The sequence below is a fragment of the Saccopteryx leptura genome, chromosome 9 (genome assembly GCF_036850995.1).
Source record: "Saccopteryx leptura isolate mSacLep1 chromosome 9, mSacLep1_pri_phased_curated, whole genome shotgun sequence".
Classification (NCBI taxonomy): domain Eukaryota; kingdom Metazoa; phylum Chordata; class Mammalia; order Chiroptera; family Emballonuridae; genus Saccopteryx; species Saccopteryx leptura.
Genome location: NC_089511.1, coordinates 69268275 through 69522751, shown reverse-complemented (window position 1 = coordinate 69522751; position 254477 = coordinate 69268275). Strand labels below are relative to the sequence as shown.

Genomic DNA, 254477 nt, shown 5'->3' with positions numbered 1-254477 from the left:
GATCCTAAAATTTCAACTTTTTCCACTGATTGATTCATTCAAATATATATATATTGATTGATTGATTGATTGATTGATCCTAGAGAGAGAGAGGAAGGGAAAAAGAGACAGAGAGGGAAAGAAACATTAACCTGGTGTTCCACCCATTCATGTATTCATTAGTTAATTCCTGCTTATACCCTGACCCGATGGTACCTGCAAACTTGGCATAAATGAGACCATGCTCTAACCAACTGAGCTAGCTGGCCAGAGCCTCAGATACATTCTTCAGCTAGGAACTAGACATACAGCTGTAAATAAAATGTGCCTCCTACCCAGGAGAAAAACACATTCCAGTTTGTGACAGCACTACTATGTTTTCAATGCTACAGCCAGATAAATGTCTTGGTTGGAAAAGTCAGAAACATGGCACTTGAAACAAATCTTTTTTTTTTTTTTTGACAGAGACAGAGAGAGTCAAAGAGAGAGACAGGGATAGACAGACAGGAAGGGAGAGAGATGAAAAGCATCAATTTTTCATTGCAGCTTCTTAGTTTTTCATTGATTGATTTTATACACACACACACACACACACACACATACCTACCTTAGGGGAGGGCGCTACAGCAGAGTGAGGAACCCCTTGCTCCGCACTCAGGCTGTTGAGCCCACGCTCAAGCAGGCGACCTTAGGGTTTTGAATCTGGGTCCTCCATCTCCCAGTCAGACACTCTGTCCACTGAACCACTGACTGGTCAGGCTGAAATAAATCTTGACTGCAAAAATAGTTTCAGTCAATGTTTTCAAAAGCCTAATCATGAATACATTGTCAGAAACAATGTATTGGGAAATACCTAGATGAAAAGAATGTTGGGAGAGTTTTAGTCAAAACTTGATTTTCATAAAGAACAAAAGGCAAAAGATGATCATGAAATAGCAATATCCTGGCTTTTGTCAATTAATTAAAATAATTCACTTTTAAAAGTATTGAAATGGGAAAATCACAAAGACTTAGAAAACTGTCCATGGTGACACTTGTTCTCTTCATTCCACAAATGTTAGTTGAATCTGTGCTGCTGTGTACCAAGCACTGTTCTAAACTCTGAGGAAACAGCAGTAAGCAAAATGAAACCTCGGTGCTTGTGCAGCTTCATTTGTTCATGGAGCAGGAGTGAGGGGGCAGAAAATAAAGAAGACAAATATGCAGGATATATGTAATGTATCAGATGGCAAAGGTCAGAGAGAGGAGGGAAAAGCAGGAAAGAGAACTGGGATTGCTGGGGAAGGTTGTAATTTTATTTTTTTTTTTTTTTTTTATAATTTTTATTTATTTATTTATTCACTTTAGAGGGGGGTGAGAGAGAGAAAGAGAGAGAGAGAGAGAAGGAGGAGGAGCAGGAAGCATCAACTCCCATATGTGCCTTGACCAGGCAAGCCAGGGTTTTGAACCGGCAACCTCAGTGTTTCCAGGTTGACGCCTTATCCACTGCGCCACCACAGGTCAGGCAGGTTGTAATTTTAAATATAGCAATCAGCTCATTAAGTCGATCTGAAAGAGATAAGGGAGGAAGCTGGGAGGGCATTTTTTTTTTCTTAATGCATAGTAAAGAACAAGGGCAAAGGTCCCGAAGGTGGAATTGTGCCATGGCAACACAACTATTTCAACACTAAAAAATTAGAAACTGTCTAAATGACCATCAAAAAAAAAAAAAAAAAGGATAAATTGCGCTTATTGGGTAATTTGGGAACATTTTTGAGTTTGGAAAAGAAATTTAGTTTGGAAAAACAAGTTTAGGAGTCATCAGCATGTAGGTATTTCAAGCCACCTTGGTATCTGTGTCTTAAACATAGTGCCCAGCAACATCAGGTTCATCTGAACCTGACATTTAGGAGTCTGATATTTATAATAGAAATGAAAAGGTTGGACAAGTCATGGGCAACTAAACAATAAAAGGAGGTGTCTACTCAAGAAGAAGAAAAATTGTAATTCTTTCCAGACTTCAATATAAAAGACTAAATGTTTAAGCAACTTCCCACTATCTTCCCACTACTTGCCCCATTTTTTCTTAATAATAAAACAAAAATTCCTAAAAAAAACCCCACAAAAAACAAGAATTCCTGTTTTATTCCCAATCGCCTCTCTAGAAAAAGATGTGAAACCCTTATATAATGGGTTGAAATTATGCTTCTCTAACTTCCTAAGGACGTACCTCTAATGTCATCTTAGCTCCATTGCTTATTAATTACATTCGGCAGTGCCCTAGGGAAAAAATATATTCACTCAAACACACACAGTATTTCTTTCCTGAGGAATATTTCCCACCCTGGCTAGGTAGCTCAGTTGCTTAGAGCATCATTCTGATATGCCACGGTTGCAGGTTCCATCTTCTATGGGGATTATGCAAGTTTCTCATATCAATGAGAAACTTTGTAAAGTATGTGAATCAACCAAGGAATGGATAAATAAGTGGGACAACAGTTCAATGTTTCTCTCTCTCTTTCTCAAAATCAATCAATAAATTTTTAAAAAGAATATAATCTCCATTGGGAAACATTAAAAATTTGGCAATACCTCCTGACCTGTGGTGATGCAGTGGATAGAGCATGGACCTGGAACACTGAGGTCTTGCCCGGTCAAGGCACAAATGAGAAGCAATTCACTATAAGTTGATGTATGCTTCTTGCTCACCCGCTGTCTCTCTCCTCTCTCTCCAAAATCAGTAATTAAATCTTTCAAAAAGCCTGACCTGGGTTGCGCAGTGGGTAAAAGCATCGACCTGGAACACTGAGGTCGCCGGTTCGAAACCCCGGGCTTCCCTGGTCAAGGCACATATGGGAGTTGGTGCTTTCTGCTCCTCCCTCCCTTCTCTCTCTGTCTCCTCTCTCTAAAATGAATAAATAAAATCTAAAAAAAATAAATTAAAAAAAATCTTTCAAAGAAAGCAATATATCATAAAAAAATTAACAATACTAAGTGTTTGTGAGAACCTCATAAATTCTGGCAATATAAGTGGTACAACAACTAAAGATAGATTTATTCTGCATAAGAAAATAAAGATATAATACTATAATAACTATGTACAGTGACCAGTAAGTACTGGAAATATCAATGAGAAACTTTGTAAAGTATGTGATTCTCTAACCACTATGTTGCACACCTAAAACTAATACAAAATAATATTGAATGTAAACTATAATTTAAAAAAATATTTTTTTGGCCTGACCTGTGGTGGCACAGTAGATAAAGCGTCGACCTGGAAATGCTGAGGTCGCCGGTTCGAAACCCTGGGCTTGCCTGGTCAAGGCACATATGGGAGTTGATGCTTCCAGCTCCTTCCCCCTTCTCTCTCTCTGTCTCTCCCTCTCCTCTCTAAAATGAATAAATAAAAAAATTAAAATATATATATATATTTTTTAAGTAAGTAGGAAAGAATTCATTCCCCTTTGGTGATTTAGTACAGCATAATCTGCAGGGTCCTGGGAGCTTACAGGGTAGGCTGAGCAAGATAAATCTGCAATAGTTTAGCATTGGAAAAGACCTAATGCTGTCAATTCTACTAGGGGTCCAGGAGAGCAAGAACAACTTAGATTTAAAAAAGATCAGCTATGCCTGACCACCTGTAGTGGTGCAGTAGATAAAGTGTCAACCTTGAATGCTGAGGTCACTGGTTCAAAACTCTGGGCTTGCCTGGTCAAGGCACATAAGGAAGTTGATGCTTCCTGCTCCTCCAGCCACTAAAATTAATTAATTAGTTAATTAATTAATTAATTTAAAAAACGACACCACTTAAAGACCAGGCGGACCTGTGGTGGTGCAATGAGTAAAGAATTGACCTGGAATGCTGAAGTTGCCTGTTTGAAACCCTGGGCTTGTCTGGTCAAGGCACATATGGGAGTTGATGCTTAATGCTCCTCCCCCTTTTCTCTTTCTCTCCCCCCTCTCTAAAGTGAAAAAAAAATCTTATATAAAAAGAAAGACCTGCCCTGGCCAGATAGCTTGGTTTGTTGGAACATAATCCTAATAGGCAAGGACTGTGGGTTTGACCACCAGTTGACATATACAGGAACAGAGCAATGTTTCTGTCTGTCTGTCTGTCTGTCCATCTTTCTCTCTCCCTTCCTCTAAAATATATTATATAATTTTCACAAAAGGATATACCAAGGTTGCAGTTAAAATCCTTGGTCAAGGCCCTGGCCAGTTAGATCAGCGGTAGAGCGTCGGCCTGGCGTGCAGAAGTCCCGGGTTCAATTCCTGGCCAGGGCACACAGGAGAAGCACCCATCTGCTTCTCCACCCCTCCCCCTCTCCTTCCTCTCTGTCTCTCTCTTCCCCTCCCGCAGCCAAGGCTCCACTGGAGCAAAGTTGGCCCGGGCGCTGAGGATGGCTCTGTGGCCTCTGCCTCAAGTGCTAGAATGGCTCTGGATGCAACAGAGTGACGTCCCAGAGGGGCAGAGCATTGCCCCCTGGTGGGCATGCCGGGTGGATCCCGGTGGGGCGCATGCGGGAGTCAGTCTGACTGCCTCCCCGTTTCCAGCTTCGGAAAAATGAAAAAATAAATAAATAAATAAAATCCTTGGTCAAGACACATGCAAGAATCAAACAATGAATGCATGGATATGTTTAACAGCAAATTGATGTTTCCCTCTTGTGTTCTCTCTTTTTCTTTCCAAAATCAATAATAATAACAATAAAACTCAAGGGACTTACCAGAGAATTGCACTGAGCAGGCGTGCAGGATTTGCCTTTTACTGATCTATTTACCAACCTACACAGACCTAAAATCTTTTTCTCACTCAAGTTTCTAAATTGAATCCAAAGATTGTCAAGGCCTGACCTGTGGTGGTGCAGTAGATAAAACATCGACCTGGAACGTTGAGGATGCCGATTAGAAACCCTAGGCTTGCCTGGTCAAGGCACATATAGGAGATGATGCTTCGTGCTCCTCCCCCCTTCTCTCTCTCTCTCCTCTCACTCTAAAAATAAATAAATAAAATATAAAAAACAGAAAAACAAAGATTGACAAGAACACACAGGATTTGTACAACACATGGTAGGTACAAACCAAAAAACACCTACATTGAGGTAGAAGAAAGAGGAAGTCAAATTGATATTCTGAGGGAGAAAGAAATTGAGATTGATTTTTTGTTTGTTTGTTTGTATTTTTCTGAAGTTGGAAACGGGGAGGCAGTCAGACAAACTCCTGCATGCACCCGACCGGGATCCACCTGGCATACCCACCAGGGGGCGATGCTCTGCCCCTCTGGGGCATTGCTCTGTTGCGACCAGAGCCACTCTAGCACCTGAGGCAGAGGCCACAGAGCCATCCTCAGCCCCTGGGCCAACTTTGCTCCAATGGAGCCTTGGCTGTGGGAGGGGAAGAGAGAGACAGAGAGGAAGGAGAGGGGGAGGGGTGGAGAAGCAGATGGGCGCTTCTCCTGTGTGCCCTGGCTGGGAATCGAACCCGGGACTCCTACATGCCAGGCCGACACTCTAACACTGAGCCAGCCGGCCAGGGTGAAATTGATTTTTGAAAGAAATGGGGAAAATTAGCCTATCATCATAATGCCTGTAGAGCATGAAGATATACTTTTAGTTATGATGATAAAACAAAATTTTTCATATTATAGTCAATTCCCAAAAGGACCAGATCCTAAATCAAGAACTATCTGAGGCCTGACTAGGCGGTTGCACAGTAGATAGAGCTTGGACTGGGATGCGGAGGACCCAGGTTTCAAACCCATAGGTCGCTGGCTTGAGTGTGGGATCATAGACATGACCCCAAGGTTGCTGGCTTGAGCAAGGGGTCACTTGCTCTGCTGTAGCCCCCTGGTCAATTCACATATGAGAAAGCAATCAGTGAACAACTAAGGTGTCACAATGAAAAACTGATGATTGATGCTTCTCATCTCTCCCCGTTCCTGTCTGTCTGTCCCTATCTCTGACTCTTTCTCTGTAAAAAAAAAAAAAGAGAGAGAGAGAGAACTGTGTGTGTAGTCAAAGTGAGTTTGTTTAGGTGCAAACTCCCTCTCTATTTTTAATAACAAGATTAGGCATTTTTCTCCATTTATGCCTTGTCTAGCAACTTCATTGGTAACCTTTCCAACCTAATAATTCAAATTGTCATCTTCCAAACTCAACCTGGAAGCACCCCCTCCACTTGGCCTCTATATCTGCATTATCCATCTTTTCAACTCCTTGCAAGCAGTGGAATTCTGTTGGAGCCTCAGCCAGTTTCAAAATCTTGACAAAAGTTTGCCTGAGGTCTTCTCCCCCCCCCCCCCCCAGGTCTTTACTGCTTCTCAGCAATCCTTGCTTTGGAGATTTTTACCCTCTTCCTTCCTTGGGAGGGACTTGTTCTAAGTATTTACTCTGCTCATCCCCAAAGTTGCTCAAAGCCTAGCTGAGCCCACAGTCTCCATGCTACTTTATTTAAGCAGTTTTTACTTCATTAATGAGATTTTCTTGCCTAACCTGTGGTGGCGCAGTAGATAAAGTATCAACCTAGATTGCTGAGCTTGCCGGTTCGAATCCCTGGGTTTGCCTGTTCAAGGCACATAAGGAAGCAAGTACTACGAGTAGACGTCATTTACTTGTAGTACTTACTTCCTGTCCTGTCCGCCTCCCACATCTCTCTCCCTTCTCCAAAGATCAATAAATAAAACCTAAAAATATATATATATATTTTTAAATGAGATATTTTTGTAGCGTCTTCAGTGTCTTCTTCATTACTCCTCTTTTCTGCTGTCTATAAGTCTTTTATGTTTATCTTGCCCAGACTACCCCTTTTGCGTGACTTTTCTCTACCTAACCTTAGCCCTATTTCTCTCCAAAACAAATTTTATGTCTTGCTATTTCTTGTTCCTTGTTCCCGGTAACATTAATCCCTGAGTCCACTGACTCATTCACTTGAGGTTACATTCCAAACATAGCTTCATTCTTCTTCCCCACTCTTCATCTTGAAATGCCCCCTCCCAGGAATTCTGTGACCCTTATAGACCACCCTAGTTCCCCTCCTATATGCCCTCCTATATACCTTCACCATCTTCTCCCTCAGGTTGCTCCCTTCATCAGAGCTCTTTGGCATTGCAAGCACTTCAGGCCTCCTGCTCCAGCACAAGACTTTCAAGGCTGAATCTCCAGCCCTGAGGGTTTTGCTCTATAACTCCAGCCCATTATCTCTAACCTCTCAAGCCACATGCTTTTTTGCTGATGTGTTTCCTTTCATTTTCACCTGAGACTTACTGGAACCTGCACCACTCTGAAGCTTCTTTTTCTGTCATACAGGGTAACCTCCACTAGTAGTCACCATGAAAACAACTGAGTTATTTCTGGACATTTTCTTCCTCCTCACTGAGAATTCACTTAAACCTATTTACATCATCTGGTGAGTCTCTCCTAACAAACATTTTCCACAGCTTTATGAATAGAGGGATTAGAAAGGTTGGGATAGTATATAAAGGACTGCCCAGAAAGTCCTCCCCCTTGTTCTGTATTACCGTCATTCTTTTTTTTTTTCTTTCTTTATTTATTTATTTATTTATTTTTAGAGAGAAGAGAGACAGAGGAGAGAGAGACAGAGAGAAGGGGAGAGGAGCTGGAAGCATCAACTCCCATATGTGCCTTGACCAGGCAAGCCCAGGGTTTCGAACCGGCGACCTCAGCATTTCCAGGTCGACGCTTTATCCACTGCACCACCACAGGTCAGGCCTTACCGTCATTCTTGTTAACCTATCAACCTTATCCTCATCCCTCAAAATCTAACTCACAGAGCTCCTTTTCCATGAAGCTTCACACAGTTACCCAGTGTAAGGCCAGTGGCCGCCACCATGGCCATGCAGGTTCCCATTAGATTTGGGCAGATGGTAAAGAAACTGGAGCCAGAAAATGGCGGGCCTTTCCTTTTATTAAAGTCTCATAATGGCAGACGAACAAACACAGGCAGGGGAGACCGCTTTCCTTTCTCACTCAGGGCTCCCAAAGCCCTGACCCACTCTGGACTCACCAGACATACAGGACCCCCCCCCCACACACACACACACACATACACGCCTCAGCAGGGTTCCCAAACCCCTCAGCTCGCTATCGCTCTCTCTCTCTCTCTCTCTCTCTTTTTCTCTCTCTCTCTTTCTGGATCTCTGCCAAACAGGCTTGGGGGGGGGGGACCCTTCTCCAGCAAACAATAGCAAATAGCAAACAATCTCCCCTCCCAGGCAGGAAGGCAATCTGCAATTTGCAAACTGAGGCCCTGAGGGTAAGCAAAGGCAAACTTCTATAGACTCTACATACACACACAAGGCATTGTCCCACGCCAATGCAACAATTAGGCAAAATATAAGTGAGCAAACCCTACACACGTTTTACACTTGGAACGTACTGGTTTGGCCAACATCCAGGCAGAACCAGGAGCTGCGTCGCTCCATCTACACTGCTTCTGCAGTATTGCCATATCTGTCTTAGTGCTTCTCACACACTCAGCTCCAGTCAACAAACTGTATTTCCCTTTTTTTAAATAGATTTTTATTTATTCATTTTCAGAGAGATAGGAGAGAGAGAGAGTGAGAAAGAGAGAGAAAAAGAGAGAAGGGGGAGGAGCAAGAAGCATCAACTTCCATATTTGTCTTGACCAGGCAAGCCCGGGGTTTTGAACTGGCAACCTCAGTGTTCCAGGTCAACGCTTTATTTCACTGCGCCACCACAGGCCAGGCCCTTTTTTTATATATATATTTATTCAGTTTTAGAGAAAGAGAGAGACAGAAGGGGGGAGGAACATCAACTCCCAAATGTGCTTTGATCATGCAAGTCTAGGGTTTTGAACCTGTGACCTCAGCATTCTAGGTTGATGCTTTATACTGCACCACCACAGGTCAGGCAAAGGGCTTATTTTTCATTTTTATATTCCCATTCTTAGCTCAGAACTTGACACACAGACACCCAATAACTCAAGAAATTGTTAATAAATGTCTCTCTGAGGTCCTAGCTATAACTAGGTCATTCTATATGAGGTCCTCTATAACTGCGATTATGCGATTCAATGTTTGCACAAGAGTTTAATTTCTTGGTAAATTTACAGTATTATAATACTTTAAGCATAACAAACATAAAGCACCTAATATAGGTCTACCCAGGGTCTCTGTGTATCCCTTTCCAAGCCCCTTCCATAATATTTAAGATAAATGTCAAAAATATTTGTCATTGCCTTAAGGATTTCTAAGGCCTTTGCCATCTTTAATTTTATTATTTCAAATCCACTGATAACTCAGTTCCTCTAGAAATTTGTTTCTGAACAACCTCACCAAATTTAGATAAGCTCTGAATTATCACCCCTCCTCAGCATGAAAAATAATATTGAATTTTATTAATTCATACTAACCAATATGTAATTTTGACAGTTTATTAGTATTAAACTGTCAATATTTTATTTCCCTTACTACCAAAAAAAGGTATTTTTTTATTTTTATTTTTTAATTCATTTTAGAGAGGAGAGAGAAAGGTGGAGAGAGAGAGAGAGGAGTGAGAGACAGAGAGAGAAGGTGGGGAAGAGCTGGAAGCATCAACTCCCATATGTGCCTTGACCAGGCAAGCCCAGGGTTTTGAACCAGTGACCTCAGCATTTCCAGGTCGACCCTTTATCCACTGCGCCACCACAGGTCAGGCACTACCAAAAAGTTTTAAGGTAAGACATATTCTTTTCTTTTTTGTCTTATATTTCTTTTTTTAAAATTAATTTTGATGGGGTGACATTAATAAATCAGAGTACATGTGTTCAGAAAAAACATCTCCAGGTTATTTTGACATTTAATTATGTTGCATACCCATCACCCAAAAGAAATTGTCTTCTGTTACCTTCTATCTCGGTGTTTCCCAACGTGGGGCCCACGCCCCACAGGGGGGCAATTCGATAGTTAAGGGGGGCAATTTGAAAATGGACTCGACACGACTTTAACTCTTTCGCCCTGGGCCATTTAAATGCAATGCTAGATATCGGTGCCAAATTTAACAAAAAATGCAATTCTTAAATAATTGCAGTAAATAATTATTAAGTATAATTTCGTTTGATGAGACCAAAATATCAACTGGGTGATTGGCGTTGTCAAGTAAACTTCGTCCTGGGTTCACCGCGGAGCGTGCCGTCTGCCGTGGGGAACCCCAGACGTTTTAAAAACTCACTAAACAACGCAGTTATTCTCACCTAATTGGCCCATCGCAACTTCTGTAGTGTTTCACATCATTCAGTTGGTGTTAATTTGAAATAAGTGTCAGTCAAAACTGTTGTAAAAGCTCGTTGATTTAATAAGTATACATATATATATATTGTATAGATATAATTGGTAAGTATTTGATTGTATTTTTATCAATATTAAACTCTTTATTAAGTATTTCTTGCATCGGGGCTAGAAAGCACTAATATTTTATAAATATTATTGGGGCTATAATAGTGCATGCACGACAATTTTAATTTTAGAAGCATAACTTTCCAGAAAATTTTGTCAAGTGGAAAAAATATAGATACCTTTTGATTTGCGGTGGCAGTGTAGTAAATGTGTTATATACATTTAAATAAATATGAATTTTTAGTATACGTTTACTCTATGTCACATTGAATATATTTTAACACATATTTTAATATTAGTTTTTAATTGATCTTATTTTTATTTCTTATAGCCCATAGTAAAATGAGTGGTGCAAGCAAGAAAAAAAACTCGTCAATATTCGGAGGAATATTTAAAATTTGGGTTCATACCCGCTGTTCACGATGAGCGGATTCCTTTTTGTCTTTTATGCCAGCAATGCTTGACCAACGAATCAATGAAACGAGGTTGTCTTGAGGCGCATTTGAAGGCAAAACAATAGTGCTCATATTAACTCGGATTTGAGTTACTTTAAAACTTTAAAGAAAAATTTTGAAAAAAGAATAACATTAAAGTCTCTATTTACTGCTCATACTTCAACTAATAATCGTGTTCTTGAGGCTAGTTATCAAATTTCTTTATTCATCGCTAAACTGGAGAAAATCACACTATAGGAGAGAATTTAATAAAACTGTCAATATCAGCATTTCTTAAAACGGTTCTTGAAAAAGATGACAAAGATGTAAAAGCTATGCCACTCAGTGACAATACTGTTAGCAGAAGAATAGACGAAATGAGTGAGGATATTGAAAAACAACTTACTGAAAAGCTGAAAACAAGAAAATTCTCCTTGCAAATGGATGAATCAACCTTGAGAGACAGTGAGGCAGTATTGATAACTTATGTAAGATATATTGATAAAGGACATTTTGCTGAAGAAATGTTGTTCTGTAAAAGATTAGAAAGCACCACTACCTCCAAAGATATATATAATAAGCTAAAAAACTACTTAGATGTCAATGATATACCAATGAAAAATATAACATCTTGTGCTGCAGATGGTGCTCCCAATATGATGGGCAAGAAAAATGGCTGCTTAAAATTGATGAAAGATGAGAATCCAGAAATGATTCTTATGCATTGTGTTATTCATAGGGAAAGCTTGGTAGCTAAAAACATCTCGCCTATTCTGAATGAAGTATTACATACAGTAATAAAGTGTGTTAATGCTATTAAAGCTAGTGCCAAATGTGAGCGTCTTTTCAAGCTGTTTTGTGAAGAACAAAATGAAGACCATGTGAGACTTTTACTTCATACTGAAGTAAGATGGCTATCTAAAGGAAACTGTTTGAAAAGATTTATGGAACTGTTTGATACTCTTAGTGATTTTTTTTTTTTTTTGTATTTTTCTGAAGCTGGAAACGGGGAGAGACAGTCAGACAGACTCCCGCATGCGCCCTACCGGGATCCACCCGGCACGCCCACCAGGGGCAACGCTCTGCCCACCAGGGGGCGATGCTCTGCCCCTCCGGGGCGTCGCCCTGCCATGACCAGAGCCATTCTAGCGCCTGGGGCAGAGGCGAAGGAGCCATCCCCAGCGCCTGGGCCATCTTTGCTCCAATGGAACCTTGGCAGCAGGAGGGGAAGAGAGAGACAGAGAGGAAGGAGGGAGGGTGGAGAAGCAAAAAGGTGCCTCTCCTGTGTGCCCTGGCCGGGAATCGAACCTGGGTCCCCCGCACGCTAGGCCAACGCTCTACCGCTGAGCAAACCGGCCAGGGCCTCTTAGTGATTTTTTAAGCGACAAACCTGAAATGAAGTATCTGTTAACAATAGATGATAAAGCATTTGTGAGTTATTTAGCCGATATCTTTGAAAAACTAAATATATTAAATAAGCAACTTCAAGGAACAAATAAAACTCTTGTCGATGCAAAAGCAAAGATATTTGGTTTCATTACCAATATTGAGTTATGTCAGAAACATATTAACAACAAAAACTTTAAACAGTTTCATTGGCTCCAAAAATGTGAAGTAACTGATACCGCTTTACTTGTTATTGTCAATCATTTGAATATTCTATCGGCTGATTTAAAAGAAAGATTTTCTGATTTAAAACAAAATGATTTCCCAACATGGATGATGCAGTCAATGTTAGTGGATTTGTCTGATATATCAAATATGCAGTATCAAGAAGAACTCGCAGAATTGCAAAATGATGAGTCAGTTAAAGCTTTATTTAATATCAAAGGAGCGATGGCATGGCTTTGTGAGGAAACAGAAATCAAATTCCCGAATTCAACCAAATGTGCAAGAAAACTATTGCTACCGTTTCCATCTTCATTTTTAGCTGAATGTGGATTTAGTGCTGTAAATGATTTACTGGTAAAAAAAAGAAATCGGCTGGATATAACACAACGTGGAGACTTGAGACTAAAGCTAACCAAATTGGAACCTAATATAAAATCTCTGTGCAGCAAGCATCAAGCGCAAGGATCACACTAAATTAAAATAATAAATTAATATAGAAAAATCTGTATTAAAATTATTTGGAATTTAAATTTCTGTTTTTCATTATATGTTTTGAAATTTTACTTGCTGTGTTTTGTTAACAATTTCATAGTGATTTCTTCCTAGAACCTATCATTTATGTTTATTAAGTGAACAAATCAATTTTTTAATGTTAAAAATTATGTATGTTACATAGGGGGGGACATAAAAATTTTAGAAAGGTTAAGGTGGGGCATGGCACAAAAAAGGTTGGGAAAAACTGTGTTTTCTTTGTGCTCCTGCCCTCCCCTCACTCCCCCCGTCCTATAACCACCACACTCTTGTCCATGTCTCTGAGTCTCATTTTTTATGTCCCACCTATGTATGGAATCATATAGTTCTTAGTATTTTCTGATTTACTTATTTCACTCAATATAATGTTATCAAGGTCCATCCATGTTGTTGTAAATGATCCAATGTCATCATTTCTTATGGCTGAGTAGCATTCCATAGTATATATGTACCACAATTCTTTATCCAGTCATCTATTGAAGGGCTTTTTGGTTGTTTCCATGTCTTGGCCACTGTGAACAATGCTGCAATAAATATGGGGCTACATGTGTCTTTACATACCAATGGTTTTGGGTTTTGGGGGTATATACCAGTAGAGGGATTGCTGGGTCATATGGTAGTTCTATTTTTAGTTTTTTTGAGGTACCACCATACTTTCTTCCATAATGGTTGTACTACTTTACATTCCCACCAACAGTGGATGAGGGTTCCTTTTTTCCACAGCCTCTCCAACACTTATTACCTGTCTTGTTGATAATAGCTAATCTAACAGGTGTGAGGAGATATCTCATTGTAGTTTTGATTTGCATTTCTCTAATAGTTAATGAAGATGAGCATCTTTTCATATATCTGTTGGCCATTTGTCTTTCTTCCTGGGAGAAGTGTCTGTTCATGTCCTCTTCACATTTTTTTATTGGATTGTTTGTTTGTTGTCGAGTTTTATGAGTTCTTTGTATATTTTGGATATTAGGCCCTTATCTAAGCTGTTGTTTGAAAATATCATCTCCCATTTAGTTGGCTGTCTGTTAGTTTGTTTGTTTTTGTCTGTTTGTTTTGTTGTCGGTTTCTCTTGCTGTGCAAAAATTTTATTTATTTTTATTTTTTTTATTTTTAGAGAGGAGAGAGAGAGAGAGAGAGAGAGAGAGAGAGAGAGAGAAGGGGGGAGGAGCTGGAAGCATCAACTCCCATATGTGCCTTGACCAGGCAAGCCCAGGGTTTCGAACCAGCGACCTCAGTATTTCCAGGTCGACACTTTATCCACTGTGCCACCACAGGTCAGGCAAGTGCAAAAATTTCTTAGTCTGATGTGGTCCTATTCATTTATCTTTGCCTTCACTTCCCTTGCCTTTGGAGTCAAATAATAAAGTGCTCTTTATAACCAAGGTCCATAAGTTTAGTACCTATGTTTTCTTCTATGTACTTTATTGTTTCAAGTCTTTTTTTATTATTTATTCATTTTAGAGAAGAGAGGGAGAGACAGAGAGAGAGAGAGAGAGAGAGAGAGAGAGAGAGAGAGGAGAGACAGAGAGAGGGAAGAGGGGGAGGAGCTGGAAGCATCAACTCCCATATGTGTCTTGACCAGGCAAGCCCAGGGTTTTGAACTGGCAACCTCAGCATTTCCAGGTCGATGCTTTATCCACTGCACCACCACAGGTCAGGCCTCAAGTCTTTTTTTTTTTAATTTTTTTTTTCAAAGGCAGAGAGAGAGAGTCAGAGAGAGGGATAGACAGGGACAGACAGGAAAGGAGAGATGAGAAGCATCAATCATTAGTTTTTCGTTGCTCGTTGCAACACCTTAGTTGTTCATTGATTGCTTTCTCATATGTGCCTTTACTGCAGGTTGAAGCTGGTGAACTTTTGCTCAAACCAGATGAGCCCGTGCTCAAGCTGGCTACCTTGGGGTCTCGAACCTGGGTCCTTCACATCCTAGTCCGATGCTCTATCCACTGCGCCACCGCCTGGTCAGGCTAAAAATATTTTTAAAAATATTTTTTAAAGACATTATTTATTCATTTTAGAGATGAGAGAGAAGAACAGAGAAAGATTGAGAGAGGAAGGAAGAGCAGGAAGCATCAACTCCCATATGTGCCTTGACCCGGCAAGCCCAGGGTTTCAAACCAGTGACCTCAGCATTCCAGGTCGATGTTTATCCACTGCGCCACCACAGGTCAGGCCGTTTCAGGTCTTATATTTAGGTCTTTGATCCATTTTGAATTAATTTTAGTACAAGGCGACAAACTGTAGTTGAGTTTTATCCTTTTGCATGTGGCTTTCCAGTTTTCCCAGCATGATTTGTTGAAGAGGCTTTCTTTTCTCCGTTTTGTGTTGTTGGCCCTTTTATCAAAAATTATTTGACCAAATATATGTGGTTTTATTTCTGGGCTTTCTATTCTGTTCCATTGGTCTGAGTGTCTATTTTTCTGCCAATACCATGCTGTTTTGATTGTTGTGGCTCTATAATATAATTTGAAGTCGGTATTGTAATGCCCCCAACTTCATTCTTTTTCCTTAGGATTGCTCTGGCTATTCGGGGTTTTTTATAGTTCCATATAAATCTGATGACTTTTTGTTCCATTTCTTTAAAAAATGCCATTGGAATTTTGATGGGAATTGCATTGAATTTGTATATTGCTTTGGGTAATGAGGTCATTTTGACTATATTTATTCTTCCTATCCAAGAACAAGGAATATTTTTCCATTTCATTGTATCTTTTTTGATTTCCCTTAACAATGCTTTGTATTTTTCATTACACAGGTCCTTTACATTCTTTGTTATGTTTATTCCTAGGTATTTTATTTTTTTGTTGTTGCAACCATGAAGGGTATTATTTTTTTGAGTTCGTTTTCTGATGTTTCATTGTTGGCATATAGGAAGGCAATGGACTTTTGTATATTAATTTTGTATCCTGTGACCTTACTGTATTGGCTTATTGTTTCTAGTAGTCTTTCTGTGGAGTCTTTGGGGTTTTCGATGTATAGGATCTTATCATCTGCAAAAAGTGAAACCTTTAATTCTTTTCCAATATGAATGCCTTTTATTTCTTTTTCTTGTCTGATTGCTCTGGCTAGAACTTCCAGCACCATATTAAATAAGAGTGGAGAGAGTGGACATATCTGTCTTGTTCTTGATTTAAGGAGAAAAGTCCTCAGTTTTATGGCATTTAATATGATGTTAGCTGATGGTTTCTCATATATAGCCTTTATTATGTTGAGATATTTTCCTTCTATACCCATTTTGTTGAGTGTTTTAAACATAAAATTGTATTGTATTTTATTGAATGCCTTTACTGCATCTATTGATAAGATCATGTGGTTTTTGTTCCTTTTTTTGTTGATATGGTGTATTACATTAACTGTTAACTGTTTTACGTATGTTGAACCATCCTTGTAATTCTGGGATGAATCCCATTTGATCATGATGTATCATTTTTTTTCTCTCAATTTTTTTTTAATTTATTCATTTTTAGAGAGGAGGGAGAGAGAGAGAGGAGGAGGAGGAGGAGCAGGAAGCATCAACTCCCATATATGCCTTGACCAGACAAGTGCAGGGTTTTGAACCAGCAACCTCAGTGTTCCTAGGTTGATGCTTTATCCACTGCTCCACCAGAAGTCATGCATGTATCATTTCTTTAATGTGTTGTTGTATTCGATTTGCTAGTATTAATATTTTGTTTAGTATTTTAGCATCTGTATTTATTAGCGTTGTCTTATATTTCTAAAGGACCTTATACTGTAATACTCTCAATAAATATTGCTGACAGGCCCAATATTGATTGACAGAAGCAATTGGATGATATCTCTAAAATGTTACCTTCTGGGAGAAAAACACTAAGAAAATCTACCAGTGTTATTATTGCTCCTGTGTGAATAATAATTGTTACTGTTGATTGAGAACCATCTTTATAATTTATACTCTGCTCTCTAAATAAACACGGTCTAAGTAGCGACCTAAATGCTCCAAACTTCCAAGTTTTCTCTTTAGCCTAAAGGTCATTTTTGAGCTCCAGACTATCTCAAATTAGATCCTTCAGAGACAGATAGGAAGGGAGAAAGATGAGAAGCATCAATTATTTTTTTTTTATAATTTATTTATTTATTTATTCATTTTAGAGAGGAGAGGGAGAGACAGAGACAGAGAGAGAGGAGAGACAGAGAGAGAGAAGGGGGGAGGAGCTGGAAGCATCAACTCCCATATGTGCCTTGACCGGGCAAGCCCAGGGTTTCGAACCGGCGACCTCAGCATTCCCAGGTCGACGCTTTAGCCACTGCGCCACCACAGGTCAGGCAAGAAGCATCAATTCTTTGTTGTGACACCTTAGTTGTTCATTGATTGCTTTCTCATATGTGTCTTGATGGAGGAGGGGGCTACAGCAGAGTGAGTGATCCCTTGCTTAAAGCTGGTGAGCATGGGCTCAAGTCAGTGACCTTGGACTTTAAGCCAGAGACTTTTGGGCTCAAGCTAGGGACCCTGCATTCAAGCTGGTGAGCCTGCGCTCAAGCTGGCGACCTGGGGGTTTGGGTCCTCTGCATCCCAGTCCTATTCCCTATCCATTGACTGGTCACCTGAACAGGATAGATAGTTCTTCAGTCTAGTAGCTCCCTTTATTGTCTTACACATTTGGCAGTGTAAGTGACCCACTTGATCCCTGGAAGGTTTTGTATTCTTCAACTTTGAATGACAGAGTATGGTAACACTTTCTAGGTTGTGATCAAATCCTTAAAGACACTGACCTCTTTTACCATAAGCTACAATTTTTACAATTAAAAATATGAACTCTTATTATAACACTTTAGTTGTTCATTGCTCCCAGGGATGATTTTGTTACCTTATAAAACTTTTCCTAGTGCCTGACCAGGCGGTGGCGCAGTGGATAGAGTGTCAAACTTGGATGCAGAGGACCCATGTTCGAGACTCTGAGGTCGCCATCTGTTTTGAGAGAGAGAGAAAGAGAGAGAAAGAGAGGGAGAGTGAGAAAGAAGGTGGAGAAGTGGGAAGCATCTACTTGTAGTATATAGTTGTTTTCTGTCTCTGCCTTGAACCCCGCAGGCTCATTTGGTTTGAGCAAAGCTCACCAGCTTGGACCCAAGGTCGCTGGCTTGAGCAAGGGGTTACTCAGTCTGCTGTAGCCCCACGTGCGGTCAAGGCACATATGAGAAAGCAATCAATGAACAACTAAGGTGTTGCAACAAAAAACTAACGATTGATGCTTCTTATCTCTCTCCGTTCCTGTTTGTCTATCTCTCTCTCTGACTCTCTGTCTCTGTAAGAAAAGAAAAACATACAAAAAACCCAGCTTCCTAGTAAAAAACCAATTAGCTCAAACAAAAATATTTCTACTGCTACAATTTTTACAATTAAAAATATGAGCTCTGTGCTGTTAGCTCAGTTTATTAGACAGTAGTCCTGATAGACCACAGTGGCAGGCTCCATTGTTGGTCAGAGCACATATAAGAACCAACAAATGAATGCATAAATAAATAGAATAACAAACTTATATTTCTCTCTCTCCATTCCTCTGTCTCTCAAATCAGTGAAAAATAAACAAAAAAGAGCAAAAATCCATCTGAAACCACAAGTCCTGATATTCTGAGACTCTGGTATGAAAATCAAAAGAAGTTGTCCAGTAATAACAACAAAAATCAAGATAGTCTTAGACAGCTTGACCTGTGGTGGTGCAGTGGAACGCTAAGGTCACTGGTTCGTATCCCTGGGCTTGCGCGGTCAAGGCAGAGACAGAAAACAACTACATACTACAAGTAGATGCTTCCCACTTCTCCACCTTCTTTCTCACTCTCCCTCTCTTTCTCTCTCTCTCTCTCTCTCTCCCCCCTCTCTTCAAAAATCAATAAATAGCCAGTGGCACAGTGGATAGAGCATCGGACTGGGATGCAGAGGACCCAGGTTGGAGACCTTGAGGTCGCCAGCTTGAGCACGGGCTCATCTGGTTTGAGCACAGGTCACCAGCTTGAGCCCAGGGTCGCTGGCTTGAGCAAGGGGTCACTCAGTCTGCTGTACTCCCCCACCCCTGTCAAGGCACATATGAGAGAGCAATCAGTGAACAACTAAGGTGCTGCAACATAGAATTGATACTTCTCATTTCTCTCCCTTCCTGTCTGTCTGTGCTTATCTGTTCCTCTCTTTATATCACACACACACACACACACAAAATCAATAAATAAAATCTAAAAAAAAATCATATAAAAAAAGAAGATGTGTGCTTGCTTTGGCAGCACATATACTAAAATTGGAACGATACAGAGAAGATTAGCATGGCCCCTGCGCAAGGATGACACGCAAATTCGTGAAGCGTTCCATATTTTTGACATGTTATCTTTGAATATTTGTATCCTAATTTATTGATGTCGCCGCATTAAAAAAATAAAATTATAAAAAAAAAAAAAGATGTTCACTTGAGCAGTCGGTGGTACAGTGGATAGAGCATTGGACTGGGATGCAGATGACCAAGGTTCGAAACCCAAGGTCGACACCTTGAGCGTAGTCTCATCCAGCTTGAACACGGGATCATAGACATGATCCCTTGGTCGCTAGCTTGAAGCCCAAGGTCACTGCCTTGAGCAAGGGGTCACTTGCTGTGTTGTAGCCCCTCCCCCCAGTCAAGGCACATATGAGAATGCAATGAATGAACAACTAAAGTGCTGCAACAAAGAGTTGATGCTTCTCATCTCTCTCCCCTCCTGTCTGTCCCCCTCTCTGTCTCTTTCTCTGCAATAATAATAATTTAAAAAAATGTTCTTGAACAGTGGAGAAAAACAAAAGTAAAGAAAGAGAGGAGGTGATTTATCATGAAGTAAGGCCATCAGCCAATTTCTCCACTAAAAGCTGTGAAGCAGCAGAGATCCTTAGTATATCTGCTTGGCGCTTTCCTCTTGTTTCCTTATTTGGACTGATATCATTGTCCTCCTCCAGAACTAACTGGGACTTCAAAAGATGAGTAGGCTGTTAATTTAGAGATCCTGGCTTCAAGCAAGTATTCTTAAATGTCAAAACTTCTAAGTGAGCCTGACTAGGCTGGATACTACTCAGAAAATTAATTAATCCAAGATTTATGAACTGAGGATGAAGCTGCTATTTAAAAGAATGAAGGAAGGCTGCAAGACTAGCATATTTGCAAAGGAAAGTGAGAAATTTAGTTTCGGATACAATAAATGGATACCAATTAGATATATATGTGGAGATATTTAAAATATAAGTCAGATCTGACTGCTTAGCTCTGTTGGTTAGAGCATCATCCTGAAGTGCAGAGGTTGCTGGGTTCAGTCCCTGGTCAGGGGATATACAAAAACAAATTGAGGTTCCTGTCTCTCTTCCTTTTGCTGCCCCCTCCTTCTTTCGCTAAAATCAATACATTAAAAAAAAAAAAAGCCTGACCAAGCAGTGGTACAGTGGATAGAGCATCAGACTGGGACGCGGGGGACCCAGGTTTGAACCCCATGGTCGCTGGCTTGAGCCAAAGGTTGCTGGCTTGAGCAAGGCGTCACTGGCTCTGCTACAGCCCCACCCCTGTTCAAGGCACATATGGGAAAGCAATCAGTGAACACTAAGATGCTGCAACAAAGAATTGATGCTTCTCATTTCTCCCCCTTCCTGTCTGTCTGTCCTGATCTGTCCCTCTCTCTGACTCTCTCCCTATCTCTGTCAAAAAAAAAAAAAAAAAAGAAAAGAAAAAAATTAAGAAAAGAAAATATGAATCAATATAGTTGGAGATAAGTGGGAACAGCTGAAGACTGGGAGTCATCAACATATAGAAGGTATTTAAAAGTAGGAGGTTGGCTAAGATGTTTTAAAAGTCTTTAAAAAAAAGAAAAAGAAATAGCAATTGCTCTTGGAATACAGTAGGCCATGGAGAAGAAACTGAGAGTGTCTTTTTTGTGTGTGTGTGACAGACTAAAGAGAGACAGAGAGAGGGACAGATAGGGACAGACAGGAAGGGAGAGAGATGAGAAACATCAAGTCTTTGTTGTGACTCCTTAGTTGTTAATCGACTGCTTTCTCATATGTACCTTGATGGGGGGTGGGGGGGTTACAGCAAAGCAAGTGACCCTGTTCTCAAATCAGCGACCTTAGACTCAAGCCAGTGACCTTGGGCTTCAAGCCAGCGACCTTTGTTTTTTGTTTTTTTTTTAAGATTTTATTTATTCATTTGAGAGAGGAGAGAGAGAGAGAAGGGAGACACGAGGGGGAAAGAGCAGGAAGCATCAACTCCCATATGTGCCTTGACCAGGTAAGCTCAGGGCCTTGAACAGGCAACCTCAGCATTTTCAGGTCAACGCCCTATCCACTGCACAACCACAGGCCAGGCACCAGCGACCTTTGCACTCAAGCCAGTGACCATGGGGTCATGTCCACAATTTCGTGCTCAAGCCAGTGACCTCATTCTCAAGCCGGATGAACCCGTGCTTAAGGTGGTGACCTTGGGGTTTTGAACTTGGGTCCTCCGTGTGTGTCCTAGTCCAATGCTCTATCCATTGTGCCACCACCTGGTCAGGCTCTTTTCTTTTAAAATATTTTATTTATTAATCTTAGAAGATAGAGGAAGGTGAGGTGAGGAGCAGGAAGCATCAATCCATAGTTGCTCTGGTATGTGCCTTGACGGGGCAAGGCCGGGGTTTGGAACAGATGTCTGCATTTCACATCATTTTGTCCACTGCACCATCACAGGCTGTGCAGGAGCTTCTAAGAGTGTAGGGCAGAGAGTTGGGATTAGTGGGGAGTAGAGCTCAGTGGAATTTGAGAGTTAAGCAGAAGGCACAGATTCAGAAAGGCCTGACAAAGCAGAAGTGTTGGTGTAATTTGTAGAGCTCCAAAAAAAAGAATATTCTGCTTTAGCAACATTTCTTTGTAAGAGATGGAAGTGATAGGGGAGCTAAAGAGTTAGAAATTTGGCTCTAGTAATACTAGCTTTTAGTTATAATCAATGGGATTAATGATTAATTTAAGTAAAAAGCCTTGTTCCAGGAGTTGGATACATGAATGGGCTTATGTTATTTGATGAGGCTGCAAGCAATCCACCTTTGTGTTCTGGCCCAGGAGATCCACAAGCAAGATGGTATCTAACCCTGGGGCTCCAAGGATGTGACAGGGCTGACAAGGACACAGATAAAGAAGTATTGGTCAGCAGATGAAGAAATGCTGGAAGAATCCCTGGACTGCAACTTTTATCTAAATTTCGAACTCTTTACCTTTCCCTTTCTTCCTCTTACAAAAGAGGTTGGCTGAGATAATGTGTTAAGATAGTATCTGGGGCCTGACCACGAGGTGGTGCAGTGGATAGAGCCTCGGACTGGAATGTGGATGACCCAGGTTTGAGACCCCTAGGTCGCCAGCTTGGGTGTGGGCTCATCTAGTTTGAGCAAAGCTTACCAGCTTAGACCCAAGGTCACTGGCTTGAGCAAGGGGTTACTTGGTCTGCTGAAGGCCCAGGGTCAAGGCACATATGAGAAAGCAATCAATGAACAACTAAGGTGTCGCAGTGTGTAAAGCCAGGAGCCGCCATCGGGGCCATTCACATGCAGGTTCGCATTGGATTCGGACAGTCGGTAAAGAAACAGCGGAGCCAAAAGCTGGTGGGCCATAGCCTTTAATCCTACCTTGCACCCGGCGGGCAAGTAAAAATACACACTGGGCTCCAAAACCCAGTCACACTCAGTGCTCACAAAGCCACTGACTTATCCGAGTTTCCTAGAATCAAAGGTTTCTAGCTCACCAGCCTTCTTCTCCTCAGTTCCCCATCTCACTCAGCACTCCGCCATCTTGGCTGCTTCTCCTGGCCTCCTCCACGTGGCCTCCTTTAGCTGCTGGCTCTACTCTCTCTACTCTCTCATGCTAACCTCAGGAACCAAGAGCCGAGTCCCGTTCTGCCTCCCTTTTATAGTGTAGAAATCCAAACCCTTAATCCAATATACATAATAGGGAAGTCTCTTAATACAAAGTCACTTCTCTGAGGCATGATAGGATTGTACCACCCTACACCAAAAAGGGTAGGAAAGGCTTAATCCCAAAACCAAGCCCCAGGCTACAAGGATTCTGCCTGCCTTTAGCCCACCCCAACACACATTAATATCACCTGGGCAACGGCCTCTTTAACAAAGTGAGCATAACACATTTTATCTGCCCAACACAGTGAAAATGTGATGATTGATGCTTCTCATCTCTCTCCGTTCCTGTCTGTCTGTCCCTATCTAGCCCTTTCTCTGACTCGCTGTCCTGTAAAAAAAAAAAAAAAGTTTCTGGTTACAGACCACCCCCCCCCCCCCCCCCTTCTCAGCAGCATAAACATGGATACTTTTCCGGTTTCAGTACCGTTAGAAGGAAAGCTTAATTGGGGATTGACAGGTCAGAAATTGAGGTTCATTGACAAACAGAAGGCAAAGCTGAATTGGTGGAAGACGGTATAATTTCAGAGGTTCCCGGAAAGAGTCAAGAACCCAATGAAAGGTTAGTTCCGGAAAGGGTTCATTTTAGGGAAGTCAGAATATAATCCGTTGGGCGGATATAGATCGATGGTCAATGTAGGTCAATGGACAGAGGAGAGTTTTCTGAGTTGGTAGGTTTTGCAGGGACCTTCCCGCTGGTCACAATTCTTTTCTTGCGTCTAAACACGGGAGGCCTGAAAAAAGAAGTCGGCTGCGGTGACGTGTGTAAGGCAGGCTGAGCGGAGGCCGAGAGGCCGGGAGACTCCCGCTTCCGGCCTGGCCCAGACCCCGCCCCTGGGACGTCATCAGCCTGCGCCGGCCGCAGGTGCTGCCCGCCACTCTCTCGCGGCGGAGAGTGCCCTGTTAGCGCCAGCAATGGCCACGGCCCTTTCCCTTGGGCTGTAAATTAGCGACTGAAGCTCCCTACGCGGTCCTGGTCGTGATGGCGGCGGCTGCGGCGGCGGCGCTGGCTGCCACCGACTCTCCTCCCGCGATGCCGCAGGCAGCCGGAGCCGGAGGGCCTGCCGCCCGCCGAGACTTCTACTGGCTGCGCTCCTTCCTGGCCGGAGGTGGGTGTCCGCCGAGAGGATCGTGCTCGGGGTGGCAGGGGCAGGTCGGTGCATTCAGCTGCTAGGACATTCTCGGACAGTGGCTGCTTCAATGCCTGGCCGGATGTTTGCCCTGATCTGCTGGAACCTTTTTCTGATAATCACTTGGCTAGTGACAGCAGGATCCTGGGGAGGAAGGGCTTGTCTTGGAGCAGCTGAGGAAGTAGAAGTGTTGAACCGGACACCCATTCTTTAGGGTTGGATGGCGGGGAAAGGAGGAAGTCTCTTACAAAGACCTCGGCATTTCATTCAGTGAAACATGCTGGGCCCTCCTTTCTTTTAGTAAAGGCCATAGGTGACGGAGTGTAGAATTGGATTTTGCTGTTTGCATGAAAGAAAACAAATAGCTTTTAAAACATGATTGGGAAATTGTGCAAAGCTGTCTACAACCAAAACTGGTTTCAGTGGTTCTAGTAAACTGTGCCACAGATACTTGACAGGTAGCTGGTGCAGCCCAACTGCTGGAGTGAAATAGGAAGGCTGTGGTCTGGGCAACTTTCATAAGATGTTTGTTGGGGGAGATAAGGAATTTAGTTTTGGACATGTTACATTTTGTGATGTTGATTAGATATTGAAATAGAGATATGCTGCATGTAAGTGAGTATAACAACCAGAACTCTTATACGCCACTGGTAGTAATGTAAATTGGTACAACCACTTTGGAGAACTAGTTGAGCAGTTATACATGACGCTGAACATTTGTATATAATATGGTCCAGCAGTTCCACTCCCAGGTATATCCCAATATATATATTTCTGTTCATGTTTACAATATTCAATGTAGCCCCAAACCAGAAGCAGTCAATGTCCATCAATGTTATTACATGTTACCAAAATATGGTACAGTATAAGCACACAATGAAATTCTAGGCAACACTCAAAATGAGTAAATTCCTGCCACATGCAACAATGAATCTCACAAGCATAATAATGAACAGAATAAGCCAGGTACAAAGGAAGCCATGCTGTTGTGATTGTATTTGTATAAAGTTCAAAAACAATCAGCATAAGTCTGTGTTGTTAGAAATCAGAAGGTTGATTGATTATTTATGAAAAGGAGGGGTAGCCCTGGCCAGTTGGCTCAGCGGTAGAGCGTCGGCCTGGCATGCGGGGGACCCGGGTTTGATTCCCGGCCAGGGCACATAGGAGAAGTGCCCATTTGCTTTTCCACTCCCCACCCCTCCTTCCTCTCTGTCTCTCTCTTACCCTCCCGCAGCCAAGGCTCCATCGGAGCAAAGATGGCCCGGGCACTGAGGATGGCTCCTTGGCCTCTGCCCCAGGCGCTAGAGTGGCTCTGGTCACGGCAGAGCATCGCCCCCTGGTGGGCAGGGCGTTGCCCCTGGTGGGCGTGCCTGGTGGATCCCAGTCGGGCGCATGGGGGAGTCTGACTGTCACTCCCCGTTTCCAGCTTCAGAAAAATACAAAAGAAAAAGAAAGAAAAAAAGAAAAAAAAAAAGAAAAGGAGGGCAAGTAGTGATTGTGGGAGTACAGAAAGTACTTCTGGGAGGCTGGTAAAGTTTCTTTTTTTTCTTTTTTTCACAGAGACAGAGTCAGAGAGAGACAGAGAGGGGCAGACAGACAGGAACAGAGAGAGATGAGAAGCATCAATCGTTAGTTTTTTGTTGCGGCACCTTAGTTGTTCATTGATTGCTTTCTCATATGTGCCTTGATGAGGGGGGGTACAGCAGACCGAGTGACCCCCTGCTCAGCCAGTGACCTTGGGCTCAAGCCATTGAGCCTTGCTCAAACCAGATGAGCCACAGCTCAAGCTGGTGATCTCAGAGTTTTCAGCCTGGGCCCTCTACGTCCCAGTTCCATGCTCTGTGCACTGCTCCACTGCCTGGTCAGGCTAAGCTGGGCATTTTGTAGAAGCTTGCATAGTTTTTCTGTTTTTTATTGTTTTTACAAGTTTTTTTTGTTTCAAAATCAGGCTTATTAAGGTATAATTTATATATAGTAAAATTCACCCTTAATTAAAATGCATTTTCTATTTATGATCATTTCAATTTATAATATGTTTATCAAGCCTGACCTGTGGTGGCGCAGTGGATAAAGTGTCAACCTGGAAACGCTGAGGTTGCTGGTTCAAAACCCTGGGCTTGCCTGGTCAAGGCACATATGGGAGTTGATGCTTTCTGCTCCTCCCCCCTTCTCTCTCTCTCTCTCTCTCTCTCTCTCTCTCTCTCTCTCCTCTCTCTATAATGAATAAATAAAATCTTTAAAAAAAAAAAATGTTTATCAAGATGTAACCCCATTGTAAGTCAAGGAGCATTTGTACATGTAAGTTACTTTATAAAAGTGTTTTAGTTCATTTGGGCTGCTAAAACAAAAATACCATAATCTGGGTGGCTTATAAACAACAAACATTTATTTTTCAAAGATCTAGAAGCTGGGAAGTCCAAGGTCATGGTGCCAGCAGATTAAATGAGGACCTTCTTTCTCATAAACAGCATCTTCTTGGTGTCTTTTCATTAGGTGGAAGGAGCCGGTAGTGTCTTGGATCTCATTTATGAGGGCACTAATCCCATGATCATTGCCCTTATAGTGGTTGAATCAAATCACATTTTATATAAATAAACATGTAGAGCCCTCAGGACTTAATCACATCCTAAAAGCTCCACCTCTAAATGTCATCACATTGGGAATTAGTTTTCAACATATGAATTTTGGGGGTGGAGTGCACAAACAACATAGCAAAAAAGTCTATAGTATCACCTTAGAAGCTTGCCAGGCTGGTAGGGCTGGTCAGTATGTATACTCTTTTGCACTTTACTGTCATCCACTTGTCTGCACAGTGACATATGGTAGGAAACAAATAATTGCTGAATTATAATAATAATTATAATAATTGCTGAATGTATAAAAGAATGGTTGAATTTTATAGGTAAAAGTAGGTTATTTCTTTTTTTTTTTTTAAACTTTATTTTATTTATTCATTTTTAGAGAGGAGAGAGAGAGGGAGAGAGAGAGACAGGAGAGATAGACAGAGAGAGAAGGGGGGAGGAGCTGGAAGCATCAACTCCCATATGTGCCCTGACCAGGCAAGCCCAGGGTTTCGAACCGGCGACCTTAGCATTCCAGGTCAACACTCTATCCACTGCGCCACCACAGGTCAGGCAGAGTAGGTTATTTCAATGTAAAAGTTATACAGAAAAAGAGGAGGTTACTTCAAACAGAGCCTACAGTTGGGTAAATACCGTCAAGTGTCCCCATAACCACATTTAGCAAGATTCCCAGAGTTCATCAGGTGTTGGGAACAGATTTACACTGTTCAAACTTATTATTTTCTTTTTCCTGTTCAAGTTTATTTTTAAGTATGACACACTCAATTAGTAAGTTATAGAGAATGAGGGCCCATCATCTATCTGCACATCACCATAGAGACCAAATTAAAGCTCCGAGGGTATGTGTTGGCTGAATGAATAATTATTTGCATCTGGAAAAAAATGGTATGCGATTTTTCCCTGATCTCTTACTGTTTCTTTAGGTATTGCAGGATGCTGTGCTAAAACAACAGTTGCTCCTTTGGATCGAGTAAAGGTTTTATTGCAAGCTCACAATCACCATTACAAACATTTAGGTGAGTTAATAGATACTAAAGATAAAAATGAATGAAAACATCCAACTGCAGGCTTGGTTTCTATTTGTAAATTATAGTGGAAATAGGATACAAAAGGGAGTTCAAGTTTGGGGCAGATTTTACAAGGGATGTATCTCTTACCTATTTTAATCTTTTCATTTGCAATAGAGGTTATAATTATTTTAGGGTACTGATATCCTTTAAACCAAAATCTTTGAATCAATGAAGTACTATTTGTGTATTGGGATTAACGTGTCATACCCTTGACAGGTACACATGCATTAACACAGGGGTCAGGAACCTTTTTGGCTGAGAGAGCTATGAACGCCACATATTTTAAAATATATTTCTGTGAGAGCCATACAATGACCCGTGTACATTATGCATTATCCAATAAAAATTTGGTGTTGTCCCAGAGGACAGCTGTGATTGGCTGCAGCCACCCGCAACCATGAACATGAGCAGTAGGAAATGAATGGATTGTAATACATGAGAATGTTTTACATTTTTAATGTTATTATTTTTTTTATTAAAGATTTGTCTGCAAGCCAGATGCAGCCATCAAAAGAGCCACATCTGGCTCGCAAGTCATAGGTTCCTGACCACTGCATTAACAGCTCAGCCTGATTAAAAAAAAAAAATCAAGTCAGTCATGGAGATAAGATTTATTGTTTTAAACATGCCTGCTAGAAATCTTTTTTTTTCAAGATTTTATTTATTGATTTTATTTTTTAGCTGGAGGAGAGAGAGCGCGCGAGAAAAGGGGGTGGGCGGGAGGAGTGGGAAATATCAACTCGAAGTTGCATCTCATATGTTCCTTGTCCGAGCAAGCCCAGGGTTTTGAATGGGCCACCTTAGCATTTCAGGTTGATGCTTTATCCACTGTGCCACCGTAGGTCAGGCACCTTCTAGAAATCTTAGTGCAAGCAGAATCCAATGCAATTTATGGGTAAACTTACATTATTAAAAAATATCAAGCCCTGATCTGACCTGTGGTGATGCAGTGGATAAAGCATTGACTTGGAATGCTGACGTCACCGATTTTAAACTACGGGCTTGCCTGGTCAAGGCACATGTGGGAGTTGATGCTTTCTGATCCTCCCCCCTTCTCTCTTTCTCACAAAAAAAAATTAAAAAAGTTAAAAAAATATCAAGCCCTTGATTGTTCTGTAAAAACATAAAAACCAGTCATTTAATTAATGTGGACACTAATAATATATCATTGGTTGTAGTAAGAATTTTTAGGCCCTGGTCGGTTGGCTCATGGGTAGAGCATCAGCCCAGTGTGTTGATGTCTCAGGTTCAATTGCCAGTCAGGGCACACAGAAAAAGTGACCATCTGCTTCTCCACCTCTCCCCCTTCTCTCTCTCATACTCTATCTTCCTCTTGTATAGTCACGGCCCTAATGGTTTACGCAAGTTAGCCCAGGGTGCTGAGGATGTCTCTATGGCCTTGCTTCAGGCACTAAAATAGCTTAGTTGCCGAGCAATGGAACAGCAGTCTCAGAAGGGCAGAGCATCACTGGGTAGGGAACTTGCCAGGTAGATCCTGGCCAGAGCACACATCTGGAGTCTGTCTTTCTTTCTTTTTTTTTTTTGTATTTTTCTGAAGCTGGAAACAGGGAGAGACAGTCAGACAGACTCCCGCATGCGCCCGACCGGGATCCACCCGGCACACCCACCAGGGGCGATGCTCTGCCCCTCCGGGGCGATGCTCTGCCGCGACCAGAGCTACTCTAGCGCCTGGGGCAGGGGCCAAGGAGCCATCCCCAGCTCCCGGGCCATCTTTGCTCCACTGGAGCCTTGGCTGCGGGAGGGGAAGAGAGAGACAGAGAGGAAGGAGGGGGGGTGGAGAAGCAAATGGGCGCTTCTCCTATGTGCCCTGGCCGGGAATCAAACCCGGGTCCCCGCACGCCAGGCCGACGCTGTACTGCTGAGCCAACCGGCCAGGGCGGGAGTCTGTCTTTCTGTCTCCCACCTCTCACTTAATAAAAAAGAATATTAATTGACTAGAAGCAATGTTTATTATGTATTGTTTAAATGTAAAAATTAAAAAATGGTGGAATCAGACCCTGGCTGGTTGGCTCAGTGATAGAGCATCAGCTTGGTGTGTGGAAGTCCTAGGTTCAATTCCAGTTAGGTCACACAGGAAAAGCTACCATCTGCTTCTCCCTTCTCCCTCCCCTTCTCTCTCTCGCACTCTCTCTCGCACTCTCTCTTTTTCTCTCTCTTTCTCTCTCTTTCTTTCTTTCTTCTTCTCCCACAGCCATGGCTTAATCAATTCAAGGGCATTGGCTCTGGGATCTGAGGATGGCTTGTTGGAGCTGCCCCCTCAGGTGCTAAAAATAGCTCTGTTGCCAGCACAGGCCCCAGATGGGGGTTGCTGGGTGGATCCTGGTGGGGGTGCATGTGGGAATCTGTCTATCTCCCATCTTTTCACTTAAATAAAGAACTGAAAAAATTTATTTATTTATTTGTTTGTTTTTTAAGAGAGGGGAGAGAGAGAAAGGGAAAGAAAAGGGGGAGAGGAGCTGGAAGCATCAACTTCCATATGTACCTTGACCAGGCAAGCCCAGGGTTTTGAAACTGCAACCTCAGCGTTCCAGGTCTAGCTCTAATCCGCTGTGCTACCACATGTCAGGCAAAGAATAAAAAAATTAAAAAATGGTGGGATCATTGTTTTTTATATAAATAAACATGTGCTTACACAAAAGGCTAAAGGTTAATGTTTAGTGGTGAGATTAAATTTTTTTCTTCTGCTTGACCAGGCGGTTGCACAGTGGATAGGGCATTGGCCTGGGACGCTAGGATCCATATTTGAAATCCAAGGTTGCCAGCTTGAGTGCAGGTTGATCGTGGGATCATAGATGTGACCCAGTCATCACTGGCTTGAGCCCACCAGAGTTCGCTGGCTTGAAGCCCAAGGTTGCTGGCTTGAGCAAGGCATCACTGGCTTGGTGGGAGCCCCCAAGTCAAGGCACATATGAGGAAGCAGTGAACAACTAAGGTATCATAACAAAGAAATGATGCTTCTCATTTCTCTCCCTTCCTGTCTGTTGGTCCCTTTCTGTCTCTCTCTCTCTAAAAAAAAGTGACAACTTTTTTTTTTTTTTTTTTTTTTTTTTTTTTTTTTCTTTTTCATTTTTCTGAAGCTGGAAACAGGGAGTGACAGTCAGACAGACTCCCGCATGCGCCCGACCGGGATCCACCCGGCACGCCCACCAGGGGCGGTGCTCTGCCCCCCAGGGGGCGATGCTCTGCCCATCCTGGGCGTCGCCATATTGCGACCAGAGCCACTCTAGCGCCTGAGGCAGAGGCCACAGAGCCATGCCCAGCGCCCGGGCCATCTTTTGCTCCAATGGAGCCTTGGCTGCGGGAGGGGAAGAGAGAGACAGAGAGGAAAGCGCGGCGGAGGGGTGGAGAAGCAAATGGGCGCTTCTCCTATGTGCCCTGGCCGGGAATCGAACCCGGGTCCTCCGCACGCTAGGCCGACGCTCTACCGCTGAGCCAACCGGCCAGGGCAAAAGTGACAACTTTTGCCTGACCAGGCAGTGATGCAGTAGGTAGAGTGTCGTCCTGGGATGCAGATGACCCAGGTTTGAATCCCTGAGGTCGTTGGCTTGAGCGAGGGCTCATCTAGCCTGAACCTGGGCTCACTAGCTTGAGTGTGGGGTCACTGATTTGAGCATGGGATCATAGACGTAATCTCATGGTCATTGACTTGAGCCCGAAGGTTGCTGGCTTGAAGCCCAAAGTTGCTGGCTTGAGGAAGGGGTCCTCGCTCTGCTATTGCCCCCTGTCAAGGCACATATGAGAAAGTAATTAATGAACAACTAAGTTGCCACAATGAAGAATTGATGCTTTTTGGCCTGACCTGTGGTGGCGCAGTGGATAAAGAGTCGACCTGGAACGCTGAGGTCGCCGGTTCAAAACCCTGGGCTTGCCTGGTCAAGGCACATATGGGAGTTGGTGCTTCCTGCTCCTCCCTCCCCCTTCTCTCTCTCTCTTTCTCACTCACTCTATCTCCTCTCTAAAAATTAATAAAAAGAAAAATTAAAAAAAAAAAAAGAATTTATGCTTTTCATCTCTCTCTCTCTTTTTTACACAGACAGAGAGAGAGGGATAGACAGGGACAGACAGACAGGAACGGAGAGAGGTGAGAAGCATCAGTCATCAGTTTTTTGTTGCAAGACCTTATTTGTTCATTGATTTCTTTTTCATATGTGCCTTGACCATGGGTCTTCAGCAGACCAAGTAACCCCTTGCTCGAGCGAGCGACCTTGGGTCCAAGCTGATGAGCTTTTACTCAAACCAGATGAGCCTGTGCTCAAGCTGGCAACCTCAGGGTCTCGAACCTGGGTCCTTCCACATCCCAGTCCAATGCTCTATCCACTGCGCCACCACCTGATCAGGCCATCTCTCTCTCTTCTTGTCTGTCTGTTCCTCTCTCTGTCTCTGTCACAAAAAATAAATAAATGAAAAATAACAACTTTTTTTCCCTCTAAGCCAATGATTTTTCATCTCATGGAACACATAACCTAATTACTAAAATTCTGTGGCACACTAAAAACATTTTTTGCCAATGTGACAAAAAATAGGTAATATGCCCTGGCTGGTTGTCTCAGTGGTAGAGCGTCCGCCTGGCATGCAGCAGTCCCGGGTTCGATTCCCGGCCAGGGCACACAGGAGAAGCGCCCATCTGCTTCTCCATCCCTCCCCCTCTCCTTCCTCTCTGTCTCTCTCTTCCCCTCCCGCAGCCAAGGCTCCACTGGAGCAAAGTTGGCCCTGGCGCTGAGGATTGCTTTGTGGCCTCTGCCTCAGGTGCTAGAATGGCTCTGGTTGTGGCAGAGCATCGCCTCCTGGTGGGCGTGCTGGATGGATCCCGGTCGGGCGCATGCGGGAGTTTGACTGACTACCTCCCTGTTTCCAACTTCAGAAAAATACAAAAAAGAAAAAAAAATAGGTAATTTTTTGATTCATTCCCTTCACACCAGATGGTTATTGTTGTGTTGGTTGTTGTCAATTTTTTTTTTTTTTTGACAGAGACAGCAGGAGGGACAGATAGGGACAGACAGGAAGGGAGAGAGATGAGGAGCATCAATTCTTCGTTGAGACACCTTGGTTGTTCAATAATTGCTTTCTCATATGTGCCTCGACCCAGGGGCTCCAGCAGAGCAAGTGACCTCTTCTTCAAGCCAGCGACCTTTGGCTCAAGCCAGCCAACATGGGGTCATGTCTGTGATCCCACCTCAAGGCTGCGACCCCATGATCAAGCTGGTGAGCCCGCACTCAAGCAGGATGAGCCCGTGCTGAAGACCACGGTGACCTCTGGGTTTCCAACCTGAGTCCTCTGCGTCCCAGTCTGATGCCTTATCCACAGCGCCACTGCCTGGTCTGGCTGTAGCTCATTTTCTTGTTGATTTTTTTAATACTAAGTCTGTATTTGAAATTGAAAAAAAAAATTACTACCATCTTTGTGCCTAGCAATGAATTCTTCACTGTATACGAATCCTTTATAAAAACAAATCAGACCTTTGAACTTATTGAGAGCTTATGTTAAACTGGAAAGGAAGGCAATTATTTTTTTTTGTTATCTCAATTGAGAGTGCAAAGGAGATGAATTTTATTACCCAATATCTTGGAGTGTTTTACTATGTCTGAGCAGGGTGGTTTTATTCACTTTTACTTCCTCCCAATGCTAGTCTATGTTGTTTTGTTTACTGATTTGTAATCATTAGATTACATGTTTATATTAGATTTCATGTTCCATAGGGCTGTGTGCCATGGGTTACAGTGTACCCATGTCAACATTAAAAAAAATCTTTTTAAATTATTTTTTTAAATTAAGTGTGAGAACAGGGGAGGCAGAGAGACAGAACATGGCATGGCCTAGAGCAGGCTCCACCAAGGAAACCTCCTATGGTAGGATGCTCTGCCCATCTGGGGCATTGTTTGGTTGCTCAGCAACAGCTATTTTTAGTGCTTGAGATAGAGGCCAGGGAGCTGTCCTCAGCACCTGGGGGGGAGGGAGGGGGGGAGGGTGCGAGGGAGAGAGAGAGAGAGAGAGAGAGAGAGAGAGAGAGAGGGAGAAGGGTGAGAAGGGTGAGGGGTGGAGAAGCAGATGATCACTTCTCCTGTGCATCCTGACCGGGAATCGAACCAGGGACTTCCATATGCTGGCCCACAATCTACCACTGAGCCAACCGGCCAGGGACAAGGGATGCAAAATTTGAAATGAAATTCCTGGAGTGGTATAGTTCATGAAACTTTATATATTTATATCTGTATATTTCTCTGTATGTATCTGTATGTGTGTGTGTGTGTGTGTATATGTCTTTATTTTTTAAACACTTTTTTTTTAGATTTTATTCTTTGTAGAGAGGAGAGAGAAGGAGAGAAGTGAGGGACAAGCAGGAATTATCAACACCCATATGTGCCTTGACCAGACAAGCAGCGTTTCAAACTGGTGACCTCAGTATTCTAGGTTGATACCCCATTCACTGTGCCACCACAGGCCAGACCTTTTTATTTCTTTTAATATTTTGTGACAGACAGAGATTTACAAGGAGAAGGACAGATAGGGACAGACAGACAGGAAGGGAGAGAGGTGAGGAGCATTAATTATTTGTTGCAGCACCTTAGTTGTTCATTGATTGCTTTCCCATATGTGCCTTGATCGGGCGGCTCCAGCAGAGCGAGTGACCCCTTGCTGAAGCCAGCAACCTTGGGCTTAGTCAGAAACCTTGGGCTTCAAGCCAGTGACCTTTGGGCTGAAGCCAGCGACCTTTGGGCTAAAGCTTGTGAGCCTGTGCTCAAGTTGGATTAGCCCACGCTCAAGCTGGATGAGACCACGCTCAAGCCGGAGGCCTTGGGGTTTCAAACCTGGGTTCTCTGCTTCCTAGTCTTATGCTTTATCCACTGTGCCAGTGCCTGGTCAGGCTATAAGTATATCTTTAAAATATCAATATACTGTACTAACCATATCCTGACCTGTGGTGGCACAGTGGTAGAGCATTGACCTAGAATATTGAGGTCACTGATTCAAAATCCTGGGATCATCCTGTCAAGGCTTGTATGAGAAGCAATCAGTGAACAACCAAAGTGAAGCAACTATGAGTTAATACACCACACTCTCTTTCTTTCTCTTTCCTTCTCTCTAAAAAATTCAATAAAAAATATTTTAAAATATACTAGCCATTAAGAAAGTTATTCTTGGCTTTTTATTATCTTGAAAATGTTTTTGGCATTTTATTCTAAGAAACTTACTTTTATGTATGCATAAACTTTTTTTTTTTGTTTTTTTTTTTGTATTTTTCTGAAGTGAGAAGTGGTGAGATGGAGAGACAGACTCCCACATGTGCCTGATCGGAATCCACCTGGCAAGTCCACCAGTTGTTGACACTCTGCCCATCTGGGGCGTTGCTCTGCTGGAACCCGAGCCATTCTAGTGCCTGAGGCAGAGGTCACAGAGCCAATCTCAGCGCCCGGGCCAACTTTGCTGAATGGAGCCCTGGGTGCGGGAGGAGACGAGAGAGATAGAGAGTAAGGAGAGGAGGAAGGGTGGAGAAGCAGATGGGCACTTCTCTTTGTGCAGTGGCCGGGAATCAAACCCAGGACATCTGCAGCCCAGGCCGACACTCTACTACTGAGCCAACCAGCCAGGGCCAAACATTTTGAAAATATTGGGGGTTTTTGTGGTGTTTATTTTTAAATTTTTATTTATTTATTCATTTTAGAGGGGAGAGAGAGAGAGAGAGAGAGAGAAAGAGAACGGGGGAGGAGCAGGAAGCTTCAACTCCCATATGTGCCTTGACGGGGCAAGCCCAGGGTTTTGAACTGGCAACCTCAGCATTCCAGGTCGACGCTTTATCCACTGCGCCACCACAGGTCAGGCTATATTGGGGTTTTTAAACATGAATAGTCACAGTCAAATAATGAAGATGTGCTATTGAATATAAGTTATACCTTAGCTTCTTTTAAAAAATGTGTAAACCATGTTTTTCTTGGGGTTGTGCCATTGTCTAATCAGTGTGTAGTGGGGGCACTACTACTAATGCCAAAACAACCCATATCAACTTGAGCTCTGCTTTACTTTCGTGCAATTTTTGGAAAATTGGGGGAAAAAAATTAAAAAACCAAAATTAAAAATGTGTGACATCATTTTCAGGTACCAAAATCTCCTTTTCATTTTTACTCAAAGTGGATAAACACTCTAATATATTAGAAATCTTTGACCTTCATTTAACTTTTTATATTCAAATGTAATACAAAAATAGGTAGATGAATTGTAATAGGATTCTTCAAAAATTTTTACTTAAAAAAAATGTGTTTTTTTTTCTTGACCAGGCTGTGGTACAGTGGTTAGAGCATTGGCCTGGGATGCTAGATACCGAGATTAGAAAGCTCGAGATTGTCCCAGGTGTTGCCAGCTTGAGTGCTGGCTTATCTGGCTGGAGCACAGGCTCACCGGCTTGAGCGTGGGATCATAGATATGACCCCATGGTCACTGGCTCAAACCCCAATGTGGCTGGCTTGAGCCCAAAGATTGCTGGCTTGAGTGAGTGGTTAGTGGTGTAGCTGGAGGCCCCCTGCCCCAGAGGCACATATGAAAAGCAATCAATGAGCAAATAAAGTGCAGCAACTATGAGTTGATGTTCTCATCTCTCTCCCTTCCTGTCTGGCTGTCTCTCTGGCTGTCTCTCCTGTTTAAAAAATATATATATATTTAAATTTCTTGATTTTGGAGAGAGAGAAGAAGGGAGAGAGGGAGACAAACATTGATTTGTTGTACCACCTATTGATGTACTTCCTGGTTGATCCTTACGTATGCTAATGGGACAAACCCGCAGCCCCGGTTTATCAGGTCAACATTTTAACCAATTGAGCTACCCGATCAGGGCTAAAAATCTTTATTTTTAATTTTGTTGCTTTTACATTTTTTTGTTTATATTTTTTGAATGTAAATTTTCACAAGCTCATAAAAGTGCAAAAGCAAATGTCTTTCTCCTTCCCTTATTCCTTCCTTTGAATTGAGCAGTTTTACGAGTTTCTTCCATTTCCTTTCAGAGCTGATGTATACATATACAAGCATATGCTTGTATTTTATCAAATGTCAGTTCCTTCTAATCCTAGCTTGATAAAGTAAGTAAAGATACAGAGAAGGATTTAATAATACACAAGATTGATATAAAAGATAATAGTGGGGACTTGGCACCCTTCAGGGAACACATAATTTCAAACATTTTTGAAATTTTTAAAATTAAATTAATTTATTTGCGAGAAAGAAAGTGAGAGAGACAGGAAGGGAGAGATGAGAAACATCAACTTGTATTTGTGGCATTTTATTTATTTATTTTATTATATTTTTGACAGAGAGTCAGAGAGAGGGAGATAGGAAGGGAGAGAGATGAGAAGCATCAATTCTTTGTTGCGCTCCTTAGTTGTTCACTGATTGCCTTCTCATATGTGCCTTGACCTGGGGGCTACAGCAGAGTGGGTGACCCCTTGCTTAAGCCAGCGACCTTGGGCTTCAAGCCAGTGACCATGGGGTCGCGTCTGTGATCCCACACTCAAGTCAGCAAACCTGTGCTCAATCCAGATGAGCCCCTGTGCAAGCTGGAGACCTAGGGGTTTCGAACCTTGGTCCTCCGCGTCCCAGTCTGATGCTCCACCTCCTGGTCAGGCTGTTGTGGCAGTTTAGTTGTTCATTGATTGGTTCTCATACTGTGCCTTAATGGGGTAGGTAGAGGGGTGGCTCCAGCCTAGCCAGGGACACTTTGTTCAAGCCAGTGTTGGGCTTCAAGGCATTGACCATGGGGTCATGTCAGTGATCCCATCTCAAGGTGGTGAGCCGGCGCTCAAGCTGTTAACCTTGAGGTTATGAACCTGGGACCTCAGTATCCCAGGTGTATGCTCTATCCAAAGTGCCATCATGGGTCAGTAAAATTGATTTTAGAAAGAGAAACACCTTTTTTATTTTTCCAGTTAATTTTGCATTCATTGGTTGATTCTTGTATGTGCCCTGACTGGGGATTTAACCCGCAACCTTGGCATATTGGGATATCACTCTAACCAAACGAGCTACCTGTCCAGGGCCCATTTTTGTAACGTTAGCAAAAATTGACCCAATGTTATATAATAAAAGAAATCTCTGTAATAACTGTGTACGGTGTCGGATTCTAGTAGACTTATCAGAGTAATCACTTTGTAAGTTAAATAAATGTCGAATCACGATGTTGTACACCTCAAACTAATTTAACCCTTTGAATAGTGAGTTTTTTTCATGCTCGCTGACCCCTGGGAGTAAGTTTTTTCCGCCCCAAAAGTAAAATTAGTTCCAGTTCCAGTTTTATTAACTTAAAATCATGTTTGTTTGATAACCAATTTATGGAAATAAGAATTTTTTAATAAAATATGCCATTTTAACCATTTATTTATTTATTTTTAAACTCATTCATTTTAGAGAGGGGGTAGAGAGAAAGAGAGAGAGAAAAGGGGGAGGAGCAGGAAGCATCAACTCCCATATGTGCCTTGACCAGGCAAGCCCAGGGTTTTGAACCGGCAACCTCAGCGTTCCAGGTCGATGCTTGATCCACTGTGCCACCACAGGTCAGGCTACATTTGCCTTTTTTTAATGTTGCCTTACACATGTACGATCATACTCTGGATGGTCAGGTGGTATGAGGACATATGTGAACGTTTGTACTGTTCAAAGGAATTATATTGTATGTGAACTGTAATTTAAAAATACTTAAAGAAAAAAAATTTCAATTTATTTCCTAAAGTGAAAATAGTACAGAATATAGGTTGAAGGGGAAAAAACGGTACAATCATCTTAGTGGATATTTAAAATTCATTTGAAAACATTTAACATTCATTTTTCATGTTTGTCTTTCTGTTATTTTAGTTGAGATTTATGTAAAAGGGAAATGGTTAAATATGGATTTTTAACAGAATTTGAGAATCTGGCTTTTAAAAAAGATTTTATTTATTGATTTTTAGAGAGAGGAGAGTAGGTAGAGCAGCAAATATCAGTTGTGGTTTCTTCTTGTATGTGCCTCAACCAGGCAAGCCCAGAGCTTACAACTGGCAACCTCCAGCATCCAGGTCCCCACAGGCCAGGCGTCTTTGGCTTTTTTTTTTTGGTGACAGAGTCAGACAGAGGGGCAGACAGACAGATAGGAAGGGAGAGAAATGAAAAGCATCAATTCTTTGTTGTGGCACCTTAGTTGTTCATTGATTATTTTATCATATGTGCCTTGACCAGGGGGGCTACAGCAGACCAAGTGACTTCTTGCTTGAGCTAGCGACCTTGGGCTCAAGCTGGTGAGCCTTGCTCAAACCAGATGAGCCCTTGCTCAATGTGGCGACCACAGGGTCTCAAACCTATGTCTTCTGCATCCCAGTCCTACGCTCTATCCACTGTGCCATCGCCTGGTCAGGCTCTTTGGCTTTTAATAGAGGAATTTGTCATTCAGATTCTTTTTTTTGGTATCATTGAGTGATTCACCCACATTCTTATTTTATATCTTTTGTTTATTGTGGTTTTCTTGTCTTCTCCAGTTCTCTTCCCCTGCTCTTTATTAAATTTCCTTTTTTTTAAAGTACTGTATCTATTTTGCTTCTACTAATGGTTTTTCTTAAAATGTCTTTGATAAAGAGTTTTGAATAATAGTATAATAACCATATAGACCCATACAGAGCATCAAAATAAGCATTATCAGTACAGTTGAAAAATTCTCTAGGTATACTGTCCTTTCATCATCTTACTTCCCCTTCATCATTGTCAGCCTTCCTGCCCCTACTAGGTAGTTTTCACTCTAAATTTACTTACCGTTAAATGGTTACAAACACATTTCAATAAAATTAAATGGCTTTACCTTTGCCCCCTCTTCTAGCAAGGGGGACAATGTCTTTAATGGAATTCTTTTTTTAGGTGTGTGCATGAATATATTTAATTTTCTTATTCATGTATTTTGGGAGAATTTTACATATTATATGTATAGCCATATGCTCATATAACAGAATTATTTTTAATAGACATTTAGTCCATTTAGATATCTGCTTTCTTAAAATAAAATAAAAAATTTGAGTTTAGCCTGACCAGGCGGTGGCGCAGTGGGTAGAGTGTTGGACTGGGATGCTGAGGACCCAGGTTTGAGACTCCGAGGTCGCCAGCTTGAGCGTGGACTCATCTGGTATGAACAAAGCTCACCAGCTTAGACCCAAGGTTGCTGGCTTGAGCACGGGGTTACTCGGTCTGCTGTAGCCCCACAGTCAAGGCACATATGAGAAAGCAATCAATGAACAACTAAGATGTTGCAACGTAGCCCTGGCCGGTTGGCTCAGCGGTAGAGCGTCGGCCTAGCGTGCGGAGGACCTGGGTTCGATTCCCGGCCAGGGCACACAGGAGAAGCGCCCATTTGCTTCTCCACCCCTCCGCCGCGCCTTCCTCTCTGTCTCTCTCTTCCCCTCCCGCAGCCAAGGCTCCATTGGGGCAAAGATGGCCCGGGCGCTGGGGATGGCTCTGTGGCCTCTGCCTCAGGAGCTAGAGTGGCTCTGGTCGCAACATGGCGACGCCCAGGATGGGCAGAGCATTGCCCCCTGGTGGGGTGTGCCGGATGGATCCCGGTTGGGCGCATGCGGGAGTCTGTCTGTCTCTCCCTGTTTCCAGCTTCAGAAAAATGCAAAAAAAAAAAAAAGATGTTGCAACGAGCAACGAAAAACTAATGATTGATACTTCTCATCTCTCTCCGTTCCTGTCTGTCTGTCCCTATCTATCCCTCTCTCTGACTCTCTCTCTGTCTCTGTAAAAAAAAAAAAAAATTGTTGAGTTTACAGAGAGGAAGGGAGAGAGAATATCAATTTGTTGTTCCACTTATTCGTGCATTCATTGGTTGATTTTTACTTATTTATTTTGTGAGAGTAAGGGAGGTATAGAGGTACACCTACATGCACCCCGACTGGGGTGCACCTGGCAACCCCTGTCTGGGGCTGATGCTGGAATCAGCCCAGCTATCCTAATCACCTGGGGCCGATTCTTGAACCTTTCAAGCCACTGGCTTCGAGAGGAGAAATGAGAGCAAGGGGGAGAGGAAGTGCAAGATAAGCAAATTGTCACTTCTTATGTGTGTCCTGATGGGATCAAACGCAGGATGTCTGCACACTGGGAAAACGCTCTGTCCACTGAGCCCATGGGCCAAGACCATTGGTTGATTCTTTAAAAATTTTCTTAAACTTAAAAAAAATTATTTATTGCCTGACCAGTTGGTGGTACAATGGATAGAGCGTCAGACTGGGATGCGGAGGACCCAGATTCAAAATCCTGAGGTCACTAGCTTGAGTGTGGGCTCATCTGGTTTGAGCAAGGCTCACCAGCTTGAGCCCAAGGTCGCTGGCCTGAGGAAGGGGTCACTTGGTCTGCTGTTCTCCCCCCCCTCTGTCAAGGCAACAAAGAACTGATGCTTCTCATCTCTCTCCCTTTCTGTCTTTCCCTATTTGTCTCTCTGTCTCTGTCACCAAAATAAATAAATAAATGAATAAATAAAATAGTTATTAAAAAATTTTTTGTGTGAGAGATAGACAAACAGGAAGGGAGAGAGATGAGAAGCATCAACTCTTAAGGCACTTTAGTTGTTAATTGATTGCTTCTCGTACATGGCTTGACATTGGGGCTCCAGCTGAGCTAGTGACCCCTTGTTCAACCGAGCTACCTTGGACTCAAGCCAGCAACCATGAGATCATTTCAATGATCCCATGCTCAAGCTGGTGACCCCATGCTCAAGCCCGCGCCCAAGCTGGCGACCTTGGGGTCTCGAATCTGGGTCTTCCACATCCCAGTCCAATGCTATATCCACTGCGCCACCGCCTGGTCAGACGTAACGTACACGGGTCGTTGTATGGCCTCACGGAATTACATTTTAAAATATGTGGCATTAATGGCTGTCTCAGCGAAAGGTTCCCAACCCCTGCTGTGTCCACTGTGCCACTTCTGGTCAGGCACATTGGTTGATTCTTGTATGTGCCCAAACTGAGGATTGAACCCGCCACCTTGGTGTATCAGGACAACGCTCTAACCAACAGCTACTCAGCTAGGGTTATATTTCTGCTTTTTATAAATTGTTTTTTTTTTATTCTTTTTTTTTTTTTCATTTTTCTGAAGCTGGAAACAGGGAGAGACAGTCAGACAGACTCCCGCATGCGCCTGACCGGGATCCACCTGGCACGCCCACCATGGGGCGATGCTCTGCCCCTCCGGGGGGCGATGCTCTGCCCATCCTGGGCGTCACCATGTTGCGACCAGAGCCACTCTAGCGCCTGAGGCAGAGGCCACAGAGCCATCCCCAGCACCCGGGCCATCTTTGCTCCAATGGAGCCTTGGCTGCGGGAGGGGAAGAGAGAGACAGAGAGGAAAGCGCGGCGAAGGGGTGGAGAAGCAAATGGGCGCTTCTCCTGTGTGCCCTGGCTGGGAATCAAACCCGGATCTTCCGCACGCTAGGCCGACGCTCTACCGCTGAGCCAACTGGCCAGGGCTTATAAATTCTTATTAGAGCATCGCCCAGCTTGTGGAAACCCGGGTTTGATTCCCGGTCATGGCACACAGGAGAGGCAACCATCTGCTTCTCTACCATTCCCCCTCCCTCTTTTCTTTCTCTCTCTTCTCCTCCTGTAGTCATGGCTCTAATGGTTCCAGGAAATTGGCGTCGGGCATTGATGATGGCTCCATGACCTCCACTCAGGAGCTAAAAATACCTTCTTTGCCAAGCCATGGGACAGTGACCCCAGACGGGCAGAGCATCAACCATAGGGGGTTTACTGGGTAGATCCTGGTAGGGGCGCATTCAGGAGTCTGTCTGCCTGCCTCCCTGCCTCTCAATAATAATAATAATAATTCTTATAGGAGATATCTTTTCTTTGATGTTAATAAGTACCTATAATTTTAATTTCTGGGAAGGGATTAAAGGGTTGCTTGAATTCTAAAATTCAAAATGAGCCTAATGATTTACATTCATATTTGATCAAGTTTTTGTTTGAAATATTTGGAAAGGAACCTGAAATTAAATAGCTTAATAATGGGAATACTTAGTGATATATTTATTGAAAGTATGTACTACAAATGGGATTAGTATTGGTCTATTTTCTTTTATTTAGTAGTACTCTTTTTTTTTTTGTATTTTTCTGAAGCTGGAAACAGGGAGAGACAGCCAGACTCCCGCACGAGCCCAACCGGGATCCACCCGGCACGCCCACCAGGGGGCGATGCTCTGCCCCTCCGGGGCGTCGCTCTGTTGCAACCAGAGCCCCTCTAGCGCCTGGGGCAGAGGCCAAGGAGCCATCCCCAGCGCCCGGGCCATCTTTGCTCCAATGGAGCCTTGGCTGCGGGAGGGGAAGAGAGAGACAGAGAGGAAGGAGAGGGGGAGGGGTGGAGAAGCAGATGGGTGCTTCTCCTGTGTGCCCTGGCCGGGAATCGAACCCGGGACTTCTGCACGCCAGGCTGACGCTCTACCACTGAGCCAACCGGCCAGGGCCTATTTAGTAGTACTCTTTTTTTTTTTTTTTTTTTTTAATTTCTTTATTTCCAAAGCTGGAAATGGGGAGGCAGTCATACAGACTCCCGCATGTGCCTACCGGGATCCACCCGGCATGCCCACCAGGGGGCAATGCTCTGCCCCTCTGGGGCATCACTCTGTTGCATCCAGAGTCATTCCAGCACCTGAGGCAGAGGCCACAGAGCCATCCTCAGCGCCCGGCGGCAGGAGGGGAAGAGAGAGACAGAGAGGAAGGAGAGGGGGAGGGATGGAGAAGCAGATGGGTGCTTCTGTGTGCCCTGGCCGGGAATTGAACCTGGGACTCCTGAACGCCAGGCCGAGGCTCTACTGCTGAGCCAACCGGCCAGGGCCTAGAGTACTCTTATGTAAACAAACCACATGTATGTCTGGATCATTCTGTGAAATATTCCTTCATCCTTCCAGATGGCATGGATCATCTACACTGCCATATATGGACCTTGAATATACACTGTGTCTGTAAAGTCATGGTGCACTTTTGACCGGTCACAGGAAAGCAACAAAGACGATAGAAATGTGAAATCTGCACCAAATAAAAGGAAAACCCTCCCAGTTTCTGTAGGATGATGTGGCAGCATGTGCGCATGCGCAGATGATTACATAACACCGTGTATACAGCGGAGCAGCCCACGGCCATGCCTGTCGAGATGTGGACGGTACAGAGGAAAGTTCAGTGTGTTCTGTGGCTCACTAAATTTGAATTTGTGATCAAAGTGCAACGTGAATATCGGCGCGTCTATAACAAAGCGCCACCACATAGGAATAACATTACTCGGTGGGATAAGCAGTTTAAGGAAACCAGCAGTTTGGTGGAGAAACCCCGTTCTGGTAGGCCATCAATCAGTCAGTGACAAGTCTGTAGAGGCTATACGGGATAGCTACCTAAGGAGCCCTAAAAAATCTGTGCGTGAACCCACATCGAACTGCACTGAATAGGTATGAAACTGGGAGAGTTTTCCTTTTGTTTGGTGCAGATTTCACATTTCTGTCGTCTTTTGTTCCTTTCATGGGACCGGTCAAAAGGGCACCATGACTTTATAGATACACTGTATTTCTGTTAATGTCTTTTAGATTGGTATAGTTTAATTTTGTGATAGGTATAAGAGTAATTTACTATAATTTGTAGTTGTTCTTGCTATAATATGTTTTATATTTTTACATGCAGTGTGCTTATATAACTTAAACAAGTGATATATTTTAAGTAGTATTAACTTCTATAGAAATTACTATTCATGTAATTCCTGAAACAAAATTATATTATGAATGATGGCATTAGTAATCTTTATCTGTGATTGTCATGAAAATTTGAATTTATATAGTTATCTCTGTTTTAATAATATTTTTCATCTAAAAATCTTTCTAAAAATAGGAGTATTTTCTACATTGCGTGCTGTTCCCCAAAAGGAGGGATACCTTGGATTGTATAAAGGGAATGGTGCAATGATGATTCGAATCTTTCCCTATGGTGCAATCCAGTTTATGGCGTTTGAGCATTATAAAACGGTGAACTTTTATTTTGTTTTCTTCTTTTGTGTCCTTAAATATCATACTTGGTTGACAAGGCCTTTGCTTTGGTCTTTAAAGTTATTTTTGATGAATGGGCAAAGTAATGTCTTTTTGAAGAACTAAGATTTCTGATAGTTTAAAATTTTAAATATAGCGTCGTTTTGGAGTTACCTATTCTAGAATCGTTAGTCATTTTTGAGTAAATTGTTTATATTCATGCTTATGAAGAAGAGCCAAAGTATCCTTCAAGTAGATATTAATATATCCATAAAATAATAATAGCTCTTTTATGTGCTTTTTGTTTCTCAATTGTGGAGAGGAATATTGTGGCTTTGGATTTTTCTTACTAAATAAAATAGGAAATCATGTTCTAAAATCTGTTTATAAGTAATGATCTAAGCTAACAACTTTTCCCATCTTATTGATCAAGTTTCTCTTTTCTAGTTGACTAAAAGTTTATCCTCTCAAACATCTTAATACAGAAAGGGGTTAAATATGTTAAATTTTACAGGGTATCTTAAAATAAAAAGTAAACAGCTGAGATGAGAACAACATTCTAAGCTAGTCTGTCAGATAGAATGGATGCCCTATATATATCAAGACTTCATCGTGTATAGAAGTTTTGATGTACAGAGGGCATTAATACTTTGTATGTGTGGTCGTCAATGTGTAGTATGTATATTCAGTAATTCTAAGCTAGATTGCTTCTGTAAAAGTACAAAAATTAGAGCACAAGCTATAGAGGAAATATCTGACCTCTTTATGATATAATATAACAATATCTAGCTTCATATAATTGTGCTCATTTCACTCACATTTCATACTGATTTCATTCTTGCTAGTTCTGTAACTCTTTTGAAATAAATATTATTAAACAGTGGATAGCATTTAAAAATATCTCATTTAATTTGATGTTTTTGGTTTCTAGTTCATTACTACAAAGCTGGGAATTTCTGGTCATGTGCACAGATTAATGGCTGGATCCATGGCAGGTAAGAGGAGTGGGTATATTTTATTTCTGATAAATTTATTTTCTATTAAAATACTTATTCTGATTTAGGTGATATGTATGACATTGATTAAGTAGCCTACATTTGTTTTCTTTTTTTTTTTTTTTTTTTTTAGCAAGAGAGACAGAGACAGAGAGACAAATAGAGACAGGCAGGCAGGAAGGGAGAAAGATGAGAAGCAGCAGTTATTTGTTGTGGCTCCTTAGTTGTTCATTGACCGCTTTCTCATATGTGCCTTGACTGGGGGGGCTACAGCAGAGTGAGTGACCCCCTTGTTCAAGCTAGTGACTTTGGGCTCAAGCCAGCAACCATGGGGTCATGTGTATGATCCCACACTCAAGGCAGCAACCGCACTCTTAAACTAGTGAGCCTGTGCTCAAACTAGATGAGCCCACACTCAAACCGGATGAACCCGCGCTCAAGCCAGTGACCTTATGATTTCGAACTTGGGTTCTCTGTGTCCCGGTCTGATGCTCTATCCACTGCACCACCGCCTGGTCAAGCTAGATTTTATTTATTTATTTATTTATTTTTAAAGTCAATTTTTTTAAATTTTTATTTCTTTTATTCATTTTAGAGAGGAGAGGGGGGGGGGGGAGAGAGAGTGACGGGGGGGAGGAGCTGGGAGCATCAACTTCCATATGTGTCTTGACCAGGCAAGCCCAGGGTTTTGAACCGGCGACCTCAGCATTTCTAGGTCGACGCTTTATCCACTGCGCCACCACAGGTCAGGCTGATTTTATTTTTTTAAAGAATTGTCTTATAGTCTTTCTTTTCTGAGATCAAATTTTTTTTTCTCTTATGTTTATTTTATTGATTTTAGAGAGAGAGGAAGGGAGAGAGACAGACAGGTACATTGATATGTTCCTGTATGTACCCTGACCAGGGATCAAACCAGCAACCTTTGAGCTTCTGGTCAATGTTCTAAACAACTGAGCTATCTGGGCAGGGCTTTTTTGTTGTTTTAGAACTGTGCTATATTCCAAAGTATGAATATACTATGATTTATTTTATCAGTCTACTATTGATTGACATTTGTCATATTTTCAGTTTTAATTTCACAAATAATGCATTGTACTTGTGTGACAATATCTGTAAATTTTTAGAAGGGAAATTACTTTAGCAACGGATATGTGCATATAGGGGGTCCTTGGGTTAAGACACAGTTCTGTTCCTACAACAGTGACATAACCTAAATTTTGGTGTGAGTTGAAACACACTCTAGCTTAAGTCACTTACCTATCCTAGCACAGTTGCAAAATCATAATCTAGAACATAAAAACACAACTAAGCCACAGAAAAAGGAAAAGGACTTAGATATACTGTACTATACACTGTACTGTAGTAACAGAAAAAATGAGTGTAAAACAAAGTATAACACTAATGGCGTAAGTTGAAACTCTGACTCATGTATCAATTTTTAAAGTTTTTATGGGAGTGAGTGTCATAAACTCAAACGTCATACGTCGAGTCTATTGTAACCTGAGGAACCCCTGTATTTAACTTTTGATAGATATTGCTAAACTGATCCCCACAATGCTTTTAATGTTTTTTTTCTTATATACCATACCAACACTGACTCTTTATTCATTTATTCACTATTCTTTATTCATTTTTATGAATTTTGAGTTATGACAATAGTTTTCTGTCCAATATTGCTAATATTTTATTTCCAAGTTATACATTTGTCTTTTGGTTTTACTTGTGATTTTTTAGAAAAATCATTTAAAAGTTGTTTTTACCCTATCCCCCGATATAGAAGTTTTACATAGCCAAATGCATTAGTCTTTTTCTCTGTGACTTCAAAATTTTATTTCGTTTTTCCTTTTTAAAATTTTTTTATTCATTTTTAATTTTTATTTATTTATTATTATTTTTGTGGGACAGAGAGAGAGAGATTCAGAGAGAGGGACAGATAGGGACAGACAGACAGGAGCAGAGAGAGATGAGAAACATCAGTTCTTCTTTGCGGTTCCTTAGTTGTTCATTGATCGCTTTCTCATATGTGCCTTGACCGTGGGCCTTCAGCAGACCGAGTAACCCCTTTCTTGAGCCAGCGACCTTGGGCTCAAGCTGGTGAGCCTTTCTCAAACCAGATGAGCTCGCACTCAAACTGGTGACCTCGGGGTCTCGAACCTGGGTCCTCCACATCCCAGTGCGACGCTCTATCCACTGCGCCACCGCCTGTACAGGCTTTACTTTTTTTTTTTTTTTCTAAGTGAGAGGATGGGAGATAGACAGATTCCGGGCCTGACCTGTGGTGGCGCAGTGGATAAAGCGTCGACCTGGAAATGCTGAGGTCGCCGGTTCGAAACCCTGGGCTTGCCTGGTCAAGGCACATATGGGAGTTGATGCTTCCAGCTCCTCCCCCCTGTCTCTCTCTCTCTCTCCCTCTCTGACTCCCTCTCTCTCCTCTCTAAAATGAATAAATAATAAAAAAAATTAAAACCTTTAAAAAAAAAATTAAAAAAAAAAAAAGACAGATTCCCCCATGTGTCCAGACCGGGATTTACCTGACAAACCCTGTCTGGGGCTGATGCTTGAATGAACTGAGCTATCCTTAGCACCTAGGGAAGATGCTCAAACCAGTTGACCTATATGCTGCGAGAGGAGAAGAAAAAGAGAAGGGGAAAAAGGAAGGGAAGAGAAACAGATGGTTGCTTCTCATGTGTGCCCTGACCAGGGATCACACCTGAAGTGTCTGCACACTGGGCCGATGCTCTATCCACTGAGCAAACCAGCCAGGGTATCAGAATATTAATTGTGTTTATCATAAAGTTTGTAGGATTTTGAATGGCTTTTTTGGCACCAAGATTCTGTGCCATCTCTTCATGGGTATAGCAGTGGCAGAGAGAAAGGTATGTGTGGCAAGAGCATCTAGATTATTTGGCCTTTCTGAGCAAATAGACCCCTGCTATTCAGTATGTGCAATTAAGCACTCTAGTCGTTATAAAGCCCTAGAGTTCTACATGTATTGTATGGTGGGGAGAGGAATGCAGTTAGATGGGAGCAGGTCAGTTCCAGCTGAGGGTTTTAAACTGGCAACCTCAGCGTTCCCAGGTCAACACTTTATCCACTGTGCCACCACAGGTCAGGCTAGAATCTCACGTTTTAATAACCCAGGATTATGTTTCTGGAATTGTGGTTAGCAATATAATTTGCAACTAGAGGTTTTTTGTTTTTTATTTAAGCATATAGTGATTATATAAGATGATGTTAGATTCCTCTAAGCTTTCTAAATCAGTTAAATCTAATTGTTGATAAAGTATGTTCTTGGATAACTGTAATTTCTGGGATTCTAGAATATAGAGATAATAAAAGAATGAGACTTTAGGGAAGGTCTCATCCCCTTAAGTCTCAGTTGGTCTGAATTCATCATTAAGTCCTCAGCTCGCTGACTGAAAGAGGAGGAATAGAAAAGTTTGCACATACACAAGAATTGTAAGCACAACTTGATTGGTGAGAAGATAAGTTGTTTTGCCAACCATGGGTTACTGACCAAGGAATATACCATTAACCTTCACAAGTGCATCCATAGAGTGAGCTTCAAGAAATGTGCCCTTGCCCTGGCTGGTTGGCTCAGCGGTAGAGCGTCGGCCTAGCGTGCGGAGGACCCGGGTTCGATTCCCGGCCAGGGCACACAGGAGAAGCGCCCATTTGCTTCTCCACCCCTCCGCCGCGCTTTCCTCTCTGTCTCTCTCTTCCCCTTCCGCAGCCAAGGCTCCATTGGAGCAAAGATGGCCCGGGCGCTGGGGATGGCTCTGTGGCCTCTGCCTCAGGCGCTAGAGTGGCTCTGGTCGCAACATGGCGACGCCCAGGATGGGCAGAGTATCGCCCCCTGGTGGGCAGAGCTTCGCCCCATGGTGGGCGTGCCGGGTGGATCCCGGTCGGGCGCATGCGGGAGTCTGTCTGACTGTCTCTCCCTGTTTCCAGCTTCAGAAAAATGAAAAAAAAAAAAAAAAGAAATGTGCCCTTGGCGGCAGAGCGACCCCCGGGAGGGGCAGAGCAGTGCCCCTGGTGGGCGTGCCCCTGGTGGATCCCGGTAGGGCGCATGCGGGAGTCTGTCTGACTGTCTCTCCCCGTTTCCAGCTTCAGAAAAATACAAAAAAAAGAAAAAAAGAAAAAAAAAGAAATGTGCCCTTGGGTACTCAAAGAGGACTGGAGATTTGCCCAGAAGGAGATGGGAACTCTAGATGTGCACATTGACACCAGGCCCAACAAAATTGTCTAGGCCCAAAGAATAAGGAATATCCCATATTCTTGTGAACAATATTTGTGTGCAGTTGTCCAGAAAATGTAATGAGGATGGAGATTCACCAGATAAGCTCTATATACTGGTTACCTTTGTACCAAATGGGTAACTACTTTCTTTTTAAAAAATTCATTTATTTAAGAGAGGGAAACAGTGATTTGTTGTTCTGCTTAGTTGTGTATTCATCGGTTGCTTCTTGTATGTGCCCTGACTGGGGATGGAACGTGCAACCTTGTTATATCTGGACAAAACTTTAATCAATTGAGCTACCCAGCCAGGACCAATAGATAATCACTTTCAAAAATATGTCACCACTTTCAAAAGTCTACACAATCAATGTGGATGAGAACTGACCACTGATTGTCAAATAAAGTTATAAAACCACCAAAGAAAAAAGTCATATGTGGCCAGAGCATCGGGTCTGGAGTGCGGAAGTCTCAGGGGTTTTTGTTTGTTTTTTTTCCTGCATTTTTCTGAAGCTGGAAACAGGGAGAGACAGTCAGACAGACTCCCGCATGCGCCCAACCAGGGTCCACCCAGCATGCCCACCAGGGGGCGATGCTCTGCCCTCCTGGGCAGTTGCTCTGTTGCAACCAGAGCCATTCCAGCGCCTGGGGCAGAGGCCAAGGAGCCATCCCCAGCGCCTGGGCCATCTTTGCTCCAATGGAGCCTCAGCCGTGGGAGGGGAAGAGAGAGACAGAGAGGAAGGAGAGGGGGACGGGTGGAGAAGCAGATGGGCGCTTCTCCTGTGTGCCCTGGCCGGGAATCGAACCCGGGACTTCTGCACGCCAGGCCAATGCTCCACCACTGAGCCAACCGGCCAGGGCCGGAAGTCTCAGGTTTGATCCCTGATCAGGGCACACATGAGAAGTGATCATTTGTTCTCTTTCCTTTCCTCTCCCTCTTCTCTCTCTCTCTCTCTCTTTTTAGAAGTCATATTCTTTTCTTTTTTATTTTAAAATTTTATTTATAGACATTAGAGCAGGGGTCTCAAACTCGCGGCCCGCTGAACAATTTTGTGCGGCCCGCAGACTAATCCACGAAGTTCAAAATATTTTGGATAAAATTAAGTAAGCCTAGGGGCCTACTTGTATTTTTCATTTCTCTAGCATCCTAGCTAGATATTAGCTTAGTTAACAGCAGTTGTGATGCGAACTACAGTTTCTGGTCGTTTTGTGACACTGAGTAAACTGCATGTACGATTGTGCTTGTACTGATTTTTTTTTGTTTTCAACTGCAGTGAGAAAAATGTTGTGTGACAGTTGCCTTTTGTAGACCTAGTGCGGCCCGCCGAACGGCTGTGATCTTGCTCTGCGGCCCATATGCTGAGTTGAGTTTGAGACCCCTGCATTAGAGAGAAGAGAGAGAAGCGGAGCAGGAGCAGGAAACATTAACTCATAGTAGTTGGCTTCTCGTATGCACCTTGACGGGCAAGCCCAGGGTTTAGCCGGTGATCTCAGCATTCTAGGTCTATGCTTTATCCACTGTGCCTCCACAGGTCAGGCTCTCTCTCTCTCTCTCTCTCTTTCTCTCTCTCTCTCACTAAACAACAAAGAGCTTGACCTGTGATGGCGCAGTGGATAAAGCATTGACCTGGAACGCTTAGGTCACTGGTTCGAAATCCTGGGCTTGCCTGGTCAAGGCACATATGGGAGATGATGCTTCCTGCTCATCACCTCCTTCTCTCTCTCTCTCCCTCTTTCTTCTCTTTAAAATGAATAAATAAAAATCTTATAACAAAACAAAAAAACTAAGAAACAAAAAATCCCAGAAAAATATAATGGCATATCCAGGTAATGTTTTTCTCCCATGGAAGGATGTTCACAATGTAATGTAAAGTGAAAAAAAATTGACTACAAAATAGAATTACGTTACTATAAATTTTAAGTGTTTGCTGACCTGTGGTGGCGCAGTGGATAAAGCGTCGACCTGGAAATGCTGAGGTCGCCGGTTCGAAACCCTGGGCTTGCCTGGTCAAGGCACATATGGGAGTTGATGGTTCCAGCTCCTCCCCCCTTCTCTCTCTCTCTGTCTCTCCCTCTCTCACTCTCCTCGCTAAAATGAATAAATAAAAAAAAAATTAAGTTTTAAGTGTTTGTGTGTTTACATGTGTGTAGATGTATATATATAAAAGATTTGGAATATATATTTAGGTGGTTATTCCTGGCAGGTAAATATATGTTATTTGACTGTATTTTCTACTCTTTCTACATTGAACATACATTTCTTTGATACTTTACTAAAATAGATATTTTTAATTAAAAAAAAGAAATAGCCCAGCTGGGTAGTTTATTGAATTTAAAATCATATATTGCTGAACCTTAGTACTAGATATCTAGATAGACCTTAATATTCAATTTACTTATCAGGAGATCTTATTCCTAAAACAAACTGTTTCTATTACCTTGAATATTTACATTTTTATTATGTTTAGTCAATAACAAATTTACCTAAATTCTAAAGTGAAAATAATGATTTTTTTTTTTTTTGAGAAAGAGAGAGAGAGAGAGAGAAGCATCAACTAATTATTCCACTTAGTTGTGCCATTAGTTGCTTCTCACATGTGCCCTGACTGGGGCTCAAACTGGTGCCCTTGGGATGGAGCCAGTACCCACAGAATCTAGCTAGTGAACCTGGCATCAAACCAGAGACCTTGGCACTCTGGGATGGTGCTCTACCCACTATGCAACCAGCAAGGGCCTGATAATGTTTTTTTGTTTTTGTTTTTTAAGAGAGAGAGAGGTTGGGGAGGAGTGGTAAGCATCAACTTGTAGTAGTTGCTTCTTCTATGCCTTCACCTTGTAAGCCTGCGGTTTTGAACGGATGAACTCAGCATTCCAGGTCAACACTTCATCCACTGCACCACCAGAGGCCAGGCGAGGTCCTGATAATATTTTAAAGTATTGTGTGTGACAGAGACAGAGACAGATAGAGGGACAGTAGGGACAGACAGACAGGGAAGGAGAGAGATGAGAAGTGTCAGTTCTTCGTTGCGGCATCTTAGTTGTTCATTGATTGCTTTCTCATATGTGCCTTGACTGGAGGACTACAACAGATGGATTGACCCCTTGCTCAAGCCAGTGAGTTACCTTGGGCTCAAGCTGGTGAGCTTTGCTCAAACCAGGTGAGCCCGCATTGAAGCTGGAGACTTTGGGGATTTGAACCTGGATCCTCCACGACCCAGTCTGATGCTCTATCCACTGTGCCACTGCCTGATCAGGCTGTTTGTTTGTTTGTTTTTTCTTCTTTTCTGAGTGAGAGGAGGGCAGATAGAGAAACAGAATCCGCATGTGCCCTAAATGGGATCCACCTGGCAATCCCCGTCTGTGGCTGATGCTCTGCCCATCTGGAGCCATGCTTGCAACTGAGCTATTTTTAGCACCTGAGGTGGAGTTTCCAGGGAGCCATCCTCAGGACCTGGGGCTGATGGCCTTGAACCAGTCAAACAATGGCTGTAGGAGGGGAAGTGTGAGAGTGAGAGTGAGAGAAGGGGTGAGGGGAGGAGAAGCAGATGGTCACTTCTTCTGTGTGCCCGAACAGGAATCAAACCTGGGACATCCACACATTCCTATACTCTACCACTGAACTAACTGGCCAGAGGGTCGTACTCTTTTAAAGTTTAAAAAAGTCCTGAGAGCCTGGCTAGGCAGTTGTGCAGTGGATAGAGTGTTGATTGGGACCCAGAGGACCCAGGTTTGAAACCCAAAGGTTGCAGCTTGAGTGCGGGGTAATCGGTTTGAGCACGGACTCACCAGCTTGAGTGCAGGGTCATTGGCTTCAGCGTGGGATTGTAGCCTTGACCCATGGTCACTAGCTTGAGCCCAAATGTTGCTGACTTGATGTCCAAGGTGACTGGCTTGAGCAAGGGGTCAATGGCTTGGCTGACCGCCCCCCCCCATCAAGGCACATGTGAAAAAGCAATCAATGAACAACTAAGGTGCTGCAACGAAGAATTGATGGTTCTCATCTCTCCCTTCTTGCTGTCTGTGCCTATCTGTCCCTCTCTCTGTCCCTCTCTCTGTCTGTCCCTCTTTCTGTCCCTCTTGCTAAAAAAAAAAGTGCTGAGAAGTTCCTGGAGAATGGGGTCCCAAGGTAGTGGGGATACTTAGGTGCAGAAAGATTCAAGGGTTTCTAGTCTATTGAAGACACTCTGGAGCCCTCTTTAGTTCTGCAGTGGGTAGGACTAGGGAGGGGATACAGTGCTATGTGCACTTGGAAATTGGAGTCTTCAGGGTTGCCAGAACCCTTGAAACTGCTCCTGCCTTGGACCTGGCAGCCTGGAGCTTTCATTCACTTGTTTCACACAAATCTTTCCAACTTCTGCCAAAACAGGGATACTAATGAACTTGAAGGGGTTGAAGGAATGAAGAATCTTTTTAGAAGCCTTTGGGATTTCTCGATAACCTCTCTGCATATGGCTTGCACACCTCAGTGATGGGAAGTTCACTCTGTAATAGGGCAACCTATCGTGTCCTCAGGCAGCTCTTAGTGCCAGAAAGCCTTTCCTTTCACTGCCCACAGATTGGCCTTGCTTTTGTCTGTTGCCCATGGCCTCACTTTGCTTTGGTTACATTGACTTTATGCTTCTAGAACATACTTAGGGACTTGTACTAGCTGCTCCTCCTGCAGGAATACTCTTCCACCCCATCTCCTGAGACCCTTTCCCTCATCCATTCAACACCTCTCACCAGCAACTAAAAAAATGAATTTAAAAAATTTATTATTTATTGATCGACACCAATTTTAGAGAGGAAGGAAGAGAAAAGGAGAGAGAGAGAAGTATTTCTTTGTTGTTCCACTTAATGTGCATTCATTGGTTGCTTCTCGTATGTGCTCTGACAGAATCAACGTGAGTGTTTTGAGACTCTAACCATCTGAGTTAACTGGCCAGGACCTAAACATTTTTTTAAATGACTTCATTTTATTTTTTATAAGACTTTATTAGGTTGGTAAAGCATCTTAGGATTAGAGGAAATAAGTAAAAAGTCAGATATCTTGCCTGATATTTTACCTTGGAATAGACAAGTAATACAATTTTAAAAATACATGTGATCAGGTTGACCTGTAGTGGCTCAGTAGATAAAGCATGGACCTGGAATGCTGAGGTCACTGGTTCAAAACCCTGGGCTTGTCTGGTCAAGGCACATATGGGAGTTGATGCTTCCTGCTCTCTCTCTTTCATCTTCTCTAGAGTGAAAAAATAAATAAAAATTAAAAAAAAACTTGTGATCCACCTGACCTGTGGTGGTTCAGAGGATAAAGTGTTGACCTGGAATCTTGGGGTTGCTGATTCAACATTCCAGGTCGACGCTTTATGCACTGTGCCACCATAGTCAGGCAATAAATAAAATCTTTAAAAATACTTAGATCCACTTACATTGTGCTATTTTTTTTAAATTTTTTTTTCCAAGTGAGAGGAGGGGAGATAGAGAGACAAACTCCCACATGTGCCCCGACTGGGATCCACCCAGCAACCCCTGTCTAGGGCTGATGCTCCTTCTTAGGCTATGCTCTCAACCAAGCTATTTTTAGTGCTTAACATGGAGGCTACACGGAAACATCCTCAGCTCCCAGGGCCAATGCACTTGAACCATTCGAGCTATGGCTGTGGGAGAGGAAGAGAGGGAGAAGTGGGAGGGGTGGAAAAGCAGATGGTTGCTTCTCCTGACCAGGAATTAAACCCAGGACATTCACATGTTGGGCCGACATTCTACCACTGAGCCAACCAGCCTGGGCTACACTGTACTATTTTTGTGCTAACAATATAATTTCATATAGGAAGAACTTGAAAACATTTTACAAAATGATCATTTACATACAGGTTGTTTTTCAGGTGATGATATTATGATATACTTGTATCAATATTACCTTTGATTTCATTATGTTTTCATCATTGCTATTATTGGAGAACACAACAAATGATACGAAAGATATCTGTATCTTTTGTATATGACATATGATATAGTGATAGGAAAGAGTTACGTATCAAAAAGTTTCTTGTACATTTATGTTTCTGTTTTTTTTTCAGGTATGACAGCAGTTATCTGTACTTACCCTCTTGACATGGTTAGAGTACGCCTAGCATTCCAAGTGAAAGGGGAACACACTTACACAGGAATTATTCATGCATTCAAAACAATTTATGCAAAGGTATATATTTACTTTTCTCATCTATAACATGTCCTTTTACATTTAGGAGAATATTTTGAATGTTATCTGAATAATTACTTTTTTAGTGGTAATTGATAATAATAATTGTGAAGACACATCTGTGATTCAAGATAGGTCCCAGAGTAATTTATTTTATTGTAATGTATGTTTTTGTTCTTTGATGTTTACCATAATGAGAGCAATATGATCTTACTTCTATTGTTCCTTCACTCAAAGGAAGGGGGCTTCCTTGGATTTTACAGAGGTCTGATGCCTACTATATTAGGAATGGCTCCATATGCAGGTATGTTTCAAATTTGGCAGAATCTTGGTTTTTTTTTTCTTCTAAAAATGATATTTAAAGTTTAGCATTTTATATTTAAGCCACTGATCTGTCAGAAATTGACTCAGCACCATTTATTAAGTGGTTCTTCCTTTCTCTAGTGATCTTTAGTTCTACTTAAAACAGTAACAGAGCACAGTTTCATAAGTTTATATTTTGTAGGACAAGTCTCTTGACTTTATGCTTTTTTTAATAGATATTTTGCTATTCCACACAGTTTAGAATCAGTTTTTGACATTGCACATCAGTTTAATTCAGTCTGTAAAATATTTTGTCAGTTAGTCCACTTAATGATTATTATGATTATTGATATATTTGGACTTGTTTCTATATCTTGCTATTTGATATCTATGTATTGCTGTTCTTTTTCTTTTAAAAATTCATTTCTTAACTTGTTTGTTTATTGTTCTGAATCCTTATACCCTTACTTTTCCTAAATATAACACTTTCATTTCCCTCCTCCTCTGTTTAGTGGTCTTTAATTATGAGTTTATTACTTGATTTTAATCTCTTGAGTTTCAGACTCAGTGATTCTGTCTTCTGTATGAACAATGGCAGGATCCATCTCAGTGGCTATACTGCTATTGGCATCAATAAGTAGTCGTTCCAACTCTGTTATGGGCTTACAACTCCCAAGTAGGCCCACCTTGTATTTTTGGGAGGTAATGGTTCTGGGGATTCTTGGAGACCTCATACTTTTTGCAAGCCCAGAAGTGGATATAATTGTTTTGCATTTACAAACTCCCTAATAATACCTATACTGCCATTGTGCTAGAAGCAGAACTCTTTAATTTTTTTAGAACTCTTTAATTTTTTGCTTTATTTTCTTTTTTTAATTTTTGTTTTAGTGATCAGTTTTTTTTTTTGTTTTGTTTTGACAGAGAAAGAGAGAAGGACAGATAGGGACAGACAGGAATGGAGAGAGATGAGAAGTATCAATTCTTCGTTGCAGCACCTTAGTTTTTCATTGATTACGTTCTCATATGTGCCTTGACCAGGGGCGGAGGGCTACAGCAGAGTGAATGACCCTTTACTCAAGCCAGCAACCTTTGGCTTCAAGTCAGTGACCTTTGGGCTAAGCTAGAGACCACGGGGTCATATCTATGATCCCATGCTCAAGCCAGAGATCCTGCACTCAAGCTGGTGAGCCCCTGCTCTAGCTGTTTGAACCTGCGCTCAAGCCAGTGACTTCGGGGTTTTGACCTGGGTCTTCCACGTTACAGTCTGGCGCTCTATCCACTGTGCCACTGCCTGGTCAGGCTAGTGTTCAGTTTCTTTTTTTCTTTTTTTTTACAGAGACAGAGAGAGAGCCAGAGAGAGAGATAGACAGGGACAGACAGACAGGAATGGAGAGAGATGAGAAGCATCTATCATCAGTTTTTTGTTGCGAGACCTTAGATGTTCATTGATTGCTTTCTCATATGTGCCTTGACCATGGGCCTTCAGCAGATCGAGTAACCCCTTGCTCAAGCCAGCGACCTTGGGTCCAAGCTGGTGAGCTTTTGCTCAAACCAGTTGAGCCCACGCTTAAGGTGGTGACCTCGGAGTCTCGAACCTGGGTCCTCTGCATCCCAGTCTGATGCTCTATCTACTGCGCCACCGCCTGGTCAGGCTAGTGTTCAGTTTTTAAAATATATTTTTACACATTTATAATATATGTATACAGGGGTTCTTCGAGTTATGTCTCAGTTCTGTTCCTATGACAGTGATATAACCTGGATTTTGGTCTAAATCGAAACACACCCTAGTCTAAGTCACTTACCTATCTTAACACAGTTGCAAAATCATAATCTATTCTAGAGCATCAAAACACAACCAAGCCACAGAAAACGGTAAAGGACATAAATATACTGTACTGTACACTCATGTAGTAATAGAAAAAATGACAAAAAATTAGTGTAAAAGAAAGTACGACACACCCCTGGCTGGTTGACCTCATGGTAGAGTGTTGACCTGGCATGTGGATGTCCTGGGTTTGTATCCTAGTCAGAGTACACAGGAGAAGCACCTATCTGCTTCTTTACCCCTTCCCCTCTTGCTTTTCGCTTTCTCTCTCTCTCTTCCCCTCCCCTCCTGCAGCCAAGGCTTGATTAAAACGAGTTGGCACAGGTGCTGAGAATGGCTTGAAAGCCTCTGCCTCAGGTACTAAAATGACTCTGGTTACAACGGAGTAAGGGCCCAGATGGGCATAGTACTGCCCCCTAGTGGGCTTTCCGAGTAGATCCCGGTTGGGGCGCGTGCAGGACTCTATTTCTGCCTCCTCTCCTCTCACTGAAAAATAAAAATAAAAAAAGTACGCCAATGGTGTAAACCAGGGGTCCCCAAACTTTTTACACAGGGGGCCAGTTCACTGTCCTTCAGACCATTGGAGGGCCGGACTATAAAAAAAACTATGAACAAATCCCTATGCACACTGCACATATCTTATTTTAAAGTAAAAAAACAAAACAAAACGGGAACAAATACAATATTTAAAATAAAGAACAAAAAAATAAATAAATAAATAAAATAAAAAACAAGTAAATTTAAATCAACAAACTGACCAGTATTTCAATGGGAACTATGGGCCTGCTTTTGGCTAATGAGATGGTCAATGTGCTCCTCTCACTGACCACCAATGAAAGAGGTGCCCCTTCCAGAAGTGTGGCAGGGGCCGGATAAATGGCCTCAGGGGGCCGCATGCGGCCCGCGGGCCGTAGTTTGGGGACCCCTGGTGTAAACTGAAACACTCTCACATATCAGTTTTTTTAAGGTTTTATGGGAGTGAGCATCATAAACTTGGAAATGTCATATGTTGAGACTGTCATAACCTGGGGACTCCCTGTATCAGTATAATTTCCTTTTTTAGTTTTCCCTCATTTTTCAAGTATTTTTAAAATTTTTGAGTTTTCACATTTTTATTTTTAATTTTATTTATTTCTTTTTTTAGCAAGAGATACAGACAGACAGGAAGGGAGAGAGATGCGAAATATCAACTCAGAGTTGCTGCAGTTTTTAGTTATCCTTTAACTGCTTCTCATATGTGCCTTGACTGGGGGCCTCCGGTTGAGCCTGTGATCCCTTGCTCAAGCCAGCAACCTTGGGCTTCAAGCCAGTGATCTCTGGGCTCAAGCCAATGACCATGGGATCATGTATATGAACCCACTCTCAAGTGAGCAACTCGTGCTCAAGCTGGTGAGCCTATGTTCAAGCCAGATGAGCCCACGTTCAAGCTCGAGATCTCAGGTTTCAAATCTGGGACGTCAGCGTCTCAGGTCGATGCTCTATCCACTGTGCCACCACTGGTACGGCTTCACAAACATTTTTTACCAGTTCTGTCACATTTCACCAAATATGATTCCATATTATTTAGGTAGTTCTATTTTTTTTTTAACTTATGTTTAATTTGCTATGAATTTCCTTGTCATCAGCTGTCAGCTGTTTTTATTTGTAGTTAGATTAAGTCTTTAGAATAGATTTCTAAATATAAAAGTGTGTGAATATTTCAGAATTGTATAGCATCATTTCAAAATACTATAAGATTTTAATAATTTTGTATAGAGAATAAATGAAAATATTGAGGTATTATCCTGGAATGAATTTTTTATTTTTATTTTTTTTACAGGGACAAAGAGAGTCAGAGAGAGGGATAGACAGGGACAGACAAATAGGAATGGAGAGAGATGAGAAGCATCAATCATCAATTTTTTGTTGCGAGACCTTAGTTGTTCATTGATTGCTTTCTCATATGTGCCTTGACCGCAGGCCTTCAGCAGACTGAGTAACCCAGTGGTTCTCAACCTGTTGGTCGCGACCCCGGCAGGGTCGAATGACCAGAACATAGGGGTCGCTTAAAGCCATCGGAAAATACATATTTATTATACAATACATTTCCGATGGCTTTAGGCGACCCCTGTGTTTTGGTCGTTTGACCCCTGCTGGGGTCGCGACCCACAGGGTGATGACCCACAGGTTGATAACCGCTGGAGTAACTAACCCCTTGCTTGAGCCAGTGACCTTGAGTCCAAGCTGGTGAGCTTTTGCTCAAACCAGATGAGCCCGCGCTCAAGCTGGCGACCTCGGGGTCTTGAACCTGTGTCCTTTGCATCCTAGTCTGACGCCTAGCCACTGTGCCACCGCCTGGTCAGGCCTGGAATGAATTTTTATTAGTGTTTATTTGTTCTTAAACACCAAGTATCTTTTAAAATATATTTTTTAAATATAGTAGATATTAGAATATCTTGATTAGTGCTTAGTTTATAGGAATGCTTGAATTCTAATTTTGATTTTATTAATGTACAACTTTAATGGGTCTATTATAAAATTATGTAAATTTTTAGCAATTTTTATGAATTTTCATATTACCAATAACAATTCAATATATATTAGATTTCACATGTCCTGTGAGCCAAAACGAACATTTCTCTCCTAATCACAACTCTTCCTTGGAGATAAAATTAGATACTGAATTAAAATAACAATGCTTTGTCACTTCTGAATTTTTTGGCTCTGTCTTACAGTATCACCGTTATTGTTGTAATAAATAGAAGTTGTCATATTTACTTGTAATTATTAATCATGAGTTTAATATTTATTCATGCAAAACCTTGGAAAATAGTTTAATTCTATTCCTTGATAAGGTGGCATTATACTCAGTACTGCTTTTATTCAGTGAATTGAACTATATATTAACGTGTGAAAGCCAATGCTATAATTTTTTTAGGTGGTAATTTTGTTTTTAAGTTTATAGACATTAATTTTTTAAAAATTTTACAGTAAGCCAAATATCAGGAAACAGGAAATGCATAGTTTGTTCCTTGAGTTAATTGGTTATTTCGTAAGAGTGGTGTCTTTTCTCAGCTCATGTTCTGTTAAGCATCGTGGTGAATTTATATTTTGTTTTTCAGGTGTTTCATTTTTTACTTTTGGTACCTTAAAGAGTGTTGGGCTTTCCCATGCTCCCACCCTTCTTGGCAGACCTTCATCAGACAATCCTAATGTCTTAGTTTTGAAAACTCACATAAACTTACTTTGTGGTGGTGTTGCTGGAGCAATAGCACAGACAATATCGTAAGTTTCTTCATCAACTTAATTCAGTCAAATTACAGTTACCCAATCCTGATTTTCAGCATTGGTTAATCATTTCTTTTCTAATAGATTAAAACACAGGATTCCTTGCAAAATATAAGTATTAATTTATAATATACTTTTTTTCAGATGTGCCTGGACTTTTAGCATATTATAAATAATTTAGTGCCAAATTGACCAAATTAGTTTGAACACATCCAATTTCTTGTGGATTCATTTAAAGAAAGAAACATGAAGTATACTCTTCCTTCATATTTTCTTGTGAATTTATCTATATGAGGTTTCTGAAATTGAGCCATTTATTGTGTTTGAGCAAGGAAGACAGCTTGTCTTGCACTAAAATATTCAAGGCCTTCTTTTTTCGACAGTGTATGAGGCACTGGGAGGCTCACTGAAGGAAAAACATAGTTGTTAGCTTAAGAAACCTATACTCATATTGAGACAATAGCAGCACAATGGAGTTATTATATTTTAAGTTCTAGTAGAAACATAAAGGTATTTCTACATTGTAATTGGAAAGGTGGCTTTAAAGAATTTCTCTAGACCAAGAGAGATTGAGAAGTTGAGATAAAAAAAGGCTGGAATACTAAGAAGCAGGAACTTTTCAGGAATAGTAAGAAGAAAAACTTTCTATGACTGAGGAGTAAAACAGGAAGACAACAGGAAGTAGTAGTGTCACAGGCTCAAAAAAGGGTATCCAATGTAAAAAGAAAAGTCTAAGGAAGATAAGAATTGAAAAGTAAGGTGTTTATTGGATTTTATAAGTAAATAGTTCCTTTGTGAAAGCAAATTTGATGTATTTGTGTGTGGGAGTAGATCATGCTGATTGAGTGTAAAGAAAGTAATGTGTGTGTGTTTTACTTTCAGAAATCTGTTCATTAGCAGAGACATGCTCACCTCTGGCTCTTCTGATTCTCTTTTTGGTTTTACTGCCCTTCTTTCTTGACTCATTTCTAACTTAGATCCTTAAAATCTGTCTTTTCTTTCCCACTTCTCTTCTTTTGCTCTTTTAAACATTTTATTTATTGATATATTTTTTTTAGAGAGAGAAAGAAACATTAATTTGTTGTTTTACTTATTTGTGCATACACTGGTTGAATGAATGTGCACCGACCTGGGATGGAGCCTCGCAACTTTGGCATATTGAGACGATGCTCTAACAAACTAAGCTACCCCACCTCGGTCCCCATTTCTCTTCTTAAACTGTATTCTGTGCCGCTTATTTTTAACAGATCCAGTGGTTCCTTCTCAGGTCTTTTATCTTCCTTCCAATTCTTCTAGTTCATTGGTTTTTGTAATAATGCCTTCTCTTGGTGATCATGCTCTCTAACCTTCCCTTTTCTGGTACTTTGCTGATTCATGTCTTCCTCTTTCTACCTATTTGTGCCAGTTCTCTAAGGCCCAATAAGACTTTAGTCCTTTGCTCTTCCCTTAAATATCTAGAATAGCTTATCTATCTAATATGGTTTCAATGGTCATCTCTTCACAGATAACCAGTTCTATTTAAATCTCCGTTGTTGACTCACTATTTTCTAGCAAACTCTTGGACTTCTGGACTTCTGCAGTTGGTGCCAACTCTGTAGCCCAGATATTACTTTCTTCCCTTTTCGTGACAATCCTCAGCTCCCAGGTTTCCTGTCTGTTATTGATAAACATTAATCCTGTAGTCCTGGGAATACCTGAAATAATTTTTCATATTTTATATAACTATATAGTCATTAAGTTTTATTATCTTTTTTTACTTTTGAACATTGCCTACAGTGTTATTTTCTTTCTTCCTCATTGTTATTTTCCTAGTTCTGACTCTTGTACCTTGTCTTCTTACATTCTTTCCTTTATACTCATAAATTACTTCTCCCACTAACATTTTTTTCCTGGCTTTTTTTGAGGAGAGGAGAGACAGGAGGGGAAAGAGATGAGAAGCATCAACTCATAGTTACTGCACTTTAGTTGTTCATTGATTGCTTGACTGGGGGCCTTAATCCCAGCCAGTGACCCCTGCTCAACCTAGCACCTTGGGCTTCAAGCCAGTGACCATGGGATTGTGTCAGTGATCCTACGCTCAATTCTGTGACCCTGCGCTCAAGCCTGTTGAACCTGTGCTGAAGCTGGATGAGCCTGCGCTCAAGCCGGCCACCTAGGAGGTTTTGATGCTGGGACCTCAGTGTCCACTGCACCACCACTGGTCAGGCTGTGTTATCCTGCTTGGAAACAGAATCCTTCAGGTTGAGGTTTTAGTCCTTTTATCCTCATAAAGTTTTTTTCTTTACCCACACCTCATTAAAAATTAATTCCTGGAGCTGCTATCAAAGTGCATAGGTTATTTCAACTATTGGTAATGTTGTTTACTGAGCTGTTTGATTGGACATAGGTTTTGTGTTTTTTTTAACATAACTATTTCATAATAAATTTAAACATATATAAAAGTATGTAATTGTTTTTGTCATATATCACTTATGTATATATTAGGTACCATGTAGAGCTTTGAGTAGGAAAGTAGATAGCAGCCTTATGACATTGGAGAATGTCTCTAAGATTAAAAAATTTTTTTTTATTAAGTGAGAGGCTGGGAGGCAGAGACAGACTCTCATATGTGCTCCTACTGGGATCTACCTGGCAAGCCCTCTACCAGGCAATGTTCTGCCCATTGCTGCTCCATTGCTCGGCAACTGAGCTATTTTAAGCACCTGAGGCAAGGCCATGGAGCCATACTCAGTGCCTTGGGGCCACTTGTTTGAACCATTCGAGCAATGGCTGCAGGATGGTAGAGGGAAGGGGTGGAGAAGCAGATGCTTGCTTCTCCTTTGTGCCCTGACTGGGAATCAAACCCAGGACTTCCACATACCAGGCTGACATTCTACTGCTGAGCCAGGGCACACATTTGTTAATGTTGGGATAATAGTACCTACTTTGTGCAGTTGTTTTGAAGATGGAATGAAATAATGTACATAATTTGTTTAGCACAGGACCTAACAAAAGTAGTCACTATTAGCAAAATAAAAGTAATTTTAAAAAATCACCTGGGATCTGATTCCTAAAAGAGATTACTTTTGTATATTTCATTTCAGGCAATCTTTATGTGGGATTTTCTTTGTCCTCTTAAATATAATTATCTGTGTTGTTTATTTTGTCTCTTAAAGAAAAATTTTTGGTTGGTCTACTGTACACGGGGGGACTGGTGAATTTTCTTAAGAGTAGTAGTTCTTAACTGGACTGATTTTGCCTCCAATGAACATTTCTTAATATGTGGAGACATTTTTTGGTTGTCACAACTGGGGATGTTGTTTAGGTGATGCTTACCTACCTACTTAATGGGTAGATACCATGGATGCACCTAAAACATCCTACAATGCACAGGACAGCCCTCCATGACTAAGAGGTATTCAACCCAAAATATTAATAGTGCAAAAGAGGAGAAAATCCTACTTAAGGTTACAACCATGAAAAACAGTTTGTTTCTTCGGAATGTGGCATTTAATTTGGCCTTGAGGAATGAATAGAAACTTGATATTGTGATGGCAGAGAAGAACCACCTAATCTGGGGGGACCACATAAGCAAAGGCCGGGAGATCTCTGTATTGTTATTTACTTTTATTCATGGGCCTGTAGCCTGTATCCTGACTCCCAAGTTAGAGAAAACAATAAAAGAATAGGAACACTTTTCTTAGCATATATAGGGCTTTGCATTCAATAATTGTTAAGCAGAAAACAAAATATCATTTTTAAATCCTGCCTTTTTCTTCTTTCAGCTACCCATTTGATGTAACTCGTAGGAGAATGCAGTTAGGAACTGTTCTTCCAGAATTTGAAAAGTGCCTGTAAGTTCTCCATTTGTCATTGTTCATTTTCTGTAGGAAATGTAATGTTTAACTTAAGTAAGGAGATAGGACTGTGTCTCACCAGTAATGTAGAACACCCATTTTATCTCCCATAGTTTAATTTGATTACCTTGTAAGGTTTTACTTCAAGTCCCAATCGTATTAAAAATTTCATTTTAGAGTGCCTCTGTTAAATGGGAATAGAATGTGAGCCACATGTAATTTAAAAATTTCTGGTGGCAACATTAGAAAATGTATAAAAAGAAACATGAAATCAAAAGAATTGTAACTTCAACATTTCAATATTTTACATCCTTGTTTGCACTAACCATTTGAAAGCCAGGGTGCGTTTACATTCACAGTGCATCTCAATTTGGAACTGCCACATTTCAAGTGCTCAGGAACCATCTTTGGCTAGTGGTTACCTTACAGCACAGCACAGCTCAAGCATTTTCTATTATCCATAGATACTTAGAATCATTCTGTTTGAAAGGTGATGTGTTGTCCCTCAGGAGAAGAGCAGAATGTTTATTCAGGAGCTAGAATTCCCTTTGATGACCCAAAAGATTTTTTGAAGATTTCAATCCATATTTTTCTATTGAAAGGTAAAGTCAAAGCCCAAAATGTTGGTTTGAAAGGAAAGAAAACACTGTTTGAAACAAAGTTTTTGTGCTGAAGTCTGAAAGATATCCCTTCAACCTTTAGTTCTGTAACTACCTGCTAGTTGCTGAAATGGTAACTTAAAGGACAACTCTTCTCACATCCTTTAAAAAGACTCTATCAGTATTTCAGATATTCTTATGAAATAGTATTGCCAGTAAATGCCATAACAAAATGTTATTAATGAGTCTGACAATTCTTTGTTTAGTGCTGTACTAACGTGGAATTAATTGCTGTTTTGTTGTGATTGTTTTTTCACAGAGTGGGGGGTGGAATGAGAAATATCAACTTATAGTTGGTTCCGTTTGGTTTATTGCTTGCTTGTTGCTTGTTGCATGTGCCTTGACCGGGCCAGCCCAGGGTTTCCAACGGGGAACCTCAGCATTCCAGGTCGATGCTTGATCCACTGCGCCACTACAGGCCAGGCTTATTGTAAATTTTGTTTGTTTTATCACTTGCCTTCCAAAAATTATTCAAGATGACATTTTAGTTTCTTTTACAAATGCTATTATGAATCTTAAAATTGTCTCTTCATGAGTGGGCTTAAAGGTGTCATCATTTAACCATTGTCTTCCAGTACCATGCGAGAGACTCTGAAGTATGTCTATGGACACCATGGAATTCGAAGAGGATTGTATCGTGGCTTATCTCTGAACTACATTCGCTGCATTCCCTCTCAAGCAGTGGCTTTTACAACGTATGAACTTATGAAGCAGTTTTTTCACCTCAACTGAAAAAAAATTGTTATTTCCTTTACTTATTTCTTTTATTTTATTTCTCCCTCTGGGGTGAAATAAAATGTTGCTTTAATTTGGGGGAGGTTATTACTTGAAGGGGGCTCTTCACCCTGTCACAGAAACCACTGGTATTTTAGTACTTGATTTTATTCATGAATAAAAACTGCTTACCGTAACCTTAGATGCCAAAACTAAACTGATGCAAGCTAATCAGTTAGGTTATTTGAAACCATTTAAAAGTGTTATTTGGAAGTAGAACTAACTTAAAATGGGACTCAAGCAGTTGCCATTAGCTTTATCATGCTGCTCCAAGCTTTTAATTGTAATCATGATCTTCAAAAACTCTTAACTTTGATTATTATTATTAAAACAAACAGACTGCAGCAGAATGATGAGAACTGAACTTGTAAGTTATATAACCCATAGCTTAGACACCAGAATTGGTATATTATTATTATTATTTCTCTTCTTAAAATTCTGCTCCACTGGATAAAGGACAAACAGTTTTTCTCTGCGTTAAAAAAATAAAATAAACGTATTTAAAAAGTAGTCATGTAGAGACTCAATGATAAATGACAAATATTCAGGTATTGATCAAATGTTATTACCAGGTACTATGGCTGATGTAATATTTTAAAAAGTCAATGTATTTTCCAAAGGCAGTAATAGTAAATACTATCTGCTTTCAAAACAGATTAGTACTATAGATTTGTTTCGTCAGATGATTTGGTGTATATTAGAAAATTTATTTATGTGGACTGTGAAATATCCATTAATATTGATGTGAGTATCAAAGACTATTTCTAAAGTATTGTCATGATACATCTAGTTCTTCCATGTAAAATAATTTTAGTGCAATATAAATTTAAGTAGGAATGTAAAGATAATTTGAATGGCTAGCCTTTATATTAAAATGGTTTAAAACATAAGAATTCCATTTACTGTGTTTAGAGTGTTTTTTATGTTTTTTTATAAGCATGACAGAAATCGGAGGTGAGGAGTTTATAATTTTTCCTCAGAAATAGTGATTTGTAGAATTAATGTGATTTTCAAGACATTAGAAAACTAAGTTGAAAGTGTTATTTCTGCTTCAGTTTTTATTTTTGCATAAAATATTTCTTGTCATACTCTGGTATAAATTAGATGAACTGGTTTCATTTTCAAAGTCTTTATTTTAAAATAAATATGTATCTTTGTATGATTTCTAAGTGTACATGCAGGTAGAAACACCTGTGTTCCTAAAACTGTTTTGTATATTTTCATTTCTGGATCACACTGTAGCTAAATACTGTTATCGAATTTCATGATAATTAAATGTATAAAATAAGTATCTCAGGCCTGGCCTGTGGTGGCGCAGTGGATAAACTGTCCACCTGGAACACTGAGGTCCCTGGTTGGAAACCCTGCCCGGGCCCGGTCAAGGCACACACAGCAAGGAACAAGCAAGCAATGAACAACTACACTGAAGCAACTATACTTCTTGCTGCTCCCATCTTGCTCTGTAAAATTAGTAAATAAAATATTAAAAAAATAAGTATCTGTTACGTTATCAATAAAAAGAACTGCAAATATTTTAAAATAAAAATTTGCATTCTATTTCTTTTATAGAATACATAGAATATTAAAATTAAATTGTATTCATAGTTCAACAATTATTTCTCTTTTAACTATTTTCATTATTGAAGAACAAATATTAAAATAAGCATTCAGGGCCTGGCCTGTGGTGGCGCAGTGGATAAAGCGTCCAGTGTAATGCTGAGGTTGCTGGTTTGAAACCCTGGGCTTGCCTGGTCAAGGCATATATGGGAATTGATGTTTTCTGATTCCCCACCCCTTTTTTCTCTCTCTTTTCTCTAAAGGTGAATAAGTAAGTAAAAAATATAAAAAAAAATATGCACCCAGAATGGAATATTTAAAATAATAACTATATCTGATTTATTTCTAATTGAGACACATGTGCATCTTGTCAGGTTATCTTCCATTTGAAGATTGACTATTTCTGTTTTGATTTTCTTTTTTTTAGGAAGAGTCCTTTTTTTAATTAAAAAGTTTTTTTAAAAAATGTTTATTTGTCGATTTTAGAGAGAGGATGGAGGAGAGCAGGAAAGAGGAACATTTATTCCTGTACGTGCCCTGACTGGGGATTGAACCAGCAACCTCTGCACTTTGGCTCCATGTTCCAACTAACTGAACTATCCGGCCAGGGCTGTTTTGATTTTCATTATTACTGTTTTCCTGCCTTCAAGTGGTTAGAGCCCTCTGATCCATAGAAGGGGACAGTGGTCTTGTCTAGGGATTGTGAGGTACCACTACTAGCTCTCAATGTTTGCCTATAGAGAGGTGGAAAGATTAGCGGGTATATATAATATCTTACCCCATTCTCTCACTTGGTATGCAGTATCTATTTATTTAGCTTATATGTGCCAGATATATGAGCAATTGTGTAGGGCTTATCTTGGGAGCTCTGTTAGTTTACAGTCTGATTGGATGCCCAATGACATCAAACACTGGTTTTTTTGTGGGTTTTTTTTTGTATTTTTCTGAAGCTGGAAATGGGGAGGCAGTCAGACAGACTCCCGCATGCGCCCGACCGGGATCCACCCAGCATGCCCACCAGGGGGCGATGCTCTGCCCCTCTGGGGCGTCGCTCTGCCACAATCAGAGCCATTCTAGCGCCTGAGGCAGAGGCCATGGAGCCCTCCTCAGCGCCCGGGCCAACTTTGCTCCAATGGAGCCTTGGCTGCGGGAGGGGAAGAGAGAGACAGGGAGGAAAGAGAGGGGGAGGGGTGGAGAAGCAAATGGGCGCTTCTCCTGTGTGTCCTGGCCGGGAATCGAACCTAGGACTCCTGCACACCAGGGCGACGCTCTACCACTGAGCTAACCGGCCAGGGCCTCCTGGGTGTTTTTCTAATACAGTATTTACCACACTTTATGGTAACTGCCTGTTTTTACCTATGGTCCCCCCAGTAGGTTCTCTCAAGGATGGAGTCATGCCTTCGTTGTCAATAAGGAACACGGGATATGGCACCGTAATAGGTGCTCAGTGATGTTTACTGATGGGAAGAAGGAAAAAGGTTGGTCCCTGTTTTTGGAGAGTTTATGTTCTAGTAGGGAAAAAAGAGGTACCAATAGTCCATGGAAAGAGTAATTTATAAAGAAAGTCATTTGGTTTGTTTCACAGAAGTGTCTTGTTGCTGATTTAAGCCAGAAAGAATGGTGAATAATTAAACTTATATGAACAACGCATTGCCTTGCGGAGTGGGGCCAATGATATACAACATACTTGTGTAGCAACTGTACACTTTACACAATTCCTCATATCCATTCTTTCAATAACATACACTGTGTTAGGCACTAGAAATCAATGACAAATAATAAGTATGTTTTCTGAGGACTTAACTATGTTTCATGCCTTCTTTTGATGCCTCTACAATACTATAAGATAGGTATTCTTTTATGTTCCTTTAATACAGATAGAATAATTGAGGCCCAGAGAGATCAAGTAACTTATCCCAGTTCACACAATAAAAGGTAGATCTAGGATTCAAATCCAGCCCTTCTGAATCTACAGCGTAGTCTACTTGCTATGATGCTACTACACCATAGTATCCTATTCAAATGAAATTCCTTAACATGTCAGTAAATTTGAAAATGTCAATAAACATAAACCGATCAATAAAACAATTAAAGATTGTGGAAATGCTCACTAAAGAAATAAGGAAGGCCCTGGCCTGTTGGCTCAGCGGTAGAGCGTCGGCCTGGCGTGTGGGGGACCCGGGTTCGATTCCCGGCCAGGGCACATAGGAGAAGCGCCCATTTGCTTCTCCACCCCCCCCCTCCTTCCTCTCTGTCTCTCTCTTCCCCTCCCGCAGCCAAGGCTCCATTGGAGCAAAGATGGCCCGGGCGCTGGGGATGGCTCCTTGGCCTCTGCCCCAGGCGCTAGAGTGGCTCTGGTTGCGGCAGAGCGACGCCCGGGAGGGGCAGAGCATCGCCCCCTGGTGGACAGAGCGTCGCCCCTGGTGGGCATGCCGGGTGGATCCCGGTCGGGCGCATGCGGGAGTCTGTCTGACTGTCTCTCCCCGTTTCCAGCTTCAGGAAAAAAAAAAAAAAAAGAAATAAGGAGATCACATACTAGAGAATAATTGTGGGATGTAAAGATCAGAGAGCTACTTTAGAATGGTCAAGAAAAACTTTATATGCTAAAATGACACATGGAGAATAAAAAAGAAACAGTCATTCAAAGAGTTTTGGGCCTGACCTGTGGTGGTGCAGTGGATAAAGCGTCCACCTGGAAATGCTGAGGTCGCCGGTTCGAAACCCTGGGCTTGCCTGGTCAAGGCACATATGGGAGTTGATGCTTCCAGCTCCTCCCCCCTTCTCTCTCTCTCTATCTCTCTTTCCTCCCTGTCTCTCTCTCTCCCTCTCTCTCTCCTCTCTAAAAATGAATAAATAAAATTAAAAAAATAAAGTTTTGGGGGGAGAATGGCCCGCGTAAGTACAAAAACCCTGAAATAGGAAAAAGCTTGGCTTGACATAGGAAATGTCAGAAAGCCAGTGTGAATGAAGCATTGTGAATGAAGTAGCAGCTACAAATGAGATTGGAGAAGTATGCAAAGACCAGATCAGGTAGGGCTACTACAGGACATGGTAATGATTTTGCCTTTTCTTCTAAATGCAATGGGAAGGTGTAAGGCCAGTGGCCACCACTATGGCCATGAAAGTTCACACTGGTTTGGGGCAGATGGTAAAAGAATTGTGGAGCCAGAAAATGGTGGGCCATTGCATTTATTAGTCTTTTAACGGTGGACCAGCAAACAGACTGGGAAGACTGCTTCTCTCTAACTCAGGGCTCCAAGCCCTTCAGCCCTCCCCAGCAAAACAGGCTGGGGTGGGGGGACCCTTCTCCAGCAAACAATGGCCCCTCCCAAACACGAAGGCAATCCAGAATTTGCAATTTGCCACCCTGAGGGCAAGAAGGGACATAGCACTGCCCCAATACAGGCTAGCAAACCTAAAAAACACTTACTTGTTTACCCAACAGAAGCCCTTGAAACTTTTCAGCACAGGAATAAAATTGTCTGATTATGGTTTTTTTTTTATTTTTTATTATTCATTTTAGAGGAAAGGGAAGGGAGGATGAGTAGGATGCATCAATTCCCATATAGGCCTTGACCAGGCAAAGTCAGCTTTTTTGTTTGTTTGTTTGTCTGTTTGTTTTACAGAGCCAGATAGACAGGGACAGACAGACAGGAACGGAGAGATGAGAAGCATCAATCATTGGTTTCTCGTTGCGCATTGTGACACCTTAGTTGTTCATTGATTGCTTTCTCATATGTGCCTTCACCCTGGGCCTTCAGCAGACCGGGTAACTCCTTTCTCGAGCCAGCGACTTTGGGCTCAAGCTGGTGAGCTTTTGCTCAAACCAGATGAGCCCGCGCTCAAGCTGGCAACCTTGGGGTCTCGAACCTGGGTCTTCCGCATCCCAGTCCGACGCTCTATCCACTGCGCCACCGCCTGGTCAGGCAAGGCCAGTTTTGAATCCAAAACCTCAGAGTTCCAGGTTGACTGCTTTATCCACAGCGCCACCACAGGTCAGGCTGATTGTTTTAATAATGCCTCTTTGTCAACAATACTTTGCAGTTAAAATAGAAATCAGCAAAAAACCAGACAATAGAAAACTAACTCCCCAAATTAATTATTGGAAAAGAGCAACAAAATTGATAAGCCCCGACCTGAGTTGGCACAGTGGATAAAGTGGACCTGGACTTGGAACGCTGAGGATGCCAGTTCAAAACCCTGGCCTTGCAGGGTCAAGGCACATACATGAAGCAACCACTACAACTTGATGCTTCCCACTTCTCCCTTTCTCTCCTCTCTAAAATCATAAATAAAATCTTTAAAAATGAGTGAAAAGGAGGACATCACCATGGATCCTAGGGGTATTAAATAGATAAGGGATTTCTCTTTGTCAAGGAATCTGACAACTTAGAAGGGCAGGTGTCTTGAAAATCACAACCATAGATGACATAGATGAAACATTATCTGCATAGCTAATTAAAAGAATTTATCAAAAATCCTTCCACAACAAAACCTACAGGCTCAGAGGGTGTCTTCTAAGAAAGAAATAATTCGGCCCTGGCCGGTTGGCTCAGTGGTAGAGCGTCGGCCTGGCGTGCAGGAGTCCCAGGTTCGATTCCCGGCCAGGGCACACAGGAGAAGCGCCCATCTGCTTCTCCACCCCTCCCCCTCTCCTTCCTCTCTGTCTCTCTCTTCCCCTCCCTCAGCAGAGGCTCCATTGTAGCAAAGTTGGCCCCGCGCTGAGGATGGCTTTATGGCCTCTGTCTGAGGCACTAGAATGGCTCTGATTGCAGCAGAGCGACGCCCCAGAGGGGCAGAGCATCGCCCCCTGGTGGTCATGCCGGGTGGATCCCAGCCAGGCGCATGCGGGAGTCTGTGTAACTGCCTCCCGTTTCCAACTTAAGAAAAATACAAAAAAAAAAAAAAAAAGAAAGAAATAATTCCATACAAACGTTTAGGAATTAGAAAACAGAGAGTACTCCCCAACTCATTTCATGATGCCAGCATAATCTTGATACCCAAACCTGACAAAGTTGTTACAAAAAGTGAAAATTACAGCACCAGGTGCGGCGCTCCACGTGGAACAAGCCCGGCGCAGGAAGGGTATCCGCGCAGGTCACTTGGGAATCGCCGCGAGCTCGCGCATGCGCACGGCGCCTCGTGCACCTACGCTCTTATCTTCTCAGTGTTGGTGCGGGTTCTCCTAATTTTACGTGGCGACAGTTTGCAGTCTCCGCACCGTGGATGGACCAGCGGGGTGATTTGGAGCTGCTGATGGAGAAGAGTTTCGAGAAGGAGGCTGAGTCGCCCCAAGAGCAGTGAGCGGAGCAGGGTGGGGGAGGGAAGCGGGAAATTTGAATGAAAGGAGCGGGAAAGGCCGCACCTACGGCTCGGCGGACCGGAGCTGGGGACTGTGACCGGCTCAGGTCCCGGGGCGTTGGACTGGCCTCCAGAGCTGTCGTCTGCTTCACAGGGTCCTCTTTGGGGCCACACTCGGCCCAGATCCTAGAGATGCTCATTGCCTAACAGTTCATTATTTCCCCTAATTCCACGTCTTTCCCGAATTTGGAGAGTCCCAACCACCTTAAATGCCTTCATAAAAGGAAATCGCAACTGCTTTTCTCAATGTTTAGTTGAAGAACCTACCCCAGGGAGATCTCTGCACCCTTACCTCGTTTAAATGGTTGGGGAAACAATCATGGTGTGGAATTCTTTTTTTTTTTTTTTAAGGCTTTATTTATTTATTTTAGAGGGGAGAGAGAGAGAGAGAGAAAGAAAAAGAAAGAGAGAAAGAGAAAGAGAAGGGGGTAGGTGGAGGAAGCATCAACTCCCATGTGTGCCTTGACAGGGCAAATCCAGGGTTTTGAACTGGTGACAGCAGCGTTCCAGGTGGAGGCTTTATCCACTGCGCCACCACAGGTCAGGCCGTGGAATTATTTTCAATAGCAATAACACTGATGCTGAATATTGTTGATGGATCTTTGCGTTTGGGTTTTGATCATCAATACCTTTTAGGAGATGCTTAAGGTTTCCCAGCTGACCTTGGGAAATTCCTGGGGTAGGTGAATGTGTAGGTTCCAAAATAATAGAACATAGGGTGGGTGACAAAGATAATTTTTGAGTAATTTGAAAGGCATTTAGTGTTATAATGGGAGAGTTGACTTTGCACTCTGTTGGAGTCTTACTGCAATCAAACTGGAAAGACTTAAGAGGAACTTAATTGTTTTCTAGAGGAGGGATTATTTTACATTGGTTTCAGGCATCTAGGATCAGTATATCAAGGTATTGTGACACTAACTTTATGATAGAAGAAATTTCTGAGTTACTCTGTGAAGGAATGAGCTAATGTATTAAGTTTGCTTTGTGTATGATGCAGGAGTTGGTTGATCCCCAATAAGATTTCATAGAAGAATTTCCTGCATTAAATAGATTGGACTAAATTATTTTTCTTATATTTTTGTTGTTTTTTGTGACAGTCAAAGAGAGAGACAAGAGACAGCTAGGGACAGACAGGAAGGGAGAGAGTTTAAAAGTATCAATTCTTGGTTGCAGCACCTTAATTATTCATTGATTGCTTTCTCATATGTGCCTTGACTGGGGTCTATAGCAGACTGAGTAACCCGTTGCTCAAGCCTGCGACCTTGGACTTCAAGCCAGCGACCATAGGGTCATGTCTATGATCTCACACTCAAGCCAGCGACCCCGCGCTTAAGCTGGTGAGCCCATACTCAAGCTGGCAACCTCAGGATTTCGAACCTGGGTCCTCTGAAACCTGAGTCCTCCATGTCCGGGTTCAATGCTCTATCCACTCACTGCACAACCACCACCTGGTCAGACTTTTTTTTTTTGTATTTTTTGTTTCCCCTGAAGTTGGAAATGGGGAGGCAGTCAGACAGACTCCCTCATGTGCCCAACCGGGATCCACCGGCATGCCTACCAGAGGGTGATGCTCTGTCCATCAGGGGTGTTGCTCTATTGCAACCAGGGCCATTCTAGCACCTGAGGCAGAGGCCATGGAGCCATCCTCAGTGCCCCGGCCAACTTTGCTCCAATGGAGCCTCGGCTGTGGGAGGGGAAGAGAGAGACAGAGAGGAAGGAGAGGGGGAGGGGTGGAGAAGCAGATGGGCGCTTCTCCTGTGTGTCCTGGTAGGGAATCGAACCTGGGACTCCTGCACGCCAGGCCGACGCTCTACCACTGAGCCAACCGGCCAGGGCCTGGTAAGGCATTTGGAAAGTTCTTATAATAGGACTTATGCTGTGTCCTTGCTCTCTTAATTTTCAGCTGTTTTCGTTAACAGTCATTGTGGTAAGCTTTCCAGAAGAGACAAACTTAAAAACTAGAAGGTTGGTTTCTGATTTCATACTTTAGTAGTTTTGTATGTTTATGCTTTAGATTTCAGAAGAAGGTGGACGCTTCCTCTTCTAAAACAATCCTGAGCCGAGGAATGGATAATCGGTACCTGGTATTAGCAGTCAATATTGTACAGAACGAAGAAGGGAACCATGAAAAGCATCTAATCATCACTGCTTCCCAGTCCCTAGAATATAAAGAATTATGCATCCTTAGGAATGACTGGTAATTTTTGTGTGACTTTAAGCACTGATCTTGCAGATTCCTTTTGGGTTTTTTTCAAATCATAAGAGAAAGTTTATTTAGAATGTTACAGAGGTAATGCTCACTTTGGCAGCACATATACTAGAATTGGAACGATACAGAGAAGATTAGCATGGCCCCTTGCACAAGGATGACATGCAAATTTGTGAAGCATTCTATATTTTTCTTTTATATACGTTTGTAATAGGTAAAAAATAAACCAGGTTGCAAATCTTTTTTTTTTAATGCTTAAACCATGTACCAACTTTTTGGTCCAAATCATGTAAAATAAGTTAAACTTAAATTGCATTCTATTAACCAATATGAGTATATCTCTGTAAGCATAGTTATGTTGAAATAAAGTTCTAAAAAGCAAAAAAACAAACAAAACCCCAAACCGCTTACAGAGATAGTAGAAGTAAGCCAGCTAGGTTGCATAGGCTCTGAAAACAAGTTTCAGAGGCAGAAGAAGGGCCTTGGAGGTCAGGAGAGAAAGTCAAAGAGAATGTGCCTGGGGGGAAGAAGAGGTGGAAGGGAGAGGCGTGCGTCTGCTCCATTTTATTTTTAAATTATTTTTATTTATTCATTTTAGAGAAGAGAGACAGAGAGAAGGGGGGAGGAGCAGGAAGCATCAACTCCCATATGTGCCTTGACCAGACAAGCCCAGGGTTTTGAACCAGCGACCTCAGTGTTCCAGGTCAACACTTTATCCACTGTGCCACCACAGGTCGGGCCTGGCCGATTCTTAATTTTACAATCTTAAAACCCATCACATGGGCTTGTGTGGATGTCACTATAATTTAATTATTGATAAGGGAATAGATTTCAACCTGAATTCTACATAAAACTTGTGCTTGTTACCCCAGTATGTCAGGTTCCTTATTCCAAAACTCGATTTTTATTGCCATTGGAAATTACAAAGGGACTTATTAAATGACTACTTCCTATGTCCCAGTATTTTCTGCTTTAAGATTACAGCTTAAAATTCATACTCTCACTGAGAGGAAAATTAATTACAGCAGAGGAACATTCTTTGACCTTAAATTTCTCTACTCAAGCAAAGTGTGGCCCAAAAGTGGTGAAGGGGAGATGCAGATGCAGAGAAGGTCAGGTCTAATGTCGTCTAGACTGCAAATCGGATGGTTTGAACTACTTAAATATGATTTGATTCTTGCTGCATTGGGTTGGCTCCATGCCTCAAAACTTATAGAGGGTGTAGATAACACCATAAGTCTTAAGGATGAGAGAGTTAATTACTAAAACAACAGCAGCCATGATTGCAGTTTTATATTACACATTTGATAGCTTTAGGCAGTGCTAAAGCCATTTTCTTTTGGGGTTTAAGGAAAATCCATGAGTATTCTCAGATGTGTTTCAAAGTTGGAAAGGAATGGAGTGACTAGGAGTTGATTCAGAAGACTTCATCCTGGTATTTAATTTTTAAAGAAGATCCAGAAATTTAGAAATACTTACTTCTTTAGACAAAATATTTGTTTATTTTTGAAGGCTCCTTAATAAGCTTATATGTAGGAACCTGGATAATTTGCTTTATTTTCAGGTGCTCTACACCAGTAGAGGCTGGGGATATCATTCATTTGGAGGGAGACTGCACGTCTGATACTTGGATAATAGATGAAGATTTCGGATATTTGATTCTGTATCCAGACATGCTGATTTCTGGCACAAGCATAGCCAGTAGTATTCGATGTATGAGAAGAGCTGTCCTGAGTGAAAATTTCAGGGTAAATAATATTAACAGCTAAAGTTTCAGCAGGATTTTAGAGTTTATACAGCACTTTTGTTTATTTATCTATTTATTTTAGAGAGAGAGAGGAGGGGGTAGGAGAGAGATGAGAAGTATCAACTCATAGTTGTTTCACTTTAGTTGCTCCTTGATTACTTCTCATATGTGACTCAGGGGCAGATGGTTGATAAGGGAGTAGATTTCAGGCTGAGCCAGTGACCCCTTGCTCAAGCCAGCAGCCTTGGGCTTCAAGCCATTGACCTTTGTGCTCAAGCCAGCGACTCTGTGCTTAAGAAGTTTGGAACTGGGGGACCTCAGTGACCAGGGTGGAGACCCTATCTACTGTGCCACCACTGGAGGAAAGGCTAGAGCCATTTTACACTTTTAATTTACTTACTACTTCCAACAATCTTCTGAGGCAGAATGGTACTAGTCAGCAGAATTTTACATAAAGGGGAATTAGGTTCAAAGAATTTAAGTGACTTGCCCAGAGTCATGTAGCTAGTAAGTGGCAATGCTGGGACTGAAGGCCAAATGCCTGGATTTTTTAAATCTTGTTCAACACTAATAAAGTAATTCTAATAACAAAATTAATTTAGTGATAAAATGAAAAATTTAATATATCGAGATATTTCCACACTTTGCTTGATGTGGTTCCCAATAAACTGAAAATAAATGTCTCCTTTAAAAAAGTTATTATGGCCTGACCAGGCAGTGGCACAGTGGATAGAGCATTGGACTGGGATGCAGAAGGACCCAGGTTCGAGACCCCGAGGTTGCCAGCTTGAGCGCAGGCCCATCTGGTTTGAGCAAGGCTCACCAGCTTGAGTCCAAGGTTGCTGGCGCAAGCAAGGGGTTACTCAGTCTGCTGAAGGCCTGCGGTCAAGGCACATATGAGAAAGCAATCAATGAACAACTAAGGTGTCGCAATGCGCAATGAAAAACTAGTGATTGATGCTTCTCATCTCTCCGTTCCTGTCTGTCTGTCCCTGTCTATCCCTCTCTCTGACTCTGTAAAAAAAAACTATTTAAAAAAAAAAAGTTATTATGGCCAGACCAGGCGGTGGTGCAGTAGATAGAGCATCGGAGTGGGACGCAGAGGACCCAGGTTATAAACCCTGAGGTTGCTAGCTTGAGCCTGGGCTCACTTGGCTTGAGTGTGGGGTCGCTGATTTGCGCTTGGGATTTTAGGCATGACCCCATGGTCACTGGCTTGAGCCCAAAGGTCCCTGGCTAGAAGCCCAGTTTTGCTGGCTTGAGCAAGGGGTCATTCGCTGTGCTGTAGGCCCCCCCCCCCCCCCCAAGGTACATATGAGAAAGCAATCCAATAAGTGAACAACTAAGGTGCCGCAATGAAGAATTGATGTTTCTCATCTCTCTCTTCCTGTCTGTATGTCCCTCTCTTTGTCTCTTTCTCTGTCTTTGTCAATAAATAAACAAATAAATAAAGTTATTATAGCCTGGCTGCATAGCTTGCTTGGTTGGTTAGAGTGTCGTCTGAAAACACCGAAGTTGCTGGTTCAATCCCTGTTCAGGGAACATTCAGGAACATATCTATGTTCCTATCTCTCTCTTTCTCTCTCTCCCTCTCGCTCTCTCTCTCTCTCTCCTTTATTCTTTCACTAAAATCAATAAAATAATTTTTTTAAAGTTATGGGAAATTTCAAATATACATGGAGATGATTGTAGTAAACCCCCATGTATTCATTCTGCTTTCCCAAGCACCTATTTTGCAAGTAAATGAAAGCTGATATTGAAAAAAAAAAGAAAGCTGATATTGAAAAAAATATATAAATAGAATATTTTTACCAAATACAAAAAACTAATTTCTGAAATTAATCTAATGCTCAGTTTATCTCTCATGTCTTATATCAAAAATGTCTTTATTCAGTTGATTGTTAGAATCGATATCCAAACAAGTTCTTTTTATTATCTATTTTATTTAAAAAATTTATTTATTGATTTTAGATAGAGAAGAAGGAGAGAGAGAGCGAGAGAGAAAGACAGAAACATTGATCCATTCCTGTGTGTGCCCTAACCGTGGATAGAACCTTGAACTTTGTGTATGAGAAAGGTGCTCTAATCAACCAACCTATTCTGCTAGGTCTGTTATGTTTATTGATAGGTCTGTTAAATTTCTTTTGATCTATATTAGTTCTGTCTTCCATTCACCTCCTTTGTTTGAATGCCATTTATTTATTTGTTTTGACTGAGACAGAGTCCGAGAGAGGGACAGATAGGGACAGACAGACAGGAAGGGAGAGAGATGAGAAGCATCAATTTTTTGTTGCAGCTCCTTAGTTCTAGTTGTTTGGTGATTGCTTTCTTCTATGTGCCTTGATGGGGTTGGGGGAGATGGGAGGTGGCTACAGCAGAGCGAGTGACCCTTTGCTCAAGCCAGCGACCTTGGGTTTCAGGCCAGCGTCCATAGGGTCATGTCTATGATCCCATGCTCAAGCCAGAGACCTTGAGCTCAAGCTGGTGAGCGTTGCTCAAACCAGATGAGCCAGCGCTCAAGCTGGCAACCTCAGGGTTTCAAACCTGGATCCTCAGCCTTCCGGTCCAATACTCTATCCACTGCGCCACCTCCTGGTCAGCCAATGCCATTTATTTGTTGAAGACCTTTTTCTTTTATTTGAGAGAGAGAGAGAAACATCAACTTGTTGTTCCACTTATTTATGCATTCATTGGTTGATTCTTGCATATGCGCTGCCCAGAGGTTGAACTTGTAACCTTGGCACATTGGGATGATATTCTAACCAAATGAGCTACCTGGACAGGGCCAAGAGCCTTGGTTTTTATTTGTTAAAACTTTTTTCCTTCGCCCTGACCGGATAGATCGGTTGGCTAGAGCATCGTGCTGAAGCACAGAAGTTGTCAGTTCGATCCCTGGTCAGGGCATGTACAAGAGAAGATCAATGTTCCTGTCATCTCTGTCTATCTCTCTCCTTTCCTCTCTCTCTAAAATCAATAAAATAAACATTAAAATTTTTTTTTAAATAAAAGTTTTTTTCTTCTCCTCAAGTATTGCTTTAATTATATAGTTAATCTGTATGTAGATATAGAAAACTAAAAGTACAGCAGAGCAGAAAGAGAAAAAGGAAAATATCTGCATGGATTTTCTAGTAGTGTTAATTGTTACTTATTTATTGTTTAGTTTATTCATTTTTTTCTTTAGTTGTGGGAGAATATCAACTTCTCTTTTCACCACGTATTATAAAGCAGACCTAAATATTAATTTATTAAAAACCTTTATCTTTTAATGTTTGGGAGAGAAGAAGGGAGGGAGAGAGAGAAAAGCATCAACTCGTTTTACTTAGTTGTGCCATTGATTACTTATTCTATGTGCCATGACCGGGGTTCTTCTTCTTCTTTTTTTTTTTTTTTGTGACAGAGAGAGGGACAGATAGGGGCAGACAGACAGGAAGGGAGAGAGATGAGAAACATCATTTCTTCGTTGCAGCACCTTAGTTGTTCACTGATTGCTTTCTCATATGTGCCTTGACCAGGGGGCACAGCAGACTGAGTGACCCCTTGTTCAATCCAGCGACCTTGGGCTCAACCTTGGGGTTTTGAACCTGGGTCCTCTGCATCCCAGTCTGTTGCTCTATCTACTGCACCACTCTCTGGTCAGGCTAATTTTTTAATTTATTGATTTCGGCAAGAGGGGAAGGGAACAAGAGTGACAGGAACATCTAGCTGTTCCTATATGTGCCCTGACCTGGGATTGAACCAGTAACCTCTGCCCTTTGGGACAGTGCTCTAACCAACCAAGCTACCGGCCAGGGCTTTTTTTTTCTTCTAAAGATTTTATTTAGTGATTTTAGAACAAGAAGTATCAGCTCTTAGTTGCTTTACTGTAACTGTTCATTGGTTGAGTCTTATTTGTGCCTTGACCAGGTAAGCCCAGGGTTTTGAACTAGCAACCTCAGTTATTGGTTAATATTTTAAAAATGGAAATATAATAATTTAGAAAACCTCATACTTGTAAAATAATTTATGTCATTCAGAATAGAAGAATTTATTTATCATTGCACCCACCAGAAAAAAAGATTGGTTGATGTTTTGGCATTTGTCTTACCAGCGCTTTGGCTATGGTGGTTTAATAGGTTAGGTAATAAGTATATATTTACGTATGTTGATATATGGTGAAATAAAATTTTTGTATTTTTTTTTTGATAGAGCTCTGATCCAGCCACACGCCAAATGCTGATTGGCACGGTTCTTCATGAAGTATTTCAGAAAGCAATAAATGATAGTTTTGTCTCAGAAAAGCTAAAGGAACTTGCTTTTCAAACTGTTCAAGAGATAAGGCATCTGAAGGAAATGTAAGTAGCTATGAGAGAACTACAGCTACAATTTTATTATGTCACTTCTACAGTCTCTAAGGTATTTGGCCATTAAACTATTCTATTCTATTCAGTATAAATTAGTGTCGTACTAGAAAGCAGATTCCAAAGTTGCAGTGCCTCATTGCAGTTCTGTGAAGAGTTTCCAGAATTGCACGAAAGGCCCTGCCCTAGTAGCTCAAATGATTGGAGTGTCCCCCAGATGTTAGGGTTGTGGGTTCAGTCCAGGGTCAGAGCACATACAAGAGTTAACCAATGACAATATAACTAAGTGGAGCAACAAATCAGTGTTTCTTTCCCTCTCTTTCTCTCCCCCCTTCTACCTGTCTCTCTAAAATAATAAATAAGTAAAAAATTGGAGAAAAAAATAATTTCCTAAAACTACTTTTAAGTTTTTTTTTTTAATTTTTATTTACTTATTTATTTTTTACAGAGACAGTGAGTCAGAGAGAGGGATAGACAGGGACAGACAGACAGGAACGGAGAGAGATGAGAAGCATCAATCATTAGTTTTTCATTGCGCATTGCAACACCTTAGTTGTTCATTGATTACTTTCTCATATGTGCCTTGACCACGGGCCTTCAGCAGACTGAGTAACCCCTTGCTGGAGCCAGCGACCTTGGGTTCAAGCTGGTGGGCTTTTGCTCAAACCAGATGAGCTCAAGCTGGCGACCTCGGGGTCTTGAACCTGGGTCCTCTGCATCCCAGTCCGACGCTCTATCCACTGCGCCACCGCCTGGTCAGGCTACTTTTAAGTTTTAAAACAAATAAAAAATAAAATTGCACAAATAGGAACTGTTTGGGTAAAAATATCTAAATTTTTGTACATGTGTGAAACAACCTCAGATAGTATGGAAAACTTTTTGCTTTACTTTTTGTTTTTTGTGACAGAGACAGAGAGAGGGACAGGGACAGACAGGAAGGGAGAGATGAGAACATCAATTCTTCGTTGTGGCACCCCAGTTGTTCATTGATTGCTTTCTCATATGTGCCTTGACTGGGGGGCTACAGCAGACCGAGTAGTCCCTGTGCGCAAACCAGATGAGCTTGCACTCAAGCCAGCGACCTAGGGGTTTCAAACCTGGGTCTTCCACGTCCCAGTCCGACACTCAATCCACTGTGCCACCGTCTTGTCAGGCTTTTGCCTTACCTTTAGCAACAGTGTGACATACTGAAAATTGCATGGTTTTGGGAGTCAGATCTCATTTGAAATTTCAGATTTGCCAGTTTGATGACTAAAGAAGTTACTTAAAGATTTTTATAAGTATGCCTGACCTGTGGTGGAGCAGTGGATAAAGCGTCAACCTGGAATGCAGAGATCACTGGTTCAAACCCCCAGGCTTTCCTGGTCAAGGCACAGATGAGAAGCAACAACTATGAGTTGATGCTTCCTGCTCCTCCATTCTCCCTTTCTCTCTGTCTCTTCTCTCTCTAAAATTAATAAACAAAGTCTTTAGAGGAAAAAAAGATTCTTAAAAAGTGATAATACCTATTTTGCATTTTGTAACAATGGAAATAGTGTATGTAAACCGATAAGTTGTCATTGGCGTTTTATGAATGACTGACTACCTGCACAAGGTTTGGCACGTTTTACTTTCTGTTTCATCCTTGACTCCGATTGCAGTCCATCTTTTGTATTTTCTATTATTTAGCTATTTTCATATCCAAGCTTTAAATTTAATTTTTTACTTTATAGGTACCGCTTAAATTTGAAACAAGATGAAGTAAAACAGGAAGTAGAAGAGTATCTTCCTTCATTTTCTAAATGGGCTGCAGATTTCATGCATAAATATACTCCAGCTGACTACCCGCAGATGCAGCTCTCTTTGTAAGAAACTCCTTTTGTTTATACGGTGTTACATGTTTAGACTAGGACTCTGTTCTGTATTTTGAATTAAAGTCTGTTAAAAGTTGAGTTATAACTAGCTCTTTTGCTTGCTTTATAAATTACAGCCCTGAGTATTTTTCCAGAACAAAATATAATCTAATGAATAGAAAATTCTATTTGCATTATAATATAATCTTCTTTTATTTCTTTTCTGATTTGTGTGTGTGTGACAGAGACGGTAGAAGACAGATAGGGACAGGAAGGGAGAGAGATGAGAAGCATCAATTCTTCACTGTGGCTCCTTAGTCTCCTTAGTTCATTGTTTGCTTTCTCATATGTGCCTTGACCTGGGACTGGGTGGGGGGTGCTGCAGCAGAGCGAGTGACCCCTGGCTCAAACCAGTGACCTTGGGCTCAAGCCAGCGACCTTGGGCTTCAAGCCAGCGACCTTTGGGCTCAAGCCAGCGACCATGCGGTCATGTTTATGATCCCATGCTCAAGCCAGCACCCCTGTGCTTAAGCCGGCGACCTTGGGGTTTCGCACCTTGTTCCTCTGCATCCCAGTCCGACGCTTTATGCAGTGTGACACCGCCTGGTCAGGCATAATATAATCTTCTAATTTTATATGTATTAGTTATTTTTAAATAATAAATATTTGGGGGAATCATAATTTCATATATGGACTGTCTCATATGTTGATTATGGATTTGTGCTAGATAGTACTATGTTTTGCCATTTAGTGTTTTTTGGCATTTGGTTGGTTTTTTACTTTTTTTCCTTCAAGTAGCATTGATATTAATATACAGATAACTTTTTTGTTTTTCATTATTCATTAAATATTTATTGAGTGCCTAATATGTGCCAAGTAATGCTTTAGGTGCTATGATTACAGTAGCAGGAAAAAGAGCCAGTGGCTTCATGGAGCTTCTCTGCAGCTGAAGAAGTAAAGGGCCGTGAGACAGACTGTAGTAAAGGCAGTATGAAACAATGGGGAGGGTGAAAAGGAATGAAGACTCATGGGACATGTAAGGAATTTCCATATTATGGTCCTGTAAGGTGTCTATAAGGTGACATTGGGCCACAGTCTGAAGGAAGTGAAGTAACTTGTAGCAGTCTCCAGGAAGAGCAGTCAGGCACATGCCTGTGGCTGACTCATGCCTGCCAGTGTAGCTGGAGCAGAGTGAGGTGGGAGAGGGAGCAGAAGTAGCTCTCCTGGGTCCTAAAGCCATGTTTGGACTTTGGCTCTGATTAGATGAGAAGTCACTGGAGCTTTTGCACAGAAGATTTTGATCTCATAACTTTTTTTTTTTTTTTTTTATAAAGGTGACACATACAGGAAGGGAAAGAGATGAGAAGCATCAACTCATTGTTGTGGCACTTTAGTTGTTCATTGATTGCTTCTCATACATGCCTTGATGGCGAGGAAGAGGGGGTTCCAGCAGAGCCAGTGACCGCTTGCGACTGTGGGCTCAAGCTAGTGGCTTTGGGACTCAAGCCAGCAACCATGGGGTCATGTCTATGATCCCGTGCTAAGCCGGCCACCTTAGGTTTCCGAACCTGGGTCCTCAGCATCCCAGGCTGTCGCTCTATCCATTGTGCAACTGCCTGGTCAGACACATTATTTCTTGGGGAATGAATTTTATTTGCAATGTTAAAAGTTTTATTACCTCTATTCTGTCAAGTATACATGTGATATTTTATAAGTAATATGGTTTGCTTTATTTCACATAAGCATTTTTGAAAATATGATCAGATAACATTTGGTGGGAGAAAACATTAATACTTAAAAAATTTTATGTAAGTTGTGACTTCCCTGAATTCCTCTACTGTCTTTTTCAAAGATTGTGGAAATATGTGCCTAGAGATGATATTTGAAGCATCTTGAAATAGTTTTTTAAAAAATTACTGAAGGTAGCATTCTTTTTCTTAGAAAATATTTTTATTGTTAAGAAATAACTCTGATTTGCCTGACCAGTTGGTGGTACAGTGTATAGAGCATTGGACTGGGACACAGAGGACCCAGGTTCGAAACCCTGAGGTTGTGGCTTGAGCAAGGGTCACTGGCTTGAGCGCGGGGTCACTGGCTTGAGCATGAGATCCAGACATGACCCCAAGATTGCTGGCTTGAGCCTAAGGTCGCTTGCTTGAGCAAGGGGTCACTTGCTGTGCTGTAGCCCCACAATCAAGGCACATCTGAGAAAGCAATCAATGACAATTCAGGTGCCACAATGAAGAATTGATGCTTCTCATCTCTCTCCCTTCCTGTCTGTCTGTCCCTCTCTGTCCCTCTTTCTGACTCTCTCTCTGTCTCTGTCAAAAAAAAAAAACAACACAAAAAAAACCTCATTTAAACAACATGAAGCTTGACCAGGTGGTACTGCAGTAAATAGAACATCGGCCTGGAATGGTGAGGACACAGGTTCAAACCCTGAAGTCACCTGGCTTGAGCCTGGGCTTGAGTTGAGCATAGGGTCGCCAGCTTGAGCGTGGTATCATTATTATGTCCCCGTAGTTTCTGACTTGAGCCCAAAGGTCACTGGCTTGAAGCCCAAGGTCACTGGCTCAGCTGGAGCCCCCCGGTTAAGGCACATATGAGAAAGCAATCATTGAACAACTAAGGTGCTGCAATGAAGAATTGATACTTCTCATCTCTCCCTTCCTTTTGGTCTGTCCTTGTCTGTCCTTCCCTCCCTCTCTCTCTCTCACTAAAATAAATAAACAAACAACATGAAAACCATGTCAAGTAAATTGTGTTTTATAACAGGCAGAATTATTCTACTTTATAAATCTTGATTTCTATGTGATATAGTTTACAAAAGTTAGCTCTTATCTGACTTTCCTTGTGCAGAATAACTTACTACTCTGAAAATGAGTAAATCTTAGATAAGAAATGTATAAAAGGCTTTAAAAGTTATTTTCATCTCTCCCAGAATTGTCACAGGGCTGTAGAGATGAAGTGTTGGACAATCAAATTTCACACAGCATAGATGAGGGGGAAAGACAGCTAATTCTTACCCAAGTCAATGTGGTGTTTCGTGAAGGAATGCATCCCTTGCTACCTAGGGTGCAGCCACATGCAAACAGTTATATATTAACCTGTGTAATAATTGTAGATCAGAATATTCAGGTTGGTATAGTGGCTTCAGCAGTCCAAGTAGTTATCCTTGCAGTAATCAAGGCCTGAGGAAGTTAAAGGCCCAAGTTAGGAAGATTGTGATAGCAAGGAGCTGAAAGGGACAGATAAAAACTAAGAAAATATAAATTACACAAGTTAGAGCCTATAGAACAGTGGTTCTCAAACTTTAGTGTGCAGCAGAATTGCTTAGGAGAGTTTGTTAAACAAAGTGCTGAGCCTTACGCATTAATATTTCTGAGTGAGTAGGTCTAGAGTGGTGCTTGAAAATTTGTATTTATCACAAGTTCCTGGATGGTGCTGATGCTGCCACTTTGAGAATCACTGTTGTAAAGGAATATAGACTTTCCCAGCCCCACATTTTCTGTGTGCAAAGGAAAGTCAATGGAAGCAGATGAGAAATGAGCTAAGTGTTTTAATTAAGTGTTTTTGTGTTTTATTTTGTTTTAGGCCAAGTGATGGTCGTAACAATAATGCAACATGTAAAATTGAAGTTGTAAAATCACTGGATATTGAAGAAAGCATTTGGTCCCCTAGGTTTGGATTAAAAGGAAAAATTGATGTTACAGTTGGTGTGAAAATACATCGAGGATGTAAAACGAAATATAAAATAATGCCATTGGAACTTAAAACAGGCAAAGAATCAAATTCTATTGAACACCGTAGTCAGGTATATATATATATATATCTTAATAAGAAAATTGAATGTTTATTGATTTAAAACTGTAGTTTGTTTTATATATTTTAGTTCAATTCAGATAACGTTTGAATTTCATATCGTACTTTTCAATTTGTGATACATCCTGAGTACTCAAATTATTTTGTAAATATATACATGGTACAGCAGAAACTTTTGTCCAACAAAGAAACACAGCAGCTGAACTTGTAAGCCAATGTTGCCAAGTTTCTGTCGCCAAACTACCAATCTAAACAGATGCTCCAAAAATAAAAGAACTTGTTGGTCATTTAAGTTGGGGAAACCAAGTTATATTTGTAGATATAACGATGCACATTAGCCTAATAAAGTTTCTAAGAAGTGTTATAGCAGTATGATTTGTTTTAGCTATGTTTAACACAATGTTTCCTAACCTACACAGGATACTATTTAGGAAACATCAGTGTAAGTTCATTCTTTTATTCCCTATCATTAATTTGGATATATTGATTGTTATCTGAAATGAAATGTAGAACCGTCTTACCATAATGTTAAATTCAAGTGTTTTGTGGGTTTTTTTAAAGATTTTATTTATTGATTTTACAGAGAGAGGGTGGCTAGAAATATCAATTCCTAGTTGCTTCACTTCGGTCATTCATTCCCTTGACTGGGCAAGGCCAGGGTTTCAAACGGGCGACCTCAGCGTTCCATGTCGATAAACACTGTGTCACAACAGGCCAGGCAAATTCAGGATTTTAAAATCATTCTTTTTTTCTCTGTAGTAAACTTAACAATCTTCTGTTGTCCTTCAAAATTATATGAAATTCATATTAATTATATGACTTAAAGTAATTAACATAAAGTTCTATTTTGTTTTCTAATTATTTCCATTCCTTCTGCCCATCTTCGAATTGGCAATCGGTAGTATGTTCTAGATGCTTTTAAGTAGCAAAGATAAAACTAAAAGAAAGTTATATTACTGTATTTTTTAATGGTATAATATGTAGTAATGGAATAACAAATAACTTAACATTTTGTAATATAAGTTAAAATTGCACCTGGCCTGTGGTGGCTCAGTGGATAGAGCATGGACCTGGAATGCTGAGGTTGCTGGTTCAAAACCCTGGGCTTGCCTGGTCGAGGCACATGCAACAAGCAAGCAATGAACAACTAAAGTGAAGCAACTATAATTCTTGCTCCCCCAAACCCTCTCTCCTTTCTGTAAAATCAATAAATAAAATCTTTAAAAAAACTTTTTTAGCCTGACCGGGCAATGGCGCAGTGGATAGAATGTTGGACTGGGATGCTGAGGACCCAGGTTCAAGACCCTGAGGTTACCAGCTTGAGCACGGGCTCATCTGGTTTGAGCAAAAGCTCACCAGCTTGAACCCAAGGTCACTGGCTCGAGCAAGCGGTTACTCGGTTTGCTGTAGCCCCATGGTCAAAGCACATTATGAGAAAGTAATCAATGAACAACTAAGGTGTCACAACGAAAAACTGATGATTGATACTTCTCATCTCTCTTCGTTCCTGTCTATCTGTTCCTATCTGTCCTTCTCTCTGACTCTCTCTGTTCCTGTAAAAAAACAAAACAAAAAAACCCAAAACTTTTAAAATTGCTTTGCACTTGGAATTCACTTATTCAGCAAATTTCATATAAAATGAGGTTCAAGTTCAAAATAATTGTATAATGAGGGATTAAAGAGGCATCTTTCCCTTTTTTAATTAAATTTATTGGGGTGACATTGGTTAATAACATTATATAAGGTTCAAGTATATAGTTCTCTAACACATCATCTGTCCATTGTATTGTATGCTCACCACCCAAAGTCCAGTCTCCCTCCAGCACCAGGCATTGACCCCCTTTACTATCTTCATCCTCCCCTCATCTCCCTTCCTCTCTGGTAAACATCATACTGTTGTTCTTTCACCATACTGTTGAGATTTTCTCTTATTAAAATATTCTTGCCTGGGCCCTGGCCGGTTGGCTCAGCGGTAGAGCGTCGGCCTGGTGTGCGGGGGACCCGGGTTCGATTCCCGGCCAGGGCACACAGGAGAAGCGCCCATCTGCTTCTCCACCCCTCCCCCTCTCCTTCCTCTCTCTTCCCCTCCCGCAGCGAGGCTCCATTGGAGCAAAGATGGCCCCGGCGCTGGGGATGGCTCCTTGACCTCTGCCCCAGGCGCTAGAGTGGCTCTAGTTGCAGCAGAGCGACGCCCCGGAGGGGCAGAGTGTTGCCCCTGGTGGGTGTGCCGGGTGGATCCCGGTCGGGCGCATGCGGGAGTCTGTCTGACATTAAAATCTAAATTAAAATTATAAAAAAAAATAATAAATTCTTGCCTGACCTGCAGTGGTGCAGTGGGTAAAAGCATCGACCTGGAACACTGAGGTCACCGGTTCGAAACCTCGGGCTTTCCTAGTCAAGGCACATATGGGAGTTGATGCTTTCTGCTCCCCCCTCCCTTCTCTCTCTCTCTCTGTCTCTCTCTCTCTCTCTCTGTCTCCTCTCTCTAAAATGAATAAATAAAATCTAAAAATAAATAAATAAAAATAATTAAAATATTCTTGCCATTCTTTCTCTTTTTTTTAGAGAGAGAAAGAGGATAGGGGGGCCGTCAGGAAGGGAGAGAAATGAGAAGCACCAGCTCATAATTGGGGTACCATAGCTGTTCATTGATTGCTTTCTCATATGTGCCTTGACTGGGGGTGCCAACCAAGCCAGCGACAGCTTGCTCAAGCTGGCAATCTACGGCTTCAAGCCAGCAACCTTTGGGCTCAAGCCTGTGATCTCGTGCTCAAGCTGGTGAGCTCACATTCAAGCCGGCGAACTCGGGGATTCAAACCTGGGTCCTCAGCGTCTCAGGCCTACTCTCTATCCACTGTGCCACCTCCCACCACCACCTGGTCAGGCTTTCTTGCCATTCTTAATTGTGTATTAAACACTAGAAGCCTCATGAAAGCTCTTGCATTTGGGAATGAAAAAGTAACTTCATTGTTTTTTATCTATTATTAGGTTTTACAGATTCTGGAGACAAGGGAGAAAATAGGCTTTCCCTATTAGAAGACATGAATTTTTCACTTTGACAATGCAGAAATGACTGAAATTATGAACTAAAGACTTGGCTAGATTAAATAGGAAGAAAGATAATGCCAAAATAGAAGAAAAGCTATTTTTGAGGTCAAAGATTTAAAAAAATGTGTTCTGTGTACATGAGACTGAACATTACAAAAAAATTTTTTTTAAGGACAAATTTGAATGAAATCACTTTTGAATGCTAAAAGGAAGAGAAATATGAAAAAACATTTTGGTGTCTAAAGTGGTCTAGATTTTCATTTTATTTATTCATTTTAGAGAGGAGAGAGAGACAGGGGGGAGGAGCTGGAAGCATCAACTCCCATATGTGCCTTGACCAGGCAAGCCCAGGGTTTTGAACCAGCAACCTCAGCATTTCCAGGTCGACGCTTTATCCACTGCGCCACCACAGGTCAGGCTAAAGTAGTCTAGATTTAAAGAGCTTTCTTTTTGCCTGAACAGGCAGTGGTGCAATAGAATGTCTGACTGGCATGCAGATGACCCAGGTTTACCTCAAGGTCGCTGGTGTGAGCGAGGGCTCACCAGCTGGTGCTCGGGATCACTGGCTTGAATGTGGGATCGTACGCATGACCGGGTGGTTGCTGGCTTGAGCCTAAAGGTCACTGGCTTGAAGCCCAAGGTCGCTGGCTTGAGCAAGGGGTCACTTGCTCTGCTATAGCCAGCCCCCCCCCCCCCCCCAAGGCAGATATGAGAAAGCAGTCAGTGAACAACTAAGGAGCCACAATGAAGAATTGATGCTTCTCATCTCTCTCCCTTCCTGCCTGTCCCTATCTGTCCCTCTCTATGTCACACACAAAAAAACCATTCTTTTTAAGATTGTTGCTCTAATTTGTAGTGCCTGCCTTCAAGGCAAAGACCATTACTATATTTAATGTTGTTCAATTAGAACTTTTTTTTTTTTAATTTTTTTTATTTATTTATTTTTTACAGAGACAGAGAGTGAGTCAGAGAGAGGGATAGACAGGGACAGACAGACAGGAAGGGAGAGAGATGAGAAGCATCAATCATCAGTTCTTCATTGCGCGTTGCATCACCTTAGTTGTTCATTGATTGCTTTCTCATATGTGCCTTGACCACGGGCCTTCAGCAGACCGAGTAGCCCCTTGCTGGAGCCAGCGACCTTGGGTTCAAGCTGGTGGGCTTTTGCTCAAACTAGATGAGACTGTGCTCAAGCTGGCGACCTCGGGGTCTCGAACCTGGGTCCTCTGCATCCCAGTCCAATGCTCTATTCACTGCGCCACCGCTTGGTCAGGCTCAATTAGAACTTTTATCTTTGTAAGAAGAGAAGTTGCAAGAAGAACTTTTGAGAATAAAATAATATAAAAAAGAATAGTATTTCTTGTATTAAAAAAAAAACTGAGTAGAGCCTGGTCAAAAATATTGGAGTTTATATTGCATATTCATTGTGAAAAAACCAAGGAGACATTTAAAAATAATTATAATAATTCATTGAATTTTATAGGTATTGGGGATGAGGAAAGACAGATTTCTGCTCTTAGAAAATTTGAACTTTTTACTTTGATAATACAGAAAAAGCTTACATTATAAACTAACTTCAGTTAGGGAAGATCTTTATTTTATAAATGTTATATTCTAAAAGTTAATCTCTTAAGTCAGTTATTCATTATTTAAAATACATTTTCTAAAGGAAAAATATTATATGGAGCTGTGATCCCTAAGACAGCTCACCAAAACTTAACTGGTAATGTAGTTGACTTATAATAATATTGTAAAATTTCAGCCCAACTTCCTTTCATCACGTATTCATTTCATTTCTGGCATTTTCCCCTTCTAATAAGTTCCAGGAGCAGAGTTCTTTGTACCTCTTCCTTTCGCCTCAGTTCCCATTGAGGGAAAAACCCTAACAAGAAAGGGCTTTTAATTTTGGACGACTTCTTTGGTCCACAGCCTAAAGGTGCTACCCTGTCATTTATGAGTTCACTTTACTTTTTTTTTTTTTTTTTTAATTTTTATTTATTTATTTTTTTGTGGCAGAGACAGAGAGAGTCAGAGAGAGGGACAGACAGACAGGAAGGGAGAGAGATGAGAAACGTCAATTCTTCGTTACAGCTCCTTAGTTGTTCATTGATTGATTTCTTACATGTGCCTTGACCAGGGGGCTACAGCAGACCAAGCGACCCCTTGCTCGAGCCAGCGACCTTGGGCTCAAGCTGGTGAGCCCTGCTCAAACCAGATGAGCCTGCGCTCAAGTTGGCAACCTCAGGGTCTTGAACTTGGGTCCTCCACATCCCAGTCCGATGCTCTATCCACTGTGCCACCACCTGGTCAGGCGAGTTCACTTTACTTTTAAAAGAGTTTTTTGGCCTGACCAGTGGGTGGCGCAGTGGATAGTGTTGGACTGGGACGCAGAGGACCTGGGTTCGAATCCCTGAGCTCACCAGCTTGAGCGCAGGGTTGCTGGCTTGGGCATGGGATCATAGACATGACCCCACTGACTTGAGCCCAAAGGTCGCTGGCTTGAAGCCCAACATTGCTGGCTTCAAGAGGTTACTCGCTCTGCTGGAGCCCCCTCAACCCTCTCTGTCAAAGCACATAAGAGAAAACAATCAGTGAACAGCTAAGGTGCCCCAAGGAAGAATTGATGCTTATCCTTTCTCTCCCTTCCTTCCTGTCTCAGTCCCTGTCTGTCTCACTAAAAAAAAAAAAAAAGTTTTTGGTATATATGCTGTATCAGAGAACACAGTATGAGCCCTCTCAAAACATGCTTCATAGGTTCAAATGTTGAAGCAGCAGCCCTTCATAAGAATCTTATGTTTACAGATGAACTTAGGATATCAAGTTAAAATATGAAACTTTTCTGTGATTATTTCCTAAGACTAAATGTTTCCACATTTTACTTTGTAAACATATGAGATTACTCTAAGTATTTTTATAAATGTCCTTGAACATTGAGGTATCTGCGATTGTGTTTTTTTTTTTTTTACAAAATTTGTATATTGGGATTTCTTTTATAATTTTATTATGCTTGCTAATTGCACAAACAGCATGATATGTGGCTGGAGCAAAAGAACAAAACTCAACAAAATTTAATTTTGGGTTTTTTTTTTGTATTTTTCTGAAGCTGGAAATGGGGAGAGACAGTCAGACAGACTCCCGCATGCACCCGACCGGGATCCACCCGGCACGCCCACCAGGGGGCAACGCTCTGCCCACCAGGGGGCGATGCTCTGCCCATCCGGGCGTCGCTCTGTCGCGACCAGAGCCACTCTAGCGCCTGGGGCAGAGGCCAAGGAGCCATCCCCAGCGCTCGGGCCATCTTTGCTCCAGTGGAGCCTTGGCTGCGGGAGGGGAAGAGAGAGACAGAGAGGAAGGAGGGTGGGGGGTGGAGAAGCAAATGGGCGCTTCTCTTATGTGCCCTGGCCGGGAATCGAACCCGGGTCCCCCTCACGCCAGGCCGACGCTCTACCGCTGAGCCAACCGGCCAGGGCTAATTTTTGTTTTTTGTAAACTTGTCTTTTACACTTAGTGATAAGTTTGTAGATATAGATATAATTAATATTTATGCTACAAATAGTACTTTTTGCCTTTTATAAATTAATCATATTTTAAATATAGCTAAGCAAACCTAGAATATCATTATAATTGGACATTGTCTTTTGGTGTGTTAATTATGATGACTGGTCTTGGTATGTTGGAATTTTATGACTTAAATACTGAGCCTTCATAAATCATTTAATATTTTAATATTGGAGATTGCATGGAAAACAAATTACTTGTTGTTATATTGAATATGACCAACTAAATGATTTGGTCTTACTGCTAAGGTGTTCTCATGGAGCTATTTGTACCTTGTCTTAGTTTCTCTGAGGAGTAACACATCAATCTAAGTAGTCCGTGGTGGCCCAGCTCTGGAAAAAACAGTAAACTGTAGAGTTTGTTTGGTTTAGTTGTCACAGTATTATGAAATAAATAATATGTATTTTATGCCTGACCAGAACATAAAGCATAGGCCTGGGATGCTGAGGACACAGGTTCAAAACCCTGAGTTTGCCGGCTTGAGTGCTGGCTCATTGGGTTTGAGCGTGGGCTCATCTGGCTTGAGTGCGGGCTCACCAGCTTGAACGCGGGGTCACTGGCTTGAGTGTGAGATCATACACACGACCCCATGGTTGCTGGAAGGCAAATGTACGAAAGCAATCAGTAAACAACTAAGGTGCTGCAAGGGAGAATTGATACTTCTCACCTCTTTCCCTTCCTGTCTGTCTGTCTCTATATGTCTCTCTCTCTGTCTCTGTTTCTCTCGCTAAAAATAAATAAATAATAATAATATGTATTTTAGTGTTTAGTTTACTTAAACAGAAAAAGTAGTGCCTAAAAACTGTTAGCTTCAAAATGTAAAACATAGTTTGGCTAATTTCTCTCTTTAATTTATTGGAAACCTATTTATTTACTAAGAAAAATTTGAAATATTTCTTTTTTGTCTGTGTACTACTGAGATGCACTAAATGATGTTTTGTAGAAATTAAATATTTGAATTTATTGTTACCTTTACTAATTTGGCTCATGTTGTTTTCAAAATGGAAATAGTTTAATTGACCTTTTGATATTTAAATCAGAGTTTGTGTTGAGTGCGCATGTATGAGAAAGCAGGAAGTAAAGTTTATTTGACAAAATGTGCTATGTTTTCACAGCTTGTCCTGTACACACTGCTTAGTCAGGAGAGGAGAGCTGACCCAGAGGCCGGCCTGCTCCTGTACCTCAGGTCAGGCCAGATGTACCCTGTGCCTGCCAACCATCTTGATAAAAGAGGTGGAGCTGTTTCTTCTCAAGTTTACTTCTCCAGGTTTTGTTTATTTGTTTTCCTTCAACTGTTGGCGATACATACAGGCATACCGTGGAGGTACTGCAGGTTTGGTTCCAGACCATCGCCATAAAGCGAATATTGCAGTAAAGCGAACCACAGAAATTCTTTGGTTTCTTAGTACATATAAAGGTTATGTTTACATGATCCTATAGTCTGTTAACTGTGCATTAATAGCATTGTGTCTAATAAAACAATGTATGATATTTACCTTAATTTAAAATATTAGTAAAAATGTTAGACATGTGAGTCATAATATTTTGCTGGTAGAGGGTCTTACCTTCAACTTGTTAGAAACACAATATCTGTGAAGTGCAGTAAAAGCAAAACAAAAAGCAAGCTGTGCCTGTATTTATAACTGACAGTTGCTCAGTGTACTTGCTAGGCCTATGTACAGGTTGTAATTTCTAGTTGTGGTATTATTAAAAATCATTTTAACAATATACAATATAGTTGAAAACATTAACCTTTTAAAATTTTGTCATACAAAACTTAAAACTTCTTTTCCTATACTCTGGATTCTGTATTTAATCCTTAGAATTCAGCTAGTAAAACACCAAATTCACAATATGTACTAGTTATGAGATATATGATTTTTATTTTAAGTGAGAGGAGGAGAGATAGACTCCTACATGCACTTTGACCGGGATCCACCTGGTAACGCCCGTCTGAGGCTGATGCTCAAATCAGCTGAGCCATTCTCAGTGCCTGAAGCCAACACTTTGACCAGCGAGGAGCTGTCGTCTCACTTGGGGCTGATGCTCAAACCAGTCGAGCCACTGGCTTCGAGAGAAGAGAGAGAGAAGAGGGAGAGGGAGGGAAAGAGAAGCAGAAGCAGATGGTCGCTTATCAGGTGTGCCCTGACTGGGTATTGAACTCAGGACATCCATACACTGGGCCGACACTCTAGCCACTGAGCCAACCAGCCAGGGCCCATGAGTGTTGAATTTATCAAGTGAACAAAAATTGGAGGGATTATATCAAGATGTTAGCATAGTTATTCTAGTGTAGTAGGAAATATGAATGTTGTCCTTTACTTTTCTTTTTGTTTTTAAATCTGAAAGTTTTACTTTCAGATATAATAAACTTTTGTTAATTCTTAAAAGACACTCACCCTTTTTTCCCCCCATAGAATTATTAAAACTAAGAAATCAGATGGCATTCTCTTTGCTTCACCGTATTAGCAAATCTGCTACTGGAAAGGAGAAAACAAAGCTTGCTCCTTTGCCACAAATAATTGAGGAACAGCAAACCTGTAAATATTGTTCACAAGTGGGCAACTGTGCTCTTTATAGCAGGTAAGTGTGCTTTCAATTCAAAATGATTTAACTTTGGCTGGTCTGGCATTGATTTCATTTAAGTAATTATTTTTCTGTGTGTATTTCTAAAATGAAGGGACTAGGAAAAAAATTAGTTTGTATTTTATAAGAAGCCTGTTTCCTTGGGGGAATAGTAGAATGCTTTTTAGACTTTGGTAAGGGAAGATGTAGTATTGGCTGTGGCCAGATGACTCCGTTGATAAAGTGTCATCCTGGCATGTGGAGGTCGCAGGTTTGATCCTTGGTAAGGGCACGAACAAGAAGCAATCAGTGAGTGCATGACTAAGTGGAATGAGTTGAGTTTTCTTTCTCGCGATTTCTTTTTCTCTCCTCCACCCCCTTCTGCTTTCTCCCTACCTCTTTTCTTCCCTTCCTCCCCTTCCTCTCTTAAATCAGTGGAAAAAAGTTTTTAAAAAAACAAAAAAAAGATCTAGTATTCAGTACAGGCATTTTGAATACAATACAACTTAAATGGCATTTCAAGAAATCTTTTACTTCTTAGTTGCCATTTTTATTTCGGGTCTTTTGTAGTTAAAAATAGGAAAATGTTTTTTTCCAGACACACAGTTTATTATGATCTAGTGGACTTGCCTCATTTATTTAAGTCTATTTTATTACAATTGGGAAGTTTTAATGCTATCTTATAAACATAGGCCAGTGAAAGTTTTGAAGGACACAAAAAAGTAGATGTAAATACAGACTAGGAAACAAGATTAAATCAGAACCAAAATTTTAATTCAGCCTGAAAATTCACAGAAAGGATGTTTTCTTTTTTTTAAGATTTTTATTTATTTATTTAGAGAGGAGAGAGAAAAAAACGGGGGGAAGAGCAGGAAGCATCAACTCTCATATGTGCCTTGACTAGGCAAGCCCAGGGTTTTGAACCGGCGATCTCAGTGTTCCACATCAACCCTGAAAGGACTTTTAAAACTATTGTATCAAAAGATCTCTCTCTTTTAAAAAAATTTTTATTGATTTTAGAGAGAGAGGAAGGGGAGAGAGAGAGACAGACTGAAACATCAATCTGTTCCTCTATGTGCCCTGACCAGGATTGAACCAGTAACCTCTCCTCTTCCAGATGATGCTCTGACCAGCTGAGCTATCCCACCAGGGCTCAGAGGATCTCTTAATGGCAGAGGACTGTGAACCATGCAGACTCTGGCCTATCGTATAAGCACCGTTTTTGAAATCTTCTGTTGTATTCTCAATATTTTGTAGGCTATCCTATGTTGTATTTGTTTCTATATAAAAATTTTAAAATTAAGCAAAATTGATATTCCAGATTCCAGATCATTCTTCCAGTTTTTATGTTGACTTTCTTATGGCACAGAACTGGATGTACAAGTATTGTCACTTTGAGAAATGTAGTGTACAAAAAGCCAAAACTCGCTTACCTATAGTGATGAAGACTAGAGTGCACTAGATTTAAGTAGTTGTTAGGGAAGTAGTCATTGAAGGCAAAATAATGCAATATTGGGTTTCTCAAGCATTTTGTTTTGTAAAAAGCCATTTGGCTTGTTATATATTAAAATGACTTTTAAAGAAAATTTGGGGCAGTGGTTGTAAGTTATGATAATAATCCTATATATATGCTTATTTTAGAAATACCTCATTTCATAGCCAGCCAGTGGAATATTTTATACACATGTCTGTCTTGGAACTTTATCTTTAGAGCAATCGAAGAACAAATGGATGACAGTTCAATCCCGGTTGCCATGCTGCCCAGAATAAACGAGGAGACCCGGCATCTCAAGCTCACACACTTAGAGTATTTCAGCCGTTGGTGTCTAATGTTAACTCTGGAGTCACAATCAAAGGATAATAAAAAGAATTATCAAAATATATGGTTGATGCCTTCTTCAGAAATGTAAGTGGTACATTTAAAACAGTGAAAATTCAATAATTTGGATTAGCTAGTGGGATGTCATTTGGAATTCATGACTAATACACGTTGTGTACCATGTTAAAGACGTGTAGTTTCATATATTCATGTTAACTCTGGATGGCTGTCAATGAATTTTTTCTAAGTAGAGCACTATTTTTAGCTATTTTCAGTAGGATAAATATGCCTCAAGAAATCTTGTTTTAAAAAGTACTAGTAAGTCCTTTTCATCAGTGAAAAAAGTATAAACTTGAGTATATCGTAATGTGAATGGTAGTGTATTGGTAGAGTGCAAATTAAATTTTACTTAATACTTTAAACACTAGTATTTGGAAAATTTATACTTTTAGTATTTTTTGGATTTGTTTTATAGTCTTCATTTATTTATTACAAAATACAGGATGGGGCAAAGTAGGTTTTCAATTGTTCTAATGGAAAATAATACAATAAATACAAAACTAAACTGTTTTGCTTACTAACAACTGTAAACCTGCTTTTGCCCCAGTCTGTATTTTGAGAAAACCTACAATGTTATTAACTCACAGGCACATGAGGAAAAAAAAGTTGACACCTTTCAAGAAGAATGCTTAATATTGTCTATAGTAATATTTTAAACTTTTTTTAATGTATTTAATTTTGTTTTAAAGATTTCATTTATTGATTTTAGAAGAGAGAGAGAGAGAAGGGGAGAGGAGCAGGAAGCATCAATTTGTAGTAGTTGCTTCTCGTTTGTTCCTTGACCAAGCAAGTCCGGGGTTTGGAACTGGTGACCTCAGTGTTCCAAGTTGATGTTTTATACACTGTGCCACCACAGTTCAGGCTCTTTTTTTTTAAATTAATATTTTAGAGAGAGAGGAAGGGTGAGAAAAAGAAAGAGGAGAGAAAGAGACAGAAACATCATCTGGGGATTGAACCGGCAATCTCTGCACATCTGGATTATGCACTAACCAACAGAGCTATACAGCCAGGGCAAATGTATTTAAATAAATAATTTATTTGATACAGATTTAAATTTTCTAAAATTGGTTAATCTTGTATTTTGTGAGATCCATCTTTTTACAAGTTACTTATGAAGTTCAATTCTGTATATCATTTCAAAGTTTTTTTCTTTTTTTTTAAGCAAGAGAGAGAGGGAAAAGGAGAGATGGGGATATACAGGAAGGAAGGGAGAGAGATGAGAAGCATCAAGTCTTCATTGTGGCACCTTAGTTGTTCATTGATAGCTTTCTCATATATGTCTTGACTGGGGGTGGGGTGGGGTCATGGTGGGGCGTTTCAGCAGACAAGTGAACCCTTGCTCGGGCCAGTGACCTTGGGCTTCAAGCTAGTGACCTTTGGGCTCAAGTCAGCAACCACGCGGTCATGTCTGTGATCCCATGTTCAAGCCAGTGATCCTGCGCTCAAGCTAGCAACCTCTGGTTTTCTAACCTGGGTTCTCTGCATCCCAGTCTGATACTCTACCTCCTGGTCATGCCAAAGTATTTTTCTTTATGTAATATTTGCTTTTCATCAATTTGTTTCTTTCCAGAATGAGTATTTATAATTTTGTGACTTTAGAGATAATTGGCTGCCTGACCAGGCGGTGGCGCAGTGGATAGAGCGTTGGACTGGGATGCGGAAGACCCAGGTTCGAAACTCTGAGGTCGCCAGCTTGAGCGTGGGCTTATCTGGTTTGAGCAAAATCTCACCAGCTCGAGCCCAAGGTCGCTGGCTCGAGCAAGGGGTTACTTGGTCTGCTGAAGGCCCGCAGTCAAGGCACATATGAGAAAGCAATCAATGAACAACTAAGGTGTTGCAACGAAAAACTGATGATTGATGCTTCTCATCTCTCTCTGTTCTTGTCTGTCTGTCCCTTTCTGTCCCTCTCTCTGACTCTCTCTCTGTCTCTGTAAAAAAAGGGAAAAAGGAAAAAAAAAGAAATTGGCTGATTTTTTTTTTAATTCAGTGAGAGGAAGGGAGGTAGAGACAGACTCTTGCATGAGCCCAACTGGGATTCACTGGCTAGCCCACTAGGGGATGATGCTGTGCCATCTGGGGCATTGCTCTGTTGCAACTGGAGCCTTTTTTTTTTTAGCGCCTGAGGCGGAGGCCATGGAGCCACCCTCAGTGCCCAAGGCCAACTTGCTTCAATCGAGCCATGGGAACAGGAGAGGAGGAGAAGAGAGAGAGAGAGAGACAGAGAGAAGAGAAAGGGAAAGGGGTAGAGAAGCAAATGAGTGCTTCTCCTGTGTGCCCTGGTTGAGAATTGAACCCGGGACTTCCACACGCCGGGCCGACGCTCTACCACTGAGCCAACCAGCCAGGGCAGATGATTATTTTTTTTTTCTTTGCTTTTTTTTTTGTGACAGACAGAGATAGGGAGAGGGACAGATAGGGACAGACAGACCAGAAGGGAGAGAGATAAGAAGCATCAATTCTTCATTTCAGCACCTTAGTTTCTCATCGATTGCTTTCTCATATGTGCCTTGACTGGGGGGCTACAGCTGACCAAATGACCCCTTTCGCACACCAGCAACCTTGGGCTCAAGCTGGTGAGCCTTGCTCAAACCAGATGAGCCTGCACTCAAGCTGGTGACCTCGGGGTTTCGAACCTGGGTCCTACACATCCCTGTCTGGCACTCTCTCCACTGTGCCACCACCTAGTCAGGCTGATTATTATTATTTTTTAATTTTTTAAACAAATCTTTTATATTTTTTAGACTTTATTGATTTATTTTTAGAGGAGGAGAGAGAGAGAGTTAGAGAAGGAAGAAGAGAGAGAAAGAGAGGAGAGAAGTTGGAAGCATCGACTCATAGTAGTGCTTCCTGTATGTGCCCTGACTGGGCAAGCTCAGGGATTCAAACAGGCGACCTCAGCGTTCCAGATTAATGTTTTATCCACTGCGCCACCACAGGACAGGCTGATTATTTTCTTAATACTAGATTTTACCACAGGAAACATTATAAGTAGTTATCTATGGACTACATAAGTACAGTGCTATGTGCAGTGTACATGCCAACAAGCTTCTGAAGTTGTATAGTGTTTAGTAGGATCTGAGAGATTGTAAATGCTTATTAACATTTACTTCTTAGAAGTAGTGGGATTATCAGTTTGCTTGCAATGAATTTAAGAATAGTAATTATAAATCTCTATAAACACTGGCAAAATAGGTTAGTATTTTCTTTATCTTAGGTTTAGGAACAGGTTATTACAGTTTGTCTTTTGTCATGTTAAGTTATGCACAGGAAGTAGGTGTGGCAAAGGACCAAAATGCTGACTCACATGTTGCTCAGATCTCAGCCTGTGGTTGCAACAGGGGTGGCTCTAGCACTTGTCAAAAGGCCTATTAATGATATTATTTTTAAGCTAAAAGAATGTTTCCTTAGCATTTAAAAATTTTAAGTGTGGATTGATGAATATGTAAAAATGACAGACTCAATATTAGTATTAGAGTTTCCAGGGGTCCGCTGAAGAAGGAAGTGTGGAATACTGCAAAATACAGTATTATGTGATGTAAATGGAAGCTTTTTCTCTATTCCGTAGGGAGCAGAGTGGCAACTGCATTGGAAACCTGATTAGAACAGAACATGTAAAGACAGTTTGTGATGGACAATATTTACATAATTTCCAACGGAAAAATGGGACCATGCCTATCACAAATCTAATGGCAGGTGACAGAATTATTTTAAGTGGAGAAGAAAGAACACTATTTGCTTTGTCCAGGGGATATGTGAAAGAGATTAACATGATGACAGTCACCTGTTTATTAGACAGGTAATGAAATGCTTCCTTTTTGGGGAGAGGGGTAACTCACAAACCATATAGTTCATCCATTTAAAGTGTACAGTTCAGTAGATTTTAGTATATCTGGAGAGTTTTGCCCATCATCAGAATCAATTTTCAAACGTTTTCATCACCCCAAAAAGAAACCTTGTGCTTTTAGCAGTTATTCCTCCAGCCCTAGACAATCACCAGCTTCCTTTCTGTCTGAGATTTACCTGTCCTGAACATTTTATGTGAATGAGAACATACAAGTATGTGGTCTTTTGTGCCTGGCTTTTTTCACTTAGCCTACTGTTTTTGTCTGTTTTTTAGTGCTTTTGAGATTCTTTTTCATGTAGCAGAGTTTCAGTACTTCATTTCTTCTTTAAAATTGAAGTGAAATCACATAATGTAAAATTGACCACTGATATTTTTTCTTTGTTTTAGAAAGAGAGAAAGAGACAGGAAGGGAGATGAGAAGCATCAACTCATAATGTAGTTGCTTCACTTTAGTGTTCATTGATTACTTCTCACACATCCTTGACCATGGGGCTCCAGCCAAACCAGTGTCCCCTTACTCAAGTCAGGGACCTTGGGCCTCAAGCCAGTGACCATGGGGTCATATCAGCGATCCCATGCTCAAGCTGGTGACCCCATGCTCAAGCTGGATGAGCCCACGCTCAAGCTGGTGACCTCAGGATTTCGAATCTGGGTCTCCAGCGTCCCAGGTTGATGCTCTACCCACTGTGCAACCACCTCTTCAGGCCCATTGACTATTTTGAAATGCACAGTTCAGTTGCACTTAGCATATTGACAGTATTGTACAACCATCACCTCTATCTAGTTCCAAAACATTTTCACCACCCTGAAAGAAGACATACCCAATTAAGCAATCACTTTCTACTCTCCCTTCCCTCCAGCCCCTGGCCACAGCGCATCTACTTTCTGTCACTATGGATGTGTCTCTTCTGGATATTTCCTATAAATAAACCATATATGATATATTTTGTCTGGCTTCTTTTACTCAGCATGTTTATGAGGTTCATCCGTGTTTCAGCAATAGTTGGTACCTCATTCATTTTTCTTTGCTATCTCATTTTATGGCTGAATAATATTCTGTTATATAGATAGACCGTATTTTGTTCATTTATTCACCAGCACATTTGAGTTGTTTTCACTTTAGGTGTTATGGCTAGTGTTGCTATAAATATTCACGTACAAATTTTTATATGAGTATATTTTTATTTTCTCTAGTAATATGTCTTAGCTGAATTGCTCGGTCATGTGCTGATTTCTTGTTTGACAGGTTGATGAACTTCCAAACTGCTAAACTTTGTTTAGTGCCTCCCATCCCATAGTGCTAATGTAGATAAAGTCTCACCTAATTCTTACAACTATGTGTATGGTGGGCAGGATAGATATCTTGTGTTAAATATATAACTTATTTCTCCTTCTAACCATTTTGTATACTCACCATTTTGTTCTTCATTTTAAAGGATTTTTTTCATTTATAGTTGTGTAAAATATATTTGTCTCAGTTAAAAGAAAGCAGGTTGATTTAAAGAAAAATATTAAGTAAATAGTAAAATAGTTGTTATAAAATTTTGTGGTAGAGTCTACTATCCATGTTCTTCCAATATCCAAGTGCTATCCTCAGTGCCCTGAGCTGAGGTTATAGAAGGACTTCTTATATAGAAGGATAATAAATTTTGACTTTATTCAGATATATTTGAAGAGTTTTAAAAAGAAGAATGCTAATCAGGTTTGCTTTTTTCTGTGCATACACTGTGGAGAGCACCATTAATTGATGAAGGCAACACTGAGAGCAGAGAAACCAGAAAACTTGTGGTGGCCCGGGCTAGGGGTGAATAAGGGCAGGGCAGGTTTGGCAGAGAGGATGGAGTGACTTTGAGAAGAAATTGGCTGGCATTTGGATGCTGATTGGATATGCAGGTAGAGATGAGAATGAGGATGAGAGGAGAGGGAAGGATCAAGGCAGCAGTGTAGATGCAGGTGCTGTTACCTGTGATCAGGACCACAGAGGGAGAATCAGGTTCAGCAAGTATGAAGAATTGTTCAGTTTTGAATATATTGAGCTTTCATAGCCCAGGTTTTTTGTTTTTTTTTCTTTTCTTTATTTCTCTGAAGCTGGAAACGGGGAGAGACAGTCAGACAGACTCCCGCATGCGCCCGACTGGGATCCACCTGGCACGCCCACCAGGGGGCGACACTCCGCCCCTCCGGGGTGTCGCTCTGCCGCGACCAGAGCCACTCTAGCGCCTGGGGCAGAGGCCAAGGAGCCATCCCCAGCGCCCGGGCCATCCCCGCTCCAATGGAGCCTTGGCTGCCGGAGGGAAGAGAGAGAGGAAGGGGGGGCAAATGGGCGCCTCTCCTATGTGCCCTGGCCGGGAATCAAACCCGGGTCCCCCGCACGCCAGGCCAACGCTCTACCGCTGAGCCAACCGGCCAGGGCCTCATAGCCCAGGTTTTAACCAGATAGAAAGAGCTTACTCCCTGCTGGTCGTCCAAACCTGAAGCTTGGGTGAGCAACCAGGTGGGAGATGAATGTGAGGTCAGGCCTGAAGATGTAGACTTGGGATTTAGAGCCATGTGATGGCACGGGACCTAAGGGAAAATGACAAGAAAAAGAAGTAGAGAGGACCAGGGAGGTGCCATAGGGGACATCAGGGTTTTAGGGATTGCTAGAAGAGTGAGAGAAGGTGTCAGGAAAGAGTCCTGTGCTCCAGGCTGGTAGAAGGAGAGCCATGTGCTCAGGATCCTTTTAGGGATGGTAAGGCCAGAGTAGATTGCAAGGCCAAGTAAATTGTCAATAAATGTTGAAGGTTCCTGATTATTAACTTTTTTGACCTTGGTGCCTTATGCCTGTCTTCCTTTTCCCACCAATTCAGTGCCTTATGCTGTCTTTGCTTGTCAAGTATGGGTTATGGGCTGGTAGCCATTTTAATAGCTATTCTGGCCCATTTACTCTTTTAGCAGACAGCAACGTATTTCTTTTATTTTTATTATTTATTTATTTATTTTAAGGCAAAGAGGGAAGATAGACCCCCGCCTGAGTCCCCCAACATCTCATCTGGGGCCAGTGCTCAAATCAACTGAGCTATCCTCAGTGCCTGAGGCCAACGCTCAGACCAACCAAGCTAACCTCAGTGCCTGAGACCGATGCTCAGCCCAATTTAACTATTCTCAGCGAACTAATCAAGCCACTAGATGTGAGAGGGAAAGAGAGAGAAGGGTGATAGGGAGGGGAAGAGAAGCAGATAGTCACTTCTCCTGTGTGCCCTGATCAGGAATCGAACCTGGACATCTACACGCTGGGCTGACACTCTATCCACTGATCCAACCAGCCAGGGTCAGCAATGTATTTCTTACACAGACAAACTGAATATGGTAAGTGAAAAACATTCACATACATCTGTTTTGCTGTTTTAGGAACTTGTCGGTACTCCCAGAATCAACTTTGTTCAGATTGGACCAGGAAGAAAAAAATTGTGATATAGATACTCCATTAGGAAATCTTTCTAAACTGATGAAAAATACTGGTGCCAGGTTTGTAACAGTGAATGAATCTGAATTTCATCCCACTTTCCTAAGAAATATTACTAAAAGCATTTTTTTTCTTTTCAGCCAGAAACTTCGAGATTTAATCATAGACTTTCGTGAGCCTCAGTTTATACCCTATCTTAGTTCTGTTCTTCCACATGATGCAAAGGACACAGTTGCCTCTATTCTAAAAGGTATGCTATAATCTGCATCTCTGCTCCCATTAATATTTTTTGGTTCTATTTATAATTTAGTCTACATTATAATTTAATATATACAATATTATTTATTTATTTATTTATTTTACACAGAGACAGAGAGAATCAGAGAGAGGGATAGATAGGGACAGACAGACAGGAACGGAGAGAGATGAGAAGCATCAATCATCAGTTTTTCTTTGTGACACCTTAGTTGTTCATTGATTGCTTTCTTATATGTGCCTTGACCGTGGGCCTTCAGCAGACCGAGTAACCCCTTGCTCAAGCCAGTGACCTTGGGTCCAAGATGGTGAGCTTTGCTCAAAGCAGATGAGCCTGCGCTCAAGCTGGCGACCTCGGGGTCTCAAACCTGGGTCGTCTGCATCCCAGTCCGACACTCTATCCACTGCTCCACTGCCTGGTTCGGCACAATATAATTTAATACAAAGTAATTTATATGCAGTTATAGTTTTTAGACAACGTCTCTATGGGAGTAGTTTACATATATTTTTTAACATCACCATGTTTTCTTTGCAAAGATGTATTAAACTTGAATAGAGGCTTCTTTTCTTTTAAAATAGTTCATTTTTTCATAGAAATGTAACACACCTTTTCCTGTTATTTTTAAATTTAAATGTAGGTTTGAATAAGCCTCAGAGGCAAGCAATGAAGAAAGTACTTCTTTCAAAAGACTACACACTCATCGTGGGTATGCCTGGAACAGGAAAGACAACTACAATATGTACTCTTGTAAGGTTATTATTCTTTTGCTTAGAAACTAAGTATGTAAATCAGCTTTTCCTTTGTTCAGAGAATGTGATGTTTGCCTGACCAGGCAGTGGCACAGTGGATAGAGCCTTGGACTGAGACTCAGAGGACCTAGGTTTGAAACCCCGAAGTCGCCGGCTTGAGCGCGGGCTCACCAGTTTGAGCACAGGGATGCTGGCTTGAGCATGGGATCATAGACATGACCCCATGGTCGCTAGCTTGAGCCTAAAGGTTGCTGGCTTGAAGCCCAAGGTTGCTGGCTTGAGCAAGGGGTCACTTGCTCTGCTGTAGTTCCCCTGTCCCCCCATGAAGGTACAAAAGAGAAAGCAATCAATGAACAACTAAGGAATTGGAACAAAGACCTACAACAAAGGATTGATGCTTCTCATCTCTCCCTCCCTGTCTGTTCTGCCTCTGTCACACACACACACACACAAAAAATAATAATAATAATAATAACAACAAATGAGAACTAGAAAAGCTGAATCACAAATATTTGTAATCATGCTATAGATTTCTTACATTTAGGATTGTCTAAAGTCTCCTTTTTAAAATTTTACCTATTAAATTTTAAATTTTATTTTGTTAACATAGATTCAAGTGTCCTACTCAATATAACACCCTCATCCCAACAATGTGCCCCCCATTTAAGGTCTCTTTATGTTGGTGGTATATGTATCATTGTTATGTTTTCCTTTTCTTTAAAAAGTGAAAAATTAGCCTGACCTGTTGTGGTGCAGTGGATAAAGTGTTGACCTGGAATGCTGAGGTCACTGGTTTGAAACCCTGGGTTTGCCTGGTCAAGGCACATGTGGGAATTGATGCTTCCTGCTCCTCCCTCCCTTTCTCTCTCTCTCTCTCTCCCCCATATCTAAAATGAATAAATAAAGTCTTTAAAAAACGATAAATTATATAGAAATGGTAGAAATAGATTTTATTGGATATTTTTTCATATCAGCAAATTTCTGAGTAGTAATTTACTGATTAATCATAATGATGGTAGCAAATATTGATTGATACTTTGTGCCAGGCACCATTCAAAGTGCATATGTATTCAATTTTATTAACATCATTAACGACATAATAATGCCATGTTACTTTCATAAAACATTTTGGAGTTTAAATTTTTAAAAAGTTACTTGGTTCAACTCTTAGATATGCTTCCTGTTAAGTTTTATAATTTTATTTAGAAAAATATAAGCATGTTAAAAATTATCTGGAATTAAAAAGTAATGCTGTTTTTCTTTCTCTTATTCATTATTAGGTAAGAATTCTCTATGCCTGTGGTTTTAGTGTTTTGTTGACCAGTTATACACACTCTGCTGTTGACAATATTCTTTTGAAGTTAGCGAAATTTAAGATAGGATTTTTGCGCTTGGGTCAGACTCAGAAGGTACATCCAGATATCCAGAAATTTACAGAGGAAGAAATTTGCAGATCAAAGTCCATTAAATCCTTAGCTCTTCTAGAAGAACTCTACAATAGTCATGTAAGTACCATACGGTATAATAATGCTCATAATAATTTCTGGAGCCAGAATGACGGGAGAAACAGAACTCTAGGAAATTTAGTTGCATTAACAAAATTTGCACATGATTAATTCATGTAAACCACAAGATCAAGTTACTAATTTATAGTCTGCTGTTTGCTTTGGAGCTGAAATGATGTCTTTGGTTTCTTATTCAGAGATCTCATCTTCTAGTTTAAAATACCTGACCAGGTGGTGGTGCAGTGGATAGAGCATTGGACTGGAACATGGAGGACCCAGGTTCGAAACCTCAAGGTCTCCAGCTTGAGTACGGGCTCATCTGGTTTGAGCAAAGCTCAATAGCTTGGACTCAAGGTCGCTGGCTCAAGCAAGGGGATACTCAGTCTGCTGTAGCCCCACAGTCAAGGCACATATGAGAAAGCAATCAATGAACAACTAAGGTGTCGCAACAAAAAACTAATGATTGATGCTTCTCATCTCTCTCCATTCCTGTCTGTCTGTCCCTATCTATCCCTCTCTCTGACTCTCTCTCTGTCTCTGTAAAAAACAAAACAAAACTATAGTGAACTGTTACAACCAGTATATTGACATTGATGCAGAATAGTTAGTTCCATTACCACATGGATCACTCGTGTTGCACTTTTTTTTTTTTTGTATTTTTCTGAAGCTGGAAACGGGGAGAGACAGTCAGACAGACTCCCGCATGCGCCCGACCAGGATCCACCTGGCACGCCCATCAGGAGGCTACGCTCTGCCCACCAGGGGGCGATGCTCTGCCTCTCCGGGGGGTCGCTCTGCCACAACCAGAGCCACTCTAGCGCCTGGGGCAGAGGCCAGGGAGCCATCCCCAGCGCCCGGGCCATCTTTGCTCCAATGGAGCCTTGGCTGCGGGAGGGGAAGAGAGAGACAGAGAGGAAGGAGGGGGTGGGGGTGGAGAAGCAAATGGGCGCTTCTCCTATGTGCCCTGGCCGGGAATCGAACCCGGGTCCCCCACACGCCAGGCCGACGCTCTACCGCTGAGCCAACCGGCCAGAGCCTCATGTTGCACTTTTATAATCGCGCATTTCTTTCCCATTACACCCCTCCTTTAACCCGTGACAACCACTTACCTGTTCTCCATTTCTATAATTTGGTCATATTTAGAATGTTATATGAATGGAATCAGAATGTATAACCTTTTGGGACTGGTGTTTTTCACTTGCCCAATGCTCTGGAGATTAAGACGTTTGCATATGTCAATTGGTTTTTCCTTTTTTATTGGTAAGCATCGGTCCATTGTATGGATGTACCACAGTTGTTTAACTATTCACCCATTGAAAAACATCTTGATTATTTCCAGTTTTTGGTTATTAGGAGTAAAACTACTACAGACTTTCATGTAAGTTCAGTTCTCTAAGATAAATGCTCGTTCAGGGTGCAATTTTTGGGTTACTACAAAGTTGCATGCTTAGAATTTTAGAGATCTATCATACTATTTTTTAAAGCAGCTGTAACATTTTATATTCCCACCAGCAGTGTATGAGTGATCGTTAGCAGCATCTGGTGATGTTACTATTTTTCATTTTGGGCATTCTTAAAGCTGTGTAATATCTCATTGTGGTTTTAGTTTGCATTTCCCTAAGGCAGCAATTTTCAACCATTTTCACCCATGGCACACATAAACTACTGTATTTTTTGCTCCATAAGACACACCTGACCATAAGACACACCTAGGGTTTTAAGGAGGAAAATTAGAAAAAAAATATTCTGAACCAAATGGTGTGTTAAAATATTTAATAAAATACTGTATTTTTCGCTCCATAAGATGCACAGGCATTTCCCCCTCCACTTTTGGGGGGGAAAAGTGCGTCTTATAGAGTGAAAAATATGGTAATTATTAAAATTCTGCAGCACACCAAAAAATATCTTTTTTGACGATCTGACAAAAATAGGTATAATTTTGATTCATTCACACTGAATGGCTATTTGTGTTGGCTGTTGTCATTTTTTTATTTGATAGTCTATAGGAAAAGAGGTGTGTGCCCCTAACTAAATAGTCAGATAGTGCATGTTTTAAAAATTCTTTCAGTGCATGTTTAAAATTGCTGCCCTAATGGTTAATGATATTTTTATGTGCTTCTTGGCCATCTGTATATCCTTCCCAGTAAAATGTCTCTTCATGTCTGTTGCCCATTTGGATTGTTTATTTTTTTAATGCTGAGTTTTTAGAGTTCTTTATATATTGTAGATATTAGTCCTTTATTGGATATGTAATTTGTGGATATTTCTCCTAGTGTGTGGCTTGTTTTTATCTTCTTCACAGGTTGTTTTTTTTTTTTTTTTTTAATAGAGACAGGGAGTCAGAGAGAGGGATAGATAGGGACAGACAGACAGGAACGGAGAGAGATGAGAAGCATCCAATCATCAGTTTTTCATTGCGACACCTTAGTTGTTCATTGATTGCTTTCTCATATGTGCCTTGACCATGGGCCTTCAGCAGACTGAGTAACCCCTTGCTCAAGCTAGTGACCCTAGGCTCAAGCTGGTAAGCTTTGCTCAAACCAGATGAGCCGCACTCAAGCTGGTGACCTTGGGGTCTTGAACCTGGGTCCTCTTCATCCCAGTCCGACGCTCTATCCACTGTGCCACTGCCTGGTCAGGCTCTTCACAGGTTTTTTCAGCAGAAAAGGTTTTAATTTCGATGAAGTCTGGTATATAATTTTTTTTGTATCCTGTTTTTAGTGTCAAGTTTAAGAACTCTGTCTAGTTCTAGATGCTGATAATTTATCCTATGTTTGTTTTTCTCTAAAATTTTTACACTTTTATATCTTACATTTAAGGCTGCTACCATTTTGAGTTTATTTTTATATAAGGTATGAAATTTAGGTCAAGATTCATTTTTTGCCTATTGATGTCCAATTGCTACAGCAACACTTCTTTAAAAATTTTCATTCTTCCATTGAATTGCTTTTGTACCTATGTTAAAAAATTCATTGGGCCTATTTGAGTGATACAGAAATTCTTAACACTCTACTCACAAACCAAATTCAGCAGCATATTAAAAGGTTTATACCCCATGAACAAGTGGGATTTAGTCTCATGATTCAAGGATCAACAAATGATAATTAATTAGTATGATACTCCATTTTTTCACTCTCAGCATGTCTTTTTCATTAAATTTGAAGTGACTTCCTTGTAAATAGTATACAGCTGCCAAACTCTTTTACTTGGTATCTTTTAATCTCTGCATTGTAAAATACACATGGTATATAAACTGTTTACACTTATGACAATTATTGATACATGTTAGGGCTGACATCTGCCACTTTATTTTCTCTATTTTTTGTTGTCCTTGGTTCTTTTTTATTTAGTGAGAAGAGAGGAGGCAGAGACAGATTCCCGCATGAGCCCTGACCAGGATCCACCTGGCAAGCCCATTAGGAGGCGATGTTTCTGCCCATCTGGGGCATTGCTCTGTTGCTCAGCATTGGAGCCCTTTTTAGCACCTGAGGCGGAGGCCATGGAGCCATGGCTGCAGGAGGGGAAGAAGGGGAGACAGAGAGAGAGAGAGAGAGAGAGAGAGAGAGAAGTGAGAGGGGGAGGGGTGGAGAAGCAGATGAGCGCTTCTCCTGTGTGCCCTGACCAGGAATCAAACCAGAAACATCCACACGCTGGGCTGCACTCTACCACTGAGCCAACCGACCAGGGCTTGTTCTCATTTCTTTTTCCTGCCTTTTTTGGATTAGTTGTGCGTTTTTTAGAATTTCATTTTGATTTCTCTCTAGTGTTTTTGTATGTATCACTTTGAATAGCTTTTTTAGTGGTTGCTTTTGTTATTACATTATATATACATTACTTATAGTCTATTGCTGTTGTTTTATCAGGACAAGTGAAGTTAGACACCTTACTTTTATTATTTATGCCCCTTTAGATTCCCCTGTTAATAATATTATTGTCTTAAATATTTCATCTACATTTAGAACTATATCAGACCATGTAATAATTTTTGTTTTAACCATCAAAGATACTTTGGAGATAGAAAGCATATTGTATTTATCCATATTTTTGCTTACTGTGGTTTTTCTTTCCTCCTTATGTTCTAAATTTCTCATTTTTATCATTTCCTTTTTGTTTGTAGACATCCCTGTATTCATCCATTCTTTTAGGGTGGTAGGTCAGCTGGCAAAAAAAATTATCTTAGTTTTCCTTTAATGTGAGAATGTCTCAATTTTCCTTTCATTCCTGAATGGTAGTTTTGCTAGTTATAGCATTCTGGTTAGATAATTCTTTTCTTTTAGTCCTGGAAAAATCTTCTGCTACTTTCTTCTGGCTTCCATGGTTTCTGATAATATGCTGACATTTGAATTAGACTGTTTCTCTGTCGCAAAGGATGATTTTCTCAGGTTGCTTTCCAGATGTTAATTTTTAGAAGTTTAATTATGTTGTGTTTGGTAGTGGATTTTTTTTCTCAGCATATTAAATCAATACATTTAAAGTCTCTTGCCAAACTTGGGATTTTGTAAGCATGATTTCTTCTGGTATTGTTTTGAGCTCCTCCCTTTCTTTTAGGACTGTTAAGGACATGAATGTTAGATCTGTTGTTGTGTTCCACAAGTCCATAAGGCTTGTTTATTATTACTTTTTTTTTTTTTTTTAGTATTTTCTCTGTTAATTAGACTATAATTTCTATAAAATTAAAAATCTTTTCCAGTTACATTTGACATTCAATATTTATATTAGTTTCAGGTATATAGCATAGTGGTAAGAAATTGACATAAACTACAAAATGATACCCCAATAAGCCTAGTACCCACCTGACACCATACATAGTTATTACAATATCACTGGTTATAATTCCTGTAATTCCTATGACTATTTTGTAACTGCCAATTTGTACTTCTTAATCCCTTCATCTTTTTTACCCAGCCCCCTGATCATTTCTATTTTTCTGTGTCTCTTTTTACTGATTCTTTCTTTTTTTCCCCTGATTTTTTGAAATTTTGGTTATTGTATTTTCAGTTCTAAAATTTCCATTTGGTTCTTTTATCTTTTTCTTTGACAAGACTTTCTATTTTGTTGAGACGTTTTATATTTTTATTTGATTCAAGTGTGTTTATTATTGCTTATTGAAACATTTTTATCATGGTTGCTTTAAAATCTTTTTCATATGATTCTAATGTCATCTTGGTGTTGGCATCTATTGATTGTCTTTTAGTTTGAGATTTTCTTGGATCTTTATATAAAGGTTGATTTAAAAAAAAAATTATTGATTTGAGAGAGAGAGAGAGAAAGGATGGGGTAGGAAATGAATGGGAAGCATCAACTTGTTTCTCAAATGTGCCTGGACTGGGCAAGTCCAGGGTCTGGAACTGGTGACCTCAGGATTCCAGGTCAACCCTTTATCCATTGCGCCACGGGCCAGGAGAGTGATTTTTTTAAACGAAAGCTGAGAAGTTTTGTATTATATAATATAAAACTTCTGTTTTAGGTGGCTGCCTCTGACACTACGCTGGTAGGACAAGGGGTTATACTGCCTCATTACTCTCAGGTGGGATTTGAAGTCCAGATTCCCCACTCAGCCTTTTTAACATCCAAGGTGGGGGCTCCTTACTGCTGCTGGACGGGAGTGGAAGTCCAGGCTCCCCACCGGGTTTCCACTGACGTGGCGTGTGTGTGCTTTTACCCGCTAGCAGGGGTGAAGGGCCTGCTTCTCTGCTTGGCCTTCTCTGACACTATCCTGGTATGCTACTGGGGAGTCTTTTTATAACTCCTGGGCAGTTGAAGTCTAGCCTTGCCATTCGGCCTCTGCTGGCATCGGTTGGGGGTGAGGCACAGTTTTTTCCGTGGTGCTTGGCTACAGTCGAGTGGTTATTGTATAAGTTTTCTGTCTCCTAGGCTTCCCCTTTTCTGTTTCTTTGGCTTTTGTTGGAGCTGTTTTTGGTCTGCAAATTTAAGAATTGTTATAGTGTCTAGAAAATTTACTTGATTTTTTTCAGTTTGTAGTAAAAATTAATTTTTTTCGCATGCTATGTCTCAGGATTAAATAATATTGGGGGATTCTGTTATTGGGGACAGAAATCTTTTTTATATCTTTTCATTTCAAAAATGGGTAAAAGAAGTTGCATTTCTTGAACATATTAAGTAATTGATCTCTTTTGTTTGTTTTTAGCTTATAGTTGCAACGACATGTATGGGAATAAACCATCCAATATTTTCTCGTAAAGTTTTTGATTTTTGTATTGTGGACGAAGCCTCTCAAATTAGCCAACCAGTCTGCCTAGGGCCACTTTTTTTTTCACAGAGATTTGTGTTGGTGGGGGATCATCAGCAGCTTCCTCCCTTGGTGCTAAACCATGAAGCGCGGTAAGCAGATATCGAGGTTTTCACTTTAAACTAGATCCTTTTTAGGGACAGTTACAGTATACTGATCAGCCTGAATTTATGTTGACAGAACTCTTGGCATGAGTGAAAGCTTATTCAAGAGGCTGGAGAAGAACAAAAGTGCTGTTGTACAGCTAACTGTGCAGTACAGAATGAACAGGTATGTGTGATAGTCATCTGTGAGTGATTTTCATGTTTGTTTTCATCCACCGGAACTAAAATTATTTTTGTAATTCCTCCAGTAAAATTATGTCCTTAAGTAATAAACTGACATATGAAGGAAAGCTGGAATGTGGATCAGACAAAGTGGCCAATGCAGTGATAAACCTACCTAACTTTAAAGATATAAAACTGGAACTGGAATTTTACGTGGATTATTCTGAAAATCCTTGGCTGATCGGAGTATTTGAACCAAACAGTCCTGTTTGTTTTCTTAATACAGACCAGGTATAAAAGCAAACTTTTTTGTTTGTTTTTCTCCTTTTATACTCTTATTTAAGTCCCTCAGTTTTCTGTAGCAAATGCTTTATTGTAGAGCTTATTAGTTAAAACTGGTATACTTTTTCTTTTTTTTTTTTTAGTGATACAGAAACAGAGAGAGGGGGACAGACAGACAGCAGGGGAGAGAGATGAGAAGCATCAACTCATAGTTGTGGTGCCTTACCTGTTGTTCATTGATTGCTTTCTCATATGTTCCTTGACCAGGGGGCTCCAGCAGAGTCTGTGGCCCCTTGCTCAAGCCAGTGACCTTGGACTCAAGCCAGCCACCTTTGGGCTCAAGCCAGCGACCATGAGGTCATGCCTCTGATCCCTGTGCTCAAGCTGGATGAGCCCATGCTCAAGCCAGTGACCTCGGGATTTCTTTCTTTTTTTTTTTTTGTATTTTTCTGAATCTGGAAACGGGGAGAGACAGTCAGACAGACTCCCGCATGCGCCCGACCGGCATCCACCCGGCACGCCCACCAGGGGCCACGCTCTGCCCACCAGGGGGCGATGCTCTGCCCCTCTGGGGCATCGCGACCAGAGCCACTCTAGTGCCTGGGGCAGAGGCCACAGAGCCATCCCCAGTGCCCATCTTTGCTCCAATGGAGCCTCGGCTGCGGGAGGGGAAGAGAGAGACAGAGAGGAAGGAGAGGGGGAGGGGTGGAGAAGCAGATGGGCGCTTCTCCTGTGTGCCCTGGCCGGGAATCGAACCTGGGTCCCCCCGCACGCCAGGCCAACGCTCTACCGCTGAGCCAACCGGCCAGGGCCAGACCTCGGGATTTCTAACCTAGGTCCTCAGCATCCCAGGCCGACGCTCCATCCACTGCGGAACCGCCTGCTCAAGCAAAACTGGCTTACCTCTTGTACACTTCTGTAGAACAAACACAAAATATTTTTTGTAGATCCAGTATCACTGGGAGGAGGTTTTTCTGAGGGTTGGTAGATATCAAAATTGACTTTTAAAGTAGGAAAGCTACAAAGTAAACTCAAGTGTATAATTACTTTTTTTTTTATTACAGAGACAGAGAGAGTTAGAGAGAGGGATAGAGAGGGACAGACAGGAACGGAGAGAGATGAGAAGCATCAATCATTAGTTTTTCGTTGCAACACCTTAGTTGTTCATTGATTGCTTTCTCATATATGCCTTGACCATGGGCCTTCAGCAGACCGAGTAACCACTTGCTCAAGCCAGCGACCGTGGGTCCAAGCTGGTGAGCTTTTGCTCAAACCAGACGAGCCCGCGCTAGAACTGGCGACCTCGGGGTCTCGACCTGGGTCCTCCGCATCCCAGTCTGACGCTCTATCCTCTATGCCACCTCTTGGTCAGGCTATAATTACTTCCATAGAGAAGAAACTAGCATTAATACCATAAAAGGGTAGGTTTACAAATGGATAAATGATACGATAAATTTTGTCCTTTTAAAGACTTTAACTGGGCACAATTGAGCCAAAAGTAAGGTTTTCCATATATCTCCTGACCCCATATATGTACGTAAAAACTTTACAAACTTGGCATTAAATAAATATCTTCACAAGGACTTTAAATGACTTATTTCTAGGAACTAAGAACAAAGTTTTGACCATATATGCCTACAGTTTGTTTCATTATTTATTTATTTAAATGATTTATTGATTTTAGAGAGTGGAAGGGAGAAACAGAAACATTCTATCTCTTCCCACATGTACCCTGATTAGGGATTGAACTCATAACTCTTGCACATCTAGACAACCCTCAACCAATCAAACCATCTGGCCAGGGCCTATAGTTTGTTTTATATAATGATTGTCAGCTCTGATTTGGAAGTCTTTTATATAAGTTCAAATAAAAATATAGTGGCCAATTATATGTATGCTTATTACTCTAAAATAAGTCATTTGTTATTAAGATGGATAGGTTTAGCTGATTGTTAAAACAGGGCCTCACCTGCATACCCTGATGGAATTCTCATTTTCTTCGATTTTGCCCTATTTCAGGTTCAAGAATTAACACCTAGGGATCCTGCCAAGATGGCTTGGTTGGATGCTTGGAATATCGTCCAGATACATAGAAGTTACCAGTTTGATCCCTGGACAGGGGGATCGATTGTTCCTGCCTTTCTCTCTCTCCCATCTTTTCTCTCTTAAAAAAAAAAAAAAAAAAAAAAAGGGCTGACCATTGGTGGTACAGTGGATAGAGCATCGACCTGGGACACTGAGGTCTCAGGTTCGAAACCCTGAGGTCACTGGCTTGAGCACAGGCTCACCAGCTAGAGTATAGGATCCCTGGCTTGAGCGTAAATCATCAAGATGATTCCATGGTCACTAACTTAGCTTGAGCACCCATGTATAAGAAGCAATCAGTGAACAACTAAAATGCTGCAACTACAAGTTGATGCTTCTCATTTCTTTCCTCCCTCTCTCTCAAAAATAAAAGTTATAAAGAATATATTTTAAAAATATAAAAGTAGCCCTGGCCAGTTGGCTCAGTGGTAGAGCATTGGCCTGGCGTGCAGGAGTCCCAGGTTCAATTCCTGGCCAGGGCACACAGGAGAAGCACCCATCTGCTTCTCCATCCCTCCCCCTCTCCTTCCTCTCTGTCTCTCTCTTCCCCTCCCGCAGCCGAGGCTCCATTGGAGCAAAGTTGGCCCGGGCACTGAGGATGGCTCCATGGCCTCTGCTTCAGGTGCTAGAATGGCTCTGGTCGCAACGGAGCAATGCCCCATATGGGCAGAGAATGCCGGGTGGATCCCGGTCGGGCACATGTGGGAGTCTGTCTGACTGCCTCCCCATTTCCAACTTCAGAAAAATACAAAAAAATAAAAAAATAAATAAAAAATAAAAAAGTAGTAAGAATAACATTTCATTATAAAAAAAGAATTAATGCCTAGCGGCACGCAGATTCTGAAAAATTTATTCAAATAAGGTGATTTAAACCACAATTCCAGTTTAATAGTTATAATTTACAGTTATTTATCTCACCAATGTTCAGTTTATTTTTGCTACTCAAGTTTTCTCTTTCTTGGCATCAGGGTTCCAAATACGTTGTATTAAAAATAAAAATAATCAAGGTTGCCTGACTTGTGGGCACAGTTGATAAAGCATCAGTCTGGGAAGCTGAGGTTGTGGGTTTGAAACCCTGGGCTTGGGCTTGCCCAGTCAAAGCACATACAAGAAGCAACTACTACAAGTTGATGCTTCCCATTCCTCTCCCCCTCTTTTCTCTCTCTCCTTTCTCTATAATCGATAAAATAAAAATTAAAAAAATAATAATCATCAAAGTTAGTTAGGGATATGTAGAAGCAAAAGAGTCCTTGAAGAGTTTTACTGGATATTCTAGAACTTGGAGAACATTTTCTGTTCCATTATTTGTATAAAAAGCAACAGAGCCTCACCAGGCAGTGGCACCATGGATAGAGTGTTGGCCTGGGATGCAGAGGACCCAGGTTCGAAACCCCAAGGTCACTGGCTTGAGTGTAGGATCATGGACATGACCCCATGGTCGGTGGCTTGAGCAAGGGGTCACTTGCTCTGCTGTAGCCCCCTGGTCAAGGCACATATGAGAAAGCAATCAATGAACAACTAAGGTGCTGCAATGAAGAATTGATGCTTCTCATCTCTCTCCCTTCCTGTCTGTCCCTATCTGTCTCTCTCTCTCTCTCTCTCTCTCTGGCTTAAAGAAAAAAAGAAAGGCAACAGAAAATGGAAACAGTATAGATATTAAAGCCACGTCTAATAAGTTTTGATTCCTAGTGTGATGATTATTGTGAGACCTTGAGCAAGTCACTTTTTTGGCCTCTCATTTCTTAAAATGGGGATAACAGTAAAACATGAAATCCAATGTGTGGTCAGCTTTCACAGAAATTTTAGTCTCATCTGTGGCATGTTTAAAATAGTTGCCTCTGGGTGGTTTTCTGAAATTGAATAATCTTATTCATTTTTGTTAATTCTTTTACCTGCAGCTTTTAAGATGAAGAAATTTTCAGCTGTCTCCACACTGGCAGTTCAGTTCCTATAATGAGCTGTGTGCTCTTAACTTTAAAGATTGTTTTATAAGCGGGTGCGTGTTTTTCTATTTAGGTTCCAGCACCAGAACAAGTTGAAAAGGGTGGTGTGAGCAATATAACAGAAGCCAAACTCATAGTTTTCCTGACCTCAATTTTTATTAAGGTAATTTAGAATTTTGAGAGCCAATTAGTATTCACAATGTAATAGAATGTTAGAATGCAAGGAAATTAAGATGTAGTAGCATTTACCCTTGTTAATTGAGATAACAGGACTGAAGCCTGAGTATTTCATTTTGAGAAAATTTATCTCCGACACGTAATTTTTTTATAATGACATTTTGGGTTTCCTTTTAAGGTAACTTTTTGTAACATCAAATAATTCTGACTGTGTCAATATAGGGCGTATGACTGGGGGTTAGAAACTTCAGTGTGAGGGATAGCAGAAAGTGGAAGGTATTTCTTTATACTCTATGGCAACACTGTTCTAGTGGCATGCAACCCATTATACTGTCATGAACCTCTGAAAATCAAAGGAGTAATGTTTGAGGAAATTATCTCATCCCGGGAAGTATCAGTGTTGATTTAGAACAAATTCAATCATTGTATGTACTTCTTATGTTAGGAATATGTATTGTAAACATCAGTTGGGCACATTATGTAGTAAACATTTAATTTAATAAATTTGGTAGGGCTTAAATAACAAAAATCAAGATTTTAAAAATTTTACATTGTGTCCTTTTCTGTCTAGGCTGGATGTAACCCTTCTGATATTGGTATCATTGCACCATATAGGCAGCAGCTAAAGACCATCAGTGAGTTACTGACACATTCTTCTGTTGGGATGGTTGAAATTAATACAGTAGACAAATACCAAGGAAGAGACAAAAGTATCATTCTGGTATCTTTTGTTAGAAATAATAAAGATGGAACTGTAAGTTAATTGTATTTTCTGCTTATTTGTCTGGGACATGATTTTTTCCTCTCTTTTTATAAGAAAAGAGCCAGCGACCTTGGGTCCAAGCTGGTGAGCTTTGCTCAAACCAGATGAGCCCGCGCTCAAGCTGGCGACCTCGGGGTCATGAACCTGGGTCCTCCGCATCTCAGTCCGATGCTCTATATCCACTGCACCACCGTCTGGTCAGGCCATTTTTACTTCTTGATTAATTTTTTTTGATTATGTGATACCTCCATATGAATTTAAAAATGTACATAGTAAAAAGTTTCTCTTCTATCCTGTTCCTCTTCTATTCAGTTCTTCTCTTTACACCTGTACATTTTTAGTTCTTTGGATAACCTAGAATTTCCTAGGCATATACAAGCAAATGTGAATCAGTATTCATAGTTCCCTCCTTTTTACACAAAAGGTAATATATATATAAGGTATACCGGAAAGTTCTGTTCGTTTTTGGAATAAAACAAAATACAAATTTTTCTTACCGTCAATAAACTTTATTAAATAATATAATTGCCATTATTATTAATGATTTCTTGCCAGTGTCAGGGCAATTTGTATATCCCATCTTTGAAAAATGTTTATCTTTTGATGCAAAAAATTGAACCAGTGCTTGTTTGATATCTTCTATATTTTTGAATTTTTTGCCCTTCAAAAAATTTTGTAAGGACAAAAACAAGTGATAGTCGGAGGGTGCTAAGTCCAGGAAATATGGTGGATGCGACAGACATGCTTCTGTAGCATTTCTTCCTTGTTGAAATTCGTAAAAATTACAGTGGCGTAAATGAACTTTATCAGTAGCCATGGGTACACTATCGCTTCACACATAAGACTAACGTGAATCAACTTTGTTTTAGTTAATTTGCTATGTCAGTATGTATATATTAAGTGATAAAAATAGAGAGGCACACATGCGCCAAATAAACGTGCTTACGTGTCGAAACTTGTGATAGAAACGTACAGAACTTTCCGGTAGACCTTATATTATTCTGGACTTTGCTTTTCCATTTAGTAAAATAGCTTGGAGCTCTTTTCATGTCAATGTATAAAGAGAGATTTCAACCTTACTAGATGGTGGTGCAGTGGGTAGATCCCAGGTTCAAAACCCCAAGATTTCTGGCTTAAGCATGGACTCATCCAGCTTGAGCGTGGGCTCACTGGCTTGAGCATGGGGTCATAGACATGACTCCATGGTCACTGGTTTGGCTGGAAGGCCCCCTGCCCCTGTCAAGGCATGTAGGAGAAGCAATCCATGAACAACTAAAGTGCCATAGCTACGAGTTGATGCGCTGATGCTTCCCAGCCCTCTCCCTTTTTGTCTCTCTCTGTCTCTCTCACTTAAAAAAATTTCATCCTGTTCTTTTGTTGCAGTTTTCCACTATATATACATATCATGGTATTTTTAACTACTCGTTTGGTCTTTTACTATTTTTATTACTGTGAAAAACAATGCTACAATAAGTGGAGATAGCTCTACTTTTTAGTAATTATTATATGTATTTGATAATTTGAAATTATGGCTAAGATATCACACCCAAGATAAAGTATTTGAAGTTGATATTGCAGGCGAGATTTTCCAACTGTCTAGATTTTTTTAATGTGTTGATGAATCTTTTTTGCAATATATCTTTTTAAAAGTAATAAAATAACCTTCCCTGGTGGTCTAGTGGTTAGGATTAAAAATAATAAAATAGTTCAAGACAAATTGTGTCCCTTGCCACACCATACTCAAATGTATAAGAAAACTCAAATAATTGAAATTATATATATATTTTTTTAATTTTTTTTTTTGGAAATTATATTTCTTTCAGCTTGGTGAACTCTTGAAAGATTGGCGACGTCTTAATGTTGCTATAACCAGAGCGAAACATAAACTGATTCTCCTGGGAAGCGTGTCCTCACTAAAGCACTATCCTCCTTTGGGGAAGCTACTTTTTCATCTACACGCAGAAAAATTAATATCCTTTTTGTTTTCTATATGGTCATATTTGTACTATTTTGAGTACTTTATTTATGTACTTGTATAAATTAAAACTCAGTATCTTCTGTTTTCCATGGGCATATTTCAGAGATGTGATTCTATGAAGCAGGAAGAGAAAAAAATTCACAGGAAGTAATTTTAAACAAAAAGAATAATGAAGGCAATGGAGAAGGGTAGTTTGTGAAGTGAGAATGGAGAAGGAAAAGGACTTGATCTGTTGTCTGATAAATAGGGTTCATGTTTCCTAGCCACAGCTAGAAAAACTAGTTCTCTCTTCTGGTTCCTCTCAGTCCAACTTAATAACCATTTTTAAAAAAATATAGGACAAAGCATTATATTAAAAAATGGAAAATTCCCTGACCTGTGGTGGCGCAGGGATAAAGTGTTGACCTGGAACACTGAGGTCACCGGTTTGAAACCCTGGGTTTGCCTGGTCAAGGCACATATGGGAGTTGATGCTACCTGCTCTCCTCTTCTCTCTCTCTCTCCTCTCTCTAAAAATGAATAAATTAAAAAAAAGAAAAATTATTCCTTGTCATATTGTAGTTAATTTAATTTATTTTTTTGTATTTTTCTGAAGTGAAGTGTGGAGGCAGAGAGACTTCCGCATGTGCCCAACTGGGATCCACCTGGCAAGTCCACCAGGGGGTGATGCTCTGCCCATCTGGGGCGTTGTTCCGTTGCAACCAGAGCCATTCTAGTGCCTGAGGCAGAGTCATGGAGCCATCCTCAGTGCACAGACCAACTTGCTCCAATGGAACCTTGGCTGCAGGAGGGGAAGAGACAGGTAGAAAGGAAAGGGGGAAGGGTGGAGAACAGATGGGTGCTTCTCCTGTGTGCCCTGACTGTATAGTTAATTTTAAAAATAGATCATCTTTTTAAAAATTTATATGAAGGTGTTAGGCTAAGATACATAAACCTTATTGCTTAAGTACATTATTATCCATAGCATGCCATAAAAATCTTTGTACTGTTTTTGGCAATCTTGTAAACCAAATACAAAATATTAAATAATAATATCATAAATATTTTTATATGATTCTATACTGTGCTAAATATCTCTTCCTTAATTTATTTTACATCATTGATCTTCCATCGGGAGAACATGCAAGTCTTTGTCATATATTGGATGATTTTCAAAGAAGATGAAGTGCTGTTTCCCTTGCCTTTTTCATACTAGCATAGTGGTCTCCTCTAACAATTTCCTATTATTAGTAAGTTGGGCATGCTTTAAAATCAGTGCCTGGTTAGGCTGTGGAGATACAGTGATAAATTTTGTCATAAGGCTATAAAGTGATGTAACTGTTCTCTGTTTAAAGTTCCAGGGTTTTTTGTGTTTGTATACTCTTGTTAAGCATAACGTTCTATCACCATGCAGAATTTGAAATTATTTTTTCAGTACAAGTATACCTAAAACTGTGAAAAGTGTAAATTTACAGTACTTTTTATGTGCTTTTATGCCACCTACAAAAAATTTAATGAATGTTTACCATCTTTAGAGATAGATTTTTTTTAAATTCTGTGGTATAAACTTTTTCACTCTAAAATTTCAGGATTAATTTGATTTTGTAGAATCTTTTTAAAATCATTTTATTTATTCATTTTAGTGAGGAGAGAGAGAAGTGGGGAGAAGAGCAGAAAGCATCAATTCCCATATGTGCCTTGACCAGGCAAGCCTGGGGTTTCAAACCTACGACCTCAGTGTTCCAGGTCAATGCTTTTATCCACTGTGCCACCACAGGTCAGGCCTGTAGATTCTTTTTTTTTTAATTGCATTTTCTTTATTTAACTACAGGTAAAGAAAATTAATTCTTTTGTTATTTGAATACAATCTTTGGTAATGAGAACAGAGGTATGATTTTGTTCTGTATTTGAGGGCCCTGAGCCAAAGGCCGTTTTGTTGTTTTTTCCCCTGACCGTTGCTTTTTGGTGTCAGATATGTTTTCACTTGAAATCTAAGTCTTTTAAATTAGTACTTATAAATTGAGTATTTCCAACTAATTTCTGATTCTCTCTTGCTCTCCCACTTGTTATTTTTTAAAAATCTTTTAAATTTATTTTTTGATTGATTTCAGCAAGAGAGGAAGGGGGAGAGAAAGAGAGACAGAGACAGGAACATGAGTCTCTTCCTGTATGTGCCCTGACCAGGGATCGAACTGGCAACCTTTGTGCTCAGCCTGACATTCTATCAACTGAGCTGTCTGGCCAGGGTGTATTTATGGATTTTTGTGCGAGAAGAGAGAGAATGAGAGAGAGAGAGAGGAACATCAGTCTGTTCCTGTGTGTGTCCTGATTGGGAATCGAGCCAGCCTCTCCGGCCAAGGCTCCCATTTGTTATTTTTAGTATTCAGTATTTCTAGAGTATATTTTGATATAAAAGAAAATAATTTTTATCCTTCAGAAAAGATCTTTTATTTGCTGAATTGGTGACAAATGAAAAATGTATACCCTATTTTCACCTATTTATGTTCATATGCCCCAAGTTTTTCCTCTTGTATAAATATGTTTTGTATCCTAACCAGGCGGTGGCACAGTGGATAGCATGTCGGCCTGGGATGCTAAGGACCCATATTCAAAACTCCGAGGTCACTGGCTTGAGCACAGGCTCACCAGTTTGAGCACGGGGTTGCCAGCTTGAGCATGGGACATAGACATGACCCCATGGTCGCTGGCTTGAGCAAGGGGTCACTGGCTCGAGCCCCCCCGCCTCGTTCAAAGCACATATGAAAAAACAATCAATGAACAATTAAGGTGCCACAACTATGAGTTGATGCTTCTCACCTTTCTCCCTTCCTGTCTCTCTCTCACACTAAAAAAAAAAAAGTTTTGTTTTGGTTTGTTTTTTAAACAGAATTACCTTAAAGTACTTAATTATGTTTATGGTGACCAATTTTAACCTAAGTGTGTGTATCTTCTGAGGGAAAGCTCTCATTTCTCTCAATTGCTTCTACCTCACATGTTTTTTAAAAATTATTGAAGCTTTTATTAAAGTTTTCTATTGTTAAATCTTACTGTGTCAGTTATTAATACTGAATAATAATTAAGTTCAGGGTTGTCCAGCATTTTTTTCTGGTAGTGACAAGTGAAATATTGCTAATGCTCTTAAAAATGAAACCAAGGCATGTTGGCATGAAGATAATTTCAGTTTCTGAGAGTGAGATGAAGAAAAAAAAAATTTTTTTTAGTCATTAGTTGCTTCTCTCCAGCAAGCACTGGTTACTGTATACAGCACCCACTTTACTGCGTGCAGGTTTGCACGGCCGTAAAGCCCTGTGAAAGAAGAACCTGAGAGGGAGTTCAGTGTTTTCTGTAATTTGTGAATGTCTTGGTTACAAGATTCTAGCCAGTTAATTATTTGAAAGAGTTAGCATACATCATCTATGTATAAGGTGTTGTGAGTTGGAGGTGTGAGATGAGCTGGAAGTTAAACCCAAACTGGGCACTCAAAAAAGCTAATAGTGCAGAGTAGGTATGATATTTATGCTAAGGACTAAGACAGCAATGGCTACTGATCACTAATGTTACTAGGCATTCACTGGTTTAGTTCCAGACCAAAAACACTATTAGCCTAATAAACAATATCTTGCTTATAGTATAAAGCCACATTTGATGACAGTGTAGCCATTCTAGTGGCCTTATTCCTGAATCAGTTCAGAGTTCCTGCTTCATGACATTTCCTTCTTGCTGTCTCTGATTCTTTTCCTCCTCTCCCTCTCTAAAGGCAGTTTTCCCCACAGTTCTGTGTTTGGTCTGGTCCTCTTCCCACTCCTTGGATAGTCATGGCTTCAACCATCCCTGTGTGGCTGTTTACTAAATCTATATCCCACCCTATAAGCAAAATGTTTTACTGGGTTTTTTTTTTTTTAAGTAAGAGGAGGGGAGATAGGCTCCCGCATGCACCCCGAATGGGATCCACCTGCCAACCCCATCTGGGAGCTATGCTCAAGTCAACGGAGCTATCCTCAGCGCCTGAGGCCAGCGCTCAGATCAGCCAAGCTATCCTCAGTGCCCAGGGCCTGCACTGGGACCTATCGAGCCACTGGCTGTGAGAGGGGAAAGAGAGAAAGAAGGGGGAGAGGGAGAGAAACAGATGGTTGCTTTTCATGTGTGCTTTACTGGGGACCGAATCTGAAAAGTCTGCACACTGGGCTGATGCTCTATCCACTGAGCCAATAGGCGAGGGCCTACTGTTTTCTTTGAGCGTTTCAGACTTAGTGTACATAAAATATAAATTCCAGTCTTCATCTAAATGCAGTGTTTTTCAACCAGTGTGCTGCAGCAGGTACATTGTTGTGCCACAAGAATTTTTCAAACGTGCAATACCTATGTAGTCAGGGGCACTGACCTTTTTACTCTTAAACTGTCAAATTTAAAAATGACAATAGCTAATATACAACAATAGCCGTTTGATATGAATGAATCAAAATTGCACCTAATTTCTGTCAGATTGGCAAAATATTTTTGGTGTGCTACAGATTTTAGTAGTTTACATGTGTCATAAGATGAAAAAGGTTGAAAATGCCTTCCTTTTGTAATACTTATTTTGATTAACAACACCACTGACCTCACAGTTATCTGAGCTTAAAAGTCTTTGTGTACTTTTCTTTAAATTTTTTATTTCTGATTATAGGTAGTATATTATTTTAGTAAGAATTTCAAACACTGCAGGCTTTAGAAAATTAAATTTCTTTGTAATCTCAGTTATAACTACTGGTAGTCTGGGGTTGATCTAGCCTGGTGTTTAAAAAAATTATTCAGATCACAAGAAATGTATTTTATATCATGATGGCATAGATGTGTATACATGTGCATTTGAAACATTTATGGTAAACTAAATATTTGCTCTTTTTAAATGTGATACACCCTAATATTTCCCATTCTGTTCCATTAAAAACAGCTGGATGCAAGCTATTAAAATTGTGTTCATGTCCCACTAATAAGTTGGAACTCCTTGGGGTTTTTCGTTGTTGTTGTTGTTTTCTGAGGTGAGAAGCGGGGAGGCAGAGAGATAGACTCTTGCATGTGCCTGACTGGGATCCACCCAGCATGCCTTCTAGGGGGCGATGCTCTGCCCATCTGGACGTTGCTCCATTGCAACTGGAGCCACTCTAGCGCCTAAGGCAGAGGCCATGGAGCCATCCTTAGCGCCTGGACCAACTTTGCTCCAATGGAGCCTTGGCTGTGGGAGGGGAAGAAAGAGATAAAGGAGAGGGGGAAGGGTGGAGAAGCAAATGGGCGCTTCTCCTGTGTGCCCTGGCTGGGAATCGAACCCAGGACTTCCACATACTGGGCCAATGCTCTACCCCTGAGCCAACCGGCCAGGGATGAACCCATTGTTTTTAATAGAAGTCATTCTCTAATAGTTCTTTATCTGTTTGTTGTAAATATACTTACTTTTTATTTTTGCTGTTCCCTGTACATGTCTTTTCCATTTCCCATTTGTAACCTCTATCTGGATGTCTTTTCTGCCATTATTATTTATGCAACACTACCCAGTCTGAAAGACTTTAGTCACCTTCTCCAAAAAGCCTTGTCTGATTTTTTCCCTGACAAGAAAATTATTTTCATCTTTAAACTATAATAGTGTGGGAGACTCCAAGCTAGCAGAGCCCTCAGTTTAAGGCTTAAGCTAAAGGCTAAGTAAGCTCTTTACCACAACTCCATATTGGTTGTGAAGCTGAGTATTTCTACTCGTCGCATCCCCCCACCTCACTTGCTTAAGTTGCTAAAGGCTAAGTTCTTCCCCACAACCTCTGACTGTTAAAGTTGGTAAAGGCAATTTACATGTCCTTCTCCACACCTCCGTTTTAGCTATGTTTATCCTTTGTTTTATGAAGTTGTGCAGGGTGGAGGGTTTTCTACACTTGGGAGAATTCTTGGGTTGCCTTGGAAATGAGACTTCGTATCAAAGATCTCTTTTGATTTGCTAATGACTATGCTCTGCCCTATAAATAAAGTAGTTTGGGGGTGGAGACTTGCTCTTGCAAGCTATCTGCTGTGCAGAGACCTCCTGATCCCATCCTTTTTCTCTCTGAGTTTAATTCTTCATTCTGCACCATTCTCACTCAAGACCTGGACACGTACTAGCCATGCTGGTCTGTGGCAATAATAGTGTTTTATTTTTTTTATTTATTTATTTTTTGTGACGGAGACAGAGAGGGACAGATAGGGACAGACAGACAGGAAGGGAGAGATGAGGAGCATCAATTCTTCATTATGGCACTTTAGTTGTTCATTGATTGTTCTCTCATATGTGCCTTGGTGCTTCAGGACGATGCTCTAACCCAGTGGTCAGCAACTCATTAGTAAACAGAGCCAAATATCAACAGTACAACTATTGAAATTTCTCTTGAGAGCCAAAATTTTTAAACTTAAACTCTATAGGTAGGTACATTCCTTATCGAGGTAGCTCCTGCACGTGGTATTTTGTGGAAGAGCCACATGTGGTTCACGAGCCGCGGTTTGCTGACCACTGCTCTAACCAACCAAGCTATTTAGCCAGGGCTTGCATTTGTTTTCAACATTCTTGATTTTCTTTTTAGTTGAGATATTGTAAAGCAAATTCTAGACATTTAATTCTATACTTCACTGTGATGAGCTTTTTAAAATAGTATTTTTCTTACATAATATTTGAAAGCTTAAAAAAGGTGAAGGGATTAAGCAAAAAGAAAAATAGGGTAAAGGGGATAAATGGTGATGGAAGGAGACTTGTCTTAAAGTGAACGCAATACAATATATAGATGATGTATTATAGGATTGTACACTTCAAACAATTTTATTAACCAGTCACCCCAGTAAATTCAATAAAAGTTTTTTTTGTGTATTTTTTTTTAAATAATACTTTTGGCCTGACGTGTGGTGGCTCAGTGGATAAGGCGTCAACCTGGAATGCTGAGGTCACTGGTTCAAAACTTCAGGCTTGCCCGGTCAAGGCACATATGAGAAGCAATTACAAGTTGTGCTTCCCGTTCTTTCCCGCAGCCTTTCTCTCTCTCTCTCTCTCTCTCAAATAAATAAGTAAATAAAAATCTTTTAAAAAATAGTATTTTTGTTACATAATATTTGAAAGCTTAAAGTCCTAGATTCTTAAGGACTCAGAACAGATTAATATTCTACTTAACCCTATTTTTTTATTTATTTTTTGACAGAGACAGAGAGAGAGTCAGAAAGAGGGATAGATAGGGACAGACAGGCAGGAAGGGAGAGAGATGAGAAGCATCAATTCTTCACTGCGGCACTTTAGTTCATTGTTTGCTTTGTCATATGTGCCTTGACCGTGGGGCTACAGCAGAGTGGGTAACCTCTTGCTCAAGCCAGTGACCTTGGGCTTAAGCCTGCGACCTTGGGCTTCAAGCTGGTGAGCTTTGTTCAAACCAGATGAGCCCGCGCTCAAGCTGGTGACTTTGGGGTTTCAAACCTGGGTCCTCCACATCCCAGTCCAACACTCTATCCACTGTGCTACCACGTGGTCATACTCTACATAACCCTATTAAGTGTAGTTAAACAGAACACACTAAATTCCAATTCTGTTCAACAAAGGGGCTAGAGCAGGGGTCCCCAAACTTTTTACACAGGGGGCCAGTTCACTGTCCCTCAGACCATTGGAGGGCTGGACTATAAAAAAAACTATGGCCTAACCTGTGGTGGCACAGTGGATAAAGCGTCGACCTGGAAATGCTGAGGTTGCCAGTTCGAAACCCTGGGCTTGCCTGGTCAAGGCACATATGGGAGTTGATGCTTCCAGCTCCTCCCCCCTTCTCTCTCTCTGTCTCTCCTCTCTCTCTGTCTCTCCCTCTCCTCTCTTCAAAATGAATAAAAAATAAATAAATAAATAAATAAATAAATAAAATAAATAAACTATGAACAAATTCCTATGCACACTGCACATATCTTATTTTAAAGTAAAAAAAAACAAAACGGGAACAATACAATATTTAAAATAAAGAACAAGTAAATTTAAATCAACAAACTGACCAGTATTTAAATGGGAACTATGCTCCTCTCACTGACCACCAATGAAAGAGGTGCCCCTTCCAGAAGTGCGGCAGGGGCCGGATAAATGGCCTCAGGGGGCCGCATGTGGCCCGCGGGCCGTAGTTTGGGGACCCCTGGGCTAGAGTATCCAGCAAATGTTTAAGAATATGCCTTCAGCCTGACCAGGCGGTAGCACAGTGGACAGAGCATCAGACTGGGAATGCGGAGGACCCAGGTTAGAGACCCCGAGGTTGCCAGCTTGAGCACAGGCTCATCTGGTTTGAGCAAAGCTCACCAGCTTGGACCCAAGGTTGCTGGTTTGAGCAAGGGGTTACTTGGTCTGCTGAAGGCCCACAGTCAAGGCATATATGAGAAAGCAATCAATGAACAACTAAGGTGTCTCAACAAAAAACTGATGATTGATGCTTCTCATCTCTCTCCATTCCTGTCTGTCTGTCCCTATCTATCCCTCTCTCTGACTCTCTGTCCTGTAAAAAAAAAAAAAAAAGTATATGCGAGGGATCGAGAACCTATGGCTTACAAGCCAGATGTGGCTCTTTTGATGGCTGCATCTGGCTTGCAGACAAATCTTAAAAAAAAAAAAAAATAACATTGCCCTGGCCGGTTGGCTCAGTGGTAGAGCGTCAGCCTGGCGTGCAGGAGTCCCGGGTTCGATTCCCGGCCAGGGCACACAGGAGAGGCACCCATCTGTTTCTCCACCCCTCCCCCTCTCCTTCCTCTCTGTCTCCCTCTTCCCCTCCTGTAGCCAAGGCTCCATTGGAGCAAAGTTGGCCCGGGCGCTGAGGATGGCTCCATGGCCTCTGCCTCAGGCGCTAGAATGGCCCTGGTTGCAATAGAGCAACGCCCCAGATGGGCAGAGCATCGCCCCCTGGTGGGCGTGCCAGGTGGATCTCAGTCGGGCGCATGCGGGAGTCTGTCTGACTGCCTTCCCGTTTCCAACTTCAGAAAAATACAAAATAATAATAATAATAATGTTAAAAATATAAAACATTCTCATGTATTACAATCCATTCATTTCCTATCGCTCATGTTCATGGCTGCAGGTTGCTTGAGCCAATCACAGTTGTCCTCCGGGACAACACCAAATTTTTATTGGATAATGTGTAACATACATGGGTCGTTGTATGGCTCTCACGTAATTACATTTTAAAACATGTGGCGTTCATGGCTATCTCAGCCATAAAGGTTCCTGACCCCTGGTATATGCCTTCCCTGGCCGGCTTGCTCAGTGGATAGTGTGGGCCTGGTATGTAGACGTCCTGAGTTTGATTCCCAATCATGGCACACATGAGAAGTGACCATCTGCTTCTCTTCCCCACCCTCTCCCCCTTCTCTCCCTCGTTTCCTTCTGCAGCCAGTGGCTTGATTGGTTTGAGCATTGGCCCAGGTGCTGAGGATAGTTCAGTTGGTCCAAGTATCAGCCCCAGACAGGGATTGCTGGGTGGATCCTGGTTGGGTTGCATGCAAGAGTCTATCTCACTATCCCCCCTCTTCTCAAAAAAAAATATATGCCTTCAAAAAGAGAAATGTTATTTGCTTTAAATGAAGCTGGTTTGTTGCCGAATTAAATTTCTTTTCTATTTGTTACCTATAAAGTCCCTGGGAGAAGCAATCCAGGAAGTAAAGGTCTCGACTCTTGTTTTTATCACTCTATAAAATAATTACATAATTTTATTTGCTTTTCTAAATGTACTTAGAATACAAATGCACTTAGAATTCCTCCCTTTCTACCCATCATTTGGAGAGGAGAAAACGAACAAATCAGTTGTATTTCAATGTTAAGTTCAAGACAGTAGAAGGGTTTAGACTTGTCATGAGTTTCAGATTCCTCAAAACACTGTAAAAACCTCGGATATATTTTGAAATTATGAAAATGGAGGCTACTTTGTACTAGCTAAAATTCTGGCTCTGTTACTTAATAGTTCTATGACTTTGGGTAAGTCATTTAACCTTTCTGAGATTGGTTTCATCTGCAAAATGGAGATTATTCCTTCTTACCATGGAAGTTTTGAAAATGAAATGAGACCAGGTGTAGGAACTGACCTGCACATACATGATCATTGAGACGAGAGGGGGCATGGAAGATCAATGGCAAAAGGATAATGGGATAGTTGGCTATAAATATATAGAAAAAGTGAAATTTGACCCTATCTCATGCCATTAGCTAAAATCAATTCTGGGTACAATAACAAGCTTAAATATGAAAGCCAAAACTATGTATCTTAAAGTAGAGTATGTTCATGAGTTTGGGGTAGGGAAGATTTCTTAAACAAGACCCTAGAGTATAAATCATAAACTCAATTACAGGAAATTAAGAACTTATATTTATCAAAGGTCTCTATAAGGAGCGAAAACAGGCCCTGGAAGGTCCTAGCATATGGACCTCCTGGGTTCAATTCCTGGTCAGGGCACACAAGAAACGTGACCATCTGCTTCTCTCCCCTTTCTTCTCCCTCTTCCTATCCTGCAGCCAGAAAACATTAGCTAGAAGTTACTAGCAACACATAACTGACACCAAACTATTTTTTTTTTAAGTTTACTTATTGATTTTGGAGAGGAAGGGAGAAAGAGAGAGAAACATTCATCTGTTGTTACACTTATTTATACATTTATTGGTTGTTTCTTGTATGTGCCCTGACTTGGGATCGAACCTGCAACCTTGGTTTATTGGAACGATGCTCTAACCAACTGAGCTAGTTGTCCAGAGAACACCAAACTATTATGTAGAATATTTAGTAACTTGTACAAGTCTAGAATAAAAAGTTAATAGAAAAATAGGGTAAAGATTTGAACAGTCACTTTGCAAAAGAGAATTTCCAAATTGTAAACATGAGAAGAGTGCTCAATGTCACCAGTAATGATAAATACCAAATAAATCCAACATATATTCACCTACCCACAAAATTAGCCAGAAATTAAGAAATTCTCACAATTCAAGCATTAGAATGGAGATGGAGTTACAGAAAGATTATATTGCTGATAGGAGTGTTATATTTGAGAATTTTGAAAATAGTTTGGCATAATCTACTAAATTTAAAGAAACGGATACCTGATTTCCAGTAATTCATTTTCTTTTTAGGTTTTATTTATTCATTTTTACAGAGAGAGAGAGAGAGAGAGAAGGGGGAGGAGCAGGAAGCATTGACTCCCATATGTGCCTTGACCAGGCAAGCCCAGGGTTTCAAACTGTTGACCTCAGAATTCCAGGTCAACGCTTTAACCACTGTGCCACCACAGGTCATGCTATCCAGTAATTCTATTATTAATTATATGCTCTCGAGACTCTTGCATATAGGCACCTGGATGTATGTATAACCTGGAAAAAGACGAACTTGGAAACTCCTCCTGGATGTGGATGTTTAGCAAATGAAACAAGTAACAAAATTCATAGTGTTATTTGATTGGTGAAAATAAGCAAAAAAAAACAAACAAACACAAACCCTACATCGTTTAAGGGCACAAACTTGAGTGGTAGTAACCAGTGGTGGTATTCATTCGGTTCACACTGGTTCGGCAGAACCGATAACCTAATTTTTTGTTGAGTTTGGTGAACCTGTTGTTAAAATGGCACTTGTAATCTCAGTTCTCTCTAAGGTGGGTACCCGGGCAGTCGCCCAATGTGGAAATCACAGATTTACATTCCTGACTCTTTTTTAACACTTTGTTCATTCCATCCATAGGTAAAAAAAATTGCAAATGAGGATGCCAATCAAGAAGCAATATGGAGCCCTGGCCGGTTGGCTCAGTGGTAGAGCGTCGGCCTGGCGTGCAGAGGTCCCGGGTTCGATTCCCGGCCAAGGCACACAGGGGAAGTGCCCATCTGCTTTTCCACCCCTCCCCCTCTCCTTCCTCTCTGTCTCTCTCTTCCCCTCCCGCAGCCGAGGCTCCATTGGAGCAAAGATGGCCCGGGCGCTGGGGATGGCTCCTTGGCCTCTGCCCCAGGCGCTAGAGTGGCTCTGGTTGCAACAGAGCAACGCCCCGGAGGGGCAGAGCATCGCCCCCTGGTGGGCAGAGCGTCGCCCCCTGGTGGGCGTGCCAGGTGGATCCCAGTCGGGCGTATGCGGGAGTCTGTCTGACTGTCTCTCCCCGTTTCTAGCTTCAGAAAAATACAAGAAAAAAAAAAAAAAAAGAAGCAATATGGAAATATCTTAACAGTTTTATTGTTTTGTTAGGTATTATTTAATATTTTTTCATTAATATTTTAAAACTCTTAAAACATAATCTAGTTTTGTGTGCCTCTTTTATTCTTATGTAAGTATTAAATGCATGAAATAATAAACTACCTTTCAGTATATCATTTTTTATACTTAAAATGGTCATTAGGGCAGAGAACTGGTTGTTAAATTACTATTTGAATCCTACTACTAGTAGTACCATACAGAAAGCGAGGAAATAATTCTCATAAAAGTCACAATAGCCTTACCTATGGTGGCACAGTGGATAAAGCGTGGACCTGGAATGCTGAGGTTATGTGTTGGAAGCTCTGGGCTTGCCTGGTCAAGGTACATATAGAAGCAATCAATGAACAACAAATTTGAAGCAGCTTTGAGTTGATACTTCTTCCCCTGTCCCACTCCCTCCTCTGTCTGTAAAATCGATAAATAAAAATCTTAAAGAAAAAAAAACAAAAAGCAAAGCTTGACCTGTAGTGGTGCAGTGGATCAAGTATCAACCTGGAATGCTGAGGTCTCTGGTTTGAAACCCTGGGTTTGCCTGATCAAAAAATATATGGGAGGCCTGACCTGTGGTGGCGCAGTGGATAAAGCGTCGACCTGGAAATGCTGAGGTCGCCGGTTCGAATCCCTGGGCTTGCCTGGTCAAGGCACATATGGGAGTTGATGCTTCCAGCTCCTCCCCTCTGTCTCTCCTCTCTCTCTCTCTCTCCCTCTCTCTTCTCTCTAAAAATGAATAAACTAAAAAAAAAAAAAAAAGTTAAAAAAAATATATGGGAGTCTTATGCTTCCTGCTCCTCCCATCTTCTCTGTCCCTCTCCCTCCCCTCTCTAAAATGAGTAAAAATAAAATCTTTTTTTAAAAGTCTGATAGTATTTAATTCTAGAGGGATTGTTTGTTTGTTTTTTTGTATTTTTCTGAAGTTGGAAACGGGTAGGCAGTCAGACAGACTCCCGCCTGTGCTGGACCAGGATCCACCTGGCACGCCCACCAGGGGGGGATGCTCTGCCCATCTGGGGCGTTGCTCTGTTGTGACCAGGGCCATTCTAGCGCCTGAGGCAGAGGCCGCAGAGCCATCCTCAGCGCCTGGGCCAGCTTTGCTCCAGTGAGCCTCAGCTGCGGGAGGGGAAGAGAGAGACATAGAGGAAAGAGAGGGGGAGGGATGAAGAAGCAGATGGGCGCTTATCTTGTGTGCCCTGGCCGGGACTCGAACCTGGTACTGCTGCATGCCAGGCCCACGCTCTACCACTGAGCCAACCGGCCAGGGCACTCTAGGGGGATTGCGAGGGAGTGGTGCCTAGTGGCAGTTCTCAGGGAGGATGACTCTGTCCTATGCTAGCTTAATCTGGTTGCGGATGCCAAGCTGTTTATGATTCTTTAAACTGTACATTTTTATACATTTTATCTATGTATAATTACCTCATAATAAATAAAATTAAAGCCCTGGCCCGGTAGCTTAGTTGGTTAGAGCGATGTACCCCATAGGCCAAGGTTGCACGGGTTAGATCCCTGGACAGGGTACAAAGATCAGCCACTGAGAGCACATTTTTAAGTGGAACAGCAAATCAACGTCTGTCTCTCCCCCTTCCTCTCTAAAATCAATCAATCAATAAAATTCAAAATAAATAAAATTAAAAATCAAAAGCAGTAAAGAAGCATAATAAGACTTGATAGTGGCCAAAGTGATGGTAAGAAAACATCGACCCATTTCTACGAAATATCTCGGTCTATATCTAGCAATTGCTCATCTAACCGGGTAATAGCTCACTTTTCCCAAACGGATATAACTTGAACCTAGTGTCATCTGACCATGAGGTTTTTCTCATCCCTGACATGAGAAAACTTGCTTAATCTTGATAGGTGTTTTCTTTGGTTAGTAAAATCGTTCCTCATTGCTTTTTACATCATTAATTTTTTTTTCAATTATAGTTGACATTCAATATTAGTTTCAGGCGTACAGCACAGTGGTTATTTATATAATTTACGAAGTGATCCCTCCGTAAGTCTTGTATACTCATTGCTTTTTATAAACCAGTATTTACTGGTTTGAACGTCGTGATTTGTAAACAGTTTCAGTAGATTTCTGCCGACCGTTAATTATTGACCATTTTCTAAATACTTCTGACCTCCTACGAGTTTGTGAAGACGGCAGGGAAGCGGTCAGGGTATACGCAGCCGGACCGCGGATGGAAACTGCACCGACTCGGCCCCCGCAGACGTGGTCCTCAGCGCTGCGTCCGAGCCAGGGGTGAGAGGCCGGTTAGACCAGGGTCCCGCCCTCAGCTCCACAGCCCCGCGGCCTCCCTCACCACCTTCTCCTCCTCCTTCCGGCCCGGCTGGACGCCGGGAGGCTTAGCGAGGGCGGGTTTGTCTCCTTAGCGAGGGCGGGTTTCTCTCCTGCCTGCCGCAGACTCCGGGGCCCCCGTCTCCCTGGCGGCGCCGCGGGACCGCCGGGCGTCCTCCCGCCGCCGGGAGCGCTGTGGGCCGCGCCGGGCCTGGTCGCTGACGCCCTGGCGGCCGCCGCGCATCTGAAGGGGGCTGCTGGCGCGGCCCGGACAGTCCCCGCCCGAAACTGCGCCGCTGTCGCCATGGGTAAGGGGAGCGGGCTGACAGCGGATGCTGGGCCCTGCGTTCTGGGCTGAAGGCCGGACGCCGAGTACTCGGGGTGGTGGGCACGGTGGCCTCAGTGTCGGAACTGAGGCCGGAACCGGCCAGGGGCTGGGCGGGGGCAGCGGGAGACTCGGGGGTGCGCGGGGTCACCATGGCAACGCGCGGTCGTCGCCGGTTCCCTTCCGCCCCCGCTCTAAGGCCTAATGGTCAAGGGCTCTTAATCCGACGACTTCCAGTGAGCGAGGGCTGGGCCGGCGGTGGTGCCGCTCCCGGGGCGGGGGGACAGTGGGTCGGGCGATGACTTCTCAGGTTTGGGGGTGGCGGAGGGGAGATGCATCTCAGCTTTTGGCCTGGGAGCACGAGGCGGAGGGCGGGAGGGGGGCAGCGACGCTGCGCAGGACCCCGGGTGAGCCCTCTTCGCCTTTTGGGCAGCCTTGCTGGGGAACGACTGGGAGACACGGATGGGTTCTCGGCTGGGGCAAGATGTACTGGTTCTGGCTGGGTCTAGGGACCGCGACCCACAGGACACAGCTGCGAGCTCGGGCGGGGCGGGGCGCGGCCGGGGTGCAGACGCTCCTGTACGAGGAAGCTGCTGGCGCCCAGCACCGACCTGCTCCCGGCGGCTGCAAAGGAGCCCTTTGTCTAGTTGTCGCATCGTATGTTAGGATTGTGATGGTCACTGTTAAGAAAAATGGAGAATTTCCATAGATTATGAAATGAAACATCAAGTGGTTTCGTCCATGAAAAAAAGAGGGAGTCATAGTACTGTGCAGATTTGAACAAATAATGTGTGTGGAGATTTTCCACCTGCTAGCTTGGTCGTAGCAAGTGTGGCTGTTTGCATTTCATGTCTGGCTACCTAAGGTCAAAACTAGAATACCAGATCATTGGGAACCTGGACTTTTTGTTCCGTGAGGGAGAAACAGACCCTTGGTTTACTCGGGTTAGTAAACTGTCAGAGGTTATGAAATGCTTTACTCAGTGCTTCATTTTTCTGCACGCCATTGTGTCATCGGTGTTTGCTGACAATATTCCTGACGCTCACAAAAGTGATGAGACTATGCGGAAGCATCTGAATTGCCAAGTAAACTGAAAATAAAATTTGTGGGAAATAAAAAATATTTTTGAAAATTGTAATTATCAATTGAAATAAGTTTTAAAAATGTATCTGTTAACTTGTTATGCACCTAAATCAGCTGTGTGGAATGGCAGGGAACCTTAATATGAAACTGGACCCTATTTTTATTTCCTTTGGGAAAATGAAGGAGTCATTGAAACATAGAATGACAATTATAATGGAAAAATAGAGTTAAAATGAGTGAAATTGAATGGCTTCTCCTGTATCTTCTTATGTGTCAATGTGTTTTTATTTACCTGTTATGATTGTTATGAATAATATGGGGTAGAATCTTAGAATTTTAACTATCTTTTATTGTCAGTTTATTCCGAACCTTTTTTTCCCTTGAAATTCATCCTTGGATGGTTCCAGCTATCAACCTTTTGCACAAGACCCTTAAACATGTTGTCTATTAGTCCAAACTTATCTCTTCAGAAAGTCATTTTAAAAACCTCATTTCCCTGAAGGGGTACCATAAAAGTAAAATAAAGACTAGAGAACAGCCAGTTTTCAGGATTTGAGAATAATTCAGAAGCTTTGACTGGAGTGGACACGATAGAGTTCTATAGTGTATGTTAGAGAGATATGAAGAGAAGTTAACTGGGGGGTGTAGGTTAGTTGGGAAGACTATTGACCATGGAAAAATAAGCCATGTTGGTTATATAAGGAAAGGAAAGGGTTTGTATATATATTTTTAATTTTTTTTTTTGTATTTTTCCAAAGTGAGAAGTGGGGGGTGGCAGACAGACAGACTGCCGCATGCGCCCGACCGGGATCCACCCGACATGGGTGTGTGTGGGGGGGAGATGCTCGGCCCATGCGGCATTGCTCCGCTGAAACCAGACCATTCTAGCGCCTGAGGCAGAGGCCTTGGAGCCATCCTCAGTGCCCAGGCCAACTTTGCTCCCATGGAGCCTTGGCTGACGGAGGGGAAGAGAGAGAAAGGGGAGGGGGAAGGGTAGAGAAGCAGAATGGCGCTTCTCCTGTGTGCCCTGACTGGGAATCGAACCTGGGACTTCCACACTCTGGGCCAATGCCCTACCGCTGAGCCAATCAGCCAGGGCAGGTTTGTATTATTTTTCAGTGTTATGTCTTGCAAATAATGTTGGACATCTTTCTTGTGCTTTCAGCTACAAAAGACCCCACAGCTGTGGAGAGAGCAAACTTGTTAAACATGGCTAAACTGAGCATCAAAGGACTCATCGAATCCGCTCTAAGCTTTGGCCGCACTTTAGATTCCGACTATCCCCCCTTGCAGCAGTTCTTTGTTGTTATGGAACATTGTCTGAAACACGGTCTTAAAGGTATCATCAAATTTTTAAAAATTAATTAACTTTAGAATTAACCCCCCCCCCATCTTAAGCAATCTTGAAAATGTAATTTTTTTTTGAGGCCATAATTACTATTACTTTATATTTTAAAATACTTGGGTTAGTTTTGCAAGGAAATACCCTACTGCTTTATGTTTTGAAGTGGGTGGTCTTAGAAAATGCTTACTTGTTAGTGCTTGGTTTAAAAGAATATTTCATTTGCCCTGGCCAGTGGTAGAACATCGGCCCACTGTTTGAATGTCCTGGGTTTGATTCCACAGGAGAAGTGACCATCTTCTTCTCCACCCCTCCCCCTTTCCCTTCTCTCTCTCCATCTCTCCTCCCGCAGCCATGACTCGGTTGGAGCAAGTTGGCCCCGGGCACTGAGGATGGCTCCATGGCCTCACCTCAGGTGCTAAAAATAATTGCTGAGAGCAACAGAGGAACAGCCCAAGATGGGGAGAGCATCACTCCATAGGGGGCTTGCTGGGTGGATCCGGTTGCCGGTTCAAAACCCTGAGCTTGCCTGGTCAAGGCACATATGGGAGTTGATGCTTCCTGTTCCTTCCCCCTTCTCTCTCTCTCTCTCTCTCCCCCCCCATAATGAATAAATAAAATCTTTTTTAAAAAAGAAAAAAGCATATTTAATTTAAAATATTTTCAATATACTATGAATTGGTCTCCATTTTCTTTTTTAAAAAATTTTATTTATTTATTTATTTTAGTTAGGAGGGAGAGAGAGAGAGAGAGAGAGAGAGAGAGAGAAGTGGGGGAGGAGCAGGAAGCATCAATTCTCATGTACTGTGACCAGGCAAACTCAGGTTCAAACCAGCGACCTCAGCAATCCAGGTTGATACTTTATCCACTGCGTCACCACAAGTCAGGCTGTTTTTTATTTTTATTTTTTAAAAATTTATTTATTGATTTCATTGAGACAGGAAAAGAGAGAGAGAGAGAGAGAGGAACATCAATCTGTTTCTATATGTGCCCTGACTGGGGATCGAACTGGTAATCTCCGCGCTTTGGGAGGATGCTCTAACCAACTGAGCTATCCAGCCAGGGTGGTTTCCATTTTCTAAGACATAAGTATTTTAATAATGTTAAGTTTGGTGATTTTGATGTGAACTCTTTTTTTAATTCAGTGAGAGTAGGGGAGGCAGAGAGAGACTCCCCCATGTGCCCCAACTGCCTTCCACCCAGCAAACCCACTGGGGGCAATGCTCTGCCCATTTGGGGCATTGCTGTGTTGTTCCGCAATCAAGCTCTACTTAACGCCTGAGGTGGAGGCCATAGAGCCATCCTCAGCACTGGGGGCCAACTCACTCCAATTGATCCATGACTGCAGGAGGGAAAGAGAGAGAGAGAAAGAAGCAAGAGGGGGAGGCATGGAGAAACAGATGGGCGCTTCTCCTGTGTGCCCTGACCAGGAATTGAACCCAGGACATCCACACGCTGGGCTGACATTTTATCACTGAGCCTACTGGCCACGGCTGATATGAACTCTTTTTTTTTTTTTTTTCATTTTTTTCATTTTTCCGAAGCTGGAAACGGGGAGGCAGTCAGACAGACTCCCGCATGTGCCCGACCGGCATGCCCACCAGGGGGCGATGCTCTGCCCCTCTGGGGCGTCGCTCTGTTGCGTCCAGAGCCATTCTAGTGCCTGAAGCAGAGGCCACAGAGCCATCCCCAGTGCCCGGGCAAACCCTGCTCCAATGGAGCCTCGGCTGGCTGCAGGAGGGGAAGAGAGAGACAGAGAGGAAGGAGAGGGGGAGGGGTGGAGAAGCAGACGGGCGCCTCTCCTGTGTGCCCTGGCCAGGAATCGAACCCGGGACTCCTGCATACCAGGCCAACGCTCTACTGCTGAGCCAACCGGCCAGGGCCTGATATGAACTCTATGCTAGTTTGAGCCCTGTTGAGCAAATACATTAAAATAATTGTTGAGATACAAACCTTCTTAGTGAATGGGAACATATCTAGAAAATTTTTCTTCTGGATTGAGTTAGTATAGAAATGTGAGTGCTCTCTGAAAATGATGGTAATAGTGAATATTATATTCTTCTATACAGTTTGTATGGAATTATGTTTAAAATATTTGTATTATATTTGGCTATTTAATACAAATGTTTAAAATATTTGTATTATATTTGGCTATATGTTGTATAATAACTGTTCTTTTACTTATAACTACTTATAACAAGAGTTAACAGTTTTGGTCTTTAATTCATATGATCATCAACTATGAGGGGACTATGTGAGTAATAGTTGTTTACTAAGGTGACTATTATAAAGCAAAAGAAGCTTGGTATCTTGTTTGTACTAGGAGCCTTGGTAGGTTGGGAGGGCTTAGAAGCTCTATGGTGCATGAAAGTGTATCAGGCATCCCCAAACTACTGCCCACATGTGGCCCCCTGAGGCCATTTATCCAGCCCCCTGCCGCACTTTGGAAGGGGCACCTCTTTCATTGGTGGACAGTGAGGGGAGCACTGTATGTGGCGACCCTCCAGCAGTCTGAGGTACAGTGATCTGGCCCCCTGTGTAAAAAGTTTGGGGACCCCTATAAAATGTAAAAAGCAAAAGAGGAGATTTATTTAGACATGGTTTTAAAAAAATATACTTCAAACTCAGAAGGAGCCATGGCACCAAAATTTGAGGAACTCTTGTGATTTTATTAACATACTCATTTCTTTTTCTTTCAAAGTTCTGTTTATTTTTATTGAGATATAATTGACATTTAACATATGTTGTATACCTGGGGAGCTACAGCAAAGTGAGTGACCCCTTGCTCAAGCTGGCGACCTTGGGCTTCAAGCCAGCAACCTTTGGGCTCAAGTTAGTGACCATGAGGTCATTCATGTCTATGATCCTATGCTCAAGCCAGTGACCCTGCACTCAAGCTGGTGAGCCGGTGCTCAAGCCGGATGAGCCCACGCTCAAGCTGACATCCTCGGAGTTTTGAACATGGGTCCTCTGCCTCCCAGTCCGACACTCTATCCACTGTGCCACCACCTGGTCAGGCAGAGCCCTGTATTTTATTGTAATTACCTGCTTGCATATTTCTGATACGAAAGAATGGCCACGGTGCATGTTTCTGATAAGGAAACTGTCAGGAGCCTGATTAACAGGCTCTTGATGAACAGGATTGTGTAGTGACACAAGAGGTAAGGTTTCTGAGTAATTGTATGTTGTAACTATATATTTAAAAGGAAGTCATTGGCCCTGGCCGGTTGGCTCAGCGGTAGAGCGTCGGCCTGGTGTGCGGGGGACCCGGGTTCGATTCCCGGCCAGGGCACATAGGAGAAGCGCCCATTTGCTTCTCCACCCCCTCCTCCTTCCTCTCTGTCTCTCTCTTCCCCTCCCGCAGCAGAGGCTCCAGTGGAGCAAAGATGGCCCGGGCGCTGGGGATGGCTCCTTGGCCTCTGCCCCAGGCGCTGGAGTGGCTCTGGTCGCGGCAGAGCGACGCCCCGGAGGGGCAGAGCATCGTCCCCTGGTGGGCAGAGCGTAGCCCCTGGTGGGCGTGCCAGGTGGATCCCGGTCGGGCGCATGCGGGAGTCTGTCTGTCTCTCCCCATTTCCAGCTTCAGAAAAATACAAAAAAAAATAAATAAATAAAATAAAAGGAAGTCATTACAGTTATATACATATGTTGAAGTATGCATTATATTTTCTTTTTTCAGTAAGAAAATCATTTTTGAGTTACAACAAAACTATCTGGGGTCCTTTGGAACTTGTGGAGAAGCTGTACCCAGAAGCAGAGGAAATAGGGGCCAGTGTCCGGGATCTACCTGGTCTTAAGTAAGTACTGTTATTACTTGTTCATTCCCAATTACAGTAGTATATTTATTGTTCCTTAAAAGTGTCTCACATTCTAGTTTATCTTCTCTGAGCCTTAAGTAGCCTTCTTTGATTCTTTCCTAATAAGATTCTTTTTTTTTTTTTTTTTTTTTGTGACAGAAAGAGAGACAGATAGTGACAGACAGGGAGAGAGATGAGAAGCATCAGATCTTCATTGTGGCTCCTTAGTTGTTCACTGACTGCTTTCTCATATGTGCCTTGACCTAGGGGTTATAGCAGAGCAAGTGACCCCTTGCTCAAGCCAACGAGCTTGGGTTTCAAGCCAGCGACCTTTGATCTCAATCCAGCAACCATGGGGTTATGTCTGTGGTCCCACATTCAAGCCAGTGACCCTGTGCTCAAGCTGGTTGAGCCCATACTCAAGCCAGCGACCTCGGGATTTCAAATCTAGGTCCTCTGTGTCCTGGTCCAGTGCTGTAACCACTGCACCACCACCTGGTCAGGCAAATTCTGTTAATTCTTTATGGTTCAGCTCAAATTTCATTTCTTTTATGGTTTTTCTTAGCCCTTTCAGTAAGAATTAGCTGCTTTTTCTTTTATATTCTTATCACAATAGTCATTCCTTTATTATAATCAGTTCTGCATTGGATTGCAGGAAACTGTAAGTCATTTTAAGGTAGGATATATCAATTACACATTTCTGTTTCCTGAGTGTTAAAATATTTTGCAATAGGCAGTCAGTAACAATTGTTGGGGAGTGATTTAGGCTAAATCTGGCAAAGGCTCAGGAGATTTGAGTTTTCAGATAGGCCATTTATATAACATAGGACATGTGCAAATTACTTCCTCTGAAAATTGGGACCTATAGTTTCACCTGCCTGTTTCACTAGTCAAATGTATATGAAATGTCTTAAAAGCTGACTATTTTAGCTAATAACTCATGAGTGTTGAGATTATCTTAATTTTACAGGTATAAAGTATTGTTAAGGCTAAGGTCTTACATTTTTTAGGATATGATTAAGATGTAAGAGCTCCCGCCTGACCAGGCGATGGCACAGTAGATAGAGGATTGGACTGGGATGCAAAGGACTCAGGTTCAAAACCCCGAGATCGCCAGCTTGATAGTGTGGGCTCATCTGGTTTGAGCACGGGCTCACCACCTTGAGTGGGGGGTCGCTGGCTTGAGCATGAGATTATAGACATGACCTCATGGTTGCTGGCTTGAGCCCAAGGGTGCTGGCTTGAGGAAAGGGTCACTCACTTTGCTGTAACCCCCCGGTCAAGGCACATATGAAAAAGCAATCAGTGAACAACTAAGGTGCTGCAACGAAGAATTGATGCTTCTCATCTCTCTCCCTTCCGGTCTGTCTGTCCCTATCTGTCCCTCTCACTGACTCTCTCTCTGTCACTGTCAAAAAAAAAACAGAAAAAGAAAAGAAAATGTAAGAGCTTCCTTTAGTTCATCTTACTTAATTCTTCTGAATGAGAAGATGCTTTTTTGACGCTTTGCATTTTCTGTCAGATCATCAGTTTGCTTTCTTTTAGATAGGTGTATAATTTAGGGTTTGTGTGTTATAGGCAATATCATAGTGTTTTCTGGCTATCACAGCATCCAGATGTTTGCAAGTTGTACTTAATTGAGTGATAAAAGTAAGTAGCTGCTATTTATTAAACACTATATCAGAATAATAGAGTAGTTATTTTACATGAATGATTTCATTTAGTGCTTAAATCAGTCTTGTAGGATAGAGATTATTATTATAATAATTGTATAGATATGAAAAATAAAGGTTAGAGAAGTATAGTTAATAAGGAGCAAAGCCAGGATTCAAACCCAGTTTTAGAGTTAGATGGCAAGTAATATTATACTTGATGTTTCTTATTTTTATTTTAAATTTTTTTTATAGTTTATTATTTTATTTTTCAATTACATTTCATAATTATTTTGTATTAGTTTCAGGTATACAACATAGCAACACTTGATGTTTCTTTTTTTTTTTTTTTCTTTTTTTTTTTTTTTTTTGCATTTTTCTGAAGCTGGAAACAGGGAGAGACAGTCAGACAGACTCCCGCATGCGCCCGACCGGGATCCACCCGGCACGCCCACCATGGAGCGATGCTCTGCCCACCAGGGGGCGATGCTCTGCCCATCCTGGGCGTCGCCATGTTGCGACCAGAGCCACTCTAGCGCCTGAGGCAGAGGCCACAGAGCCATCCCCAGCGCCCGGGCCATTTTTGCTCCAATGGAGCCTTAGCTGCGGGAGGGGAAGAGAGAGACAGAGAGGAAGGTGCGGCGGAGGGGTGGAGAAGCAAATGGGCGCTTCTCCTGTGTGCCCTGGCCGGGAATCGAACTCGGGTCCTCCGCACGCTAGGCCGACGCTCTACCGCTGAGCCAACCGGCCAGGGCCTGATGTTTCTTATAGTGGTAGATTAAGTATAGTGATTTTTTTTTAATTGAGAGGACAGGAGATAGAGAGACTCCTGCATGTTTCCCAACCAGGATCCACCCTGCAACCCCTGTCTGGAATCAACCAAGCTATTTTTAGCACATGAGGCTGCCATTCAATGAAGCTGTCCACAGCACCTGGGGCTGATGCTTGAACCATTGTAGCCACTGGCTGTGGAAGGGGAAGAGGGTGAGAAAGGGGAGAGTGAGAGGCAGAGAAGCAGAGTTGCTTCTCTTCTGTGCCCTTACCGGGAATTGACCTGGGATGTCTGCACACTAGGCTGACACTCTATCCACTGATCCAACCAGCCAGGGCCAATATAATGATTTTTAAATTTTTTTTATTGAGAGTAGGAGATACAGAGACGGATTCTGAACATGCAACCTGACCGGGATCCACTCAGCAACCCCCATCTGGGGTTGATGCTCTGCCTATCTGGGGCTGCTTGCTACTGAGCTATTTTTAGCAGCTCCACCAAGCCATCCCCAGAGCCTGGGACCAGTGCGCTTGAATCAATTGAGCCATGGCTACAGGAGGTGAAGAGAGAGAGAAGGGAGAGGCGGAGGGGTGGAGAAGCAGATGGTTGCCTCTCTTGTGTTCCCTGACTGGGAATTGAACCCAGGACTTCCACATGCCGGGTTGATGGTCTGCTGCTGAGCCAACCGGCCAGGGCCCAGTATAGTGATTTTTAACAAAGATAAGGGAATTTTAACTCTTAAAAAGAGAAGTATAAGATTGGTTTTATTTTAAAATGGAAATACATATTTATATTGTTGTTATTTTATTTTATTTTATTTTATTTTTTACAGAGACAGAGAGAGGGATAGACAGGGACAGACAGATAAGAACGGAGAGAGATGAGAAGCATCAATCATTAGTTTTTTGTTGTGGCACTTTAGTTGTTCATTGATTGCTTTTTCATATGTGCCTTGACTGTGGGGGCACAGCAGACCGAGTAACCCCTTGCTCAAGCCAGCAACCTTGGGTCTGAGCTGGTGAGCTTTTTGCTCAAACCATATGAGCCTGTGCTCAAGCTGGCGACCTCTGGGTCTCGAACCTGATCCTCCGCATCCCAGTCCAACGCTCTATCCATTGCGCCACCACCTAGTCAGGCTCATATTATTTTTAAAAAGCTAAATTCTACACAAGTAAAAAATGTGTTCCGAAGATTAGTGTTCATCAAAATGTTAAGCCATAAGAAACTAACTTTTAGGAGTGAAGATTATGTTTCTTTCCATACTACCTGCCAAAATGTTCTCTGAATAAGAAAACAAAAAAATGTGTTTTTTCCTTTAAAAAATCATGCATATTCTGTTAGATTTTCTTGTAATTTTACTAAATGATTGAACTTGGATAAGAGGTATGAGATTTAATATTTAAGGACAATTGGATAAAAATAACATTTAAAAAATAGCAAGCAGCCTGGTAATTTCTCTCTAATTCCCAACTTGGTACCTCTTTTGCTTTGTTATGATTAAAAATTTTTTTTTAGCAAAAGAGAGAGGGACAGACAGACAGAAATGGAGAAAGATGAGAAACATCAACTCATAGTTGCGGCACCTTAGTTATTCATTGATTGCTTTCTCATGTATGTGCCTTGAGTGGGGGGCTCCAGCCAAGCCAGTGACCCCTTGCTTAAGCCAATGACCTTGAGCTCAAGCCAGCAATCTCTGGGCTCAATCAAGCAACCATAGGGTCATGTCTATAATCCCATGTTCAAGCAGGCGACCCCCTGCTCAAGCTGGTCAGCCCACACTCAAGCCAAATGTGCCTGTGCTCAAGCCGCCAACCTCCGGGTTTCAAACCTGGGACCTCAGCTTCTCAGGCTTATGGTCTATCCACTGCACTACCACCTAGTCAAGCTGTTACTATTTTTATGTTTGGATATAATATCAGTTATTTTTTGAAGGCATTATACTGCTCTATTGATGAGTTTTGCATATTCAGTTTTAGAAGGCTAAGCTTATTCTGACTAAATATTTCTTGTAGAAATATTCTCACTTTTTAGAGAGTCATTTCTTCCAAGGCATAAAGTGGTACCTAGACGTTCTGCAGGTGCATATTTACCTTAGAGACCTAAATAGCTCTCAGGGATTGGTTTGCATGCTCACAGAGCTGGCTTAAAACTAGAGAGATGAAGACAAAACTGTGATAAGTTACTTCTTTTCTTTTTTAATGTGTACCTCAACAGAGGTAGAACACAGAGTCATTATCTTTGGTCTGGTACTGTTGTCTTACCAATTGGTTTTGCTTTTGTAGGACCCCCCTGGGTCGTGCAAGAGCGTGGCTTCGATTAGCCCTCATGCAAAAAAAAATGGCTGATTATCTTCGTTGCTTAATTATTCAGAGGGATCTCTTGAGGTTAGTACCCTTAAATTGGTTCATTTTCATTTTTTATTTCATTTATATCCTGTCTTCTAGAAAGCACTGAAGATGTAGTAAAAAAGGATTTATAAAATACAATAAGATGTCATAAAATAAAGTGAGAAGCAAAATGAGTGAGAAAATCATGGTGGGGACATAACATTAATAAGGAGCTAGCCTGAAAAATGAATATAACAAGCTTTATATCTAAGTTAGTTTCATTTTTAAAAGCCTAATACACATTTTTTTCAGAATCACAGTTATTTCTATGAATAAAAATTTATAGTGGAATTTGGGGCTTTACTCCAAGAGGTCTCTTTTTAGATCTTGAACATCCAAACTACTGCTTTAATTGTGTTGTGGGTCTTAGTGAGGCAGACTCCTGCATGTGCCCTGACCGGGATCCACTGGCAACCCATGTGGGGCCAATGCTTGAGTACTGAGCTAGTTTTAGTGCCTGAGGCTGTTGTGCTCTGACAGAGCTATCCTCAGCGCCCCAGGCCACAATTGAGCCAGTTGAGCCACCGGCTTCAGGAGGGGAAGAAGGAGAGAAGGGCAAGAGAGGAGGAGGATAGAAGCAGATGGTCGCTTCTCCTGTGTGTCCTGACCAGGAATCGAACCCAGAATGTTCATACACTGGGCCAATGCTCTATCCACTGAGCCACCAGCCAAGTCCTCTATTTTTTATTTTTTTAAAATCTTCAGTTTAAATTGAAGGCCAATTTCAAATGGTTAAGACAGACTTTCAAAGTAATGTAATCAGTTATCAAAAGCAGTGGGTCCATGGTGGCCCCTCCACTTATCCCCTTGTTTCTTCAGAGTCTCCCTCTGATATTCTGGAGAATTTGATCATTTTTTATTGTACGTGTGACTGCAGTGGTACATCTTGGTTTTCCTTTGTTTTTTTATTATTATTATTTTTTAAATGGAAATTTAACAAATAATTTTTATTATAAGTTTATCTCAGGTATTACATAGACTATACTGATACTAAAAATTATTTGTTGTTTATCTGAAGTTTAAAATTAACTAGATGTCTTGTACTTTATCTGGCGGCCCTGCCCACCTTATTTTTTTTTTAAATTAATTTTAATGGGGTGACATTGATAAATCAGGGTACATATGTTCAGAGAAAACATCTCTAGGTTATTTTGACATTTGATTATGCTGCATTCCCATCACCCAAAGTCCAGTTGTCTTCTGTCACCTTCTAACTGGTTTTCTTTGTGCCCCTCCCCTCCCCTCCCCCCTCCCTCTCTTCCTCCCCACCCTGTAACCTCCACACTCTTGTCCATGTCTCTGAGTCTCATTTTTTTTTTTTAAAGATTTTATTTATTCATTATAGAGAGGGAAGAGAGAAAGAGAGAGAGAGAAGGGGGGAGGAGCAGGAAGCATCAACTCCCATATGTGCCTTGACCAGGCAAACCCAGGGTTTTGAACCAGCAACCTCAGCATTTCCAGGTTGACGCTTTATCCACTGTGCCACCACAGGTCAGGCTCTGAGTCTCATTTTTATGTCCTACCTATGTATAGAATCATATAGTTCTTAGTTTTTTCTGATTTACTTATTTCGCTCAGTATAATGTTATCAAGGTCCATCCATGTTGTTGTAAGTGATCCAATGTCATCATTTCTTATGGCTGAGTAGTATTCCATAGTATATATGTACCAAAGCTTTTTAATCCACTCGTCCATTGACGGACACTTGGGCTGTTTCCAGATCTTTGCTATTGTGAACAATGCTGCCATAAACATGGGTGTGCATTTCTTCTTTTCAAACAGTGCTATGGTGTTCTTGGGGTATATTCCTAAAAGTGGTATAGCTGGGTCAGAAGGCAGTTCGATTTTTAATTTTTTTAAGAATCTCCATACTGTTTTCCACAGTGGCTGCACCAGTCTGCATTCCCACCAGCAGTGCAGGAGGGTTCCCTTTTCTCCACATCCTCGCCAGCACTTGTTCTGTGTTGTTTTGTTGATGAGCGCCATTCTGACTGTTGTGAGATGATATCTTATTGTGGTTTTAATTTGCATTTCTCTAATGAATAGTGATGTTGAGCATTTTTTCATATGCCTATTGGCCATCTGTATGTCCTCTTTGGAGAAGTGTCTTCATTTCTTTTGCCCGTTTTTTGATTGGATTGTTTGTCTTCCTGGTATTGAGTTTTACAAGTTCTCTATAAATTTTGGTTATTAACCCCTCATCAGACATATTGTCAAATATTTTGTCCCATTGTGTAGTTTGTCTTTAGCTGTGCAAAACTTTTTAGTTTGATATAGTCCCATTTGTTTATCTTGTCTTTTATTTCACTTGCCCGTGGAGATAAATCGGCAAATATATTGCTGCGAGAGATGTCAGAGAGCTTACTGCCTATGTTTTCTTCTAAGATGCTTATGGGTTTTATGGCTTACATTTAAGTCTTTTATCCATTTTGAGTTTATTTTTGTGAATGGTGTAAGTTGGTGGTCTAGTTTCATTTTTTTTGCAGGTAGCTGTCCAGTTTTCCCAACACCGTTTGTTGAAGAGGCTGTCTTTACTCCAATGTATTCTCTTACCTCCTTTGTCAAATATCAGTTGTCCATAAAAGTGTGGGTTTATTTCTTGGTTCTCAGTTCTGTTCCATTCATCTATATGCCTGTTTTTATGCCAGTACCAGGCTGTTTTGAGTATAATGTCCTTGTAGTATAACTTGATATCTGAAAGTGTGATACCTTCCACTTTATTCTTCCTTTTCAAGATTGCTGAGGCTATTCGTGTTCTCTTTTGGTTCCATATAAAGTTTTGGAATATGTGTTCTATATCTTTGAAGTAAGTCATTGGTATTTTAATTGGTATTGCATTGAATTTATAAATTGCTTTGGGTAATATAGACATTTTAATGATGTTTATTCTTCCTAACCATGAGCACGGTATATGCTTCCACTTGTTTGTATCTTCCCTGAGTTCTTTTATCAATGTTTTATAATTTTCCAAGTACAAGTCTTTAATCTACCTGGTTAAATTTATTCCTAGGTACTTTAGTTTTTTGGTTGCAATGGTGAAGGGGATTGCTTCCTTAATTTTTCTTTCTGACAGTTCATTGTTAGTGTATAAAAATGCCTCTGACTTTTGAGTATTAATTTTATATCCTGCTACCTTGCTGAATTCATTTATCAGGTCCAGTAGTTTTTTGACTGAGACTTTAGGGTTTCCTATATACAATATCATATCATCTGCAAATAATGATAGTTTTACTTCTTCTTTTCCAATTTGGATGCCTTTTATTTCTTTTTCTTGTCTGATTGCTGTGGCTAGGACTTCCAGAACTATGTTGAATAAGAGTGGTGAAAAAGGGTCAACCCTGCCTTGTTCCTGATCTTAAGGGAATTGCTTTTAATTTTTGCCCATTGAGTATGATGTTGGCTGTGGGTTTGTCATAGATGGCCTTTATCATGTTGAGGTATGTTCCCTGTATTCCCACTTTGCTGAGAGTTTTGATCATGAATGGGTGCTGGATTTTATCAAATGCTTTTTCTGCATCTATTGATGTTATCATGTGGTTTTTCTCCTTCCTTTTGTTTATGTGATGAATCACATTGATTGATTTGCAAATATTGTACCAGCCTTGCCTCCCAAGAATAAATCCCACTTGATCATGGTGTATGAATTTTTTGAAATAGCTTGAGAAGGATAGGAGTTAGTTCTTCTTTGAATATTTGGTGGAATTCACTTGTGAAGCCATCAGGCCCAGGACTTTTCTTTTTTGGGAGTTTTTTGATAACTGTTTCAATCTCATTTGTTGTAATTGGTCTGTTTAGGTTTTCTGATTCCTCCAGATTAATTTTTGGAAGACTATATGTTTCAAGGAATTTGTCCATTTCATCTAGGTTGTCTAGTTTTTTGGCGTACAGTTCTTCATAGTATTTTCTTACAGTATTTTGTATTTCTGTTGTGTCAGTTGTTATTTCTCCACTCTCATTTCTAATTTTATTTGAGTCCTCTCTCTTTTTTTCTTGGTGAGTCTGGTTAAAGGTTCATCGATCTTGTTTACCTTTTCAGAGAACCAGCTCCTGGTTTCATTGATCCTCTGTATTGTTTCTTTAGCCTCTATGTCATTTATTTCTGCTCTGATCTTTATTATTTCCTTCCTTCTACTAGCTCTGGGCTTTACTTGCTGTTCTTTTTCTAGTTCTTTTAGATGCAGGGTCAAGTTGTTTATTTGAGCTTTTTCTAGCTTCTTTTTTTTTTTGATGATTTTTTTTTAAATTTTATTTTATTTTTATTTTTTTACAGAGACAGAGAGAGAGTCAGTGTGAGGGATAGACAGGGACAGACAGACAGGAACAGAGAGATGAGAAGCATCAATCATTAGTTTTTCGTTGTGCATTGCGACACCTTAGTTGTTCATTGATTGCTTTCTCATATGTGCCTTGACCACGGGCCTTCAGCAGACCGAATAACCCCTTGCTCAAGCCAGCGACCTTGGATCCAAGCTGGCGAGCTTTTTGCTCAAGCCAGATGAGCCCGCGCTCAATCTGGCAACCTCGGGGTCTCGAACCTGGGTCTTCCACATCCCAGTCTGACGCTCTATCCACTGCGCCACCGCCTGGTCAGGCTTTCTAGCTGCTTGAGGTATACCTGTAATGCTATGGACTTCCCTCTCAGGACTGCTTTTGCTGTGTCCCATTAATTTTGAGTTGATGTATGCTCATTATCGTTCATTTCTAGGATTTTTAAAAATTAATAAATTTATTTATTTATTTTTTACAGAGACAGAGAGTAAGTCAGAGAGAGAGATAGACAGGGACAGACAGACAGGAACGGAGAGAGATGAGAAGCATCAATCATTAGTTTTTCATTGCACGTTGCAACACCTTAGTTGTTCATTGATTGCTTTCTCATACGTGCCTTGACCGCTGGCCTTCAACAGACCGAGTAACCCCTTGCTTGAGCCAGCGACCTTGGGTCCAAGCTGGTGAGCTTTGCTCAAACCAGATGAGCCCGTGCTCAAGCTGGTGACCTTGGGGTCTCGAACCGGGGTCCTCTGCATCCAAGTTGATGCTCTATCCACTGTGCCACCTCCTGGTCAGGCTCTAGGAATTTTTTTATTTCTTCTTTGATCTCATTGTTAACCCATTCGTTATTTAATAACATGCTATTTAGTTTCCAAGTGTTTGAATATTTTCCAGTTTTTCTGTTGTGGTTGATTTCTAGTTTCATGCCATTGTGATCAGAGAAAGTGCTTAATATGATTTCAATCTTTTTAAATTTGTTGAGACCGCTTTTGTGCCCTAACATTTGGACTATCCTAGAGAATGTACCATGAGCACTTGAAAAGAATGTATATTCTCCTGCTTTAGGGTGAAAGGTTCTGAAGATATCTATTAAACCGATTTGATCTAGTATGTCCTTTAAGTTTGCTGTTTCTTTGTTAATTTTCTTTCTTGAGGATCTATCTAGTGATGTTAGTAGGGTATTGAAATCCCCTACTATTATAGTATTGCTGTTGATCTCGCCCTTTAAATCCATCAAAGTCTGCTTTATATATTTAGGTGCTCCTATATTAGGTGCATAGATATTTATAACAGTTATATCTTCCTGTTGGATTGCTCCCTTTATCATTATGTAGTGACCTTCTTTATCTCTTACTATAGCCTTTGTTTTAAAGTCCAATTTGTCTGATATAAGTATTGCTACCCCAGCTTTTTTTTATTTCCATTTGCATGAAATATTTTTTCCATTCTTTTACCTTCAGTGTATGTGCATCTTTTGTTTTAAGGTGTGTCTCTTATAGACAGAATATGTATGGGTCCTGTTTTCTTATCCACGCAGCTACCCTATGTCTTTTGATTGAATCATTTAATCCATTTACATTTAAGGTTATTATTGATATGTAGTTGTTTATTGCCATTTTATTCTTTAAAACTGTATTCCTCTTTTGCTATATTCTTTTTCTCCTTTGATCTGTTTACAACAGGCCCCTTAGCATTTCTTGCAGCATTGGTTTGGTTGTAGTGAATTCCTTGAGTGTTTTTTTGTCTGGAAAGCTTTTTATTTCTCTTTCAATTTTAAATGATAGCCTTGCTGGATAAAGTAGTCTTGGTTGTAGGCTCTTTTTCTGTGTTACTTTGAATATTTCTTGCCATTCCGTTCTGGCCTCAAGTGTTTCTGTTGAGAAGTCAGAAGTCATCCTTATAGGGGCTCCTTTGTAGGTGATAGTCTTTTTTTCGCTAGCAGCCTTTAATATTTTCTCTTATCACTTAACTTTGGTATTTTGATTATGGTGTGTCTTGGTGTAGATTTCTTTGAGTTTCTCTTTAATGGAGTTCTCTGTGCTTCTTGAACTTGTGAGATGTTTTCCTGCCTTAATTGAGGGAAGTTTTCAGCTATGATATGTTTGAACAAAGTCTCTATCCCTTGTTCTTTCTCTTCTTCAGGAACCCCTATGATGCGGATGTTATTTCTCTTCATGTTGTCACAGAGCTCTCTTAGAGTTTCCTCAGACTTTTTGAGTCTCTTTTCTTTTTTCTGCTCTGCCTCCATGCTTCATTTATCTTGTCCTGTAACTCACTGATTCGATTCTCAGCTTCATCCATCCTGCTTTTAATTCCTTCCATTGTGTTCTTCATTTCTGATATTGTATTTGTCATTTCTGACTGATTTTTTTTTTGTATTTTTCTGAAGTTGGAAATGGGGAGGCAGTCAGACACACTCCCGCATGCGCCCGACCGGGATCCACCCGGCGTGCCCACCAGGGGGCGATGCTCCACCTATGTGGGGCGTTGCTCTGTTGCAACCAGAGCCATTCTAGTGCCTGAGGCAGAGGCCATAAAGCTAACTTTGCTCCATGGAGCCTTGGCTGAGGGAAGGGAAGAGAGAGACAGAGAGGAAGGAGAGGGGGAGGGGTAGAGAAGCAGATGGGCGCTTCTTCTGTGTGTTCTGGCTGAGAATCAAACCCAGGACTCCTGCACACCAGGCTGATGGTCTACCACTGAGCCAACCGGCCAGGACCCTGACTGATTCTTTTTTATTATTTCAATGTTCTTTTTTATATTTGCTATCTCTTTATTTAAATGGTTGTAATGACCATTTATTGTTGTTCTAATATCTTTGAGCATCCTAACAATCGTTATTTTAAACTCTGCATCTGGTAATGGTTTTATCTGACTCATTCAGGTCCTTTTCTGGGGATTTCTCTTGATTCATTTGTGTTGCATTTCTTTGCCTTCTCATTTTTTCTGTGTAAAAGAAGGTTTTGGCCACTGGAGTCCACTGGGTGTGGCCTCTGTGTTCCCAAGCTGTGGTCTGTCTGCAGGCCAGCCACCCCCTCTGCTGTTGCTGCCTAGGGAGTTCGGGTATGGGCGTTTTCTGTGCCTGTCCTCTGGGGCTGTTGCTGTGGTTTCTGCCTCTCCTTCACGGGAGTGCCCTATGTTTTATTTTATTTTAATTAATTAAAGAAGAGGAGAGACAGACAGACTCCTACATGTATCCCTATCAGTATCTACCTGGCAGCCCCCTCTGGGGCCTAAGCTGGAATCAGCTGAGCTATCCTCAGCTTCCAGGGCCCTAGTTCTAACCAGGTGAGCTACTGGCTGTGAGATGGGAAGAGAGAAAGAAAGGTAAAGGGAGCGGGGAGAGAAGCAGATGGTCACTTCTCATGTGTGCCCTGACCGAGGATTGAACCCCGGACATCAAGATGCTGGGGCTGACGCTCTATCCACTAGCCAACCGGCCAGGGTGGTTTTCCTATTTTTAAAATGAGAATGACCATACTTTAAGCACTTGCAATTTCTCAATAATATTCTAAAGGTTAACTGAAGTGATTAAATACTATACATGGAAGTTTATGGGAAGGCATGATAGTGATAACTATTTTTTAATATGAATATTGAAGTATTAGTTTTTAAACTGTCCAGTTTCTTTCACATGTCTCTTATTTGAGCATTTCTTAGAATATAGAGTTCCATAAGTATCTTTTATTGGTTTTCTGGTAACATATCAATGCATATATCAAATGTACTGACTTGACTGTAGGTTTTGAAATGTTTCATATGTTCATTTCCTCACCTTAGTCTTTATGCCAAGGGTCTTAATAAGTACTAGAATTGAAAAGTCAACTGTAATAAAAAGGATAATCAGCCCTGGCTGGATAGCTCGGTTGGTTAGACCATTGTCGGGAAGAGCAGAGGTTGCCGGTTTGATACCTAGTCCGGGCACATCCAGGAGCAGGTTGATGTTCTTGTCTCTCTCTCTCACCCCCCCCCATTCCTCTTTCTCTAAAATTAATAAAATAAACTTCATTAAAAAAGGTGTTGTAATCAGATCAGTAATAGTTACTGTGTCTTCTGAGGGTCATAAACATCCCAGGTCTCAGTGATGTTTCTTTCTCTTTTGATCTCTCTTTGCTTCTCTTCTTTCTCATTCAACATTTTTTTTTCAATTTTATCTCCTTTAGTCTCTTTCTCAGACGTTTTCTGTATAGACATGTAAATCTCAAAAATTTTAAATGATTCAATATAGAAGGGCTAATTTGAAGATACCTAATATTTTTTTTTAAGTTCATTTTAGAGAGGAGAGGGAGAGACAGAGAGAGAGAAGTGGGGGAGGAGCTGGCACAACTCCCATATGTACCTTGACCAGGCAAGCCCAGGGTTTCGAACCGGCGACCTCAGCATTTCTAGGTCGATGCTTTATCCACTGCGCCATCACAGGTCGAAGATACCTAATATTTTTCGGTTCTATGTTTGTAATAAGGAGCTGAGATTTGAAAATTTAGTTTTTGAAATAAATTTGTGATTTAAGGTTTTTATTATTTTAATTTTCACAGTGAATTTTATGAGTATCATGCCCTAATGATGGAAGAAGAAGGAGCAGTAATAGTTGGGCTGCTGGTTGGCCTGAATGTGATAGATGCTAATCTGTGTGTAAAAGGAGAGGATTTAGACTCACAAGTAAGTAAAAATGACTAGTATCAAATATAGAATGTTTTAAATTTGCACTGTTCTTCTTTGATCCAGGTATTACTCTGAGTTGTAAATAGTGCTCTTAAAAAGTTAAGATAAGTTGAGAATGAAATTCTGTTGCATGTTAAAGGTACTTCTGATATTTCTCCCCTTTTAATATTTATAAATTCAGGTTGGAGTGATTGATTTTTCCATGTACTTAAAGAATGAAGATGAAATTGGAAATAAAGAAAGGTATGATTTTCTTAAATTATTTCACGTGCATTTTTATATATATATTTAGTGAGAGGAGGAGGGGAGGCAGAGAGATAGACTCTTGCATGTGCCCCAACCAGATTTCACCTGGCAAGCCACTAGGGGGCGATGCTCTGCCTATCTGGGGCATTGCTTCGTTGCTCAGCATCTGAGCTCTTCTTAGCACCTGAGGTGAGGCAATTGAGCCATCCTCAGTGCCCGAGGCCACCTCGCTCCAGTCAAGCCATGGCTGTAGGAGGCAAAGAGAAAGAAAGAGAGGGAAGTGAGAGGGGGAGGGATAGAACAGCAGATCGGTGCTTCTCCTGTGTGCCCTGCCTGAGAATCGAACCCAGAACATCCACACACTGGGCTGATGCTCCACCACTGGACCAACTGTCAGAGCCTTTTTTTTTTTGGTCAGAGGAGGGGAGATAGTGAGGCAGACTTCTGCATGTGCCCCCACTGAGATCCACCCAGGAACCTCATCTAGGGCTGATGCTCAAGTACTGAGCTATTTTTAGCACCTGAGGCTGACCTGCTCAGACCAACTGAGCTATCCTCAGCACCCAGGGCCATGCTTGAACCAATCAAGCTACTGGCTATGGGAGGGGAAGAGGAAGGCAGGGAAAGAAGCAGATGGTCGCTCCTCCTGTGTGTCCTAACTGGGAATCAAACCCTGGGTGTCCATATGCCGGGCTGACACTATCCACTGAGCCAATGGCCAGGGCTCACATGCATTTTTTTAATGTTGCTTTCTTTTTCTATTGAAAGATTTTATTTAGCTTGAGCAGGTAGTGGTGCAGCGGATAGAACATTGACCTGAGACTGCAGAGGACCCTGGCTCGAAACACCAAGGTTGCTGGCTTGAGCATGGGCTCATCTGGCTTGAGCATGGGATAATAGCTGGTCTCTGGTTGAGCCCAAGGTTGCTGGCTTGAACAAGGGGTCACTGGCTTGGCTGTAGCCCTCCAGTACAGACACATATGAGAAAGCCATCCGTGAACAGTGAAAGTGCCACAACTATGAGTTAATGCTTCTCATCTCTCTCCCTTCCTGTTTGGCTACCCCTGGAGCTCTCTCTCTCTCTCTCAAAAAAAAAAAAAGATTTTATTTGTTGATTTTAAAGAGAGGCGAGAGAGAGAGAGAGAAGTGTGTGTGTGAGGGAGCGGGAAGCATCAACTCACAGCAGTTGCTTCTCGTATGTGCCTTGACCAGGCAAGCCCAGGGTTTCACACCAGTGACCTCACTATTTCCAGGTTGACACTTCATTCACTGCACCACACCACAGGTCAAACTAATGAAGCTCTTTATAAATCAGTATGAGGTCCATCTATTTACAATGTGGTTTTTATTTCCTTAATTTGTGTGTAGTTCTTGCTTTGTTAGTTTTTACTTCTATTTACAAACTTTACAAAGCAAAAACCACTTGGAAGGAAGCTTTTGTATGATGTATAACTTCGGTTATACCTGTATTTCCTGAGACCCATTTAAATTTTATTTTTAATTTTTTTATTGATTTTAGTGAGAGAGGAAGTGAGAGAGAGAGAGAAAGAGAGAGAGAGAGAGAGAGGAACATAGATCTGTTCCTCTATGTGCCCTGACTGGGGATTGAACCTGCAATCTCTGTGCTTTAGGACGATGCTCCAACCAACTTAGCTATCTAGCCACGGTGTCCTAAGACCCATTTTAATCGTTAGCTGTGGGCCCTGACCAGGTACCTCAGTTAATTAGAGCATTGTCCCAATATGCCAAGGTTGTGGATTCAGTACTGGTCAGGGCACATACAAGAATCAACCAATGAGTGCATAAATAAGTGGAATAAAAAATCGATGTTTCGCTCGCTCGCTCTCCCTTCCCCCCCTCTCTCTTAAAAAAAATAAAGTTAATTAGCTGTGTTTCGTGATAAAAGGGATGAAGCTTATTCACAAGCTTATGTATGCTAGTTTATTTCAAGATCTATTGTGTTTAAAATTAAAATATACTTAATCTATAATTATTGCAACAGTGGCAATCATATCACATATAAAACTATTGAGTCAATGTATTGTATGCCTTAAATTTACACAATGTTATATGTCAGTATACTTTAATAAAAATCATACTGATGCAAAAAATTTTTAAATATACTAATGGAGCTAGTATTAGCAAGTAATTTACTTAATGAGGACTATAATTATTTAGTATACAGCTTATTGCTACATGATTATAAAGATTGTTGAATTTTAGTTTAAAGGAAAGATAATGTGTAGGTTTTTAAAACATTTATTTATTTATTTTCAGAGACAGAGTCAGAGAGAGGGATAGATAGGGACAGACAGACAGAATGGAGAGATATGAGAAGTGTCAATCATTAGTTTTTCATTGTGACACCTTAGTTGTTCACTGATTGCTTTCTCCTATGTGCCTTGACCATGGGCCTTCAACAGACCAAGTAACCCTTTGCTCGAGCCAGCGACCTTGGGTCCAAGCTGGTGAGCTTTGCTCAAACCAGATGAGCTCACGCTCAAGCTGGCGACCTCAGGGTCTCGAACCTGGGTCCTCTGCATCCCAGTCCGACGCTCTATCCACTGTGCCACTGCCTGGTCAGGCTCTAAAAAAATTTTTTATTTATTGATTTTAGCAAGAGGGAGAGCAAGAGAGACAGGAACATCAAGCTTTTCCTTTATGTGCCTGACCAGGGATCAAACCAGCATCCTTGGTACTTCAAGATGATGCTCTAATCAACTGAGCTCTCTGGTCAGGGCACAAAATAATGTTTCATTAGAATGGTTTTAGAACAATTTTAAATGACTTAGATATTTTTTACAGTAATTTTAGATTATTTAGACATTTTTAACATTCAAGACCTTTCCAACTAGTACAAAACTACTTTTCCTCCTTTTAGGAATGTTCAAATTGCTGCCATATTAGACCAGAAGAATTATGTTGAAGAATTAAATAGACAACTGAAGTAAGTATTGTGAACCCCATTCCTTCTGCACCTCTTTGAGAAAGGGTGAGGAGATAAAGAAAATCAAAATTAAGGTTATAGAGAATTATTGGAAATAATTCATTTTCAGAGTCAGATTTTTAAATAGAATCTTCAGAGAATTTAGAAATATAATTTCAAATTTACCCCTGTATCCTTAAGAAAAAAGCTAGATAGGGTGGAGGTTTGTATCATTTTGATGGTTCAATAATTCATTTTTCCTACTTCAAAGGGCTTTATGTATAAATGTAGCTTTCATCTTCCCTGGTGGAAGTTCTCTCCCTACAATGTCACCTGGTTGTTAAAACTGTCAGGGAATACTCTCTCTGGGAAGAATTTCTAAGATCTGTTTGTAAAATACTATAGTGCAGTTCTGAAGTATAATGAGTCATATAGGTAATTTTAAATTTCTGGTAAACCTCATTAAAAAGGTTAAAAAAGGAAACATGAAATTAATTAAAAATATACTTTATTTAACTCTAAATACCCAAAATATTATGATTTCAACATGTAATCAATATAAAAATTATTGATAAATTTTATATTAATTGTTTAGTACTATCTTCAAAATCTAATATGTGTTTTATATCACAGTACATTTCTATTTCAACTAGTCACATTGTGTTTGTTAGTAGCTACAAATGGCTTATGGCTACCATACTATGTAACATATATAGTGAATATTTGCTACATAGTTAGGAATGGACTGTTTTTATTAGTTAAAAGGAACAATGAAAAAAAAATGGCTATCTCTGGATAATGGGATTATGAATAATTTTTATTTTTTATACTCTTCTGTACTTTCTGAATTTTACACAATAAACATGTATTACAGGCCTGACCAGGCAGTGGTGCAGTGGATAGAGCATTGGACTGGGACGCAGAGGACCCAGGTTCGAAACCCCGAGTTGCCAGCTTGAGTGTGGGCTCATCTGGTTTGAGCACAGGCTTACCAGGTTGAGCACGGAGTCGCTGGCTTGAGCGTGGGATCAAACGTGACTCCATGGTCGCTAGCTTATGCCCAAAGGTCCCTGGCTTGAGTAAGGGGTCACTGGCTCTGCTGTAGCCCCCCTGGTCAAGGCATATATGACAAAGTAATCAGTGAACAACTAAGGTGCTGCAACAAAGAATTGATGCTTCTTATCTCTCTCCCTTTCTGTCTGTCCCTATCTGTCCCTCTCTCTGACTCTCTTTGTGTCAAAAAATTTAAAAAGCAAAACAAGAAAACATGTATTACAATAAAAGAAATACAATTCAACATTTTCCTATTGTAGGAAAACTAATAAACTGGATCTCTTGCTTTCCCTTTGAAGTTGGAGAGAAAGGAGAGATCTTGTATGAGTCATTTTTTTTTAAGATTTTATTTATTGCCTGACCTCTGGTGGTGCAGTGGGATAAAGCGTCAACCTGGAACACTGAGGTTGCCGGTTCGAAACCCTGGGCTTGCCTGGTCAAGGCACATATGGGAGTTGATGCTTCCTTCTCCTCCCCTTTCTCTCTCTCTCTCTCTCTCTCTCTCTCCCCTCTCTCTAAAAAAAAATCAATAAATAAAATATTAAAAAAAAAAAAAAAAGATTTTATTTATTGATTTTGGAGAGAGGAGAAAGAGAGAGAGAGGCGGGAGGGAGAAAGGAGCGGGAAGCATCTATTCACAGTTGCTTTTATAGTGCCTTGATTGGGCAAGCCTGGCATCTCAAACCAGTGGCCTCCGCATTCCAGGTTAATACCCTATCCACTGTGCCACCACAGGTCAGACGAGTGTCTTCTTCTTTTTCTTTCTTTCTTCTTTTCCAAGTGAGAGGAGGGAAGATGGAGAAACAGATTCCTGCATGCACCCCAACCAGGATCCACCTGGTAACTCCATCTGGGGCTGATGCTCTACCCATCTACGGCCATGCTTGCAACCAAGCCATTTTTAGTGCCTGAGGTGGAGGCTCCACAGAGCCATCCTCACTGCCTGGGGTTGATGCACTCAAACCAATTGAGCCATGGCTGCAGCAGGGAAAGGGGGGGGGGGGAGGGGGGAGGGGGGAGAGGGGAGGGGGGGAGGGGAGAGGGGGGAGGGGGGAGGGGGAGGGGGGGGAGAAGCAGATGGTTGCTTCTCCACTGTGCCCTGACTGGGAATCGAACCCAGGACATTCACACACACTAGTCCAGTGCTCTGCCACTGAGCCAACTGGCTAGGGCCAAGTGTCTTTTTTTTTAATCAAGGAATTTTAATAATAGATATCATAGGAAATATATAGGTATATACATGTGTATTTTGTAGTTTGTATTTCTGACATTGTATTTCTAAGTGTGACCTTGTATTGCTGATTTATTTACTTTCTTGGGAACAGGTAATATTTCCCCATAGTTTAAACTTTAAAACAAATATTAAATGAAAAGTCTCCTTCTTCCCTAATGGCCAACCATCTAGTTTCTCTCTCAGGTTCTGATGAATGCCTTCACAGATACTTTATGCAAATAAACAAGAATATACGTATAGTTTCTTATATTTTTCACCTTCTCCCAGTTCTTTACACATAAGGTGATATACTTTTTTTTTCAATATTCTGTACTTTACTCAACAGTCTGTCTTAGAGTCTATTCCATTTGGCAAATGAACTTTCTCAGTCTCTCTTAAATGATGTGTATGTTAATCAATGACTGTAATACTGGGGCCTTACCTTGAATATTTTATGTATTAAAAAGTTTCATTGTTTTTCTAATTAGATAATATATCTTATATGTTTATAATATTTTGAAAGTATAGAAAGCAGATAAAAGTAGAATTCACCTGATATCCCTCACTCAAAGAAAACCACTGTTGAGGGTTTATTTTTTTTCAAAAGTGCTTTCTTTGATTACTTTTTCATTCTCACATAAGGTAGGGCAGGTATTATTGTCTGATTTTATAGGTAAGGAAACTGAAGCTCAAAAAGGTTTTACAAGGGTGACACAATTAGAAAGTAGAAAAGCAGGGACTGGATTATCTTGGTCTTTGATCTTCTAGTGCGTTAATCTCATATCAGGATACCCTGGCTGTTTGTGAAAAACTCAAGTTGTTTGCCTAAGAATGATTATATTTAAAAATTATTTAATATGAATGAGAAAACATTTTTCTTGTTTCACAGCTCAACTACTATGCCAATAGTTGTTTCTGAGACTGGTATCAAATATGTTAAACCTGTTATACATTTTTACTATAATGTATACAACATACTACATTTCATTAGAGAAAGTTTGGAATGGTAAAATCAAGCAGGCCTTGAAAATTAGACTTAGTAAAATGTGCAATAATGTCCAGCCTTGATTGATTTAGACAAAAATGCAAACACAGTTGTGTTCATGTGGTATAACCTGACGTGACTATATCCTTGAAAGATGGGGTGTTTGCTTAGCCTCAGGCTGACTGGGTACCTGATATTAGGTATCTCATATTCACATTTCTCAACACTAAGTGACTTTGAAGGTCTTTAAGTTATTATGGAAGTGGAGAGGGGGAACAGTATGGGGCTTCTGTTGATGAACACTGTTTATAAGTTTCATTAAGCCACTTCATTATAAAATGGACATTTGAAGTTCATCCTTTAAAAAATAATTTTAAATTTAGTTTAAACAGTATTTAGTAATCTTTGTGTGTAATTTTCTTAAATATTATAATATAAATATAAAAGGGATCTTTTTGGGGGGGTTTTGGTATTTTTCCGAAGTGAGAAGTGGGGAGGCAGACAGACTCCTGCATGCATCTGACTGGGATCCACCCAGCATGCCCACTAGGGGGCGATGCTCTGCCCATCTGGGCAGCTGCTCCATTGCTACTGGAGCCATTCTAGTGCCTGAGGCGTAGGCCATGGAGCCATCCTCAGCACCCGGGCCAACTTTTGTTCCATTGGAGCCTTGGCTACAGGAAGTGAAGAGAGAGATAGAGAGAAAGGAGAGGGGGAAGTGTGGAGAAGCAGATGGCTGCTTCTCCTGTGTGCCCTGACTGGAATCGAACCTGGAACTTCCACATGGTGGGCTGACGCTCTACCACTGAGCCAACCGGTCAGGGCCATTTTTGTTTTATTTTTCTTTTTAAGATTTTATTTATTAATTTTAGAGAGGAAAGAGGGAGAGAGAATGGGGGAGAGAGACAAGTGGGGGGAGGAGCAGGAAGCATCAACTCCCATATGTGCCTTGACCAAGCAAGCCCAGGATTTCAAACTAGTGACCCTAGCATTCCAGGTCAACACTTTTATCCACTGCATCACCACAAGTCAGGCTATAAAAGGAATCTTAAGATAAATATTGAGCAGCATCAAATGAAATTTTAATAGAAATATTGACTCTTTTGCTACAGTCTTTTTTTTTTTTTTTTGTATTTTTCTGAAGCTGGAAACGGGGAGAGACAGTCAGACAGACTCGGGATCCACTGGGCACGCCCACCAGGGGCGACGCTCTGCCCACCAGGGGGCAATGCTCTGCCCCTCCGGGGCGTCGCTCTGCTGCAACCAGAGCCACTCTAGCGCCTGGGGCAGAGGCCAAGGAGCCATCCCCAGCGCCCGGGCCATCTTTGCTCCAATGGAGCCTTGGCTGCGGGAGGGGAAGAGAGAGACAGAGAGGAAGGAGGGGGGGGTGGAGAAGCAAATGGGCGCTTCTCCTATGTGCCCTGGTCGGGAATCGAACCCGGGTCCCCCGCACACCAGGCCGACGCTCTACCGCTGAGCCAACCGGCCAGGGCAGCTACAGTCTTTATTGTTTTTCTGGCTAAAGCTGTCCAACTTGATATTTTCCACACCCAAAAATTCAGACAGGGCAGTTGGTGCATGTCACTCAACTTAGAGTCTAGGGTAACAGTTTTTCTTGCCTGTGTGAGTTCGTGTGATTTTGAATGAGTTTTTTCTTTATTAATTTCAGCAGCACAGTCAGCAGTCTCCATTCAAGAGTTGACTCATTAGAAAAGTCAAATACGAAGCTGATTGAAGAGGTATTGTCATCCAGCCATGTATAATTGTCTTTTACGGACCTAATATTTGCAATCCTTTTTCATCTTTAGCACACACACATACATACATTTCATCATTATGATGGAATACTTGTAATATAATTGTAATTGAGAAGTTTGAGAGAAACCACATATCTCAGGTAAATCTGAATAGTTTCAAGGTACTCAACTTCTAGAAATGGGCCTCAAAGATGAAACTCATACATACTCTTCTATGAATAAGCTGTGCTTCTCATTTTCAAATCTGGATAACCTGAATTTCAATAGTGGAATCACCTGTAGTTAGAATTTTCTGCTAAAATGACACTCTCTCACTTGTTCCATTGTTCAGCTTGCTTTTCTTTTGAAGCAAGATCAGACCCACCCTTCCTTCACCCTCCCATGTGGAAAATCCATCCCATGTGCTCTGGCTCCCTGCATTGTCAAAGCGGCTATCTGGTAGTCCCAGAACCAGAAACTTATTTTAGCACTCACTTTTTTTTATAAACACTGAAAGTTAAAAAAAAATTTTTTTTAATATTTTATTTATTGATTTTAGAGAGGGAGAAAGAGAGAGAAGGGGGAAGAGCAAGAAGCATTAACTCATAGTAGTTACTTCTTGTATGTGCCTTGACTGGGCAAGCCCAGGGTGTTGAACGGGCAACCTCAGCATTCCAGGTTGACATTTTATCCACTGCACCACCACAGGTCAGGCATTAGCTCTCTTTTTAATACTACTTTTACATTAAGTTTTTTTGTTGTTTTTTTTTGTATTTTTCTGAAGTTGGAAACGGGGAAGCAGTCAGACAGACTCCCGCATGTGCCTGACCGGGATCCACCCGGCATGCCCACCAGGGGGCGATGCTCTGCCCATCTGGGGCATTGCTCTGTTGCATCCAGAGCCATTCTAGCACCTGAGGCAGAGGCCATGGAACCATCCTCAGCGCCTGGGCCATCTTTGCTCCAATGGAGCCTTGGCTGCGGGAGGGGAAGAGAGAGACAGAGAGGAAGGAGAGGGGGAGGGGTGGAGAAGCAGATGGGTGCTTCTCCTGTGTGCCCTGGCCAGAAATCGAAACCGGGACTCCTGCACACCCTGCCGACGCTCTACCACTGAGCCAACCGGCCAGGGCACATTAAGTTTTTAAAAACCTGTCAAACCATTAAAGTATTGCTTTCTATATTCAGACTAATTTAGGGTAGAGGAAGAAATTGTTTTATTAGTACTATGGACCCTATTTTCTATGTTAATTAAAATTCTTATTTTTTTTAAAACTCGCCCAATTTTTTAAAATCAGGGAACACATGATTTTATGGCTGCAGTTAAAAATGCATCTTCAGGCCTGACCTGCAGTGGCACAGTGGGTAAAGGCATCGCCCTGGAACGCTGAGGTTGCCAGTTCGAAATCCCGGGCTTGCCTGGTCAAGGCACATATGGGAGTTGATGCTTTCTGCTCCTCCCCCCCTTCTCTCGCTCTGTTTCTCTTTCTGTCTCTTTCTAAAATGAATAAATTTCTAAAAAATGCATCTTCAGACAGAGAAAAGCTTCCCTCTTTTCCTCTTTTGTGGCAGTTACAGTTTTGACTTCAGTCCTGAGAAAACCTTCAGGTTTTGAAAACAACATGTCTTCTCCTTTTCTAAACCCCACACTTTGAAAAGCATGTATAAATCCCAGTCTCAAACTCTGCACTCTAGTAATGCTGAGATATGTGCATCACCTGTTTCCTAGTTCATATACTCTTGGGAGATATGTGTGTGTGCACACAAACACAGATATACATACATGATATACCTGGTGCCCGATTTTTCATAACTACTCCACATACCATAAATATTGCTTCCTCTGAGTTTTAGAAAATTAGCTCAATGTAATTAAAATCAAGTATTAGGAAATTTCATGGTCTCATCTATGATAACTTATTTTGGAATTGTATCTAACTCTGGATTACAGTTTAATTATACTCAGTGCTTCTTAAGTCTTCATAAAGTAATTTTTCCAACCTTAAAAAAGGGGAAAAAAGAATGTACCTTCATTTGAATAGTTTTGGACCATTAGAGAGAACTGTTTACTGGTTTGTGCCTCTTTTTGGCCTTAGGCACACTATTAATTTCAAGTTGTTTCCTTGATAAATTATTCAGAAATTTATTTGCAAGCCAGCATTGGGGCGTGGTCCCTACTTTCCTTTCCTAACCCTTCTTTTTATTCTGGGCCTCAGAGCCAAGCCACTTAACCATTCATGTTTAACTGATGATGAGAGCAGTCTCATATTTGCGATGGTCACTCAATGTGTCATTTCTCACAGGGTATTATTTGGTTATCATGAATGTCATTTTCAGTGATAGCAAAACCTTTTCTTCCTTGTAGATGTTTCTGTTTTTACCCACCTTTACAGTTTTATTGTTTAACGCATAGTTCTTTATATGCTTACTCAGGCACTTTGTATTCAGGACATACTGTAAACCAGATAGGCATAGTATGTTTTGATTAACAGAATATATATCAACTAACAGAAGGAAATAGGAGAAATTAGTAAATTTTTTATTGGTATCTTCGGATAATAGGAGCACATATTTCTTATGAAAGTTTTTATAGTTGTAAGACACATTTTTATTAGTTTTAGGATTTTAATTTCTATTATTGGTATCCATAAACATAACCTATAAAGCAAGTATAAATAAAGATGTTTAAAATGTTTTCTTGCTCCTGTTCCATAATTTAGTTAGCAATAGCAAAGAATAATATCATTAAACTCCAAGAAGAAAATCATCAATTACGAAGTGAGAATAAATTGATTTTAATGAAAACACAGCAGCACCTGGAGGTAAGTATAGATTGATTGCAAAAAAACTGTCTTGTGTCAGAAATTGTTACTTTTTGGGTCTTTTGTAATGACTGGGTATTCCTATGCTGTATTAATAGTAGCTATTATAGAATAAAAAGTTTCCTTCCTAGGTTACCAAAGTGGATGTGGAAACTGAGCTTCAAACATATAAGCATTCTCGGCAGGGGCTAGATGAAATGTACAATGAAGCCAGAAAGCAGCTTCGAGATGAATCTCAGTTAAGACAGGTAAAGTTACATTAGCAAATAATAATAACAGTTTACCCTTAAGCAAGCACTACTTAAAGTCTCTTTCAGCCTGATTCTTCTTTGGTGTGGGGTAGCTATCAATCTCATTCCCTAATTCCCTCAAATATTTAAACTCCCACACTGTATGTGTTTTTTAAACTTAAAATCTGTGTTTGTGAAATGAATAGCTTGTGACCAGCATTACAGAAAAGGAAATAGGATAGAATGATGTATTCAAATATTAGTAAAATAATATTTTAAATTAACCTTTTTTTTTACCCCTTTAAATTATGAAATATGGCCCTGGCTGGTTAGCTCAGTGGTAGAGCATCTGCTGGGCTTGTGGATGTCCCAAGTTCGATTCCCAGTCAGGGCACACAGGAGAAGTGACTATTCTGCTTCTCCACCCTTCCCCCTCCTACTTCTCTCTCTCTCTCTCTCTCTCTCTCTCTCTCTTTCTCTATCTCTCTCTCCCTCTCTCTCTCTCTCCTCTCTTCTCTCTTCCCTCCTGCAGCCATGGCTCAATTGGCTTGAGAAAGTTGGCCTTGGGCACTGAGGATGACTCCATGGACTCCCCCTCAGGTGCTAAAAATAGCTTGGTTGCTGAGTAAGGGAGCAGCGCCCCAGATAGGTAGAGCATCGCCATAGGAGGCTTGCCAGGTGGATCCTGATCAGAGCACATGTGGAAGTCTGTCTCTCTGCCTTTCCTCCTCTCACTTAATTTAAAAAAAAAAAAGGAATTATGGCCTGACATGCGGTGCAGTGGATAAAGCATCAACCTGGAATGCTGAGGTTGCCAGTTTGAAACCCTAGGCTTGTCTGTTCATGGCTTGAGCCCAAGGTTGCTGGCTTGAGCAAGGGGTCACCCACTCTGCTGTAGCCCCCCTCTCCCATCAAGGCACATATGTGAAAGCACTCAATGAACAACTAAGGTGCCACAGTGAAGAACTGATGCTTCTCATCTCTCTCCCTTCCAGCCTGTCTGTCTGTCTCTCTCTGTCTCTGCCTTTCTTGCTAAAAAAAAGAAATATAATACCTACAGAAAAATACAATTTTAGCCTGACCTGTGGTGATGCAGTGGATAAAGCATCAACCTGGAATGCTGTGGTCACAGGTTGGAAACCCCAGGCTTGCCCCGTTAAGGCACATACGAGAAGGAACAACTATGAGTTGATGCTTCCTGCTCCACCCCCTACCTTTTTCTCTTTCTCTCCTCTCTCTAAAATCAGTAAATAGGCCCTGGCTGGTTGGCTCAGCGGTAGAGCGTTGGCCTGGCGTGTGGGGGACCCGGGTTCGATTCCCGGCCAGGGCACCTCCTTCCTCTCTGTCTCTCTCTTCCCCTCCTGCAGCCAAGGCTCTATTGGAGCAAAGATGGCCCGGGCGCTGGGGATGGCTCCTTGGCCTCTGCCCCAGGCGCTAGAGTGGCTCTGGTCGCGGCAGAGCGACGCCCTGGAGGGGCAGAGCATTGCCCCCTGGTGGGCAGAGCATCGCCCCTGGTGGGCGTGCCGGGTGGATCCCGGTCGGGCGCATGCGGGAGTCTGTCTGACTGTCTCTCCCCGTTTCCAGCTTCAGAAAAATACAAAAAAAATAAATAAATAAAATAAAATTAGTAAATAAAATCTTTATAAAAATTTTTTTTAAAAAAGAAAAGAAATACAATTGTATATCTTAATGAATTATACCCGTTTCACTATCATTCGAGTCAAGAAGAGTATTGCCAGCCTTTTCATCCTCTTTGCTTTTTTTCCCCCCAAAGTGAGAAGTGGGGGGCGGGGCAGGGGGGCATACAGACAGACTCCCGAATGTGCCCAGCTGGGATCCACCCAGCATGCACATCAGGGGACGATGCTCTTGCTCTGGGGAGTTGCTCCATTGCAACTGGAGCCATTCTAGCACCTGAGGTGGAGGCCATGGAGCCATCCTCAGCGTCTGGGCCAACTTTCCTCCAGTGGAGCCTTGGCTGCGGGAGGGGAAGAGAGAGACAGAGAGGAAGGAGAGGGGAGGGGTGGAGAAGCAGATGGGCGCCTCTCCTTTGTGCCCTGGCCGGGAATCGAACCCGGAACTCCTGCATGCCCGGCCGACGCTCTACCACTGAGCCAACTGGTCAGGGCCAAAATGCTTCATTCTTTAAGCCAGTAGAATAGTGATAATTGACAGTCTATTAAATGTTTTCATTTTAGCAAAATTTGCATTTGAAAATATTTAGAATGTTGTTATAGGGCCTGATTGATTCTCTTTAGTGGTGCTTATAAATCAAAAGGAGTAGTTTACATATTGAATAGAAACATTTTCTTGGTCTCATTTAACTGTTGTGTATCTGATTTAGACATTGTAAAGGAATATGAATAGTGGTTATGTTGCAATTACAGGATGTGGAGAATGAGCTAGCAGTACAAGTTAGTATGAAACATGAGATTGAACTTGCCATGAAGTTGCTGGAAAAAGATATCCATGAGAAACAAGATACTCTGATAGGCCTTAGACAACAACTAGAGGAAGTTAAAGCAATTAACATAGAGATGTATCAAAAGTTGCAGGTAAGGAATGTTCTTAAATTCTCAGATTTTCTTTTTATATAAGTTGAAAATGAAGTATTTGTATAGAGGATTTAGTTTTTAAGAGATGAACTTACTTATTTTAACTGTGCTGTATTGGTTGTAAAAAGCAATGAGTATTTTGCATGACCACTGGTGGTGCAATGGATAGAGTGTCAACCTAGGATGCTGTGGTCCCAGGTTCAAAATCCCAAGGTCTCTGGCTTGAAGCCCAGGGTTGCTGGCTTGAAGCCTAAGGTTGCTGGCTTGAAGCCTAAGGTTGCTGGCTTGAGCAGGAGGTCACTGGCTGGACTTGAGCCCCAGGTCAAGGCACGTATGAGAAACAGTCAGTGAACAACTAAAGTGATGCAACTAAGAGTTGGTGCTTCTCCCTTCTTGTCGCTCTCTCCCTCTCTCCAACAACAAAAACAAAAAAAAGCAGTGAGGTTTTTTTCCCCCCTAAATGGAAACTTAAGAAATATAGCAATGACAAAAGCATAAAAGAACAATCACCTATCTGGTTTTGTTTTTTAATGCTGAAAGATTAACAGTATAAAGGTTAAATCTTTTGGGAAAACTCAATCTAAATATACCAGTCATTTTTTTGAACTTCTTTATATAGTATACCATATTCCCCATGTATAAGATGCACCCTTTTTTGAAAAATTTGGGGTCTAAAAACTTGGTGTGTCTTATACAATGGGTGTAGATTTTTTTACTTGCATTTTCTGTTTTTTTGTGTGTGTGCTTGTTGTCTTTGTACTTGTTGTTTTGCACTTGTTACCGGTATATTATGGTAGGTTATGTTTTGCCACATTCTGTCCTGAAATGGCTCAGAAAAAATTTTCGTATAGTGCTGAATTCAAGTTAAAAGGGATCGTTTGCAAAAGTGAATGGAAATTGTGCTGCTGAATGTCAGTTTGGTCCTCCTTCAACTGAGAAATCAATCCAAGACTGGCTATAGGAAGAAGAAACCCTACTGAAAACACCACGGCAGAAGAAGGCCACGAGACAAAGTCAGCAAAATGGCTTGATTTAGAGAGGGAATTGAAGATATGGATTGAAGAGCAAAGAACAATTGGAATTCCTGTGTCCACAAATATGGTTCAGCATGAGGCAAGAAGAATTGCTGATGAAAAAGAAGTTACTGATTTCAAAGGAGGACACAATTAGTGCTTCAGGTTCATGAAGCTATTTTCATGTATGATGCAATCTTCAGTGCCATCTAAGGCATTGCTAATGCCACATTTTTTGAATGACCGTACCACGGTTTCATTCTTCACTGACTGCCATGATGTTTTCACCCATTCACAAACTTGAGTGATAGTGGGTCTCTTTATTCGCCCAGTTGGTGTCAGATCATGATTACCAGCAGCCATCCATTTGTTCCACTCTTCTTGCATAAAGACTTTAAATGGTTTTTGATGGAAACGTTGAGAGGTTGCAACTGGCTGGTAAGGACCCCAGGAATTACAGTTAGATGAGTCTTCACTTTTTTAAAGTTTTGTTTTGTGGTTTTGCTAATATGTGCTGTAAACTGGTCGAGCACTAATAGGGCAGTAAGTGACGTCAGCACTTCACACAGAGCTCCAGCAGCTGCAGCACAGCCCTCCACTGCTGCAGTGCTCCTCTCACGTCTGCCCTCGGTGATGCCAGGTGAATGCACCCACACAGCGTTGCTCACCTTCCCCCTGCACTGCATGCAACTGTGGAAACTGGAACCAGGAGATCACTCAGCAGATGCCGGGGTTCTGCACGATGCTGTGGCGGATATGATTACGCTCCCGCTGGTGCTCATTCTACATATGTTTACTGGTGCAGCGCCCTGCAGCAGCTTAAAAAAATGAACATTGGCTCTATAAGATGCACGGGCATTTTCCCTTTCACTTTTGGGGGGGAAAAGTGCATCTTATTGAGCGGAAAATATGGTATATAAATAATAAAATAAATATAAGGTCTCTGTTTTGCTGATTTTTGCCTATCACGGGGGTTTTTAGAACCTAACCCTTTTGACAGACGAGGGGCCACTGTACATATTTTTTCAAATTTCAAGCCCTGAAATTAAGGTGCATCTTATACGTGGAAGGGTCTTATACATGGAGAAATATGGTAGACTTGAGAAAGATATAATTTTGATTGAAATGCTCTACTGTAATGATTATGAATTCTCTAATATAGTGACATTTTAAAATACACTTGTTGCCAAAATCCCTTTAAAATTTAATTTGAGAAACAGCATATTTGATAAGAACTGATCTTGTTGTCTTCTAAAAACATTAAAGTCTGGTGGGGCTTTTTTCCTTTACTATATTTTAAATGAAATCTAATAGTATTACTGCTTTATATCATGGTAGTATTTTAATCTACAAATTAACTCTGCTCATTTCTAAGTACAGTCTCATAGCAAAATGGTATACAAAACTTACAAATATTCAGATTTAAAAATCAAAACCACTATAGCTTTTGTGTTTTTCTAAATAGGGTTCCGAAGATAGTTTGAAAGAAAAAAATGAACTAATTGCCCGGTTAGAAGAAAAAACCAGTAAAATCACTGTAGCCATGAGGCAGCTGGAACAAAGGTACAGCATTTCCAGTCTTAGTTCCTTTATTCCTTTCTTCCTTCCCCGTGTCTTCACTCGACTCTGACACCTGCCGCAAAAACCATTAGGGAAACTCAGATTAATTAGGTCATGGTTTTTTTAAGCCCAGCAGAATTTTGCCTTTTTTGTTTTGGTTGTTGCATGGAATCAAGTTGCTCTATATTGGGCTGATTCATTTGAGCCATTTTATGGTGTTTTTTTTTTAAAGGCCTAATATCAGCAATTTTATGTTGTTCAATCTATTACATTACATAAAAGAAATACACAAACAGAAGCCTTGAAAAATTGTAAAATGAACTAAGTCCATGGTGGACTTATCCTCGATTGATTTCCATGCATATTGATTGTCATATCCTTTGTTACTCACCATCTCTTTATCTGAAATCAAGCTTCCTGAGTTGACAGTTTAGTTGTTCCTCTTTGCGCTAGGACCCTTAACCCAACCCCAGAAATAATTTTGTTTAAATTGAATTGTTTTATATTGGCATTTTTCACTTTTATTGTTGGAAAATGTAATGTATTTCCATTGACCTGTCATGTTGGTGTCAACATATGTCTTATCATTGCTTTCTTTGACTCTACTTATGAAAAACATAACTATTACTGCTTTATTGACATGAATATTCTTTTATTGACATCCTCTTTCTTCTTTTTTCTTTTTTGTTTTCTTTATCCCTATTTTTACATTTTGGACATCTTTATTACCTTTTTCTGTCTTTGATTTCTGTCCATTCCATTATGAAGTGACAGTGATTTGTTAACTCAAACTAGGACAATTGCAATGTCATTGGTGAAAAGTGCCAGCAGTGACACTCAGGACCAGTACAAGCTGGTCAAAGATATATCTTTCTAAAAACCACTTGTATTTAAATAGACTAAAAGAGAATCAACAATTTTATAATATGTTAAATAGAAAGGAATTTATGCTATTAGTCTTCTGAAAGGGTATTAGGGACCCTGTACACTTCTTGATCAGCTGCTATGGTTAATACACTGACGCGAAGCAGAGTGGGTGCACTTAGATTTCCAAAAACACATCCCTCAAACCTTGTGCACATGGGCTGATTTTGAGTATTGACCATCAGAGGTCAGAATTTTCAAATGCAGTTTTATCTTTTTAGCTACTTTTTGATGGAAAATATAAAAATTGTTTAAAAATAAGTTAACCTTTGGTTTCACAATGTGTTGGCACAGATTTCTTTTCTGCTGTTGGTCCACTCTTTGCTTAATGGCTCTTCTACGAATTTTAAAATATATTTAAAATAGTTTGTAACCCATATTGGCCATTGTCTTGTGCTTTAGCGTCTCACGTTTCCCGTTTCCTTGAGCCCTCTTCTGTGACAGCACAGCTTCAGGGCCTACCTCACTCTAACTTTTCTTTTAGTTTCTATAACATTAGAAAACACTTGGGTCCCCCACCCCCACGTTAGTATTTTAAAGTTAGCTATTCGTTTTTACTTGGAAGTGGCATTTATACTTCTGAAATATGTGAGGGTTGCCCCCATTGGTATGATTTTAAGGAAGAGAAGAAGAGGCAGTTTTTTTGGTTAGTTGAATAGAAATTTCTCTTAGGATTCCCTACAAGGAATTCATGTCTCTTGAATACTTATGAGCTATTTTCTTATAAAAATATTGAAGTTAAATCTAAGAAATCCTAGATGGCCGTAGGAAGAGGGAGTGGAGCTGAGCACAGGGAGAAGCAATGATGTATAAACAGAAAAAATGAAAATCACGTTGTCAGCTAATTTTTAAAATTCTATGACAAGGAACAAAAATAATCTCTAGAGAATAGAATCTAGTACTAATTTTTTTTAAATCTTAAAACACACACACGTATAAATAAAGCTTTGATATAATTAATAAATGCATAATGATCCTATAGGGAGGAGTAGGCGATTATTTGAAGTAATTGCAGGTCTTTGCTCTTGGCCTTGTTGGCACACTTGATTCCTGGCATACACATCCTCACATAATATATAGCAATGCGGCTTCTTCACGTAGTGGAGGCATGTACTATGCCTTTCATGGTTTTGTAAAAAGACAGTAGCACACCTATTATACTTTGAAACTTGATTCATTATGCTCTACAAAAGTGGTAAAGGCTGTATTGCTTTGCATTGTTAATTATGAACAAGAAATAAAACAAATTTGAAGATAGTATTTTGGGCATATTATATGTTATATTGAAAAAAATCACAAAACAATTTCTAGACATTGTGTGGCTCTTTCACGTTTGAGTTTGTGAGTTTTCCCTCAAACTTTGTTTTCATTTAGAAATGTTTCTATTTCCCCATTTTTCTTTTATTTGTCTTCTTCACCCTTTTACACCCTAGTTCTAGCCTCAGTTTTACCCAAAGTTGATTTGAATTACACCAGATTGCAGCAAGCAGAGAAGGCGCAAATGGAAGCTGAAGACGAGGACAAGAAATACCTACAGGAGTGTCAGAGTAAATCCGACAGTCTGCAGAAACAAATCTCTCAAAAAGAGAAACAGCTGTGAGTATTCCACTCTTGGAAAAATATACTTATTAACATAATTTTTACCTGCCTCCCCTTTCTTTTACACATCTGGTAAAATACCTATATTTTCATTTACTTAATGATGCCACCTGGATTGTGTAGTTCTCCTTAAAAAAAAATTAGCCTGACCAGGCAGTGGCACAGTGAATAGAGCATTGGCCTGGAATGCTGAGGACCCAGGTTCGAAACCCCTGAGGTCGTTGGCTTGAGCGTCGGCTCATCTGCCTTGAGCGTGGGGTCACCAGCTTGAGCATGGGATCATAGGCATGACCTCATGGTCACTGGCTTGAGCCCAAAGGCTGCTGGCTTGAAGCCCAGGGCTGCTGGTGTGAGCAAGGGGTCACTGGCTGGGCTGGAGCCCCTCAGTCAAGGCCAATCAATGAATAACTAAAGTGCCGCAACTATGAGTTGATGCTTCTCATCTGTCTCCCTTCCTGTCAGTCCCTCTTCTCTCCTTCCCTCTCTGTCCCCCCCCCTCTCTTGCTTAAAAAAAAAAAATTAGAAAACATACTTATGATGTAAACTTATGGTTTTACTACCTTTTTTATTTATAAAGCACTTTCAACTATCTTGCTGTCTTTTTTGCTCAAGGAGAGTAATTCTTTCTGTTGTTTAACATTAATCTGGCGTTTATGTTTCTAGATTCTAAGTATAATGGGCCTTTGTAACTCCATGTATATATAAGTAAAATAGATAAAAGGAACATCTGTTATTAACGTGATGTTTTCTGAGAACATTGTTATGAGTACATCGTATGATAGATATGTAGCCAACTAGGAAGGATGTCAGTACATGTCGTTGAGTTGGAAAACAAAAGCAAGTTTCAGACAGTATGCTATGCTAAGTATGATCCTATTTTTTATAAAATTAAAACTGAATATGTATATACTTACATATACATAGAAAAGAGTTCAAAGAATACAGATTCTGAGGAATGATTATTTCAGGGGAGTGTTGGCTGATTGACAGAGATATTTTAAATAAACAGTTTTATTTATTTTTTATTTATTTATTTTTTTTTGCAAAGACAGAGAGAGAGTCAGAGGGATAGACAGGGACAGACAGACAGAAATGGAGACAGATGAGAAGCATCAATCATTAGTTTTTCGTTGCGCGTTGTGACTTCTTAGTTGTTCATTGATTGCTTTCTCATATGTGCCTTGACTGTGGGCCTTCAGCAGACTGAGTAACCCCTTGCTGGAGCCAGCGACCCTGGGTCCAAGCTGGTGAGCTTTTGCTCAAGCCAGATGAGCCCGCGCTCAAGCTGGCGACCTCGGAGTCTCGAACCTGGGTCCTTCCACATCCCAGTCCAACGCTCTATCCACTGCACCACCGCCTGGTCAGGCTTGACAGAGATATTTTAATTTTTACTTTATAAACATCAATATTTTCCCCAGTAAATATGTATCACTTCTGTTATTAAAAGACAATAGAGTTAGTTTTGTAGTCTGTTTAACAGATCATTAAACAAGAGCACATGCTACATATGATGTATAACTTGCCAAGCTGCTTTAGATCTGTTGTTTGAGGTGTTAAATTCTTCTCCATCCTTACTGATTTTCTGTCTGGTAGTTCTATCAGTATTGAAAGAGGATTTGTTGAAGTTTTCCAACTATAATTGTGGACCTAGGTATTTCTACTTTCAGTTCTAACAGTTTTTGTTTCTTTTGAAGTTCTGTTGAATAGTGTCTATACATTTAGGATTGCTGTGTATTCTTAGTAAACTGACCTTTTTATCCTTATACAATGAGCCTCTCTGTCTGGTAATTTTCTTGCTCTGAAGTCTATTTTATCTGAATTAATATAGCCACTTCTGCTTTCTTTTGATTAGTGTTTTCATATAGTAGACAAAAGATTAATATTCTCATTTTCTATCTTTACTTTCAGCCCAATCGTCATTATATTAATATTTGAAGTAGTTTCTAAAATTTTGGTTTTATCTAATCTGCCAGTCTCTCTTTTAATGATGTAATTAGCACATTTATAATTAGTGAAATAGTTTATATGTTATAGCTTAAGTCTGTTGTTTTATTTTTCTCTTTTTTATTCTTGTTTTACTTTTCCTGTTTTCCCTTGAGTTACTTGAATATCATTTAGAATTCCTTTTTGATTTAGCTGTAGTGTTTTTTAGTATATTTCTTTATACAGATTATTTTTAAGTGAGAAGAGGGGAGATAGTGATACAGACTCCTGCATGTGCCCTGACAGGGATCCACTCAGCAACCCCCCTTTGGGGCCAATGCTCAGATCAACTGAGCTATGTTCAGCACCTGGGGCCCAACACTTGAACCAGTTGACACTGGCTGTGGGAGGGGAAGAGGGAGAGAAGGGGAAGAGAAGCAGATGGTCGCTTCTCTTGTGTGCCCTGACGAGCAATCAGACTTGGAATGTCCATACACCAGGCTGACACTCTATCCATTGAGCCAGCTGGCCAGAGTCTCTTTGTATATATATTTTTTGTGGTTCTACATTTTATATTGTGTATTTGAAACTTTTCAGTATACTGGTATCAACATTTTATTACTTTCAGTGAAGTACAGAAGCCTTACCTCCACTTTATATTCTCTTCCCCTTATAATATAATTTGCTTATATATTTCCTTTACATAATACTGAAAAGCACATCAGACAATGTTATAGTTTATGCTTCAACCTTTAAACATTATTTAGAAAATTTTCTCTTTATTGTTCTTTATTTTTGATGTTCCAAGTTTCCTTATTTGTGTCTGAAGAACTTCCTTCCTTTAGCCATTTTTTGAGGGTTGGTCTGTTGGTAACAAGTTTTCTTGCTTTTTCATCTGAAAACATCTTGATTTCATTTTCATTTTGAAGGATATTTTTCAAGATATCCTTAGAATTCTGAGTTGACAGTTCTTTTTGTTCAGCACTTGAAAAGTGTTGTGCCACTTTATTTTAGTCTTCATAGTTTCTGGTGAAAAATAAACTGTCATTTGAATTGTTCTTCTAATTATTCTCAAGATTCTTTCTTTGACTTATTCTGTTTGGGCTTTGGTCAGCTTGTGGATCTTTAGGTTTATCTTTGCCAAATTTGGAAAACTTTTGGCCATTCAGATCTTTTAAAAAATTGTAAAAAATTTATTGATTTAGTGAGAGAGGAAGGAAGAGAGAGAGAGAGAAAGAGAGACAGGAACATTGAGCTGTTCTTGTATGGACCCTGACCTCTGTGCCTCGGGGTGATGTTCTAACCAACCAAACTATGTGGTCAGGGCTGCCATTCAGATATTGTTTGAGTTCCACCTGCTTTCTTTTCTCCTCTGGGACTCTACTAACATGAATGTTAGATCTTTTTTACAATAGTCCCACAGGTTTCTGACACTCTGTTTTTATCTCTCAGTCTGTTTTCTCTCTGTTGTTCAGATTAAGTAATTTTTATGTTCAGATTAAGTAATTTCTGTTTTTCTATTTTGAAGTATGTTCATTCTTTCCTCCTCCTCATCACTCTCCTCGTGAGCCCATCCAGTGAGATTATTTTATATTTCAGTTCTTAGGTTTCAATTTGACTCCCTCCCTCCCTGGAACGTCCCAGGTGTCACGCTGTCCACTACGCCTTCATCTGGTCAGGCATGTCTGGGGTTTTTAACTGTACTTAGTTGCAGGAAATATGTTTATTCTGTCTTGTCTAGAACCAGGATTCTCAGTTCTTTTTAATTACCACAAAAATAACATTTGGAGAAATTGGCATATAGAATAAGGCTTTAGGGCAGGAAATATTACCTTTGTTGAAAACTTATACATTTGTACATTGTGAAACCAACCCCTCCCCCTCATAAACAAATAAACAAACAAACACAAAACCCCCAGAAACACTCAGCAAGCATTTTCTTTTAATTTTAAGATGTTCACAAAAGGACTACCAGTACTTTCAGGGCTCCCTTGGCAACAAAAATCTCAGGAAGCATTTAAGTCAACAGGTTTATTAGTGATGCCAAGAGTTTTGTTTGAAGTCCCTGTGCCTTGCCAAGTGAAAAACAGGAAATGCCAGACTAGGACATTTTGCCAATAACTAGAATACAATCTTGAAACCCTGGTTCTCTGTGTTACTGAATTACTTTTCTAGAGGTTGACAAACATGTAGTTAAGACAAATATGATATATTTTTTCTGCAATGATGCAGCTACCAAAAGGAAGATCTAAGTAATGCTGTAGAGATCTGGCCCTTTTCTATAGGGCTGACCTAGTCAATAAGATGTGGGTTTATTTGCAGAGAGATGTCCGTCCCTCCTGAAACTGTGAAAGTAATTTTCTCTCTCAGTTGGTGCATTTTGGTGATCATAAACATGGTAACAATTTGGAGATCAGGAGGATCCCTGATGGCTCAGAAAAACAGAAGCCATTCGGTAGAGATGGGCTGTTGGGACTTTTTTTTTTTGTTAACATTTTGATGGCTATCCTTATTTATTTATTTTTGGTATTACATTATACTGATATTACGTAGATATTGTTTTTTAGAAAGAGGATCATGCTACATGCTTTTTAGTCACTTGTTTTATGTATTTACTTCATTGTGGACATTGTGTCCTATCAATTAATATAGGTCTACACACCATCATATCACAGTAAACCTAAACGGATCCTTTAGCCTGAAAAATTGTACTTTCTGTTTGAGTTAGCATATCTTTGACTGTGAGTGATAGCTTGCATTTCTTTATTTTGTGAATTACCAGTTTATATCTATTTTTTCCCTTTCTTATGTTCAGCTTTTTTTTTTTTTTTGGTAAGAGCTCTTTATGTATTTACTCTGGGTTTTTAACATATAATGAAAATGTTTTCTAAGGTTTATTAATTTTTAAACATTGTTTATAGTGGTTTTCTTATTTATAAATTTAAAATCTTTATATTGCCCCTTTATTTTCTTTATGACTTTCTGCTTTTTCTTTTTTTAGCAAGAGATTGAGAAAGAGAGAGAGAGAGACAAATAGGGAGTGAGAGAGATGAGAAGCATCGACTCATAGTTGCGGCACCTTAGTTGTTCATTGATTGCTTTCTCCATCTTGACGGGTGGGGAGGTAGGGGTGGGGCTCTAGCCGAGCCAGTGACTACTTGCTCAAGCCAGCGACCTTGAGCTTCAAGCCAGTGACTTTTGGGCTCAAGCCATCAACCATGGGGTCATGACCATGATCCCATGCTCAAGCCAGCGACCCTCTGCTCAAATTGGATAGCTCACACTCAAGCTGGTGACCTTGGGGTTTCGAGCCAGGGTCCTCAGTATCCCAGGCCAGTGCTCTATCCACTGCGGCACCGTCTGGTTAGGCATATGATTTTCTGCCTTTGGTGGTTAATATGTTTATAGTAACTTAAAAATAAAAATTTATATTTGCTTTTTCATTCAATTTTTTCTGATTCTGGATGATAAGGCCACTCAGCCAGGCACTCTGTACTTTTGGTTACTTGAATGTTAGTAACATTATACCTGTCCATCTGTATTCCTTTTAAATTTGTAGTAAAATAGTATTTATCAATAATTTGTGAATTCTGTTTTGAGGTATTTTTTCTCATCAACTCGAATTATAAAATCTGAAATTTACTTCACTGAAAAAGAATGTGGCTGTAAATGGAAATGCTAATTTTAATGAGGAAACAAAAGTCATAAAAATATTAACAAAATGTTGAAATAATGTAATATTCTCCATATTATGATATATTGCAATTAAAATATAAAAAAATTAGAAACTGTAGCATTATTAGCACATACCTCTCCTGCTATACCTACTTATAAGCAATAATTATTGAAATTATTATTTTTTTGGTCATCCTTAAATGTAGGAATTTTACTACTTTTGTGTTGCCAGCTATTGCCTGTTGGTAGAATGGTGAAATAGCGCGTTCAGATGTGAACTGGTATTTCCAGGCAATGTGGATTTCCCCCGAGTGTCTCTTTAGTCACATCTGTCCTGTAATTGGTCAGCTTCCAGCAGTAATCTGAAAAGTAGTTCTCTGCACCAGAATTGATTTTTCTGTTACTAATGTTAAATTGATTTAGTGGTTGCTGTAATTATTATATCAGAACAGCACTTTTCATTAGTTTATTGTAAAATTTTCTCATGGCACAGAATTGTAAATAGTTAAAACCGCCACGTTTTTCCGTACATAAATAATTAAAACCAACCCCTTTATTTCTCTGTACAGGCTATAACCAGTTGTAGTAGTTAACTGTGACCAGTTGTAATATTGTAGTGACCTTCCAGGCATTTATATACTTATACAGCATTTATGTATACAGAATTAATAAGTGACAGATTATTGTTTAGCAAGTTTCTGTAGTTGACAATGAAACTAGTATTCTGGGATCAGAAAACCCTGTGCTACTGAATTTGTTTACCAAAAAAATATTTATGAGAAAAAAGATATGAAGAAATGACTTATAAAGGCAGAAGTAATCAACCCAAAAGATACTCTTATTGAAGAACACACATCACTGTCATGTGAACAGTAGTATTGAGCTTCTGTTTATTTTTTGTCATTTAAGGGTGCAGTTGGAAACTGATTTGAAGATTGAAAAGGAATGGAGTCAGACTTTGCAGGAAGATCTTCAAAAGGAGAAAGATGCCTTGTCTCATCTTAGAAATGAGACCCAACAAATCATTAGTCTTAAAAAAGTAAATGGTGGTAAAAGTTTTGTTTTGTTTTTAGATTTTATTTTATTGATTTAGAGAAGGGAGAGAGAAAGAGAGAGAGAAAAGCGGTAGAGGAAAGGGAAGCATCAACTTATAGTAGTTGCTTCTCATATGTGTCTTGACCAGGCAAGCCCAGGGTTTTGAACTGGTGACCTCAGCATTTCAGGTTGAGGCTTTATCCATTGTACCATCACAGGTCAGGCCGGTGGTAAAACTTTTTTTTTTTTTTTTAATTTTTTACAGAGACAGAGAGTGAGTCAGTGAGAGGGATAGACAGGGACAGACAGACAGGAACGGAGAGAGATGAGAAGCATCAATCATTAGTTTTTTTTTGTTTTTGTTTTTTTTTACAGAGGCAGAGATAGACAGGGACAGACAGACAGGAACGGAGAGAGATGAGAAGCATCAATCATCAGTTTCTCGTTGCACATTGCGACTTCTTAGTTGTTCATTGATTGCTTTCTCACATGTGCCTTGACCGTGGGCCTTCAGCAGACCGAGTAACCCCCTGCTGGAGCCAGTGACCTTGGGTCCAAGCTGGTGAGCTCTTTGCTCAAGCCAGATGAGCCCGTGCTCAAGCTGGCGACCTCCGGGTCTCGAACCTGGGTCCTTCCGCATCCCAGTCCGATGCTCTATCCACTGCGCCACCACCTGGTCAGGCAAAAATTTTATTATTATTTATTTATTCATTTTAGAGAGGAGAGGGAGAGACAAAGAGAGAGAGAGAGAGAGAGGAGAGACAGAGAGAGAGAAGGGGGGAGGAGCTGGAAGCATCAACTCCCATATGTGCCTTGACCAGGCAAGCCCAGGGTTTCAAACCAGCAACCTCAGCATTCCCAGGTTGACGCTTTATCCACTGCGCCATCACAGGTCAGGCCGGTAAAACTTTTAAAATTACATCTTGATGAAAGTTATTTAAAAGAGAATTAAATCAGCCTGACCAGATGGTGGCATAGTGGATGGATAGAGCATTGACATGGGACACTGAGGACCCAGGTTTGAAACTCCAAGGTCTCTGGCTTGCACAAAGCCTCATCTGGATTGAGCATGAGGTCACTAGCTTGAGTGTGGGATCATAGACATGACCCCATGATCCCTGGCTTGAGTCCAACAGTCACTGGCTTGAACCCCAAAGGTCGCTGGCTTGAGCAAGGGTTCACTGGCTCATTCACTGGCTCAGCTGGAGCCCCCTGGTCAAGGCGCATATGAGAAAGCAATCAGTGAACAACTGAAATGCTGCAACTACAAGGTGATGCTTTTCATCTCTCTCCCTTCCTGTATTTCTCTCTCTAAAAAAAAAAAAAAAAAAAATTAAAAGAATCAAATCATAATTTGCATTAGTACTAAGGAAACAATATACTAGTCATCTTTAAAAATGTCAGAAGATTAATAGAATAAAAAATAGTTGATAGCCTGACCTGTGGTGGCGCAGTGGATAAAGCATCGACCTGGAAATGCTGAGGTCGCCGGTTTGAAACCCTGGGCTTGCCTGGTCAAGGCACATATGGGAGTTGATGCTTCCACCTCCTCCCCCCTATCTCTCTCCTCTCTCTCTGTCTCTCTCTCTCACTCTCTCTCCCCCTCTCTCTCCTCTCTAAAATGAATAAATTAAATAAAAATTAAAAAAAAAAAAAAAACTCGTTGATTTAAAAAAAAAAAAAAAAAGAAAAGAAAAAAAAATAGTTGATAGAGCAGCTATGAAAGAGCTTTGGACAAATAATTCTGTTTTTATAAAAAGTAAAGGATTTGTGTTCCTAATTAATGGTATGTATACAGTCTGTTTTTTTTAAATTACATTTTCTGTTTTATTATTATTTTGAAGGAATTCCTTAACCTCCAGGATGAAAATCAGCAGTTGAAAAAAATATATCATGAACAGGAGCAAGCTCTTCAAGAACTTGGCAACAAACTTAGCGAGTAATTTCTCTTTTTTCCTTCATCTAAGTAGTCATTGACTTTTATAAAGTGTGCCAAACTAAATAGGCAGAAAAGTTTAAATATAGAAAAGACAGATATGAAGTATTAAAAACAAAACAAAAAATATTTTGAAGATTATCAAATAAGACTGTAGGCTGGAGAGATTTTGTTAAAAGTTTTCATTTTATTGGATCTTAGCTCTATATGTTTTTTAGGAGATGAAAGCTAAGACTCTTGTTTAATTTCTTTAAACCAGAGTATTCAGGACTTAATTTAATATATTTTTCTCAGAAAAACAGAAGCCATATTTTCATAATATCTGGAGACAGCTTTTTCAGAGTGTTTTGAGAAGGAGCCAACATTGTGAGAAGTGAAGGGTGTTTTATCCCGTCTGGAGTGAGTAGGAGCTTAGCTTCATACAAGTGTGGTTGGTTCTATTGCAGTGAAGTGTTGAGTTCCTATAAAGACAAGAAAGAGAAATGGTGTTTTGTCTCACATATTCCTCCTTGTCATAGGGTCTGTGTTTTGCTAAAAATAGGATTCCATTAAGAAGTCTTGAGACCAGTTTCCAAGGGCAGAGGAAAGAATAGTTCACTAAAACCGCAAAAGAAAACATCAGTTTTCAAAAAGATAACAGTTTTTATTTCTACAAATTTACAGAACAATTGCATTATGATTCTGATAAGTAAGACTTCAATTAAAATCTGACATTCATTTACTGAGCACTTTGAGCCAGAGCCTGTGCTAAGTGTTTGTTACTTTATTTCCCACTCATTCATTTGACAAATACTTGTTGAGGTTCTGCTTTGTGCGAGGCACTATTCTAAATGCTAGGACTCAACAGTGAACAATTCCCAAAACAAAAATAAATATATTAATATATTTACATTTATTAAGATCATAAAGGTTTAATATTAAAATGGATTAAAATAGTAAAACAAGGAATATGTATGACTTTTCACCCATCTCTCATTCAATACTGGAGATTTTATAGTTGTAGTAAAAGCATGATGTTTTGACTGTCCAGACTTTTGTTTTTTCCTTTAGTCTGGTTCATTGTTTCTCAAACTTTAGTTTGCATGAAAATTACTGCTCAATGTCAGATACACCCAACAGACTATACTGAACGTTATGGGCTATTTAAGGAATTTTCAAGAATTATTTTGACTACTAAATTTTTTCATTGTAAACTGACTGCATATCTAATCCCTGTGTAACTCCCTTATGTGCATGTTTTTCTGAAGTTTGTGGGGTTTCTTACTTAAGAATATGTGTTAGAGGTTTTTCCATATCAGTACATAAAGGTATTCCTTAGGATGAATGTGCTATCATTTAAACTGTTTCTAATTTTTAAAAAATTGTTTTTAATTTTTTAAATAACCAGTACTGTGAACATCATTATATGTGTATGTTGATATAGCTTGATATACTTTAATGAGTATATCTAAAGAGTAAGTTTCTATATGCGATTGCTGGGCCAAAAAGAATGTTTTTTTAACAATTTTTTATAGTGCCAAATTGCTCTATATCTCTAATGTTAGATCCCTTCTGGAAGTAGGAGAGAATGTTTTTGACAGTCTGATAATTGAAAATATTGTTGTTGTTTTTTGTGACAGAGAGAGTCAGAGAGAGGGACAGATAGGGACAGACAGACAGGAAGGGAGAGAGATGAGAAGCATCAATTCTTCGTTGCGGCACCTTAGTTGTTCATTGATTGATTTCTCATATGTGCCTTGACTAGGGGGTTACAGCAGAGTGAGTAATCCCTTGCTCAGTGACTTTGGGCTTATGCTGGTGAGTCTTGCTCAAACCAGATGAGGCCGCACTCAAGCTGGCGACTTTGGGGTTTTGAACCTGGGTCCTCTGCGTCCCAGTGTGACGCTCTATCCACTGCACCACCGCCAGGTCAGGCTGAAAATATTGTTTGATTTGTATTTCTTTACTCATGAGAAGGGTTGAACATCTATATTTATTTGTAGTTGCAGTTTATTTCCTGTAAACTGCCTGTTCATATACTTTACACATTTTTTGGTTGGATAGCTCATCTTTTTCTTATGGGACCTTTGTAAATTAATTGTTGTACACAGCGTATATCTTTTATTTCTAGTTTATCATTTGTCTTTTTTTTTAAATTTTTATTGATTTTAGTGAGAGAAAGGGAGAGGAGAAAGACAGGAACATCGAGCTGTTCCTGTATGAGCCCTGACCAGGGATTGAACCAGCAACCACTGTGCCTCGGGATGATGCTCTAACCACCTGAGCTATCCATCTAGGACCTGGATAGCCTCCCCCCCCCCATTTTTTTATAGTGAGAAATAGGGAGATAGTGAGATAGATTCCCTCATGCACCCTGACCAGGATCTACCTGACAACCTCCATCTCAATCAAAGCTCAAATCAACCAAACTATTTTTAGCTCCTGAGGCTGACTCTGGGACCAACTGAGCTCTCCTCAGCACCCTTGTGGACACTTGAACCGATCAAGCCACTTGCTGTGGGAGGGGAAGAGGGAGAGAAGCAGATGGTCACTTTTCTTGTTTGCCCTGACCAGGGATTGAACCCAGGATGGCCATATGCTCTATCCACTGAGCCAGCCAGCCAGGGTCTCATTTGTCTTTTTACTTTATTTATGATATATATATTTTTTTCCTTGCTAAAGTTTGAATTTTTATGGTGCAGCTTTAGTAATTTTCTTTTCCCAATTCTGAGACCCACAGTCCCTAAGACATGTGTAGGGCCAGTTGTGAATCAGAACATATTTTAACTTTATCAACTTTAGTTCTTGTCTGCGGTGACGAGAATTTAATCAGGACTGGCGGAAGGACCAATGGCCCTGAGTTTTCTCAGATTGTACCATTTTACTGCTGACGTACTTCTCGTCTTCATCCTCCTACTCCTATGATTATTCATGTTACCAGACTGAAATTAAGTAAATACAAATTCCTCCTTGATACAAAAGATGATGAATATCTCTTTAAAAATTTGTTATTGATGAAGACCTGTAGTTGGGTCAATACTTTTTAACATTTTGTTTTTAATTAAATTTATTGGGGTGATATTGGTTAATAAAATGACACAGGTTTCATGAGTACAGTTCTATAGTACATCATCTGTAATAGTGCATTGTGCATTCTCCGCCCCAAGTGATACTTTTTAACCTTTGCTCCTAATTTACCAGAATTGGCTTTAGACTTGTGTAAACCATTTGGGTGTTATTTGCAATGGGGAGTGGTAAGGGAAGGTCATATACAAGAATATGAAACATTTAATTTTGTTAAAAGGAAAATTAATACTTCAGCAGTTTTTAAACTTACCATTCAAGATCTGCACTTTCAAGTTATGACTAAATTTAAAAATTAATATTCATTAATGTCAGTCACAGGAATTAGTGTTCCTCTACCATTTACCAGCTGTGTGACTTAGGGTCATTTATTTAACCTCTTTAAGCCCATTTCTCTCTTCGAAAATTAGAGTTATAAAACTAATTGAGAATAAGTGAAAGTACCTCGCACCTTGTACAGTGCCTTTCCTCACAGCAACCAGAATATTGTCTGTAAGGTGAGCAGGTTTGATTTGAAAATTACTCTCCCATGCTTACATTCTGATCCTCTGATTTTAAATGTAAATGATTAATTAGAAAAATACTTTTAGCAATAATTGCGCCTTGGATAAACCTCATTGGCTGTGATACTGCCACTGTACAAAGCTAGAAAAATACTATACTTTAGTAATGCAATATTTACTCATGTTTTCCTATTGAAATATTCTTATCAAGAGAGAATTTTGGCCCTGGCTGGGTTGCTCAGTGGATAAAGCATCAACCTGGCACACCAGAGGTCACGGGTCTGCCAACCCCTCACTTGCTCCCTCAGGGCACATAGAAGCAATCTGAGTGCACAAGTAAATGGAACAACTAAATTAATACTACTCTTTCTGAATAAAGAAACCATTTATACTTCTTTCCCTCAAAATCAGGGGTTTCAGGATTGTCAGAGGCTTGTTATAGTTTTTTTTTTTGACAGAATCAGAGAGTGGGACAGATAGAGACAGACAGACAGGAAGGAAGAGAGATGAGAAGCATCAATTCTTCGTTGTGGCTCCTTAGTTGTTCATTGATTGCTTTCTTATATGTGCCTTGACTAGGGGCTACAGCAGACCAAGTGACCCCTTGCTCAAGCCTGCGACCTTGGGCTTCAAGCCAGTGACCAGGGGGTCATGTCTATGATCCCACACTCAAGCCAGTTACTCCTTGCTCAAGCCAGATGAGTCCACGCTCAAGCCGATGACCTCAGGGTTTCGAACCTGGATCCTCAGCATCCCAGGCCGACGCTCTATCCATTCTGCCACCGCCTGGTCAGGCGAGGCTTGTTATAATTTTTTTTTTTTCATTTTTCTGAAGCTGGAAACAGGGAGAGACAGTCAGACAGACTCCCGCATGCGCCCGACCGGGATCCACCTGGCACGTCCACCAGGGGGCGACGCTCTGCCCACCATGGGGCGATGCTCTGCCCCTCCGGGGCGTCGCCATGTTGCGACCAGAGCTACTCTAGCGCCTGAGGCAGAGGCCACAGAGCCATCCCCAGCACCCGGGCCATCTTTGCTCCAATGGAGCCTTGGCTGCGGGAGGGGAAGAGAGAGACAGAGAGAGAAAGTGCGGAGGAGGGGTGGAGAAGCAAATGGGCACTTCTCCTGTGTGCCCTGGCCGGGAATCGAACTCGGGTCCTCCGCACGCTAGGCCGACGCTCTATCGCTGAGCCAACCGGCCAGGGCCTGAGGCTTGTTATAATTTATGGATGTTTTCCTACAGTGTCATAATTGATTGTATTACATTTATTATATTTTCATGTTTTCCTTTTTTAATTTTGAGAGTATGTTATTAAATCTGGGGACCATGCAGTGAAGGAAGAGCTTAGGACGGAAGAAGCAACAGGAGAGAGCTGAGGTGGGGCTGCTGTCAGGACACCGGAGAGTGAGAGAAAGGGGGGCCTTGGGGACAGGTTTAGGGGGTTAGCTCAGGACGAGCTGCCACTGCCCAGTGCTCCTTTGGTTGCAAGTCTCAAGGGGTTCCTTAGAATTTAGAAGGTGCACACCTGTAGGGGAAGGAGAGGAGGAGGGAAAGGCCGGGCGTGCTCCAGTGGGGGAAGGTGCCTCATGTTTTTTGTACCTTTCTCTATGCTGTTTTCATGCCATAGTCAGGTATTTTCACACACTTAAATACATGTTCCTAAACAAAAGCTATTTAAAATGAATAATAGGGATATCTGTTTTTCCCCCTGTCTGGGAGAAGAAGAAGGTGTTCTTGGACTTGTAACTGATACAACCTTTATTTTCTTTCCTTTTTCTTTTTTTTTTTTTTTTAGAGAGAGAGAGAAAGAGGGACAGATGGACAGACAGGAAGGGGGAAAGATGAGAAGCATCAAACTCATAGTTGTTGGACCTTAGTTGTTCATTGATTGTTTTCTCATATGTGTCCTGACGGGGGGGGCAGTGACCCCTTGTCAAGCCAGTGACTGGGGTTTCTAACCTGGATCCTCAGTGTTCCAGACCGATGCTCCATCCACTGCACCACCCCTGGGCAGGCTGATACACCCTTTCTTTAGGGTATTTGGCAATTTGTATCAGAGAGGGGCAGGGTTTTTTGAGTCCGTATTTGTGAATGAAGATATTTTAACTGGCAATATAACACCTGTAAATTTGCATGAAGTGTTTCTGTAGCAAATGCCAGTAAGCTACTTTCATTCCATATTCAGTTTTTTTAATATAGCACAGTTACTGTTTGGGCCATTATTCCCAGCAGCATCAGTGGTCTTTGGGCAGATTTTGTAGTTAAGTTAGCTAAGCAAATTTGATTATTCCATTAATATTTTTACATTGTGTAATTTTACACTGATTATTCTCAATGTAAGAGTTGGTATAAGCCAGATAAAAGATTCACGCTTTGTTGTATGTCTTGGAACAAAGAGCACTTGTAGAGTGAAGCGAGGTCCTAATGTTCTGCTGTGGTAGCAGAGACTTTAAGTATTTATTTATGTACGTTTTGAACTAGTAGTTTCATTTCTAATTTGTTCTAAGAAAAATAATATAAATGTTCTGGTAATTCTAATTTTAATGAATAATTTTTATGACAGAAAAAATTGAAACAAGTTGAAAGTTCAAGAGTAATTACATAAATTACTTACATGTAACCATTTAGTGGCAGATACTTAATAAGTTGGTAGCTCTTAGCATTTTAGGAGATATGTTAAGTGAAAAGAGCTGGTTATGGAAAACTGTCAATGATTACATTTGAAACACACATGTAGAGATTATCATCTCTGGATAGTGGGATCATAGTGCTCTTTATAATCGGCATGTTCATTAACATGTATTTTCAAAAGAAAAAGTATTATATAAAACTGAAACTCATAGACACAGACAACAGTATTTGGTTACCAGAGGGAAGGGTGGGAGAGTAGTAAAGGGTCAAAGGGATCAAATACATGGTTACGGAAGATGATTTGACTTTGGGTGGTGGGCACATAGTACATATACAGATCATGTCATAGAATTGCACATTTGAAACCTATATGATCCTTTTATCCAATGTCACTCCAAAACATTTAATGTAAAAAAGAAAAAGTATTACTACTGTATTTTAATTTTTCCACTTTTGCATCTGCTAGACAAATGTGCATTGTGGTAGCATGTGGGTTTTGGGTTACACAGTCCAGGGTTTGAATCCTGGCTTCCCCAGTTACCACTTCTGTGACCTGTTACAAGTGGCTAAACCTCATCAGAACTCTCCTTTCTTCATGTGTAAAGTAGTTTCTTTGGAAGATTAAATGACATTATGTGTGCAAAGTTTATAGCATTGTGTTTGGCATACCATAAGGCAATGAATGAAAGCAATTATTAATATTGTCATAATCACATGAAAATGCCAATATTCTTAAATAAGCAATTTTTAAATTTAAAAACATTTTTGCCTTTGGACATTTAAAATATATAGGAGATATAAAATATCCCACTAGCCAAAGATCATTATAATCATGTGGTATGTACAATTTTATATTCTGTATAAAAGCAGTATCTTTCTAATGAATTACTGAAATTTGGAACTGTCATCTTTTTAGATCAAAACTTAAAATAGAAGATATAAAAGAAGCCAACAAAGCATTGCAGGTGAGTAGAAAATGTTTTCCTCAAGTAGGAAAGTATAGATACATGTGAAATTCTTCACTAGAAGGTAAAGCCCTATATAAATATAAGGTATTATTATCAAATCCTAGGACTGATAGAGGCAGAAACACTGAATGAGGAGCCTGGGTGATGGGAATCCAGCTCTTCCCTACCTTTAGAATCACATTTTAATTATATTCGTGTTTGAAATGACCTTGGAAATAATTTTTTCCGCTTTTTTACAAAGTGGCATGATAGAATGAAATTACCTTTGAATTGGAGAATCCTTGAGTTCCTATGTTAGTATATTACTCATCAGTCTCTGACCTTCAGTCACATGTCCTCATGAAATGTTTCCTCTTCTGAAATGGGTTTATGATTTTGCATAGGGTTGCTTTGTATATTGGGTGGGTTCAAATATATGACAGGTACTATTTATCAGTATATGGTTCTGAATGTATCTGGATGCAAGACTGCCTTTTATAATGTAGGAGAAAGTTTCTGAGTACTTCAGTGACAAATGGCTTCCTCCTGAACAAAGCTACCAATTTTGTTTTTTATCAAAGTGTTACATGAAAGTAATTTAAAAAGTCAAATAGTGCTAGAAACTTAAATAATGGTAGTAGTCTTTTGTTCTTCATCCTTTTGTCCCATATTCACCCTAGTTCCTGCCACCTGAAGGGAGCTACTTTCAGTTCTTTTAGTTGTTTCTTTGGACATTTATCACCCTATTTCTAGACAATATACAGTAATACAGTTTGCTCTTTACTTAAGACCTATTTCAGTCCTATCAATTGGTGGTAGCATGCTGGGTGAGGAGTTAACATGGTGGATGAGGTTTGCTCATTCTCATCAGTGCCTTCTCTTAACTGTCCTCCCAGTATAATTAAGTAGAAGTTTTTATGGAATTCATTTAATGTATATTATTCGTTATGCCTATTTAAATATTGTTCTTTGTTGGGCCAACTAGTATATTGGGATTATATTTTCTTCAACTACTTATTTCCTCTGGAGTTAATTGCCTTTTACTTTTTAAACTTAGTTGTATTTGAACGTCAGTGTTTTCTTATACCTCTATAAAATGCTTCTTGATAGAAGTTTTGCACATGGTAAATGAATCAGGTAATTGGCTAGCTCTTTTGTCCTTTGAGTCATCCTTCTTGTATTCTGCTCTCTTCTACTCCTGTGTAGTCTGGTCACCCCGTCCTGACATTTCCCTTTGCTGCCATTCTTAGAATTCCCTTTACACTTCTCATGTGTTAGAGCTCCTATTACCTGAACCCCATAACTTTTCTTGTTTTACTCTCTTGTTTTGGTCAATGCATCCCCTCAGTGCTTCCTGGAATATGGTAAACAAAGATAAAGATTTTAAGAATTTGTATATCTGCATATGCCTTTATTTTGCTCTTATTTTTTATTTCTTTTTGACAGAGACAGAGAGACAGTCAGAGAGACAGGGAGAGAGATGAGAGGCATCAATTCTTCACTGTGGCACCTTAGTTGTTCATTGATTGCTTTCTCATGTGTGCCTTGACCCAGGGGCTGTAGCAGAGCAAGTGACCCCTTGCTCAACCCAGCAACCTATGGGCTCAAGCCAGTGACCATGGGGTCATGTCTATGATCCCATACTCAAGCCAGCAACCCCATGCTCTATCCAGATGAGCCTGTGCACAAGCCAGAGTCCGAGTTTCGAACCTGGGTCCTCAGTGTCCCAAGTCGACGCTCTATCTTCTATACCACTGCCTAGTCAGGCTGACTTGATTCTCTTTTAAATAACTTTAATCAAAATGTAATTTTTTTTTTAATGGGGTGACATCAATAAATCAGGATACATATATTCAAAGATAACAAGTCCAGGTTATCTTGTCGTTCAATTATGTTGCATACCCATCACCCAAAGTCAGATTGTCCTCTGTCACCTTCTATCTTGTTTTCTTTGTGCCCCTCCCCCTCCCCCTTTCCCTCTCCCATTCCCCCCTCCCCCCCGTAACCACCACACTCTTATCAATGTCTCTTAGTTTCACTTTTATGTCCCACCTACGTATGGAATAATGCAGTTCCTGGTTTTTTCTTCTTTACTTATTTCGCTTCGTATCATGTTATCAAGATCCCACCATTTTGCTGTAAATGTTCCGATGTCATCATTTCTTATGGCTGAGTAGTATTCCATAGTGTATATGTGCCACATCTTCTTTATCCAGTCATCTATTGACGGGCTTTTTGGTTGTTTCCATGTCCTGGCCACTGTGAACAATGCTGCAATAAACATGGGGCTGCATGTGTCTTTACGTATCAATGTTTCTGAGTTTTTGGGGTATATACCCAGTAGAGGGATTGCTGGGTCATAAGGTAGTTCTATTTTCAGTTTTTTGAGGAACCACCATACTTTCTTCCATAATGGTTGTACTACTTTACATTCCCACCAACAGTGTATGAGGGTTCCTTTTTCTCCATAGCCTCTCCAACATTTGCTATTACCTGTCTTGCTAATAATAGCTAATCGAACAGGTGTGAGGTGGTATCTCATTGCAGTTTTGATTTGCATTTCTCTAATAGCTAAAGAAGATGAGCATCTTTTCATATATCTGTTGGCCATTTGTATTTCTTCCTGGGAGAAGTGTCTGTTCATATCCTCTTCCCATTTTTTTATTGGATTGTTTGTTTGTTTGTTGTTGAGTTTTATGAGTTCTTTGTAAATTTTGGATATTAGGCCCTTATCTGAGCTGTTGTTTGAAAATATCATTTCCCATTTAGTTGGCTTTCTGTTTATTTTGTTATCAGTTTCTCTTGCTGAGCAAAAACTTCTTAGTCTGATGTAGTCCCATTCATTAATTTTTGCCTTCACTTCTCTTGCCTGTGGAGTCAAATTCATAAAATGCTCTTTAAAACCCAGGTCCATGAGTTGAGTACCTATGTCTTCTTCTATGTACTTAATTGTTTCAGGTTTTATGTTTAGATCTTTGATCCATTTTGAGTTAATTTTTGTACAGGGGGAGAGACTGTAGTCCAGTTTCATTCTTTTGCATGTGGCTTTCCAGTTTTCCCAGCACCATTTATTGAAGAGGCTTTCTTTTCTCCATTGTGTGTTGTTGGCCCCTTTATCAAAAATTATTTGACTATATATATGTGGTTTTATTTCTGGGTTTTCTATTCTGTTCCATTGGTCTGAGTGTCTATTTTTCTGCCAATACCATGCTGTTTTGATTGTCGTGGCCCTATAATATAGTTTGAAGAAAATGTAATTTTAAAAGTTTTACCACCAACTATTATGAGTTGATGCTTCCTGTCCCTTCCTCCCACGCCCCTTCTCTTTCTTTCCTCTCTCAAAAATCAATAAATAAAATCTTTTTTTTCTTTTGGTATTTTTTTTAAGTGAGAAGCAGGGAGGCAGAGAGACTCCCACATGCACCCGACTGGGATCCACCCTGAAAGCCCACTAGGGGGCGATGCTCTGTTCATCTGGGCATTGCTCCTTTGTAACCAGAGCCATCCTCAGTGCCTGGGCCAACTTTGCTCCAGTGGAGCCTTGGCTGAAGGAGGGGAAAGGGTGGAGAAGCAGATGGGCGCTTCTGAACTGTGTACCCTGGCCAGGAATCAAACCTGGGACATCCACAGGCCGGGCCGACGCTCTACCACTGAGCCAACTGGCCAGGGCAAGTCACTTCCCTTTTTATGGTGTTCAGGTTGGATTGGATTTTTTAGGGTCCCACATTTTGATTTAAAAATATATTCCTTGATTCAAATAATTTGATTCTTTCTTTGCAAGTGGTGTTTGTCTGAGCTATCTAGATTTTTTTTAAACATTCACTTCTTATAATCCTTTGTTCTAAGATAACTTAGACTATCTCCAGTGCATTAAACCAACACCATTTGTTTTCTGCTATGAGAAAAGAGGTGCCAGTTATTAAGACTGTAGAACAAAACTACCTGAAGTTAACCTTGTAATTTTTCCTGTAAATTCTTCTTTCTCATTCTTCAAACAATTCTGTCAGAAGTCTTTTAAGGAAATTCAAGATTTAGGGGAACATTATCTGTGGGCTTTTTGCTTTAATTTTTCTCTAGTTAGGTGATGAAGATCCCTATGCCCCAGTGGTACTTTATAGGTGACAGTTCCTCCACTTCCTGAGCTTGAGTAGGGATCATCATGAGTCCAAGGTCGCTGGCTTGAGCTCTATGACAAGCAATCAGTGAACTAAAGTGATGCAACTACAAGCTGATGCTTCTCATCTCTCTCCTCCCCGCTCTCTCACTAAAAAACAAAAACGGGGTGGAAGTTAAGTTAGAAATTTTAGATACCAAGTTAACTCTCACCTGTTTAAGATGTATATATATCTTTACTGAAGTAGTTTACATAGTAGCTATTAAATTTGTGAATTATAGAACTTGAGGGAAATGAATGGCCATGTAAAACTGAATTTATGGTGAGGTTTTAACTCTGACTTCCAAATTCTCATCAAGTTTTAGGGAATTATTGTGTATAAAGTATACCTAATGCCCAACTCAGATGCATTACACATAGTGAAAACTTATCCTGAAATGTTGTTGGACTAGATAATTTTTAAGGTTCTTAAAGAAAATTCCACCTGACCAGGCAGTGGCAGTGGATCGAGTGTCAGCCTAGGATGCTGAGGACCCAGGTTCGAAACCCCAAGGTAATCAGCTTGAGCTGCGGGCTCGCTGGCTTGAGCAAGGGGTCACTTGCTCTGCTGCAGCCCACTCTTCCCCCTCCAGTCAAGGTACGTATGGGAAAGCAGTCAATGAAAAACTAAGGTGCCACAAGGAAGAATTGATGCTTCTCATCTCTCTTCCTCTGTCTGTCCCTCTTGAAAAACAAACAAAAACCAAAAAAAATCTCGCACCTGTAATACATTTTTATTTTTAAAAAACATTTTATCATGGAAATAGTCAAACACATAATTGTAGAAAGTAAAACAAACCGTTACCAAGTATCAATATTTACCAATGTATGGGCAATGTTGTTTTAAATTCAACACATACACATATCCCTTCTCTCCCTTATTTTGAAGTTCACACATTTTATCTACAATTATTTCAGTATCTCTCAGAGAAAAAGGACTCATTTAAAAAATTACTGATTTTAGAGGAAGGTAGAGAGAAACATAAATTTGTTGTTCCACTTATCTGTGTACTCCTTGGCTGATTCTTGAGTGTGCCCTTACTGGGGATTGAATCAGCAAGCTTTGCATATTCAGACCATGCTCTAACCCAGTGGTTGTCAACCTGGTTCCTACCACCCACTAGTGGGCGTTCCAGCTTTCATGGTGGGCGGTAGCGGAGCAACCAAAGTATAAATAAAAAGATCGCTTTAACTATAGTAAGTTGTTTTATAAAGATTTATTCTGCCAAACTTAGCGAAAATCCGACATAATGTACTTGGTAAGTAATTATTATTATATGCTTTAACTTGCTGTAACTCTGCTTTATAAATTTTATAAAGTTACTTCTCTACTTTATAAATCATCATTACTGTGGAACAGGTGGGCGGTTAGAAAATTTTACTACTAACAGAGATACAAAAGTGGGCGGTAGTTATAAAAAGGTTGACTACCCCTGCTCAAACCAATGGAGCTACCTGGTCAGGAAGGACAAAAGGATTTTTTGTGTGTGTGACAGAGAGGGACAGACAGGGAGAGAGAAGCATCAATGCCTCATTACAGCATCTTAGTTGTTCATTGATTGCTTTCTCATATGTGCCTTGACTTGGGGGGTTACAGGAGAGCCAGTGACCTTTGAGCTCAAGCCAGCAACCATGGAATCATGTCTATGATCCCACTCAGGCTGGTGAGCCCGCACTCAAGCCAGTAACAGTGGCTTCAAACCTGTGTCCTCTGCATCCCAGTTCGATGCTCTATCCACTGCGCCAGCACCTGGTCAGGAAAAGGATTCATTTTTGACTCTTTGTATGTATTCCTGTGAAATGTTCCCATATGTAATTTTAATTATATATATATATATACATATATATATGTGTGTATATATATATATATTTTGAGACAGAGGGACAGATAGGGACAGACAGACAGGAAGGGAGAGATGAGGAGCATCAGTTCTTTTTTATTAAAAATTCATTTATTTTACAGAGACAGAGAGGGATAGACAGGGACAGACAGGAATGGAGAGATGAGAAGCATCAATCAGTTTTTCGTTGTATGTTGCAACACCTTAATTGTTCATTGATTGCTTTCTCATATGTGCCTTGACCATGGGCCTTCAGCAGACCAACCTTGGGCTCAAGCTGGCGACCTCGGGGTCTCAAACCTGGGTCTTCCTCATCCCAGTCCAATGCTCTGTCCACTGCGCTACCGCCTGGTCAGGCCCCATATGTAATTTTAAATTTGAGTATTAATAGTTATACTTTTACTCCTTCTAGGGACTGGTTTGGTTGAAAGACAAAGAAGCAACACATTGTAAGCTGTGTGAAAAGGAATTTTCACTCTCTAAGAGAAAGGTAAGAGAAGTAGAAAATTCAAGTTTTGGTGCAGGAGAACTCAACCCTCCCCCACTTAAAACTCTCCCCCTTTTCATCCCTCCAGGCACGAAAGAAAAGTTTTGGTGCAAATATGACTTAATCTTATTCATAGTTTTTTTTCTCTTATTTTTTCCAATTAATAGCATCACTGTAGAAACTGTGGGGAAATTTTCTGTAATGCTTGCTCTGACAACGAACTGCCTTTGCCTTCTTCACCAAAGCCAGTACGGGTTTGTGATTCTTGCCATGCGTTGCTGATTCAGAGATGCTCATCTAATTTGCCGTAAGACTCCAGAACTAAATCCTCATTGTATTAAAGTACCTACCATGAAATGTTATGAACACATGCACAACATACTCAGACAGCCCTTCTGAAGCAGCTCTCAGACAATATTGGTACTAGTTTTCTTTCACATTCAGTTCATGGGAATTACTAAATTGTATAATGTGGCATTTCCTTCCCATTATTCAAAAAGAATTTTCAACAGGGCATGCTTTAAAATAACTTTAATTCTTGTAATGATCATGTAACAAATGACATTGAAAGGCCGACAGCATAGCTAACACACATTTGCCTTATTTTATAAAGGCCTTCTTAAAAACAGGGCTTCAGATCGTTTTATTCTCTAGATCAAGTTGGTATTTGATGGTGCCTGTAATTTCCTTAATGCACTTTAAAGCTTCATGGTTCTTAGAGAAAAGACTGGAAACGTGTAGAACTTCTTACAAGTGTTAATATTCCAATTCAACACATTTTCCACTAGCGTGGCAAGATGTCAACTCTCTTTATTTGGCCCTTTCCTGTTTCCTTCCTTTGTCCACTTTACATTAGAAATGGTCAAAATTTTACCCTATAACATTGCCTTTTGGTTGTTCCTCTTCTAAAATCAGTGTTGTAGTTGCTGACACCTTTCATATACAGTGGGTTAAAGAGGTTGTTGGGCTTCCTTTTATTTTGATAGGAAGTAAAACCATCATCTTTTTACCTTAAGCTGCTACTTGAAGATCTTTCCAGTTAACTTTTCAGGTAGTGGTCTAATGCTGTCGTATAGAATAAAAAATTCACCATATACTAAGCACCTCTAAGCCAGGGTCAATTAGCAGATGAAGATGTGGTCTTCAGCCCTGCCATGAAATATATACTTGAACCACCCACTTCAAGCATGAGATTGAACACTAATCTCGTTATATTGCTAATTGCATACCAAGAATTTAATCTGTAAAAAGCAAGTTTCCTTGTACACAATCACTTCAATGGCATCACCACTAGGGACTCATTTTTTTCTTAAGTTAAATTTTAGCCATGCACTTTAAGCCTGTGAATCTTTCAAACAATATGTTAGAATAACCTTACATTACTCCTAGGAGCATTACATTTAGTGAATTTAATCATAACCATCTCCCTGCCCCCTAGGATGGGTTTCTAATTCTGTGGGATCCTTTCCTCAGAGCACATACTTTCATTAAACTTAAAAGTTATTTTTCTAAATTTCCAAAGTATGAAACTAATATTTTACTTGAAGATTTTCTCCATAATCCAACTTGAGGTCTTCAGAACTGACAGATTTTTAGGTGGTCTTTCTTGAATGCTGATAGAAATATTCAAGAGAAATTATATTCTTGAAACTTTTGTATTGGTGGGATGGATTAACATTTTTATGATTGATGAAAATGAGAATAAGCAAAAAGGAAAAATTTCAAATACTAGGTATTTTTTATTACTGTGCTTAGAACATTAAAATGTGATTTTTGCTTAAATTCCAAGGCTGGTTACCCATGATTTTTAGTCTACCCCTTTAAATTCTTTGCCATTAAAAATTCACATGTAATTGCTTTGAGATTTTTGTAGGCAGGCTTTTATGACAGCAAAACAACTTGCTCCATTTAGTTTGGTTCTTTTAAAAAAGCAATTTATACCGATTTGGAAGTTTATGTTAAAAATTTTCAATTTGTATTTTGTGATTGTGAACCTTCACTTTTACTTTTCAAGTCTGATTTGTCCTCACAAGAAAGTATCTCAATAAACTTCACATACATTTCTTCCTCCAGCCGGTACAATAATGCTAACACGGTGCCAAGGAATTGTGATTGTAATTCTTCTCCCCTGCAATGTTTTAACTATCAATTTTATAAACCAAATAAAAGATCTATAAAGTTAACCTGCTTAAGAAGGGCAACTTTCATGGATAACATGTTAGATTTTTACTGCCTACAGATTTATAAGAGAACCCATGGGGCCCTGGCCGGTTGGCTCAGTGATAGAGCGTCGGCCTGGCGTGCAGGAGTCCTAGGTTCGATTCCTGGCCAGGGCACACAGGAGAAGCACCCATCTGCTTCTCCACTCTTCCCCCTCTGCTTCCTCTCTTCCCCTCCCGCAGCCAAGGCTCCATTGGAGCAAAGTTGGCCCGGGCGCTAGAATGGCTCTGGTTGCAACAGAGTGACACCCCAGATGGGCAGAGCATGCCAGGTGGATACTGGTTGGGTGCATGCGGGAGTCTGTCTGACTGCCTCCCCGTTTCCAACTTCAGAAAAATACAAAAAAAATTTTAAAAACCCATGGGAAAAATAAAACACTTTATCTCTAAAAATGTAAGTGGTATGAGGCTAGCACTTAAATGGGTAATTAATGGAGTAGGTACAGGCATTAACAGAAATCATTGCTGTAGTTGCTCCACTTAGGTTTTCTCAGCTACCTTCTCTAAAGCAGAAATCACTCCTTAGGACTTACTTGTCTCATCATCAATATTTAGTACCTTCCATTTAACCAGTGATTGACACAAAGCATTCCAGGACAGACACCATACTATTATGTCCCACAATGATGTTTATTATATTAACATTTCTAGCAAAAACAAAGTTCAATAACTGAATTCACATTAACAGGTTTCATTTTGATCCATTAGCCAATTTGGAAAAAAGCCATACTGATCAAAGGGATTAAAAGTAAAAAGCACCGTTTCCTTGCTACATACAGTATTTTTTAACACAACGGCTCTAAAACTCCAAACAGATATCAGATGCAAAAATCCAACTGTAGGATTCTCATTTTCATTAAGACAACATGGACTTGCCTCTTACATTTTTAAAGGTATTTATACAGTTAAGAAAACATATGCTTTAACTACTGGGCTGAAAATAAAAATACATCTCTGAGAAATAAACACAGTAAAAATACCTTTGTACTGAATTCTCATGTTACTTCGAATCTTAACCTAGTTGGAGACATTTTTGAGATAACTTACAATGATCACTTTTCGGACATTTTTTGTTTCTTCAGTCAAGTGCTGAAGGGATTTTATTCTAAAATCTAGGGCTAGAATGTAAAGTTCTAACACTCCCATCCTTGGGTAACACAATTATGAATATTCAGAAATCCAGATACTTCTCACTTTGTTCATCACTTCAGAGCTGTGCCTAATAAGTGACATTTGAAAAAGACTAATATAGAATTAGCAGAATGTATACTCCTCAAACCATCTAAAGTCATCTTTAGGCTTTATGTTTACAGTACTGTCCAAGAGAAAACAAGAGTTAAACTCTTTTCCAGGCTCTATCCAGGTGTCTGCTTATTAAGACCTGCAGCTTTTGCAGAGGTGAATCACCGTCCTCTAAAATTACACTGTACTACTTATTTCTTGTAGAGCTAATAAAATACATCAACCCAAATCTTATGAAAGCAGCACATCCTTAGGAGTAGCTAGTATATAAAAAGTATCAACACCAGTGGTTTGAATATAAAAATTTATTTTTAAGTCAAAGTATGCAACAAATAAAACCTACAGAAAACAGATTTTTCCCATCACAATCTGTTGCTTTACCAAATTATATTTTGAAAACACATTCCTTCAGTCATTATAAAGTTCTTAAAATACAAAAGAAATTAATCTGTAAGAAAGTCTAGTAGACCAGATGCTGTTGTCAGGACTATTATGTTGGTGGTTAAACTCTTAATACATTCCACGCCATCCACCTCCACTCATGCCACCTTGCCCATAGTAACCTCCACTGCCTCCGCCACCACGTCCTTAGGAAAAAAAAAACATTAAGAATCGTTTAGTTAGAAGATAAATCTTAGTAGAAGATAAATCTGTACCACATAGGGGACTAACTAACTGAACCAGAGTAACCAACGACACTTACCATAACCACCCAGGCCATCAGGAGTCCCATATCCTCCGCTGTAATTGTTCCCCATTCCCATTCTTCCAACAGATCCATAACCACCCTGATTATCTTAAAGGGAAAAAAAAGAAGTCTGAGGTCAATGATTAAGTATCTAACTCCATTTATTTAAAACAAAAACAACAAAAACCTTTACATACCCATTCCATCTCTGCCGTAGCCTCCCATTCCAGAGCCTCCCATTCCAGAGCTACCTCCAGGAGTGGAATTCAAGAAGAGTTCAATGTATCGATGTTCTTTAGGGGAAAAAAAAGTAAGGGGAGAAAGAAAAGATGGATCAAATTTTAAAAGGCGGACTACCTAGTATCAACCTAAATGTATGTTGGTAAATACAGAGTCTAAGGGGAGTGAAAAAACTGCATGCTGTACAGGGATAAAATCCAGGTTTATGGCCCTGGCCGGTTGGCTCAGTGGTAGAGCGTCGGCCTGGCGTGCAGAAGTCCTGGGTTCAATTCCTGGCCAGGGCACACAGGAGAGGCGCCCATCTGCTTCTCCACCCCTTCCCCTCTCCTTCCTCTCTGTCTCTCTCTTCCCCTCCCGCAGCCAAGGCTCCACTGGAGCAAAAGATGGCCCGGGCGCTGGGGATGGCTCCTTGGCCTCTGCCCCAGGCGCTAGAGTGGCTCTGGTAGCGACAGAGCATTGCCCCCTGGATGGGCAGAGCATCGCCCCCTGGTGGGCGTGCCAGGTGGATCCTGGTCGGGCACATGCGGGAGTCTGTCTCCCCGTTTCCAGCTTCAGAAAAATACAAGGAAAAAAAAAAAAAATCAAGGTTTAATTCCAACTGTGTAACCTGGAACAAGTAGAAAGTGTTTGGAGACTGAGTTTCCTCATTTATAAAAAGGACTGATTATTACAAACAAAACCAGCTGGTATATACTTCTTAAAAATCCCAGGCCCACTCATAGAACTGAATTAGAATCTAAGAGTAGTGTCCAGGAAAACTTAAGTACCAAGTGATAGATGTGTAGCCAGATTAGAGAATCGCTGGTTGAGGTGAAATCTAATGGCTTAAAAACTGAAGACAAGCCTGACCAGGCTGTGGCGCAGTGGATAGAGTGTCAGACTGGGATGTGGAAGGACCCAGGTTCGAGACCCTGAGGTCGCCAGCTTGAGCAAAAAAAGCTCACCAGTTTGGACCCAAGGTCGCTGGCTTGAGCAAGGGGTTACTCAATCTGCTGAAGGCCTGCGGTCAAGGCACATATGAGAAAGCAATCAATGAACTAAGGTGTCACAACAAAAAACTTATGATTGATGCTTCTCATCTCTCTCCGTTCCTGTCTGTCCCTGTCTATCCCTCTCTCCCTGTAAAACAAAAACAAAAAACTGAAGACATGCAGGAATAACTTATCCAAGTTGATCAATGTACAGGTTAAGAAGTGTTGATTTTCAAGGGCAGGGGAACTCAGGCAAGTACATGTAACATACCATTTCCCCCTATAATAATCTGTCAAGTATTAAAAGTCTGAATTAATGCTTTAGTAAAGTCTGAACTTACTATGAGAAACAAGTTCACACCTAGGAAACAGGATTTCATGCCAACATTACTACTTACGCATGTTATTTTTATCTTTAGACATGGCAGCTACTGCATCTTCATGTGTCACAAACTCTACATCTGCTTCTCCTGTTGCTCTGCCATCAGCTCCAATATCAATGTGTACTCGTATTGGATTTAGTGGTGAGAAGAACTAAAGAAAGGAAAACTTGTTATATTTACATTACTGAAATTACCACATGCCTTTGTTTATCCTTATCCATTAAAACAAACCCTCTATTGCCCTGTGCTGTAAAGCTAAATTTGAGAAGGAAAATATTTTTAAGCTAGAGAATGTTTATCCTTAAACAGATGAAAGTCTCATAACCTACTACTGAGAGGGAGAAGAACAATCACCCCACCCTCACTCCCAAGAAAGGTATTTGAAATTGGGTTCATGATTCAGAATGACTGGAGTTTAATAAACCTACCAGCTATATATGGATGGATGACTCACAAAATATATCACTTAGTTCTAATCACAAGTTAACCAGGTTTAAGTGATCCTAAAAAGCACCAGGAACTTAGACCAATTAGTTCCCAGAAAAAGCAAAAATTTTCTTTAAGAGCTAGATAAAGGACAGAGCGTCGGTCTGGGATGTTGAGGACCCAGGTTCACAGACCTAGGTTGCTGGCTTGAGCATGAGGTCACTGGTTTAGCTGGAGCCCCCCAGTCAAGGCACATATGAGAAAGCAATCAATGAACAATTAAGGTGCCACGACTACCAGTTGATGCTTTTCATCTCTCTCCCTTCCTCTCTGTCAGCTCCCCCACCCCAAAAGAGAGAGACAGTAAATACTCTTGGCTTTGTAGGCCACTGGGAGCCAACTACTCAATAAGTAAATGCATGCGACTAGATGACTCATGGGCTGAAGTTTGCTGATTCTCGAACCAATCAATTTCAAATCAATAGCAGCACCTACCTGCACTATTTTCAGCTCATCACATAAACCAAGAAAGTCAAACCAAACTACTTCAACTTTTCTCTCATTAACATATTTATACTTTAAAAAATCACGCACTCGCCCTGGCCAGTTGACTCAGCAGTAGAACGTCAGCCCAGCATGTGAAGTCCTGGGTTTGATTCCCTGCCAGGGCACACAGGAGAAGCGCCCATCTGTTTCTCCACCCTTCTACCCTCTCCCTCTCTTCCCCTCCCACAGCCAAGGCTCCATTGGAGCAAAGTTGGCCCGGGCACTGAGGCTGGCTCCACGGCCTCCGCCTCAGGTGCTAGAATGGCTCTGGTTGCTATGGAGCAACACCCCAGAGCGAGCATCTTCCCCTGGTGGGCATGCCGGGTGGATCCCTGTTGAAACACATGAGGGACTCTGACCCCTCCCCCAATTCTCACTTTGGAGATATATATATATCACCCACTCTATGCTGATCAGTCTTTCACTAATTTTTTTTTAACTTTTTTTTTGTGACGTGGCAGGGAGGGAGAGAGGAGGAGGAGGAGGATAGGGACAGATAGGGAGACGAGGAGCATCAATTCTTCACTGTGGCTCCTTAGTTGTTCATTGATTGCTTCCTTGTATGTGCCTTGATGGGGGGGTCCAACATGGGACACGATGGACTGGTGGCTGCAGCAGAGCAAGTGACCCCTCGTTCAAGCCAATGACCCTTCTCTCAAGCTGGGGACCTTGGGGTTTTGAAGCTGATTCTGTATCCCAGTCCAATGCTCTATCCACTGCACCACCACTTGGTCAGGCTCAGTAATTTTTTAGTAAAGATACAGAGGGTGGGGGGGATTGAGAAGTATAGTTGCTTCACTTTAGTTGTTCATTGCTTGCTTGTTGCTTGCTGTATGTGCCTTAACCAGGCAAGCTCAGGGTTTCAGGTCAAGGCTCTAGCCACTGAGCACCCAGAGGCTAGGCTTGCTAATTTCTTTCTTTTCAAAGATTGTATTTGTTTAGTTTAGAGAGAGGAAAGAAGGAGGGGGCAAAAAAGCAGGAAGCATCAATTCCCAAGTGTCTTGACCAGGTAAGCCCAGGGTTTCGAACCTAGGTCCTCAGAGTTCAAGGTTAATGCTTTATCCACTGTGCCGCCACAGGTCAGGCTGACTTGCTAAAATCCCATGTAGGTCAGCATACAATGGACACAAAAATATTCATCAACTACTTGAAATACATTCACATTAAAGGGATTCAGATATTGAAACCATAAAGATGAGAATATTAAAAATGCTTCAGCCTGGCCAGGTGGTGGCACAGTGGATAGAGTGTCAACCTGGGATACTGAAGACCTAGGTTTGAAACCCCGAGGCTGCTGGCTTGAGTGTGGCATCATAGACATGACCTCATGGTTGCTGGCTTGACTGGAGCCACCTGTTAAAGGCACGTATGAGAAAGCAATCAATGAACCAAAAAAAAAAGTGCCTCAACTACAAGTTAAATGCTTCTCATCTCTCTTCCTTCCTGTCTGTCCCTCTGTCTCTCGCTAAAAAGAGAATGCTTCAAAATTTAGAGAGCAGGATTAGTATAAAAACCATTTATTACTGAAATTACTCACATTAGCAATGTCATTTTCAGTAGCACGAAAAGGCAATCCTCTCATATGTACAAAATGACCACCATGAAAACCTGAACTTGCATCACCAGCTCCGCCATAGCCGTGTCCTCCCATACCTAAAGAAACATTTCCAGATTATGAACAGATACATGTAGAAAAGCATTTCTCCCCTACACACATCTTTTCCTATTTACACCTTTCTGGCAACCCCAAGATTGTCACACTTACTAGTTGTTCTAAACATCAAATGGAGAATTTACCAGAAAGTATCTGTACAAAACTCTATGCAGAATACAGTAATATATGCCTGAGTTGACTTTGTCATCTGTATTACCACTAAAAGTGGTTGTAAGGCAAATACTAAAATTCACCTACAAATGAGTGTCTTTAGTATTTAGTTTACCTCTTCCATCTCTCATTCTGTCATCAAAGCCATCATTTCCATAGCCATAATTATTATAGCCACCATAGTCATCAAAACCTCCATAACCTGTGTAATTTGAGAACACATGAATACACTTTAAAGAGATAAATTTTATAATATAGTTTACAAAAGCATACTTAGCAGTAAGCAGTTTGGCTCAATTATTATGTTTGCAACTTCCGGCATGTGAAAAAAGAAGTTAACACTGGGTAGAAGTTAAAAAAATCTCAAAAGGATACATTTAGACACCTAAATGAATTTTCACCCTGATACCAAACAGAGAATGTCAAAACATGCCCAATATCTTCATTTTAATTTCTGTATACATTATCCAGGTGCCAATATGTGCATCAATCAAGTCCCATGGCTGGTCATGGAATCTGTTATTTTCATGAACAGGTTTTAAAACCTAGTAGGTACTGAAATTAATGCCATTTCTGTATTTCTTGACAAAGTGTCAGGAACATTAAGAAAATGACAACAGAACCTTTGTTCATTAGATACACATACCACCATCATATCCATCACCTCCTCGTCGCATTCTGTCATACATACTTCCACGCCCAGCTCCATAATAACCCCCTCTTCCTCCTATTGGTCTATCATATGGTCCTGGTCGCTGGCCCAGCAATCTTCTTGGTGGATCATAAAATCCTTTGATTTCATTCCTGCTACTTCTGAAGATCTCAATATACCTATTTAAAAATGGTTTAAGGTACAGGTTTCAGCTGGAATGTATTAGAGTAAATAAGATTCTTGGGCAAAATACAGTAAATTTTTCTATATCTAGATACATAACCCAATTTAAATTGCCTAAATACACCATAACGTTAACATTTTTTTACACCTATAAACTTAAATTTTACATAGACAAATTAGTCATTTGAAATATAATTTTAACATGTTCCCTTAAGTACATGATAGGTGTTTAGAGAAAATAGTTGATTATACAAAAGCACATAACAACACCCTACAGAGAAATGGAAACAATCTAATTTTAATTTAAGCAAACTATTAGCATTAATTCCCCACCCAAATCTGTAGTTTCCAAGTTAAATTTATCAATTCTTTTAAACGACCCCAGAAAAATGTTACTGTTACCCCCCCATTTAAGCAACAGTGACCCACAACCCCCAAAAATAAAAATTTAACACCATCCCAAACTCTCCATCCCCACCTGTGCCCTATTCTTTCCTTGTGTTTCCCCAGAGCATTTTCTGCTATCTCCTTTGAAGCAAACTGCACGAAGGCCTCCCCTGTGCTTCTCCCCTGGTAGTCCATCGTCAATGTTATCCCATTTGGCACGATTTCCAACCCTTTAACCCAAGGACAAATAACCCCATCAAGGGGAACAGTGTTAAAGGCTGAAACATTCCCATCTGAATCAAATATTTAAAACAAGTCTAAATAAAACAAAACAAAATGCTTAGTTCCCCATCACCCCATTATACAAACGGAAGATTTTTCTAAATACTGGATTACATACTTTTTGCAACCAGTGTCTTTAAATTACACTCAAAACCCCACCTATATTACATTTTAAAAAGCTCAAAATTTATGCTCCATATGCTATTCATGGTTCATTTCAGCATATATAATTACTCTCAAGTTTACTGCACATTAGTTAGGCTTTACATTCTACACATTCTGTACTGAATATTACTGGAGCAAATTTCCTAGCTATATATTAACCAAGACATCATACTCTAAATAAAAAGTCCCCCAAACAAATGAGTTTTGCAAATTATTATAAACTATAAAATTAAAATACTACTAAACTTTGACTAATACTAGAGGTACCTTGAAAGAACTGAACTATTTCCTCTTTGCTGCAACCAAATGGTAGTCCACGAAGTCGTACTGTCCCATCACTAGCGTCATTTGGACCATTATGTTTCATAACCCAATCCATCTCAATACCGTTTGATTTAAATGCTATAAAAAATAAGCACATAAAGAAGTTAATCAAAATATACTCTTGTCAGAAGTATTGAAGAAACACCCCTCAGTAGTGCACAACAGGAAATGTGAAATACTATACAGCTCAATGACTCCAGGGACAATGCTACAATACAATGGTACAACACCTTTCTGTTTCAGGGTAGGCATAAAAAGATTGGGAAAAGGCAGTGAGACCCGACCCCTCCCAACAAAACGTACTCAATTTCAAAGGATCAAATATATATCGCCTAATATTAAGAAAACTTACATAATTTCACTGTAAGTCTTCAAACTCTCCTGATTTCTCAATCTTATCATTTACTATCAACTCTGCTTCTTCCTCATCTCTCAAAATGTCATTCACATTTTCCAGGTTTCATCATTCACCTGAATAGTTCTGCAGTCTTTAAAACTTGACTACTCAAAAATTGCACATAGTAAGTACTATTGTCCCCAACAGTAAGAGCCCAAGTGATTTAGAAAAAAAATGGCATCACAAAAGTAATTTATCAGAGGCACTAGAATTCTAAACATATCAAATTGTTTTTGAAGGGGGGGGGGGGCCAATTCATATCTCTATTTTCACTAAATCTGGTTCAAACACTTCCCAAGATTAAAATGACTAAATTAGGTAAAATTTTACAATGGAGGAAGAAAGGCCACTTAAAGCGAACGCTTTCCAAAGTTCATTAGTGTTTTTTGAAGTAATCTGTTTTGGAAGTTATTAGAGATAGTATATTAAAAATCAGTTTACTCACTGCTTTACTTTTAGACACAAATTTTAAAAAATGACAATACATTCACATTAAAAAGAATATTAGAAAGGGTACAGTCAGAAGCCCTTTCTCCCCTCCAAAAAGAACCCACCCACCCAATTCCCTTCCCTAGACAACCATCCTTCCTTTTAAGATTCCAGAACCCTTTCAAGAGGCTAATGCAGAAGTCCTTCAGCTGCAGAAACTTACCAGAGCATATAAATTTCATTATGCAGCTGTAGGAATCCTACTCACCTGATTATTTCAAAACTTTCCCTCACCACCTCCTCCCCTGTAAACAAAACAGGTTGTTCACTTGATTCCTTTATGCTCAAGAATTATATTTCATATCAACAGTATTAATATTTAAATTTCACATGATCGAATTACCAGTGCAGCTGTTAGGTGCAGCATTTGCAAGGAGCGAAATTTTATTTTTTCTAGAATTCACGCATTCATAAGCTAATGTAGAATTTCCCAAATGTGGTTATAAATCAAATAATCTCTGTGTACAAATTAACTCTGGTACCTGTTCTGTTGTTTTTATCTTAAACCAAGAATCCTAGGTGCCACTCTAGATGAGATCTCAAAATGCAAGAATATGCATTTTTATCTGACATTACAATTAATTCTTTTAAAAATTATTGATTTGGGGGAACAGAGGGGTCAGAAGAGAAGAGAAACACTGATTTGTTGTTCCACTTTTATTTATTCATTCCACTGGTTGTTTCTTGTATGTGCCCTGACTGGGGTTTGGACCCACAACCTTGGTGTATTCGGATGAAGCTGTAACCAACTGAGCAACCTGGCCAGGGCACAACTAATTCTTTATGCATACAAATAACTAGTATGAACTTTTAAGAGAAAAGAAACTGCGTATGAATCCCTAGTCTGTCACTCACTGGCTACACAATATAAGCAAATTACTTAACTGCTATGTCCAACTGTAAAATACAAGCAGTGGTGCCTGGACTTCAGCTGACCATTTTAAGAATCATTCAGTTCTTCATCTGTGGCATGGTAACCATTCAGTGGTGGCCAGTGTTATTGGAATTAAAGCTATTAATTAAAACTAATGAAAGGTACAAAAGCATAATAACTGAATCTTAAAAGACAGAAAAGTAGTCTCAGTCTTAAAAGGAAATAAACACTGTTACAAGTTTTCATGTTTCTTTAGAAATTGTGGAAGCCAGACAGAAAAAGAGCCTTTCTGGAAATGCTTATATAGTATTTATTAGCTAGATGATTTTAAAATACCATTCTAGTAGCCCTGAAAGTAGGCCCCAAATCAGTTTTGGGGAAAAAGTTAAACAGTGTGAAGATCTACCATTTTTTTATAAAAAATAGCACCAACTTAAATAGTAGCTGTTTCTTAGAAAGGGTGTTAAAGATGGAATAGGAAAAAAGTGGAGATTTAACATGACACATTCATTACTTCATGAAAAATTTAAAAACTTTGCAAATCAATCTAATCTGTTGTGAATTATGTGGTGTGCTTTTTATCATTTCACACATATTTTCAATACGAAGATACTGTTTTGGAAACAAATACAAAAAAATAGGAATTATCTTTACTGAAGGAACTAACAAGCAAACTAGTTTTCTCAGATCAGCCTATATGAACCAGACCTGTAGAAAAACAACAAAGTATTACATCTATAAAAAACAAACAAAACCCTGCTAAATTTACAACTTTAAAGGGAAAAGTTAACCAGATTCATCAGAAACTTTTAATAGGGCGATTCCCTATCCCAAGTGTGAAGAGAACACAAGAAAAAAGAAAGCACCAAACTTTGAGCCTAGAATTCTACTTACGAAACAAAACCAAGACGAACTCTAAAGACACACAAAAAGACAATCTGCTTTAATATCTTAAAGTGGTCCAAGAAACTACCTAAATAATTCTTACTAATTAATTAGGATAATCCATCTCACCATTTCTTTGCAACAGCATCATGGCTAGTCACAATTATTTTAATTTTTCAAAGCGTTAGCACCAATTAAAAATATCAGCAGTTGAAATATCTGGACTTTGGTCAGTCTTGTATGGTGACTTTAGTTTGTTAGACAAAGCATCTAACAGACCAAATGAAACATAAAATTCCTTTGTATACTATCTTCTTAAGTATGCTATGTAAAGGTTTTGATGCTTCAGTAAATAACTTTTTTCCTAATAACTTTCTAAATGATAGCCCACTCATCCTATAAAATGAGACCGAAATTCAAATTTTGGCAAAATATTGGTGATGTTTAACTAAATAGGAAAACCTTCATCATTCCACCTTCCAATGTACTTGCTCAATTAAAAAAACACACACCACTAATACCTAAAGGAGGTTAAGTTCACTGAAAAGGATTATGAATGAGTTTTCTAAAACAAAGTTATCACATTCAGTTGCTTTTTTACCGAAGTGAGGACACCAAAAAAGAATATAGTTATTTAAAAATTTAAGTGCAATTACATGGATTTCCAGGTTATGATACAGATGAGGGCAGAAAAAAGATTTCTAAGACAACCAATTAGGAATGCTGTTATATCATATACTACATTATAAACTCTGGCTTGCCTTTTTTGTTACTTTTGTGAATTTGTTGGCGTCTTAAAGCTGGAAAAGCCGATAATAAATTTGATACGAATTATTCTCAGGCCTTGCCTGTCCCACTCCTACTGTCTTCAGTGAACATCACCAACCCAATTCTCCTGTGTTCTAAGGACCAAAAAATCGTCACGTCATATGGATCTGGCTTTCAGTTTCTTTCTGTTGAGTAGGCCTATGTTCTTGGTCAGAAAGTAGCATAGTCCTACACTAAATAAAAAACACGCATAGCCGCCAAAAGAAAATAACCCCCAATTGTATTTTTAAGTAATTTTACTTCTACAACCTAGTACCAAAAGAATCTTCGCACAGTAACGAAATCCTCCCTCCCCCCCACACACACATTTTGCCATCACTGGCTGTATTAACTCTTCCCCAAATGTAAAACGCCCAAATTCTAACCCAATACGGGCCAAACTACCCCAAACCACTGTCAAGCATCACACCCCGCCCCCCAGGTTCAATAAGCCGTATCACATAAACAGTTTACTTCACTGGGCCCGGACGACCTATTTGAAATATGCCCATTTCACATTCCTATTTGATAAGCCACCCACTTTTCTGCTTACAAAACAATTACCCACAAAGTCCTTACATACGTTTAAGGTAAGCGTGAAAAAAAGAAAAAATAACTCTTTGGAAAATGAGTACGTACTCTTTTCGCAGTTCCAAATCTGGAATATAAGGGCCGGCTAAGCGTCCTTTATTCCTCCCCGGAGACTTTTCGTTTATCTAGCTGCCCTAGAGACCAGAGAGCTAGGGAGAGTTCGCCCCTTCCCCCCGCCTCCCCGCCCGGCCGCCAAGCCCGGCTGAAACCCTTCGCCACCGGGCGGCGATTACAAAGGAGGCCCTCTCCTTTGTCCTGGGTTGGGGAGTTGAGCGCCTTCGTCGCCATTGGCTTTCCTCCCCCAGCTCCAGCCTCACTCATCTTGAGAATCTGCGTCAGAAGCCGCTCGCAGCCTCGCCAGCCCAGGTAAACCAGCAGACTGCGGAGGAAGGGAGGCCAGCCCGCCCCGCGCCATTTCCACCGGGAGCTCGCCCGCCAGCCCGGGCCCGCCCCCGCCCCCGCCCCGCGGCCCGGCCTCTCCCGGCTCGCCCCGCTCCCACCCTCACCCTCCGGGGCGCGCTGACCACCCTCCGCCTTCCAGTGCAGCTCTCGGAAGATGAGGGACAAAAAGTAGGGAGAAAGGGAGGGCGGGAAGCCGAGGCGGCCGCGCCACCGTACCCAAAATGGCGGAGGCCAAACCAGCAGGGGAAGGGAAAACGCTGGCTGACCCCCACTTCGGCTCGTTCACAGGATTCACATTACCGAGTCCTCCCCCAGATATGCCGCCCCCCTGAAGTGGGAGATCGCCTGCGAGGCGCAGCCTGGCCGCTTCCGAGCGGCGACCTCCACACTTCCCCCTCCCCCGCCCCATCTCTCGTCCTTCTCCCGACTCCGCTCTCGACACCGCCGGCCCAACCTACCCCCTTTTACTTCAGATACCCTGTCGAGCGTCAGCAGCGGCGAGTCCGGTGCTCGCTGGGTCCGGATCGAAGGAAGAAGTCGCTTGCCTCGTGCAGTGCTCCCCCACAACGGTCCTTCCAACCGTCTCCGGCCGGAGGCAACCGCTAAGGGAGCTGCGCAGCAAAGAGACTGGCTGGGGGGGAGGGGAGAGGGCGAGCGACGAGGGGGTGGGTGGGGCGAGAGCAACGGAGAGCGGCCGGCGCGTTCTCGCGAGGCGAGAGTCGGTTCCGCTTGGCGCGGGCCGCAAGAGTACGCTTGCGCGCTGCTAGAGAGAGGCCGGTAGTGGCTCAGAGAGAGAGAGAGAGAGAGAGAGGTGGAAAGTTCCATCCTTCTTGCCGAAGGTACAGCTATCAAATTCTCAGAGCCCACCTTTTGATAGGGTTGCAAGTGGGGGCCGTGACCACCTCCTCCCTTAAGTGGACAAAGGGACACTGACAAACTGGATGTTCCAGGTCACTACCCCCTGGACATCCGGGGGGTAGTCAACCCGGGTTTGGAAGGTCCCCTGCTTTACTTACAGTTGATCTTACATAAATCGCGGAAAGATACATTTTTCCTTAATGACTACCAACCCCCACCCTCAAATCCCCTATTTAAGTCTACCTGTTAGATAACTGGGGGCTGCTCTCCCTTACGAGACAGCCTGGCAGGTCCTCTCTCAGTAAAGCCTGTGACACTGGTCTTTCGCACTCCGACTGATTCTATCATTTGGTGCCAAACCCCGGACGGGGCTCTGGTTGCCTGGACGATCCCCCAGCTCTCACCCACGCTTGATACCAGGAAAGCGGCAGGTGGACAGCGGCAGCTCGTTCTGGGCTTACTCTCTGATTCTGCTTGGTCCTGGGAGTGGGGGCAGATTGGCCGGCTCCGTGACCCTGTTCCGAACCCCTGCGGGACCAGGATTAGGGATCCTTCTTCACCTCCCCTTCCTCCAGTAGGAGCTCTTCCAAATTTTTCACCCTAAAAATCTGGGAGGTAGACCTCGGGGTTTCTTGTCTACTCGGACTTATATTTTCGGAAGTCCAGGCGCCTGGCAAGAAACCTCTTACTCACTGGGACTGAATTCTCCCGGTGCGACCAGACAATTCTTCACCTTCCTTTCCCTACGGTTGGAAGAGGAAGAACTTTCTTCCTCCCCAACTCCCGTCCACCTCCTTTATCCACCTCTCAATCCAAACCACCATGCCCCAGTATAAACTAGACAATGGTTCCCAATGGCCAGAAAATGGTATTTTTGATTACAATACATTCAAAGATCTCAATAATTTTTGCCACCGGACAGGGAAGGCCTCATAAATTCCCTATGTGCAGGCTTTCTTCTTTCTCCAATCTCTACCCTCCCCTTGTTCCTCTTTTTTTAAATTTTTTTAATTTTTTTATTATTATTATATTTTTTTTGTATTTCTCTGAAGCTGGAAACGGGAGAGACAGTCAGACAGACTCCCGTATGCGCCCTACCGGGATCCACCCGGCACGCCCACCAGGGGCGATGCTCCGCCTCTCCCGGGTGCTGCCCCGCCGCGACCAGAGCCACTCCAGCGCCTGGGGCAGAGGCCAAGGAGCCATCCCCAGTGCCCGGGCCATCCCTGCTCCAATGGAGCACCGGCTGCGGGAGGGGAAGAGAGAGACAGAGAGGAAGGGTGGGGGGGTGGAGAAGCAAATGGGCACCTCTCCTACGTGCCCTGGCTGGGAATCGAACCGGGGTCCCCCGCACGCCAGGCCGATGCTCCACCGCTGAGCCAACCGGCCAGGGCCCTCCTTTCTTTTCTTTTCTTTTTAAAGGTTTTATTCATTTTTTTTTTTTAGAGAGGAGAGAGAGAAAGAGAGAGAGGAAGGGGGAAGAGCAGGAAGCATCAACTCCCATATGTGCCTTGACCAGGCAAGCCCAGGGTTTCAAACCAGTGACCTCAGTATTCCAGGTCGATACTTTATCCACTGCACCACCACAAGCCAGGCCTACCCCCTGTTCCTCTTGCTCAACCTACCAAATACTTTTGGCAAGAAGCCCTTCTCCCCATCCTCCTCCAGCACTCCTCTAAACTCTGATCTTTTTGACCCCTCTTACCACGTGGTGCCATCACCAGCACCTCAACCTCCTCCCCCATATAACCCCGACACAGAGCCCCAAACCACTTCCCCAGCTTTCCGCTTTCCCCTCCTAACCTCTGCCCTCGACCTCCTGATCAACCTTGTGCACAACCCTCCTCTCAAATTCCACACCTGGCTGGTTTCTATCCCCTACACGAGGTGGTGGAGGCAGAAGGCATCATCGGAGTCTCCATCCCTTTCTCTCTGACGTATCCCAAGTTGAACGCCGGCTCCTTTTCCTCCAACTCAGACACTTACATAAAAGAATTTAAATACCTTACACCAGGGGTCCCCAAACTTTTTACACAGGGGGCCAGTTCACTGCCCCTCAGACCGTTGGAGGGCCGGACTATAAAAAAAACTATGAACAAATCCCTATGCACACTGCACATATCTTATTTTAAAGTAAAAAAACAAAACGGGAACAAATACAATATTTAAAATAAAGAACAAGTAAATTTAAATCAACAAACTGACCAGTATTTCAATGGGAACTACGGGCCTGCTTTTGGCTAATGAGATGGTCAATGTGCTCCTCTCACTGACCACCAATGAAAGAGGTGCCCCTTCCGGAAGTGTGGTGGGGGCCGGATAAATGGCCTCAGGGGGCTGCATGTGGCCCACGGGCCGTAGTTTGGGGACCCCTGCCTTACACAATCGTATGACCTTACATGGCACGATCCTAACCTCTTCCCTCACTCCCTCCAATAAGGACCGAGTCTGGACTACTGCCCAGCAAATCGCAGATGAGGCCCATACTAGAAATAATCCCAATCTCATAGGTACCACTGCAGTTCCTAACACAGACCCTCACTGGAGCTACCAAACAGACCACCAAAATAGGACAGCTAGAAAACTTACGATTGACTACCTCCTCCAAGCATTAAACAAATTAGTGAATAAGTCTGTAAACTATGACAAAATCAAGGAAATTGTCCTGCGCCCCCAAGAAAACCCTGGAGAATTCCTTGAACACCTATCCCAGGCTCTCTAAAAATATTCTAGAGTAGACCTGACAACCCCGGCCGGCACGGTTCTCTTAGCTCCCACTTCGTATCTCAATCCGCCCCAGACATTCAGAAAAAACTTAAAAGGTTGGAGGATGGGCCGGAAACACCCCAAAGGGATCTCCTAAACTTTGCGGTTAAAGCATTTCATAACCGGGAGGAACAGGAAAGGGAGGACCGGAAGAGGAGAGATCAGGAAAACTACCTCATGCAGCCGAAGGCCCTCTGGGGACACCCTCCAGCAGGCTCAAAAACCCCACAGAAGGGGTGTTCTGGAACTTCTTCAGACCCACCGGGGCCCTGCTTTAAATGCAGACAACATGGCCACTGGGCTAAGCACTGCCCTAATCCCAGAACTCCGTCAGGTCCCTGTTCTCACTGCCACCTTGAGGGACATTGGGGGGTAGATTGTCCCAGACACTGAAGGGGGACTGGAACAAACCTCCCCATAACAAATCCCACACCCAGATCTCTGATAGATTTTCTGGGACTGGCGACAGAGGAGTGAAGGGGCCCTGGGCAGCTGGCCCCGGTTCTCATCACGAGCGAGCCCAGGGTAAAACTTCGTGTGGCAGGTAAGCCTATCTCCTTTCTTGTAGAACACCAGGGCCACCTTTTCCACCCTCCCTGAATTTTCCGGCCCTCTCACCACCTCCAACACAGCAATCATTGGAGTCTCGGGAATTAAAACCAATCCCTTAATCACTCAACCCCTCCTATGCACTCACTATAGAGGACATACAATGCACTCACCGCTTCTTAGTCATCCCACAATGTCCTACCCCACTACTAGGTAGAGATGTCCTCTCCAAATTCCAAATGACCCTAACCTTGATGACTACACATAGCAATTCCTCAGCTGATACTCTCCTTTTGCTGGCGGCAGACACAGACTCGGTCACAACCCTCTTCCACTTCCCTCAGAGGAGGGAAATCCCATAATCTGGGACACCTCCCAACCCTCAGTTGTCAAACATCACACTCCCATCCTTATTCATCTCAAGAATCCCAACACCTACCCTTTATTCCCCAATACCTCATTTCTCTAACCCAGGGGTCCCCAAACTTTTTACACAGGGGGCCAGTTCATTGTCCCTCAGACCGTTGGAGGGCCGGACTATAAAAAAACTATGAACAAATCCCTATGCACACTGCACATACCTTATTTTAAGGTAAAAAAACAAAATGGAAACAAATACAATATTTAAAATAAAGAACAAGTAAATTTAAATCAACAAACTGACCAGTATTTCAATGGGAACTATGCTCCTCTCACTGACCACCAATGAAAGAGGTGCCCCTTCCGGAAGTGTGGCAGGGCCGGATAAATGGCCTCAGGGGGCCGCATGCAGCCCGCAGGCCGTAGTTTGGGGACCCCTGCTCTAACCCATCTAAAGGGTCTCAAATCCTTAATCTCGAAATTCCTCCAGGTGGGATTACTAAAACCAACTAATTCCCCTTTCAATACTCCCATACTCCCTGTTCTAAAGCCCAATGGCTCCTGTCGCTTAGTGCAAGACCTCAGGGCTGTTAACTCAGCAGTATTACCCATTACCCCAAGCCATTCCAAACCCATACACCAGTGGTCCCCAACCTAATGGTCCCCAACCATTAAAGCCATGGACTGCTTTAATGTCAGAAAATATTTTCACGGACCGGCCTTTAGGGTGGGACGGATAAATGCACAAAATAAAATTATGTGACCGGCGTAAAAACTGTGGTATTTTTAAATATAATTGTCGAACTTACGAGACAAGCATCAACAGTGAGTCATAGATGGTTGTAACAGAGGGAATCTGGTCATTTTTTAAAAATAAAACATCGTTCAGACTTAAATATAAATAAAACGGAAATAATGTAAGTTATTTATTCTTTCTCTGCAGACCAGTACCAAATGGCCCACGGACCGGTACCGGTCTGCGGCCCAGGGGTTGGGGACCACTGCCATACACCATCCTATCCTCAATCCCCTCCTCGTCCTCCTTCTTCACAGTATTAGAGCTTAAAGACACTTTCTTCACCATTCCTCTAGATCCACATGTCAAAATCTCTTTGCCTTCACATGGACTGATCCTGATACTATGCATACCCAACATCTAACTTGGACTGTTCGGCCCCAAGGCTTCAGAGATAGTCCTCATCTCTTTGGCCAAACGTTAGCTGCAGACATCCAACTACTTCCTCTACCCCAGTTTCCTCATCCAAGACTTCGGTGACGTCCTGCTTTGCAGCCCTACCCTCAAACAATCTCTACAAGACACCTCTCTCCTCAATCTCCTAGCCGATACACCTCCTATCGTGTATCCCCTTCCAGAGTTCAGCTCTTCCAACCCACTGTAACCTACCTAGGAGTACAAATCTCTCACAACGAAAAGGAAATAACTACAGACTGAAAAGGCCTCATAGCATCAATACTTGTCCCAAAACCGACCTCCTCTCTTTCTTAGGAATTGCTAGTTTCCTCCAATCATGGATCCCCAATTACAGCCTCCTTGCAAAACCACTCTATGAGGCCACAAAAGGGGACCCGGACGAACCTCGAAATCCATCTAGACCTATCAATGCTGCCTTTATAAAGCTACTACCATTTATTGGTCCACTCACTCTCATTTTTGTCATTCTAGCATGTGGTCTCTGTCTCCTGCACCTTTTCTCTAGTTTCCTCCAGGACCCCCTAAAGGCCTTCACTAACTGGACTGTCCATGAACTCCTGTTACTCCAAGCCACCGACTTTCGGTACTTCACCATAGCAGCCAGCGTCCCTTCCTGTGACTCGCATCCCCTTACCAGCAGGAAGTAGCTACAAAAAAATGATCATCGCCTGACCAGGCAGTGGCGCAATGGATAGAGCATCGGACTGGGATGCGGAAGATCCAGGTTCGAGACCCCGAGCTCACCAGCTTGAGCGCGGGCTCATCTGGTTTGAGCAAAAGCCCACCAGCTTGAACCCAAGGTTGCTGGCTCCAGCAAGGGGTTACTCGGTCTGCTGAAGGCCCGCGGTCAAGGCACATATGAGAAAGCAATCAATGAACAACTAAGGTGTTGCAACGTGCAATGAAAAACTAATGATTGATGCTTCTCATCTCTCTCTGTTCCTGTCTGTCTGTCCCTGTCTATCCCTCTCTCTGACTCACTCTCTGTCTCTGTAAAAAATAAGTAAATAAATAAAAAAAAAAAATAAAAATAAAAAAAAAGATCATCACCCCTCAACCATATAACAAAAGGCTGAAATGATAGGGTTGTAGGTGGGGGTCATGACCCCCTCCTCCCTTAAGTGGACAAAGGGACACTGATAAATTGGATGTCCCAGGTCACTGCCCCCTAGACATCCGGGTGACTAACCTGGCTTTGGAAGGTCCCCTGCTTTACTTACAGTTGATCTTACATAAATTGCTGGAAGATACACTTTTCCTTAATGACTACCAACCCCCACCCTCAAATCCCCTATTTAAGTCTACCTGTTAGATAGCTGGGGGCTGCTCTCCCTTATGAGACAGCCCAGCAGGTCTTCTCAGTAAAGCCTGTGACACTGGTCTTTCGGACTCCGAGTGAGTCTATCACCTTTCTGGTCTCTCTTGCAGGAAAAGTGGTAGCAGTGGTCCTGACAACATGTGTTGAAGGAACTGGGGTATCATGGTTTGGAAAAGTTCTCTGGTCCTTGGTCCCACCAAAACCAAATTCCATGAAGGCCCCGCCCTTACCCTAGGGTCACTTGTGTGGAGAGGTGCCACATGGTTCTGCCACCAAACAGGGTTTTTCTTGTCCACCATGTTTGCAGTGTGCAGGAGAAATAGGAGTTTTTCAATGCTGAGGAGATTCAAATGTGCCCACCAGCCCAAATTTTGGCTGGGGCTCCTCCCTTCTCTGGTGCTGGCACTGCGAGCCTGCCACCCCCACAGCGGGCCTCATTTGGAGGGGCTTATTGATTGATTGCCTCCCTACTACATTTCTACAAATCAGACCTCACTTTCTCCTCTGCTTTGGCATTCCTCCTGCCTTTCATCTCCCGCACTCTATAACCTGAGTGACTGATCAGCTGCTCACGATCTTTGCATCCTAGAAAGTTGCACCTACAAGTGTTGCAGGAAAACGACCTCAATGGAGAAGACACTCAAGACAATTTAACTAATGAAGGAAGGAGAATTTATTAGTAGCCGGCAGAGCGTGCGGGGCTAGTAGTAGCAAAGCACGAGCTCCCCGAATTAGATACAGGTTATATACCTTTACAGTATCTAAGCAATGGGCTTGTGATTCCTTTGTTTAAGGTTTTCCAGGGCTCAAGGAGAGGGGACAGGGAGTTTCACTGGGGTCACCGAGGGGGAAGGTGTTTCCAGATCACTGATTGTAGCTACATACAGATCCTGCTTTTCTTGCTTTGTGTTGCAAGCACTCTAAGCAACCATTTATGGTACTATGGGATGTAGTTAAGTTATAACTGGCTGACTCAGTTATCCCTGCTGGCTCCTTTCCCTTGTATTATTGTTTTCTACTCTCTCAAAGGAGAAGGGAGGCTTGTTCTCTCCTCATTCCCCCCTTTGAGACTCTAGAAATTCTTTTTATACTAGAGTCTCACATTCTTAGTACATACAGTGTATACATATTATTTATCCTGTAGCTTCTCTCCTAGTCAGGGGGCCTGGACCCCTTTCTGTGTGACCCCTAGCGGCACATGTATTAAACCTTAGGGGGATTTGTTCTGGGCTTCCTTTGACTGTACTCTGAGCTATGGTTGGTCTGTCTTTCTAACCCTAGACTCCTCCCTCCCTTTGCTATTTTTTTTTTTTTATCTCAAACACTACTTCAGTAAGAGGGTCTGTGGAGTCATAAAAAATATAAGGTTGATTATTTCCTGAGTCACATACTGAATATTGAGACTGATTATAGGTACCAGTCCCTTTCTGAGTTCCCTTACACTTCTAGAAGCTATTGAAAAGCAAGGTGGTGGAGACCTTTTGACTTTTCTTGGTGATATGGATACATAGTTCACAATCCTCTGCCCGAGTTCCCCTCCCTTCCCAGAGGCCAATTATAAGGAGCCCCATGGCAAGGTTCCTCAGGCTTCGGTTGTGTGTGGAGGTTCCTCAGGCTTTGGCTGTGCATGGACCAGCCAGCTTCTGGTTTGTGGCTGGAGCAGGGCATGTTGTCTTTCTCAGTCAACTTACAGGGGCTGGTGGGGGTCTGTCTCTGCTGTCCATGAGGGCATCTCTGCAGAGGCTGCAGGCTTCAGCTGGCTGCGGTGAATCCAGGCAGGTATGCCTTCTACCTTGGCAGCAGTGGGAGTGGTCAGGATCACAGTGTAAGGTCTTTTCTTTCCACCTGGGTCAGATGGGAGCTGGATTCCAGTCCTTGACCCACACCTGGTCTCCTTTGGAAAAAGAATGGACAGGGGCAAACTATTGGAGCCCTATCTAGTACCCACTTGGATATGGTACCGGCTACTTTGCCTAAAGCCTCTAATTGCCTGTGTAGTTCTATTTCTCATAGTTCTTGGGGGTCCCCGGAAAACTATGTAATATTGGGAGAGGCTTATTGTATAGATTCTCAGGAGGTAAGTACCCAGAGTTCTTGGATGGGATACACTGAATTTTGAACAGAATTAAAGGTAAAACTTGCACCTATTTAAGACCTGTTTCCTGACATAACTTGATAAGCCCTAACTTTAAAGTTCTATTCATGCATTACATCTTCCCTGAACTTTGAGGTCTGTATACCTCGTGAAGTTTTCATGTGATGTTCAGGACTTGAGCTGTCTCTTGCACTACTTTTGCCACAAAGGCAGGACCATTGTCAGAGACTATCCGAAGTGGCAATTCAAATCTTGGAATAACTTCTCTGAGCAATGTCCTGGTTTCTTCCCTAGCCTTTTCAGTCCGAATGGGGTAGGCTTCTACCTATCCTGAATAGGTGCATACTAGCACCAGCAGGTACTGGTAGCCTTGGCTTTTGGGTACCTTGATGAAGTCTATCTGTACATCCTCAAAGGGGGGGTGCCCTGTAAGACTGGATATGGGGGGAAATGAAGGTCCTTGTTTTGCATTGTTCTGGAGGCAGGTTGGGCAGCTCAGGCTGACTTTCTTGGCTAAGGTTGCTAGGAGAGGGATGGAGAAATACCTCCATAGAAGTTTTTCTGTCTTTTCTTGTCTCAGATGGGTGGCAGTGTGTAAAGCCTGGACTACTGCCAGTCCCAATTGGTAGGGGATGACAACTCTACCATCTGGCAGCTGTATCCACTTGTCTTTCAATTCTTTTGTCCTTTTTTCTATCTACCTTTTTTCCCCTCAGAATATTTGGGTGCAAGATCCAGAGCCCATGGGATGAAAGGGGCTATAAAAGCAAGGTGGTAGGGCAGCATAGAAGCCCTCTTTGCCTCTGCATCTGCTCTGGCATTTCCCTGGGATTCTTTTTATTATTATTATTATTATTATTATTATTTATTTATTTATTTTTTACAGAGACAGAGAGTGAGTCAGAGAGAGGGATAGACAGGGACAGACAGACAGGAATGGAGAGAGATGAGAAGCATCAATCACCAGACTTTCATTGCATGTTGCAACACCCTAGCCATTCATTGATTGCTTTCTCATATGTGCCTTGACCGTGGGCCTCCAGCAGACTGAGTAACCCCTTGCTGGAGCCAGCGACCTTGGGTTCAAGCTGGTGAGTTTTTGCTCAAACCAGATGAGCCTGCGCTCAAGCTGGCGACCTTAGGGTCTCAAACCTGGGTTCTCTGCATCCCAGTCCGACGCTCTATCCACTGCGCCACCACCTGGTCAGGCTCCCTGGGCTTCTAATGTTCTTCCCTTCTGGTGTCCTCGGCAGTGGATCACTACTACTTCCAGACTGTTTTGGCTTCCAGACTGCTTCCAGCAGCTGGAGAATTTCTCCTGGATATTGAAGATCTTTGCACCCAGCAGTTAAGAGTCCTCTCTTTGTAAATTACCCCATGTACTTGGAGATTGAGAAAGGCAAAACAAAAATCCATAAAGATATTTACTCTTTTTCTTTAACTGAGCTCCAAGGTTTGAGTTAGGGCAATCAACTCTGCCTACTGAGCAGAGGTGCTTTGGGGTAGAGGCCATGCCTCTATAGTCTCTGTTAGAGTCACTACTGCATACCTTGCCTGCTCTTCTGCCCTTGAGTTGAGAGAGCTGCTTTCGTCTACATACAGCTCCCAGTTTGGCTTTCTTAGGGGTTGATGAGTAAGTCTGGCTGGCTGGAGTCTACTGCATCAAACACTTCTAAGCAATTGTGCTGTGGCTTTCCCTCATTCACTGGGAGCAGTGTTGCTGGATTTAAAGTGGTACCTACCTCTATTACCAGTTTGGGGTTTTTACATAATAAGCCCTGGTACTTAGTGAGGTGGGCATTAGTGAGCCAGTGATGTCCTTTGGCATTCATCAGAGTCATTACTGCATGCGGCACCTGGACCTTTAGGTCTTGTCCCAAAGTTAGTCTGTCTGACTCTTGTATCAGCATAGCTGTGGCTGCTGAGGCTCTCAAGCATAGTGGCCAGCCCTTTGCAACCCTGTCTAGCTGTTTGGAGACCTAGGCTACTGGTCTAGGCCATGATCCCAAGTCCTGGGTTAACACACCCACTGATATACCTCTCCGAGATGTACAGCACAAAAGGTTTTGCTAGGTTAGGAAGACATACTGCTGGGGCAACTTGTAATTCCTTGTTAGGAGTCTGGAAAGCACAGTCCTGTTCCAGCCCCCATTCCATGGGCTCTTTTTCTCACCCCTTTGTAACTTCATAAGGGGTTTGGCCAGAACTGCAAAGTTGGGGATCCACAAATGGCAGAATCCTACTGCACCCGGAACTCTCTAACTTATCTCCTTGTGGTGGGGACCAGGATGTTCTGAATAACCTGTTTCTGTTCCACTCCTAGCCTCTTCTCTGCCTGTTAGAGAATGAATCCCGAGTATTTTACTTGCCTTTGGCAGATCTGGGCCTTCTTTTTCGAGACCTTGTATCATTCTTCTCTAGATTGGGTAGAAGCTCATCTGTTTCCCGAGCACATCCTTGGAGAGTCTCATGACCCAGCAACAGATCATCCACACTCTGAAGGAGGACACAGCCAATGTCTTGTGCAGGAAACCGCTGGAGGTCCTGAGCGAGGGCCTCCCCAGAGATGGTGGGAGAGTTCCTGAACCTTTGCGGAAGCCTAGTCCAGGTGTACTGCACCTTTGCCCCTGTAGCTGGGTCCTCCTATTGGAAGGCAAATAGCTCCCAACTCTCAGGAGCCAGTCTTACACTGAAGAAGGCATCGTTCAAGTCCAAGCAAGTGAACCAGGAGACTTGGGCAGGGAGGAGGCTTAGGAGTGTGTAAGGATTCGGCACTGTTGGGTGTAGAGTCACTGCTGCCTCATTTACAACTCTCAAGTTCTGTACTGGCCAATAATCATTGTTTCCCGGTTTTCTGAAGGGGCAAAGGAGTATTCCAGGGTGATTGGCACAGGATAATAATGCCGAGCCTCTGTAAATGCACCTGGATTCCTTCTAAGGCTTCTGTAGGAATTGGGTATTGTTTCTGGCTGACAGGCAGTATCCCAGGCTTTAACTCTCTCTACACTGGCACTTGGTTTATTGTAAGCCTGGGAGGATTATCCTCAGCCTATTCTCTGGGCCATTTCTGAGTCAGTCTCTGGCTGAGTGGCTTCCCAGACTCAGTAGCAAAAAAGCAAAAATCCTCTACTCCTCCTCTCTGGGGACAGAGTTAGAATGAGCCTAGGCTTAGGCACCTGCAAGTCTAGCTGGCCATTGTCAACAAAAGATATAGTAGCCCTTAATTTCTTAGCAGGTTGCATCCTAATAAGGTCACTGGACAGTCAGGCATGTACAAAAACTGATGCATAACTTTATGATCTCCTATAGTACATTTACAGGGCAGGCAGAATGCCTGTTCTGCCTATTTTCCTGTAGCTCCTACAATGTCCGCCCTATGGGTGGAGAGCAGTGCTACTGTCTGGGTCACCACCAAGTGTTTAGCCCCTGTATCAATCAAGAAGTCTATCTGTTGGCTCCCTACCATCATATGAATCATAGACTCATCTGGGGTCCCTGAGTCCAGTCGCCCTCCATCCAAAAGGGATTCCCTAGCTATGTTGAACAGTGTGTTTTCCCCTTTGGAGGTGGCTGGCAAGCACGCCTCCCCCTTGTCCCTGCTAGGACATTCGTTTTTCCAATGACTGGTTCTTTGGCAGATGGCACACTGATCATGCCACAGGGTGTCCTGCCTGACTGTTCTTTCTTTGCCTTGCCTGCCTTCTTTCTGTTTTCAAACGGGGAAGGCTTTCCTTTGCCCTTGTGCTGAAGGGCAGCAGCTATGAGCTCGGCCTTCTTCATTCGGCACTCATCCTCCTGCCTGCTTGCAACCTCTCTGTTGATATAGACCTTATTGGCTACTTCCAGGAGTTGGGAAATGTTCATCCCGGCAAAGCCTTTTAATTTCTGGAGCTTCCTTTTTATATCTCCTGCATTCTGGCTGAAAAAGGCCATATTAACTATTCTCTGGTTTTCTGGACTTTCTGGATCGAAAGGAGTATAGATCCTGTAGGCCTCACATAACCTCTCATAAAAGTCACCCAGACTTCGTCCTTACTTTGCAAAGTCTCTGCCACTTTGTTGATATTAGTGGCCCTCTGGCTTCCCTTCCAGAGGTCTTGGAGTAGAACCTCTCTGTATCTCCTGAGCCATCTCAGACCTTCTACATTCGGGTCCCACTTAGGATCCTCTCCTGGCATCTGGACCCTTATGTATTCCTGGGGATTCCGGTGCTCCTCAGGAATACTTCCCTCTAGCCATTTAATTGCCATCTGTATTATTCAACGTCTTTCCTCTGTGTTGAACAGAGAGAGGAGCAATTGATAGCAATCCGCCCACGTGGGATTGTGGGTCTGGAATATGGATTGCATGAGATCTATTAAGGCCTGAGGCCTTTCTGTATAAGAGGGATTGTGGTGCTTCCAATTGAGGAGGTCAGTGGTGGTGAAAGGTTGGTACACCAGCACCTGCCATTCTACCATGTGCCCCTGCTTATTCATCACTGTGTACCTCACTTCTCTCAGAGGCATCTGTACTCTGAGCACTGCCTTTGAGGGCAACCTTGCAGCTAGGGGAGGAGAACCTGGACCTGGTTCTGGCGGGGCAGTGGGAGGCACCTCCAGCTCGGGTGAGCTTATGCTGGGACTTGATAAATCCAGTGATGACGGGCCTGAGTCAGCAGTAGTGTCTGGGGTAGGCAGGGAGCCAGGTATGGAAGGGTACATAAAGTGTTGCTGGTACATAAAGTAGGGGAGCCAACATTTTTGCTGTGTCTGATTCACTAGAGGTTAAGATTTCTGGCACTGGCGGTGGCAGCAGCAGCGACTCTCTAGGTTTGGTGGAACGCTTCCCTGCCTTTGGTACTAACACATTGGAAGCCTGGCCTCTAAGCCAAGAGGGAGGTGCGATACCAGTGTGAGCCAGTTGTCTTTGTAGGGAAACTGGTCAGAGTGACCTGGATTTCTAGTAACTACCTCCCACACTTTCTGCACAAGGGACCTATTCAGGCTCCTTTCTGCTGGCTACCCCACCCCAAAAGTGGGCCATTCTAGTTCACACAAGGTCCTCAATTTCCCTGGAGACATAGTAACTCTGTAATCTCCTGAGAACCCTTTTTAAAGTTCTTGATCATTGTGGCCAGGGAGTAGGTTTTCCCTGTGAACCTCCCATGCCTCCCAGACAATCACCAGTCACACCACAAGAAGGGATTGGGGGTAAAGTAGGGGAAACTTGGGGGGGGGTGCCACTTGCTTTGTCCGTCACCAGCTGCTCCCCTTACAGAGATAGCAGACCCTCTTGGCTTTTGGCAGGCTGATATAAACCGTCAGCATGCAATTCTGCCTCTTAGCTGTATGAAGCGCCATACGGAACTGTGGTTCAGGACTCAACAGTCACTTTAGCCTTGTGGGAGAGAGTTGGAACCTTCCCTCAGTGTCTGTCTCATTCACTCTGCACTCACTTTCTTTCATACAACCTCCCACAATAAGTGGAGGGTGATGATTCACCATTTCTAACCCGTGGGGCCCACTCCCCACACCTCTGGTGGGTGACAAGTCACCACTACTAAATTGTGGAGAGTGATCAGTCCCCACTCCTAACCTGTGGAGGGTGATCAGTCAATATTCTGGAGGGTGATCAGGTCTCCCTTCTGCCCGGTGGACAGGACCTCAGCTAGCTAACATGTCCCCAGTATGCCTTACCATGGCTCTGATGTGCCCTCGTTTTCTCATTCCTCCATTGTCTGATCCTTGCTGGGACCGGCAGATGGGGTTTCTCCTTCTGTCCTGTGAGGCGTTCACACTGGGAAATCCCTGGTGCACACTCAGCGGGCGCATCTACAGGGGGCTCTTCTATGGGGTACCCAAAGTCCACCAAACACGGGTTTCATTCCTCCTCGCTTCCCAACCAATGCAGAAATCTGTTGCAGGAAAATGACCCTGATGGAGGTGACACTCAGACAACTTAATTAATGAAGGAAGGAGAATTTATTAGTAGCCAGTGGAGCACGTGAGGATAGTAGCTCCAAAGCACGAGCTCCCCAAATTAGATTTTCTTCCAGGTTATAGACCTTTACAGTATTTAGGAATGGGCATGTGATTCCTTTGTTTAAGGTTTTCTAGGACTCAAGGAGAGGGGAGGGGGAGTTTTGCTGGGGTCAGCAGGGGGGAAGGTGTTTCTAGATCAATGGTCTAGCTACATACAGATCCTGCTTCTCTTGCTTTGTGTTGCAAGCACTCTAAGCAACCATTTAGGGAACTATGGGATATAGTTAATTTATAAGTGGCTGACTCAGTTATCCCTGCTGGCTCCTTTCTGTTGTATTCTTCTGGTTTCTCCCCTCTCAAGGGAGAAAGAAGGCTTGCTCCCTCCTCACAAGTGACACCTAATAAGTATTTTGTGGTTGTGCTCTCATACTACTGAGGTTCCTAGTGACACCTAATCACTTTATTTTAATTTTTTTTAAATGGAAGCTGGGAAGGATCGAGGGCAGCACTGGTAAAGAAATCAATGCAAGTATAAGTCCAAATGTAGGAATCAATATAAAGTGAGAGGGAGAGGAGGAAGTGAGTTTGGGCACATGGTTGTTCCTGTAGGTTGGAAGTGTGGGTAAAACTAGCTTGTAGAACTTCAATACCCAATCAGACTTTGTACTTAGTACTAGAGACATTAGGAAGCCTCGAGAGGTGGGATAGGAGGTGGAGTAAGGCAGTGGTCCCCAATCTTTTTTGAGCCATGAACCGGTTTAATGTCAGAAAATATTTTCACGGACCTGCCTTTAGGGTGGGACAGATAAATGTATCATGTGACCGAGACAGGTGTCAAGAGTGAGTCTTAGATGGATGTAACAGAGGGAATCTGGTCATTTTTTAAAAATAAAAAATAATTTAGACTTAAATATAAATAAAACGGAAATAATGTAAGTTATTTATTCTTTCTCTGCGGACTGGTACCAAATGGCCCACGGACCGGTACTGGTTCGTGGCCCGGAGGTTGGGGACCACTAGGATAAGGGACAAAAGGGTTGTTAGCAGTAGAGAAGCTTGAATAAATTTCCTCCTCCATGAGATCTGAAGTGTGTAGGGTGGACACAGGAAGCCAGTTATTTTCAGATAATGGACACTTCTATTTCATGGTTTTAATTCATCCTTAAACCTGCATAAAACAACTGTGGGATGGTAAGAATTGGCTAAGCCATAGTGCTGTACTGCCTTTTGTGAGCCCACTCTCTCAAAAATACCTTTTAGAAAAAGGGAGAAGGTACAGTGTGGTCATCATAACAAAAACCAGAAAAACAAAACCAGTACAATGTAATAACAATAGTTCACATATATTAAAAACTTGCTTGAGCTAGGTTCTGTGCTCCATTCACTGATTCCTAACAACCATGAATGATAGTAATTACTAGTATTCCCAATTTACAGATACAGTGCCTGAGTTACAGAGAAGTGAAACACATCTAGTGGAAATTTCCCAAGGTCACGTATCTAGTAGGAGAAGCTAGAATTTGAACCCAAATGGTTTTACTTCAGGAGCTATGGTCTTAAGTAAACATCATTTTAGGCCAATTAAAGTTGCTACCCCTAACAAACACTGGAGTTACCATCTCAGGAGATCTACATTTAACAGGTTATTGGCTGGAGACTTTTGAACAGGCCTGAACCTTGATATTCTGATGTCACTGACACTGAGCACTCCCACCCCCTTTTTAAAAAAATAATTGCTGTATTAGTAAAATTCCAAGATCTCACACTTTAGATGGAGTTTTTTCCTCGTTTCAAGTCACATCCCTACTTTATCCTTTCAGTCTTTCCACTTGATTTAGCAGATGGAATTCTGTAATCTCTTTCACTCCTTGCCTGAATTCAAACAATCTATTTACTGCCTGATTGAGTTTGGCAGTCTTTCCACATGCTTACTTTGTGTGGTTGTGGACATTGTAATGCTTTTTACCACCGCACCTTGATGTTTTCTTTGGCCATGATTTCTTTGTATTGTGCACTCAGCTATTTGCCAGTGTGAATGCTTAGGAAGAACTTGAAATTAGTACATGTATTCCTTTAGTGTACTTTTTATCATTAGAACATGTGGGAAGTTTTGAGTTTTTAAAGTACAATATAGGGGTAAACTAATTTTTATTTGACTTGCTATTTTACTTTTAAAAACTGTCTATCTAACTACTGCCACTATTTGCAAGCAGAACCCTGTAAGTCTTGGTGAGACACACTCACCACGGCTCCAGTGATCCCTACAGAAGTGTTTCCAGATGGAGCTCTGTGGAATTGTTTCCATAGAGATGGCTGGAACTTAGGGCTCCCAGCTGCTTTGGGGATATTTTTTTTTTCTCTGTCTTTCTTTCAGTCATTTCATTGCTTTCCTTTTAACATAGAGATCAGAGGGATCCTGGAGAGGATCTTGTTAGAGGCCACTATGAGAGAAAAGATGAAAAAGGTGAAGGAAATAGAAGTACTCACACCACCCAGGGGAAAACTAGACAATGAACACGTGATCATGTATTACACCCTCAAGATCACAGGAGAGGAAAATTCCATGCAGAGCCTGAGAGAAAGAGAAAGATATAGAAATCAAAAGAGATTGCTCTTCTGCGTAAGTGAAGGCATATTAAAAAAAAAATTGGTTAAGATAGCTGTTCCCATACCCCCAGTGACATTCTAAACTAATGTGAAAACTGGATTAACATAATCTTTTTGCCTATATGAAAAGCATATAAGCTAAACATAGCAAAACTTATAAATAAGTTTCTAGGAGTGTGTCTCATTAAGGTAGTTAATGTCTTTTGAACTCTAAATCTGTCTTACTAACGTTTTATGAAATGCTTGCTCTTGGATTTATATCATATCTATTTACCACAGTGGTTCTCAACCTTTCTAATGCCGTGACCCTGCAATACAGTTCCTCATGTTGCGGTGACCCCAAACCAAAAAATAATTTTGGTGGCTACTTCATAACTGTAATTTTGCTACAGTTATGATTCAGAATGTAAATACCTGATATGCATTATGTATTTTCCGATGGCTTTAGGCGACCCTGCCGGGGTCGTGACCCACAGGTTGAGAACCGCTGATTTATTGTCTTTAGAAAAGTGATCTTCCTTGTCATGATTCAAAATTATTTCTGAAGACAAGGCTTAATTACACAGTTAACATTCTTAATACTTTTTAAATTCTTTAAGTCATATAAATGTTCATTTGGGACTAGGAAAATCCAAAGGTCTCATCCAGTTTTAATAATTATACACTAAAAAAAAAATAATTATACACTAAATAAGCAAATGGAAATTTAAAAGGAAAAAAACACCTAACACACTCCCTAATTTTTGAAAATAATTATGATTATTGAACATTCTTTCTGTTGCAGTGGACTAATGTAAAGAACAGGGAAAACAGCTATAAATGATAGCTGCTTAAGGAATTAAAATCAGATTATTGCACTGCTTTTAATGTGTCATAAGCATATTAATAACTTAGAAATCAGCACAGATAATAGAATAACAGGCCATTTCTTACCCTTCCACATACATGATTTTAAGCTTCTGACTGGTAGGTAGAAATATAGGTTTAATAATATGTGTACCTATGCCTTTGAGTGTACAAACAATAATGGTCATGTTGGGAGTAGAGGCACTTTAAGTAACTAATTTTCACCATCACTTAGCATATTTCTTGTTGTGGACCAAGAAACAGAAGAATCAGGAGAGAAAGTAAAGCTCCGAAGATTATGAAGAACATCAATGGCAAAATTTAGAATTGTTTTTATAATCAAAGAGTCAGACAGGCCTAGGTTCCAACCCTGGTTTGACATTTACTTATCAGCTGTTTGATTCTGAGGCAGTTAACTTTTCTGAACCTCAGTTTCTTAATCACTAAAATGGGCTGTTAGGTTGTAATATAGGGTAGAGATTAATAGTTGAAATAATAATTCTAGTCCCATCTTATTTCATGTGTGCTTGTCATGCTATTGTTAATAAATGTGGTTTGTTCCTGTTAAACTCACTTCAACAGTGAATTTAATAGAATTTTATTTGGTAAGTACAATGTCTTAAGCACCGTGTTGGGGGAGAAATTATTCCAGGGAAATCTGTGAACTCATATAAATATCAAGTGTCATCTGTGTACAGAATAAGTAATATTTCACATGTAATATATTGCTCTTTTTCCAATAGAGATAGGTGTGGTTACTCTTAATAAAGTGGAAATTGATTTGAGGGTATTACTGAATTCCTAGTAGGTCAGTCTATGTGTTTCAGTCCACAAAAAGGAAAGTTCATAAAGTGAAGCCGTCTCTGACTTTCAGGAGCATGTAGATACATACCATTACATAGATAAATAATAGTTAACTATAGCAAGTGATCAGATAGAGAAAACAGAGTGTTTGTGGAGCATGGAATAGGACCATAAGCACGACCTGGGGCTTTAGGGAAAGCTTTCTGAAGGCAATAACTCCTGAGCTAAAAGTTAGAGGATAAATAAAATTTGATTGGTCTGTGAAAAATAGAAAAGGCATTGAAGGCTGAGGACACGGTAGGATCCAAAACACTGAGGTAGGAAATAACTTGGAAGTGTGAACTCTATGCAATTGGAACACTAAAATCAATGAAAGGAATAGGTAGTAACCAGATCTTGAAGGAGTTTGTATGTTACTCTGTAGAGCTTGGCTTTTGTTTTTGTTTTGTTTTAAATTTATTTTTAATTGGATTTATTGGGGTGATGCTGGTTAATAAAATTATATAGGTTTCAGGTGTACAGTTCTATAGTACATCATCTGTACATTGCCTTGTGTTCACCACCCAAGTCAAGTCTCCGTCCATCATGCTTTGGTTTATTTGAACTTTAATAAGAGTTTGAGCCAAACTGATGACATATGCTGGGTAGCAGGATCTCAAATGCTCCCCAGAATGAGTTTTGCAGCTTTTATGCATTTGAAATTAAGGAGGGGACGTGAAGATTACATGGAGTTGGGAAAAAGCAAGGTGGGATTGGATTACAAAATAGTTAACAAGATTATATGCATTCTTGGAGGAGGGTTGTGGGGGGTAAATGATGATGGATGAAGGCAGGCTTGGGAGGAGTGAACACAATATGGTTATGGAGATGTGCTGTAGAATTGGGCACCTGAAACCTGTATAGTTATATTAACCAGTGTCATCCCAAGAAAATTTAATTAAAAAAAATGTGCTAAAATTCCCCCCCCCCATTGGTTCGGGAGGGGTGGGGAGAGAGAGAGATAGAGATAGAGAGAAGCATTAACTTGTTATCCCACCAGAGATCAAACCCATGACTTGTCCACACTCTACTACTGAGCCACCTAGCCAGAGCTTCTTGAGGATGGTTATAGCTTCTTTTTCCTTTTTTTTTTTTTTTAAAGATGTGCTTTGGAGAGAGGAGTGTGAGAGAAAAGCATCAACTCATAGTTGCTTTGCGTATGTGCCTTTACTGGGCTTGTCTGGGATTTTGCACCAGTGACTTCAGTGATCCAGATCAAGTTGTGTTAACCTAGATGTACAGAAACAATGGATAAGACTTGCTTAAGGCAAAAACAAACCTTTTACTAAAAAGTTATATACCATGACCTGCCCATTTAGGATACTTTCCATAGAAACAGTGGTGGGATTCAGCCGGGTCACTCTGGTTCGGCAGAACCGATACCTAATTTTTTTGTTGAGTTCGGGGAACCAGTTGTTAAAATGGCACTTGTAATCAGGGTTCTCTCTAAGGTGGGCGCTGGGGCAGCCACCCAATGTGGAAATCACAAATTTACATTTCTTACTCTTTTTTACCGTTCATCTATCTAAGTGCCTGTAGTAATGTTCATTCTATCCATAGGTAAAAAAAATTTGACGAAACTATGCTTGTAGTATTTTATTCATTTCATAAAACTCATTATATTTCTGATGAAATACTACATTTGAATTCCCTCACGTTTGTTACTTCAGTAAACAAATAAAAAATGTAAAGAGAAAAAGTGCCAAACAACCAGGGGGTGACAGACAAGCTGTCATTGGAAATCTCTTAAATAACAGTTTTATTGTTTTTTGTTAAGTATTAGTTAATATTTTTTCATTAATATTTTAAAATTCTTTCTAATAACAATCCAGTGTGTACCTCTTTTATTGTTCTTATTTAAGTATTTTTTTATTTAAGTATTTTTTAATCATTATTTTTTTTATTAGTTTTTAGACTTTTTATTTATTCATTTTTTTGGAGAGACAGGAGAGAGATTGTGAAAGAGAGAGAGAGAGAGAGAGAAAGGGGGGAGAAGCAGGAAGCATCAACACCCATATGTGCCTTGACCAGGCAAGCCCAGGGTTTCGAACTGGTGACCTCAGCATTCCAGGTTGACGCTTTATCCACTGAGCCACCACAGGTCAGGCTTATTTAAGTATTAAATGCATGAAATAATAAACTACCTTTTGGTATATCAGTTTTTTTTATATACTTAAAAAAGTCAGTAGGGCAGAGAAGAAGTTGTTAAATTATTTGAATGCCACTACTGCATAGAAATCCTTTTTCAGTCCACTCTTCTCCCTTTTGGTCATAAGTAATTCTAAAGGACCAATCTTTTGGTTGGCTAGTGTGGTCTCACAGTGCTAGGAAGGCTCATTCCTAGGAAGTTTCAGTATCAACGTAGTCTTTTTAACCAGTGGTGGTGGGGCAATTCTGTAACCATGGGATTTGAGTTGAGCCAAATTTTTTTCAAAAGGGAAGGGCAGGTAAATGAAAGGCAGTCAGTTCCTATCACCTGCATAGTGAAGAAACACTGTGGATCATTTCTATCCAGCACACTATCAAGATCTAAGTTCTGCCTTCTGTCTCATTTTTCTGTATTTGGCGTCTCATATAGCATATAAATAAGCCATAAAAAGAGTATTAATCTTATATATATTTATATTAAGTAATCATAAACAGTTAGACTATATAGAAAAACCCAAAGAACAAGTATAACTACTATTACATTATTATATCATTGGCAGATAGGTAAAGACAAACAAAATGGGTTCTGAGTTCAATATCAAGCAATAAGCATACAGGCCTTGTCTCTGGGGTCAGCAGCTTCTTGACCTCAAGGAGTCTCTGATGTCTGTAGATAGCGGTAAATGTCCCTTTGTGGTTAGCCACCTGATATATTCCCTTATAATGATGTTGAAGAGTGTCTTTTATTTGATGTCCTTTCCAAAAAAACACTCTCCAGGTGGCAATCATCTTTAAAGACTTTGTCTACTGGTAACTTTGTTGTAAAAGGAAGCAATTACCTATTTGGCATTTTCTAGAAGTGACTCTATCAAACCTTTGCAATAGTGCAAGATGTCTCCTTTCAATAACTTTGGCTGGTAAATGCCTTAATCTGAGTTCATCTTAAGTACACTATGATACATGGAGGAATGCAAAAACTAAAAAATAAGCCAGGAAGTAGGGAAGAACCAACTGGCTGTCTCGGGTTTCTCATAGTCCTGACTGTTCAATTTTTACAACCACTGTTTACCCATACCATATACCCTAGTTATTCCAGAGGCCCTTTAAAACCTCAATTTCTAATGAAAACTAAGAAGTAAGCAATAAGCCTTCTTTAGCTTAGCAGATTTTTGAAGACATTTTATAACCTCTAGAAACATTTCATAAATATCAAAGCCAATTATTAACATAAACTTATTTTTGTAAAACCCAGGAAAAATAAAAAAAATCTCTGCTTAAACCAACAAATTTAAGCTAGCTTTTATTTACTAATGATTAATCTTGGATCACATGCATTTGAAAAGCATTTGAATTAGTTTATACATTTCTGAGAATTTTAGAACACCCAATTCTTATTTTTTTTTTAGAATACCCAATTCTTACAAGAGCTTGCCTTGATATAAGTTTGAACAATACCACCCAGAGATAGAAAATTATCTCACATTTATAACATACATATATAGATATACATAGACAGATACAAAAAAAGTTGGATCCAAATTTTATTTTGAAGGCCTTTTACAATTTATATCTGTCCTTGACAAGTCAAGTGCCAAATGACCTTCGCCTTTTAAAATAAGGACAGTTATTTAAAAAATAAAAAGAATTATTTACTTATTTTAGAGAGAGAGGATGGTAGAGAGACAGAAACATCTATCTGTTCCTGTATGTGCCCTGACCTGGGATTAAACCTTTAATCTTTGTGTATCAGAACAATGCTATAACCAATAGAGCTATCTGGCCAGGACCAAGGATTGTCATTTTATTATTATTTTTTTAATTTTAAAATTAAAAAATATTTATTGATTTTAGTGAGAGGCAAAGAGAGAAGAGAAAGACAGGAGCATTGAGCTGTTCCTGTATGTGACCTGACTGGGGATCAAACCAGCAGCTCCTATGCTTCAGAACGATGCTCTCCAACCAAGCTATTGGCCAAGTGAGAGGAGGGGAGATAGTGAGACAGACTTCCACATGTGCCCCAACTTGATCCAACTGGCAACCCCTGTCTGGGGCCAATGCTTGAATCAACTGAGCTATTTTTAGTGCTTGAGGAAGATGCTGGGACCAGCCACGCTATCCTCATGCCTGAGGCCTACACTTGAACCAATCAGGACACTGACCATATGTTGAAGAGAGAGAGAAGAGAGGGAAGGGAGATAAACAGATAGTCACTTCTCTTGTGTGCCTGACCAAGAATCGAACCTGGACGTCCATACACTGGGCTGTTACTCTATCCACTAAGCCAGCTAGGCAGGACCTGCCCTTTTTAATATCATAAAAAATTGAGTTGACACCTAAACAAAATCATAAGATGATTATTTATCTAAATCCTTTCTTTGAAACTTCAAGAGACCAATGAAATAATATGTTTTCCATTTAGTCTTTAATTTTATAGCCAGCTTCTTCTAATTTTACACACAAAAATTAACCTAGAAGTATCAAAGGATACTCATCTCAGGCATCTTAATTATAAAGAGGCTGACTGTGGTGCGCTTTGCTGGCCTGGGAGGCATGATTTCCCATGTTAATTTTGAGATCTATAGAGTCTGAACAAATTTCTAGGGAAAACCAGCCTTTACATACATGTATCCAGATGAGCCACACTTGGTGGATACTCCTCTAGGACTGTTTTTAAGCCTAGAGGATATTTTTCTTTAGGCAACCCCCACAAAGATTCTTAGATACCTAAGAATATCTAAGCAAGGGCCAGGGAGAGCTTACTGGATGCTGCTGGAACCATGACCCTTTCTAAGGCACATGCTTCTGTCTCAGGCTCCTCTCAGGGTGAACCCATTGCAGGATGCCCTGCCCTTCTCTCTGGGGCTCCTGCTGACTTCTCTCAGATCAGCTGCATCACTGCACTGGATGGCTTCTTAAGGTGACCAATCGTCCTCCTTTAGGGAGGACAGTCCTTCTTTTGTAAGTTCTGTCCTCACTCAAAAAGTGTCCTCCTACATGTTTTCCTTTTTGATATTGGAAGACTAATCTGTAAATGTCCATAATCTATTGATGCAAAGTAGATCCTTTGCATGTGATGTGATGTATTTGTATTTGACATGATGACTCCTCAAGGATCAGTACAATGAAGCAAGACACGATTGTGAGACGTGTGCACTCCACACGGGAGACCTTGAGAAAGCACGCGATATACCGAGCGCGCAAATGACTTTGTGTACTTCTTACTGAAACACGACACGGCACATACAACATTGTAGACTCAGGATTATTTCTTTCTCAGTGAATATTCAATCATACACAGGTAAGCACAATTCATGTTTTATTCATTATTTAATAATTTTCAAATATGTATAATTTTATTTACAAGTATTTTCCCTAAATTCGAGTTTTAAAGTGGAAATGTAACTCAAACCATATCTATTAATAACACATTTTGATTAAATAGTTGCATAAAACACCGAATACACTCCAAATTAGTTTTGTTTGATATTTAGTTTTGTTAATTTAGCTTCCAGAAAATTCATTTACAGTACTATGATATAACACTTTCAGTTCCTAATGTGCTTGCATCGTTCGTGTAGCTCTATATTTTATTTTTAATTTTAAATTTTATTTAAGGGATGGAAAAATAAAAAAAGAGAAAATGCCATTTCAACAATAAATTGAAAAAGGAATTTCCATTCCTCATTCAAAGAAAGATAGCATTGTTTTCTGCAATATTTGCAGTGGAGAATTTTGTATTGCAGTTGGGGCAGAGCTGTGATAACGAAACACTTGACCAACAAACACAAGCAATCATTATGCATCAGCTTTAAGTTGTAAAGTAACAAGTGTTTTTAAAACTTCAAATTATTCTGAAGATAAAAAATGGTGCAATGGAGGGAGCATTTGCATTTCATACCATAATTCACAAAGTTTTCATAGTATGGATTGTACAACAAAATTATTGAAAAAGTTTCACAATGCATAATTTTCACGTGCCAGGACAAAATACAAGGCTATTTTGAAATCAGTATTTAAAAATTACTGTGACAAAATACTTACAGAGGACTTGGAAACTGCAGCATTTGTAACAATTTTATCTGATGCATCAAATCATAATGAAACTAAGTTGTATCCAATAATAGTAAGATATTTTAATGTTACTAAGGGTATTCAAGTAAAAAATTTAAATTTAGAATCTATTGAGGGCGAAACTTCTGAAATTTTATCAAACCATCTATACAGAGTAATAAATGAAAACAATTTGAAATCCAAAGTTGTTGCAGTAACGGCTGATAATACAAATACAAATTTTGGAGGACGAAGATGCAAACGGGTTAATAAAGTGTATGTAAAATTACAAGAGTTACTTCAAAAGAAAATACTAGGAATAGGTTGTAATGCACATATTTTGTCAAATGCAATCAACACAGCATCATGTGCCATGCCAATTGATGTAGAAGTAATAATAACTACCATTTATTTGCATTTTAGTCGTTTTACCGTTCATGTTGCTACTTTAAAACAGTTTTGTGAAGAAGCAAAGTTTAATACAAAAAACTTTTAGGATATTCAAAAGTTAGATGGCTTGCTCTAACACCTGCTATAGAGTGTGTTCTACAATTATTTGAGCCTCTCCGTTTATATTTTTTAAGTTTAGACAAATGTCCTAAAATCCTGGAATCATTTTTCAATAATAAAATATCTGAGATATTAATATATTTTGTACATAATCAAGCATCTATTTTTCACAAAATGTTCAAAAGATTAAAGGTGAACACATTTCAGCTATGGAAGTTAGTCTTATTTTGAATGACTATCCTTCAAAATAAATCTCGTTTGGAAGAAAAATTTCTTTCTTTAATTATAAAAAAAAAATTGTCAGACTTAGAGAAATCAAACCGGGTATAACAGAAAAGTTTATCAAAGAAGTGCAGAATTTTTACCAGACATGTTTTCACTATATTAAAGAATGGTCCGAAACAAACATCATGGGAAATAACAGTTTTCAATGGTGTTTTCTGACTGCCGGGGTCCAGCCCCAGGGGGAATCCAGGGGTCCCACAGGAAGAGACGGTGTGGGCATGAATCGAGTGAGAGAGCCGAATTCTTTTTTTTTCTTTTTTCTCTCTTTAGCATTTACTGCCAGGCATCTCTGCCAATGGCTGGTCTAGCTTTATTTTTATACACACACACTAAGTTACAATCACATGGTATTCAGAAGACATTGATTAATCATTGTTTTTGTTTCACTATGGTTACATATTTCTAGGTAACAGTTAATTCATTTCTATAAGCTATAAATCAGGTGGTAAGTCATTCAAAGTACAATTATACAATAACTTGAATAGCAATAACAATATTGGTACAAACTTCTAAAAGGTCAGTACTGATTAATAACTCTACCTTACCTAAGAGCCTATTGTCTAGTCAAATTTTATTTATCTACTATATTCATACACTAGTTAAGTTCTAATTTTATTCTTCTCAGAGTGTTCCACCACCTGCAGGTCAGGTATGCAAGAAGAAAGGAAAGTTTCTCTACTCTACCACATGAAAAGGCCAGGGAGGAAAAGTGATGAATTAAGTGAAGGCTGAAAGGTGCTTCTGTGTATAGTTACTGTTTCCTACCTATTCATAAGTCATAATCTATTTTTTCTAACATGATTAATAAGAAGAAATTCTCTTACAAACTTAACCCTTTTTGAGGGATATCATAGCCAGCCTCTTATGTCTATGAGCCCAGGCAAAGGGGCTTACAGGTTTTTCTGTGGAACTCACACCCTCTGTCTCATTTCCAAAGAAATTACTACGAATCTACAGGGAAAGCACGGTACTATTATCCCTGTGCCATAAATGATAGCACACACCCAGAAAAGGGGAATATAAGGCCAAATTAATTCAAAAGGTCAAAGGGGGAAGTATCGTTGTGCCTTTCCTCTGCAGTGACTTTGTCAACCAGCAGCCATTGGTCTTCTCTGCTGTGACTTTGTCACTCAGCAGTTTTGGATCTTCTTATGCTGTGACCTTGTCAGCCAGCAGTTGTGGATCTTCTCCTGCAGCCAGTAGTTGTTGATCGGCTCCCGACATCTGACTTCATCGCAAGTATGATATATTGGACAGATATTGAATCTTGTGTTGAGTTTTTATCTAAAGAAATGCCAGACATCAAAATAGATGACAATTGTCTCTTTGAAGAAATTAGAAGACTGACTGTATATTTAAATGCTGAAAAATTAATATAATGGGAAAATAACACATTGAAATTGATAAAAGTTGGGTGGAAATATTCAGCCATTTCAAAAATGAACATATTCCATATGAAAATTTATTTATTCTTGTTCAATTTACATTGTGCTGCCCTGGAACTAATGCAGCAGTTGAAAGAGTGTTTTTCAATTGCTAATGAATTTTGGACAAGTGAGAAATCAAGATTGAATGTTGATATTTCAGCAGCAGCACTTGCTGTAAAATTCAATATGAGGAAAATTTCTTTTTTTTTTTATTTATTCTTTTTTTTTTTTTAGAGAGGAGAGAGAGAGGGAGAGAGAGAGAGATAGAGAGAAGGGGGGAGGAGCTGGAAGCATCAACTCCCATATGTGCCTTGACCAGGCAAGCCCAGGGTTTCGAACCAGTGACCTCAGCATTTCCAGGTCGACACTTTATCCACTGCGCCACCACAGGTCAGGCTTGAGGGAAATTTCTTGTTCAGATATTTCCAATATATTGTTACAAGATGATACATTGAGAAAAATATTCATTCAATGGAAAAGTACTTATTTAGATAATCTTATCTAAATGAGTACTTTTTTCTTACACTTATTATTAAAAATTAATAGGCATGTAAACATAATTACAATATAAAATATTACAAATGTTTTTATTATGCATTTATCATATTATAGTGTATTTTTTATGAATACTCAAGAAGTGAATATTCTTTTATTTTATTTATACATTTTAGAAAGGAGAGAGAGACAGATAGAGAGAGAGAGAGATAAGGGAAGAGCAGGAAGCAACAACTCCCATATGTGTCTTGACCTGGCAGGCCTGGGGTTTTGAACCAGCGACCTCCAGTGCTCCAGGTCGGTGCTTTATCCACTGCACCACCACAGGTCAGGCCATATTATAGCGTATTATTGTTGCAATGAATAAAATGTTTTTTTTATTTACAATATTGTTTTCTTCAATTTATTTATTTATTTATTTATTTTTACAGAGACAGAGAGAGTCAGAGAGAGGGATAGATAGGGATAGACAGACAGGAACGGACAGATGAGAAGCATCATCATTAGTTTTTCCTTGCGCATTATGACACCTTAGTTGTTTATTGATTGCTTTCTCATATGTGCCTTGACCGCGGGCCTTCAGTAGACTGAGTAACCCCTTGCTTGAGTCAGGGACCTTGGGTCCAAGCTGGTGAACTTTTTGCTCAAGCCAAATGAGCCCACGCTCAAGCTGGCGACCTTGGGGTCTCGAACCTGGGTCTTCTGCATCCCAGTCCAACGCTCTATCCACTGCGCCACTGCCTGGTCAGGCTAGGGCTACAAGGTTTTAAGAGTTATTATTTTGTTTACTTATTCATGAGATTGTAATAATAATAACATATTCAAAAACCACTATTTCTTACTACTGGCTAAAGTTAAATCCAAGTAGTATGTATATAAAGATATAGATAAGTATTTTTCTCTAACAACTTTGTAGACCCAGTTTTCCTCATTTAACTTAAGATAGAGCAAAAGATTGATGTCTTTAACTGTGGAACTGTCCAAAAATTAAAAATTAAAAATATAAACATGCAGTAGTGTTGAAGAGTTAAATACAGCTTCTTATTAGAGTAGTAGAAAGAGCCTAAGCAATTTTTGGCATGTGTTAAGGTTTTTACCACTGCAAACTGTACTGAATCATGTTTTTCTTATTTAGAAGAATCATAAAATCAGTTTATATAAATAATTTATTATCTGGAGTCTGCTCTAATCCCTTGAACTTTAAAAAAAAATAAATTTCATTAAATTAATTGTGGTTACATTGGTTGATAAAATTATATATGTTTCAAGTATACAGTTCTACAATATGTCATCTGTATATTGCATTGTGTGTTCACCATCTAAATTAAAATCTGTCACCATATATTTGAATACTTGATCTTCTGAGTGAACAAGAATGTGGGTCATATTTTCAAGTAGTCAACGTATTTTTAAAAAAATTTTGTTGGTAAGTGGTAAGACATGATGATAAGATGAGAACTGTGAACTTCAAAAGAAAATGGAAAAATTTCCCAAACGTTTGGTGTTTGAACATAAACGTAGTTTAGTAGTTTGGAATTAGTCTATAAATACATTAACAAAGGCAGTGTTCCAGAGCCTTTAATAAGTCTAGCAAATATACATAAAATTAAACACAAAGCAGTTGAGTGCCATGTGTGTATGCTCTTATTAGCTACATCAGTGGTCCCCAACCCCCAGGCCGCAGACCGGTACCGGTCCGTGGGCCATTTGGTACTGGTCCGCAGAGAAAGAATAAATAACTTACATTATTTCCATTTTATTTATATTTAAATCTGAACGATGTTTTATTTATTTATTTTTTAATATAATATATATATATATATATATATTTTTACAGAGACAGAGAGTCAGAGAGAGGGATAGACAGACAGAAACAGAGAGATGAGAAGCATCAATCATTAGTTTTTCGTTGCGCATTGCAACACCTTAATTGTTCATTGATTGCCTTCTCATATGTGCCTTGACCGCGGGCCTTCAGCAGACCGAGTAACCCCTTTGCTCGAGCCAGCGACCTTGGGCTCAAGCTGGTGAGCTTTTGCTCAAATCAGATGAGCCCTCGCTCAAGTTGGCGACCTCGGGGTCTCAAAACTGGGTCCTCTGCATCCCAGTCTGACGCTCTATCCACTGTGCCACCGCCCGGTCAGGCACGATGTTTTATTTTTAAAAAATGACCAGATTCCGTTACATCCATCTAAGACTCACTCTTGACGCTTGTCTCGGTCACATGATACATTTATCTGTCCCACCCTAAAGGCCGGTTCGTGAAAATATTTTCTGACATTAAACCAGTCCGTGGCCCCAAAAAAGGTTGGGAACCACTGAGCTAGATGAAACTAATTTGAAAATAGAGGGACAGGGAGGACGGGAGAGAGATGAGAAGCATCAATTCTTCATTGCGGCACCTTAGTTGTTTATTGATTGCTTTCTCATATGTGTCTTGACTGGGGAGCTCCAGCTGAGCCAACAGCCCTTTGTTTAAGCCAACAAACTTGGGCTTAAGCCAGCATCCTTGGGCTTGAAGCCAGCAACCATGGGGTCATGTCTATGATCCCGTGGTCAAGCTGGCAACCCTGCACTCAAGCTAGTGAGCCCACAAGCAAGCTGGATGAGCCTGTGCTCAAGCTGGTGACCTAGGGGTTTGAACCTGGGTCTTCAGCATCCCAGGTGGACGCTTTATCCACTGTGATACCTGGTCAGGAAGAATTCGCAATACTTAATACTTCTTCTTTTTCACCAGTGGTCATGTACACTTTGAAGACTATTAGTCTACTATTAAATATTTACTGTTTTAAAGAACCAAATTTTATTTATTAATGAATAGCCTAGTTTTGAGGCAGCAGTCCAAAGCCCAAGTGAGTTTTTTTATGGTAACAGCTATAGAATAACAAGAATTAACTTTCTGTTTTCTCTAGCCACAGGAGACTGTAAATAAACTATAACTATTACAGAGGTACAAAATACAGAATTTTATCAATGCCTTCCAAGCAACGAATATGCTCTGTGAAATCACATTCTCATGGATTAATAATAAGTGTTTGGCGTAGCTATCTGTGTGAAAAGACATTTTCAAAGAGGAAATCATTGTAGACCAGTATTAACAGATGAGTATGTACTTGCAACTAATTGGATGATAGGGAACACTAATTTTTGAATCCTAAGAAAGGAAACTGTTAATCTCAGTTAAAGAATTCCATCCTTTCCATTAGTAGAACTGTATTACAAATATTTGTACTCAATTGTAATATTTTAAATTTTGTCAATTAAAAAATTTTCATTAAAAAAAAAAAGAATCAGCCTGACCAGGTGGTGGCGCAGTGGATAGAGCGTCGGAATGGGATGTGGAAGGACCCAGGTTTGAGACACCGAGGTTGCCAGCTTGAGCGTGGGCTCATCTGGTTTGAGCAAAAGCTCACCAGCTTGGACCCAAAAGTCGCTGGCTTGACCAAGGGGTTACCCGGTCTGCTGAAGGCCCACGGTCAAGGCACATATGAGAGAGCAATCAATGAACAACTGTCGGGAGCCAATCCACAAATGCTAGCTAACAAGGTCACAGCAGGAGAAGATCCACAACTGCTGGTTGACAAAGTCACAGCAGAGAAGACCAATGGCTGTGGGTTGACAAAGTCACCACAGAGGAAAGGCACAACGATACTTCCCCCTTTGACTTTTTGAATTAATCTGGCCTTATATCCCCCCTTTTCTGGGTGTGTGCTATCATTTATGGCACAGGGATAATAGTACCGTGCTTTCCCTGTAGATTCGTAGTAATTTCTTTGGAAATGAGACAGAGGGTGTGAGTTCCACAGAAAAACCTGTAAGCCCCTTTGCCTGGGCTCATAGACATAAGAGGCTGGCTATGATATCCCTCAAAAAGGGTTAAGTTTGTAAGAGAATTTCTTCTTATTAATCATGTTAGAAAAAATAGATTATGACTTATGAATAGGTAGGAAACAGTAACTATACACAGAAGCACCTTTCAGCCTTCACTTAATTCATTACTTTACCTCCCTGGCCTTTTCATGTGGTAGAGTAGAGAAACTTTCCTTTCTTCTTGCATACCTGACCTGCAGGTGGTGGAACACTCTGAGAAGAATAAAATTAGAACTTAACTAGTGTATGAATATAGTAGATAAATAAAATTTGACTAGACAATAGGCTCTTAGGTAAGGTAGAGTTATTAATAATCAGTACTGACCTTTTAGAAGTTTGTACCAATATTGTTATTGCTATTCAAGTTATTGTATAACTGTACTTTGTATGACTTACCACCTGATTTATAGCTTATAGAAATGAATTAACTGTTACCTAGAAATATGTAACCATAGTGAAACAAAAACAATTATTAATCAATGTATTCAGAATATCATGTGATTGTAACTTAGTGTGTGTGTATAAAAATAAAGCTAGACCAGCCATTGGCAGAGATGCCTGGCAGTAAATGCTAATGAGAGAATAAAGAGAAAAAAAAGAATTCAGCTCTCTCACTTGATTCGTGCCGACGCCGTCTCTTCCTGTGGGACCCCTGGATTCCCCCCAGGGCTGGACCCTGGCAAACAACGAAGGTGTCGCAATGCACAATGAAAAACTAATGATTGATGCTTCTCATCTCTTTGTTCCTGTCTGTCTGTCCCTGTCTATCCCTCTCTCTGACTCTCTCTCTGTCTCTGTGGAAAAAAAAAAAAAAAGAATCAGTGATCTCAGGCACACCTATGAGCAGATTTTATGGCTAAGCTATTTGAAGGAGGGCAGTTTATGATTTCCCTACATTAACATGGTAAATTGAACCCAGATGAAAATTCAGGGAAGTGTCTGCAGTGTTCTCAAAAACAAACCTGGCAGAGCCCTGAGGAAGGTAGTGGGATACAAGGAATTGTCAAAAGGGATTTGAAATGTTTTTCTTTACTATCTTATTGTTATAAGAATATTTTTTTGTATACATAATTGGTGATTAAAAATCAATTTTTTAAATTATTTTTATTTATTTATTCATTTTAGAGATGAGAGAGAGAGAGACAGAGAGAGAGAAAGGGGGGAGGAGCAGGAAGCATCAACTCCCATATGTGCCTTGACCAGGCAAGCCCAGGGTTTTGAACCAGTGACCTCAGCGTTCCAAGTCGATGCTTGATCCACTGCGCCACCACAGGTCAGGCAAAAAACCAATTTTAAAAAGTTAAAAAAGAGATGAATACATGAGAAATTGTATGAATTTAGATTTATAAGCTCGTACCCTCTAGATGTGAACAGAATATTTGTTTGGCCTTATTGAGGGGCATATAAAGCCACTCTAAGTGTCCAAATGAAATGTGAATGAAACTTTAAAAGAATAATTCAAATTATTTGGGTCATTTGAAAAACAATGGCCAATAGCAGCACCTCAGGGCCAGCTATTATGTTGACCAGAATGCCAGAATTTGTACAAGCCCATTGACTGGGCAAAGAAAGGCAAGTTGCTTAAACTTCATTTGCCTCAAGTTTTCACTTAGCAGTTTAGGAAAAGCTAAGGTTCCTTTTCCCTTACAGAAATAAAATCACACCTAATTTTAAGGCAAGAAAGAGATGAAAAGACATCTCAAAAGTAAGTTCAAGAATTATTGAACTTATGGCTCTTTCATGAGCCCCCCACCCCCCCGGGTACCTAGCATTGGATCCTGACACAACTGTAAACCTACTTTTGCCCGACTCTGTATATAGCGTTGAACTGAACTTGGAGTTCTTTTTTTTTCAATGTGTATTTTATTGATTTTAGAGAGAGAGGAAGGGAAAGAGGGAAAGACAGGAACACTGATCTGCTTTCTGTAGATGCCCTGTCGAACCGGCAACCTCTGTGCTTTGGGACAATGCTCTAACCCAGTGGTCCCTGACCTTTTCTGGGCCACGGACCAGTTTCAATGTCAGAAAATATTTTCATGGACTGGCCTTTAGGGTGGGACAGATAAATGTATCATGTGACTGAGACAAGCGTCAAGAGTGTCTTAGACGGATGTAACAGAGGGAATCTGGTAATTTTTTAAAAATAAAATATCGGGCCCTGGCCGGTTGGCTCAGTGGTAGAGCGTCGGCCTGGCGTGCAGAAGTCCCGGGTTCGATTCCCTGCCAGGGCACACAGGAGAAGCACCCATCTGCTTCTCCACCCCTCCCCCTCTCCTTCCTCTCTGTCTCTCTCTTCCCCTCCTGCAGCCAAGGCTCCATTGGAGCAAAGATGGCCCGGGCGCTGGGGATGGCTCCTTGGCCTCTGCCCCAGGCGCTAGAGTGGCTCTGGTTGCGGCAGAGCGACGCTCCGGAGGGGCAGAGCATCGCCTCCTGGTGGGCAGAGCGTCGCCCCCTGGTGGTCGTGCCTGGTGGATCCCGGTTGGGCGCATGCAGGAGTCTGACTGTCTCTCCCCGTTTCCAGCTTCAGGAAAAAAAAAAAAATCTATATCTATATCTATATCTATATCTAGATATAGATATAGATATCTCGTTCAGACTTAAATATAAATAAAACGAAAATAATGTAAGTTATTTATTCTTTCTCTGTGGACTGGTACTAGTCCACAGCCCAGGGGTTGGGGACCACTGCTCTAACCAACTGAGCTATTCAGCCAGGGCTGATCTTTGGATTTCTGAATTTACAAAGATGAAGACTAAATAATGAACATTGGCTCCAGCTGGTCTTTATAGCCTTATCTCCAACCTCTCTATCCACTTTCCCCCTCTGTTTCCACATCTAATTGCTTGCCATGTGATCAGTCCATGCTCTCTGCCTAAAATGCCTGCTCTGACCTACTGGAACTGTGGGACGCTTTTTTGTGTAGTTTTCGACCCACTCAAATGTCACCTTATCTCTGGAGCTCCCTCTGATAGTCTCCTGGGTAGAATTATTGCTCTCATTGTGTTCTGAAGCATTTTATCTATATTTTTTTCTTTCATACTATCATTTCTACCTTGGTCTTCCTACTGAGAATCCTTTCAGACAGAGCTGGTGACTTAGTCATCATTTTATCCCCAAAGTCTAGCATGTGCCTAGTATTTAGGCCAGGGGTCCCCAAACTATGGCCCGCGGGCCGCATGCGGCCCCCGAGGCCATTTATCCAGCCCCCGCCGCACTTCCAAAGGGACACCTCCTTCATTGGTGGTCAGTGAGAGTACTGTATGTGGCGGTCTTCAAAGCATGGCGTCGCTCAAGTACAGTGATGCGGGACGCACGCATCACGGCTCCGGAAGTGCATCATATCACTTGTTACGGCTAGCAGTGACAAATATGGAACCGGACAGTGACCATCTCATTAGCCAAAAACAGGCCCATAGTTCCCATTGAAATATTGATCAGTTTGTTGATTTAAATTTACTTGTTCTTTATTTTAAATATTGTATTTGTTCCCGTTTTGTTTTTTTACTTTAAAATAAGATATGTGCAGTGTGCATAGGGATTTGTTCAGTTTCTTTTATAGTCCGGCCCTCCAACAGTCTGAGGGACAGTGAGCTGGCCCCCTGTGTAAAAAATTTGGGGACCCCTGATTTAGGCAATACACCGTAATTTTTTAAAATAAAATTGTTAATGTGAGTCCTAACTTAAGCATAATCTGTCACCATACAGTACAAACAGGGATATTAATTGATTAAATTAAATGAATAATAAAAACTTTCTCTACCTTTTGACATAGTATAAGAATTAAAATAGGCCCTGGCCGGTCGGCTCAGTGGTAGAGCGTCGGCCTGGCGTGCAGAAGTCCCGGGTTCGATTCCTGGCCAGGGCACACAGGAGAAGCGCCCATCTGCTTCTCCACCCCTCCCCCTCTCCTTCCTCTCTGTCTCTCTCTTCCCCTCCCGCAGCGAGGCTCCAATGGAGCAAAGATGGCCTGGGCGCTGGGGATGGCTCCTTGGCCTCTGCCCCAGGCGCTAGAGTGGCTCTGGTCTCAACAGAGCGACACCCCGGAGGGGCAGAGCGTCGCCCCCTGGTGGGTGTGCCGGGTGGATCCCAGTTGGGCGCATGTGGGAGTCTGTCTGACTGTCTCTCCCCGTTTCCAGCTTCAGAAAAATACAAAAAAAAAAAAAGAATTAAAATAGCCTGACAGGGCGGTGGCGTCAGACTGGGATGTGGAGGACCCAGGTTCGAGACCCCGAGGTCGCCAGCTTAAATGCGGGCTCATCTGGTTTGAGCAAAAGCTCACTAGCTTGGACTCAAGGTTGCTGGCTTGAGCAAGGGGTTACTCGGTCTGCTGTAGCCCCACTGTCAAGGCACATATGAGAAAGCAATCAATGCACAACTAAGGTGTCGCAACGAAAACCTGATGATACTTCTCATCTCTCTGTGTTCCTGTCTATCTGTTTCTATCTATCCCTCTCTCTGACTCAAAAAAAAAAAAAAAAAAAGAATTAAAATAAAGTTATATAATACAGTTTAGAAATAATATTTTTATACATTTATGGTGTTAGAAACTTCATGCTTTTCCTATAGTGATTCTCCAAGTGCAGAATCAGCATCACCTGGGATCTTGTTAGTAATGTAAATTTTAGCCCTGACTGGGTAGCTCAGTTGGCTAGAGCATTACCCCGACATGCCCAAAGTTTCAGGTTCTATCCTGGGTCAGGGCACATATATTAATTATGTGCCAATATAATTAACCAATATATGCATGAATAAGTGTAATAACAAATCTGTTTCCTTCTCTCTCTCTTTCAAAAATATCAATCAATAAAAAAATATTTAGGCCCTGGCCGGTTGGCTTAGCGGTGGAGCGTCGGCCTGGTGTGCGGGGGACCCGGGTTCGATTCCCGGCCAGGGCACATAGGAGAAGCGCCCATTTGCTTCTCCATCCCCCCCCTTCCTTTCTGTCTCTCTCTTCCCCTCCCGCAGCCGGGGCTCCATTGGAGCAAAGATGGCCCGGGCACTGGGGATAGCTCCTTGGCCTCTGCCGCAGGCGCTAGAGTGGCTCTGGTCGTGGCAGAGCGACGCCCCGGAGGGGCAGAGTATTGCCCTCTGGTGGGCAGAGCATCGCCCCTGGTGGGCGTGCCGGATGGATCCCAGTCGGGCGCATGCGGGAGTTTGTCTGACTGTCTCTCCCCGTTTCCAGCTTCAGAAAAATACAAAAAAAAAAAAAAAAAAAAAGTTAATTCTTGGGTCTCACCTCATACTTATAAAATCAGGAATTCTGAGCATGGAGTCCAACAATGTGAACTTTAACAAGACCCCACAAATGATTCTGATGCATGCTAAAATCTGAGAACCAATGTTCTAGAATGAATAAAATTGCTTAAGGAATTTAGACACGGGTTCAAAAGTAGACATTGCTTAAATGTGTGACCTTGGGCAAATTACTTAAATTTTCTGAGCCTCCAATTATGCATCTGTAAAATATAGATGGAGGTTATACTAGTATCTATCTCATGGGGGTGCTCTGAGGAGTAAATGCTCTTAGAATCATGTCTAGCACTTAAGTGCTCAGTAAGTATCAACTATTATTGTTGGAAATTCGTGCAGCAGTTTGAATTGAGTTGGGCTGCAAGTAACAGAATATTGGACTGTGTTAGTTTCCTGTTGCTGATGTAACAAATTACTACAAATTTAGTTGTTAATGATAACACAAATTTATTATTTTATAGTTCTGGAGGTCAGAAGTTCAAAATGGATCTCACTGAGAAAAAATTAAGTTGTTGGCAGAGGTGCCACTATAATTGTGCCCCCTCCTCCAATTAATATGTTAAAGCTCAAACCCCCGATATGATGGGATTTGGAGAGGGGAGCATTTGGGAGGTAATTAGGTTTAGATGAGGTCATGAGGGTGGGGCCCTCAAGGTGGAACTAGCGCTCTTATAAGACACACCAGAAAGCTTGCTCCCCTTCTCTCTTTGCCATGTGAGGAGGACACAGCGAAAAGGTAGCTATCTGTAAGCCAGAAAGATAGTCCTTCTCAGGAACCAAATTTGTTGGTGCCTTGATTTGAGATTTCCCAGCCTCCAACTTGTGAAAAAATAAATTTCTGTTGTTTAAAACCTCAGTCTAGAGTATTTTGTTATAGAATCCTGAACTGACTAATCCAGATGTTCTAGGGGAAAATTTGTTTCCTTGCCTTTTCTAATTTCTAAAAGTCACCTATATTCTTTTTTGCAGTGGTGGGATTCAGCCGGTTTACACCGGTTCAGCAGAACCGATACTCAATTTTTTGTTGAGTTCTGTGAACCAGTTGTTAAAATGGCACTTGTAATCAGGGTTCTCTCTAAGGTGGGCACCTGCGCAGCTGCCCAATGTGGAAATCACAAATTTACTTTCCTTACTACCTGTAAAGCCAGTAGCCAAGGCCAGGGCCACCATCAGAGCAGCCCGGTCCATGCAGGTTCGCATTGGATTCGGACAGTCGGTAAAGAAACCATGGAGCCAAAAACTGGTGGGCCATAGCCTTTAATCCTACCTTGCACCCGGCAGGCAAGTAAAAATACACTCTGGGCTCCAAAACCCAGTCACACTCAGTGCTCACAAAGCCACTGACTTATCCGAGTTTCCTAGAATCAAAGGTTTCTAGCTCACCAGACTTATTCTCCTCAGTTCCCCATCTCCTTCCTTATCCCAAATACAAACTCTACACAAACTGGCATCTCACTCAGCACTCCACCATCTTGGCTGCTTCTCCTAGCCTCCTCCACGTGGCCTTTTTCTGCTCTCCTCTGCTCTCTCTTCTAATGATAATCTCAGGAACCAAGAGCCAAGTCCCGTTCTGCCCCCATTTTATATTGTAGCTTTACAACCTCTAATCCAATATACAAAATAGGGAAGTCTCTAATACAAAGTTACTTCTCTGAGGCATGATTGGATTGTACCGCCCCACATCAAAAAGGGTGGGAAAGGCTTAATCTCAAAACCAAGCCCCAGGCTACAAGGATTCTCAACACACATTAATATCACCTGGGCAACGGCCTCACGTGGGCAGTACCATCTTTAACAAAGTGAGCATAATACATTTTATCTGCCCAACACTACCTGTATTTGTTAGTCAAATAAATTTGTAAATATGATATATATGTTTGCTTGCTTATAGTTTGCATTGGGTGTGGGAGACAGAGTGTAGGCTGGCAAAGTCATTATAGTTTTAAGATTAAGCCTTTCCCACCCTTTTAATACTAAGATCTTCTCAAAACTAAGCTTTTCCTCACACCCTTTCCTTTTCTTTTTTTTTCTTTTTTTTTCTTTTTTTTTTGTGGCAGAGACAGAGAGTGGGATAGGGACAGACAGACAGGAAGGGAGAGAGATGAGAAGCATCAATTCTTTGTTGCGGTTCCTTAGTTGTTCATTGATTTCATTGATTGCTTTCTCATATGTGCCTTGATGGGGGTGGGGGCTACAGCAGAGCGAGTGACCCTTTGTTCGAGCTAGTGACCTTGGGCTCAAGCTGGTAAGCCTTGCTCAAACCAGATGAACCCACGCTCAAGCTGACGACCTCGGGGTCTCGAATCTGGGTCCTCCACATTCCAGTCCAACGCTCTATCCACTGCACCACTGTCTGGTCAGGCCCCACACTCTTGACTGTTGCATGATGTGGGGTGGTGCACTCTTATGAGGAATCCCATTTATGCCTCAGATGAGTGGCTTTGAGTCAGAAACTTCCTTATTTGCATATTGGCTTAAAGGCTTTAATTTAAGATGAGTCAGACTGGGGACTCTGGCTCAGATCCTGCCATCAGCATTGCAGAGGAGAGGCAGTCAGGATGGCGGAGTGCTGAAGGAGAAGCCAGTTTGTGCAGAGTTTGTACAGAGAGAAGGAGATGGAGAACAGAGGTGAATAGGCTGGTGGGGCCTTTGATTCTAGGAAACTCAGATAAGTCAGTGTCTTTGAGAGCCCTGAATAGAAAGGGAAGTATTTTCCCACTGTGTGTATTTTCTCATCCGCCGGGTGTGAGCTAGGATTAAAGGTAATGGCCCACCAGTTCTTGGCTCCATTGTTCCATTACTGTCTGTCCGAATCAAATGCAAACCTGCACAAGCCAGGCAGCTGTGATGGTGGCCACAGCTACTGGCTTTACACTATTGTTTATTTTATTTATTTATTTATTTTTTTATATTTTTCTGAAGCTGGAAACGGGGATAGACAGTCAGACAGACTCCCACATGTGCCCGACTGGGATCCACCCAGCACGCACACCAGGGGGCGACGCTCTGCCCCTCCGGGGTGTCACTCTGTTGCGACCAGAGCCACTCTAGCGCCTGGGGCAGAGGCCAAGGAGCCATCCCCAGTGCCCGGACCATCTTTGCTCCAATGGAGCCTCGCTGCAGGAAGGGAAGAGAGAGACAGAGAGGAAGGAGAGGGGGAGGGGTGGAGAAGCAGATGGGCGCTTCTCTTGTGTGCCCTGGCCGGGAATCAAACCCGGGACTTCTGCACACCAGGCCGACGCTCTACCACCGAGCCAACTGGCCAGGGCCTACACTATTGTTTAATGTTTATCTTCACAACAACATATTCTAAGTGCCTGTAGTAATGTCCATTCCATTCATTGGTGAAAAAAATTGCAAGAGCGGACACCAGTCAAGAAGCAATATGGAGCCTGACCAGGCAGTGGTGCAGTGGATAGAGCATTGGACTGGGATGTGGAGGACCCAGGTTCAAGACCCTGAAGTTACCAGCTTGAGCATAGTCTCATCTGGTTTGAGCAAAGCTCACCAGCTTGGACCCAAGGTCGCTGGCTCAAGCAAGGGGTTACTCGGTCTGCTGAAGGCCCACAATCAAGCCACATATGAGAAAGCAATCAATGAATAACTAAGGTGTCGCAACGAAAAACTGATGATTGATGCTTGTCATCTCTCTCTGTTCCTGTCTGTCTGTCCCTATCTATCCCTCTCTCTGACTCTCTCTGTCCCTGTAAAAAAAGCAAAACAAACAAACAAAAAACCCCTCTTATAATCTAGTTTTGTGTACCTCTTTTATTGTTCTTATTTAAGTATTAAATGCATGAAATAATAAATTACCTTTTGGTATATCTTTTTTATACTTGAAATGGTCATTAAGACAGAGAACCGGCTGTTAAATTATTTGAATCCCACCACTACCTTTCTGTTGTTGTTTATTGATTTTTTTTTAGAGAGAGTAGAGACAGAGAGAGAGAGAGAGAGAGAGAGAGAGAGAGAGAGAGATAAGCAGGGCTATGAGCAGGAAGTATCAATTCATAGTTGCTTCTCATATGTGCTCTGACTGGGCAAGCCTGGGGTTTTGAACAAGTGATCTCAGCATTCCAGGTCAAGTATCTAGCCACTGTACCACCACAGGTTAGGCTGAAATCCA

General features: G+C 41.1%; 4 protein-coding genes and 4 non-coding genes across 18 annotated transcripts; 6 read left to right on the top strand and 2 right to left on the bottom strand.

Annotated features, from left to right (window-relative positions):
- The first annotated feature begins 19100 nt into the window (after nt 1–19100).
- Nucleotides 19101–19207, top strand: LOC136381590 (U6 spliceosomal RNA). The gene has a single exon (XR_010747083.1). It is a non-coding gene; the product is annotated as a U6 spliceosomal RNA (small nuclear RNA).
- A 4405-nt stretch (nt 19208–23612) lies between these two features.
- SLC25A16 (solute carrier family 25 member 16) lies at nt 23613–66943 on the top strand. Of its 2 annotated transcripts, none has more exons than XM_066348979.1 (9): nt 23613–23888; nt 27415–27507; nt 44443–44576; nt 45508–45571; nt 55870–55991; nt 56229–56295; nt 61221–61383; nt 65151–65219; nt 66429–66943. In XM_066348979.1, exons 1-9 carry the CDS (start codon nt 23762–23764, stop codon nt 66580–66582), a joined length of 993 nt encoding a protein of 330 aa, XP_066205076.1. In that variant the 5' UTR covers nt 23613–23761; the 3' UTR covers nt 66583–66943. The 2 variants fall into 2 exon arrangements, with proteins under 2 accessions (XP_066205076.1, XP_066205075.1); XM_066348978.1 differs by having other exon boundaries at nt 23615–23888; nt 66457–66943.
- On the top strand, nt 35499–35620 carry LOC136381681 (U4atac minor spliceosomal RNA). The gene has a single exon (XR_010747157.1). It is a non-coding gene; the product is annotated as a U4atac minor spliceosomal RNA (small nuclear RNA).
- Nucleotides 66944–73371: 6428 nt separating the features above from the next.
- Nucleotides 73372–125061, top strand: DNA2 (DNA replication helicase/nuclease 2). The gene is made up of 21 exons (XM_066348587.1): nt 73372–73512; nt 75588–75770; nt 77347–77530; nt 81715–81860; nt 83579–83710; nt 87293–87512; nt 95242–95359; nt 96544–96709; nt 98403–98597; nt 102136–102366; nt 105805–105921; nt 106000–106109; nt 106753–106867; nt 108150–108369; nt 114518–114711; nt 114800–114889; nt 114972–115176; nt 119269–119358; nt 119944–120126; nt 121959–122105; nt 123209–125061. The coding sequence occupies exons 1-21, from the start codon at nt 73439–73441 to the stop codon at nt 123275–123277; spliced, it is 3189 nt and encodes a 1062-aa protein (XP_066204684.1). The 5' UTR covers nt 73372–73438; the 3' UTR covers nt 123278–125061.
- LOC136381604 (U6 spliceosomal RNA) lies at nt 75867–75974 on the top strand. The gene has a single exon (XR_010747097.1). It is a non-coding gene; the product is annotated as a U6 spliceosomal RNA (small nuclear RNA).
- An 11386-nt stretch (nt 125062–136447) lies between the features above and the next one.
- On the top strand, nt 136448–200102 carry RUFY2 (RUN and FYVE domain containing 2). 6 transcript variants are annotated; one of them, XM_066348968.1, is made up of 18 exons: nt 136448–136543; nt 139153–139326; nt 143006–143123; nt 147830–147931; nt 156739–156862; nt 157047–157108; nt 159993–160058; nt 164958–165027; nt 167742–167843; nt 167975–168091; nt 170461–170628; nt 173107–173204; nt 175602–175721; nt 182232–182361; nt 184202–184296; nt 191408–191456; nt 197845–197922; nt 198087–200102. In XM_066348968.1, the coding sequence occupies exons 2-18, from the start codon at nt 139197–139199 to the stop codon at nt 198228–198230; spliced, it is 1773 nt and encodes a 590-aa protein (XP_066205065.1). In that variant the 5' UTR covers nt 136448–136543; nt 139153–139196; the 3' UTR covers nt 198231–200102. The 6 variants fall into 6 exon arrangements, with proteins under 6 accessions (XP_066205065.1, XP_066205067.1, XP_066205066.1 ...); XM_066348966.1 differs by lacking the exon at nt 136448–136543 and adding an exon at nt 136674–136887; XM_066348967.1 differs by lacking the exon at nt 136448–136543 and adding an exon at nt 137050–137140.
- Nucleotides 187857–188003, bottom strand: LOC136381589 (U4 spliceosomal RNA). The gene has a single exon (XR_010747082.1). It is a non-coding gene; the product is annotated as a U4 spliceosomal RNA (small nuclear RNA).
- Nucleotides 200103–200747: 645 nt separating the features above from the next.
- Nucleotides 200748–213545, bottom strand: HNRNPH3 (heterogeneous nuclear ribonucleoprotein H3). 5 transcript variants are annotated; one of them, XM_066348972.1, is made up of 10 exons: nt 213356–213545; nt 208396–208530; nt 207773–207911; nt 207106–207290; nt 206575–206661; nt 206172–206287; nt 203678–203813; nt 202266–202361; nt 202084–202176; nt 200748–201967 (listed from the first exon to the last, which is right to left on the bottom strand). In XM_066348972.1, the coding sequence occupies exons 2-10, from the start codon at nt 208505–208507 to the stop codon at nt 201891–201893; spliced, it is 1041 nt and encodes a 346-aa protein (XP_066205069.1). In that variant the 5' UTR covers nt 208508–208530; nt 213356–213545; the 3' UTR covers nt 200748–201890. The 5 variants fall into 5 exon arrangements, with proteins under 5 accessions (XP_066205069.1, XP_066205071.1, XP_066205073.1 ...); XM_066348974.1 differs by having other exon boundaries at nt 207151–207290; XM_066348976.1 differs by having other exon boundaries at nt 213375–213508.
- Nucleotides 213546–254477: the final 40932 nt, after the last annotated feature.

Coding starts and splice junctions, on each gene's coding strand:
- SLC25A16 (XM_066348978.1), top strand. CDS start 23,762: ATGGCGGCGGCTGCGGCGGCGGCGCTGGCTGCCACCGACTCTCCTCCC. Junction 56,296..61,220: donor AGGAATGGCTCCATATGCAG/GTATGTTTCAAA, acceptor TTTGTTTTTCAG/GTGTTTCATTTTTTACTTTT. Junction 61,384..65,150: donor GCAATAGCACAGACAATATC/GTAAGTTTCTTC, acceptor TTCTTCTTTCAG/CTACCCATTTGATGTAACTC.
- DNA2 (XM_066348587.1), top strand. CDS start 73,439: ATGGACCAGCGGGGTGATTTGGAGCTGCTGATGGAGAAGAGTTTCGAG. Junction 87,513..95,241: donor CTATTGAACACCGTAGTCAG/GTATATATATAT, acceptor ATGTTTTCACAG/CTTGTCCTGTACACACTGCT. Junction 96,710..98,402: donor AACTGTGCTCTTTATAGCAG/GTAAGTGTGCTT, acceptor CTTTATCTTTAG/AGCAATCGAAGAACAAATGG.
- RUFY2 (XM_066348966.1), top strand. Junction 157,109..159,992: donor GAAATTGGAAATAAAGAAAG/GTATGATTTTCT, acceptor TCCTCCTTTTAG/GAATGTTCAAATTGCTGCCA. Junction 160,059..164,957: donor GAATTAAATAGACAACTGAA/GTAAGTATTGTG, acceptor TATTAATTTCAG/CAGCACAGTCAGCAGTCTCC.
- HNRNPH3 (XM_066348972.1), bottom strand. CDS start 208,507: ATGGATTGGGTTATGAAACATAATGGTCCAAATGACGCTAGTGATGGG. Junction 202,362..203,677: donor TAAAGATAAAAATAACATGC/GTAAGTAGTAAT, acceptor TTTCCCCTAAAG/AACATCGATACATTGAACTC. Junction 201,968..202,083: donor TGATGGCCTGGGTGGTTATG/GTAAGTGTCGTT, acceptor TTTTTTCCTAAG/GACGTGGTGGCGGAGGCAGT.